General features: G+C 44.6%; 4 protein-coding genes and 3 long non-coding RNA genes across 7 annotated transcripts; 1 reads left to right on the top strand and 6 right to left on the bottom strand.

Moving 5' to 3' along the window:
* Window positions 1-314: 314 nt before the first annotated feature.
* LOC122463515 lies at window positions 315-104,097 on the bottom strand. The gene is made up of 10 exons (XM_043533855.1): window positions 104,082-104,097; window positions 102,895-103,140; window positions 99,963-100,049; window positions 99,299-99,415; window positions 97,997-98,071; window positions 96,183-96,287; window positions 74,398-74,481; window positions 12,023-12,211; window positions 8,298-8,388; window positions 315-542 (listed from the first exon to the last, which is right to left on the bottom strand). Exons 1-8 carry the CDS (start codon window positions 104,095-104,097, stop codon window positions 12,024-12,026), a joined length of 918 nt encoding a protein of 305 aa, XP_043389790.1. The 3' UTR covers window positions 315-542; window positions 8,298-8,388; window position 12,023.
* ATP12A (ATPase H+/K+ transporting non-gastric alpha2 subunit) lies at window positions 41,649-68,683 on the top strand. The gene is made up of 23 exons (XM_007066967.4): window positions 41,649-41,945; window positions 44,197-44,346; window positions 48,064-48,123; window positions 48,811-49,014; window positions 50,049-50,162; window positions 51,166-51,300; window positions 51,882-51,999; window positions 52,802-53,070; window positions 54,703-54,901; window positions 55,547-55,656; window positions 56,458-56,592; window positions 57,366-57,558; window positions 58,210-58,385; window positions 59,616-59,752; window positions 60,292-60,442; window positions 62,368-62,536; window positions 63,565-63,719; window positions 64,494-64,617; window positions 65,074-65,219; window positions 66,191-66,324; window positions 67,142-67,243; window positions 67,886-67,977; window positions 68,192-68,683. Exons 1-23 carry the CDS (start codon window positions 41,937-41,939, stop codon window positions 68,218-68,220), a joined length of 3,111 nt encoding a protein of 1,036 aa, XP_007067029.1. The 5' UTR covers window positions 41,649-41,936; the 3' UTR covers window positions 68,221-68,683.
* On the bottom strand, window positions 102,539-156,425 carry LOC122463514. Its single transcript, XM_043533853.1, has 44 exons — window positions 156,294-156,425; window positions 155,347-155,502; window positions 154,446-154,566; window positions 153,798-154,015; window positions 149,915-150,166; window positions 149,352-149,543; window positions 147,957-148,181; window positions 147,148-147,297; window positions 146,871-146,974; window positions 146,051-146,268; window positions 143,870-144,090; window positions 143,426-143,572; window positions 142,433-142,597; window positions 141,841-141,992; window positions 141,375-141,543; window positions 140,408-140,516; window positions 139,108-139,253; window positions 138,040-138,165; window positions 136,924-137,103; window positions 136,493-136,717; window positions 135,653-135,779; window positions 134,500-134,699; window positions 133,849-134,061; window positions 132,932-133,077; window positions 132,269-132,396; window positions 130,928-131,060; window positions 130,418-130,550; window positions 129,610-129,765; window positions 129,000-129,126; window positions 128,425-128,636; window positions 126,560-126,722; window positions 125,960-126,042; window positions 124,045-124,205; window positions 122,380-122,533; window positions 121,041-121,216; window positions 120,880-120,949; window positions 119,728-119,880; window positions 118,478-118,813; window positions 116,098-116,207; window positions 115,177-115,292; window positions 108,798-108,927; window positions 107,158-107,289; window positions 103,261-105,294; window positions 102,539-102,576 (listed from the first exon to the last, which is right to left on the bottom strand). The coding sequence occupies exons 5-43, from the start codon at window positions 149,988-149,990 to the stop codon at window positions 105,076-105,078; spliced, it is 6,183 nt and encodes a 2,060-aa protein (XP_043389788.1). The 5' UTR covers window positions 149,991-150,166; window positions 153,798-154,015; window positions 154,446-154,566; window positions 155,347-155,502; window positions 156,294-156,425; the 3' UTR covers window positions 102,539-102,576; window positions 103,261-105,075.
* A 299-nt stretch (window positions 156,426-156,724) lies between these two features.
* LOC122463519 lies at window positions 156,725-157,987 on the bottom strand. Its single transcript, XR_006286960.1, has 3 exons — window positions 157,820-157,987; window positions 157,310-157,525; window positions 156,725-156,810 (listed from the first exon to the last, which is right to left on the bottom strand). It is a non-coding gene; the product is annotated as an uncharacterized LOC122463519 (long non-coding RNA).
* A 1,215-nt stretch (window positions 157,988-159,202) lies between these two features.
* Window positions 159,203-174,377, bottom strand: LOC122463513 (neurogenic locus notch homolog protein 4-like). The gene is made up of 18 exons (XM_043533852.1): window positions 174,179-174,377; window positions 173,047-173,250; window positions 172,537-172,686; window positions 171,519-171,698; window positions 170,690-170,806; window positions 170,161-170,310; window positions 167,266-167,481; window positions 166,255-166,359; window positions 165,439-165,583; window positions 164,903-165,117; window positions 164,403-164,621; window positions 163,657-163,763; window positions 162,449-162,602; window positions 162,054-162,153; window positions 161,064-161,230; window positions 160,177-160,410; window positions 159,428-159,540; window positions 159,203-159,304 (listed from the first exon to the last, which is right to left on the bottom strand). Exons 1-18 carry the CDS (start codon window positions 174,375-174,377, stop codon window positions 159,203-159,205), a joined length of 2,877 nt encoding a protein of 958 aa, XP_043389787.1.
* A 568-nt stretch (window positions 174,378-174,945) lies between these two features.
* On the bottom strand, window positions 174,946-177,764 carry LOC122463520. The gene is made up of 3 exons (XR_006286961.1): window positions 177,588-177,764; window positions 176,626-176,697; window positions 174,946-175,072 (listed from the first exon to the last, which is right to left on the bottom strand). It is a non-coding gene; the product is annotated as an uncharacterized LOC122463520 (long non-coding RNA).
* A 5,513-nt stretch (window positions 177,765-183,277) lies between these two features.
* LOC122463521 lies at window positions 183,278-185,308 on the bottom strand. The gene is made up of 3 exons (XR_006286962.1): window positions 185,191-185,308; window positions 183,494-183,676; window positions 183,278-183,386 (listed from the first exon to the last, which is right to left on the bottom strand). It is a non-coding gene; the product is annotated as an uncharacterized LOC122463521 (long non-coding RNA).
* Window positions 185,309-243,793: the final 58,485 nt, after the last annotated feature.

Below are 243,793 nucleotides of genomic sequence, written 5' to 3'. Positions count from 1 at the left end.
ATACAATCAGCAGTCTAATAAGCTAGTGCCCTCCATAGGGACATGCAAAGGGCAGGTCAGTTATGATCATGTAAGGTTAACATCTTTCAGGCCTCTCATCCCTTCATTTACCCTTTGACAGTGGGTCACAACCTAGTAGCATGTCAGAGCTCTATGCACATTCATTCATACTTGCTCATTTGATTTTTGTGCTATTACTATTGGAGAAAAACACCAATGAATCAACAGCTTCAAAAATTATTTTCGCAGCACAGGGTCTGTATTTCCATACAAAAAAGCTTGGCCAGCAATAGTTGAATATTCCTTACCTTGCACTGGATGGGGCGTATGGGATGTTGCATACTTTCTTTAGTTGTGTACAATGACAGAATTTTCTTGCAGATCCCAAAGAATTGATGCATACCTCACGAAACTCATTCACAAGAGTCTGAAAGTGTCACTGGTCAATCACATGTAGGATTGGTTCATCCTGAGTAAGTCTGGTTGCAATTCTATCTACTGTCTCATGGGCCACTCCCGGGAAGGAGGAATTTATCTTCCATCTGAAAGGATAAATATATAGAACATCAGGCAGGATGCAAGAGCTTGTTTGGAGCAAGCAAATGTTTCCTTCTGCAAACCAGGAAAACCTCTGGGACAAATTCACAGGTCATACATAAGGTGGTGTAAATTACACATCATTCATGAGTTTAAGGGAGTCTAAATTGTGTAGTTTACAGAACAAAAGGCATGGAACAGAAAGAGGCACAGGAGGGATAAGTTAAACTACCCCCTCCCTACACTTTACCCTACATGTTCTTGTGGCCCATTGACATGTAATTATGCCATCTTAGACCCCTTTATGTTCTCTTTTGCTCACTTAGGACCTGATCTTGCTCTCACTGTAGCTGACAGGAGCTTTGCAGGAACACAGGATGGGATTTAAAAAAAAAAGCGAGTTATATGTGCCAAACACTCACTGATTTTCGATGGGAGCTGGATATCTAACTCTCTTAGGCTCCTGTGATGGAGCGCACTTGCCCTGCATTGGACAGGAAAGGGTTAACCCTACATTGTGGGCTGAGGAAGCCACGCCCCCTCAACTCTACTGGGCATGCACCAGTATAAAAGGGAGCAGCTCAGCTCAGATGGAACTGATTGCTGGAGAGAAAGGATGCATGCTGCTGCTGCTAGTTCCAGGTGAGGATAAGCCAAAGTCCTGGCAGAGGCCAGGGTACCCATGGAGGCCTTGCAGAGTTTGGAGTTGCTGTGTACAGTGCAGACTGGGGAACCTGGAGGCAGCAGAGATGCCCAGACTGTGGCAATGGGAACAATGGTAGGAAGCAGCCCAGAGGAATTAGATAATGAATTGGAATTTTGAGTTAGTGTGCTTTGGCTGCCCCCTTGATGATTCAGTGGCAGGTGGAAAGGGAGGGCCTGGGCTGCTGTCACCACACACACAAAACAGTGGGTGGTGACCCCCTTCCCTGACTGAGGCCACTTGGCCCCTAGGCCCTATAACCCTGCTGATGGGGCAGATCCATTGACTGACCACTAGGTCCTACTGTCTTGCTAATAGGGGCAAGTATATTGACTTTCTCTAGAGACATAAACATAGGCTACTTATGCCCTGTTCCTACACCCTAAGGGGGATGGGGTCCCCCAACCTTGTCACAGCTCCTTTGAAAATACCAGATAGAGCAGTGGCTCTTAACCTTTTGTACTGGTGACCCCTTTTACACTGCAAGACTTTGTGTGACCCCTTATAAATTTATAAACCCTGGTTAATATATTTAACACAATTATAAATGCTGGAGGCAAAATGGGATTTGGGGTAGAGGCTGACTGTTTGACTCCCTGGGGGTCCTGACCCCCTGAGAGCCTTTTACTCTTTATGTCCACTTAATGACTTGTAACTTCCTCTTCCATATGCATGGTCTCTGAACGGAGTCCCCTTGCTGACCCCAGACCCACCAATCAATACTAGTTTAAAAAAATCCCTCCAGTCTCAGCAGGGCTGCTGGGGATTTGGCAAGTGGCACTCTTTCCTGTCTGTCAAAGCTGAATACTGATGCAATAGTCTAGGGTGGCATTTGCATACAAAATAGGCTGCTGGATGTGCAGTCTTTTGCATGAGGTAAATTCAGGGTCCTCCTAACCACCTTCTCTCCATTAGAGATCCCATGGCTAGAGAAATGGTCATGTATTCCCCAGGTCTGTCTCCTCCTGTTGTCTCTTCTCTGATACTTAGAGCGTACAATTTTGGGGACAGGGAATCTTTATTTATTTTCTGTACAGAGCCTAGCACAGTAGGGTCCTGGGCTCAAGACTGCAGCTCCTAAATGCTGCTGCAATTCAAATTATAAATAAAACAATGAAGAAGAACTAGACTGGAACTTAGGAGACCAGGGTTCAGTTCCCAGTGCTGCCACTAGTTTGCAGGATGACCTTAGGCAAGTCAGTTCCTTGCCCTGTCAGTCTTCCATCTGTAATATATGCTAAATGATAGCGAGCTCCTTTGTAAAGCTCTTTGAGATCTATGGGTGATAGAATCTAAGTATTCTTATTACTACATTCCAGGTTGATTCATTTCACTCTGCCTCATTAAATTCCCCCAGCAGGTGGAAATGGATACAGTATTCCTCACATGCTAGTGAACCATTGTGTAGTGTTCTTTTGCATTTTAAGCAGCTGCCACAATCCATCCCCAGATATGACTATCACTGTGGTATTGAAGGGGTGATAGGTAATCCCTATCTGTCTAGTTTAGTACAATGCTTTGGGGTGAAAGATGCTTTATAAATTTAAGATCTTGATAAGATATTGAGCTAGCCTCATTGCAACTTCACTTAAAAGAAAACACAAACATGTATCATAAAAGCAAAACACAACCCAAAAAACACCAAACATTGCATTGACATTCACCACAAATGTTGATGCAATGAGTTACTTTTTGGCTTATGCCAGATGAGGGAGGGACAGGATCAGAGCTTTATGTACGTCTATTTTCCCCACAGTTAGTCTTTTTGGTGTCTGTGCCAGTAATGCTATCCCAAATACCCTGCACCCTTTATTGCCTATACCAACCTCATCCCTCTAGATCTCTGATCTCTACATGGCAATTAATCATGCCATGACTGGCTTGTGAAAGGTGAATTGGGCTCACAGAGCTTGGGGTAAGGAGCTGTTTAATTGCAGTGTAGATTTTCATGCTTCAGGATGAAGCTTAAGCTCTGGGATCCCATGATAGGAGAGGGTCCCAGAGCTCAGGTGAACCTGAGTCAGCTGATACAGGCCAGCAGTAGGTGTTTAACTGCATTGAGACTTGCCCTTCAAGTCACAAACTCCCTAAACGACCCATCCTCTGCTCGCTGTCTAGAAATAAAAGGTGAGTGGCAGATGGCTAGTTTAGAGAATTTGCAAAGTGAGAAGGGAAAGGAGTTGGAGAAGACAAGACAGTAGGGAGGAGTGACACTGGCCTGGAGAAAAGCAGGGAAGAAGATTACAAGTGAGAAGGGGAAGAGTGGGAGGTGGGAAGAGACAGAGCAGGATAAGCACCAGAGATCATGGTTTTCACTTTTGGGGGGAGCCACTGCTGGAGGTGCTCATTGGGAGCTGGACCCAAGCCCAGAGGAGAATCCCAAACCAGTGTAATCATCCTCCTCCTCCTCAAAGGAGTCCTTCAGAACTGAATGAAGCCTGGAATATCTCCACTGGGGAGCAGCAGAGAACAGTGCAAAAGCTTTAGCATCACTACAGACCAGGATGTGTACTGGGATTGCTTTCAATCCAAGTATACACAGAGCAGCAGGGATACAGATTGGTGTTAGAGAGGTACCTGTCTCTGGTCTCAAGGATGCTTGAGAATCTAGGAGTTCCAGTAAGTCTTCAGAAAGGGTTAAACTGCTGAAGTGTGTATTCCCTGGTAGTATAACTGGTCAGAAAACTAGAATTTTTCCTGGGGAATTTTTTCCTTCAACTTCAAATCTTTTTATTTAACTCTCCCAAAATTGTAGACTTTTTAATTCCTTCCCCCTCCACTGGATAAAGAAGGAATAAAGTAAATGGTGGGAGGAATCAACCATTTTTTTCACCTCTCACCTTGCTTAATGAAAACTAAGTGTCCCCCTGCCTTCCAGCTTATGCCATTGCAAAGTGGTGAAAACTGGAAGGAAATAAAAAAATGACTTTTTTTGCAAAATTTTTCCTAATGTTTTCCTTTTCATTAAGTGTGCATTGCAATTGGTTTTTTGAGCAGGCCTACCCGTTATTAAATGGGAGTGGGGGGGGCCATCTTGTGAACCTAGCAGCATGGCAAGGGAGTAGGTGGGAGGAAGCATCACTCTGGAATTCTGGGATAGATGGACAGTCCAGTCATTAGGCTGTTACCTATGACTTGGGGAAACCTGTGTTCAAGTATCTGTTCTCTCAGATGGCCATCAGGCAAGTCACTGAGTGTATGTCTACACCACAAGTAAGCTTGGGGTTCAAAGCTAATGGGAGTTTTGAGTACAGACTGGTTGCAGCACTGGGCATCAGTTAGTGCCCAATCCCAAAAGGTGCTGCATGCCCTCAACTCCCATTGACTTCACTGGGAGTGCAAGGTGCACAGCCCTTTCAGGATAAGAGCCCCTAGACAGCAGGGGTAAGAGGAAAAACATTAATAAACGGGGAATAAGAACAGAGGGATGCAGAAGGGTCAGGTGGTGCTAGACTTGTCTGGAAGGGAATGCTTGAGAAATTAAAGCTTGTCTCCTTTTGCATGGTATTATGTAATAAGCCTTGAGGACAAAAGGGGTGTTAAAATGCCTGTCCCCTCTTAACAAGGTAACTATGCCCTTGGCACCAGGCAGGACTCCTCCCTCACCACTTGGAAAGGAAGTGTTTGGCCACATAAAAGCACATTATAATCACCATCCGCATACTGATCTCTGGCCTGGTTCTTCCTTATGAGACTGTTTGGTTCATATGGATTATGTAAGTGTGTGGTTATGACATCAGGAACTGCCATAGCATCCTGGGTCCTGGATCCATGGAGCTGGTCTCCCCATGCAGAGAATTTCCACTCTTGGACAGCTGAGGAAGAAACCCCAGCCATGCACCCCTTGCTTCCCTCCAATTGGGGCTCTTTTATTTGCACTGCACCATTTCTTGTGAGCACTCCCTGTCCTCTTTTAAAACTTTATTTATACAGGATGGCTCAGTTTAAAACCTTCCTGGTTTTGGACCATAGCTGACACTGGCCTCTGCCCACTCCTCCCCCCACTCCTGTCCCTTCTATCTGCACTCCTCCTTCCCCTCCCCAGAGCCTTCCTCTTTGAATCCCCCACCTCACCTTCCCTTCCCATCACTGTCACTCCTCACTCATTGTATTACTCCACCCAACACCTGCCCCTTCTGCCCCCTCACTGTAACTAGCCTGCACAGAGAGCCATTTGCACCTTTACTGCTTTTAAACATTAAACATAAACCCTTTCAATTGCCCCTTTTCTTACTGTGCCCCATTGCTGCCTCTGACAGGCACTTGGATGTTTGTCTCCAGCATAGTAGATGCACAAAGCATGTTACACTGTGTGCAGAGGATGCTACATAAATAGATTCCTTGCATACAGTCACAAAAGACAGTGAGTCATTACTTTAAAAGTGGCAGACTATATAAAACATTGGCTATAATTAAGCAACATGAGGCTTGCCAAAGAGTGATTTATTAATGGCTGATATCAACTGCAGGGCTCCTTGTGTACCTGCTTGAAGTCAAGCTTAAGCTTCATCCTGAAGCATGAAAATCTAAATTTTACATGTCTATGGGGCTGGACAAGGTAGAAAGCAGGGGAAACAGTCTCATGGCAGATTAGTGGAACATCAGCACTGCCACCTCCCCAAAAGAAAACAGGAGGGAGTATGAGGTGGCTCAGGGAACTGGTAATAGGTTGTAGTCACCTGTGTGAAGGTGAACAGTATCTAGGTCACCAGTTTGGGGCAGGGATTAACTAAGTTATTACCATCTGGGGGCCTGTGTGAAGGAAATTGGAGGGGAGCTGGGTATCTCACATCAATATCACATACTGATCATCAATTTTAGCACTAATAGACTTTTTTGGCAGTGTCAGCAGAGATCCTATGGACTGAATAGGGATGGAAAGTGGATCTCTGCCCGCCTCAGTCCCAGAAGTAGACCCTCCAAGATAAAGGTTAAGGTACACTGGTGGGACAATTAAGGGAAATCTTTCCCCTGCTAAACACATGTTGTGCAGAAACAGAACTTCAAGCCTATATTTCCAGCAGATCATTCTCATGGTGGTTCTTATTTAGGGTGTGTATGTTGCAATCAGTGTGATTTGCAGCTCATGTAGACATACCTGTGCCAGCTGTAATCTAGGTAGCTTGCTAAAAATAGCATTGAAGATGCATTGTCTTGTACTTCAGTGCAGACTAGCAAAGTGAATATGTACCTGGGGGACCAGGTGGGCTCGTACAGGCCACACAGAGGCCCACACTGCTGCATCTTCACTGATATTTTTAGCAGTCTAGCGAAATTAAAGCTAATGAGGGTATGCCTACCAAAACTCCCATCACACCCCCAACTGCAGTGTAGACATAGCCTTAGAGTGAGTATATTCAGTCTCAATCAGATTTGGGGGGAGGTGGATGGAGTTTGATCTGCAGGCAGTTTCATTACATTTGTTTGTAATTTGTGGCCTGAATTTGGTTCCCCTTTATTTGTGTTTGTATAAAAACAACTATTTAGACTGATTACTTAAGGGCAGTGACTATCTTATTATTCTGTGTACAGCACCTAGCACAATGGGGTCCTGGTCCATAAGAGCTCTTAGATGCTATGGTAATACAAGTAGTAAATTTACTGAATTTTGGGAATTGAGTTGTACTATTGGTTATATCCTGGTAAAGCAATACCATTCTATTAGACATGCTGTATGTGTATTTGCTACAGACCTATATCTCTCTGTACAAATATGTACACAGTTAGATAATACCCACATGATCATGAATACCTAGTAAAAATGAGGTGAGAGGTCAAATCTGTGACCTTATTAAACCTGAAGAGAAAATTACCATTCCAATGGCACAAGGTGCGACTGTCAACTCCCACCAGTTTAAAGGAGTTAATATCCAATCATTCATGCAGTCAGAATGCTCAGATTATATGCATGCACTTGCTACTTCCTCAAATAGCAAGAGGAAAATAAGCAATCATTGACTAAAATCACTTTTGACAGTGTTTAAAGAACAAGCATGATGAAGACTTGAAAACATAAGAGACCTGAAGCACAGCTGCCAAATTACTCCTGCTAGTACCAAGAATGAGGCTGGAGAAGGGAGCACTTAAGTAAGTAGAGCTAGTTGGATTTTTTCCAATTTAATTTCCCTGTGGAAAATTTCAGTGAAAACACAAATTTTCCATTTCAACATTTTTTTTAAAAAATAAAAATCCCACACTAAATCAAAGCAAATTTTTTTACAAGACAAATTTTTCTGCAGAAACTTTTGTTTAGTCAATCCTATTTTTCCATCAAACAGTTGTGATAGAAATTTTCAACCAGCCCTATTACATGTGCTCCATTTGAAAGATCAGGGTTATACCCATGTCTCCTTGTACATGACTATTCTCAGTCCACACCCTGTCCCTTTCACACCAGGCTGTTAAGAGCAAGGGGAGGGGTGTTCTGTGGGAATTTTGATGGCCTGGTATTCAGGACAACACCCAAGGCTCTTACCACCTCCTACATCTGTTCTGATATACACCCCAAAAGGATTTACAGCACTAAGATATAATCATCAGGTTTCCTGGGTGTATTTTAAGAGCAGTGTGTTCTATTAATAGCCTTCTCCCTGCATGCCATAGACAGCAATCACCCTGCTCCAGTCTGAGAACGGGGACTGATGCATAAGAACGGCCATACTGGGTCAGGCCAAAGGTCCATCCAGCCCAGTATCCTGTCGGCTGACAGTGGCCAATGCCAGGTGCCCCAGAGGGAGTGAACCTAACAGGTAAAGATCTAGTGATCTGTCTCCTGCCATCCATCTCCACCCTCTGCCAAACAGAGGCTAGGGACACCATTCCTTACCCATCCTGGCTAATAGCCATTAATGGACTTAACCTCCATGAATTTATCCAGTTCTTTTAAACCCCATTATACTGATACCAAAAGAGAAGCATCTTTCAGAGAACTGAAGAGAAACCGTCTCTCCAACATAAGCAAGATGGAATTCACAAACTCCTAACAGCATGTTTTGAGGCAAAAATCAGTGGGATTTCACACATCCCCAGTAAAAATGTGAAATTTAATTCAACTTACTTGGAGATTCACCATTTCTGGCAAAAATAGCTTTCCCCATCCCTTCAAAATGAGACCCTTCTGGCAGCAGAAAGAGGCTTGCATTTTTTACCTGTGGAATCAGTTCATTAGTTTTACTTGCATTTGGAATTTTATTTTCTTACAAATTCCTAATAAAATAGCACACAAAGATCCAAACCACAACAGCACAATAGGAGTACTGTGGTTTTGGGCCATTACTGTAGTTTAATGTGTACAGTGCTTTGAATATATCGACACTATAAAAAGTAGTGTTGATAAACTGTCACCTTTTATTTAAGGTTAGTAATTTGCATCTGAGGAACTCAGTGCCTTACAACCATTTAGGGTCACATTTTTGCACGCATATGTCCATGCAACTCCCCATAGCTTCAATGGGAAATGAATACACTTACCTGAGGGTAGAATTTGGCCTTAATTATGCCTTGTAACACCTCCAACAGGATACTCATTTTATAGAGGGAAAACTGAAGTATGGAGAAACAGCAATTTGCACAGGGTAACTGTGGCTAAAATGGGAGCTCCACCTCACAAACCTGTTTCTTGTTCTGTTTGGTTATGCCACCTCCACCTTGCCAATGAACCCCATGAAGTCACTGTCTAATGACAGCGTGCTGGTTTCTTTAGCAATGTCATTCACTGTCGTCCTCCTTCCACACAACCTATCTCAGAGCAAAACCTTCTAATCTAATTCAACGGAAAAGCATACTGGTCCCTTTTTCTCCATCTTACCAAGCTTTTGGAACATTTGTGAATTCCTTTCATATGGCTTAATAGCCATAGTTGTGATAATTGAGCCTACAAATTTACCCTAAGTAAGTTCCTAGGATGTCACAATAACCTACAACAAATGTTGATGGGAAAAGGTGGGAAAAGGGAGACAGACTGAATTAGTCCAGACAGAAAGGCCTCTTGATATAACTTAAGGCCTACATTAAGGTCATGCTTGGTAAGGAAAAGTGGAACCAGAAATCAGTGAACCCAACTGGTGTCAAACTAGGCCTAACTGGTAGACAAAACCAGAGGATGATCTGTTTCACCCATCACTCTTTTAGAGTCCTTGAAAGTTTAGGGAGGAAAAATGGGCTACTGGAGCAAGCTTCACCATCATGGCTGTCACCCCCACCATCTCCTGGGACCCCAAGCCTGTGTCATGCTCATCCTGAGAGAAGTCCTGATCAGACTGGAGAGAGTGACCCAGATGACATTGCTGCCTCTACTGACTCCAGCTGAATCCCAATCACAACCCATGATGAAACAGAATTGGACTTCAATAGCAGCAGCTCCAGGTCATCTCAGCAACTTTTCCGCAGGAGCACAGTTTTTACCATCTTAGATATCATCTACCAGACTGTCAAACAAGGCTTTTTCCTTCTAAAATCTCTCTCCAGCTAAAGGAAAAGGGAACAAGGGGTGTTTAAAATGCAAGCTTTATTTAATACTTGACATTTCAAATGTTTTAACTGTTTTCCCTTTTCTTTATCTTTATTAAAAAGTTAAAGATTTTTTTTAATGGTGTTTGCTGTGGTACTAAGCAGGCTGATGTCTCTGTATACAAAACCCCAGACCTCCTTTAACACTGTTTAATGTTGGACAGTGACTGGATTGTGCCATCATCTTTTAGCCCATATATTTCATCTAAACTAATACAACAGATGTCCAGGTTTAGGTTAGGGACCCAGTTGATTGTTTCAGGTGACAATGAGTGGATGGCAGATATATCCTGGTGTGATATTTTAGGACACTGGTTGAAAATCTCTGACCAGCTCAGGTATAGAGCATCTCACTTCTGCACACAAGCAAGAAGCACTTGAGTGCATTAAAATACCATGTGCCTTTGTCTTAGTCTATGATAATAGCAGCATCCTCTTAAGCTAAATAAATTCCTAAACAATTGCAGGGTGCATACATGACAGCAACACAGTGTGAATCCTTCTTGCCTTCCAATTATATTACCCAAGAGAAGAAGGAAACAAAATGCATATCTTCATCTGCATCTATCCTGTCTTACAACACTCGTTGACAGCGGTCCACCCCTGGCTAGCAATGTTGGTGCACTCATTCACCTAGAGTAAGCCTCCTGGTTAAAGTTTGGTAAGTAGAACTGGTGACCACACAACTTTAGTTTACCCATCTCAGATCTTTCTTTCCTACTATGACCTTTATAGGTATTTATTTTAAAATTGTTTATTTGATGCCCTTTTAGTGACCTATATTAAATAAAGGTAACACTTAGGTTTTTCTGTAGCTCTTTCCTGCTTTGTTCTTTGTATTGCAGTAGCACTTAAGAGCCCCAGTCACAGACCAGGATCCCATCATGCTAGGCCCTGTACAAACACAGAACAAAAAGAGGGACCCTTCCCAAAAAGCTTGCAACTCATAAGGCAAGAGTGAATCAAATGTCAAGGTTCTAGCTGAAAAGGACACTTGAGTGGTTGAAATCCACTAACAGTTGGATGTCATTTTAGTGGCCTATCATGAAAGTCCAATGGCATTTGCCCTCTATTCAGCAGCACATGAAGAATGTTTACAAGTACCATATTTAAAAAATCTAGCTTTATGGGAATGTAAATTCATGTGATCAATCACCATTTTAAATAACATCTGTACTACAGTAGTTATCCTTAATGATCCTTTAGGTTTTTTTCCAAACTGCAGTGACAACACCAACAAGTTGAAAGACTTTGATTTCCCCCACCCCATTTTTGGAGCCTTTATTGAACTGATCAAAACATCCACAAACTAAATATCCCTCCTGCCCCATTTCTTGATAAAGTGTACTGCTCCTGAACTCAGTGCTCTAACCACCAAATTCTGCCCTCAAGTACCAATGTTAGCTACATACATGCACATCAATACACACCCCAGCCTGCCATCAGCATTCCAAGGGCAGAAACAGGCTCTTAAGGAAGGTCTAATATAGACAAACACTTTCATCTGCATATGGATTTTTGCATGTGTGGCTTTAGTCTCAGGGCCAAATGAATGGTTTTGGAGATTAGAGTCTGCTGATTACACCCACCTAATGGGCATAACATGGGCAGCTGCAAAGCAAGCATACTCTCATTACACTGCCAATGCACCGCAAAGCCTGCTCGGGAGCTAAGTTCAGTCTCTGGTCTTGGTGTTGACATTGTCAATAAAGGATTCACTCAGTGCGAATGGTAGAAATGTCTTCTAATGGCATGGATAGTTTGCCACTTTATGACATGTACAAAGACCCACCATCTCCTCTCACATAGCCCACCAAACAGCCATCAGATAGGAATGGACAGGTCTGTAATTTGTTAAATAGAGTAGGTGGAAAAGTTATATGTTGAAAAAATGTTTCAATTTTTTCACTGCTTTTTCATTTTTTTTTAAATATAATTCTTTTGGAACAAAAAAGGTTAAAAAACAATCTAAATTTCAAATATATTGACCAGCTCTACCCCCTTCCAAGCCTCTAAGCTATCCCTTTGCAGCCATGAGAATGTTTCCTCTTAAATGAGAATGGAACACTCTCCTTCCTTTCATCCTCACTTTTTGAAAATTTATGTCATCTATGTGTATGCAAAGCATCTTTCACATGTTTCTCTGTTCTGCACCAAAGCTGGAAGTAGAGGGCAAAATTCCAGTGTATCAATAAAGCAGGTACTGGAAAACGACATAATTGCTGCATAGTGAAAGATGGATAGATGCATTAAATAGCAGATCCTGATACTCACTTCAATAACAGAAAAGAAATCTTGGGAGCAGAGCTGTTTTTCCTGCCATATCCTGCTGTAATGAGGTCAACCCATCTTGGTTTCGACTGGGATTTATTATTGCAACAAGTGCAAAGCTTCCCAGCCCTCGCCTGGAGCAGTCTAGTTTGGTGCTCACGTGCAACATGACCTCTTTTCTTTTTGGTGAAGCTGGGAAAGGGGAGGAAATAGCAATCAATCACACAGTCCATACTCCAGCTTCTAGCTGATAGTTCTGAGCAGTTTATCACACCCCTTTCATGGCAAGGGCTGCAAATGTAGTTAGCAAAGACAAGCCAGCAAACAGGACTGAAGTGGGGCTCCCAACCATGTTAGAGAAAACTGGAGGAAAAAAATCACTGAGTTTAGACTTAAACTAAATGTACTTTGGTTCAATACAAATATTTAACCCTTAATTTCCCTGAAGTAGTGAAGGTCAATAAACTAATCATTCTTCTTTCCCCCCAATGGCAGTCATTGCCACTTATCTTTCTCTTCAGAGGATGTGCACAGGGAGCAAATGTCTGGGAAGTGGGCACAGTTTCCTGCAGCAGGTGAAGTGAATCTCATATCCAAGAATCAGGGAGGGTTTCAGGGACTGGGGAGACAATGGGGTTTGGGATTTGCTCGAAGCAAGAGTCTTGGCCAGCCTTGCCTAACAGGAAACCTTCTGGGAAATACTCCCCAAACCCAATCTAGATTAAACCTAGCTCAGGTATGTCTACATGAGCTGCAATCTCACTCCACAATTGTAGTACTGGCATACCCTCTGACTCTACCCGGTAATCTAAAGACTAATCCAGGACACCCAGACTGACAGCCAGTCAATAACACAGCACTGAACAATGACAAGACATTGACCACAATAGAACCTCCAAACTGATGGGGCTGGAATCTTATTTAGCAGTGCTGAAACCTTCATATGGGACCCTCAGAAAAGGAACTGAGCCATTTATTCCTTTGAGATAAACACAGATTTGTGGAGGCTGGGTGTGCTATTTACAAACTCTCATGTATGAGAACAGAAAGTAGGTCAGCAACCAACATATCTGAAAGATGAAGAAACCTGCATTTCAGTTCCCCCATTTTAGGCAGGGTCTTAATCACAGCGACAAGGCAAAGGGTTCTCCAGCTACATCAGAAAATTCTCTCAGTTAGTGCTACCAGGCACAGCAAAGGCTTTGTTACAACACCAGATTCATCATGGACAAAGGAGCTTTCAACTATTTCCCAAGTGACCTATATAACGAACCAGGGCCAGCTCTAGGTTTTTTGCCACCCTAAGCTCCGAGAGCGTAACTGCCCAAGCAAAAAAAAAAGGGTGGCCATAGTGCCACCCCAAACACGTGCTTGCTTTGCTGGTGCCTAGAGCCGGTCCTGTAACGAACCCAAACAAATTAAGGGCTGAATAATAGCCTCACTGAAGGCAGAAAGTGTCATGGCTTGTTTTGGCTCAAGAAAGGATTTCAGTCCCCTTCATGATTCTGGAATCTAAACCAGATCAGGTTTAGACTAGGACAGAGACCGAGCTGTATCTCTGAGACACGCACTTTTGAGATTGGATTGGGATGCAAATTATTTGTTGTAATTTTTAATGAGTTAATTCTCCTGCCCCCAATAAAAAAATCATTCTGATTTTATCAGCTTCTACACTTCGTCTCACACCACACCTTTCCAGGTTCTGTTGAGCTGGGCCGTCCCCATCCAACCTGCCTAGGAAAGAGAAGGACAGGGCTACAGAGAACAGAGAGACAGGTTTGCTTAACAGCTCTCCTAGAAAGTGATCCAGCAGAGAGAAAGAGAGAGAGCGCGCACCAGCATGTGTATTTAGGGCCAGTAAGTGGCTCATTTCCAGTAGGCCAATCATTTCCAGTCAAGTAACACCCTGCATGCTCACCAAAATCAAAGCAGTTAATCATGCACAGTGATTTGACATTCATAAGGGAAAGTTTGCCTTCCCTTTGTAATACAAACGAATATTAAAGGCCTGATTCTTTACAGGCAGAAGCACAGAGCAGGCTGCAAAAATGAGCATGTCTGTGCAACAGTTTCCACTCCATTTACCATGGCTGTGCGTACAGAGTACTTGCACCCCCTAACCCCAGCAGGAATGGTTACTTTGTGCAGCCATAGTAACTGTATGCAGAAGTTAGACATGCAATTGCACTTGCATTTTTGCATGTGGCCTGCACTGCTGGTGTTCTGAAAATTGAGCCTTAAGGAAAGTGATGGGGGGAAATCTCAAAAAGGTTCAGCGTTTAGACTCAGATCATAAGTTACTACTGCTAGGCCTTTACATTGTATATTATGTGTACTGGGCCCTTTACAAAGCCGAGCCACCTCTACCCCCAGCACCATCTAATCTAGTTTAGACGAGATAAAATAAGACAAGACAAAAACAAAGGAAATTATTCAAGTCAGGGAAGGTGAAGAATGGTGAGACCACCAACATAGGAGTGGTTCATTGCATGGAAGGACTGGGCTTTAAGGATGCATATGAAGGAGAAAAGAGAGAATGCTCTGCAGACAAGAACTGAGGACAGTTCAGACACATTTAAGGGCTCCAGCTGCAGGAGTAGAAGCAGGTTATGAATACCCCATAGATCAGGAATGCTAAGACCTGGGGTTTTCATTCAGCTCATTATAGAGATAAGGGCCATTTGTAAAATTTCAGAACTGGGCTTACATATTTGAATCTCTTTTTGCCTTCTGTCTCAAATGACTGGAAGCCAAGAGTGCTCAGCTACTGACAGCAGGTGCTCAGCTCCCTACAGGACTGGACCCTTTTTCGGCTCTAGCTCATTTCTATATGGAATGTGAGTGCATGAAACTCATTGACGTAGTGAAGAGTATTTGGATAAGAAACAGTAATAATTAATAATAGCCCTTTATATCGGTGCCAGTGTCTGATAAAATCTGGGTGACTTCATCCTTTTTTGTTAACTAGTGATCGAGAGTTCTTGGATTTAACTGATCACTAGCTACAGGTCCATCCTTTGCTGGGACATAATCATTAAATCAATTGCCAGTTGTGACTACATCTGCTGTCGAGTCACATTTCTGCCCTTCAGTTTCCTGTGTGTTTGTATTTGCATGCTTTGCCACCTCCTCTGCACTGATATACCAGTTGTTCTGCCAGGCTTATGGGATTTGTTTACATAGAATCCAACAGTTGAGTCAAGAATGGTTTAACTGCAACAATTTTTTCTCCATCTCAAACCAGGGCAAAAAATCAAATTTTCTAAAATATTCACAAACTGAAAAAAAAATTAATTTCAGGCCAATCAAAATGTTTTGTTTTGATAATTTCAAAACAACATTTCAATTTGATCCTGACATTTTGTTCTTTTTTAAACTTTTTTTTTTAGTTTAGTTAACTTAAATTTCAAAGTAAAAAGTCATTTTGAACTGGAAAAACAATTTTTCATTCATAAATGTCAAAACAAAATTTTTCAAGTTGGAAAATTATCCAAACCAACCCTGTTCCGTGAACAGTTTAAATATAGATGACTCCCCATTTTTCAATAAAAAATGACTCTCCGAAACATTCCTGACTAGCTCTACACTTAAAAATATAGGCCACACTAAAAGTCGATGGGACTTGTGCCAAGTCATCTAGGAATTCCTGAAAATCTCATCCAGTGGTGCCTGGTTTTCTTCTCACTTACTCTGACAACTGCAGCAGAATGCCTCCTGATTTACACCAGTTCAAGTTAAAGGGGAATCAGGCCCCATCAATTTTCAACTGGCCAATGGCAAGCCTACATTGGTTCAGGATGACAACCAGACTGGTCATACCAGATTAGAGTTTTGGTATAAGGGACCTGATCTGACCTAGGAGTCAGGATGCTCTGCAACTCACAGGAGACAAGGTAACTTGCAGGATTGAGTCCAAGGAGAATCCATAATATCCGCACCAGAGGGAGAAGTGTAAAACTGGTATTAACCACAGGGACCTGGAAATAAAGCACGAATGCACTCCTTGGTGACTGGGTATTCCTGAAGCATACCCTTTAACAGGCACGCCTTGAGAATTTTATGTACTATAGTACGAAAGGCTTGGCATAGGTTGTTTGCACTTTTTGTGTCCTGCCATGAGGGATATGAGAAGCATTCACAAAATTCAACAACTCTAATGCGTAAAGGTGTTGCATTCTCTTGCAAGTTTATGAAAGTATCCTGATCCTGTGAGAACCATTAAAATATAATTACAGATGGACAAAATATCCTGGTCATTCCTGATAGTCTCCTCTGCTCTACCAACACTAGCCTTAACACTTCTTTCATCATTTCTTTCTCTTCCTCCTTCCTATGCTTTCCTCTGTGCTGCCTCCTTCTCTTGGGGTGCCCACACCAGCCCTGTTTGTCAAGCCACCCTCTCAAAAAAAAATCCTTCCTACATTCTCATGTCTGCTGAACCACCCGCCAGAAACGAGTTAATACAGAACAAACAAACAATATGTGGCAAACTATCAAGATGGGCACTGGCTAATGGGTTTGATATATGGGCCCCGATTCAGCAAGGCACTCTGTGGATGGTCAGCTGTTTGTATCATTAGTTACTGACAAATACTGTTTGATAAGTAACAGTGGGATCCATGGTTTTATGACTGAAAATGTTATCCTACCCTCAGCCCACCCCATTTTGTTACTTTTACTTGCTATGGCATGTCTGACACTCAGACTGGAAATGCTTATGGCAAAGTATTTCAATCAGATTTTCAAAGTCTGTTTAAGTACCTAAAGATGAAGATAAATAACGAGTGAAATTTATAAAAACACCTAAGCAGGTTAGGTGCCTAACTCCCATTGAAAGTCAACAGGACTTGGGTGTTTAACTCAGGCATTTTGGCAAATCCCACAACTCCTGTCTGTATCTTTAGGTACCAAAATACCTTTGCAAGCCTGATCTCTTCTCTCATATATATTATTTAGTACTTTTACAACACTAAATCTGGCCCCTTGCCTTATTTGTGTGTGCGTGCATGCACGCACAAGTGTGTGTGTGTGTGTATACACACACACACACACACACACACACACACACTTGTGCATGCACGCACACACAAATAAGGCAAGGGGCCAGATTTAGTGTTGTAAAAGTACTAAATAATAAATTCTAGATATAACAGCCCAATTATCCAACAATGCATGAAGGAGCTGAACAAATAGTGTATATATGAGGATTCCACTGATTCATCCTTATATCTGTGTTTCATAGTGCTGGAAAACTTTTTAAATTGGGGATATGGTTCTGTGACTCGTTTGTTGGATCAAAATTAAGCTGCTGTAAACTATTGGTCTAGTCTCGCTGGCAAATATTTAGGTTTCTTTTCCTCCTGTGAGATCCTAATTTTACAGACGTTAGTTGGATAAATGTTATTTTTGACCATCGTTTATAGTTCTTTTATCTTCTTAGTGCTTATGTTTTGTTTAAACATGCTAAATTAAGCACAGTCAGCTAGTCACTTAACCGCTCCAACCAGGAGAAAACTGTGTAATTATTCTTTATAATACAATATAATTCATGTAGGGCCAACAATTTTAGGAATCTGAGATTGTTTATGATAATATTTTCCTCCATGAACTGCCAATGGCCCTTGAAGAAACTGCTTAGAGGTTACACTAGCCTTTTGTTCCTCCTAAGAACGTTATTTAATTCTTAGGTCTGAAAATTAGGTATCATATGCTTTTATCTTCATGTAGTAGCATTACTCTAATAATTAGTGAAATTCATTTTAGCATGATACTCTAAGCCATGAATACTTGAATGTAATGCGGATATATTTTATGTTATAAAATAATAAACACAAATGTTATTTTAAGAATCTCCTATTTTGAATGAAAATCCAGAAACTTCTGAAATTTTGAATTACAAAATTCAAGTTATGTTCAAGCAAAAATTAAACTTTCACATCAAAACACTCAGTACACCCAATTTCCACATGTCCACATTTTGCACCTCCTTTCCACTCCTCCCAAAAAGGGAATGTTTAGAGTTATGAAATAGCCCAGAATTGAATTATTAATTTTGTGCGTGGGAAATGTCTATAGAGAGGTTTACGTTTACAAGTGTGCAAATATTAACCAATTTATTTTAATTAAATGACGGATTTATTTAATTTCTGTGACTCAGATGCGACTGAAACTTCTTCTGATCACATCCACTGCATTGTCTGTCTATACTATGCTGTCTGTCTAAATTACACTACAATTTAATGCAATTATTCTAAATTCCTTGAGGCAAAGACTGGAATGTCCTCTTAATGGTGGAGAATATATGGATGGTGCTTAATAAGACTTCAGTTCAGCAAAGCATGCCTATTCACATGCCTATCTTTAAACATGCAAAGAATCGTCCTGATGCCAAGAAGGATGAAGACATCTCAAGAAAGGCTAGTTTCATGGTACTTCCATTCAGGAACTAAAATCCTATTCTCAGGGGATTTCAGCTCTAATATCAAACTACAAGGAGTCTGCATAGTTTCCTGGACTCCTGGGATGCAGATGGAACTAAAGATCCCAAATATCTGAGAGTGGTTCTTCATTAACAGTTCCATCACCTCTTCCAAGAACTACTTTAAATGCTGTTTCCTACCCAGCCATCTAAGAGTTCAAAAGGGAAGGAGCCAGTCTCTCCATGAAAAAAGTGTAAAAGGGACTAAAGTTTTAAATTGCAATTAAATCAACTGGTTAGCTTGATAACCAAGTACTATAGTGTGTGACACTGGCAGTTTGGGAATCCATTTGTCATCATTCACATTTAAATAGCACTTCTGTAATGGTAAAGGGCTGTGCAAATGTTAATTATCCTCATGGTGAAGGAAGGTCAGTATTATTAACCCCATTTCACAGATGGGGAACTGAGGCATGGGGACAAGTTTCCTTCCTGCTGATGTAAGACTGAGTTAACAATCCTATAAAGAATCGGAATATCCTATAAACATTCAAGTTATTTTTACAATCATTAAGCCAATGTTACAAGCCATTGCCTCCAATTTCAAGACTGACAAACTAGCATCTGAACTGACAGTATCACAGGTAACTGGGTATTAAGATCCCAAATTTAAGAGTGCTTCAGACCCTAGGATTTGATCGGGCTCATTATAGAAACAGGAACTGTAATGTAGCCAGCCTTCTGTACTATAACTTCTGAGTCTGAATCATAACTTAGTGAAACCCTGTGTGATGATTCAAGAAAAGAAATTAATCAAAAACTCAAAGTTCTGAAAATTTCAACCAAGTCTAGTGTTAGTGTAAGAGCTAAAGAGCCAGGGAGAACCACTGGGTCTCTCTGAGTCCATAAACCTCAGTAAAGAATCCCCTTTAATTAAAAACTAATCCTGTCTCTTCTATCATGAGGGACACTACAGGGCTGATTTGGGCCCCCACAGTAGTATAAATGTATATTATAAGAAATTTGGCTTATTTCTTCTACTTCCTGCTACTTGACCAAATCAGAAAAGAGGAAGGGAGGGAGTAAAAGAGAGAAAGAAAGATGAAAGGGATAGACAGAGAGAGGAAGGGAGAAAAATCAGCTTTTTAAATTTAAGTTACTACTGGATTAAAAAGGGTTATTAGAGCCAACTATACTTCCTATGACCAGAGACGAGCTGAAGACACCACTAGTGACCATCTCATCCTCATTAAGCTACAATCCATCAGAGCTCTTCACGGAAGATATTTAACCAGGATCCTCCCAGCACAGGGTCATCTTCCTCCCACTTCAAAAATTGGTGTTTTGCCAAATGTGCTTCTGGGTATTATGCAGGAAGTCAACTAGTTGATTTTAATGGTTCCTTCTGGCCTTACAGTGCAGGAATCTAAATTCTACAAATCTAAAACTTTTCACCTACTTCCTTCAATAACTGAAAGCACCATGTATATTTGATTATGCAGTGTCAGCCTCACTCCTTCGGATGGAAAATCTCCAGCCATTCTCACCTTTAGCCCGAATATAAAACGGATGCACAAAAGAAACGTGCTACATCCCAATGGACAGAATCTCAGGGATGGGGCAAAGACAAGCATAATCATCCGGGAAGACTTCCCTTTATATTTCCAGGCATGTCCCAACTCTCAAGAGATGTGAAAAATGGGGTCCAGGTTTCCTCTTAAGGATGGTCGAGTCTCAGAAGGTTTGAAAATTCTGTTGGGTTTGGATGGATGTTATTCTGTAATATAAAAGAACCCATGGAAGCTCCTGCTAGCCCAGTAGTTCTCAAACTGTGGGTTGTGACCCCAAAGTGGGTCATGACCCCGTTTTAATGGGGTCACCAGGGCTGGCATTAGACTTGCTGGGGCCCCGGGCTGAAGCCCAAGCCCCACCGCCCAGGGCTAAAGCCGAAGCCAGAAGGTGGCTGGGTTCAGGTTACAGGCCCCCTGCCTGGAGCTGAAGCCCTTGGGCTTTGGCTTTGCCCCCTGCACCCAGGGCAGTGTGGCTTGGGCTTTGGCCCTCTCACCCAGGGCAGCGGGGCTCAGGCTTTGGTCCCCTCTCCTGGGATCGTGTAATAATTTTCATTGTCAGAAGGGGGTCGCAGTGCAATGAAGTTTGAGAACCCCTGTAGCCCATCCCTTTCCAACAAGGCTTCAGCTCCCACCCACTTTCACCCCTCCTCTTGTAGCCTCAAGCAACCCTGGGTCTCATTTCCACCTTCCCAAAAGCATCTCTGACTTTCCCTACAGTCTGGGCTTCTTCTAGGGTCCCGGGTACAAACAAGTTTTGGAGCAGGATTCATTAATATATGTTTGGGTCAAGGTGCCTACACTGTCCATTCCTATCTTGTCTAGGGAGCTATGGAACGGGATGCAGAACCGTAGACTGCATTGTGAACCAGAGCTAATGAGACCCTACAGCAGAGGCACCCAGCAGAAGGTCATGCTACGCTATATAAAAGATAGGAGGGGGAGAGCTGACATTCAAAGTGGGAGGTGGAATTCCCAGGCAGACAGGCATGTTACAGGCCTCACACCAGTGCACTGGTGAGGGGCTGGAACTGGATAGAGGGGATAGTGAGGATGACTCAAGTATGTTTTTAGGGTGGAGGGACTCTGCTTGGGGTTACTGAACTGATTCCCAACCTCACAAAAGAATCCACTTCGGACTGATTCAAAGAAAGGCCTGAACTGATTTTAGTCCTAAGTATTTCCAGCCTCTCACTTCCACATACAAGACACCACATTTTTCATTGATATGACGGTCCACACACCATCCAAATTTTGCTCCCCAACCTCTCCAGACATGTTGCAGCTACACATCTTGCTGCCACTAAACCAGGCTTACCCTCTTGGCGCACACACTCTTCATTGCAAGACCCAGCACAGAGGCTAATGGATTCCATGGAAGATCCAAATGTATTTACAGGGCACCTGGAGAGGAGGTCGCATTCAGAGTTATTGGATTTGGGTGCATTCCCACTGAAAGCCATGCCCTCTGTAATTACTTTGATTTTAAACACAAACGCTCATTGACTTAATTCACCAACCTCAAAGGGCTTTACAATAATGGGCAAGAATTGTTATCCTTTTTGACTGGAGCTGGCTGAAAATAAACAGACTCCCCCCCCGGACATTTTCTGAGCAGCTCTGTTTTTTAGAGATGAGGTAACTGATGACTTGTTCAAAGGTTAGACAGCAGGCCATGGGCAGAAGCAGGTACAGAACCCAGATCTCCTGACTCCTATTCCAGTGTTTTATCCACTGGTCTATACTGCCTCTCAATTTTCAGGGATAAGTAAAGTTTCTTGGACTTTCAAGTAAACTGATTTGTGGGTGAAACTGTGGTACTTAGAAGACGAAATGGCATTACCTGCACATGCAATTATTTACACAGAATGGAGGACATCCTTTAATAACTTGGCCCTAACTACTCATCCAGCTATCGCATTTAATATATCCTTTGGTACAGGCATGGTTTTATCAATGGGGTATCAGTGAGGAAGATCTGATAAAGCACAGCTCAGATGTTTTAGTTATCCTTTGCCTTATCCATCTTATCAGAATCCTGAGAGGATGTTGTACTTATCAGCCCTTGCCCTATTTAGAATCAAGTTGTTAATGAATCCAGGCTATCTCCTATGGATCTCAATCCACTTCTGTTTCACCTCCTCTAGTGCTGGAGGAAAGATATAGATGAAGTGGGCTGTAGCTCACGAGAGCTTATGCTCAAATAAATTGGTTAGTCTCTAAGGTGCCACAAGTCCTCCTTTTCTTTTAGCAGACAAATTATTTCCTTCTGGTTGAGAGCCAGTTTCAACAATACTGCAATCTCCTTTCCTACCCAGGCCTCAATCTTTCTTCCTCCCTGACGTTTGCATGGCCTGTTCTGCTAAATTCCTTGCCTGTGCCAGTGTTCCATTTGCTTGCATGTGACTCAGTGCATGAAGTTTCATTCACCATCTAGATGCCTGTTATTAAACTTCACATATTTAAATGGGATTGGGTGACAGGTGAATCCTTGATTCATAGGCAGTTTGTTCACAAAGCACTTTGATTAATCTAATCTTGATCCAACACTTAACGGGAACAAATATCTTTTCTAAAAATCAGCATTAAAATCAAATCTTTTTTTTAGTATATCAGTGTAACAGAGTGAAATTAAACCCAAGGAATATATACATACACAAATCAGTAACAGAGACAGTCCCATACCTAAAAGCTAGATCTAAACACCCTCTGAACTCTGGGAAAGTCTAGATCCAAATGTAACCAGTGCCACCTGATCTCATCTATATACAGTTCTCTAAAGTGACAAGGTTCAGTGACAGTCCCACCCACACTTATCAGCCTGCCAAGGTGTGAATATGGGATACAATATGTGGCAAAGACCTACGATGAAGGGGACACACAAATTATCAATGCAGGAATCATTGCTTTAGTGTAAAGACATTGTGAAATCCATGAGGGATTTCACTATTGCTGTTGATTTTATGTGGAAAGTGCTCAGAAACTAAAGTGATGATCAGTAGTGCAAAACCTTAAAACAGATACTTCTGAGGGCATTCTGTGCCAAAAAATAAAAAATTCTGCACCAACAAATTAAAAATTCTGTGCACAATATTTTAAAATTCTGCAAAATTCTGCAAGTTTTATTTATCAATAAATAAATGCAGAGGCTCCAGCATGGCAGGGGGGAACACAGGCCATAGGCTGCACGAAGGTGGGAGATCATCCACCCCAGACATGGACTCAGCAGTGAGGCTGCATCTGACCCTGACACAGCACAAGGTCTGGGCCTGCCCCAGAAACACTCTGGGGCTTTGCCCCTCTGCACCAGGTGTACCAGGTGAGGGGCAGGCAGGCTCATCCAGGCAGTATCCAAGTGAGAAGGGGCTCAGTGTGGAGTGAGAGGGTTCTGTGTGGGACAATCTGGGTGCAGGCAGCTCAGTGAGGGGTCTGGATGCAGAGAGGCTCATTGGTGAGGGTTTCCAGGTGCAGGGGCAATGGGATTCTCCAGGTGGGGCTTCCAGATGAAGGTGGTTGGGGCTCAGTGGAGAGGTCTGGGTGTGCCGCTTTCAGTGGGGGGGGGGTCTGGGTACTGAGGGACTGGGGCTTGGTGGCATGGGGGTCTGGGTGCAGCTAGTTGGGGGTCAGTGGTGCGGATGTCTGGATGTGGGGGCTCAATTTGGTGCGGAGGGATGGGGCTTGTTATGGTGGGGGTTTAAGTGCTGGGAGCTCAGTGGGGGGTGGTCTGGGGTGCAGGGGTGGGGGTCCAGAGGCATGGGGGATCCAGATGCAGGGGCTGAGGTTCAGTGGGGTAGGGTTTGGGTATGGAAGGCTAGGGGGGTTCTGGATGTACCAGGTGAGGCTTGGCAGGGGTGTCTGAGTATGGAAGGTCCAGATGCATGGGGGTTGGGAGTATGGGAGAGCAGCTCCCTATACAGTGACCCCTCTCCCCCGCCGCTGAGGAGTGATGGGGGCAGGAAGCAAGGGAGGATGATGAGCTTCCTGAAGCTGGGGAAGGTTTCGGGGGGTGGGTCTGACACAGCCCCAGTCACTCTTGCAGGGGAAGAGCATGTCCCATCCTCTCCTGCCTCCAGCCCAGCTGGGAGTAGCAGCTGATCCCCGCTCAGGGTAGGAGGCACTGGTTGGGGTGTCTCCAGCCCCGTGGTGATTTACCTCTCCACCGGCTGCTCTGGGTGCCTGAAACGTTGTACCTGCACTTCTAGGGAGTGGTGTGTGACTTCTCTTGCAGCTTCCCTTTGCTTTCCTGTCAGAAAGTCATTTTTCTTCAGCGAAGCCAAAGAAATCTGCAGGGACATGAATTCTGTGCACGCGCAGTAGAGCAGAATTCCCCCCATGAGTAGTTAAACAGATTAGATAAAGATGCCAATATCTAGCATCTCGCATTCATGATTACTGATGTACATAAGTGTCCATAATAAAAGTGAAGGGACACCAAACTGGTGTGCAACTTCACTCACTTTAGATCTAAAAAGAATGATGTCCCTTGAAATGAGCAACACTTGAAAGGTACAATCATAGTGTGCCAGAGAGCAAAATCTGACCGTCTGTATATTGTAGATGCCATAGTATACAGGTGCAAAACTCACTTTTTCCTTGGGTGTTTGGGGTGGGGAAGGATATTTAGTGTTGTTGATGGTGATTTTATGGTTGTTATAACTTGAGGAGGTAGTGTGGCCTACTAGATCTGGCACTGGCATGGGACTCAGGAGACCTGCATTCAATTCCTTGCCCTGCCACTGCTTTGCTTGGTGACCTTGGGCAAATCACTTCCCTCTTTGTGCCTAAGTTTCCCCAGCTGTATTGTGGGGATAATGATACTGAGCTCCTCTGGTAAGCACTTTGAGATCTATGGATGAAAAGTGCTATATAAGAGCTAGGTATTATTAGTATTAATTATTATTTGGGGGAGTTGTTTGTTAGTTATTTATGAATATGAAAGTCTATAAGTATTTATAAACCTTTAAAGATGATTTTAAAGGTCATAAAAACATAATGGCCATACTGGGTCAGACCAAAAGGTACATCTAGTCCAGTATCCTGTTTTCTGACAGTGGCCAATGCCCTGTGCTTCAGAGGGAATGAATAGAACAGGTAATCATAAAGTGATCCATTCCCGGTTGCCCATTCCCAGCTTCTAGCAAACAGAGGCGAGGGACACCATCCCTGTCCAATTCTGCAAGCTTTACTCAAGCTCAATATGCAAAGAATCAGGCTCTACACGTTTATACATGCATTTGTATTTTGCAAAGCGTAAAGCACTTAAGCCCTAGAAAATAATCTAAATAAATAAATATATATACTATCAACAGAACATTCTGTAATTGCTATGGCTACAAATGAATAACCGAACAAGAGGAATATGAAATAAAAACTAAAATGAATGTTCATTAAATTAAGGTACTAAAATATGTCACAATGCTCCTGGCTAGCTGTGTGATGCTACATAACAGAAAACAATTCCTTCCAGTTCCTGGCTGTGATCAAATGAAGTAGGGACTGAGGCTATAGCCTTGTGACTGCGATAGTACAATGTCGACCTCACTCTGCCAGGAATTGGAGTCTGACGGTAGGAGTCCCAATTCAAGACAGCACTTAAACGCACGCTCGGCTTTACTTATATTTAGATGCAGTCTTGAATCCGTGCCTGAGTCACTTCTTATAGAACTCAATTAACTATCAAAAGATAACAGCTTTTATTCACTGTCATCCTTAGCAAAAGTCAAACTGGGAATTTAGAAACAAAAAGGTCTTGTATACTCCTTGATCCACCAAACTCCTGCTAAATGTACTTTAAACCACCTGGAAGTGGACAGAGCACAGTTAGCTGACTTAGAATCTTGGCACCGTCAGAGTTTTTCATTTAATTGCAACTTTGTCTCTGTTTGCATTTAACAGGTGGGTAGACTGGTTCTGAGCAACTGCTCAACAATATTGAGCATAAATCAAATTAAAAGGTGTTTGCCCCCATTAGAAAAGTAGGTGAAAGGTCCTACGTAGCATGTCAGGTAGGATGGATTTTCCCACCACAGCTACACCAAGCTGTAAAGAGCAAGGTAAAATACTCTCACATACAGGGGCACGTACAGCCTTGGTGAAGTGTATATAACTGTTCTGAAGTCAAACAGGCTCAGCTCCATTAGATCATAGCTGGAGTTTCCCCAGACAGTCCTGCATTTAGACGCATGCTTTGGGGATGGTGCTCGATGGATTGCAAGAATTTCTCCCCAGCTCTGTCTCACTTTCTTTTCCCTCTTTATACCCCTCCTCTCCTTGTCTCCACCATTACACACATACCTGTCTGTATCTAGAGGCTATAAATCACTGTACCCTCCCCTTTCCCTGGAAGGAGGTTTCTTTATTGTAGAGTTTATTCTTTACTGTGACATTTTTCTAGTCTTAGTGCATGTCCAAATCCTGAGGTCCTTACTATACTTTTACTCAGTCCTTTACTCAAGGACACTCTTACTGAAGTCAATGGGAATCACCCTGCTAGCATAGGTGCAGGGTGTTTAAAATCTGTAGTGGACAACCAAAGAGCCTACATTTGCAAAAGCTGTGAGAAGGCGCATTGTGAACGTAACACACTGACGATCCCCAGCCAATTGCCCCATTCCATGAAAACCTACTACGTAAAAGGGTTTAGTAGCCATGCGCTTTATCATTTAAAATTGTTTGTCACCCACCAGGGAATCACTAACCATATTTCTGCCTGCAGAAACCTTAAGTGGGGCTCAGGGATAGGAATAAGAATGTTTCACCCTTCTATAGCCTCCAGGCCTTGGAATTCAAAGCCCTGTACAAATTTTGGTCAACTAAACCTTACAACCCACCTGCGAATCCTGCAAATATTATTACAGATGGGAACACCGACGTTCAGAGAGGTCCTTCTGTGCCAGAGTCCTGGTTCTTGGCTGGAAGCTTTTGCCAACTGTGAACCAGTACTTTGGCATTCACCCTTCAGCTCTTGCATGCGGTGACGGAGCACTTTGGCACGCACCCACAAGCTGTGAGCCAGCATTCTGGAATTCTAATCTGGACGCACTCACAATTTCTGTGCTAGTGAACTGGCATTTTCATCCAGCAGAAACTTGCAGGTGAGATTGCAACAGCTGACGGCGATGGAAACAATTACCCATCTCTGTGAACAACCTACATGGGACTAACTGACTCATTCTTAACCGCCTTCCAGTACAGGTCATGCAGATTGTAAACATCTGGCCACACACACCTTACAGCTCTCCAGTAAAGGTCATGCAGCCAGTCCAACAACTGGTCAATTATTGGTTCACTGGCTGCTTACAGTCTCAGGACCATGATGAAAGCTCCGGTACAGTAGCCCTATAGGCAAAAGAAGCATTTTTGCCAAAGTAACCATTTTGATTATTGCGCTTTCAATATCAACTCAGGAAATAAGTATTGTCCAGCAAAGGATTGACTTTCGATGGGTCCTAGAGATACTTTTGGTGACTGTGGTCACTGCTATATTCAGAGACCCAAATATAGATACAGAGGGCAAATCTGCATTTGGAAACCATTTCTTCAAATAGATTGCCATTCATAATCAATTATGGATGGGATTTTCAAAAGCATTTAAGTGTTTCTTAAGTGACTTAGGAGCACATATCCCGCTGACTTTCAACAGGACTTGTGTTCTAAAGTCATCAAGCTTTTTGAAAATCCCACCTTGTGCTGTTTGTTAAGAATATTGCTGACATATTATGACTGATATGGATTAATGGGTCTCCTTCCTTAACTCTGTGGACTCGTGTTCACCACAGAATTAACTGTTGCCCTAAATTCAAATCCCATCCAAACACAAATGCCCATAACTCGAGTGTTGTGATGCCGTTAACTCGAGCTGGCTGGCCTGACAGGAGGTATAAAGCTTGAGCGACCGCAACTCATCAGCCGCTAACACAACCACACTGTGCAGCTTGAGTGTTATTTCACAGTGTGGCCACTCTACTCGAGTGTAAGATAATTCTGCAGTCTCTACATCTTTGACCTTTCATTTTGGGGGGAAGAAGGGGGGACAATACTGCTTATTCTATCTTGGTATTTCTACGAACGTGGCCATTATCATCATGGCATGTGTGAACCGTACTGACATTTTGCTTCATTAGCAGTATATTTTATCATTTACATTTGGTACAGCTTGTTCACCATTAAGAAGTCTATATTTACCAGTCGCTCCCATAGCATTACATGTCAGGTATTACTCTCTACATAAGAGTAGAAGAAATCTGCAATATTGCAAACATCACTGTGTGGGAACCTTGATAAATGTTGACTTTGTAATGGCTCCTATTTTAGGAAAGGTGCAGAATGATACATTATTGTTAGCAGCAAGACTTTGAATTTCACATTATTGGAAAGATGTGACTTCTCCTCCTAAGGAATTGTGGTATAGTAAAATATGGTCTATCCTTGTAATGGAAAAGCTTCCACACCAAGTATGTACTCAAGAGAAGCACCAAAAAGTAGATGAATATTTAGAAATTTGATCACCCTTGTAAGAGTACTTGGAGGAGAAAGGCTGCTCTTTAGCCAAGTTCTTCGAATATTAATCTGATTTTGAGTAAGTTATAAGTAAGGTACAGTGTGTTATGTTAACATTTTATTGTAACTTTGCCTTAATAAAAAGTTTTAAATAATAAAAATAATGTTTGTTGGCATTCAAAGTACAATTAAATGTCTTACTATCATTAGCATGTATCCTAATATTCCTAAGCAGAAAGTCCTTCGTCCTTAAGAAATAAATTAGAGCGCAGGGTGAAATTTTTCACATTTGTAAACAAACAAACAAAAAAAATTCCAGTTTTTTTATTTGGAGAGGAGGAAACAATTCTCTCAAAATTTTCGTCAAAGTTTTTAACTTGTAAAAGAGCTGGTTACAATTTTTCTAATTTAGGTGGGTAAAAAATGAAGAAGAAACAAAAACTCCTGAACATCTCTAGTAGACTCAATGGGCCAAGTTCTCCCTTTAATAGGGTGACCAGATGTCCCAATTTTATAGGGACAGTCGAGATTTTTGGGTCTTTTTCTTATATAGGGTCCTATTACCCCCCACCCCCGTCCGAGTTTTTTACACTTGCTGTCTGGTCACCCTATCTTTTAGCTACATACATGAAGCTTCACTGATGTCAGTGTGACACCCACAGTACACCTGCTGAAGGAATCAAAACATCCCAAAGAAACAAGGGACTTCCACAGTCCTGGGGGATAAAACTACCCTTTTAACACCACAATAATTTTCAGTGCACAAGACTCTTCTTCTCCAACTCTCTCAAAAACAAATGTATTACATTAAGTGCATATATGCATTACATGTAATTTAAAGCTTTTAAAGAGCCACTGTCAAGGTATTATTCATATTTACACATTCTTTCGCCCATCTCCCTTACTGTTATTTATAGACCTGGTTGAATTTGTTCCACCTTCAACATTTTAATGAAATTTAGGGGAACAAAATAAGGACAAACTTTGATTCAATTTTTCTGAAATCTCCCATCAACATTTTTTAACTAACTTAGAGCTGGTTGAATTTTTTGGTTCTCAAAATTTTAATGAAATTTCAAACCAAAATAAAAAAAAAGGGCAGGGGGCAAGAAGGAGAGACGTGTGCGATTTTGCGTCCTTTTATTGACTAACTCTATTATTTATTAGAACCCCCGGGAAACTTGAAACGAAAATATTTTTTCCTTACTTCTTGTCATCTGACAGCTGTTCAATACCCTTTTTGAAATGAGTTGATAGTATCAAGCCAGTTCCCTGTAGACAGGTACGCATCGCAGAAAAAAGTCACAATTCTAACTCAACTGACCACCTCAGCACAGATCCCTGTGGTTGACTAGGCCACTGTTGCCAATTTAATGCAGCAGCCTAATGTGTCGCACCACAGCGCCTCATGATCCCTACCCCACACCAGTTTCCTCATCTCACCTATTCCCTTCCTCTGCTCCACCACTCCCATTCCAGTGACCCAAATTCTCCTTCCCTCTCACCTTTTGTCCTCAGCCATACTCTACCGCCTCCCTTTTTCTACCTCATCTCCTCCTAATCTAGTGCCTGTGGCAGTAACTTATCCACCCTAATTGTTGATTGAACATAATAATTTTAAAACAGCAAAGATGAATGTACTTAAAAGTAATTTCAAAAAGAAAAAAAAACCAACCAGAGGAGTATATATCCAATAAAGGGAGTAAGACAATCTTGAACCGAGCCCTTAGACTGCAAGCTCCTTGGGCAAGTACAACGTCTTATTGGTCTATGCAGCGCCTTGCACTCTTCACGCTTAGGCTATGTTTAACTGCAATCAGAGATGGGACTGCAGCATGTGTAGACATAGCTGGATCCAAGCTAGCTGGGGTAATGCCAATAAACTAGAGGTAAAGCTGCAGCAGCACAATCTAGCTACTGAAGTACAGACACCGGGTCCAGGGTGCACCTGCACTCTCCTGGCTTCACTAGTATTGAGCTACCTACATCACAGCCAGCTCCGGCATGTCTACAGCTCGGACTGCAGTAAAGACATCCCCTTAGAAAACAACAATGGATACCAAATTATGCTGTCCCCACTAGAGGTGGGAGATTCCACGGTGGGGCTGGGGTACGTTGGCAGGGATGGGGCGGGGGGAGCTTTCTCTAGGGCTGCTCATGCTGACTCTGGATAAACAGTGGACTTCATTCTCCAGAGTTACCAGTTCATCACGTTTTCCCAGCACTAAATTCTATTGTAAACACAAAAATTGGATCATTTCCCTTTGAGAGGAGAATCACACAAGCATCTAGAAAGAAAGTGACTAGTCAATAAAAGAAAGAATCTGAAAAACCCAGTCAGCTTCATTTGGTTGTAGGAAAAACAAATATTGTTTAAAAAAAAATCACTGTTTTTAGGGAAGACATTTCTATGGTCTGCACCTTGTTTTGATACACATTGACCGTACTTTCTTTGGCTGCTAAATGCACCACAGGCAGCTATGGAGGAAGTGGTGAAGAGACACATTGCCATCAATTTTCCTCATTCTTCTTGCATTTTGTGCAATACGAGCAAGGTAACTATTCAAACAAATAGCTCCAGAAAGGAGAAAGCGGAAATTGAAAGAATCAAGAAAAGTTCCCTTGTTACTGCCTTACCTTTGTGCCTAGCTGTTTTCCCCACAAAATAACCTCCCAGGACAGCAACCCCCCCAGTGAAGGTTCTTTCCAAAACATAAGTGCCTTTGCAAGACATTTTCATGCTTCATTTCCTTTTTCTTTTCTTTTCTCTTTCTAATTTATATTTTTGACCCCCGCCCAAATAAAGGAACCTCCCCATAAATAACAAATCAATGGAAAGAGAGGGAAAGCAAAGGGGACAGGGAGGGGAAAGGAAAATCATACCTAGGTTTCCTTACACTAGGAATTAAACTGAAGATTTCTAAAAAGTCAGACCAAATCTTTTCAAATTTGTCTGAGGTCCCACTTCTTCAAAGCATTACGCACTCCTTAGCTGCCAGGTTAGTCAGGTCGCTGTGTCAAGCTTCAATCCCTGGAGGCAATCGGCTCCTCCATCTAAGCAATACAAGTCGGTTGGCTACAAGCACTCACCTAGAGAACCAAGCTTTCTTTGGGTTAGAGAATTTCCAAGATGATGGGAAATATTCCAAAAGACAGTTCTGGGAAGTAATTTTTAAAGACCAGCTGTAGCCTGTTATGACTTCCTGGCCAAAAGACCCTCCCTAATTTAGATTGCATGTGCCAGGCCTACAACAAAGACGTGTGTATAACCATCAATCCTAGCCAATGTGGAAGTTCCTTGGAAAACGTTAAAAACTCCACTATTGATCTATGATTAAGGTTGATTCATGTTTCATTTCTTTTCTTGCTAGGTTTCCCTTGCATGTCCTTTATGAACAGGGCTACCAATTTATTAGGTACAGAATGACTGGCTCAGGAGTTGGTAATAGGCCTTGGAGACTTTCCCTCTAGTTCACTAGTTGAATTAACACAACACTAGGTTTTGAAAAGTGTTGTCATCCGGTGACTGCTTGGTGGCCTGTGTGAAATGAGTCGGTGAATCTCAGCCCATCCGGCAGTGAACAAATGTCCGCATCACAAAGATCACCACTGCAGTTGACACAAACTAACAGCTTGCTGCTGCAGTAATCTAAGCAGAGGCACCAAGGACTGAAGGAGGCAGAGAGAGCAGACTCCTCCCTCACACTCAGCTGAAGCCCCTCCAGCTCAAGACTAAAGGACACTAATGGACAGGCAGCTGTATCTTTTGTCCATGCTGTTATTTGTTATATGGATGCACAAAAGCACCTAGTCACACCTGCAATAAATTTGTTCCAAAATCCAGAAGGGCTGGGTCAAATCCTTTTGTAAAATTACAATGTATCCCGCACTGAAACCCCTCATTGATATCAAAGGGAGTTGTTTGCCTGGAACAGGAACAGAATATGGCCCACTACTTGCAGCTGGGAAGTAAGATCTCTTTGCCTAATGATTCCCCACCCACATTTAACTAACACTGATGATCTTTCTTGTGTGTCTAGTGCAGCCTCATATTAACCTTGCTCTTTCTATGGTAGGCTAGGCTATGTCTGACCTTTGTACTGGTGAGGGGGGACAGAGGGTGCAAGAAGCCTGCTTGTTGTGCTCCACCCAGGAGTCCTTGTGCTCTCCTGAGCACAGGGTCGGCTTCCTGCTAGGCCCCTTTTGTTTACAAGCCACTCCAAACAGGGCGAAATGGGCGGAAGAGGGCCAAGGGTTAAGGTAAAAGGGAGGGACAAGGCAACATCTCCCCATACTCTGTTAAAAGGGTGATTTTTGCCACCCCTAGTTTAAGGGAGCAGTGCCTCCAAGCAGCTCCCCCTCCTCCTTGACTGGTACAATGAGAGCTCCCTCTTCTGTTTCAATCTGTCTCCACCACTGACACACCAGCCAGTCGAGCTGGCTGGCTGCAGTGTGGGGACACTGCCTTGCTCCAAGGGATGGTGCTTAGGTAAGCTGCTCTTGCTCTGAGCTGCAATACATCTCCCTGGGCACACAACACATCCTGGTTCTCCCCATGGAGTGCTGTCACTTGACACAACCCTCCAGGATGGGCTTCACAACACCAAACTGGTCTTTTCTTTTTAGTTTTGGTTTCAGACAGAATCCTCCATGCAGTCTGCCTTTAAGGAAAAACGTCTCTTAATAATCAGGAGTGAGCCTGCAGCAACACGCCAGAGCCAGGCACCCATCCCAGATCAGGTGTCTGAAATCAGAGCTTTGTGGCTCAGACCCACTGCTACTGTTAAGGCAATGAATGAATGAAAACTGGGGTTGTTGTTTAACTCCTGCCCCCCCTGCTGACTCCCACAGAGAGGGAAGCAGGACACCTGTAAACAGCGGCTTGCGAAACCACATAAAAACACAGATCCATTCACAAGGCCACACAGATGTCTGCTGATCTCTGTATGACACAACAACACTATTGTTAGGGATGCAGGTCCCGATTCAGCAAGATACTTAAGCACATAAGTATCCCACTGAAACCTAAAGGACTATTCATATGTTTAAAGTAAAGCACACGCCTTGCTGAGACTCCAGTTCAGCAAAGCATCTAAGCAGATAGAATCGAAGAATTGTGGGGCTGGAAGGGACCTTGAGGAGTCATCTAGTCCACCCCCTTGCACTGAGGTAGGACCAAGTAAACCTAGATCATCCCTGACAGGTGTTTGTTCAACCTGTTCTTAGAAACCTCCAGTGACGGGGATTCCCAGCCTCCCTTGGAAGCTTGTTCCAGAGCTTAACTACCCTTACAGTGAGAAAGTTTTTCCTGATATCTAACCTAAATCTCTCTTCCTGCAGATTAAGTCCATTACTTCCTGCCCTAATTTCAGTGGACATGGAGAACAATTGACCAAAGTCCTCCTTATAACAGCCCTTAACATATTTGAAGACTTATCAGGTCCTACCTCAGCCTGCTTTTCTCAAGACTAAACATGCCCAATTCTTTTAAAGTTTTTCTAAACCTTTTACAATTTTTGTTGCTCTCCTCTAGACTCTCTGCAATTTGTCCACATATTTCCAAAAGTGTGGTGCCCAGAACTGGACACACTACTCCAGATGAGGCTTCACCAGTGCCAAGTAGAGCAGGACAATTACTTCCAATGTCTTACGTACAGACACTTCTGCTAATACACCCCAGAATATTAGCCTTTTTTTCAACTGCATCACATTGTTGACTCATATTCAATTTGTGATCCACAATAACCCCCAGATCCTTTTCAGCAGTACTACCGCCGAGCCAGTTATTCCCCATTTTGTAACTGTGCATTTGATTTTTTCCTTCCTAAGTGAAGTACTTTGCACTTGGCTCTATTGAATTTCATTTTGTTGAATTCAGACCAATTCTCCAATTTGTCAAGGTCATTTGAATTCTAATCCTATCCTCCAAAATGCTTGCAATCCCTTTCAGCTTGATGTCATCTGCAAATTTTATAAACATACTCTCCACTGCATTATCCAACTCACTAATGAAAATGTTGAATAGCACCAGACCCAGGACTGACCCCATTACATATGCCCTTCCAGTCTGACAGCGAACCTTTGATAACTACTCTTTGAGTACAGTCTTTTAACCAGTTGTGCACCTGCCTTACAGTAATTTCTCCTAGACAGCATTTCCCTAGTTTACTTTTAAGAACTTCATGTGAAAAGCCCTACTAAAATCAAGATATATCACATCTACTACTTCCCCCTTATCCACTAGGCCAGTAACCATGGCAAAGGAAGAAGTAGGTTTTTTTGACACGATTTGTTCTTGACAAATCAGTGCTGGCTATTCCTTATAACCCTATTATTCTCTAGGTGCTTACACATTGATTGTTTAACATGCTTAAGGCCATCCCTATTCAGCACAACACTTAAGCATATGTTGAAAGTTAAGCATCTGCTTAGGTCCCATTTAAATCCATGGAACATATACTGATGCCTAAAGCTAAGCACATGGTTAAATGCTTTGCAGATTAGGGACAGAGTGCAGAGCTGGGCTGGCATTGCAGACAACCATCAAATCCATTAGATCCTAGGTTTGAACCGCAAACACTTTCACCAATGTCTCCCATCTCTCCTCCACCTCCAAGACAACTGAATGTCCCTTCTATCACTGCTAACCTACACTTCCTGGATCCCAGTAGGATCACTGCTAACGTAATGTGTCATTATCCACCTGTTGAACTGTGTCATAATGCTAGATCGTGAGCTCTCTGGGGCAGGGATTGTCTTTGCTTTACTCCTGTGTACAGCTCCATGCACAATGGGTCTTCTAGGTGTTACCACGATATAAATACATAACAACAAAACAAGGGTGTCAACTGGTTTTAATAGGAATTGCACAAGGGCATAGATGAGGTAAGAATTTGGCCCACACATTTCAATACAGGAGAAAAACAAAACAAAATGTAATAATTAGAAAGGCTGGATTATTATTTTCCTAGACAGATGTTTAGAATTTAGAGGAAACATCTATTAATTTCCTTTTTTACATGCTACGGTGATGGGAGCTACATAGATGGATTAGATTAATTCCCCTCCAGAAGGCAACAATATTAAGTTTGCTTAAATAATCAGCCTACATTTACTGACAGCGTTCCTCTAATTTTGTGTACACATTTAAAAAAAATAAACTCAAACATTTTGAAGTTTGAGTCTCTATCATTTGGGGCTGCTGATGGGGAAGGAAGATTTGTATCAGTGATTATCTGTTAGTTCTTGAGTAACCATGGGGTATTTGTGAAAAGGTTCAAGAATTCCAAAAGATTCACTGATTTTAAAACATGAAGGGCTTATTCAGATTCAGATTCATGCCAGGAAATGAATAATTCACTATGCTACACACCATCCTACCATTAAATAGCTATCTAGGGACTGGAAACAATACTATATGCTTTAGGAAACCAATCACTCAGCACAAATAATGAACATTTTGCAAGCAACCCAAAGGCTGAAGGCTACTCCAAATATTTCATGAATGACAAATATCTTAGTGGCCATTGGGGTTAGTTTGTGAGCTTGAAAACAGTTAAAATTTGGAATAAACATGATTCATAATCAATATATGGACTTATTATCTATTTGTATTGCCATAGCACAACAAGGCCACAATCAGGGATTAAACCCCCCATTGTGCTAGGTGTGGGATACACACGTAATGAAAAGACAGAATCCCTATAACTAGTCTCGGACATAATTTTATTGAAAATCACCACTACTACTTCTACAAGATAGATATTGCCCAAACAGCACAGAGATCACTCAAATACCGCTACGTGTAACAGGAGGGTGAACGTTTGGTTGGCACCTCTAAAGCAACATCCTCAACCCTAACCTCTTTCTATGTTATCTCATCTCAGCCTCATGGTGGCCTGGGGAACTAAATATGGATTCTTATAAGTTCTATAAAGGTAGCGTTGTTTCCTTTGTGATTCTAAGGATTATGTGGATTCCTTTTCTTGAACTGGAATAAAATTCTAATAGTAGTTGGCAGTGCAGATGGTCTGGCAGAATATGTTTCCTGCTTCACTAAAAGCTGGTCTATACACAGTTTTTGCACTGCTTTAACTATTTCGGTTGGAAATCTCAGTAGTTACAAGGTTACAAACCCATCATGCAGCTATGCCAATAGGGTTTATTCCTATAAATTTAAGGGAACAAAATATATGGGTCTAAGTCACCTTTAAGCCGCTATAATTGCAACTACAGTAGGGGGTGTCCCAGTGTAACTATTTCAATAATAAAACCACAGCTCCAAATGAAAGAGTTAAGATAGTACAAAAACCGCGGGTAAACTCAGTTTAAATGTTTTGGATGCTCTTTTGCTGTATGTCATGGCTAATCTGCAATTTTAACACCGATCCTCAGGCAGAAGGGTCACAATTTATAGACTACATTTCTTCCATCTCCTATTCTTTGCCTGCAGAACCTGCTAGGGTGGCACAGATAACATTCCAAACCATGAATAACCACTAAAAATCTTAGTCTGACCTTTATCTTTGCAAATCTGTGGATGTCACAATGTGCAAGGCCACCAAATCCTGATTTCCATCTACTAGGTCTTACTTGTTTCTGGATTACAACTCCGCGTCCCCTGCTCATTGTTCTTCCTGGCTCACAATTTCTATTTTGCAGGCCCATCCACACAGTTTTCATCCTATCATTTCCAAATTAGATATATTTGCCCTTGCATCCCCTAGTTCCCAACTCAATCAGATCCCTGGCTTCCATTTCCCAATTTGCAAGTACATTTTCCCCTCACCATTTCCAGTCCCAATTCTCTGTTTTTATGTCTATTTTGTTGTGTTTGTGTTTCCCAGGCTTCTAGTTCTCTAGTCCCTGGTGCGTATTTTAGCAATGTATAGGTTATTTCATTGCAGTGTACTAAATTACAGGTCTGGACTCACTGGAGATGTTGAACAGAGCATTACTTTTGTGAATGACATGTATTATGAAATCCCAGTTACTTATTTACATATGAAAGAGTTTATATTGTAGCTGTTCCCATTAAGGGCCCAATCCTGTCTCACTTAAATCAACAGCAGAACTGGGCCCTAAATAAAATTAGAATAAAAGCCTTTCCATTTATCCATTTGTATATTTATCTTGTGCCTCTGACCACATGATCCAAGGGCCAGTTGAATCATGCTGAAGACAGGGAATTAGGAAACATGAACCAGGAATCAGGAAGCTGGAAAAGGAATCTGGTTCAGTTTCAGAATATTAGTCATCATATTAAAGAGACTCGACCCCCATTTTATTTGGAATTTGCTCCTGGTTAATTACAGCATGGATTTGACCCTGCTTCTATAGAAATCAAGAAAAGTGATTCACTTTTGATTTCAATAGGACTACAACCTATATATTTTTAAAGGGTCAGTGTTAGTGATTTACATTAACAACTTTAATCTCCTATCATAATTCAAAACTCATGCTAGCAATTATGGCTCTCAGCAGCATACAGAACAGTTCAATTCAATAGTTTCCTGAATTATGCCATTTAAATGGCCCATTATTGAAATACTCAGCCTTACTGTAAGACCAGTTCAGTCCCGTTAGAAAGGAATGCATTTTTCCAAAAAATACAGTAAAAAGGAATTTCCCCCATATTTGATTTAATACTTTAATGAAATCTAGAATACGAGGGGGTGTGTGGAATGAGTCATTTCTCATATTCTGGCCTGGTTAGAAGTCATGTAAGCATTTTATACCTTTTCTCCTGGTTTCTATTTCCTCCACCAAATATCAGCAAACACAGACATTACCATTGCTTTTGAATGATGGGAAATGGAATTTATTTACCTGTATCTGGAAGTTCTTCAAGACGTGTGGTCCTCATGTCCATGACAGGACAAGGAGTAATGGTCTCAAGTTGCAGTGGGGGAGATTTAGGTTGGATATTAGGAAAAACGTTTTCACTAGGAATGTGTTACCTAGGGAGGTGGTGGAATCCCCTTCCTTAGAAGTTTTTAAGGTCAGGCTTGACAAAGCCCTGGCTGGGATGATTTAGTTGGGGATTGGTCCTGCTCTGGGCAGGAGGTTGGACTAGATGACCTCCAGAGGTCCCTTCCAACTCTGATATTCTATGATTCTATGATCTGTATCCCACACATGGGTATGCACGTGTGCCATGCTCTGGAGTCCAGACATTCTAACAAGCAGTGTCTGTTGGCCTGCAGATGCTCAGTAAATCTCCTCATGTTTCCGAACAAGGGCATAAAAGGCAGCGCGATCCGACGCCTCTCCGGTTCCTCTTCTTACCATGAATCCAATAGGATCCGAAGCAGAGGGGATGGAGGGCAGGTAGTGAAATACAGATGGGGACCACATATCTCAAAGGACTTCCAGTTATAGGTAAGTAAACTCCATTTCTTCTTTGAGTACTGGTCCCTATGTGTATTCCACATGTGGGTCGTTGTCAAGCACTGCTCAGACTGGAGGGTGATATGAGGAAGCCGGCAGCAAAGATGCTTTCAGTACTGTAATTCCCAATATTGCATCCATAGCAGAGGCCTGAACGAGTGTGTAAGCCTAGCAAACATGTGGATGGAGCTCCAGGTGGCTGCTCTGCCTATGTTTAGTATTGGAATATCCTGCAGGGATGCTGTAGAGGCGGCTTGTGCCCTTGTAAAGTGTTCCCTGACTCTGTCAGGACGAGGTATGTCTGTTAACCTGTTGCACTTGATGATGCACCCAGAAATCCACGTAGAGATTCTCTGAAAGGATACTGCTTGACCTCGTGACCTTTTGTTATGGCGAGAAAAAGTCTTGCTGATTTTCTGATAGGTTGGGTGCTTTGCAGGGCACAATTGACATACAGGGAATGAAGTCTTCTCTCTTTGGAAAAAGTGTGGGGTTTTGGAAGGAGGAACTTAGAATGAAGGCAAATGGATACCTTTTCCCTGTGACAAACCATGTAAAGAGGGTCTGCCTTGAGGGGTCCCAACTCGCTCACCCTCCTGGCCAATGCGATATCAACTAAGAATGCAACTTTCATGGACAGTTGTGACGGATCTTTCTCAGGAAGTGTGGTAGTTGGGGAATGGGAGGAAAGGCATACCTGAGATCGTTTGTCCATGACGAAAGGAGAGTGTCACCCTCGGAGCTGTGGCCCATAGCTCCTCTGGAAGTTTTCTGTTCATTTGGGACACAAAGAGATCCCATTGAGGTGTACTTCACTTAGTGAATATTTCTCCAGGACAGAGTCGTGAATCTCCCACTAATAGTCCATAGAGAAGTGCCTGCTGAGGTTGTCTGTTAAAAGAGATCTGAGCATCTGGAAGGTATGCAGCTTGGATAGTGGTGCAGTTTCTGGGGCACGCCTTCCTGATGGTTGGAGATGAGGCACTTTCTGAGACGCTGAAGTAGTATCATCCTTGGGGGTAATAATGTTCCTCAGGAGTGCTGGGCTGGAGATGATGGGAGACTGCGAGAGACTCCATATGTCCTGGTGTCTAGGGGGTTTTGCAGTTGGGACCAATGGTTCTAGCACACCTGAGGAGGTAGTATGGTCCTTGGACAAGCAAGCTGGTACCGACGATGAGTGTGGACCTGCACTGCTATATGGAACCGGTGGTGACGGTCCTTGTGTTTCGGAGCTGGCATCACCAATGGAACTGGCAGTTCTTTTCCCTCTAGCCTGGAGGTTTTCAGTGGTGCTGGTCCTTAGGATTGACGCGTGAAGGCTCAACTGCACGCGACAGGCTCAGGGAGGGATCGCGTCTTTTGTGGATGGTCCTGGATGGGGATCTGTCCTTGCAATTGTGAGTGTGCATGTACTCTCATAGAAAGCCCTTGGGCTTAGGAGCTGCAGACTCCGCTTCTAAGCTCATACTTGGGGTAGTGGGGGTGCTCCTCATCTGTTGAGGCCAATGAACAGGGGATCTCCCTGGCCTGAATCAGTATGGGGCTTATAGCCTTCTCCATAAGGTGTTTCCTTAGATGAAACTCAAGAGCAACAAATACTGCACTTTGCAGAGACATGCATCTCACCCAAGCAATAGAGGCAGTGTTTGTGATCCTCACTCACAGAGAAAGTGCAAGGCCAGGAGATACAATTCTTGAACACCGGGATTCTGGGCATAGGCCCAGACCATGGGCAGGCAGTCCCCAGTATGGGGGAAAATGAGGTATATTAATTATATTATAAAACTCTAGCTGTACTAATATAAAAGCTATGAAGTATAAAACTATTTACAAATCAAGTTACAGGTTCTATCAGAAAAACTGCAGAAATCTGCAGACATAGGATTCCAACTCTGGTCAGCAGTGGTATGAAGGAACTGAAGAGACATCAGCCCGCACTGCTTCTTATGCCCTCGGTCAGGAGCACGAGGAGACCTACTGAGCATGTGCAGACCAACGGACACTGCTTGTTAGAATTTCCAGACGTGGGTGCATGGCATGCGTGCATTCCTACGTGCAGAATAGAGGTATAAGAAGTTTCATAAATCTTCTCTCGGAGCATAAGGTATTTCACTTGGAGAGCTTGTGACTGATGCAAGATAAACACTTAAAAAAATTATCCTGTTCTGGTAACTGCACTTGCTTAGAAAGCCCTGGGCAGCAGCTGCTTTTCTTTTTTACAACCTCAAGTTAAAAATCAGAGCAAACACACCCAATCTACACCAAGAACAGAAAAGTCAAAGTACAAACTTTTAAAGGAGCACTTCCCCCCCCCCCCCCATGATATTACAATCCAGAGTTATTGACTGAATATATAGCACCTATCATGTTGGTACCTGAATGGCATAGCAATGTTATTTTTAGAGACCCCATGCAGATACTACATGTCAGATCACTTAAAGGAGTGTAAACGGCAAATGTTGCTCACACCCTCTCTGCCCCACCACATGTTTTGAAGACACCCGGAAATCATTTGCAGGAGGTCAATGCTGGCAAATCTTTGAAGGAAACTCATTGCTTTTAACAAGATGAATAATGTACCTGTTCCCAGTTGGAAGCAAACATTGCAAAGGAATAATTAGAAGCTATTTGACCTGAAACCCACATGCCCATTACTGTGGTATTTTTCCACCCTACTGCAGGTGAAGCAGAAGATGGGCTGGACCTGAAAGAGGAGGGGAGGAGTGGCAGAGCAAGTGCTTATTTATAAAGGGACATAAACAGCACCCTCTCCCCACAGGCTTTGGAAGGCAAACCTGTCCTGCCTGAAGGATGCCTAAGTGTGGGGAGGATTCCAGCTAACATTGGCTTTCTAGTTGGGAAGAGGCTACAACCCCTGCGAGCTCTTGCACTCTGACAGCCACAAACGATCCTGAGCTACTTGCATCCTGTGTGTTCACACCACTTTTCCTTTTCATCCAAGCACCTTACCTCGGTATATATCATCCTGCCTGGGAGATCCATTGCTCCACTAGAGCAGGGAAGGAATAAGCTCACAAAAATGGGAAAGGTGAGTGAGCATTCACTGAAACAGCTATATAAACATCTGGTTTCTTCTGCTAAGCTCTAAGAAATAGAATTTATTTGATAAATTAAAAATGTATGTATGTATGAAATGGTTTGCTGTATACATGCCTGCTAAGGCAGGAGAAAAATAGGTCAGAAATGCAGGTTATTGTGTTTCATAATGATGGGAGATCCAAAGAGGTTTCTGCCTTTCACTCTGTCTTTGTGAGCAGTTCTAATGCTAAGTGTTTTAAACCTAAAAGATCAGAGAGATCAAATAGATAGGGGAAATACTGTTGAGAATGTCTCCTTTGCAAATGGATGAAGGATCAAGCCAATATGAAAAGATCTGAGAATTCAGGGTTAAAAGGAGGAACCCCAAAACCTCTCTGGGAACTAAAAGGAGATCTTGCATAGGAGGACAGAACAATTCATTAGCTTTTACTTATCTCCATGAATCTTCTCTCCTATGTCTGCTAAAGTTACTATAGTCCATAGAGTTGTTTCCTGGTTTCTTCTCTTTACGGAGACTTGAAAAGCTGAGCAGATTTTTGGTGGGATGGGGAAAGGAAGGTGGAGAAGGATGAGAGTGAAAAAGGTAACTCCGATAGATAACCCCAGCGTGTGTATCTTTGGAAAAGCAGCAGAGAGAACTCCTCATAACAGAAAGCCTTTATCTGGGATGTCTATGATCAAACAAACTGAAATGCCCTAGAAGTGGTTGTTCTGGGAATTCAACTCCTAAAATATCCATGGGGGAAACTTCTTCCCCACTGCCTCCTCCCACCTGCCCCCTTCCCCACCCCCCATGCACCTCCAAAAACAAAATTGGTCAAAATTGCAGCATTCCTCACACTCAAGTGCACCTAGGGGTTCAAATGTGGTTATTTTGGGTAGTTTTTAGTTCAGAAACATAGGAATTAATATTTTCTGATGTGCTTATCAGATGATATACGCACCCATTATTTCAGCTGTTTGGCTTTGTATTTTTTTTTTAATTAAAATGTTCGGTTTTAAACAAATCTGCTTCTGTCAGTGTGGAAGTCCAAACATGGAAAAGTGTCCTGCAGAAGTTTGCATATATGTGCTAGATCCCCATTGTATACAAACATAGCCAAGTAGAACAAGCCACTACCTGAAGTTCAGCCAATAAGTATGATTCAGTCTGAAACTCAAAAGATTAATCCCAAAGGAATCCAGTGAGAATGGGGTCAGCCAATAACTCTTCCAAGGAATGGCATGCAGTTTACAGAATAATTATGATCTGGAATTATGATTATAGAAACTGGTGAATTAACAACACAGGAAGCCTGCCCTTAAGTCTGGGCTACTAGCTTATAGTGAGGAGGCAGCAGAAGAAAATAGCTTATCAATAAATCTAATGCAGTTAAACAGGATTGGCAGTTTCTCTACTCTGGGGGTTGCTATTTAACTACTGAATAGACCCTGCAGAGAACTGGCAAAAACTGGGCTAACAGTTCACCAGCTCCGGATCTGTTCTGTGCTCTGTGCACAAGGAAGCAGAGATCTCCCAGGATTCTGTGAACAAGAGGATCACTCTAACTAGTGAGTGCAGTTTTTGCCTCAGGGTATCACTATATGACTGAGAGGCCAATTAGACAGTGCTGCTAAATGGCATGATTTTGTCATGAGTGTGAAAATATTAGGGGTTTTTTCTTAAAGTACAGGCTCCTGGAGTCAGGTGAATATGAAATCTTAGCTTCTATTTGGGAAAAAAAAAAGTTAAACATGAAATCACAAATCCTAAATATGCCAACAGCAGAAGTTAATAAAATGTGGGATCTTTTTTATTTATTTTTTAAATTTCATGATTTTTAAGGCAATCTAATGACTTATTTGGGACCTGACTCATGATTTTTGAGTGAGTTGCATTGGCAATGGATCTTGGGCAATATTTTTACTCTAAGGGCCAGATCCTCAAACTCACCTAAATTGCCATATATCTACTGAAGTCCATGGATCTATGACAATTTGCACCAGCGGACGATCTGGCTGTAGCTGGCACAGTGTACGTTAATGCTATAGAAATTTCAGATACAGGACAGCACCAGGAACTATCAGGTTCCCAGGAGGAAGAGACTGCAGCCACCTCTAAAATAGGGAAAACTTAGAGGTCCTGACTAGGCACAGTACTTCCCTGACTCCTGTTAACTACAGTACCTTATCATCACATGGCAACATGAAGCATAATAAGACCAGTTAGACCTAACTTGCCTTCTCATTTCTGATTCTAGAAAAGGTCTGACATTTACTCAGTCGAGATCCATGGCGCACGGGAACTGGAGAAAACAGACAAGGAAGATGAAGAGGAAAAGTACAAAGACCTGAAAGGCAACAAGAAAAAAAGCAAGAAGACAGAAGACCTTAAGAAAGAACTGGACTTGGTGAGTGTCCTTTGGGGGGGGTGAGGGGTGGGGTGCCTAATCTTGCTCCTGTTGATGATGCAGGATCAAACTGACCTTTATAAACAGAATGATTCTTGTAGAAATTAGCTGGTGTAGGAACAGTATCTCCTTTATTCCCAGCACTTCTCAACAGGTCTGCATTTTCCTAGGTGAAGTGGTTATAGCAGGATTTCACCATCACCTCTTTGGGTAAGGTTCCATTGGCACAGAGCAGACTGACAGAAAGATAGAAAGCCAGAAGCCAGACCTCTCAGTTCAGAAGCTGGTAATAGGTCTTAAAAATGTGTACCAGATTGAAGTGCAACTTTTTCAGGCTGAAAGATTGCAGAGTGGATTAGTTGCTAGAGCTCTGGGTTAGGACTCAGGAGAACTGAGTTCTATTCCTAGCTCTGACAGTGGCTTACTGGGTGACTTGGGGCAAGTTATTTCCCCCTTTCTTTGCCTTAGTTTCCCCACCTGTAAAATGGGAATAAGGATACTGACTTCCTTTATAAAGTGATCTGAAATCTACTGGTGCAAAGTATGAGATAAGAGCTAGGCATTATTACAGAACCTTCAAAGGGTAGTGAGTTCCCACAAACGTGTTTCCAAGGATTCCACTAATAGCAGTATTTCCGTGGTGCTTTTAATCTTTCAAAGGTCTTTACAAACACCAAGTAATTGATTCTCAATATCCACCCCACCCCCCCCAGTGAAGTGAAGGAGTGTTATTTTCATTATTTTTATTTTACTGGTGGAGAAACTGAGGCACAGAGAAGTTAATTGACTCAGCCAAAGCGACAGAGAGTCAGTGTGGTAGAGCTGAGATGAGAACTTGAGAGTTCTTGGCTTCTAAGATTGAGTTCAGAATACTACACTATGGGTAAAATTATCAAAAGTTCTGAAGTGATTTATGAACCTAAATTCCATTTTCAAAAGTGAATTAGGTACCAAACCTCAACAGGATTTAGGCTCTCTGGTGCCTATGTCACTTTGAAAGTGGGACTTGTGCACTTCTAAAAATTTTATCCCATGTCTCTCTCCAAAACCAAAATGAAGTCCACAAAATTCCTGTTGGATTATGTTTCTACCATGCCTAGCACAATGGGCCTCTGATCCATGACCTAGGTGCTTCAGTTCTACTGTAATATGATTAAATAACAATTACACCCCAATAAACTAGATTTCCAACAGGATAAGATGGAAACATTAATAATCTCACTAACTGTCATATTTTAACACCTCTGATGTAAGTTCTGCCTTTTATAGTCCTGAAAAGGAAGAAAGTATAGTTAAAGGATTTGTGGGGGTGCCATCTGACTCATTGGGGTCCTTGGCCACATAAACCTCACTGTGACTCAGTTCCCCCATATGTAAAATGGCTATATGCCTACTTCATGGGGGTATTGTGAGGCCCAATTAAAGTTTGCAAGCTCTGAAAGGTGCTATTTATGGAAAATAAAGAATTATCACCACATGGAATTGAAAAAAAAGCCATCCTCTCTCCTTCCCCCAATAATCCATATTTAACCCTAGCAACCCATGGATTCATACAAAAGGGCAAAAGTGTGAGGTGCCAACTTTGTTGTGAGCCATGTATCCGAGCAGTGCGCTTGTAGAGATCAGTGTACTTCCTGGGCACAGGGGTCAGGGATGACTGAACATACATGCAGAAGATATCTATGCAATGTTTTGTTCCTGCAGAATGACAGTCAGTTTGTTCTAGTTTTCCAACACATTAACTTCGCAGCGCCTCCTACTCTTTTTAAATTATGCTGTTATGAGGGGAACTGGGGGAAAACTGCTGACATGTTAATGGATTGTCTGACCTGTTTGCTAACCCTGAGAACATCCCTTTATAGTAAGCATTTAAAACTCCCATACTGTTTCCTGAATTGTATCTGTTTGATCTCTGTACTTCCTCCTTCCTTCAATCCAATTCCCATCTCTGCAGCTACACCCTACATTTAATCAAGTGCATTAAACCCATGGGATGTCATTGCAGGGGAAAAGTGCTCAAGTCTCCCCCTACAACCACCATTTTCTACCAGTGGTAATAACTTGCTGCTTCTGGCGAGAAGACTGCACTGCATGACTGCATACAAGACATGTTACTGCTACAGTTCAGACCCCATTCCTATCAGATAAGGGCAACAATTTTTAGGACACACACAGACACTGTAGCACGTCTTAATTCAGCATGTTGACTACAGTGCTTAGTGTTTTGAGGCCTACAGTATGAGCGGATTTTACGATTAGTTATCTTATCTAAACGAAGCAGAGTTATTCATCACAACCAGCATCACACAGGATACGTCTACACTGTAATCGGAGGTGTAACTGTAGAGTGCGCAGACACACCTGAGCTAGCTTCGATTGAACTAGCCTGGTGTCACAGTAGCACTGAAACCGCATGAGCACGGGCTAGCCGCTTGGGAACACCTCCAGAGCACCAGGCGGGGTTATATGGAGTGCTGTCCAGAGGCTTCCTCAGACCGAAGTCCACCCAACCGGACCCAAGCCTGAGATGGTCAAGTCGTTTTCTGCCCTGACCCTAAATCTTCCCCACAAACCTGAGTCAGCGCTGCCACCACTTACTGACCACGGGGTTGGCATAGCAGTGGCCACGTGTGCTGGCAGCTGCATGCCCCACTTCTGCCCCCTGCTGCACTGTGCGCGTGTTGCGGAACAAGAGGCACTGGAACTCCTCGGTGTGCACAGCACAGCGAAGTGGCGGTGGGCTGCAGGAGCGGGGCACGTAGCCCTTGCCGCGCCAACCCTACAGGCAGGAGGAGGAGAGCTGACCTGAGACCGAGAGGGTCAGGTTGTTTTCTGAACTGACCCGAGCCTCACACTTGGAGTCAGGTCCTGTCAGGCTGCAGGGCTCTGCTGCAGTCACACCTCAGATTGCCATGTAGACATACCCTGCGGTGTGTGGAGGAGGCTGGGTGGAGAGGGAGTTACAGAAGTGCCAGAAAAATGTGGACGCCATTTCCCAATGCTAATTTGCACTCCACTAGCTTTTAAAACCTGACAAGCTCAAAGCACTTTACAGCTGCTCAGAAAAAATTGAAATTTTGATAAAAAACTGTTTGTGGGAGGGGAAGGGGGGTTTGAGAAAAAACATTCCCTGACCATCTCTACTCTCAGCGTCTCATGCTAAGCCAAAAAATTGCCCTGTGTCTATTTTTGTATATAGATGGCTTCCCAACACTGTTGTGTCTGATGTTTCAAGTTTTTCAAAATAGAAATTATGCTTTCGTGTCTAAGAAGATGGATGACTTGCAACCATGAAAGAAGAAAAGGAGTACTTGTGGCACCTTAGTGAGCTGTAGCTCACGAAAGCTTATGTTCAAATAAATTTGTTAGTCTCTAAGGTGCCACAAGTACGCCTTTTATTTTTGCGGATACAGATTAATACGGCTGCTACTCTGAAACCAACCATGAAAGAGGAATTTCCCACTCCATCTTCCAAGTATGCAGCCCTGCATAATTAGTTGCGTATGTTACAGGAGTGGCTCTTGCTTTTCTTTGCAGGATTAAGCATTTACCACCACTCTTTGAGGCATACATCCATATACTGGCAGCTGGACCAGTCACGAAGAACCCAGGGCAATTCTAGTGCTCCTCAACCCCAGACATACTAAATTTTTCAGACCCACTTTCAACTTTAAGACAGTCTGCTCACTTCTTTTGTTTCTTTCTTTTGGCCTTCAGGATGACCACAAACTCAGCAAAGAAGAGCTGGAGGAAAAGTACACTACAAACATCAGCAAGGTGAGTGAGTAAGATATGAGCAAGGAACAGTATGAATCAAATATCCTTAGTTCATATGTGGCCTGATCCAAAGCCTACTGAGCTCAGTGGAAAAGCATTGATATCAGCTGGCTTTGTAACAGCCCCACCGTCATTATTAAAACAAAACATTTTATAGGCAGGATGTAGTAACTCGCAATAGATACTGAAAACAGAGATCAGCCCAGATAGAGTGATTCAGATCTGGATTTTGATATGAATATCTCTGAAGTTTGAAGAAATTTCTGAGTATTTTAAATCAACACTATTGGAAAGCCAAACCCAATGTTTGGACCTGATCAAAACTTTCCCAGAGTCTGAGGGAGTTTGGACCCGGTATTCAGAATCAGATAGGTCTCAATCTAAACAGCTGGCATCAGTAAAACAATACAGAATCATAGCAATGTTGTGCTGAAAGGGACTTCAGGAAGTGATTAGTGGAAGTCCATGGGACTTGACTTCCTATTGACCCCCATGGGGGATGCACATGCACATCTTGGCATTAACAATACTTAGGTATGAAAGCACCTTGAAAATATAAGGTCATAGACTATGGATAATCAAACCCCTATGTCCCAGGGGAAAAAGAGAGAAAAGCAAAGTTTCAGGTTTTGAATATGAAGTCTGTATTGTCCGACTCAATGTTTACAATGTTTTTTGCATTTGCAGGGTCTCACTAGTGCAAGAGCAGCAGAGATTCTGGCCCGAGATGGTCCCAACGCTCTCACTCCTCCTAAATCCACTCCTGAAATCATTAAGTTCCTCAAGCAGATGGTGGGAGGGTTCTCGATCCTCTTATGGGTGGGGGCTTTGCTCTGCTGGATTGCCTTCGGGATTCAGGTTGCTCAAGGTGTTGCTTCAGCATTTGACAATGTAAGTACTGTGCCAGCTATCTGGTCAACATCTCTTTATAGTCTGGTAGGGCTTTTTAGAGAGCTGGGGGTCTCCAATCCTCCTACCTCAGTACTGAATCATTCCAATAAATGACAGATTTATTGGTATACTCTGTCTGCTCTCTCTTTATCTATCTTAGGCTTTTGTACTGCCACCCTTCACCATAGTATCTAAGCACTTTCAAGGGCAACAGTGAAGTCCCTAATCGACTTTATGGAGTCTGACTCTTCTCCTCTTTTGGGGTAAAAACTCTCCTTGGAGCATGTTCTCTTTGTCTGGTTCTGGTTGGTGGGTTGGTTGCAGTTCTTGTTTTATTTTGGAGATTAGGCTAGATGGGGTTTTGAAGACACAAAACAAACAAACACAGCTTAAACATGGTGGGGGTTTGTTCATTTTTATGGTGGCGTCTGCATCTTCTGGTTTGGGGTAAAATTTCAAAAGCACCTAAAGGATTTAGAAGCCTAAGTTCCATTTTCAAAAGTCACGTAGGTGCTTTCAGTATTCTTTGTCGGATGAAGAAATAATAAAGTATCATAAGGCTATTCAGTTACTATTCCCAATCCAATGGTTTCCAGGAATTACTGGAATTCTCCTGAAAGCACTTATTCCTGTGAGCTCTGGAGCCTGACTTCTAAACCCAAAAGATTCAAAAGTTTGGATGAACATCCAGTCTTCACCTAGTAGTGAAGTAGAAGGCTGTAGTTCACCTCCGGCCTTCTAATGGTGTGTTTCCACCCTGACCCCCAAACAGCTGGCTTGGCCTCCATTCACATGAGATTCTTATGAAAACTTTTAAAATCCTAGTTTGTCATTTGAGGAGCCATTTTGGTCCTTACTGCTTATTAACATGCATGAGCAGACAGTAGAATTCCAAATTTTCTCTTAACCAGTTAAACTAGTTCCACCTCTGGCTGAAGAGTTTATTTTATCAAATTGTGTAATTATGATTTGTACCAGGAACAACAGTAAATGTTGTTTTTAAACTAACTGGAATCATTTCTCTTATTGGTCAGCTGTACTTGGGAGTAGTCCTCGCACTGGTTGTCATCCTCACTGGTATCTTCGCTTACTATCAAGAGGCTAAAAGTACCAACATCATGGCCAGCTTCAGTAAAATGATTCCACAGGTGAGTGGCCAACCTTCCTCTTTGTTTCTGAAGAGCAAGGGATCGAAACAGTTGGAGGTTGAAGATGCTAAATGTATTAATGGCACAAAACTGGCCTCAATGGCCTGTATTTAGAGTGGGCACCCTCTTTAATAGTGAAGGGAGAATTAAGTTTCCCTTTTCCCTCAATAGTGGCTTTGCTCATGGTATTCCCATAACAGAATTCAGCACCCAGGGCTTTCGGTGGACGAGAAGCAGAATCCAGTCTTAGAATACAAAGAGTTGGGAACTAATTTTTCTCCAAACTCCATCCTTCACCAGAAGGGTCCAGATCAGTCTTGGGCAATTTATCCTCTTTCTTACTCAAACACGAGATCCTTTAGTTTGTTTTACTAGTGTAACCCAGGCTAACGTTAACAATTATCAAGAGTGCCAAGCGTATGTGGCATTGTATGAACATGTATTGCTAACAGGCACCTCTCCCAATGAGCTTGCAGCATAATATGGAGTTACTGCTCTGTCAGGTTGAAAATTGAATTAAAAAAGAATTCACCAAAGAGAGCTGGGCAGCCGTATGATTACAGCAAGGGAGACCTCCCATTCCTATTCCCAATTTTGCTGCTCATGGTGCATAATCTTGGGCAAGTGGCAACCTCTGTGGCTGTGTTTACCCATCTGTGAAATGGCAATAGTATTGCCTTCCTTGTGAATCTCTTTGAGATCCTTGAATGAAAGGTGCTATACCAAGTGCTAAGTGTTATCAGCTGACCTTGGTGATCTTTCAGTGGTGACTTACATGGAATTCAGTAGATGAGGAGGAAGAAAGGAATTATGCTGATGTATAACGAAGGGGAACCAGTAAGGGTGAAATTCAGCCCCTGACCAGAGCTCAAAAACGGGGGTTGGTGGTACACAGGCCTTGTATCTGCTCTCTGCACAGGGCTGAATTTCACCCATGGTGAAAGCAGGAGAGACATGGAGGATGTGGGACTGGTTACACTCTTGTTGTTCTCTTGTCCCATAGCAAGCTCTTGTCATCCGAGATGGAGAGAAGAAGGAAGTGTCTGCAGAGCAGCTGGTGGTGGGGGACATGGTGGAGATTAAAGGTGGAGATCGGATCCCAGCTGACATCCGTCTGATCTTTGCTCAGGGGTGTAAGGTAAACACCAGTTTTAGGATGTGTAGGGATGAAAAAGGAGATGTGACGTTTATGCCACTTTTTTCAGAGAGGTTGCAAGAAAGGAGAGACCATTTGTACAGAGAGGATAACTCAGCAGCCAATAGAAACCTTGGTTTTACATGTATGCTGTGCCTGTGCAGAAGGTCCACTGTGGCACACAGTGCACATGGGACAGAAAAGCCCATTACTTATAACAAATCTCCACTCCAAGGAGAGTCAAGTGCAGCATCTCTGCATCATGATACCCCAGCCAGTCTCCTGCCAATGCTATTTCCCAGGGCAGTAATGGAAGCACTGACCCAGTAAACCTCTCTGCAGCATTGGAGGTAGCTACTTGAGTTATGCTTCCCTCCAAGTCAGTAGGCACTACACTAGTTTGATTTGATCTCCATGATAATAGAGGCATTTGCCCTGTCATACTCTCCTACCAGGAACAAAATTAGAGTCTTCTGATTACCATATCCCTGCCACCTACGACCACAATTGCTTCAGCCCTTCCTTACAGGTGTACGAACGTGAGGGTTGCCAACTACATGAGTGTGTCTTTTGTTGACTGACAGGTGGATAATTCCTCCCTGACGGGGGAATCAGAACCACAAAGCCGTTCCTGCGACTTCACCCATGAAAACCCCTTGGAGACTAAGAACATTGCATTCTATTCTACAACCTGCCTGGAAGGTAACCTGCAGACTGAAGGACGGAGCTGAAGAAGCTGCTTGTGTATAGGCACCACATCATACCTGCTACTAATTAATTCTCAATAGTGCTTTTTGTAGGAATCCCCAGAAAGGTTTAGGACAAAGAAAAACAAATTAGCAATTACAAAAAAGAAACACACCATGCAAACAAAAATAAAACTCAAAGTACTGGGCTGACCCTAAGTTCTACCTAAGTTCACAGCTGACATGTATTTGTGGCTATCTGGTCTGGCGCTAGATATAAGCAATAGCTGATCAACTCCTCCTTGCTTTTGGTTTTCCCATCATTATCCTAAGTCATGTAAAGTCAGTGCTGCCCATAAATAAGTGCTTCAGATGCTTGAGGAAGTTGCTCTTACTTTTAGAGGGGAAAAAAAAAGTACTTAGTGCCATATATATATATATAATTATTTACTACGCTTGTCTAGCACTCTGTACAATGGGTCCCTGATTGTTGACTGAGGCTTACAGTGCTACTGCACTACAATTAATGAACAACACTGATGAAAATACACTGCGAGACCCTCCCTTCCCTTATGTAAATAATCCCTCCAGATTTCTGAGATGGATGACATTTCTGTGGTGAAGTACCTGTAAATAAAAGGTTGACAAAGGTCCCTAATATCAGGGTAACATTGCACACGAGACTCGTAGCACAGTGGGGTCTGGGTCTAGTACATGAGCTCCTAGGTGCTACAGCAATATTATATTTCTTTACTAATTGTAATTCTCCTTAGGGAACCAATCCCACACTGTGCTGATAACCTCTCCTTTTCTTCCAGGTACTGCCACTGGCATGGTAATCAACACTGGGGACCACACTATCATCGGGCGCATTGCCTCACTGGCATCTGGAGTTGGGAATGAGAAGACACCCATTGCTATTGAGATTGAGCACTTTGTGCACATTGTGGCAGGAGTGGCTGTTTCTATTGGGGTTCTCTTCTTCATCATTGCTGTGTCCATGAAATACAAGGTTCTGGACTCCATCATCTTTCTTATTGGCATCATTGTGGCCAATGTGCCCGAAGGACTGCTAGCCACAGTTACTGTAAGTCTACATACGCCATAAGCATGCATTATACAGCTTTGCTTCTGCTTGTACCAGAGTTCATGTCAGTGTGTGCATCACAGTACAAGGTGGTCTAGTAACATAGGGCCAAGCCCTAGGTTCCTGCAGTCCTGCTGACAGCAGGGGATCCCCGATTCTCATAATCCCTTAGTAGAGCTAGGATTAAAATGGGTGCACTCTTATTGAGAAATGGGCTACAGAAGGAACTGTTTACTTCAATCCATCTGAACTTTGGGGCCTTGGACCTGCCCAGGTTTTGGAAAATCCTAACTCAACTCCCGACCCAATATCACCATGTTCAGCTATCTCTAGTTTTTGTGATCTTCTAGCAGATGCAACAGCTGCTGCAAGATCAAGTATTCACAGGTGACCTCATGTGAACTCATGCCAGCCCTGAGAAGACCTTACAGAGATCTTTTCAGAGCTGGGAATTTCCCAATTCAAGATGGGGAACTCCAGAATTAACAGAGACCTTAATCTCAAAGACTTCAGCACAACAGTCCCATGTACATATGTGTACACATCAACACACCCTTTAATATAGTCTTGGGTACCATTTCTGTCCCCATTACTGACCTGCTACATGACCTTGAGCAAGCCACTTCCCTTCTATTTGCCTCCATTTCCTCATCTGTAAAACTGGGGGTATTACTACTTCATGTGTGTATGACAGATTCAGTGCAGTAATGGTTATAAGCATTGCAAAAGCCCCAGATAGACGGCACTAAAGAAGTGCAAAGTATTCTGAGTACCATTAGTAATAGTATACTAATCCCTTCCTCGGCATTGAGCTACCTATGCACTTCACGTGGAAAGAACTGCCACTCACACATCGGTGGTCTTAGCCACAACCATACTCAAGATGTGAAACCGTTGTTAGTCATCTTTGGTGACAAAACAACTATAATAATTATTAGTACTAGGACACCACAGTGATGGTCACCTTAGAAATATTATGACAAAGTTAGTAGTAACGTCAGCTACCATTAGCTTTGCAGTTACGAGCTTCTCCCAAATTCCAGACCTTTTACTTGAAATATGCTCCTAATGGCTGTCATGCTCTCCTCCTATCATCAAGGCAATAGTCTTGTCTAACCACACATGAGCCTGTGTGCCAGATGCAGTATTTGCTAACTAGAGGCCAGATTCTGATCTCAGTTACACCATTATAAATCTGGAGTAGCTTCACTGGCATCAATGAAATTACTCTAGATTTACATGAACATAATGGAGATCAGAATCAGGACCTACAGCTTTAGCAGGACTATGGTTGGTTGAAAAATATCATTTTTTAACAAACAATTTCAGGACTTTTTTCCAAAAAGCTCAGTGAATATTTTCTGGATTTTCAACCAAAAAAACCAAAAATCTTTTGAAAAAAAAAACTTTTTGGCTAAGTTTTTTGGAAAATAAAACCCATTTTTTCTTCATTTAAAATATAAAAATTTTACTGAATTTTTCAGTTTTTTTTCCCTTGAAAAAATGTTTTAGTTGAAATTTCAAACAAGCTCAGATTACCAACCATGGAATGGCATTGTGCATGGCTTTATTACATTGCTCACTGTAATGGTACCTCACTAACAGGGGGCTGAAATTCTCCCATTCCACTAGGTGAGTTTGTCTCTGACAGCCAAGCGAATGGCAAAGAAGAATTGCCTGGTAAAGAACTTAGAAGCTGTGGAAACGCTGGGCTCGACCTCCATCATCTGCTCTGACAAGACAGGGACCCTCACACAGAACAGGATGACTGTTGCCCATCTTTGGTTCGACGATCAGATCTACACGGCTGATACCAGTGAAGAACAAACAAGTAAATATATATGGGAGTTGGAGAAGGGCAACAGGGTGGCTTAGACATGCCACAAGGTGGATGTCAATCTGGATTTAGCTGTGGCTGATGGTGATGACTTGTAGTTGCATCATCTTGTGGCTCTTTCGTGGACTGTCTTCAAACTGGCTGGTGGGACTCAGGACAGGTCCCACTGGACAAGCACCCACATCAGAAAAAGCAATCCAGCTGGTAACAAGAAGTCTCCCTCCCACACCTTGTGGACCATCTTAGTCGAGATGGCAAGGACTGAATGGAACCTGAACTCCAATCTCACCCCTGGAGATGGTCCTTACTAAATCAGGTTAAGGCACATTGTGTGGGGTGTGGGAAGGGAGCCTGTCCTACAGCTGTTTTCTGGATAAATAGAATTCTTCAGTCTAGGAAGTACCAATTCATCCCCTCTCTTCAGCACTAAACAAACAAAGGGTCTTGACCAAAATAACTCCGGCAGGACTGGTAGGGAGGTAGGGGTGGTGTGCATGGCGGAAGACATGGTTTGAATTTCTATATACCAATATTTGATACGAATGGCTGTTTTCTCCTGCAGCTGCTTGAACATAAGGATTCCACTAGCCAGTATCTAAAAAGCTGCAACGTTTGTTTGGTTTTTTTGCTTCTTTTCAGCCCAGTCCTTTGATCAAAGTTCTCAATCATGGGCAGCTTTATCAAAGATTGTAACACTCTGCAATCGGGCCGAATTCAAACCAGGACAGGAGAACGTTCCAATAATGAAGGTATCCGCTACTTTCTTAGCTCATTTCTTTTCCACTGAAAAGATTGCATGCAAAGTTTGTCTTTGTTTTTAGTGCTGCCCTTCATTTTCAAATTCCCATCACTTTTGTGTTCTTTGCTTTACCCTTGAAAGGAGTATAAAGTGGGAACAGACAAAAGCAATAATCATTTAAGTCAAAAAACAGCTCAAATATCAAGAATAGTCTTTCCACACTATTAATCTAAACTAATCAGAACATAGCAAGGGTAAGAGCTCTGAGTTATTTCCTGGTAGAGCATTTGTTATGCGCTGTACTCTGATTGGAACAGGGGACTCCAGATTTCTGGGCTCTACTCTTGATTCTGGGACATGCAATGGAACGCACTTGACAGTTGGGTAAACCGAGGCACTGACATTAAGAGGTTAGAACATTCATTTGCCCCAGAGCAGAGTTATAAAGCTTCCAGCAGAGCAGAGAACAGCCACAGATCTTTCACTTCCATGGAATGAAATGCAAATCTCATCTCTTTGCGGTAGCTTTGTCACAACAGCAACCCTAAAGAATGGCTCAATATCACTACCCTAAAGACCACAATTAATAAAATCAACAGCAATGCAACCCAAATGCTCCCATGGCATAATTCAAGAGAAGGATGGAAAATATAATCTCTCCTACTGATTGCTTGGTGCTTTGCTGCTAGGGTGACAGCTACATTAGAAAGTACGCTTTCTATCACACACGTGTGTAAAGTTATTTCAGCTCCTTGGATGAAAGTGAAAAAGTATTACTACTAAAAATACATGTTTGCTCTTCTCTGCACAGAGAGTTGTGGTGGGCGATGCCTCAGAAACAGCCCTGCTGAAATTTGCTGAAGTAATCTTGGGTGATGTAATGGGCATTAGAAAACGGAACAGAAAACTGGCCGAAATTCCTTTCAATTCTACTAACAAATTCCAGGTGTGACTTTCTTTTTTGGAAAATGAACCAGTCAATCCATATTTTTGTCCAACCCAGTGTTAGTGCCTGGGACATGGTGACATTAATGGGGAAATTCAATATCCTATACAGTTTAAGCTCAGAAAACCAAAGCCACGTATTTCCATAGAGGCAGCTACCCTACTGGGACTTTCATGCAAGGCCATGCAATTAGTTCCAGGGAATTCCGGTTACATTATGAAAGAGGGAATGGAGCTGTAGCCCATGCAGTGTGGCCAAGCTGCTTTGAGCACTGCACATAGGAACTCATCGTTTCTATAAACAGTGTCTCCATATTAAAGATGAAGGTGAATCCAATCTGCATCATTTCATGGAAATAACAGTATTGACAGCCCTCAGGCTCCAAGAAAGTTGACAGTGCTGCCTAAGATTGGGCCAAGTTTGGGCACCTGTATCTTATTATTAAAATAAGATTAATTATTATTATTACGATCACACAGTGATCTGGCATATGTCATTATACCAAGGTATATCATTCTATCAAAGACCAGATTTACCACTTCAGAAGAGATAACATACCATTAGTGAGAAAGAGGAGGAGAAATATTTCTTGGCTCCAAGTTAAATGGACTCTTGTGGCCAAATTCTGCTGTCAGACAAGCACGGCCAATCCCCATTGCCATCACAGTGGGGGTTGCGTATCTGAGGGCAGAATTTAGCTGTTGGTGGGTTATGGTGGAAACTGAAGGGGACCATACAATGTTTCAATCATTCCATCTTCATGGTGTACACAGCTCTCAATCCATGAGACTGAAGACCCCAATGATAAACGCTTCCTGCTGGTGATGAAAGGAGCCCCAGAGAGGATCCTAGAGAGATGCAGCACTATCATGATCAATGGCGAAGAACAGCCACTGGATAGAGAGAGGGCTGAGGCTTTCCAGACAGCGTACATGGAATTGGGAGGCCTGGGAGAGAGAGTGCTGGGTGAGTTCAAAAGGGAACTGACAATGGATTGCAACAGAGAAGGGAACTGGGAAATTAAAACTGAGTTAAATGCAGTAGTCCTGGGCAACTGGATGCTATAATAATGGATGCATTAGGTGTGCATGGGATTATTATACATGTGACAATCCTCATTCCAGTCTTGGAATGACAGCTGAAAATGGGGGCAGTCTTAGAGGAAAGAAGAGAAACTACCTGTTCATTCATGGATGAAATGGTAACCCCCCCTCAAAATAAGTAGGGGGTTAACCCACATCAACGCTGCTGTAAACACTTTCCAACAGGGACCGTGAGACAGTAGCTTGCACTAAGGGGGTGGGGGGTCTTGACCTTTAGGCACTACCACCATGCAAATAAAGAATCATGAATGTATCTGGTACATGGAAGAAAGCACTCTTCATTTCTGCTACAGGTACCAGCTACATTGCTTTGAATGCTGGTGCTGTAAAGGAACGTTAATGCAACGGACAAGGATTAAAATTCCACCACAGAGGACATTTCATGGTTGTTTTTTAAAATGCAGTGCTGTAACACAGAGAAGAACAAATAGCCATGCTGTATCAGGTCTCCCTCTCTCTTTTTACCCTTCCCCTCCGCCCTGCTCTCACACTACTCTACTGGGTTTCATTCTAGGCTTCTGCCATTTGTACCTGCCCGAGGACGAGTTTCCAGACACCTACCCCTTCGATACAGACTCCATGAACTTCCCCACTTCCAACCTGTGCTTTGTAGGGCTCTTATCCATGATTGACCCCCCTCGCTCCACCGTGCCAGATGCTGTGTCAAAGTGCCGCAGTGCTGGGATCAAGGTAGGGTTTCTGCCAGTCAATAGCACAGCAGTTCTACATAAGGGATTCCTAAAGCACCCATGTTATAGCCTCAAGTTCTTGCTGCATCATGGTAGCATTTTAGTGTATTCAGATTAAACACATCTCAGGAGATAGTTTAAGTCTTATTATCTTTCACAGCTACTATTAATGTTGGCCTGGGGTATTAACCTGGGAGTAAATTTACACCCACTTAAAGTCTCCTTTACACTGCCAGCGTGGTATGAAGAAGACTTAATGTAAATTGGCCCATTGAAAAGATTGGCTGAAACCAAAACCCCAGATGCAAAAGGATTCCAAAATTTGGGGGAGTGCAGAAGTTGATCCAGATCCAACTTTGTAGCTCAGGCCCATTTCTAATACATAAAGGAACCTCTGGAGCTGGAATTATTCACCCTAAACCATGGAAGAGTGACAAAAATCCTTCACAAAGGGGAAGAACTAAATTTAGATCATAAAAGCAGAAAACTTTTCTAGTCTATGCTAAGCAACAGCTTCCCTAGCTGTCTTGCTAGGACATCCTCAAGTATATATTCAGCTCAAGGGGAGTGAATTTCAACTGCATATTAGATAAGGAAAGGGAAATCAGCCTTTGAAGCAACTGGCCTAGGGCAAAATGAAGGCTGTCCCAATACTGGGTAAATTGCTGGCATTCTGAGGCTGCTAGGCTAGCTACCAAGCAGCTTTCTCTCCTAAAAGGTTGAATAGACATGTGTCCCAGTTTTCTATGATACCTTATGTCACAAGGACCTATTTTATGTTGCAATATTAATCAGTGTTTCCAACACACAATGCAAACTCATATAAAGAGCTTCTTTATTCTACAGTATTGGTCCCCATCAACTCAATAGCAATATAAACAGCATTTGGGGTTATTAGTGTACTATATAAAAATAAATACAGGACCTCTGTTTAGGAGAAGGAGTGAGGCAGATCAGAATTAGAGAAGGACCCTGCATGGCCCTGGTTTTCTGAACCAAGCCTTCCCTTTCACTTTCAATTCAACAGTGCCAATGTCACTTGGCTTAGGGACTGGTGCTAACATAGGGTTAGCAGGTTACTAACAACAATCTGAATGTCTTTGAAAACCTGACTGCATGCTCAGCATGCTAAAGAACCAAAGCCATTTCTTGATGGAGAATAGCCACTTCAGTTCATCTTTCCTTCTGCTACTCCTAAGTTTCTCATTCAATGCACTTGTCCCTTCATCAGGTTATCATGGTCACTGGCGATCATCCAATCACAGCAAAAGCAATTGCCAAGAGCGTAGGCATCATTTCTGCCAACAGCGAGACCGTTGAAGATATTGCCAAGCGCCTCAACGTTCCAGTCGAGCAAGTCAATAAACAGTAAGGGCAGAAAGCAGCTATTTGGAAATGAAACCTTTCCTTCTCCTCCTATGTGTGTATTAACCTGTTTCTACGAAACAGTCACCTTTTGCTCTCCTGCTTCTTGGTACCTTCCTAGCCCTGATATCCATTCAACTATTCATCTCTTCGACGCAGAACCATCTATCTAGTTTATTCTGAAATGTACTGAGGCTGAATGGAGTTTTGATGATTCAGTGAGAGAAGAATAAGATAACTCATTCTACCTCTTCCAGCCAATACAGCATTGCTTCCTACAGCACATTCTCTGTTCTTTTGAAAGGTCTACTGATGGGGCCTACTGCTACTTTCTTCACTAGAGAATTGTAGTAATACCTTGCATTTCTGTGGTGCCTTTCCAGTAATTCCTGCTGACAAACGACTAAGGCTAGTTAAAATTGACTTGCTTATTGCTGCCACATCCAACCCACTGAATTGAGTACAGTGTTTGAATGAATGTATTGTTTGCATCTAAGCCTTTATGTCTTGAGTTTCACTGTGCATTCCTGTGGCTATTACAGGGATGCTAGAGCTGCTGTAATTAACGGAATGGAGCTTAAGGATATGACCACAGAGCAGCTGGACGAGATCTTAATCAATCATTCAGAAATAGTCTTTGCTCGCACCTCACCGCAGCAGAAACTGATTATAGTGGAGGGCTGCCAAAGGCAGGTGAGTGAGAGAAGGCAACAGATAAACATATGTGGCCATAATGGATTTGTACAGTGATGGTATTTGCTCAGATGTCCGCCTCAGCAACAAACAGAAATGATAACCTAGTGGTGTTAGAAACAGGTTGGGGGGGTTGGGGGGGGAGGAGGTGAGTTCCAGTACACCACAGATACTGCTGAGGTTCTTTTCATCCTCAGCCATCTGAATCTACATACTGTAGTGAACTGGCCACTGTGCCTTTGGCACCCCTGTCCTACACTGGATAGAATCTAAGCTGCTCTACTGCGTGTCAGGAGTCCCACGTTGGTACTGGCTAACTGACACTCTTCTGTGTTAGGGCCTGGTGCTTGAGGGGAAGTAGCAGAGCTGTAGCTACACTTTGGGTGTGAAGTTCTAGCTGTGATAGGCACCACAGTCACAATGCTGGAATTCCTGGGGCCAAGGATTTATTATTTAGGAGGCCCCCTCCCCAGATGGTTCTATAAACCCAGATGAAAGCAGCATTGTGACCATGCCCTCTTGTCCCTCCCCTTCAGACTCACTTAGGCCTTCTGTACAGTCGTGTTTAACAATACAGGGCATGCGTCCCAATAAACTGCTTTATAACATGATTTGTCTCAGGCCAGCCCTTGTTAAACTGCCTCTTAAACTGTCTTATGGTTTAGATAGGAGACTAGTGCGGGGCAGGATTTTAAGAGTTTTGTCCCATTCACCGCAGTTATTATAAAGCTGTCTGGAGTAGAAGCAGCACAGTGGGGAGTATATAGTGCACCATGAAAAAGGAGAGCGGAGCACCATCCAGAACTCCTCCCAGGGACTTCTCACGGCTGTGCAATCCCCCGGCTTCCCCACCAATGCAAGCTGTGACTCACCCCATGGCTCCCCCTCAAATTTGCAAGGAAAGCAGATGCAGCATGACCCACTTTTAATTTTTGTAGCTTTGGCAGAGCTGAACTTTCCCATCAACATCAGCTCTTTGGGTTTAATCCTGAATTGCTTTCAGGGAAACAATGATATTACTGCTTAATTTCTAGTGTCACCCCATTTTAGATGGCAAGCTGTGGGTACCTTTGTTCTGTGCTGTGCAGATGCCCACCCTCCAGTAAGATTTGGCTCTCCGAAGGATGAAGAGCAAAAAAAGTCAGTTCCTGTTCCCTGTTTAGTAGCTCGAGCCCATAAGCCCTTCTGTTCACTGTATTATTTCTAACTGGTGTCACTGAGCAAAATCCCTCAAGGGACAAGACGTTTGGTATTTGTCGTAATCAGTTTGCCATATTTTTTCCTTTGATTTTTTCCGATTCTGCTCAGAACACTCCAAGTTCTCCAGAAGCCAAAGCATCTTTGAGAGGATACTTGGTTACATTAGGAAGTTTCATCAGAGAGGCTAGTCCAGAGAACTGGGGCCTTTTCTAGTTCACCAGTTCAGGTTCACAAACTAAAAGCGAGGTTAACATTCAGTGGCTGTTCAGTAGCCTTCATTAAAGTTGGAGTGGGGGTGGGGTGTGTGTCTCAGCTACTGAACACATATCTACATCACAAGCCACCCCAAAATTGACATCCTTCATAGACACCTCAGAAGAGAGGCCAAGGAATGGATGGACCATGGTGACTGAATCCCCCTCCCCCGAAGAGTGTCCCTGGTTTCTTCAACGAGGGATGGGATATAGTCACAAGGCACCGTAGAGGAAATATATGTGACCACTGCCTATATTCTACCTGGCTAGATGAAGAATTCGTCTTCAGGCCAGGGCTGCGCATCCAGCACCTTTCACCAGCACACATTCACTTTAAAAGAACATCTCAAGAGCACTGACATTAATTTTAACTTGTATTGAACTCTGCTCCAGAGGCTTTAAAGGTGGAGGCTTTTCCTTGCTGGAGGATGGACTAATTTCCTCAGTCACCTGAATCCTACTGTGTTCCAGGAGGCAGTTGTTGCGGTGACTGGAGATGGAGTCAATGACTCCCCAGCTCTGAAAAAGGCAGATATTGGAATTGCTATGGGTATCGCCGGCTCCGACGCAGCTAAAAATGCAGCTGACATGATCTTGCTGGATGATAATTTTGCTTCTATTGTCACAGGAGTGGAGGAAGGTAAAAATAAGACTCGCTACTCTCATCCCTAATGTAAACTGGAAGCAGTCACATTGGACTTATAGCCACTATCCCCTGTCTTATTATTTTAGAGGCCCACTTGCTTGCACTATTGTTCACTTACATTTGCAAACACCATTACCTGGAATATGCATGAAAACCGGGGACTGCATGTTCATGTTGTTGCAAATGTAGGTATGGAATCACACATTTGTGCATACCAGAATCTCTATTTTTTAAATAAAGGCATCTCTTAGGGCTAAATGGTCAGTTTATTGACCTTAGTAACGACCTACCCAATTCTGCATGCATTGGTGATGTGTCCCTTAATATCCTATACAATCCAGTCTATATCTATGGACTTAATTTCCTCATTCAAACTTCAAACTCTATGGACCTAGCTGCAATGGGATCAGAAACGGGGTAGCTAACCGCTTTAAAGTCGGAGAAAGATGTGAATCATCTCCAACCACAAACATCCTAGGGTTTTATGACCTGCTCACAAAGAGCAAGGCAACATTACACAGATACTATTTGCTCAGTTCTGCTACGCCTATCAGTTTGAATCTTGAACAAAAGCCCTTCATTCATGTCTGATCCCGTATTGCTTTCAGCCTCAAGTTACTAGTGCTGCAGCAATCTCCTGTACTCTTTCGTTTCTATTATTTGTTCTCCACCCTCTCTTGGCTTGACCCCAGCTATACTACCATCCACTGTGCTTTCTAACTTGGTACCTGAAGCTTCTAGTAACTTTAAAGCTGATCAGAAAATGGGAAATTCTTTTTTCCCCAAGGAAACAAATAATTTTTGTTGAAATTTTTCCATTTTCAATACATTTACAATGAGAATTTGGCTTTTTGCCCAAAACAATTTAACTTTTTAAAAATGAAAACCAATTTTTTTTGGAGGAAAGTAGAGATTTATTTCAAATGTTTTAACCTTAACTGCTGAAAAAAAGATGGTGGGAAATTTTCAGCCAGCATTAGGCTTAGTGAGTATTTTAAAATAAACTTGCTGTTTTTCCTCAGGCCGCTTGATCTTCGATAACCTAAAGAAAACTATTGCCTACACCCTGACCAAGAATATTGCTGAGCTCTGCCCCTTCCTGATCTACATTATTGCCAGCATCCCGCTGCCCATTGGCACAATCACTATCCTGTTCATCGACCTGGGCACAGACATCGTAAGTTGTCTTACCCCAGACATGGTTAAAACCAGCTGGCTGCCCGTGCAATTTCATGTGCATTTTATTGACCATGAGAATGAGTAACTGACTAGGGTTTGAGTGCCAAGGAGGCTCTTGGGCCTCTCTGTGTGTGAAGCAATTAGATTTGATGTACATCTTTGAGGGATCAGTCACCACTCAGGAACTGAGAGCCTAATCACATGTGATAGGTAAGATAGCAAAACAAGCAGAGGCCTAGAGTGAAAGCAACTGGATTTGGAGGAGGGGAGCAAGGGAGAGCGGAAAGTAAAGGCTTCGCTCATGTGCATTGATCAAGAGCCCACTCTAGCCAGGCCTTTTGATCAACACATGCAGGCAGTGAACTATCAAGAGAGCACATATTACCTGTGTCAGATCTTCCTCAAATCATCTGTTTGCTACAGTATAGGGAATGACCACCGGACATACAGATGAGGCATCCGCTATCCTCCCAATAGATTCAAAAGACCCCTCCTCTCCTTCCAGTTTCATCCAACCCTCTGGGGTGGATGAGCAATATGTTAATGGCCCCAAGGCATGTGTCTCAGACCTCACCCAAACCTTTCTATTGTCCTAAACTGCAGACTTCATTGAAAAGAACCTTTTGTCATTTACTCCTTGACATCTGGGGCACTCAATGTTAACATAATCCAGCTAACAGACATTGGAGAAAGAAAAGCCAGATTTTATTGAATCTCCCAGAAGCAGGTAGAGGTTTGACAGTGAGGTTCTGAAAGACAATTTCTCTTGTAGATTCCCTCTGTTGCATTAGCCTATGAGAAAGCTGAAAGTGACATTATGAACAGGAGGCCCCGGCACAAGAAGAAGGACAGGCTGGTGAATGAGCAGCTCGCTGTGTACTCCTATTTGCAGATTGGTATGTTGGGTCATTCATATAAGAGGTGGCTAGGCTGGATGAGGAGAATGAAGTCAGTGAAAGACTTTTGAATTTGGTTCCTGGCCACAGGAAGGAGTGTAGAGTAGTGTTAGAGTGGGGGGAAGGGAGTCAGGACTCCTTAGTTCCATTCCTATGATCTCAACTCATTGTGAGAGCTTGGGTATGCTTATTTAACCTCCCTCTGACGGTGTGTGCACACCTTTTCTGTGGTTACAGAAATGCTTTATCCATAGGAGTTGGGAGGCTTAATGAAGAATGCGCTGAGATTCTTGGTTGGAACGCTTCCTATATGGTCCATGCAAAGTACTATGGATCCAGAAAGAGCTAGTTTAACACTGACTCTCAGCAGACTTTTTTCTTGTTTCCCCTCCCTCCTCGCAAATACATTAAGTCTCACTCCATCCCTTTCTTATTTCCCCCTCTTCTACTTTGCAGGGATCCTACAGTCGATTGGAGCCTTCCTGGCCTATTTTACCGTGTATGCTGAACAGGGCTGGCTTCCTAACACACTGCTCGGCATACGTGTCAATTGGGAAGATGATTACAACAATGACATAGAGGACAGCTATGGGCAAGAATGGGTAAAGCATCTGTAAAAAATCCTCTTCAGTTAAATCCCTATTTTTTACTGGAAATGGAAGATTCTCTTCCCTCACGGGCGGAGTGGGGAGGGGGTGGGCAGGGGGGTGGAGGGAAGCTTAGAAATGTTTGGAGGTGGAGCTGATGGGGAAAGATTTAATTTCAGTGACTTAGATTCATTTTAACTTTATGCCACTAGATGTGAACTAAAAAGTTTCCCAGGTTAGATTTCTTGGAGCTGTTCTTTGGCTTTGGTCATTCAACATCAGAGCCCACTAACTCGACATCTAGAATTCACCTCTTTTTGCTTCTCTCCTAGCCCTGAAACCAAACATCCTCCCCTATTTCTTTCTCAGTATAGGTCTTTGTCAACAGGAGCCTCTCCACCACTCTTGCCTCCCTTTCTAGAGTATGTTTAGATCCCCTCTTCTCCCCCAGTACTGCTTCTGCACACCACTACTGTCCAGCTGTGAAGATACTCTCTATAGTACAATACTGACTCTCCCCTTCCCAGCACTGTGATCAATGTTGCTTAAATTCCATAACCTCTGGCTGACATTAAATGAGTGTTAAGTAGAACCGCAACCTCAAGATTTAATTCCAAAATCCAATACTGAAAATAGGTCCTAACAAACGCTGTTCCCTAGAGGAATTCCTGCTGCCCAAGACCACGATGGTTGAGGGGAGCTCCCATCCTTACACTGTTCCCTACAGCAATCACCATAAGCAGAGGCAGTAGGTGAATTGATTTGAATTCCCCACCGTCAAGGCTCTCAACATTCTCTACAGCAACAGCTAATGGGAAAGAACAATGGATTCCAAGCTGTTGCACAAGTGCAAAGGTGGAATTATTCCAGACTTACACCCATGTAACTGGGAATCAGTCTCTAGACTATGCAGCCATTCCTATAATGCAAGTACGTACACTTCAGTGCCCGACATGTAACAAAGATACTTTTTTATTCCTTTGCAGACTAGATACCAGCGGACATACCTGCAGTGGAGTGGCTACACTGCCTTTTTTGTCAGCATCACAATTCAGCAAGTGGCAGATTTGATCATCAGGAAAACACGGAGGAATTCCCTTTTCCAGCAGGGTCTTCTCAGGTTGGTGCTAAAAGTTCATTAATGTAATGGGGGAGGGGGGGGAGGGGGTCTTAGCCTGGAAGTCTAACAATCTTATCCAGCCTCTGTATGTTCCTTGGGTGAAACTGGAGTCAGAAATAACTTCCTCCATTCTTCCTTCTTGTTCCCACCAATTTCCTCTCTCTCCAGCTTTTTTCTACCACCCAAGCTTTTCTTTAGCAATGAAAATAGGTACAAGAAAAACAGCTAATCAAAGTTATTCGAATACTGACATTTCAAAATTAAAATGTTTTAAAATGGGATTTTTGACATTTTCGCAGTTTCACGCAAATCCCCACCTCCTTTAAAAACAAAGCAGAACTAAAGAGCTAATCAAAACCTAGCAAAATTTCCAAAAAGGAGAAAATGGTAAAGCTTTTTCATTACTTTACACCCTTCAAGCCCAACTGAAGCCAAATGATTGAGGGCATCACACAGTACTGAGGCCACAATATAAAAGCTAAGGAGTACTTGTGGCACCTTAGAGACTAACAAATTTATTTGAGCATAAAAAGGTGACATCTTGTCCATATGACCTTTATGCTCCAGGATGAATGGGCTGTATTCAGTTTTACATTCAAAAGGGAAGACACTGTATCTAGCCAGCATGCCTGTCAGAACAGCTGTCCCCTCTGAAATGCTCATCATGGACTGTAGCACAGAGCCTGCACCTACTTAAGTCGGGCTTCTACTCAGATTTGTACCTTTGGGTTACATGGTGTTAGAATGGTACCAGCTCGTCGTAGACACTAGTGTTATACAGATCACATAACCATCTTCTTTACTGGTTTTCTTGTAGGAATAAAGTAATCTGGGTGGGAATATTCTCCCAGATAGCAATCGCTCTGATTCTCTGTTATGGTCTCGGAAGTGTTACTGCCTTGAACTTCACGCCCCTTCGGTGAGTTCCAATTCTTCTGTGTACATCTGTGTTCTACCTCCTCTTCAAATGTACATATACACATTAAATGGTAGGAAATCTACACTCAGTGGCATGGCTGATTGGAGGGGCATACCATGTGGAGTAAACTTCTCAGAGAGCAGAATTCAAAGACTAAGTTTTAGGACATAATTACTGAGTTGAGTTGGCTGAAATTTCTCAGTCAAAAAAAACTCGGACACATTTTTCATGATCTTTTTCACAAAAACATGTCCCCTGTTTGGCCAGGGTAGAGAAAACAGTTTATATAGAATAAGAACTTCCCTAGCCCTTATTCTAGAACTCACGCTATTGGGTGAGGCGATAAAACGTTTGCTTGACTACATTTTATTTAAAATGACTTCCCTTTCATATGCCAGTCCAGTTTCTGATGTCCTCTGAGTCCAGGATATCACAAGAGAGCCTCATTTTGCAACCATATTTTTGGAGCAAATAAGTTCTCCTCATTTACAGATTCAGAAAGGTCAAAGGGCCCGATATTTTCTCTAGTGACAACATCAAATCAGCTGTTTGGACAGCAGGCCCACAGAATTCAGCTGGAGGGACTGCTCCTTTCAAATGATAAGATCTGATTCATGAATCTCCTTTATTTCGCTTTTCCAGGGTTCAGTATTGGTTTGTGGCCATGCCTTATGCCATCTTGATATGGGTCTATGATGAAATCCGGAAGCTTTTCATCAGGCAATACCCAGGAAGTAAGTAGAACCTCTCCTCCCCTCCCCCTCCCCCCCGGTATTAGCATTTCATTCTCAGTCCATTTCTGCCACCACCACCCTTCCCAACCCCAGCTGTATCATTTTGATAGAGATGATTTTAAATGGATTATCTAGACAATGCTTTACTTAATTTTCTTCTACTGGAAGAAAAAAAATCCTAATTCCTTGATATTTTCCCCTCCTCCTATCATAGGCTGGTGGGACAAGAACATGTATTACTGAAACAGTCTTCATCACTGTGCTCCTTTCTCCCTGCTGGAGAGTTCTTTGATTGTCCCAACCGGCCTCTGCTGCTGAATGGTCCTGTCTGTGCAATATAAAATAACCACAGGGGTTCCCCTCATCATGAAGAAACAAGGACTTAAGAGGCTGAAAAACCACCTTACACTGTACTGTAAAGCTTAGACTTGGCTGAAAATTTAAATGCTATCTATTCTTTTATAAATACTTTTTTTCCCTGTGTATAAAGTTAATGGAAAAAACCTCTCATGTATATAGATATTAAGGAAATCACACATTTGTAATTTCAGGCATCGACTTGCACTAGGTTTGTTCAAGCTGTTTTATTGGTTTGCTGTTTTGGTGCAATTGAACTGTGAGCAAGTGCATATGCAGATCTGAGTTATGTCACCAAGGATGACTAGACTGTATAGGCACAATTTGATAATAAAAGGACTTTTTCCAGAAAGCAGTTCTCTTCATTAATAATCTTCCAAAGGCACAGGTAGAAAATTGCAGTGGTATTGGACAGCTTAGGGGATTGGGAGTAGGTTACAAGGCCCTTCAGTTATTGGACAGAGTCCAGCACAAGCTTAAGAGTGACTGAAGGCCATTACCATGAGATGGACTATGGAAAATAAATTCAGGCTCCCAGCTCCCACTGAAGCCTATGGAATTGATGGTGCTGGCACCTTGCAGTATTTGCTGCACATTTCACAGGATTGGTACCAAAAACGAGAGCTTTGTGAAATAATTTGGGGCCAATCCTGCACAGCATGGCACAGGAATTGAATGATTAACATCTTTCTCCTTTACTCTCAACAGTTACAAGAGCTGCAAGTTTCAAATGTCTGCTTTGGCTCTGATTAAATTAGGTATAACCTCTGAGTTTGTAAAGGTGTGATGTTAGTTCACGTAACTAACTTGATCTAATAGACACCTAAAACTCTCAGCCAGGCAAAGCAAGTTGCGATGCAGCATGATCACGTTAAAGCTTAGTAGGGAACAGCACAGCATATGCTGAAGTACAGTTTGTCTTGTTTGAAGGAGAGCTTCAGAAGGTGTTACAGCTAATATGCTCTAATAATACACCTTTAACTCCTAATCCTCTAGACAAAGCCTTAGGGAAAGAGGCAGGAAGAGCAAGGGTTAGGGAGACAGATAACAACTGGGAGAGGTATAGTGAAAAGAACAGGGAGGGGGAAGGAAAGTGAGATGCTTTTAGCCATAAGGACTGAATCTTTCAAGACACCCACACCTGTGCACCTGTCAAAAGTGACTGAACTGAACTCTGAACCCTCCCTCCCCAGACCTCTTCCCTGCATTCCATCTACTGTCAGGATAGCAATCACATGTAGCTATTGGACAAGATATCCTTGATCCTCATGCACTTACCCAAGTAAAAGGACTTAAAGCAGAATGAGGAACAGCAACGCAAAACCAACAAATTGTGAGGGTGAGTCCAGATTCTAAGCATCCACCATCTCAAGCTGTTTGTCACACAGTCCACAACCCAGCTGAGACCTCAGGAGCCAAAGCAAGGACAGCTAGCAGCAGAAACCAAATGCTGGGTGGAACAGAACTGACTCAGAGGAGCAGCTGTCAACACCATTGTCCTTCCACAGATGCAAGGACTGAAGTGTGCTGTTCTGCCAAACACACACACACACATTATATACACATACCCACACACTCTCTGTTGTGTTTGGGTGTATTTAAACACCCTTCCCACAGTCATGGTCTTATATTAATTAGTCAAAATCACTTGCTGAAGTGGAGGCCAAACAAGATATAAGCATACATTCCCATACTAGATCAGGACAATGAATTCCTAGGATTTGTTGTTCTGCCTCCTGCACTGACTTACTTCAGAGGAAAGAGGCTTTTACTTAGATTGTAAACCTGGTGGGGAAGTGACTTTTTTTGTTCTGTGTTTGTACAGCTCCTAGCACAATAGGGTCCTTGTCCATGACTGAGGCTCCTACACACTACCACAGTGCAAATAATAAATCCAGCAATGTGTAAAATACTCATAACAATGCTACACTGCTTGAAATTTGAAGAATGAGGAGAAAAGGGTTGCATTTCATTATGAGCTCAAAGATGACCACAGTTTTGTAAAATATTTTGTTAAAGCACCAGGATTTTGTGTGTAAACACAGCCTGTTTTCACTTCAAAAAAGTAGACCGTTTTCAGGCAAACTGGGTGCAATTTATAAACCAAAAAACAAGGGGAGAATGTACTCAGTTTGGGAATAAAAGAAAGTTCTGCACAGAAGCCATCCAACAATTCACTTTCTTTTTTAACCCAGCTTTTCAATGAGAAAAGAGCCATTTTGTTTAAACTGTCAAAGTGAAATTAAGAGGTGTGTGAACTTCCATAAGACAAAGTCTATGAATTTTGCACAGCTCTGCTAAAATCCAGGCAATATTAGACAAGCATTGTCTACCACACACAAACTCCCCAGTAGTATAAAATAACCTGAGGCACGCTTCTAACTGATTTGGATTAGATTACAATGTGTATAATGAGTTGACAATGCTAAAAGGCAAAGACTGTTCTTACACAGAGTCCAAGAGATCATAAAAACATTGAGAAATCAAAATGACAATCTGAAAAACAATCTCAGATCAAGAAGTCTGATGTCTCCTGGCTCCAAGAGACCCAGTCTGGGAGGAATTCTTATAAAGAGGTTATCTTGTGCTTAAATTCTGCCTGCATCTTGGTGTTATAAACATTTCAGGTTAAGAGTGGGAGAATGCGGTCTTGTAGAACAGGGGACTGGGAGCCATGACTCTGGGTTCTATTCCTGTTTCTGCCCCAGCTTGGTACACTATTTATTATTTGTACTGTGGTAGTTCCTAGCAGGACCCCACTGTGCAAGGCATTGCACAAATACAGAATAAATGATGGCAATATCATTATATAGGATTTGTCAATAACATTGCATTCCACAATAATGAGCCGAAATTGTACATTGAAAGCATGCTGGCTAGGTAGAGCCTTTGCTCTCTACGCAGGACTGACTGAAGATCAAAAAGAAGCAATGCCAATTCTTTGCATTTTGTATAGTTCCCCACCAAGCCCATTTTTCTAAAACAAAAGTGCTTATGAAGAGAGCTGTTTTCCTTTCTAAAACTTTATTTTCGGGTGGTCAGAGGGACTGGGGGAATATGAAGAGCAGCACTTCCTCTGTTGAGGATGTATAACACAGCATCCCAGCCATTACTTTTCAAAGCCAATCTAAAGTGCACTCAAAAAAAAAAAAGAGGTGTCTTCTCAGACAGAGCTGTGGGGATGCAAGGAGGGTTTGAAGAAAAGGCAAGTCACACGGTGGATGGGGAGTGAAATATTTGTATTTTATTTACACATGGGAGAGAGGAAGTCCCTATGTGATGGATGGGATTGCAGAATGTGGGCTGGAGGGATGACTCTGTACTAATAAAAAAATCTAACAGAGAAAACATACAAAATCACCAAGCTTGAGAGAAAGAACTGTCCAAATTTTCAAGGCCAAGATGCAGCACAGAAGGGTTCAGACCTGGAAGTGCATCCAGCTTTTAATTTGATTTCATTGGAGAGAATTTTTCCCCACATGTCACAAAGTATTAGCTCTTGGCTTGGCAAAAGTTGCCTTTGCTGAATATCAACTAATTCCCCTTAAACACACAAACAAAAAGATTCCAAAGCAATATATTCACAAATCATCTAATGTCTCTTACAATCAGTTGAGGACATGGACTAGGCATATGCCTTGGCAGAGTTAAACAGGGTTAGGTGGGAGGTTTATACACATACATGCACAAATCAAGGAGTGTCTTGAGGTGATATTTCAGAGTCAGTGAAACAAAATTAAAGCACTTAAGTGTGGCAGCCTCTTCCATCCCAAAGAAAACCTGCAAGGCCTTTTTGTGCCTTATTTATTAATGAATCAATTAAATCAAATAGACTTGAGAGTGGGGGAGAGGATGTTTCAAGATATGAGCCTGCTTGTTCCGAGTGTTGAACAGCAGAACTTCAACTGAGGGCAGTGGGAATTGTAGGTCCACAGCACCTCTGAAAAATCAGACCCCATCTAATCTACGTGAGTACTAACATATCCCCCAAGACTGTAGCATCTGGCAAACAGAAGCTAAGGACACCATCCCTGCCCATCCTGGCTAATAGCCATTGGTGGACCTTGCCTCCATGAATTTAATCTAGTTCTTCTTTGAAACTTGTTATAGTCTTGGCCTTCACAACATCTTCTGGCAAAGAGTTCCAACCTTGCTTTCGATCAGCCAAGTAAGAGGCTGATCGAAGACACACGGGGAGGGGAGCAGAAGGTAACTTCTTTACACAGTCAGTCATGTATCTTTCTACAGCTATGCTGCAAGGATGCCAAGAGTTAAGTTTCTAGCTCATAAACTAATGCCTTTTTAAAAAAAATATGAAATTGTGCTTTCTTGCTTCAGCCTTGGCCAAACCAGTTGGGCCGGATGTCCTTACTGCTCACATTTGAACTACTTAACTTTCCATTGCCTTCTTTGTCCCCTTTTACACTTTATTTCTTTGCACAGTTTTCTCTGGTTTGAACTAGCTTTCACCACCCCTCCCCCAACACACACACCTTTCTCTTTTTGTGTGTCTTGTTGCTAGGGTATTCCTACCTGCTGGTCTAGAGGCCACAAGATGAAACCTGAAAGTTGGCTTAAGGTGAAGTGTTTATCTGCATTCAAGTGAAGGGAATTCTGTAGCGGCAGCAAGCTTCACTTTATAAGGTGAATGACTCCATACCACTATTTACACAGGCAAAGTGTGCGCTTTCTGAGGCTTGAGGTCTGGATCCGGGCACTACCAATGTCCTGCTGTGTGTGTGAGCCCATGCATGCACTCCCTGTTTCATCAGGAGATTGGGAGCATGATCCCTACTAAGTAGTAGGCTCGTCATGATCCCTACTGCATTCAGACACTGGGAGTTTGTATTATCTTCTAAGCACTCAGATTTCAGAGGAGACAGAGGCATGGGCACTTCATCCTGGTATTAATCCATCTTAAATACTATATTATTAATAATAATATCTCACTCTTATGTGGCTATAAGCACTTAAAGCTGTAGCTCTTATATACAGTAGGATAGATGCCGCTCTCAGATCCACACGTGCAACTCCTAATGGAATCAGCAGGAGACTCACATGCCTATATGAGGGCACTATTTGGACCCTTCTGTCAGCACCTCAAGCAGTATATAGTTCCCATCCTCAGAACCCAGTGGCTCAGAGTCTGAATCCTGAAAAGTTATAATTATGTTCCCGCACGCAGACGCTTTCAGTGCTCCCACTATGGGGCTGCTGCTGTGCACACAGTCTTTGGGTGATCTGACTATTTCAATCCATAGACTGATGAGCCAGCAGAGCACAGACACTACCATAAGAAACACTCACCAGCCTGCTTATCAGGATATTCTTGCTTCATCATAGAACTGGAAGGGAGTCCCCTGCACTCATGGTAGGACCAAGTATTATCTAGAACAGCCCTGACAGGTATTTGTCTAATCTGCCCTTAAAAATCTCCCATGATGGAGATTCCACAACCTCCCTGGGCAATGTATTCCAGTGCTTAGTGACCCTGGCAGTTAGGAAGTTTTTCCTAATGTTCAGCCTAAATTGCCCTTGTTGCAGTTTAAGCCCATTGTTTCTTGTCCTATCCTCAGAGGTTAATGAGAATAATTTTTCTCCCTCCTTCTTGTAACAACCTTTACGTACTTGAAAACCATTATCATGTCCCTGCTCAGTCTTCTCTTCTCCAGACTAAACAAACCCAATGTTTTCAATCTTCCCTCACAGGTCATGTCTTCTAGACCTTTAATCATTTTTGTTGCTCTTCTTTGTCCAATTTGTCCACATCTTTCCTGAAATGTGGTGCCCAGAACTGGACAGAATACTCCAGTTGAGCCCTAATCAGCATGGAGTAGGGTGGAAGAATTACTATCCTAACCCTAATTATAGCTTTGGCATTACACATTTATTGACCAAATAGGTCATAAGATGACAGGCCACTTAAAAAGGCCTGTCACAACTCTGGGACTTGTAATTTTAGGCAATGGAGTGCTTCTCTGCTGCCATTAACTCAGAGGTAGGGCTTGTATTTTGAAAACATAACAATAGCCAAGTTACATGGGTAAGGAATTTTTCTATTACCTTTCCAGCAGTGCCACCTCCGGAAGATGGGCCATCTCCAAAGATCAACACAGCACAGCTGGTCAGTGGCTACATTGTTTGTGGCTGTGGGAAGAAGATAAATGTAGGTGTTAATTTTATTTCCCCCCCACACATTTCCCAACAGCTGTTGGTTTTCCAATAGGTTCATTACAGTTGCAACGTCTATGAAAAACAGAAATGGCCCTAGTGATGCTGGAGAGACAAATCCAACCTACTGTCTGCCTATCCCTGTAACTGCAGGGTTTTATTGATTTATTACCAGTGAGCAGTAGCTAGTCATCTATCAGGCATGATAGAAATGCAAGATGTTCTGACTTTGGGTCTAAAACTATATACATTCATATGCACATATATTGCACTGCACACAAAATATAATAATGATGATATTCAGGGCTGACAAGAGGAAGCAAAAGGGGGACAGTTGTACCGGGGCCCTGAACTTAGGGCTCCCCCATAAACACCAGTAACGTCTGTGTATGGGAGAGATAGGAGCTCCAGCAAATGATGGACCAAGCTCCCAAATTTCTCTCAACGGGCCTGGTGCTGCTCTTGGGCCTTGACAAGGTTCCAGTGTGGTGTCGAGCACTGCACAATTTGGGGCACCCCTGATTTAAAGCCAGGCCCCGAGCCGACTACTAGGTCCCAAAGATTAACAGAAACACTCTGTCCTTGTGAACTGGCAAATTCAGGCATTTCCCCGTCTGCTGATACTAGAGCTTTCACACACACGAAAAATGCCTTATCTCCTACATCGTGTCTGTATATGCTTGTTAAACTTGCTCTGATCAGGAAAACTTATGAACCGTTTCCAAATCAAGACAAATCAAAGTGACTGAAAAACTAGTACAGACCCACCAGTGTGACAGATATCCTATGAATGGAGGCCTTCTGGCTACATTGCAAATTTCCATCTCTCCTCTCCCTATAATCACTCAATCTATCTAGCCCCCAGGTCATAGCACCATACAGGAATATGTAGTTTGCATTCTTAATGGCAGTTGGTTCCTTATTCAGACATTAATTGGATTCCATTTAGCTTAAGATTGTAATCATTCCATTTGTAAGGTGAGGCAAGAAATCACAAATTTCAATTATGGATGAAAAATTGTGGGCGGGAGAAAAGAAACGCCAGCTGCAGAGATCACTTTCCCTATGTGCTTTGGCTATACTAGAAAGCCTGGTGGAAATAATCTCTAGACTGAATGATGGTAGCTGAAGAAGTATGGACTATTGTGTGGTGTCCTAAAACCGCCATGAGATGTTATCTTCAAAGCTTATTAAGGATCATTTAAATGCTAACATCACTAAGCATGGCTATTTAGGAAACTCAACTGGAATCGACTTTGACTAGTTCAGTGCTGTTGGATTATTTTTGTATCTTGCCAGAAATTTTTAACAGAATGGCAATAAGCCACTTCATTGCTGCCTAATGAATCGGGTACACAGACTGCACGCAATGCCTGGGCTACTCCATGCACTGAAGTGTCAAAAAAAGCTGCTATTCTAGGATAGCATCCCGGCTTTTATGTAGCACCACTGAGGTGCAGTCCTGTTTGAGGTGGAGAGTGGCAACTAGACTTGGTCAAAAATTTCTAGAATTTGCAATTTCAGTGGGAAAAATGGGTTGAAATTTCAACAAAAAATTTTGCAAAAATTCCATCCCAATTGTTTTCAACCAGATTTGGAGCTAGCTTGAAATTTTTGACAAAGTATTTAATAGAAACTTAAATTAAAACACACACACACAAAATAAAATGGTGACATTGGTGTGAAAACTAGGAACTTGGATACCAAAGTTTGTTGCCCACTAATTATAGCCCTGATTCTGCTCCTCCATAATTCTTTGTGGAGAAGAGGACTGTCAGTGAATTCAAGGAAGCTGTACTTACATGCAAGGAATTCCATTGACTTCAATGGGTTACTCATGAGTAAGGGTTGTAGAACCACGTCTTATATATTGAAGTCATTGGGACTACTCACATGAATAAAGTTTGCAGGATCAGGCCAATTGTTTGTAATGTAAGACAGAAAGGTAAAGGGGAATAAAACCCAGCAGTCTCTCCCCATCACTGTCATAAAAGGTGCTTTCCCTCCAGCCATGTGTCTCCTACATTTAAGAACAGCATAGTTTTAAGGAATTATTATGATTGGTATTAAAGCAATACCTAGATTACAGCAGTGCCCAATGAGGATTAGGACTTCACTGTGCCAGACACTGTACAGACAAAAAGATCTTCTATACTTTCCACAGTATGCATCCGATGAAGTGAGCTGTAGCTCACAAAAGCTTATGCTCAAATAAATTGGTTAGTCTCTAAGGTGCCACAAGTCCTCCTTTTCTTTTTGCGAATACAGACTAACATGGCTGTTACTCTGAAAATAGTAAGAGATGGTGCCAACCCCAGCCTCAGGTCAGAAAGACACCAATGATGGGGGGCGCCCCCAAAATGCAGGACAAATATCTGACAACCTGCCCCTGAGTCCCATCCAGCAGCGCAGCAGGGCTCAGGCAGGCAGGCTGCCTGCATGCTGTGGCCCCACGCCACTCCCGGAGGCGGCCGGCTGCTGGCACATCTCTGCGTGCCCCAGGCAGCGCTGCCCCCGCTCGCCCCAAGCGCACACAGAGACATGCCAGCAGCAGGGCTAAAGCAGCTCTCTGCTTGCTCTGCCTCCCTCCCTCCATGCTGCTTCACTCCTGGAAGTGGCCAGCATGTCCCTGAGGCCCCGGGGTGTTTGTGTGCGTCTCTCTGCATGCTGCCCCTGCCCCGAGCACCGACTCCGCAGCTCCCATTGGCAGGGAGCTGCAGACAATGGGAGCTGCAGGGGCGGCGCCTGCGAGCAGTGGTGCGTGGACCACTGCTGAAGGGGTGTGTGTGCTGGTTGCTTTGGGAGCTGTGCTGCCTGAGGTAAGCGCTGCCCCCCCCCCCCACACCCCAACCCCATGCCCCAGCCTGCACCCCACACCCAAACGTTCTCCCAGAGCCCACACCCCCTCACACCCCAGCCCAGAGCCCACACCCAAACTTCTTCCCAGAGCCCGCATCCCTCACCCCCTCTCCCACCCCAACCCCCTGTCCCAGCCCAGAGGCCACACCCCGCACCCAAACTTCCTCCCAGAGCCCACCCCCTGCACCCCAACCCTGTGTCCCAATCAAGGTACCTCACTTTATTTTCATTTACTTCCCATTACGTATAATATAGGAGGAGGAGGAAGAAAAAAAGAATGAAAAATGAGGGGGGGGGGGGAAGATAAGAGAAAATGTTCTTTTTCTTGGCTGGGTCCTGAGGGGGCCCCCCAAAAATGAAGCTGCACACAGGGCCCCGCTAACGCTAAATCCGCCACTGTTGACATGACTTGAAGGATCAGGCAGCATTTGCATTTATATGTTTGTTAGCCTGCAGCCCTGTTCTTCCACCACCCTGACCTTGTCGTATTAATTCAGTAGGTATTGCTGCTGTTGCAAATAAGAAAGGTAATTCTGCTCCTAAGGGGGAAAATCCCACCCCCAGCTCTCAGCCCATGTACCCTTATGCTGACAATTTCGACTAAGCCAGGGGTGGATAAAAAGGAATCTCAAGGCAAAGGTCACTACTCCAAGTCCAGCCTCAGGTCAGAAATGTCCTCAAAATCCCTCCTAAATTGGGTCAATACCCGGTGGGTCCATAGGGCAGCAGACCCACTGGCTCCAACCCCTGCCTGACGCATCTAAGGAGAGCTGCTGCTGTGTGTGGACTTCTGAAATCCCTTTTCCCCAGAGGAATAGATCTGTATCAATTCTGCTGCAGGCAGGGCCCTCTCTGCAAGTGGAGCCTGATCCAAAGCCCACTGAAGCCAAAAGGGATATTTCCATTGACTTTAGTTAACTTTGGATCATGCCCTTGCAGAGAAGAGAAGGGTTCAGATTTGGATCTCGGAGGCTGTTTCCTAAGCTCCAGAACCCTTGAATACCATAGTTAAGCTGAAATAACACTCTCTGTAGACACCGCTAGGTTGATGAAAGAATTCTTCCACCTACCTACCTCCTGCCACTGTGGGAGTGGATTGCCTACACCAGTGGCTCTCAGCTGGGGATATGCGCACCCCTGGGGGTACTCCAGGTCTTCCAGGGGGGACACCAACTTATCTAGATCAGTGTTTATCAACCTAGGGGTCACAGGACAGGTTTAAGGGTGTCGCAAGTGCAGGACCGGCCTTAGGAGGTGGCAGGCAGGGCAATTGCCCGGGGCTCCACACCACATGGTTCCCGGCAAAACTAAATTACATTCTGCAACCCTGGGCGGCTGGGCTCAGGTTTCAGACTCCTGAAATGGATACAGTAGTTGGGAAAGGATGAGAACCACTGACCTACACTGACAGCAAAACCCCCTTTGTCAGTGTAGGAAGTGGCTACACTAGGGGGCTGTTGTAGCACCGTAGTTGTGCCACTGTCGCACCCATAGTGTAGACACGCCCTGAGTCTATTGAGTTTAGCGCTTACCTTTACTGGCTGACCAATCCCTTGTACAGAAAAGGTTAGACTAGAATTCCCCAAACTTTAAAACCCACAGTGGCGAAAGGGAAACCCAGTTCCCAGGACTCCAAGTTCTTCATCCCATCATTTCTAGTCTGAAGTAATCAACTTTAGCCATGGAAATATAGCAATTAGTGCGACACAAAGGAGTAAAATTCAGTGCTCATTAGCGCGCCATTTCACAGAAGGTACTTAGCAGAGAACTAATCAGAAGATCTTAGTCTTTTTAGCACACAAAACTGAAAGTGTAACCTGGGGCAGCAGAGTCAATATCAGCAAAAAGAAATAAAGTTCAACTCACTTCTATTAGTGTTTACACAGCACAGTTCCTCAGTAAGTAAATCACTTCCATACATGCTTGGTCTGGTGTGGCATGATTTTCAGAGGCGCACGGGTAGTTTTGTTGACTACAATAGTGAAAGCTAATGATTTCCGAACACCTGGGGATGGCAATGCTGCTGTGGTCTAAGGCCTTGTCTGCATCAGGGATTAGCCTTCATTTCAGCCATCAGTTTAGCTGAACCAATACAAATGGCAATTTTCCTGGACTAGGCTTGGAGCTTGCCCCAGGGTAGTTACACCAATGGCTGGATGGAGGGTTAATCCCCATCCTAAATACCTGTTATTGGCAGGCAGCCTTTACTCACATGAATATTCCTTGCTTGTGCAACTAGCGCCCTTTGTCTGAATCTCCCTGGGCAAAAAGGTGTGTTCTTAACTCGTGGTAAAATCCTCCTGAAGACAAGGCACTTTGTCATTCGTACAGAAGTTAGCAACTCAAGTAAATACTATGGGAGAGCTTAGGGTTAAACTTTTGCTGCTGACTCTTGTAAAAATGGCATATTACTGCCTTGTCTTCACTAGGATTTTCCCTGGAGTTAAGAACTCACTTCCCCCCCCCCCCCGGTGAAGACAAGACCTTTGATGCGGGGTGGGGGGGAGGGGGTGTTAAGGGCTAAGTAAAGGTTACACCTGTGAGTAAGGGTTTATCAGATCAGATTTTCATATTGTCAGCTCTTCAAGGCAGAGATTTTATAACTCTACCCTTGTGTTAAAAAAATTTCAGCCCTTAGATTCTTTGAGCTTTCACCTCTCACCTTTGCCTAGCTCCAGTGTGGAACAACACTCAAGCTACACACAGTGATTCTGTTAGCAGATGATGAGTTGAGCTCACTCAAGCTTTAGCCTGTGCCCTCTGATAGGCCAGCCAACTGGAGTTAAAAACAACCACATTCAAGTTCAGCGTTTGCAAGTGTGGATAGAGCTCAAGTTAGGAGCAACACCCAAATTAACTCAGCAGTGAAGATGAGCCCTAAGACACCAACACACACCTACAGGCCAGCCTATGTACAAATGCACAAGGGCAGGGAGCTCCCCACCCATTGTATCTTGCACAGAATATTGTTGGGAGCACATTTCCTGTTTCCTCCGGATGCCTTTACATTGATGGAAATCAAAGGGGTAAGAGTACAGCCTGACATTCCCCTCCTCCCCTCTCCTGGTACTAAAGCAGGCTAAGCACAGAGAAGGAGCATAACGCTGCACCTCTTTCTAGGAGCAACTAAACATATGTACCCCATAAGCTCCTACCAGGAATTCTGCTGATTCAACCAGGACTGACCCTAAAAGCTTCAGCCATGGTGCAGTGCACCAGTCAGACTCTTGCCCTTAAAGGAATAAAAACCAAAAAAATTCACACACAAAGCTCTCAGAAGCACTGATTTCTGCTGATTACCCCTTTCAACTCCTCCCTTTGCAGTGGCTGTAACTTCACAGCTTAGCAGTAGTAGCTCCTTTAGCTCATGAAGACCTCCAACATATCCTTATTTCAGAAAAGCAGAAGAGTTTTATATATTCAACTTACTAACTCAAAGGCTGAGCACATTCTGAGACAGCTAGCAACAGCCAGCAAAGAATCAGAACACTTTTAAGCAGTCCAGCTGTGCTTAATGCCTCATGATTAACAGTTGTAGAGCACATCTGATTTCAGATAGCTCGTTAAGGGGAGCTGTTTAAATGCAGGGGAGTTGAGACAAGTCAGCAACGTGAAATAACAGCAAAGTGCTATCATCTGGACATTAAAGAGTAATTCCATGTTATACCTTTGGTGACAGACAGTGATTGAACAAAACATCCTCTATATGGATGCAATAGGTATATCTACTTCTCTTAGTGAGCTCCTGAAATCAAAGCGTGCTTCATTTCTGCTTGCATACTAATATCTAAGCTCAATTCATTACTGGAAATCTTTTATTTCTTAAAAGGTCAAACCTTGAAGCTCTTGCTAAGTATTGATTTAGGGAAAACTCCCAATAACTTCAGTTGCAGACTTTCTTGAATAAAACCCTTTGGGATAATTTTGTGTTTTATTCTTAAATTTTAGGAATTAAACAATATATATTAATTGCCTATTTACTGAAGCCAGGATATGTTTTCAGATTTATGAGCAAAACATTTTTATAAAAAGCAAAGCAATGTATTTGGGACCATAGACATTATTATTAGAAAAACATTAGGGCATAATGACATCAACAGGATTGGGGCCTCGTTGTGCTGGGCACTGTGTAAATGCAGGCGGTGATCTTCTGCAAACAGGCACAAAATTAAGCAGAATTATACTTATGGGAAGGATTTAGGGTTATAAAATCAAAGCGTATCCCTGTCCCACTGAGCTTACAGTAGGAAGACAACATACATGAACATAAACTCTTCTGGGCATGGAACACATCACCAGTATTAGTACAGCATCCAGGATAATGGGATCCCATTACTGATTGGGATATCTTGCTGCTGCTAGAATATAAATACTGTAAAATAACTCCTCTAACTAATGGGATGGATTTGGCCCAATGTGTTCTCCACTGTGCCCTGCAGACCAGCAAACTTGCACTGTCAAGCCAAATGAGGTCTGTTCAACATAACCTACCCATTGTCAACAGAAAGAGAAATAGGCAGAGATTCGCGTGCCCACCTTTATAAGGCAAGCAACATGGTCTTGTGGTTAAAGCACAAGCCTGGTTTGTATTCCTGGATCTGCCACAGGGATCCTGTGTGACTAGATGCTGGCTTTCAGAGTTGTGGAGTACCCATAATCCCATTGCCTTTAAACAGAGTAGCATTTCTGAGAAATCAGTCTCAATCTAAAATAGTATAGGAGTTCCCTGCCTCCTAGGAGTGTTATCACATGTAGATAAAAGTGCCTAGCAATTTTGAGCCACTTGATTTTTCAGTGCCCAACTTGACACACTTTAAAGGAGGCTGATTTTCAAAGGGTGGGAGCTCAGCAGTTTCACATCCTCTAAAATGTCTCAAGTTGGGCATCTAAAAACTACTAGTTGTGTTTAAAAATGTTCACAGTAACTGATTTGCAAAGAGTTTGGAATCCTTGGCTGGAAAGCCCTGTAGAAAGATAAGAGTATTATTTTTTGAGCAAGTGAGACATAACATATATGGAAGGATTGGAAAGAGGTTTGGATAAAGCAAAGGCTAGCATGAACTGTCGTCCAGAACCTCCAGTTCAACATCTTATTGATGTTTGAAAAGTTTGGCTCTCCAATTTAACTTTTGTAATGTTTGCTGCCCCTCTGAACCATCTTCTTGTGCCCAGAGCTGGAAGCAGAAGTGAGATGGGTTCTTCTTGCCTTATTTCCAGCAGCAGTGGAAATGGAAAGGTCCAGAAATTTCATGTGCAAAAAATTACTACTTGCCTGACCTGCAGCCTAAATCTGCATAAGCCTCCAACTCCGCCGCCCCCTCCTTCCCTCCCCGGTTCACCTAACACATCTACCATAGCCACAGACAGACCAAAATGCAGGACTGCACTGTATATAAGAATGGAACTTCAGGCCATTCTGGTCTCACTGAAGACAACAACAGACCTCCCACTGACTCCAATGGGATGATAATTTGGCAGTCACCTGGTGAGAGACAGCAAGGAATGTCCTGATCCAAAGCCCATCTTGATAATGAAAATACTGCAAATGATTGAGTTATTTATTTTTCCATTTGGGGAACTCAGATCACCTAGAGCTTCTCAATTCTATCCCCCTACCCTAGTACCACATAGTCTCCATACCTCCCCAGCCACTAGTCTTGTAAAATTTCCCACACTCGAAAGCAGATGGCTTTTCAGTCCGTTCTACTAAGAAGCTACTAGAAAAACCACATTGTTCTGTTCAGGCCAGCCTCTCCTGTGAAAGTTCTATCACGCCAGCTTGCCAGGACTGAAGCCCTGTGGAACTGAGTTATAATATCCCAGACCAGGACTGCGATGGGGCCGCTGATACCAGCCACCTTCTACTCTGATACCCCAAGCGTCTCTAAGTGACCCTGTAGCAGTCTTGCCTTGGCCAACGTGCTCAGTTTGCTTTATTTATTTAACACCTATTCCAAACTCATGATCTTGGAGCTGACAGCAGAACTAAATGCAGTCAGGGATGGACAGACTGTTACGACATATCAGAGAGATACAGCAATAGTACAGTAACTGTTCTGTTTGGTCACTAATGAGTCAGTTCCAAGCTGATCTTCTCTAGCTCAGAGGCTATGCCTTCCAACCTTCCTCAAACCCAGACACCCCATCCATGAGTCTTTGCACTAACCCCTCCTCTGAAGCATCAGTGCATCCTATGCAGATCCAAGGGCATATTTGGAAACCAGCAGGCCTGTTACAGCTTACAGAGCAGAAACCGGGACAACGTTGTTTGAAGATAGCAAAGCAGCGAGATCTGGTTCTGCAAGTTTTGTATAGGTATGATGCCCATTGGCTTCCCCGAATGAACTGTTTGCAGGATTAGGTCCAGATTCCAGGGACTAGGTAGGCGGAAGGTACATCAGATCACAAGTTTACCTATGTACTTAGGGCTGACCCTGGCTGAAGGACAAGGGAAATACATTTGCAAATAAGAATTAAGCATTTAGATGAGCAATTTTTTATTTTCTACTCCCCAAAAGTCTCTCTCTCTCTGTCTCATTTTGCTCTGTCCCTGTGTGTATTGGGGCTTGTTCAGAGACCTATCTGAGACAAGTTTGGTGGGGCTAAATCCCATTTGAATAGGTGCATATTGCAAAAAACAAAACAAAATACAAAACATCATTGTAATTGACATTTATGGGCCCCTTTGGCCTCTCAGCAGAAATGGTACCAAGGATTTAACGGGGAGACAGGGCCTGACCCAAAGCCCATGGAAACACTCCCCTGGATCAGGTCCAGGGAAAGCAAAGGATGCTCTGACCTCTGACTCATTCCTAGGTGATTGTTGAGGCCACCTTGATGGAGGGAGCTTGTCATGACTACTACCATGGATAAATAGAAAACTTCAGTCTCCTGGGCCACTTAAAAAAATCTGCTGGTACCAGCCTGTACCTGAGACAGGAGATGTGCTGGTACCAGCAGAGAAGGGAGGGGAACTGTTTGCGACGGATGGATTCATGGATAAATTGCACCTTCTCTTGTCTGCTGGTACCAGCAGATTCTCCTGTCTTTATGCACCACACCCCCCTCCAGGCACTGACCACTCCTCTTTGGTCCCCACCCTGTCATGCAGGGCTGCTCATGCTGGGTCAGAAGAGGTCAGACTCCCGCAGCACACAAGAATCACTCTCAGTTTGTGCTGGGGCAACCCTTGAGTGCATGGGGGATGGTAGGTGGATGAGAAATGAAGCCAGGTAGCTGGGATATGGAGAGAGAGAGAGAGAGAGAGAGGGAAAGAACAGAATTATCTTTATTTAACCCCCCTTAAAGACTCACTTTTCCCATGAGGCCCCACAAACTGTACATATCTATTATCTATGTAAATTCTCCCCTATGGGTATCTCTTGCTGCCACTTGCCTTGTAGACTCAGCGCCTGGGCTGACAGACTCTGGCTCACACTACATTGCTAAAACCAGCTGTGGGCTCGGACGCCTGGAGGGGGGAGTGGGGGTTTGGTTTCAGAGCCCAAGCCACAATATCTACATGGCTGTTTACAGTGCCATGGCTCAAGCCCTGCAAATAGAGTCTGTCAACCTGGGCTCAGAGACTCGCTGGGCCAGGCTGTGTACCACGTACCTCACAGCTCCTTGTGCTCTCTCAGGGCCCGGTTTCCAGAGTTGTTGAGCCCCCGATAACCCTCAATGATTTCCCTTGGAGCTCTGGGTGCTCATCCCTTCTGACTGTGAGGACCTCTCTCTCTCTGTGTTTGTGGCAGTAAGTTTTCTGGGCCAGGGACTGTCCTGATACGTGCAAATTGAACAGGGCCTAGCATACTCATAGTGCTAAACAACATACTAGCCAAGGTGAGAGAAAGGAACAGGGAAAGAGGAAAGAGCGTGGGAGAGAAAGAAGTGAAGGAGAGATGGAGCGAGGGAGACAAGGGAGTGGAGGGCTGAGTGAAGAATGGCTGGAGTGCCCGAGACCAAGTAGAAGGATATCAAAAGCTTTGCCAGCTATGAGCATCCAAAAATTGTGAGTCACAAAATCACGAGAGTGGCTTAAAATCATGAGATTTTAAAAAATAATAGATATTGGCTTCTCTTATTTATTCTCTCACAAGAGTTGGCAACATTGCAAGAGTGGAAAATATCTGCCTTGCCAAGGCCAATGGATTAGCCACAGAACAGAGAGCACAACCGACAAGAGAATCTGCCTTTCCATCTCCCAGAAACAAAAGTGGTGCCAGAGAGTCGGAGGCGGGGGGGTGTCAAAGTTCACAAACACCTTGCTGCACCTCTGGGTCTCCCTTTGATTCTCTGCCCACCAGTCATGCTGTTCGCATGGGGTGGAAAGGGGAACCATAGACTTGTAGTGAAGAGGAGCAGTGACAGAGGAACAACAAAAAACTTTTTTTTAAAAAAAATTACTTTTAAAAGATACCTCCAGAGCAATTTCCTTTTACTTTTTTCACCCTTTTCTAAAAAAGAAAAGCTGGTTTGTGAAGAGAGAGCATCAACATTTCAATTTTTGGCTGTTGCTGTAACAAAATGAGAAGACAAACTGCATAACAAAGAACAGTGGTCTGTACAAACGCAAAAGACAAAGTAATGACAAAACAGATTGAGAGGGGGTGAAGCTTTTTGCTAAAAGGCACTGCCCTGTGTTTAACAAAACCAGAGCCAGGGCTGGTTTAGATCTAGCTGTCATCTGAGCTCCTAAAGTGCAGCAAGGGGGGCGGAGAGTGCAGATAAATGGTTCTTATTTTGGGCCATTTTTTATTAAAAAACAAACTCCTGGCTTGATGCAGTTATTCAAATGCAACATTGTAGACACTGCAGCAGTTTTTGGGATGCTTGGAGCCAGGGTTTTCATTTGGGCTCATTTCTAAAACATGACTTTGAATCTACATACCATAATTCAGTAGAGGATCATAGAATATTAGGTTTGGAAGGGACCTCAGGAGGTCATCTAGTCCAACCCCCTGCTCAAAGCAGGACCAATCCCCAATTTTTGCCCCAAATCCCTAAATGGCCCCCTCAAGGATTGAACTTACAACCGTGGGTTTAGCAGGCCAATGTTGAAATCACTGAGCTATCCCTCCCCCCAAAGGTTTCAGAGTAACAGCTATGTTAGTCTGTATTTGCAAAAAAGAAAAGGAGGACTTGTGGCACCTTAGAGACTAACCAATTTATTTGAGCATAAGCTTTCGAGAGCTACAGCTCACTTCATCGGATGCATACTGTGGAAACTGCAGAAGACATTATATACACAGAGACCATGAAACAATACCTCCTCCCACCCCACTCTCCTGCTGGTAATAGAGAGTGGGGTGGGAGGAGGTATTGTTTCATGGTCTCTGTGTATATAATGTCTTCTGCAGTTTCCACAGTATGCATCCGATGAAGTGAGCTGTAGCTCACGAAAGCTTATGCTCAAATAAATTGGTTAGTCTCTAAGGTACCACAAGTACTCCTTTCCTCCCCTCAAAGTGCTTTGCAGAGGGCACAAGTACTGTTATCTCATGGTACAAAGGAGGAACTCAGAAGCACAGCAAGGTTAAATGATTTACCCAAAGTCACACAGCCAAAGTCAGCGTCAGAGCCAGGAACAGACTGTACTCTCAACAGTAGAATAATGTCCTGTGGATCCTCTGAGGTCAGATCATGGCAGTATGAACTGAATAAAGCTGAAATGGGCAACAGAGATAGCACAAAAGGGGCATGACTGTAACATTTAATAAAGAGACTCCAGTGGGTAATATACTGGATTGCACACTATCACCTGCTAATTGTCCTTTCTCTAGTTTGCTCATTTTTTCACTATCTATTGTTTCTAGTGACTCCTCAGTATTCCCTCTCTTTCAAACCCTTCTCATTCTTCAAGGGAGTTTATTTCAAATTCTCAAAAAAAAATGGAGTATAAAATCTAAACGTGGCTGTCTATGGGGATCCTATGATTTTGATAATTAAATTTAATTTAAGCCAGTGACTTGACCTCTATTTCTCACTCTCTTCCTGATGCCAGAAGCTGACGTTCCAAAGGGCACTGAGAAGACTCAGCTGTCTGGTTCCGGTTGTGCGAATAAGACTTCATTGGCTCTTCTAGTGTGAAGACTGCAAACTACACCACCACCTTGCATATAGAGCCTTTCAGATGAAGAGGTCGAAGCACTTTACTCATCACACATGGGCCTGAAAAGTTGGAAAAGCAACTGGATCCAAAGTCCACAGCTGGCTCCCATCTCTAAAAAAATGGGCCAAATCAAAATCAGATCTGAATGCTCTCAATTTCTGCTTCTGGATCCAGATTTTGCATCTTGAGGCCATACCTACTCACTACACTCCTGGGAGGTAGGTATTTCATTTTATAGATGGAGAAACTGAGGCACAACTGTTGAGCTACTTGCCCAAAATCATGCAGCGAGTCAGTGGCAGAGCAAGGGACAGAACCCACCTGCCCCAACTTTCAGTCCCCAGCTCACATACACATGATTTGCAAAGACAGGCATCCACAAGTCAATGCAGCAGCACACTGCTGTTCTTTTGAGTCTTCATTTCAGCATTTCCAGTGAAGTTATTATGAGAAATAGTGTGGTGGCTTCCTTACACATTTCAGTGGATCCTTGATTCCCTGCAGAGAGGATTTTTCAGTGATGAATTATTATTATTAATGTGCAGGATCCAAAGTCATGCACACAGAGACACAGAAGAAAGTTGGTCCCTGCCCCAAAGAACTAAGGTGTCATAGCTCATGTCTTGCACCTCTTCAGTCAAGCACTGGCTTTCCTTGCTGCTCTCCCAGCACAGTTGTTCTGTGGGATATTAATGTCTCGTTGGCTCTAGCCATCTCTTGCTGCTATTCTGTGGAAGGGGGCTTATCTTTTTACATATATTTTTATCTCAATTTTTTTTTTAAAGTGAAGTCTGCGCTGGCCAAATATGCCAGGCTATTAAGTTCTCAGGACGCTGAAATCTTCGATTTATCCATTGTGCAACATGGGCAGCAGCAATGCAAGACCCCTCCCATGCTACCCAACCAATCCATGAGATGAAGGGACCCATAATGGGAACCAAAGCAAACACCGGTCCCACGCAAGGGACAGTCAGTCAACCAGTGGACATCACTGCCACAAGATATCATTGGAGGCAAGAACTTAGCAAAGAAAAACTGTATGGGACATTTATACAGATAATGGATGTATAGATAATGAGAATATCCAGAGTTATAATGGTATTAAAAATAAGCAAGAGTTTGGAGAGGGATATAAATGCTCATGCTTCAAGGCAGATGCCAACCTAGCAAGGGGTTAAGTGGTGTACAAATCTCATGCTGGCCTTCTGCACAACATTGGGAAGATCATACCCATTCTCTCTTTCAATTGCAGGGGGAGGGCAGGCATTGGTGGAATTTAGTTCTTTCTCTCTTGTATATATTTTTCTACAGAGTGTTTTGTGAGCTTCTTTGAGAATCAGATCACATAAAAGCTGCCTTCTATGTAACTATGATAAAGGAGACAGATGTATAAACTGGAAAACTCCAACAGAAGCCAGGACTGTCACAGGGCTATTGCACCCCATACCAAATGGGTCTCATAATGAAGAGCTACGACAGCATTTCAGCAGGTCCAGTTCTTGTGCACAAACACAAACCAAACATCATAAACCCAACATTGTAGTTGGCATTCTCAGCAGGAAGTCTGAAAACCATGAAGAGTGAGTTCCCATCTTTGGAAAGTAGAAACTGCCAGACTGGATCAGACCAGTGCTTCACCTAGCCCAGTGTCCTGTCTCTGACAACAACCAGTACCAGCTGCTTCAGAGGATGGTGCAAGAAACACTGCAGTTATGGGATAACCTGTTCCCAGGAAAAGTTTCCTCTTCTATTTATAATACTAATTACCCATATACCTTCAGTACAAGGTCTCTGCCATGAAGTCTTAAATTCCTTCCCTGAATGATATCTAGGGTGCACATCAGAAAAAAACAAAGGAGAATAAGTCCAAGTCAATATTTTCTTTCTGAGCTTGAGCAAGAGATCAGGTTGTTTTGCAAGAACAGTTTTCTAAGTTGTGCTAGAGAAGCCAAAGTAACCAGACGGTTTACAGCACAGCCTCAACGTCTTCCTCATTCTTACATTTACCTTCAAGTAAGAAAGGATACGTAAATACATTAAAGGGAAACTGTGTAAGGTGGTAAATCATTAACTGGGACTATTTGGTTACTTAAAGTACAAATAGCGTCTAGAGTTTAAAACTAAACATCTAAAAATAACTTTCACCCCTGCCAGAAATCTGAGTCCAAAGATCTGCTGAGCACCTACAGGGGGCACAGAATCAACAGTTTCCCCTTGAATATCAATAAGCATCAGCTTTGGAGTCCTTGACGACATAATGTACCTCGGATTCAGCTCTCAGCTAGGGAACACATTTTTCAACCATGAAATGAGAAACATCCTTCTGGCTCCCAATGAACCCTGAACTTCTGTTGTATTCACGTGACTCCAGGGTTTTAAACAAACATGCCCCAAAATGTCAAGAGCTGATAACGCTGGCAGAAACCAAGGCTCTTCAGGGACTTTAAAAGCGGAAGTTTCAGCTCCTAGAGAGTTAGGAGGATTTGAGGATCTCAGTAGTGCTTGAATGTTGGCACCGACATTTTAAAAAATTATTTAGGTATTGAAATCAATGGGAGTTAGGCACACCAATGCCTGTCAAAACATGGTCCCTTGCCTTTAGTCTTTCTGTGCCTCAGTTATTATTTGGCATATTACTTGTTTATCCATGTTCTGAAACCAGTAAAAGGTTTCACTAAAAGTAACTAAACACAATGACTTCATTTATTGCATTTTTATGGGGAAGAGAAGGTGTAATGAAGCCAAGGGCCAGGAGACAACTGGCAGGGGGTAGCTCCTTTACTCTAAATTTGGTTCTCTCCTTTTTTCATAAAGGAAAAACTGTGTTTTTATTGTTATCGCTTTGATTGTTTCCTTATGGTTTATGAAAGGTTGTTTCTGTTTGGATACAGAAAACCACCTTGAAGCAGCGAGTTTGATCTGGCAGTTGACATGATTATCTGAACCTTATCTCCAAACACTGATAAACTGTCTTAATAGGTTTATACTATTCCCACCCTGGCTTCACTAACTGGAAGACTTAACACCACGCAAAGGGTCGTGGCCACACAGATGGTTACAGGAGTTAATGTGGTGCAAGGCAAAGGTAAAAATGCTATAGAAATTCATTAAACAAAACACTTTAGCAGTATTGGTAATGCAAGTACTGAGTTTAAAATGAACTAACGGTGGGGCTGATCATGCAAGCTGATGCCTGTAGGCAGCTGCCACCCTGGAAGCCAGGCTAAAGACGGGTCCGTGCTCTATGACAGGAGCCTGGTAGCCCACAAAGCTCTCAGGGCTTCTAAACTCTTGGGTTTGTGGTGTGGGACTCCCTGGGCTGCTCCTGGCTCCAGAGGTCTCCCCAGGCTTCCCCCCTCCCCCCCCCGTTTCCTGGGACCAGTGCCTGGGAGTCAGGGGAGCTGGCTGCTTTGTTTCATCTAGAAAAAAAATGCAACAAAGTATTCAATTTCCCCCTGAAATTGTCAAGTTTCCTTTCCATGGGATATTTTGAAATTTCTATGTTTTGTTCTGAATCAGCCCAAACCCTTTATTGAAATGTCAGAATTTCCCACAGAATGGAAATTCCATGTTTGGACCAGCTCTAGTTCTAAGGTCCAAAGCTCTGTGCATCCTCACCGCCTACGACCCTGCCCAGCAAAGTCAATGCACTTCTTATTCTAGCTGTCTCATTTATTCTGTGGAGACTTCCCTTATGTTTTACTGAGAATGTGTTCTTGTTAAGTGCTTCATTGTGATCTTTTGAAGACCTATCTAAAAAATAGGGAGAGTTGACTCTGTTGAGATGCTTATCAATAAGATTAGCATCTGCATTTACATGACCTAGAATGGAAACTAGGATAGATTATTGAGTGAGATTCTTTGGCCTGCCTTACTCAGGAGGTCAGATTAGATGGCCATAATGGTCCCTTCTGGCCTTAAAGCCTATGAATCAACAAGGGCTGCTAATCCCCACACTGAAGAGCATAAGGGCACTCACCAGGTGGGCTTATGCATTAATGTGCTACCAGGGTTGAATGTGACTATTACATCAGGCCTCCTCCTGTGCTAAAATATGTTTGCCTGACCCCATAGATCAAATTACAGGTGGTTGGAAAGTAGTTTTCTTCTCCCCACCCAAATATTTTTTGTTGTTAAATTTTCAATCAGTATTTTCAGGTTTCAGTGAAAACTCAAAAGCCTTCTAAGAAAGCAGAAATCGATTATTGAGAAAAGTTCTGGTGTGTTGAAAAAAACATTTCATTTATTTATGCTTTGGGGAAAATATTTTGATTGAAAATTTTCAACCATGTCTTGCGAAACAGGCTAAAGGCTATGCTTGGGCACTGACTATGGATACATGTGTCCAGGAGAGGCTTCTTTGACAATCAAGGATGGGAGAAATATTCTCCTCATGGTGTTCTTGGGTGGCTGAATGGCCACTTTCAAATTCACCTGCAGGTTGATTAGTATGAGAATGTTGACTATCAAAAACAACGAGGAGTCCAGTGGCACCTTAAAGACCGAGATTTATTTGGGCATAAGCTTTTGTGGGTAAAAAACACCACTTCTTCAGATGCTACCCCTCTTATACTTGACTATCAAAGTTCCCTAGAAACATGGAGTGAAGTCTTGGCCCCAAAGATGACAATGGGAAAAACTCCCATTGCTTTCAAGGGGGACAGAATTTCATCTCTGCTTCTTACATGTATAATGCCAAAACAGTATGGGGAACTTTACAGATAAAGAGAAAAGGTCCCTACCGCACATAGACAATGGACAGACCAAAGATGAAGGATAGAATGCAAGAAAAAAAACAAGCATATCCAGCAGTGAAGTATAGCACATCTTATTTGTTTATCCTATTAAAATCTCTTTAATTATGTCATCTTTTTGTTAATGTTTCCATACAGCTGAGAGACTAGTGGTTTTAGGCCACCTGGAAGAAGGGTGTTTTAAGGAGAGACTTAAAGGAGTGGGGGGAAATGGAAATATCATAGATAAGGCCAGGAGTTTCAGGTAACAATTAGCATTTTCAAAAAAAGAAGGAGTACTTGTGGCACCTTAGAGACTAACCAATTTATTTGAGCATAAGCTTTCGTGAGCTACAGCTCGCGATGAAGTGAGCTGTAACTCACAAAAGCTTATGCTCAAATAAATTGGTTAGTCTCTAAGGTGCCACAAGTACTCCTTCTCTTTTTGCGAATACAGACTAACACGGCTGTTACCCTGAAACCTGTAATTAGCATTTTGTAGCACTTCTCATTTTCAAAGGGCTTTAGAATGGTTAATTAATTCATCCTCTCTGAACCTCTGAGACACAAATAACTATCATCCTTATTTTACAGAGAGGGACACCAGGACACAAATGGCAACATTGTCAGAAATGTTCACTACTTTTAGATGCCCAACTTGAGCCACCTGTGGGGAGAGAAGCTGGCCCCAGAATTGTTTTAACATGCTGTCATTTGTCTTACAAACATCCTAATTTCCTTAATAAAAAGTATGGTCCTCACCCTGATTGTTTTATGATGATGTTTTAGCTATGAAATGCCTAGTCTACTGAGATATGTAAATATAGATGCTAGTCCTATTAAGTGAGTGAGGATGGAACAGACAGGACATATAGTAGGTGCATACAGTTACTCAGTGCACATGCAAGCAGGTCACTGTTTGCCAAACGATCCAAACTAACCCTAGTTGCACTGAGGTACAAAATAAGCACATGCAACAACATAACCACCTCCCCCACCAACTCATTGTATAGATTAATAGCATTTGTGGTGAAATCTAGGCCCCACTGAAGTCAGCGGGGACAGGATTTCACCCTCAGTATATACACAGAAATTGGTCAACAAAACACCCCTCCACACAGTACAAACAGTATTATTCCAGACATTTTCAAAATTACTCAGCCCCCATTTAAGAATCTAAATATGTGGGAAGTGTTTCCAGAAGCACTCAGCCTCCTGTATCTGCCATTACCATAGATTTAGGTACCTCTTAGCTATTGGATGCTGAACTCTGTTGGAAGTCTGGTGTCTAGCTGCTGAAGTCACACTAAATACAGAAGGCCCAATTTTCAGAGGTGCTAAGCATCCACCGCTTCCATTGACTTCACTTGTGTTCTTTGGAAGTTCCACTCCTCTGAAGATCATGTCTGTGTTGTGCAGACCTTGCCTGTAGGGGAGACCACATTCCTTGACTCTCATCCTGAGGCATGACTGTCATCTGACAGCACCTGCCTTTCAGGGACTCCATTGTTATGCCTTAGATCACTAGGGGCTTGTCTCTTTGCTACGATGGTTTCACCTTGACAACAGTGTCAGTCCATCTTGCCTCACTCACACTAAACCCAGGAACATTTTTCTTTTACAGAGGTGCTTAAACATGAGAGGCAACATGGTCTGGTGATCAGAGTGCAGAAGTGGGAGGGTTACCTCTATTCTGTAACCGAGCTGCTGCGAAACCTTGGGTAAGTCACTTAACCTGTCTGTGCAACCTAAGTCTCTCCATCGGCAAAATGGGGATAACATGCCACCTTAACAATGTATTTGAGATCCTAGAATGAAATCCACTATGACCATCTGGACTGGCCCATTCTGGATTCAATAGCGGTGTAAATGAGAACTGAATCTGATCCTCGTACCACGGAGTAGAGGTCTGCTTGGGCTTAAGTTGTTAGCCTGACCCAGACCTGAAATGGGCCCACACCCATCTGAGCCGGTTAAGTAGTTTTCCCACCCGACCCTGACCTTTCCCCTGAACCAGAGTCAGCACCACTGCTGCCCAGGGGTTGGTGCGGCCACAGATGCATGAGCTGGTGGCTGCCTGTCCTGCTCCCGTGCTGTGCGATGAGAGGCACTGCAACTCCTTAGCACGTTCACTCTACAGCAGAATGGCAGCATCCAGCAGGAATGGGGCATGCAGACACAGCCACCAGCCTCATGGGCAAGAGGAGTAGAGCTGACATGACCCAAGGTCAGAGAATTGCATAGTTTTCTGACCAGACCCACCCTAAACACGACACTCGTGGCTGGGTCCTGTTGGGCTGCAGGCTCTACCATGGAGTGACATTCACAAGTCTGAGGGTCATGGGCCAAATAATAAATTGGTTAGTCTCTAAGGTGCCACAAGTACTCTTTCTTTTTGTGAATACAGACTAATACGGCTGTTACTCTGAAATCTGGTATAAACGCAGAGTAACTCCAAAGAAACCGACTATTTTAATAAAAAGAAAAGGAGTACTTGTGGCACCTTAGAGACTAACCAGTTTATTTGAGCATGAGCTTTCGTAGCTCACGAAAGCTCATGCTCAAATAAACTGGTTAGTCTCTAAGGTGCCACAAGTACTCCTTTTCTTTTTACGAATACAGACTAACACGGCTGTTACTCTGAAACCTGACTATTTTAATGTTTCTCTCTCTGTCAGGGAAACATGTATAAAAGCTATTCAACACAAACAGTCCTAATGGTTCACTGACACACCAAGGGATGAAGTACATAACATAAAGCAAAGGTTACATGAATCAGAAGGAGCAGAGTAGAATTCTGAATCACAGAGAAAATAGCCAAGCAGCAAAAGAACCTCCAACTGGTACCCATAAAGCGGGTTACACATTAACCATGACATCAGTGCAGGTTGTATATTGTAGTTTACATCCAATAATCTAGTAATCTTATAGAGCCTGAACCTGTGGTCCTTCCTCAGGCTTCAGTGAATATTTTGCCTGCATAAGCTCACTTGATTAGCTAGCTATAATCCTCCTATAGTTTTCACTTTTGTAGCAGTGCAAAGAAAGCCACCAGGCAAGGCTAATGTTCTGAGCTGTTCCATCTGAATCATCCACAGGAAGAGCCAAGGACAAAAGATACATGACCCAGGCCTTACAAAAAGGAAGGTCAGCCAATTTCCACTCTAGCACTATAGTATGTTTCACAGAAAGTGATGATTACAACCTCTGTTCAGCAAGGTCCTTAAGCATGTGCCTAAATCCAAGCATGTGAGTAATCCCACTGAAGTAGTAGTTCAGTGAGATTAGTCACCAGCTAAAAAGAGTTTTAGCTTGACTGTACATTCCTTGGGGTATGGAGCTGTGATTTTAAATGGGTCTGTCATGCACCTTTGCTGCTGAAATAACAATAAATCAGTGGTCCAGTGTAGTGGGGCTCAATAAAGGGATTACAGCTCAGGAGGTCTCCCCTTCTATGCCCATGCTTAGATCACTAGTTCATGGTACTCCCTCTTGAGATGCAACTTTGCATTTTTCTGTGAGCCATCCTGAAAGAAGCTGTTATCTCACTTCCTTTCAAATTGGCCAGCAGAGAATGGAAGTGTTTTTCCACAGCAAATTTGGGATCATTCAGAATGAAAGGAAATACATGCATGTAACGTTCCTAGTGTTCCAGACTCCTGGACCCAACCCATCCAACAGGTGCTTCACCAAGGAACAAGCCAGCAAACATGAAACAACATTTTCAAATAGCAGCCGGAAAGGAGAGGTCCTCCAACAGCTCAGCAACCACCATCCCTTGAGATTTGCCACTATCAGGGTCTCCTGGATTGTTTCGGAGAGGAAACCATAGTTTTAGTCCTGTGGCCCTGAGGCGATGGACTCCGTTTACCTGCAGCAGAAACACACAAAGCTTATGGGTGGGTGCTGGAAATCCAAAGGGAACATAACAGGATTAAACCCTATGGTCTCCTCATTAGGTTTCTGAGACTCACCTTCTGGAGACGGAACCTCCAAGAGCCGTGTTGGTTTTTTGCCAGCCTTTTTGGATTTCACTCTGGTAGAAGAGACTTTGGAATCTTCCCATTTCCAAAGTTTAGCTTCAGAGAGAGGAGAAAAGCACTCTGATTTGGAAAGGTCAGAAACTTCAACACTTGTACCTCCATGGCACTCACTATCTGATTTCACCCAAACCAACCTTAGCACGAATTCTACAATTAATATCATGTAAAGCACAAATAAAAAGGCCAAAAAATAATAATAATAAAAGATTAAGGAGGAGTCTAGTATAGTTATTCTCACAAGAGACTGGGAGTCAGGTCTCTTGGATTCTATTCCCAGCTCTGGGAGCGTAGTCAAGTGATTACAGAAGGTGGCGGTACAATGAGAACTCCTGGATTCTATTTCCAACTCTGCCACTGACTTACTGGGTGACTTTGTGCAAGTCATTCATCTGCTCTCTGCTTCAATTTCACTACTGTAAAATGACAACAAAAATACTGATCAGAAGTACTGGGAGGAGAGTTGTGGCTCAATTACTTAACATTTGCAAAGTGCCTAGAGATCTTCAGATAAAGTATTCCATATAATTACAAAATGTAATCAACTACTCAGGCTTTGAAGGTGAATATATGCAGAATAAATAAATCATCTCAGACACTGATTGACATTATGATGGACTATTATGTTGGCTACCTGTCTCGATCTGATCCAGCCATTGTGTCAAGAGCTCCACAGAGCCACCGCACTACTAGGTAACTGGTTTTGGCCACTGCAAAGCCATATGGGCAATCAGCAAGGCTGGTCTTCAAACAAGTTCTTCCTGCTCTTTGCAACCCTCTCTATGGTTTGCGATGTGTTAGCCAAAACATGTATCGCTCCCAGGAAATGCTGGGCTAGTTTAACTGTAAATTGAAACAAAGGAGCACACTCTTTCTCAGGAGCGGAATGTGTTGCCTGCAGCACGCAAACTTTCATTAATCAAGTAGGAGACAAGTCTGCTCCTGTCTAGGACTCCAATACACCACCCCAAATGGAAGGAAATTCAGAGACACTTTGGATATAAATGCCTGTAGAAAGGGCAGCATTGCTTCCTAAGCACCCCCTTGCAGCTGAGCATGGCTCTAGCAGGGGCAAATCTGCCCTAGGTCTCCAGGGTTTAGGAGCCTCTTCTCTAAAACTCCCTGGCTGGGGTAGGTATGGGAACCCAGGCCCACCCACTCCCTGGGTTCCAGCTCAGGGCCCTTGTTTGAAAGGGCTAGAACGAGTCCTTCTCCATCCCTTGTTGTCCTCCTAGCTATTTCCTCCCTCTCTAGTCTTTCTTCCCCAGCCTCCTAACCTGTTTCTCCATCTTTGGAGTGTTGGTTTTGTCTGGTAATTTCTCACCAGTCTGTTGGAAGGAGTCCCTCTCTACAACCCCTCAGTCTCACTAGCAACAGCAGCCTTTCTGCTCAGAAGTCCCCTCTCTAATTGAGATCCTTAACCTTGTATCATGCCCAGGTGCTTCCCTGCCTAATTGACTACCTCCCAGTTACTCAGTGAATTAACTACTCCCAGGTGAATCTGAGCTGTCTCATCCCCTCTAAGGTAGGCCTGCTGCCCTCTGACAATGCCAATTTGGCTCCAAGAAACTGCACAGAAATATTTCTGACTGCAAATTTAAATCTTTCTCTCTTGGCTTGGGCTTTGATCCCTTCCTGAGGAATACTGCTGAGATGGTATCTTCTTTTATCTTGGAAATAAACCCAACATCCTAACAAGCTTTATGTATCAGTCTCATCAGACCATCTAACTCAGTAACACTACTTACCAAGGAATTTAGGGTTAATAACTCCTTCATCTTTCAGTAGTGGTGTAAATACTACCTCTGAAGAACCTTCACCACCTGTAAGGGACAAAGGAATTTCATAAAGAGAGAAACATTTATCCTGAGGATGCACTGTCTAGTGGCCAGAATTGGGACGAGGCACCAGGAAATCTTAATCTGACAGTGACTCACTGTGTAGCTTTGGCCTAGTCATTCAGGCCAAATTTTTCAGAAGTCGCCTCTGATTGGGGGTGCCCAACTTTAGACACATTGGACTTGATATTCAGAAAGTGATGAGCACCTGCAGCTCCCATTGACTTTGACTGCAGTTGTAGGTGCTCAGCATTTCTGAGAACATAAAACCATAAGAATGGCCATACAGGGTCAGAACAAAGGTCCATCTAGCCCAGTATCCTGTCTTCCAACAGTGGCCAATACCAGGTGCCCCAGAGGGAATGAACAGAACAAGTAATCATCAAGTGACCCATCCCTTGACACCCATTCCCAGCGTCTGGCAAACAGAGGCTAGGGACACCATCCCTGCCCATCCTGGCTAATAGCCATTGATGGCCCTATTCTCCATGAACTTATCTAGTTCTTTTTTGAACCCTGTTGTAGTCTTGGCCTTCACAACATCCTCCGGCAAGGAGTTCCACAGGTTGACTGTGCATTGTGTGAAGAAATACTTCCTTTTGTTTGTTTTAAACCTGCTGCCTATTAAAAAAATCTGTGGCTTGGGTTGGGAAACCCGCAAATTAATCCTTATTGAACATTTCATCCATAATATCTCCTTGCCTCCGTTTCCCCATCTGATAATACCTGCTTTGCAAAGGGCTGTAAGATCTGTAGATGAAAGTTGCCATATAACCTGAAACTGTAAAGTCTCTTGTTTTTTTTTCTGGAAGAGGTTACAGAAGGGACTGATCAAGATAAGTCACTTTGCTCTTAAATGGAAACCTCTCTCACAATGCTGGGAAACACTCATGAACATGCTCGAAGCATAGACAGCACCTGTGAATAAGTCTGGGAAGTGCTCTGCAACTCCAGGACCCTTGTGGTAGGCTAGAGGTGTGATGGTGCCTATCCCAAAACAGAATGGTCACCATGCCCTGTACCACATCTTAAGTGGCAAAGTATCAGAGGATGTAGGAGATCTCACCACTCCCATCTGGAATGCTAGGGATAGCTGTCACCATGCCATCCAAGTGCTGGGCTCCTTTATAAACCCCCCCATATTCATCAAAAAGTTAGTGGCCGAAATGCAGAGGCATTTTCTTCTCACAGGACTGACAATGCTGTACCTACGTGTGACACCGAGGAGTACACAGATCTCTCTCTCGCTCAGAAGCTCTGAGGCATAGCAATGTTGGTTCTGAAGCAAATTTTTCGCCTGGCCACTCACGTCTGCCAGCTCAATTTCACCTGCAATGCATGGCACAGAGAAGGGCTGAAAGCCAGCGAGCAAATGAAGTCTGGGAGCAGGAGGAGTATGATTCAAGCCCATCTCTAAAATGAAAACGTTTCTTGTTCTGAGCATGAAATCTGCACAGGATCAGCTAGAATCCATAACAGGTAACTAAAATATACATCTTATTAGCTTATTTCATGGGATTTAACAAGCTCATGGGGCCTCCTTAGAGACATTGGCTTCCTGTTATGTCACACTGAGACCATGGTAGCTTGGAGCCTTTGTATGCAACTATACATGGGATTATATGCAAGAGCACCAGAGGTTGGCCTCTGTGGCCTGATCTGAACTGGAATATCAGTAGAGCCACATGGGACTTCATAGTTACAATCTGCAGGGAGTTAGCATGAACATTCTTTCAGACTTCAACCCTATAAGGCTTGATGACGCCCCCATCCTGAAAGTGAAAGTCAGCAGAAACCTGGTCTAGTGTCAAACTGCATGGTGAAGCACAGCTGTAACAAGATGATGCCCCTGGAAAGGCACAGTAACCCACCATACCTTCATTCTCACAGCCACAGCAGTGTTTGATGCTCTCCAGGAGAAGCTGGACTTTGCAGTGAATGTTAAAAAGGGTCTTTTCATTTTCTGTTGAGAAAGACATAATTCATGAGGCAAAACTTCGACTAGTTTTGGCCACTAGGAGCAGGCCCATTGAGAAAAATATGGGGCTCTGGTACATGATGTTCACTGAGGCCCCACCCCTACCATTTTGCCCCCATTTCACCCCAGTTACAGATATTGAGCTTGGGGCCTCAGTACAACTGTCTCCCTTTCCCTGCCTCTTGTCAGCCTGGCTGGGAGCTCTGCACAAAACCAAAAGCTTTCTCCCTAAGCTATTCTGGCTCAGCCTCACCCAACAGGAGTCACTTTAGGGGATGGTTGAATTCTGGATGAGGGGGGAAAAGACAGTTACCTTTTCCGTAACTGGTGTTCTTCGAGATGTATTGCTCATGTCCATTCCATATTAGGTATGTGTGCTCGCCACATGCACTGGTGGCGGCAGTTTTTCCCTTAGCAGTATCCGTAGGCCACTGTGCCTCAATGCTGACCTATCAGATCGGGACAAGTTCCTCCCGCAGGACCCTGGGGATCTTTGGCATTTGGCATATCTGCATCAGTAGACTGGTGATCTATGCCTTATGCTGCTTGACCTGTTCCAGGATCTAGAGCAGGACCAGGAGTCAGAGTGGGGCGGTCGGTAGAATCTCCCCGATCAAGAGGATTTGCGTCCTGGCGATGGGTGCCGGTGGGTGGGTGACTGGTGACCCCGTTCTGCTGATCAGTTGCAGGATCGGGACAGAGATGTTGGAGACACAATGGGTCGGTCTTGATGCTCATGCCGGGGACGTGAGCCTCTGCAGGTTACCGGCGAGCCGCGCCTCGAATCCCGCTGCTGGTGCCCAGGGTCAGGAGACCGATGAGGGCTTCTCTGAGCGTACCTCCCAAAGTCTGAGGCATGATGGTGCCGTGTGGGGAGTGCTAGTGGGATGTCTCCCGCGACGGGGAGCAGTGCTGCTGAAGTGGGGACACTCGGAATGGCCCCAAGGCAGGTTTAGCCCTGGGCTTGGGTACCGCCGAGCCAGTGTGGGCAGGACCGGTAGCGTCAGGATCTCCTGAGCTGCCTGCAGGGCCTTGGGCATCAACGGGACTTCAAGTTGACGGAGGCGGTCTTCATTGTCCAGTGTGGCAGGCATAGTACAGAAGGGGCTCGACCGCTTGACATGAGCTGGGGCCCGACTCCCTGATGGAGGTGTTGAGCCGCCCAGCACAGGTCTTGGCTCTCCTCTGGCCCTCTCCTTTCCCTTACAGGATGTGGGAGATCTTCCCGTCACAGACCTCTTGGACTTCTTGGCCGGGGCCAGAGCCAGGGAGGGGAATCAGTGCTGGCTCGTAGACGGCACCAGCGGGGCGGTCTGTACCGATGCTGCGCTGCTCGGGGCCAGGTCGGACCTCTGCTCCGGTGCTGGGGTCAATGCCGGCTCCATCAGGAGTGCCCTGAGATGGATGTCTCTCTCCTTTTTCATTCTGGGTTTGAAAGACTTACAGATGTGACACTTGTCGCTTATGTGTCCTTCTCCTAGACACCTTAAACAGCTAATGTGCGGGTCACTGATGGGCACGGGCCGCTTACAACGATTGCATACTTTAAAGCCTGGGGACCAGGGCATGCGCTGTCCCTAGGTTGTGTCCTGTCTGGGACCAACTAACTAGAACTAACACTAAGGGTAAATACTAAACTATATACAACTAGTTTACAAAGAAACATTCAAGAGATACATTGAACTAAGCGAAAGCTAGCTGAAGCAGCAGCAGTTCCAGCACCGTCACTGGCAGCAAGAAGGAACTGAGGGTGGGGGGAGCCGGTGGCCCCCTCTTATACCACGCCATGCGGGCGCCACTCCAGAGGGTGCCAGAGCCGGTCCCCTATGGATACTGCTAAGGGAAAAACTTCCGGCACCACAGTGCTAGGGTGACCTACATTTTAGGACCAAGCCTTAGGCTCCTTCAGGCCCTTAGGACCAGATTTTTAAAGGTGTTTAGGCACTGCTGAACTCAGCTTTGCAATCCCTTACTGATTAAGGAGTCTAAATGTAATTTTAAAATGTAATTAAACACTTAGGATCCTAAATCTCATCAACTGTCAAGGGGATTTTGGCTCTTAATGGCATAAAACCTTTTTGAAAATGAGATTTATGTGCCTGAATCAGTTAAGGATTGCAATGCTGAGCCTAGTAATGCCTAAATACCTTTGAAAAATCTGGGCCTAAATCATTTTTGAAAATGCAATTTAGGCTCACAAGTCACTTAAATATTTTTGAAAATTTCACCCCGGAAACTTTTCACTTACCTTCTCCTAACATTAGAGCTGGACAAAAAATGCCAAGTATTTTTTGTAGGAAATTTTGAAAAAGAAAATCACTTTCTACACAATATTTTGGTCTTTTTTCCTGCCAAAAACAGGATACCAAGTGGTGACAGGAATGCTAGCTTTATTGCCTCTTTTGTCCTGAGTGACTAAGTTCCTTATGGACATGTAGGGGGCAACAGAAATGCAAGGCTGGCAAGTCACTTACCTCCATGAAGCACCGTTATAAACATTTCTACCAGTAACCTAAAAAAAAAAGCAAAAGACCAGTAACAACTTTCCCACTATCTTATACTGACACAGGAAAGCAATCCCTGAGCCTGGCCCGCTGCGAATGCTCTGAGTTAGGTGTTTGCTCTTAACCAAGTTGTGTTCCCTAGACTCCTCCTGCCCTGTCCTTTGCTAAAAGCTCCTCCAGGGGTGCTGGTAAGTGGCTATGTTCTCCCAAGACAGAGCTGCAACGGTAACCAGACACCATGTTCCAGTTTGCCTGTGCAGGCCAAGAAAACTCAGAACCGAGGCACAGAAGGAGTGAGGGAAACAACATCTAAGAGGGGTAGGTACCTGAAAAACAATCCTCAGGGGAAGGACCCTGAAATTCCTGCACATCCGACCAGGCAACCACCTTGTAAAAGCCAAACTGAGCACGTCTGTCCTGGCTGCCAGGTGCCAGCGTGCCCTGTTTCTCTCGCTGATGACGCCACCTGTAGATACGCCATGCAGAAGTGCTCTGTAAACATTTGTTTGTGCTTAGGAACCTGCAGGGCTCAAAAGCCTCTTCCTGAGGCAACAGCTGAATAAGTACTGCTTCTATCAATTAAAGGGGCCCGGTCCAGGTGGCTGGAATCTACTAGCAGGCACCTGCCTGTGTGGGTTGCCAAGGTGTTATGCTGGCTCCCAGCCAGGCAGCTTTATCGTACTATACCTTACCTGGAAGAGATCTGAAGACACCTGGGGGTGGGGGTGGGGGTGGGGGGCAGGAGGAGGCTCCAGTCCTGCACTGCAGAAGTCAGACACATTTCACAGCCAAGCCAGACTCCATTTGCCTTCCTTACAGGCAGGGCTGAGGATGTGACAGATTTTTTATTTTTGAAAAAGGTCATAAATCTACAATAGGTTTCCAAGATATGGGCTGTGGGCAGCCACTCTACTCTCAGCAGGAATCACTGGAGGCACTGGTGTAGGGGTGCTGGATGCCTGGATGGGAGATCTCACTGCTACACGCCAGCCTCACCCTCTCCCAGCAAAAACGCTGTCCAGAATAATGTAGGCACACTGGCTGCAGAGAGCGTTTGTAGCTACTGTAGTCCGAGTGTCTGGCAGCAGAAGCTGATCCTAGGAATAGTGCTGGGCACTGGCTCAAAAGGCACTCCCAGCAGGAGTCTCTGCAGGAAAAGGTGTTGGATGTCAGGAAGCGGTTCAAGACTTTCCCAGCTTGACTAGAGAGTGGAGTGACTCAGTTTCACGTTCATTTATAGCACAAACAGTTGAAAAAAGGATAAGTGAGCGCAGTGACAATTTAAGAGAGGGAGATTTTAAATGTTCCATTGAAGTTCATTGCAAAATCCTTCCTTGCTAGCATGAGATACCAAAAACGAAGCTCAAATAAATAAGACTTGGTAGTTATGCGTATGGTACAAGAGGGCCTCATGGAACAAGTGGGACAGTAACAAGGACCAGACTAGCTAAAATTCTGTCCCTTTGTTTTCCTATTTCTTCATTTCACTTGGTTTTTGACATGAATAATTTACCATACAAAACTGTCATTTTAACCTAAGAACAAGAATGATTTGGACTCCCACGTGTGTTTTGGATCTGAAGTTTTTCAAATAAATTACTTTAAAATCCACTCCATAAATCACAGCAATTATTCCTCCCCCGCCCGCCGCTGGCATTTTTACCTTTTAAAACATTTTTTTCTTTCTAAGTTTGAATTTCACCATTCCAATGTAAATTGCTTTGAGATCCATGGATGGAAAGGGCCAAGTTTTATTATTAATTAGCCATTTGATAACAGGCCTATGAAATTCAGCATGAGGGGCAACAATCGCAATATCCTCACAGATGTCTTTGGTATTTCCTGATCCACACTTCTTGGAACTGACATTGCTGCTTGAGTTAATGTTCCTAAGCTATTAAAAATCAGACCAGGTAGGATGAAAGCAACCTTTTTTCCAGGAAAACAAATAACCTTAAGGGTGTAGCCTGCATGAGAGGCACATAATTTATTTTGCTGATGGGCAGGGATTTCCTACAATGTATGTGAAGAGTTTAATTTCCTACTCACTTTTTGTCTCACTTATTGAGAGTGGTACATTCAGAATCAGTGAACCAAGTTAAGAACATTGATATCATTTTCAGCCCTGCACAATTATGGATGATTAACAGCGAGTAGGAATACATTTGAGTCTATGCCTTCACAGCTGTAAAGAATGTATATATGTAGGAACTACAGCATGCATCTATCAGTGTGAATATGAAAATCTCTCTCTGTACATGTGCATCTGTTCATGAACATATGTATTTGTATCAAACTGTATCCATTAGTGTCTTTGTTTCTGTGCATGTATTTATCTGCTGATATGTGCCCAAATAACCCAAAACATGCATGTGTGCGTATTGAAGGTTGTGTATCCTCATATATGCATGTCACTGTGTGTATGTACATGTATGACTGTCCCATGGAAATTTGGTGCACAGTGCTGTTCGCCCCAGCAATGATGGAACATCATCAGTTGGATGCTTTTAGCTGGTACAAAAGGATTGCTGGAGTCCTTCAGGAGATGAGCTGGTAGCCGTTGTGGTTTGCAGAAGATGAAACAGCTCAGATTCTGTGTCTTTAATTCTCTGAGCAACACAGCTCCTCTTAATTTCCAGCAACTGGGCCTGGTCTCTCTTCGCGGCCCAGGATTCTAGCTGCTCTGTGAAGTGTTGTGCTTCCTTCTCATGAATCCTGCCCAGTGTCTGCCATAAAAATGTAAAATAAAACAACAGCACACTCCCATGGAGTTAGACAGCAGCAACTAGCAGCTACATCTTGCCTGAGGCAGCCTGGTTTAGTGGGTAGAACGTAGCACTGAGAACCAGGAGACCTGGGTTCTAGTGATCTTGAGCAAATGAAAAACTGTCAATCACATGTCTGTACAATACCCGCCTTTGTAGAGCACACCAAGATCAAGGGTTCAAAAATGCTTTCGATGTGCAATTATTATCATCCTTTGCTTATAGGGAATCCATCCTAAGACCCAGATTCAGTGGGTATGTCTACACTGCAATCAGAGGTGTGATTACAGCACATACATAGACATATCTGAGCTAGCTTTCATGTAGTTAGCTTGGGCACCGATAGCAGTGAAGATGTGGCAGCACTGAAGTCTGTGCAGTTGCTTTTTGAGTTAAGTGGATCAAAGCTAGCTCAGGTATGGCTATATGTACCGGAGTCACACAGCCATTGGCAATGTAGACATACCCACTATCTTACACTGACTATTTTGGTTACCAAATTATAACATTGGTCATCATCTATTAAAGATTCACAGCCACCTCCAGGAATATATTCCATGTGGAAGCCATTCCCTTTATATCCATATTTTTGTCCTCTTGTTTACTGAAAGGGGCATATTTGCATAAAGAGAACCAGGATCTTCATTCTCCTGCTGGTTAATCCCCACTGCAAGTCACAAACCTTGGTTGCTTCATAATCCATCTCCACAGCAACTATCTGTGATGCTACAAACAGAAAGCTCTGACAGATGAGCTCTTAGGAAATAGAAATCCTATATTCATGCAACTGCTCACTGTGACAAGATATGAAGGAAAAGAACAACAAGAAATGAGAGACAGAAGTAGGACTAGTTCTCAACTGAATGTTTTTCAAAGTTTTCTACAGAGGGCTCTGGAAAGCTGCAATTTCATCTGGAGTCTGTAGCTACATGCAATGTTTGGACTGTGATTAATTATACCTTTCAATACTTCTATAGCAACATAAAAGTTTGCAAAGTGTTTTACATGTTCCAATGAATTAAACCTCACAACTGCTGTGAAAGTATCACTTATAGCCCATTTTATGGATGTAGAAACGGAGGGAGAGAGAAGTAAAGTGACTTGCCCAAGATCATACATGGAGCCAGGCAAAGAGCTGGGAATAGAACTGAAGAGTCCTGATGCTGTTCCCTGCTCAAACCACTAGTCTACACTGCCTTACTGTTCTAGCAGAAGCTGATCTTATGGAGACCCACATACATGTTATAAAGTTATCCGACTTTTAGATCACACCATGCCCTGCTAGGGGCTTAGAGAAGTTTGGGTTCTATTAATAACCACAAAGTTCAATAAGCTTGCAGAATCCAAGACCAGCTTTCCTCTCCTTTTCCCTGTGCTTCAGCAGATATCTTGTTTGGCTGGATCTGCATAGGTAAATGTCTGACCGTCTGTTGCCACCTATATTCTGGGGCTAGTTTCCTGGAGCACAGGGTTGTCAGCCTGCATGAAGCAATGATGCCATGCCATTTGTGTCACAACAGGAGACTAAGTGATGGGAACACAACCTTACAGGGCAAACTGCATGACAAAAGACTTTATCCTGGAGAAAAAACTTTCCCCTTCTCTGATGAACTGAACTCATGATACTGGAATTGATGGGTCTGCAGGAAAGGAGACAACTGGTTCAGGGATGTCCGAACTTTTCACTTATCCTGGCTCTTCACCCTCACCTTTTGCAGCACAGGAGGCTGAATCATTAGGGGCTGCACCAAGGCGAAGGTGAGCTGTTGTGGACACCTCTGTGAAGCTGGTAAATGCACCAAGTCTATGAAAAGTGGTTCATACCGCAAATGATTCCTCCTGGATTCTGAGCTTCTGGTCCAGTAGTTCTTCCTCCTTCTGGCTTGTCAAGGCCTGCACTGTAAGCTGGAAGAACTCCTCATTTAGCCCATCCAGCATCTTCTCCAGCTTCGCAACCTTCCACAAGAAAACACAGGCTATTGAGACCCTTCAGTCAAAAGAGCCCTCCAGTGTGCAACCAAGCCAACTGACACTCAAAGGAACTGAAGCCCCAATCCTTTCCACATGGAAATACACAGCACTTGGATGCAGAGGTGGAATAAATATGATAAAAAGTGTTGGAGAGCTCACATTACCTAATTGCAGCCTTTCCCAGCAGGAGTCCCTGCTGGGGATGGTTAGATGTGCAAGCTATGTGGGAGGTCACAGGTGCTGTAATACCATCAAGAAGAAAGAGTACCAGAGCAATGGCTGTGAGTACAGCCCCCGGGTTGTCTTACCAAGAGTGACAATAAAGAGTGGTAGAGCAGTGACACTGGGGGGAGCACCTATTCTCTTCTAAGAGTTGGCTGTCTGTCTGTCATACTAACAAGGCTTTCAAAACTTACTAGAAATTTTGTGTGCCCATCTTTCAAGGGGCCAGATTTCCAGAGTGCAGGTGCTTAGCACTTTCAGATCCTCTTGCCCCTTTAGGATGCATTAAACCACGCACCTCAAAACTGAGGCAACGGTGGAAATTTTAAAATAAAAGACTGGAACATGTCATAAATTCAACTTCTTCAATATAGAGGGGTCTAATTCTCCTCTCTCTTATGCTGCTGAAAACCAGGAGTAATTCCACTGACACTGATGGAATAACATCAGGGAAGAACTGAATGAGCTGAAGGAGAATCAGATTGTCACACGGTGGCTGGCACCTGTGAATAAAGCAGGTACAGCTCTCTTGCGCCACAATAGGGGCTCCCAGTTTGGCCAGTTAAGAGGGTGAGCAGCACCAGAGGCTATAAAAGGTCAGGGAAAGACCTGGTGAGTGTCATTTAAGAAAATTCAGGAGGCTGGAGGGGGATCTCTGGGGAAAGCTGCAGAGAGCAGAAAGTTCTCAGTACACCCTCTCTGGAAAGAGGGAGGAATTATCAGGAAGCCAGTGAAGGGTCTAGCCAGCTGTCCTTCCTGAACCTGAGACAGTCAAGGCCAGAGAAGGCTGGAGGCTGAGAGCAGGAGAGGAAGATGTTTTCTGACTCCTCGAGCCAGAGAGCTGAAGCCAGCGGGCCAAAGAGGCTGCTCTGAAGAGCTGGGGCACGGTGAGGGATGCTGGGACTGGGTTGGAAAGCCAGGTCATGGCGAGGAACACGGGGGCTGGGCTGGAGAGCCGGGGCATAGTGAGGGACACCGAGACGTGATGAGGGATACCAGGGCTGGGCCAGAGAGCTGGGGCATGGAATGCCAGAGCTCTATTTGATGTATTGCCTGGATTATGGTGTTGGTATTTGTTATATGCGTGACTTTTTCTTCTGTAATAAATTATCCCCACAAGGGCCATTTGTACTCAAGGACACTTTGGACTATTTCTGGGGACTCTGAAGGATGGAAAGTAAGATGGGTGGGCCTGTCATGCCATGGCGGCAGGAGAGCATGCCACGTGGGGTCGCCCTATGATACAGGCCCACAGCCTATGAGCAACTGACCTCAATGCCAGAGGAATCTGCATTTCTCTTATTGCTCTCACCACTCCACTTCATTGCTCCTTTTCTCCCTGAACTTTGCATCATATCTTGAATCTCCGCCTGAAGCTGAAAACATCGGTAATGTTGCAACCTAGAAACAGAAAACACAACATGTACTTCCAGTATGACTCCTCTGATCACCCTCCAGAGTCTCCATTTTAATTCCTTCTTCACCTGCAATAGACGGGAAGGGAGTTGGGGAAAGAGGATGAGAGAGTGAACGGATTCACTTGCAAACTCATCGCAAGCCTGGAAGCAAGTCTGATAGGGTATGTCTACACAGCCCAGGTCTAGAGATTTGAACTAGCAGGTCTTGTGCTAGTGCTGTAAAAACAGCTGTGTAGACAGTGCTTTGAAGCTGTGGCTTGGGCTCTGAATCCCACCCCTTTACCTAGGGCCCACATAGCTTCAGTAGAGCAAAATCTGACTACTTCATAGTTTCCTTTCTCCAGAAAAAGCTATTACAACTAACAAAGCTACTCAATATCCAGCACATTCCAACTCTCCCTTGACTCTGGGTGGGTTTGACATATTTTGGGCACCTGTTGCAGGTCCATGCAGCATAAGTACACTGTGAAATTTGTCCTATAGAGAACATTCATGTAGCATAAGGGGTGGAACCAAAAGCAAGCAATGAGACTCCCACCATTTTTGTGTGTGTGGAGAAGACAGTCTAATAATGCTAATCGCTGGGAATTTCCCCCTGCTATTTAGCTTAAATATTCCTTAGCTCAGTCTCATCTTGTTATTCCTTCAATGGTCCATCCTATCGCAATCTTCCTCCCGCCTTGGTATTAGACCCTTCATGTACCTGTAGATAGCTGTCACATCACCCTCAAGCTACGCTGCCCATTTTCACTGGTAGCTCTTTTAATAAATCATTGCAGAAAGCCTGCAGTGTTATTTGGCTCATAGAACTCTTCCTGGGAGATTGAAGGAGAAGGAACTGCGACATCTCTCATCCTCATTACAACTTTACATTTATATAGCAATAATTTTAATAAAGTACTTTACAAATATTAATTAAGTACACCTCATAGCCCCTGATGTGAAATAAGTAGGTCATATTAGTTCCATTTTTTGCAAATGGGGAAACTGAGGCTAAGACGGGGGAGGGTGAGTCACTTGCTTGACTATTAGAACCCTAGAGTGCACAGACCAGTAGACCACACCTCTCTCACTGCACGTAAAGCATTCTCTGGGATCCTTTCCAGGGCTCATAGTCAGAAACTCAACTCGGATGCAATATCAGTGGCAACAGCTGCACCCATGGCTTTGATCTGTATCCAAATGCAACTTTGAAAGCAGAAGCAAAGTAGACTAACACAAGAGTAGGCGAGATATATACCAATTATCTAATTAGGCAAAACTCAATATAGGAATGTACAGCACTTTTGCGCTGTAATTCCACATGGAGCAATTAATAGATTCACAGATTCAAGGGCAGAAGAGATCACTGTGATCGTCTAGTCTGACCTCCGATATAATACAGGCCAAAGAACTTCCTCAAAATAATTCCTAGAACAGATTTTTTAGAGAAACACACTGTCTTGATGTAAAAATTGTCAGTGACAGAGAATCCACAAGGATCCTGGGTAAATTGTTCCAATGGTTAATTACTCTCACTGTTAAAAATGTACGGCTTATTTCCAATCTGAATTTGTCTAGCTTCAACTTCCAGCCGTTGGATTCTGTTATACCTTGCTCTGCTAGATCAAAGAGTCCATTATGAAATATTTATTCCCTATGTAGGTACTTATAGGCTGTGATCAAGTGAGCAGTGCCACCCTTTAACCTTCGCTTTGCTAAGCTAAGTCGAGTGAGCTCCTTGATTCTATCCCTATAAGGCAGACTTTCTAATCCTTTAATCATTCTTGTGGCTCTTCTCTGAACCCGCTCCAATTTATCAACTTCCTTCTTGAATTGTGGACACCACAACAGGACACACTATTCCAGCAGTTGTTGCACCAATGCCAAAAGCAGAGGTAAAATAATTTCTCTGCTCCTAATTGAGATTCCCCTGTTTACGACTCCAAGGATCACATTAGTCCTTGTGGCCACAGTATTGCACCGGGATCTTATGTTCAGCTAATTATCCACCACGACCCCCCAAATCTTTTTCAGAGTCACTGCTTCCCAGCATAGAGTCCCCCGTCTTGTAGGTATGGTCTATGTTCTGTATTCCTAGAGGTAGACATTTACGTTTAGCTGTGTTAAAATTCATATAGTTTACTTGCATCCAGTTTACCAGGTGATCCAGATTGCTCTGTATCAATGATCTGTGTTCTGCACTATTTACCACTGCCCCAGTTTTGTGTCATCTACAAACTTTATCAGGGATATTTTTTTCTTTTCTTCCAGGTCATTAAAAATATTAAATAGAGTAGGGACAAGAACAGGTCCCTGTGGGACCCCATTAGAAACACATCTGCTCCATGATTATTCCCCATTGAAAATTATACTTTGAGACCTATCAGTTAGCTAGCTTAATCCATTTGATGTGGGCCATATTAATTTTATATTGTTCTAGTTTTTTTAAAATCAAACTGTCATGTGGTACCAAGTTCAATGCCTTTCAGCAGTCTAAGTATATTGCATCAACACTATTACCTTTATCAACCAAACTTGTAATCTCATCAAAAAAGATATCAAGTTAGCTTGACAGGATCTATTTTCCATAAATCTATGTTGGTTGGCATTAATTATATTACCCTTCATTAATTCTTTATTAATTGAATCTCCTATCAGCCACCCCATTATCTTGCCTGGGATTGATGTCAGACTGTCAGGCCTATAATTATCCGGGCCATCTCATTTACCCTTTTTAAATAGTGGCACAATGTTAGCTTTCTTACAGTTTCTGGAACTTTCCCAGTGTCCCAAGACTTATTGAAAATCGACATTAATGTTGTCAGCTGTCAGCTCTTTTAAAATTCTTGAATGCAACTTATCTTGACTGACTGATTTAAACATGTCTACCTTTAGTACTGTATTTACTCGTTCATTAGCCCATTTGTTTATAAGCCAACCCCCCCAAGATGGATAGGAAAAAATAGTAAAAACTGTATGACCCTTTCATAAGCCAACCCTATATTTCAGGGGTTGGCAAACTTTGGCTCCTGGCCCATCAGGATAAGCTGCTGGCGGGTCAGGACGTTTTGTTTACCTGGAGTGTTCACAGGTACGGAGCCTCTCAGCTCCCAGTGGCCGCGGTTTGCTGTTCCCAGCCACCACTTCCCATAGCTCCCATTGGCTGGGAACGGCAAACCGCGGCCACTGGGAGCTGAGGGGCTCCGTACCTGTGAACGCTCCAGCTAAACAAAACGTCCTGACCCGCCAGCGGCTTACCCTGATGGGCCAGGAGCCAAAGTTTGCCAACCCCTGCTATATTTTAAAAGCTGGTGTCACAGGAAACACTCAAAAGTTTTGCTAGAATTATTTTAATGCAATCTAATGAAAAACCTGTTGTTGTTAAAATAATAACTGAACAAATATGTATTCACCTTCAAAATTACAGTCAATATTTAAAATCAGTAAATGGATATTTAAAACAAGTAACTTAGAACAATATGAGATTTTAAAAAGTCTTAAAATTCTTCAAAGTCTGAATCAGTCTCTGATTCACCAAACAGTTCATTAAACTCTGCTTCAGTCACAGCTGCACCTGCATTGTCATTGTAGACTTCAGACTCAGATTCCTTCTCATCATCAGCCTCTGTTGTGTCATCATCAAATATGGCACCATCTTCTGACCCGTCGAGTGCATTGCTGATACAGCATTTCCTAAATGATTTTTCTATCATTTCCGAGGGAATGGACACCACACGTCCTTGATCCACTGGGCGACCAGATTGATTTCTGGCTTCATAAGATTCCTGCCTTTCGTCAACTTTGCCATGCCTGAGCACATCCATTCAGACCACATTTTGCGTAGCCTGTCTTTAAAGGGTTTGTTCAGGCAGACATCAAGCAAAAAAAAATCAAGACGTTGTAGAACTGAAGTTAAGCTTCCAGGTATTACAGCCAAAGTAGTTTTCATATTTTTGGCCACATTTTTCACCTCATCCATCTTGTGTGCCCTGAACATGTCCCAGACAAGCATAGCAGGTTTCTTGAAAAGTGCTCCTGGTCTCTTATTCCACACTTTTTTCAGACATTCAATAGTCCCACTTTCATTCATCCATCCCTTTTCGTGTGCACATACGATGACACCAGCAGGAAATTTCATGTTTTTAGGCAAGGTTTTTCTTTTAAAAACAACAACAACAGGAGGGAGCTTTGATCAATTTGCCCAACATCATAAAACCACCGTACAATGGATTTTTTCATGGCCAGTGGTTTTAATTAAAACTGTTTTTTCACCAACACCGGTTACCATTCTGTTGCTTGGGAGATCGAATGTCATCGGTGTTTCGTCCATATTTCCTATTTGTGACAGTTCAAATGCATATTCCTTTTGATATTTTATAATAAACCTTTGGAAAGATTCGATTTTTTCTTCCAGATCTCTCAGCAGCTTTTGCGCTATCTTTGTTCGCTGACGAAGCCAAGAGACCATGACGGTTCATGAAGCGAGTACACCAACCCGCTGATGCGACAAACATTGATGGCTTTACTGACTTGTATTTGTCATCTTTCGACATTTGCAGAGCACACAGACCAATTCCAGTTCTAGTGCCAATGTACCCATTTTGTCGACATTCAACAACCCAATTATGTAGGTCTTTCTCCAGCTCAGGAAATGAAGCGCACCTCTTTGGACATTTTTTCTTGCTTCTTGGCATGTCTTTTAGTGTTGTTTTATTTTTTCGCCAATCTCTTACTTGCTTCTCATTGATACAGAATTCACGAGCAACAGTGCAATTACTGTTTGCTTCTGCATATTCAACAACTTTAAGTTTGAACGCTGCGTGATAAGCAGACCTTTTTCTTTTGATTTCACTGTTGTTCATTTTAAATACTAGTATGAAAATAGATGATTATTATTGTAGTTACAGATTTTTTAGGACTTTACAGATGAATATCACCTGCTTTATCACTGTCAAATTATTATTGTTCTTTGTTTATTTCAAAGCAGCCCTGTAGATTGGCATGTCTGTGGCGATAACAGGCTATTTCAGTTTTATTAGAGATTCTATCTCTATATATTTTCACATTGGCTTGAGGCTTATGAGGTCCATTGGTAGAAATGCATGAAGAGATCAAATTACACACCAGGACTGACACCAGTGCTATAGTACTATCGTTCATTCTATTTTTCTGATTGGCTTGTAAGGCAGAGCATTTTGTGAAATGCATGGGTCAAATGTCATGCAGATCTGCAGCACTGCTCTTTTAGTATTCCGTTCAAACCAATCTAGTCCACTAAACAAAGCCTTTGCAACTTTAAAAGGCTGCAGTATTGACATAAATAAGTGGGTCAGCAAACTTTGGCTCCCGGCCTGTCAGGGTAAGCCGCTGGAGGGTTGGGATGTTTTGTTTACCTGGAGCGTCTGCAGGCATGGAGCCCCTCAGCCACTTCCCGCAGCTCCCATTGGCTGGGAACGGCGAACTGCGGCCACAGGGAACTGAGGGCCTCCATGCCTGCAGACGCTCCATGTAAAAAAAATGACAATGTATTAGATATTCAATTCAATGATTTCGTAGAGTTTAAAATCATCAAATTTTGGTGTAGACTCGTTTATAAGCTGACCCCCGCTCTTTGGTGCATCACTTTTTTACCAAAAATATTCGGCTTATGAACGAATATATACGGTATCTCTTGTTTAACATCATCCTGAGATACTAGTGGAATGGAAAGAGTGTTATCATCATACGATGAGACTACTTCAACTGTCCTTTCCCAAATACAGAACAGAAATATTTATTGAACAATTCTGCCTTTTCCGCATTATTATTGATAATTGTAGTATTTCCATCTGCTAACGGACCAATTCCACTGACAGGGTTCTTTTTGTTCCTCATATACTTAAAAAAACCCCACCCAAACCTCTTCTTATTGTCCTTAACTCTGCTGGCCATAGATTTCTCCTTGTGTCCCTTCCCTTAAAATTTGTTTCCACAATTCCTAACTTCTGATTTATGTTCACTACTATGAGTTTTCCCTTTTGTCAATTATCTCTCTCTCTCTCTAGCTAGCTGCCTTTACTTCCCCTCTAAATTAGGTTGTTTTTTTAACCAAAAAAGCCATTTTCCTTGACTGTGGAATTGTGTCTTTTGCGCCATCTAGTAAAGTGTTCTTAAACAGCTCCCGATTATCATCCACATTTTTCTGATTCAATTCTTCCTCCCAGTTGATATGGCTCATAATTGTTTTTAACTGTGTGTTGATCTCCAGTACCTCTCATGTTGGACTTTCTCAAGGAATTGGGGATCTGGTGACATTCGGATGCTCAGAAGTTCTTCAAATATTGTCTGGGAGTCAAAGCATGTGGATGGTTTGTCTTCTGCAGGATCCTAAAATGAGCACCCAGAGTAAGGAAACAACAGTGTAAACACCAGAGGGTCAATCAAAAGAGCAACGTTTCTTCTGTGATCACACTGTATACTGCAAAAGTCCTGCAGGGAAATTAACTAACTAACCTGATGAGGATTGCTGCCTCTCATTGCAGAATTATTGCCATTCAGAGGTTCTTTATCTAAACTAGTGATGGACATACACCACTAAGTTCAGATCCAGATCTAGAATTTGAACAATCCCCATGGTTTAGGAGACTTCAGACCTGAGGTTTTATTGTGTGTCTGGTTCTACTCCACATACAAAGCAAATACTAGGGACAGTAGAAGGCCACTCATCTGAAGAAGGCATTCTTTAAGCTTTGTAGACTAAGGGTAAATTTCTATTCACTGCTCTGTACTGTGGATCACTATTCATCCCTGAGATCAAAGGGCACTTTGGATGTGGAATGAGAGCAGAGTATAGACTCCCCCTGAAGTTTGAGGTTCATGCTTCCCATGTTTCACTTTTGGGTTGTTAAAAGTGAAACTCAGCAGCACCTCCGAGCTTGGTGCTGATACCATGTAAACCCACTAAAGTGTAATGAATTCACATCAAAACCATCACTCAGCCCCAGGTATGCTCAGGAGGTTCCTTAATGCATCAACAAACCTTGCATGAAATTTGAATTTGCAACAAACCCAGCTAAACCAGGCAAATTTTGGGTGTATTGGAGCACATTTCACACTGCTCTAATCCACTGTCCCCTTGATCTGCATGTGTGATTTTCACTGCCACTAATGGAAGTCACATAATCTCAACTACCTTCTCTACTGCTCCCCAGGAACACTGGAAAAAGGCATTGGCTAGAGCTGTGATGCCTCTGTTGAGTTCTATCTGAAAGCAAGAATGAGCACTGGCAGCTGCTGTCGATCCTGGAGAAAGACAAAAGTAGACAGAGTCAGACCCCGTTCACACCACTCACCTTTAGCAATCAGAGTCCTTTTAATCCAATCGTGTAACCTCGTTAGCCATTAAATAGCCTCTCCACTGAGTGCACATGGTAGCAGACAAAATAGCAGCAAAGGCAAAAGTAACCAAAGCATCTGTCCCGCAGAAACAGTTTTAGAAAGAATGGAGGATGACAGTGAGAGACACAGGGTCTCCATACACACTGAGGAAGTTTCCCCAAACACTGCAGTTGGGTTTTACAACTAGTTTATGTGAACCAGGTTTAAAATCAGTAAGAATCTGTAGAACACATCCCCACAGTAGACAGGCTGATAGTGTCAAAGGGACTGTGGCTGGTGGAACCACAGGACAGCTACAACTAGAAACAATAACTTCCTTCTCCTTTACTAATGCTAATTAGCAAGAGATTAAACAAAGAAAGAGAGAGAGAGAGAAATAAACAAAAATCCACGCCTCATTGCAAAAACAGAATTACACATTGTAATGGCAAGGATGAAGTTGGTCAATCTGACAGTATAATGTTCAGAATGCCACAGTAACATTGTACGTGTGTAATACATTGTGTTCCAATGGAACTCAAAGTATGTCCTACACTCTATAGGTCTGATTTTCAGGGATGCTGAGGACTGCAGTTGTGGTGGTAGGCGCCCATCACCGCTGAAAATCTGGCCCTATATGTGTAGCCGCCTTCCAGTGATGCAAGGGGGTAACCAACAAACCAAAGACAAGCTGTAGTTGTGGGAGAACAATGTTCACCAAGGACATTGGGACAAACCCCTATCCTTACAAAAAGTGCCATGAGATCTTTAGGGCTTGCTTCTATTCTCACAAAAGAGAAGCAAGTCCTTGATGTCCACATCAGGAAGATGGGACCTTGACTTTTAAGGCAAACTCCATGTTGGTCAGAAGGATGAAGGGCTGAGCTGAACTTAATGGTATTTGAACCTATAGTTCCAGACATTTCAAACCTGATACTCAGAGTCCTGAGACAACCCCTCTGGCCGCCGGTATATGGAAAAAACCAACAGCCATGTTTCTTTATGGGGAATGTCTAACTTGGATTGATGATGATGCTATCCTAAAGTTAATTAAAGGAATCAACCTGGATACTCAGCAGCCTGCCAACCCAGCTAGCAAATGTATACTACTTTCACTATCCTTGGACATGTACAACCCATCTAGCATACACCTAGACCTATTTTCTACATATATATAGATATAAACAAAAGCATAATTAAGTTCAGTGACCAGAGGGGGGAATCTTGAGATTGGGGATGATCTAGGAGCTTTGGGATTCAGCTCCATTGGTTTCAGATCAGTAGCTCAAAAGCAGCATAGAGACCTCTAAAACTCATTAGCTGAAGTTATAGAAAGTGGCTCTGAAGCATCACTGAATTCCAAAGCTCTGCATGTGATGGGCAGACATTTCCTTGTTGTGTGATTTGCATAGTAAATTACAGGGTAGATGCATGCTCTCTTTCTCTTGCCAATGATCCACTGTGACGCACAAACACCACTAGCTGCTTTCTGCAGTGATGTAATGATAGTCAGGCGTTGGAGCTATGGAAAAAATTGTGCAAACACCTTTAAAGAACAGACCTGTTCACTCATCAGCTCTGAAGCTTGCAAAGGGATAGAAAATAAGAGTGAAATCAAGGCTAAATCCTCAGCTGGTGAAAATCAGCATAGCTCCATTGACTCCAAGATTTATTTAGACTGTAGGGTCTTTGGGGCAGGGACTATCATGTTGAATTTGTGCAGCACCTAGCACAATGGGGTTCTGGTCCATGACTGGGCACCATGTTAATACAAATTATAATTATAATTTTAACAGCTGGAGACCTGGCTCTCAAAGGATTCAAACACTCAATGAAAGCCTCCCTTGTACTGGGCTGTGATCCTACTGCTGGAGAGTGCCCAGGGCCTTTGAAGTTACTCCTCTGTTCCTAGTTTTGGGCCTCAGTATCCAGGCCAGAAAGGGCCCGAAGGATCTGGAGAAAGGAAACAACACAAGTGATGTCACGTAGAGCAGCACTGCAGGATTCTAGATAGAGCTGTGTCCAGGAGCAAAGAAAACCAAACTTTTCCCAGACAGCAAACTCTTACCAAGCAACAAAGAAATTATTGGGGCTATGAAGACATGCCTATAAAAGAACCTGTTCCTCACCTGCTGAGTCACAGATAGAGTATAAATAGCGGACACCCTGCTCCCATTGATTGCTGGCACTCATACCTGCTTTGATCCATGCCATGGCATTCAACAGGATGGCTATAAATTCCCCGGCATTCTCCAGACGTGCTGAACATATATACAGGAACCTGTTGGTAGCATCATAGTAGGAATCTCCAGGGCTTTGGAGAGCCTCTTGGACCCTTTCCGGGCTTTGGTCTGGGACTGTCTGAGCCAACATGAGTACCACAGCTGGGTGGGAGCAGGCCCGGCTTAGCAGGCGAATCACAGTGCAGCCAAAGCGGTAAACAACAAACTGGCGAGGGGACAAGCTGGCCAGATCTGTGGTGATCAATGAATTCCTGGTGGACCTTGGAGAACTGTCACTCAAATATGCCTCTGGAAAAGAAAAGACACAGGAATTCAGGTAAGCAATCTAGCATCATTCCCTGCTCCCTGGAGCGGTCTTCTTCCCTCTGTCAACCAATACCATTTCCTGCTCCCTGGGGATGTCCTCCACCTGTAAACTAGCACCATCCCTCCACTATCCACAGCTCTCCTCCTTCTTCTGTGAAATTCTCCACAATAAGCTACAATTCTGCAAGCTATTTCCTTCCCATTATCACAGGCTTCCAGAGAGATACTTTCTGGGGATGCACAGAGTGTAGGTGTAATGGCACCCTGCACAGAGAATTATGCCATTATAAACTGTTGGGTTCTTTAAAGCAGGCTGGGGCAAGCGAGCCCAGTATCCGCTGCCAAGCCACGCTTTTGTGGTCTCCATATACAAACTGTCACATGGTGATACTTCCCATTCCCACCCATCTAGCCATGATTGAAGGCTCCCTGTATCTTCAGGTTTGGCAGCTTGCCTCAGACATGTCCAGTCCCCAGAGGAGAGGTATCCTCAGTCTCACCTAAGCACTGTCACTCTTACTGTCATTTTCAGCATAGAGACCTAGTCGTGAATGGGCCCCAGAGGCTGACTTTCCCTCACATCTTTCCTGGCCAGGATTGAGGCACACTGCCAGGGAAGCTTGCCCTTCTCATACCTATGCTGAATCTGTGGATCAACAGAGGACTTCATTCTCCAAGGAGGTCAATCCACCAGCTCTGACTCATGTTAAACTAGTTAATGAACTGCAGAGATATTTTATGTATAAGACTACGTAAAAGTCACTCATCTGGGCACAGATGTAGAGTGGACTTGGTAATTAATGATTCCTCCCCCCGACATCAATCATGTATGTTTGCATTCTGCACCTCAAGGGGCACAGGCTGCAGGACACTCAAGAGGAATTTTGCTTCATTACCTGCAGCAGAAACAATAGGACACTGCTGCTGCTTCTCCAAAGCCTGCCTGATCTCACGCAGGGTCCTGGTGAGGGGGGAAGTTGCCATTAGACTCTCCACCTCAAGCTCAGTCAGACAGGCCAGTGTGGCCCTACCAGTCTGAGGACCTAGCCCTGGGAAACACAGACATGGCATGTCAGCTAGAGAAGCACCTCCAGGCCAGGAGAAAGGAGGTGGCTTCATGCAGATGGCTGGGCAGGTGGGCAGTTACTGCATAACACATTGCCACACGCAAGAACTGTAGTGCCTAGAGAGAATACTTCTCCTGAGCCCCAGGTGGTAAGAGAATCATGGAGCTGATGCTCCTCCATCTAGATGGTGTCCAGCGGATATGCCAAACCGGAAAAAAAAACAGCAGAAATTGGTCTTGTTTTTGGCTTAATTGGCTTGTGAGTTGCTTGTTGGCTACTTTTTAGCTTGTTGCTTGTTGTAGCTTGTTGTTGCTTCTTCTTCTTCTTCTTCTTCTTTTTTTTTTTTTTGATTGGCTCCCGGCAAGCAGAGGCGAGTGGGGGAGTCAGGAGTGCACTGCAGGCCCACCACAGTCCCAGACTGCACACCGGGGGGATCTAGTCACATAGAGTGTGGGGGTTCTTAGGGGTTGGCTTGTTTTGGCCTTGTTTTGAAATGGGATTAGCTTGATTTTTGGCTTATTGTGAAAGTCGGGGTGCTTATTTATTGCGTGAAAGTTGGCAACTGTGGTGTCCGGTTCACCAGACAGCATCCACCTAGTGGCTGATCAATGGAGCGGCACCCAAAATCTTTCACAGGAGGTGGTTGCTGAGTACATGGCTGCAAAATGGCTAGGACTGTTGTGGATTTTCCCCCACCACAGTATTGTTCTATGCACTGCGGGCGAGGGTCCGTTTGCTGTAGGGCCTGTCTTGGACTGGTGTGTAATGGGAGCTTACTGGGAAATGCTCCTTCACCTTACCACCACCATAAAAAGACCTCCCTGTAAATAGTAATTATAAAATGTCCAAAGAAAATTAAAAAAAGAAAAAAAGTGTTGCTACCCAGACACTCTGGTGATTATTTTAACCAAGTACCAAAGCAACCTCTTACAGCACCCCCTGAATTGTTACCGTGTCCACAGCTGAACCCATGGCTCTTACCTAGTTCTTCGCAAGTGACAAAGGGGCCTTTCGTATTGGAGCGTCCATGCTGCTGGAGCCCGCCAGGATCCTGTAGGACAAACAAGGGCCAAGTGTCATAGACAGAGACACGAGTCATTGGGAATAATACAGAGGTTCATTTTGGGTCAGCTGTTCTTCACCTGCCCTCGCTCTGCTCCTGCTTTCCTTTGACTGGCCAGGCTGGATTCTGCTGTCCCATCCTGTCCCTGTACATGCTGTGCTGGCTCTTGCTTCACAATCGTCTTCCCACAATGGACTTTACCAAGCAGGATTTTCAGAGCTTTCATTAACTCGGTTGCCTCCCGCCACTCAGCACCTAATGAATTCAGCAACAGCAATAATCAAGGATGGTTCCACACATTTATCAAGCCTCACTCATTCCCAAGTGCTTTAAAACCTATACACAAGTCTCATTTATCCACTACTGACGTGCAGCCAATGTGGCCGCGGTTTATAAGTGCATGGTAGTTTAGGACAGGAAGCTAAAAATGCTGTACTTACACTACTGGGAGAATGTACAGAAGCTCAGTGGAGTTAACGGAGCTGGGATCTGACTGGGGCACTGAGGTTTGGACTAACAACCTTAGTAGAGCCTCAGTTTTACATCTCATTTGAAAGGGAGCTCAGGAGACAGCCTAGTTCCAGGCTTGACTTGAGCTTTATGAATCCAGACCGCTGCTGATGGCAATAGGTTAATAGAGAATAGGTCCATCAATGGCTTTTAACTAAGACAGTCAGAGACACAACCCCGTGGTCTGGGTATCCCAAAGCCTCTGACTGCCAGAAGCTGGGACTGGACGATTGGGGATGGATCACTCGCTAATTGCCCTGTTTTGTTCATTCCCTGAAGCGCCTGGCACTGGCCAGTGTCGGAAGACAGGATACTGGGCTAGATGGACCTTTGGTCTGACCCAGTATGGCCATTCTTATGTTCTTAATACCTATCTGTAACACTGTGCAACCAGCGCATCTCATCTCCAGCCCTTTTGGAAGAGTCCTACAGATTAGAATGTAATAGGGCTAATATCTGAGGGTCTCTCAAAATTAGAACTCTGTGGAATTGAATGGAGAATTGTAACATATCTTATGCCATTCCATAGAATTTAATAGAGAATTATAGCTCTGCTATGGAATCCTATAGGTTGGGTCCAATAAAGCCAATGGAAAAAGTTGATAATCCCCTATTGAATTTCTTAAGGTTTACAGTAATGTCTATAGAATACGATTACATTTCTATAGGACTCTTTTGATTTCATCCTGTTTGATAGGTCTCTTCCCCAAAGGAACTCACCTAAGGAGCTGCCATCAATTCCTATGGGAATTGTGACTTGCAGTGACATGGAAAGCTGGGATATTGAGTTGTCTCTTCTCACAATTTACATGAACCATGCCTTTCCTAATCATGCTGTGGATGGCTCATGGTGCACTACCTGCCATCCAATCACTACTGCTCCCTTCCCTCCACTCTGGTTCTCTCACCTGTGTGGCCCATTGCTTGAAAGTCTCTGCTGGTCACTTCGTCATGTTGCCCAATGCCCATGGCTGCCTGGGTGCTCCCCTGGGTTCTATGCACAGAGATGCTTTGCTTGGTGAGGTCTTTCAGCGCATCAGAGTCCAGAGTTTGCACCATGTCCTAGTTACAGAGAGCAGCAGCATCATGCTTTACCTCTCTTGAATTCACTCCTCCCTTTCCCAGCCTCTCCAACCAAGCACACAGACACCACGGGCTAAATGCCACCTTCACATGCAGGTCCCATGCTGGCATCCCAGGGCAGAATTTGACCCTAGATCACGTGCATTTATAAGAACACTGTAGTATCAGGTGACCTTTGTTTGGCTTAGAATAAGACTCCAAGAGTATTCTGTATCCCACATGACAGGTGCAGCAGTGGGTGTGCATCTCCTGAACACTGGCAAGCTCCAGAAAGGATTCCAGAAGCCCCATGGCTGTGCCTAAATGCTCTGTAGAGCCCTTAGGGAGCAAATGCAGTGCAGCCCCTTGCAGAACTAGAACTGCCAGCCCATGCTCTTGTCTGTACAGTGCAAATAAATCCAGCACCCCTCTCCTGGACCAGGCAGTAGCATGAGACTCAGAGCAAAGAGCTTAGCTTTCAGCAAAAATGAAGCAGGTACCAGAAACATTTGTGGCTATGGAAACCACGCTGGGCATATAAAATGAGCTGCGCTTCTGGTCACCGTGATGTGGGGCAGCCGAGTTCCAAAGTGCTACTTGACAGGTCACTGCTGAAAGGAATGTTGCATTATGGGATTGCAGCCAGAGAACCGCTTATATCGGTATAGTTATGTGTGTGTCCATACTGCCACTGTGCTAACAAAACTATACTGGCAGGAGGCTCATGTCTCTCCCCAAAGGGAGCAGAAATGCCAGAAAAAGCAGAGGGTGTTGTTGTTCGGGGACAGAAGTAAGGGTGGACAACCATGAGGCTGTGCCGAAAATGGATCCGTTTTGCTGGTACAACTTTCCAGCGCAGACCAGGCCTAACAGACACTGAAAATCTAGCTAATAGGCTAAGTACCAGGGATCCAGAGCCCACAGGTAGCTAAAAGCTGGAGCAAAGAGTTTCATCCAACACTGCACTATTATTTAGCCAAGATCAGGCTCAGAGGTATTTCCACTGGGAGCAAATTCCAGAAGTGAAAGCCAGGAAATGCCGTTTGGCACCCAAGGGACTCCAGCTACATGGAAGTGGAAGTGGAAGGGGAAGCATTTGCCTGAGAGAGGTGGGCTCTGGGCACTTCCAGGCTCTGTAGTCACTAGCTCCCTGATCTTCACCCAGAAGTGGACTGGTAGCCGGTGCAGAATGATATGTTCCTGCTGGTCTGCCCTGCTCACAGAGTGGACAGCTGTATGCTGCACCCGGTAGCCTTTCAAGGGTAGCTCCAGGTAGAGCATGCTGCTGCAGTCTAGCCTATGTAGAGGTAACAAAGGCATCGCTAACCACAATGAGATGAGCGCAGAAGGATGGAATCTCTTGCCCAGCTGCATGTCTCTCTGGCCATTGCTGCTACTGGGACTCCTCAGACACAGCAGCTATGCTGAGTAAATTCCTACCCCGTAAACTATGTATGCTACAAGTTTCAAGGTTCTGAGATCCCCTCCCTTAAGCTCCTCTCCATACTGACCATCAGCCCCTGGATCCTCTGGCAGATCCCCCTGTAAAAGGCCAACACATCCATCCTGTGTTTTGCCATCTGAGAAGCCAGGTGAAGGTTTTGGTCCTCCAGTTTATCATATAGGGTGCGGACGCTGAAATCTTCCAGGTCCCTCAGTGCGGGCTGCTCGCCTGAAACACAAAGTACCTCTCATTTCCCATTGCTGACTGAAAGGCCTGAAGATATTTCTCTCCTTGAGAGTCACCAGCTGAATCTCTAAGTGGCTGTGATCTCATGATACACCATTTCATTTTGGGCCAGGTCTTTAATACCAATCCCAGCATGCTTCACAGAGTGCAATAAACGGTAATGCGGGAGAGAGAAGTGTGGTGTGGAGGAGGAAAGGAGAGGAGAGTCGATGCGGCAGAAGATACAGGGAGGCTGTTGCACATGGCTGGAGCTGCAAGTGGCTGCAGAACAGAAGGCCTTTACCTAACAATGGCAAGACTGTGAGGGTCAGAACTGATGCTAGAGACCTGGAGGGAATGGATCAGAGCAAGATAAAGCCCACCGTGAGGGTGCCTGGATAAAGTGCTTTGAGGGTTCTAATAACTAAGAACCCTCCGTGGATCTGTCTTCTGAAATGAAAAGGGAGACCCTCATGGATCTGTGGATACGGGTGATGTAGTCAGATACTTTTGTATGTGAGAGGAGAGCTGTGGTGTTCCGATGAATCGCACGTTTATTTTACAAAGCTCATTGGATTCACCGCCACTGACCTTTCCTTGTTTGGAGAACAGAAACCCAGTCTCAGAGGGAGTGCAGAAGGAATGCATAAACGGCCAGCTACAGTCGTTTCATAACTCAGCCCTGTACATCCCGTGTGTCCTTAAGTCACATCTCCTGCATGTGTCTTATTCTGCTGATCTCTCCCACAAGGAAAAAGAGACCAGCCTTTGTAATGCGCTTTGAGACCTGTGGCTGAAAAGTGCCAGTTAAGTGCTAAATGTCATTCATTCTCTGATATTACCATTGGGGTTGTGCGGTTTATACCACAGCAGCTTTTGCATATTAGTATGTTCTGACTGTTGGTGCAGCGCCTAGCTGGAATCATGCTAAAAATATATTTATTATTGTTTTTTAGGAGATGTGAAAGAATGAATGCATGGATCCAAGGACCTGCATGGCAGTGGAAATGACAAAGCCATCCTGTCTCTCTTAGAACAGGAGCCAGTAAAAAGACAGGCAGAGAGCACAGACACCAGGTGCTGTTTTTTCAGAACTTAAGGGACCTTTGCTGAACAGAATATGGAATCTTCTCACAGCCCACTGTGTCCTGTTAGGCTCTTAGTTTTAGTTTTTTACAGCACAACAGTTCCCAGAGCCAGTAGATGGTGCCACCTGCTGGGCCCTGAACTTATTGCATTAGCATGAACCACACCTTGAGCCCATCACCTCTGAGATGTTGTCACTGAAGGAGGGGAAGAAAGACTGTAGGTTGCTGGGCACTCAGAGAACATAAGAGCCAACACAGAATACAGGGCCCTCATTTTCCAGGAGCTTGGCTTTGCTTATTAATGTTGTGCATCTCTCCCTCACCTCAGATAACCCGAGGGCAGTTAGCCTCCTCAGTATGAGGCCGGGGGGACTCTTAAACCCATTACACAGCTGGCAGGCTCCTGACCCGCACTGGGGAGAGAGAAAATGTTTGAATGGAAGGAGGAACCTATGAGATGTTTGTGTCTCTGAGCGTCAGTGCATCGCAGCCTGAGTGAGTGTGTGACCACAAATGTATGGGCCTCAGCATGAGTTTCCAAGTGTGGAGGCACTGGCATACTATGGTATGGGCGTGGTACACAAATGAGAACAGAACAAAACAGAGTTGGTGGGAATGAGTATGAACAAATCAAAAGGAGAGAGTCTGGCCTTTGATAAAGGGCTTTACCTGGACCATGGATAACTCCTTTCTCTCCACCATCAGCTCCTCTTCCAGAACCCTGGGGACCGAGGGCTTCATAGAACTGAAGGCTAGAGGGAGAAAAAGAGAGTGTGATGCATATCCATGGGTGGAGCAGTACACACACGCTCCATGCACCCACTCACAAGCCAGTGGAGGCTCCCAGTAGCAGCAGCAGCTGCAGTGTCACCAATCCAGTTCAGACGCTAGATTAACGTTTTTCTTGTTGATTCTGGAGAAAGAGGGGTATGGAGCAGAGAACCAGGCAAAGGGATTCATGCAAAAAGAGTGAGGTGATGGCAGCGTGCAGGGGATGCCAGTGGAGATGAGAATGGGAGGACTCTGGAGTGCAATATGGGAAACCACCACCATGTGGGGAAGCAGAGAAGTTTCATCTCTGTGGAGTTGAGGAGCCATCAGATTGTGATGTTGGACAGGAGTGCAGTGCCAAAGGGCAACAGGGATTAGCACCCCACCTGGCCTATGCAGTAAGAAGCCTGTTTCCTCTATTGCTCTTGCACTCTATGCTGCAGGCCTCTATTTGTAAGCTCCAGAGCTAGTGGAGTCCCAGCATGCGGACAGACTCACCTGTCTTTAATGAGGATGTACTCGGGTGGGATGTGTGGCTCACCCAGGCTCCTCCACCGTGGCTTCCAGTTGTTCATAGGACTGGGGTTGGAAATGGGGGGCCTCAGCATGATAGCCAGGGTCATCAGCACAACCGTCAAGAAGCCCAGGACAAAAAGCACTGCTAGAAAGACCAGGCAAGATGGCCGGGTGAAGGAGCTATGTGTCAGCATCAGTGGCTGAGTGCTGCCACAGTACCTGGGATGGTACCACGGTGCAGAATGGTTGGGGCCTGGGCTACCTTTTTATCTAGTGTATAATTTGGGGAATCATGGAAAGGGTATCACCTAGTGATGGACTGGCCTTGCACATCCAACAAGGGAAACCCTAAAGGCCACCTGCAAATGGAATCAACAGCATCCCATTGCCTTCCTCCATTGGTACCGATGCCTCCAGCATCCACAGCAGGAGGGGCACTCACCATTTCTTATGCCCGGGAGAAGAGGGGCATGTGGCAATCACCACTGACGTGTTTCAGAGGGGCACTGCCTTCTCCATACCCAATAACAGGGACATCTAGCAACCTCCATCCCCTTGGCTAAGCACTCCCTTTCTCCTTAGCCCCAACCTAGCCCAGAGGAACATTTAGCCACCCCACCTTCACTAATCACACTCAGGTAGGGAGGACTGCGGAATGATCCCTGTAGGCCTGGCATGCGTGTGGATGGAAGGGGAGTAGAGCCCGGACAGCTGAAGCTGATGATGGAAGCTGGTGCTCACACTTGCGGGCCGCACTTTCATGCATATTTCTGCTGTCTCTCTTGGCTAGTTGAGGGATAACAGAGCTAGGCCTCTGAGAGCCCCCTCCAGAGCTGTGCTCCTGAGATCAGACCGTCCTAAATTTTTTACAATGAATTTATTTCCTTCCACTTTATCAGGAAACACTAACAATTGGCATGCTGGTGCTGAGGGGAAGGTAGCCATTGATTACCTGCATTCCTCCCATGGGGACTGGGGGTGGGTGGGAGGGGAAGGTGTCTGCTCTTGGTATCTCCCCCCTTTCACTCCTGCCTCAGGCTTATTCCTAGCTAGGGGCAGCAGGAAGCCTTGGGAGGGTTGGCTCCAGGAGAGAAAGGTACAGATGAGAACAGGAAAAGGCCAGGGGCTTGATGCTATTTCCAGAGAGGCAGACTGGTTTAAACATTTGTAGCTGTTGCCTGATGGGCTTAAGCACCCTTGTCCCTCTGGTGCATCTGGGGATGGACTGGTGAGTGAATGAGAAGGAAGTCTCTACCATTGGTGCAAGAGGAAAGTTATGGGGACCTGTTACCTAAAATATAAACAAGATCCCCTGCAGGAGCAGGGGCTTACCACTGAAGGGCTATGAAGTGCATGGTGCCTTTCCATCCCTAACACAGCCCCTTAAAGGCTGTCAGTGAACTTCTGCCCCAGTGGGAGCCAATAACCCCTGTTGTGCCTGCTCCAGCTAACAATTTGGGCTTTCTGGAAGCTTGCAGAATGTAGCTTGCCATTCACATGCACGAACGATATTCAGCTCACTGCGTCTGTCTCTCTGCAGGGCGAGGCTACTGGGGGATGCTCCTCATGAATTACAGCAGCTGACCCTTCAGGAGGTACATGAGTAGACTGGGACAGCCAAATTAACTCTTGGAGCAATCTCACTAATGTCAAGGGGTTTACACCAGGGATAGGTTTGGCCCATCAATGCATGATGCCTATAAAAGTCCTTCTCTCTGGTTAGTGGAAAGAGAACCCTATTAAAAGGGTATATATCAAATGGGAGCTCATTTCCCACACACAGGTACAAGGAAGGTCACCAACAAGCTCCTTTGGTTTAAAGTATCAATTTGCCTTGACTGCTGTACCTGAGATAGTTGCCCAGTCAGGGGCTAAATTTAGTGCCCGATGTTTCAGAACCCCATGCCTGGCCAGCTGGTATGGAGAGGAGGGCTGGAAGGAAGCGCTGACAGGGTCACAGCCCATGTTCTCCTCGTTCACAACCACGATCAAGATATGTTCCTGGATGGTGCTATCCCTGAAAACGTATCTCCCAGGATCTAGGAAAACATGGGCAAACCTGAAGGAGAGAAGGAGGAAATTCAGGCAGATCCAACCGCCTTTAGTGTTAGGATCTAGTCACTAGCTTCTCCAGCCCGAAAGCTAAATGCCTTATCTGGAAGAACCATTCTTGGGAGGACTTAATGTCCATTCTCATTCAGAGCCTGATGCAAAGCTCACTGAAGTCAATGGGAGGTCTTTCCACGGACTTCAGTGCATCAGACCCTCAGTCCTGGATTTCCACATGCTGCTCCTTGCCACAGACCTAGCCTTTCACTGAAGGAACCACCCTCCTCCAGGAAGAAGGGAAACGTACAACATATCTCGTCATAACAACATCACTCAGTCTTGAGTTCCCTTCCACATTAGCATTAGGAGTTACCTGGAGATGTTAAGGTGAGTCTCCCGAATAAGGTGGTCCAGCCTTCGGAAATGACCAAAATCCCAGCCAGGATTGCTGTTGTACAGATGATCCTTCTGATAGATGGGGTAGTGGCTGGAAGTGCGATCTGGGAACGAGCAGCACAGAGATAGCAATTCTGAGCCACTTGGTTAGGATGGATGCAATCAAGCTGCACTGTACTGAGCAATGCGTGGGACCCAAGGGGTATTACACCATTTAATGATAACACTTTGCATGTCAAAGCATTGAGGGTCTCACAATGCTTTATACACACACACTAGCGAAGCCTCACAATCTGGGGTCGGGGGGTACTTTTATCCACATTGTACAGACAGGAAAATTAAGACAATAGTTAAGTGACATATCCATGGCCACAAAGTGAGCCAGTGGCAGAACCTCGAATAGAACCCAGGAGTCCCCTGCAGTCAGGCGTGTCTAAAGGTAAAAAGGCAGGGGACATGTAGAAGAGATGCAGGCATGCAATACCAGCCCATAGTTTGGTAAACAGGCATACACGTGGTGGGTCTAGGCACATAGGATGATTAGACAGACGAGTAGACAGCATATGAATCCACATGACAAGACTCACTGCGGGGATGGATGGTGAGCTGGAAAAGGATGGCATCTCCCACATTCAAACACACAATAGGGTTGGGGATGCAGGGTAAGGGATGGGTGTCCTTGTAGGAGACAGTCTGCTCACTGCGCCAAACTCTCTGCAATGGCAGATCCAACCAAAAATCTCCTGGGGCAGGCAGTGGAGAAAAAAGGGGCAGGAGTGGGTGCATTGCCAGGAAAGCACATGCCAAAGAGGCAGCATAAGACAGCATCTACCTCTCGACAATGTAAAGCCACTTCCCTCCCATCTTTCTGCTCTTGGGTAGGGTGACCAGATGTCCCATTTTTATAGGGACAGTCCCATTTTTTGGGACTTTTTCTGATATAGGTGTCTATTACCCCTCACCCCCTGTCCTGTTTTTTCACAGTTGCTGTCTGGTCACCCTACTCTTGGGGCCCAACTCTGCTCTCACTGAGACCAGTGTCAACCAGGACTGACCCAACTGAAATCAAACATCTGCCGGTGGGAGAGGAGCATCAGGCCCTTTCTCGTCAGTGCATTGATCTGCGAAGATACAGAATCTTCCACTAGTTTCTTGGAAGGCTGGAGTGAGCTCATAACTATCAACTACTTAACTCCCAGGTGCCCGAGGAGTTTGAAAGTGCAGCCAATTCATGTCCCTCTGAACACAGGGCCACATTCAAGATTTCCTGTAAAATGAGGACTCCCTTGTGTAATGTGGAGCATTTGAAAACAAATTCCCTCTGCCCCATGTAGCTCATAGGAAACTTAAGTCTATTTGCTGACTCTTCATCTTTACCGAGTTTTCACGTCTCACCTGTGAGGAATGTATCCAGCATGTCTCTGCTGGAAATAATGAAACCAAATACCCCAGTGGAGCCAAACACGACCAAATGCACCTGCTGGCTCTTCTGCACATGTTCATCTGGGCCCAGAATGTTTGTCACCTCCTGCAAAACAGAGCAGGGCCTCAAGAGGACAGAGAATTACCAGTGATACTATTAATCTTGGAATCAGGCTATCTCCCATGTCCCAGCGCCACCTCTACCTTTAATTAATCTGCCTATGACTGTCTTAGTGATTCTTCCCCCCAACATTCAGTCACTACCATTCCATAGGGATTCATCATCCTCTCACCTTTGCCGTATTCCATGTCCTCTGAACAATATGGAGCCACTCCCTCCTTTCTGTGCACAGTCTGGCTCCTCCACATCACACCAACACCCTGCCTTCAAACCCAGCACAATCCCCTTACCTGGCTGCAATCTATTAGCTCTCTCCAGCCTCACAACACCTGGGGAGCAGGGCCCAGTCTGTCTCTACTCACTCTGTCCTCTCCTTCTTCAACACTCAGGAGGAGCTCTGAATGGATGCCAAGGCTCAGAGAGATCTGTGGGGTGTTCAGCAAGCACTCTCGGTCGCACAGCTCTTCGGCAGAGATGTACTGCTCACAACGACACCTTGCCAAGGAGAGAAAGGGTCTTGGTTACTTACAGTCACTGGGAAAGCAGCTGCAAGATGCAGATGGTCAGACCAGCTCCATTATTCTATAATCTGTACAGTCAGGTGGTCAGTTCTGTAAAAATGGAAAACAGGGATTGCCAGAGTTGATCACATGCAAGGTCCATCTACTGCAGTATCTCAGACAGTGGCTAGTACCAGGTGCTTCACAGGAAGGTGTAGGAACCCCGCAGCAGGCAGACACGGGATAAGCTGCCCTCTGACCTGTGTCTCATCCTGGTCTCTCATAGACATTAGTTTAAGTCCTGAAGCATAAGGTTTGTATCCCTTCCAGACTTTTTGCTGAGAGCAACACACATAGTGATTCAGTGCTCTCCCGCTACGTTTCTATGCAATCTACTTTTTTACTCTCTGGAGGAGTTTTTGAGGTACAGTAGTTCACCCACACAGAACAGGGTAATGTCCTACAGATAATGACTGACTTCTATATTCAAGAGCCTCTACCTGAAACCATGAAAGAGATTTAGACCAAAAATGAAGCATCTCTATTAAAAGGATGAATGAGGAGTGAACTCTGAATTCATCATCAGTTTTGGTCTTAATTTTCAAAAGTGGCCAATGATTTTCAGAGCGCAACTTAAGACAGCTCAAAGTGCTGCTCACTCGCCCCCTGAAGATCAGGGCCCTTTCAGAGGTCTCTAGTTGGGCACCCATATTATTAGTTACTTTTGAAAATGTGAGTGCCTTGTATTTATGGTTCTTCATTTAGCAGAGTGAAGTCAGTGTTAGTGAATGGAGCTGGAGACCCAAGGCCAATATTTAGCCACAGAAAAAGTCCTGCAAAGGGAAAGTTTTCATACCCATTCAGCCCTGCCATGGAGAGACACTGCCCCCATCTCCCCCAGCCCCCTCTAGGGTGGGACTGATTGGAGTTCACTCTCCATGATCCATTCAACAATTGGGCCCACTACTGAACTTTCCTACAAAGAGGCCAGCTGTGATGTGGGCTCTTCTACAGTTAGGAAATGGGCTGAGGACATCACCTTGTTTCACACAGCCCACACAAGAGTCACATCACTTTCATCCACTACTGATCTGGGGCAGATTCAAACTATGAACTGAGTGTGAAGTAACTGGCTACATAAGCCATCACCGATATTCTGAGCTAGCCAGAGTTTTCATAATAGGAAGCTGGAGTGAGACTTACATGCCCAACTCTGCACTGAGTTCTCCGCCCAGCATACCACAGAAGGGAGAGCAGTCATATAGTTCGGGGGAAATGCATTTGCGTGTGGATGCCAGACGGACTTCCCCAGGAGCACAGCGCTCCTCCACCTGCAACAACAACGTGAGCACACACATGTGAAATAGGGTCAAGCAGTTACACCACGGCCATGGCACCATTTGAACTGTCTCCACCCCATCCAACAGCCGAACTCCAGCATTGGGAGGGTAACCTCTTACCCAGTTAACACTGTTACAAAAAACACTGGTCAGAACACAGGGAGGAAGAATAAGAACGATTCCATTACAGTTCTCCGACCAGCTCTAATTGAAAGGTGCCATAATGACAACCCCAGAGACATAAGTCTCATAGATCTGGCCTCTGTTACCATAGTACATAAATACCTCACAACACCCTGGGAAGGGAGAGAAGTATTATCCCCATTTCACAGAGTGGAAAGTGAGGCACAGAGAGACTTGTCCAGGGTCACAGAGGGATTTTCTGGGAGAGCAGGGAATTGATCCCAGACTGTTGAGTCCCAAGTTTGTGTTCTAACCACTGCACCATCCTCCCATGTGTTACATTACCCATCCCCTGAGCCATTCAGTTTCAGTGGGCACAAGGGCTGTGCTGCATCAATCTTACCTGAGGCTGGCAGTCTTGGTCACTGTTGGTGTCAGAATTTTTCTTGCCTCTCTCATCATAGTAAACGTACCCTGCTTGGCAGACACAAGAGCCATCTGACTCCTGAAAAGCCCGGTTCAGCCCATGGCAGCTACAGCTGCTAGCCCCTTTGGAGACAACAGCAACAGTGCCATGGAATTAGGTTTCAAATCAATGGAAGGGAACATCTTTTGCGGAACAAACTGTGCCCACAAAAAGGGAACTCTTTCCGTGTCATCTGTTCCCCATGGCTTCATGCCATATCTGTGATGTTGTTGACATGCCCAAGTGCGCAGTCACTTTATCCTTGGAAGGCTGATACAGCTATGTGGCGGGGGGTGGAGGGACAGCTTGATTCAGCTGTCTTATGCAGTCTCAACTCCATCATCAGAGAAGTTCTTGTGGCAGGATCGTTTGCACTGAGAGGCAGGAGGGGCCCAGTTGGGGGTTTTCAGAAGTGACAGATAGACAAGCCCTCTTTTAACTTGTCCATTGAACCATCTGGGTCAGGATGGGGCCAGCTGAGGGCTCTGTGGATCGCCGGTCCCAGCCCACTAGGGGTGACTTGAAATGCTAGAGTTATGCCGCAAGGCAGACCCCAGCCTGTTATCTATTCTTCCCTCCCACTTGTACCCCATGGGACTAAATCCCCTCAGCTTTCACAGTTTGTGTGGGGCAGGAGGCAGGTTTGAAGGCCGTGAACTCAGTCTCAGCTGGAGGACAGACCAGGGGGCCGTTGGGGGGGGAGGCAAACACAGAGCATCACAAAGGCCCCAGTTGGCTGTCGTGTTCCTGGTTGAGGAAGCCATTCATAATAAGCACAGAGGCCAATGGTTTGGTGTTTTACCACCACTCTCTAAGCAAGCAAGCCAGCTTCCCCTGCACAGGGCGTGACTCACCTGGCTGTGAGGAGGAAGAGCTCCCGCAGGGGAAACACCCTGTCTGAGCATAGAGGTGGTTGAAGGAGCCGGCAGGGCACGCATGGCATTCCTCGGGCTGCTTTGCCAAGCTGCTGTTCCCGTGGGTCCCCGGGGGGCAGGGCATGGGTGCAGGTGCCCGGAGAGGGCAGTAATACCCCCTGGGGCAGGGCTGCTGGAGATAACTTGCACTGCCTGGGGAAAGCAACGGGGGCATTTCAGACACAGAGACTGCTGTCCCCTCCACTGGGGAAACACTGAAGAGAATGGGAAGGACCCAGCCCAATGCAATTCTGGAGACAGTCAAGGGGATGAAATTATTCAACTCAGATGGAACCAGTGGCACCCAATGTGGTGTATGCGTGAGGCTCTCCATGCCCTGCACAAGTAACTAATGTGCCCAGCTTGCTTAACAAAGGATCCCAGTGGAAACCTACCATCAGCTCTTTGAAAGATGAGTCTTCCTCTCCTCTGAAAGCCAACAGTGTCACTTGGCAAGTCCTGAGTGCCCTCTAACACCCAGATTCACAGCGGGATCCCCTGTAATATACCAGGCCTCCCACAACCCAGACTGACAGCCATGTCCCCTATATTACCCCAGCTTTCTATTCCATGGAGTCCCTGCTCAGTTACCTTGTGGGCAACTGAAGCCTGATGGGCAGGGCTGGCAGGATGGGCTGATGAGGGAGTCACTACGGTAGGTGCCCGGATCGCAAATCCTGCAGCATTTCTCAAAGGAGTCCCTTGGGCCGGTCACATTCAGGGCTGTGTATCCTCCCTTGCAGAGCAGTGGATGGGCACTGCCTGGGGGGCAGTAATAGGGGAACACACACCTAAAGGGAGAGACAAAGGCAGGAAGCAAGGTGAATGGGAAAAGCACTTGGCTGCAATTCCTGGTGGCCAGGCTGGAAGGGAACAAGTCTTCACAGCATCCTAGGAGACAGGCAGTGAAGAGGAGGAGAGGGAGGAGATAATCCCCTGGGAAGGCAGCAGTTAAATGCCTACCTGGGAGAAGATAATTGCTACCTTTTAAGAAAAGTGATAGAATGGAACCTGCTTCAAATGGAGTGAAGTGTCTTTATATAATCAGTGAAAGTCCATTCAAATGCAGTGAAGCTTCTCTCACTACACTATAAACGGAGTTTCACCATGACACAGTTCCCTGAAAGCAGCTGCCAATGCACTGACAGCTGTCTAAACCCCAGAACTACATGGAGAGTGACGCTTTGCACAGATATATTCAGAATGACCTTCTGCACTAGCAATACTGGACTGGATGTGAGAATAACACATCATACTAAATTTGCAAAAGCACCATTTAAATTGGCACCCTTGGAAATGCTCACACATTTCTAAGCACACAGTTCTGGATTACAGAGTCATGGCTCATACGCAAACTCTGTTTTGCATGTGTATGCTGATACCATGTAGACATGCAAATCTACGTTTTACAGCTTCCCAGAATGAATTTCCAAAACCATGAAAATAAAAATTCAGAGGTTAGCTCAGTGCAAATTTAAAAGAGGTCTCATCAGGCCAAATTCTTTCTCCCTGCCCCATTCCCCACCCCAACCTCAGGCTGACTGCTACAAATTGAGGATCACCCTAACTGGCCCCAATAGTTTACGTCCTACTATTTCAAAATCTGTGATTGTGATGGAAAATATTTTTGAAACATTTGCAAAATGCATGAAGGTTGTGACTAAAACCTTCTGATTTTACAGCAGGTGGATTTCAGAGTATACAGAGCTGCTAGGATCTTTCACCAAGAATGTTCCGTACTCACAGCTGCTCGGGGGTGTTGTACTTGGATGATCCTTCCGGACAATAATATCCACCTGGACACATGGAAGGGACCCCTGTGTGGAGCCCACAATAGGAGCCACCCCTGCATATGGTTGGATTCACTGAACCTGACGGGGACATAAGAACTGGTGATAAAGTGACGTTCCCAGGGAGCAGCAGAAGGAGATGGGGGCGGGGATATTTAAACCCTGTGATCATTCAGTTGGCAAGACATGTGGTTAGGATGATGGAGGACAGATCAGCTCAGTGTTTCATGGAAGGACATCCTTATGGTACCCAACCTCATGGCCAGCCAAGGAACCGATGGAGGGATAACATTGAACAAGACGTAAGAGCTCCTAACGTGAATTACCATCAATGGAAAAAATATGCCATTGACAAGAGGTGGGGGAAAATTCTGTGGTCTATAGAGCCAGGGAGGAAAGTACCATCCCTATATGCCCCACCTTGTTCACTGACGGACACAGACCCATTTGCTGGAAATCCATCAACTTGCCTATTAACTTAAACTTTAACACAGAAAGGGACTGGCTCATGTCTGGCTGCTGCAAGGCACCTGCTCTTCTTCAGTCCCAGCTCATTCTACTTGGGTGTCACAATCGCAGCAAAACTCTGGATGGGATTCCGGGGGTGATAACCAGGAAGGGCCTTGGGATGCTCAGCCTGCCCACAATGTCACCTCAGGGTGAGCGGCACCCATGAGGCTCACTGCAGGGAAGCGATCGCAGGGTCATCACTGCCTGCTACAATCAGGAGCCATTGTGCTCAGTGTTGTGCTTGGCAGAAAAAGGACAAAAAACAAGAAGCCTGGGCATCTCACCTGGTGGGCACTCGTAGCCGGGTTGGCAAAGAGCTCCTTGGACATTGGGCAGCCCCGTCTCTCCTGGGTCCGGGCAATAGCAGCCAGGAGAGCAGGGGTCACACTCTTCCAAAGATGCTGCACCAGGCTCGGTCCTGAAGGTACCAGGTGGGCATAAAAACCTGTCCCCTTTACCTGGGCACCAATACCCGGGGGGGCAGGGGTAGTCCTCAAAACTGGTAAGGCCTGGTGAAGAGAGAATGAAAAGAAGGGCTGTGAAGGGAAAGGGTGGCAAGCTGCCCAGGTTCTACCACCTCCGTGAACACGAGTGGCTCATACAGCAGACCCTGGAATTTCCACCCCCTCCTGTCTCAGGGATTGAGCCCACTGCAATGGGAGATTTGCATCTGACTTCAACAGCAGCAATATTTGGCCCTCGGCTGGCAGCTCACCTGGTGTTTGGCAGAGATAACCTGGGGGGCAAGGCTGGCAATCTGCCAGGCTCTGTGCCCCTGGGGCTGGGCGGTAAGTGTGCTCGGGGCATTGCTGAGGTGCCAAGAGAGTGATGGGGTTGGTGAGATTCACGCCGCCACAGTAGTGTCCAGGGGGGCATGGGTAGGTCACTGGATCCCCTGAACAAACAGAAAACAGGAGCATCAGCAGAGGTACTCTCACTCTCAAGCCAGAACCTTCTTCCCAAGCCTCCTGCTGGGCATCTCTCATTGGATCCTATTCAAACACCCACACGGACAGAATCCAGCCACAAACAGCACCCCTCTCTGGAAGACTAGAACTACAGAGCACAGGGGAACTGGAGATTGAATTTGGCTTGGGGACCTTCTCTAGACCAATGACTCTCAACCTGTCCAGATGACTGTACCCCTTTCTGGAGTCTGGTTTGTCTTGTGTACCCCCAGGTTATCCCTCACTTATTTACTGCTTGCTTACAAAATCAGACATAAAAATACAAAAGTGTCACAGCACATTATGACTGAAAAAAATAGCTTACTTTCTCATTTTTACCATATTATTATAAAATAAATCCCTTGGAATATAAATATTGTACTTACATTTCAGTGTATAGTAATATAGAGCAGTATAAACAAGTCATTGTCTCTATGAAATTTTAGTTTGTACTGACTTCGCTAGTGCTTTTTATGTAGCCTGTTGTAAAACTAGGCCAATATCTCGATAAGTTGATGTACCCCCTGGAAGACCTCTGAGTACCCCCAGGGGTATGTGTACCCCTGGTTCAGAACCACTGCCTAGATTATAAAGCCCTGCTTACATTTACAGAGCTTCATAAAACAATACAAATTAATAGTAATAATAAAAGTATAAGGTGCATAAAGTATGTATTTATTCTTTCCTCTGCAGTATCCAGCACTGGTCACTCACTGATGAAGACAGGGTACCTTACTGGATGGACCATGGATTTGTCCAAGCTTCCTGTGTTTCACTTTCCAGACCCCTACATCAGTACCCACTTGACTGGCTCACTGATCTCACACATACACTTTCCTCTGTGACACATAATCAGTTATTCCCACTGTCTCCCAAGTCCCAACCTGCTTTACACCAGTGGCCAGGTGGACAGGGCAGGCAGTCCTCTCTCCGCCTCGCCCCTGGGACAGCTCCAATGGTGTTGGGGGGGCATGGTGTGGGCACCTCGGAGCCTTCCTTGCAGTAGAAACCTAAGGGAGAAACAAAAAAATGTTCTTTCTGATGGGCAAGGTGACTCAGTGGCTATCTCCCTCGGACACTGCATTAGCAGCTGCAGGGCTTTGGGTGAGCTGTTCGCACAAAGAGCCACAACAGTCACATTCAGAGCTTGCCAAGCCAACAATCCAGCACTGTGAATTTGCACCAGCAGACACTGGCATCATTATGTTCCATCAACCACCTCCTGACATTAGCATCACCTGACAAGTCAGAGGTGAGAACTGACAGTGGGCAGAGTCCAGAGCCCCAGGAGTCCCGCTCCAACATAAAGCTAAGGCCAGAGGGCCAGTTATCTCCCCTGGCAGCTGAGCCAGAAGAGCCCAAACTCTGGGACCCTATCTCCAGCCCAGAGTGGATGGTTTGGGGGTGATAAAGCCAAAACTGACCATGCAAAACACTAATTCAATGTCCCCTTTTGACACCAAGGCATTCCAAGACATAACCAAAGGGCAAAGCATGATGAATTATCACGTAGGAGATCAGAGCTTAGGACTCAAGGCTCTTGTTCTGAATTCAGCACAGAACAGGGACCAGCATGCAGACAGCTTGCTCAGCCCCTTAGGGCAGCACTTACTAGGACAAGAGGCATTGGAGCTAGACTGGGGCTGAGACACAGAGTTCAGATGGGCTCTGGGTTTGGGCACCAGGATTGCTTGGATCTGGGATTTTTGGTCAGGTATGTCTTTGTTCAGAAATCATGGAAATGGAAGGAGCTGATGAGGAGGCACTAATGAATGCAGCACTTTCAATACAGATAAAGATCCCCTTTACTCATCCTAAACTGATGGCACCTTCAAAGCAGGGGTCAGAACAGGTCATGCAGAGATATCAGACACTTGCTCATTCAGAGTCCCTGGCTGGTTAAAACCAGATATCTACTGTACACTTTACATACCGCTGTGATTCTCACTCACCTGCTGGGCAGAGACCCGCACGCACCTGCCCCCAGCGGCATTCAGTCAGGGAGCTCCAGGAAAAGTCATGGCCCTGGGGAGTAGACTCAGAACTCCCAGCCTGGCAGAAGTACCCAGCAGCACACTTCCCCTCCAGCCGCCCGCCCCTGGTGTAGAAGAGAGCAGTGGGAATTTACATGGGAAGCTGGTGAAGATGTGCTGAAGGCAAACACTAGCTCATATGTTGGACCCTGCCTGCAACGTACCCATTGCTGGCAAACTGAGGACTTTATAGCCATAAAAGGTGCAGGTGAACTGCGGGACTGGGCCCCCATTTGATAAAGGCAGAAATTAGAGGGGAGGTGGGCTCCTGAGCTGGAATGCTGGCTCAGACACAGGCCCTTTCCGTGACCTTGGACAAGTCACTTCAGGTATAATTGACAAGGACATTCAGTGAGACCCAGGCTCCCAAGTGACAGTCACTTTTCAAAATGGGTCTTAGGCTTCTAAGTTGCTCTGATGCCTTTAAAAACGTTACCCGTCACCTCTCTCTGCCCCAGTCGACCATCCCCTCTATACGATGGGGTGACGATGTTTACTATCCTTGAGAAATGGGCCTGAACTCAAACACAGCAGCCCAACACTGCCAATGGTTTGCGAAGTTCACTTCTGCCTACAAAATTTGTGCCTGGGGCCCATCGCGATAGACCCCCCCACCATGAAGCTATTGAGCACTAAATAGCTAACGTTCATATAAAGAGTCAGTGAAGTGCTAAGCAGAATCATTTTCATTTGCTTTCTGGGAGCAGAAATAATCTGCAGAAACTACTTTAAGCACTTTTCCATACTCCAAGACTGAATGAAACCAGCAGACTGTCCCAGCTGAGTTCTCAGTTTGCTTGAGGAAAGGCCAAAGGGTGTTCCTGAATTTTCTAGTAATGTCTGTCACGACATGATAAATGTCTATAAAATAACAAATGGTTTACAGAAGGGAGACCTGGCGCTTATGGTCTCCCTCTCTCGTAGCACAAGAACAAGGAGAGAGTCTCAGGAAACTGGAGACAGTATCCAAAGCAGGACAGTGCAGAGGCAAAGGTGGAGGGCTCCCTCCACACAGCTCTCAGTGGCACAATCTGGGCTGGAGTAAAGGTTTCAGTATGTATACTGGGGTCACTTCACTAACTACTGAAGTACAGCCACCTCTGGGGTGGAACAAAGTAGCTGCTCAACCATGCACAACAATGCAGCCCAACTATTTAGGGCAGGGAGGAAGAATACCAGCTCCAACTGAAACTACAGAGGCAACAGGCAGAATAAGGACCTGCAGTAGTGACCGGGTGAACAGGGCAGACATTCTCTCTCCTCCCTGAGGCCAGTCATGTCTGGAGGGGTGAATGTGCCATCAGGACACGGAGCAGGAACCAGTGTACCTAACACAGAAACATGAGAGTAAATATAAAGCCAGAGAGGGCCTGGAAATGCTTTACAGTACTTCTGTCATGCAGGAAGCCCATTATTTGAGGTGACTATACTCTTTTGAATTGGGAAGTCCTGTCCCATGTCTCAGGGTGACAAAACCAGCCACATCACCAGCATGCTCTCACTCACAGGGCATAATTATTCACATGCTCTGTGCTGGCATGGAATTACTCCAGGTTATCAGGGTCTGATCAGTGCAGAGGGCATTGCAGAGCCCTTAAGAGCAAATCTCTGCACCCTGAACTCAAGGCATCACTGAATGAAGAAGGGCTCTGCTTGGTGCCTACCTGTCTGTTCACGCCCCAGGGCAGTTCCCCCATACCTGCTCTCGGCTTGTCATCTCACACATACTTACACCACTTCTTCTCTCCCCGGTTCCCCGTCCCACCCCAGGTTGGAGGAAGGTATGCACAAGGGGCCTGATTCTTGCCTGCCTGCCACCTGGTCATTCACACTAGTGCAGAGGGAGTGCATTGTGATTGGATAATGTTTTACATCCATATCACACAGATGTAAATGATTCCACCCGGTACAAGGCAAAAGTAAGTATGGCCCAAGGTTTACTCCACTTCTGCTCCCCCATTCCCCAGCCTTTAGAAGAATCCCTCCTTGTTTGGAGTGAGACGCACTGACATAGGGCCAAAGGGAAGACATATACCCAGCAGAGAAGCGACAAGGAGCGGAAGGGGAAGCAGCAGTCGCAGTGTGACGGGGAAGGGCATATACTGGCACTTGCTATACAGCCAGGCCAGGAGAGCAGTATGAGTAGTGTGTGCTGCTGTGTGTGTGAAGGACTATCCCATACATACCTTCAGGACAGTAGGTGTGTGGAGGGCAGGGTTGGGGGTCTCCTGCAACTGCCTCTTGGCAGTAGAAGCCTGGTTGGCAAGGAATGCAGGACTCAGAACCCCTGTTTGGCTGGTATTCCCCAGTGGGGCATGGGGCTGGGTGGGCAGACCCAGAGGAACAGAAGTGACCCTAGGAATCAGAAACAGAAGGAAGAGAAATGCACAGCGATCCAAACAAATTCAGGGTCTGTTTGTAGGGCCAACTACTGGAGCTGCTGAAGCCTGTGGCAAAACTCCTCTTGACTTAACTCCTCTTGACTTAACTTGACTTAACAGAGGCCCGTGGCCTCTGCAGCTTCTCTTCACATGAAAGCTGGAAACTCTTTATCTTAATGTTAACTGGCACTGTTGGCTGTCACCAGCGGGCAATCCTGGCAGAGGTGCCAAAGACTGAATGGAGACTCAACCCCCAGTCAGAGGACAGTACCTTGGGGCAGAGGAATGCGGTGGGGCTGAAGGAGCTGAAGTTCGCTGGGCAGTAGAAACCCGCAGCACAGGGTCCTGTAGGTGAGCTCAGACCGATGCTAGCACAGAAGAATCCAGGATAGCATGGCACACAGCTGTCCTGGGAGGAACCACCTGGGTTGAGGGGTGGGGAGAGCTAGAGTTACAGGGGAATGCAGATGGGGGAGGAAGAGACCATCTGAACCACAGTAACATCAGTGTTGTATTTGCTATGATAATTGTATTGCAATCAGCTGGCCAGGATGCACACCACTGCCCCCAACTGGCTGGAAACAGAACTGCCCTACTGTGTGTCATAGGCACTACACTGCTGACCACTAAGGGAGAATGTCCCTTAATTCAAGTGATAGGGGCCTGTGCTTTTGTAGCTGACAGGTCTGAGTTGCATCTCTGGTGTTGTCCTGGATTTTCTTAGCGGCCCTGGTGTCCAGCATTGTGACCAGCATAATGTTCCCAGGTAGCTACATATTTGTTACCGTATGCTGTGCAAGTCGAAATTAGGCCCCGCTGCTCTGTGGATCCCAGGAGAAATCCATGAGGGGAGCCGCACTCACCTGTGGCATTATTCAGGGTGCCCACTGGGCAGGCGACTGGGAACTGAGTGCCCTCCGGACAGTAGTGTCCAGGTGGACAGGGCCCATTGAGTGGGAGCCTGGGTGTCCTGTGTGGGATGGCATCGGCAGCTCCTCCTGAGCAGTAATATCCAGCTGAACACAGACCTGCCATTGGGAAAAAGAGGGTGCTCAGGGTTCAGCCCATGGCACTTAGTTCCATCGAGGTCAGGGGAAGAACCTACCCCAGCCCCAGAACTAGGAAGCTGGGCCAGGACAAAAGCAGCTTTCTACTGTCTCCTCTACAGATAGCATCCACCAGGGGCTCCCCTATGTCCCCACCTCCATCTTCTCACTTCCTGGGCCCTTCTATTCTCGCCTGACCTCCCCTCCCACAGTCTCTACATCCTCCCCCGCAGTCATTCACAAAGACACCCCCAGGCCTTTCTTTCATCTCCTGGTTCCCCTTGTGACAATGTCCTGTGGAATGAGCTCAGTTTTTCCTCTCTTCCTTCATAACTCAAACCTTTGCATCTTGGCATCATCTTAATTGCTCTGTGCTAGAGAGAGAGACAGAGATGAGCTGAGGAGACGGCAGAGAAGGAGAGAGCACTGGGGGGCTAGACAGAAAAGAGAGATGGGTAGAAAAGAGTAGGAAAAGAGAGAGAGAGAGCAGGAAGAAAGGAGAGAGAGAAGGGGGACAAGAAAAGGAATTGGGAGGGGGAAGCTAAAGGACTCGAGATGACAGATTCAAATCCCTTTACACAAAAACTTGATTAACAGAATGACAGAGCGAGGAAGTGAATGAGAGTAAGAGAGAGGGAGGGGTTTGGAGGGTTCCTTTAACTCCCTTCCTCTGATCTTTTAGGAATCTCCACCACCTCCTGGCCTCATCCAGCTCAGAAAGCCCCACTCCCTGCCCTCCCCACATGAAGCAGGTGTAAGCCTCAAGGACCTCCAGTGCCTGGTGGCCCTGGGTCTACCAGGACAACTTACCATCTGGTTCCCAGTTAGCATCCCCTCTGCAGTACCTCCCCACTGGACACAATTTGCATGCAGCGGGGGACAGTGCCCCATTCAGATTGTTCATGGTACCTTCAGGGCATGGCAGGGGCATTGCAGCCTGAGCTGGACAATAGTAACCTGTAAATACAAAGAGGAGAATTAGGCACTCCTCATCAGACAAAGCACCTGCCTTGGAAACCTGGCTCCACTGACAGTTAATGGCAAAACTCCCATTATCTTCAAAGCAGCCAGGATTCCACCCCTTGAGCCCTGGGCTCATTCACAATATTTACTGCCCTTAAAAGAAAGGAAGGCACTGCTGGGTCTGGTGCACGGGGTGGGTGGCAGCAAAGGGGAGCTGTGTGCATTTCTATGGGGTCCCCCTCACACACTGCACCTTCCCCTCTTGTTCTGCTGTACAGCTGGCTGCCTTACCTCTGGGGCAGCTGACTGGCTCCACAGTGGCAGCATGTCTGCAGGCCATACCAGCTGGGCAAGGGAGGCAGGTGCTTGCTCCAGGCATAGGGCTGAAAGTGCCTGGCTCACAGGGTATCTCCAGTCTGGTGCCAGTGGGACAGTAGAAGCCACTGGGGCATTTGTAACCATGAATCCGATCGGAAGGGCAGGGAGCAGAGTTTCCTTCATGGCAAACATACCTGTGAGTGGGAAGAGAGAATTCAAAGAGCTGAAACATGGGCCTCCGAGCACTGCTCTGATGGAGGAAAGGGAATGGGGGGCTAGGCACATTTGGGACTTTTTCTTTTCAGTGAAAATGACTGGTAAAACATTTATTTGTTTCTGCTACTGCAACTGAGGGTATGGCTACACTTGGAGCTGGCGGTATAAATTCCAGCTTGAGCAGACATACCTGCGTTAGCTCTGATCCAGCTAATATGCTAAAAATATACCTCCAGCACTCAGTGTAGATGTACCGTAGTGCCCACAACATGCCCCCATTTTTATTTAAATGAACAGGGCTAAACTGCTCAGCTTCCTTTGTCTTCAGTCAGAGTAAGGGTGCAGCCACTGAGCATCAGGCCATGTTCATTTGGGTCCCTACCTTTGTTTATGTATTACTGAGTCACATTTCTGCTACACTGCTCCACAGAACACCAATTCCAAGCTTGGGCACCCCTAACAACTTCTTCAAGCTACCTCTCATAACAGCAAACAGACTACAGTAATTACCTATGGATATCACAGCCCCAGTGGTGACATAAATACAACAAGTATTTAATAAGCTCGACCAATTAAATCCTCATTCCCCCACAACCTCTCCCATCTCCCTATGGGCTAAGGCGACCACATGGACCCTGCAGCATGCCCTAAAGGATAACGACCTCAGGCCAAAGGGGGACTGACTTCCCAATCTCCCCGAGAGAGGCTGTCCTGCCAGAACCGTCTCTCTGATACTAAATGGGGTCCAGCTTCCCCCCATGTGGGTGCTTGTCACCTGATCACGTCACCTCTTAACTTTCTCTTCAATAAACTAAATACATGGAGCATTTTCAGGCCCTCACTGTAAGGGAGGTTTGTGAGATGGATGGACAATGGCCTAACGGCATTTTTCCATCTGCATAGTCTTGGATTGTAATGTTGCCTTCTTATTGATTATTGCACCCCCTTGTGGGAGAAGAGTTTAATGCAGGAGGAAAAAGGAAAACAAAAACAAAATGTTCCGTGTTGACAAATGGTACATTCCTTTTGTGATGCCCAAGGAAAGATCTCTGGGCTAAATCATGAGTTTGTAGCAAACTAAACATCTCTGTATTGAATTTAGTGCTGGTGGAAGGCATAAGATTGACAGCCATGGAGACTGAAGGCTTCTGTACCATCTACAGATCAGACAGACCAAGTGCAGGCTTCATAACTGACCTGAAAGGACCAGCACCCCTCCAGGAGTGAGAAAAGTATGGTCTCTGGGGTTCTGTTAATCCTTGACATCTGTCTGGAGATTGTCAACAAGAGGGCCAGTTGTGTCACTGGGCCGGACTTTCTGTGGCCCTGCATCTTAGAATCATAGAATCATAGAATCATATACTATCAGGGTTGGAAGGGACCTCAGGAGGTCATCTAGTCCAACCCCCTGCTCAAAGCAGGACCGATCCCCAATTTTTGCCCCAGATCCCTAAATGGCCCCCTCAAGGATTGAACTCACAACCCTGGGTTTAGCAGGCCATCCTCCCCCATCATTTACACCAGTGCAAAGAAGGCTACAAAATGAACCAGGTGTTGTGTGGTTGCAAGTTACATCCAGCTGGTATAAATGATTACACACAAGGTGCAGGACAACAGAGATTCAGACCCAATGTCTTTTGTGGTTTGAACTCCTGTCCCAGCAGAACTGGAATGTTATCACAAATGCTTTTTGCATAGGTCTGTGAATAGCCACCTGATGGCAATGATATTTGATGAGCATCAATTTGGGCTGGATTCTAACTGGTGACCTAGGAGGCAAAAGCTCTATATCCTGTTACCAATCTACAGGGTCATCTCAGTCCTGTGCCCCTATTTGTCAATGATGACATGTTATTGGGTTCCCCGATGTTACTCCCAAAGGAGGCCTGAAGGTCTCGGTTTGTCAATATGAAAAGGAGAATGACCACATTGCCACACCCTGCATTACACGGCGCTGTCTGGGACAGATCAGACAATCCCGCCTGACCGCAGTACTGTCCCGCTGGGCAGGGCTGGCACTGCTTCTCTGCTCCCAGGCCCAGGGAGGTGGAGTAGGTTCCAGGAGGGCAGGGCATAGGATGGCTTGTGCCACTGGGGCAGAAATGCCCAGGAGGGCAGATGTCATTTCCAGGCAGAGGTAGGCCAGCAGATTCCACCTGTGAAACAAAAAATAGAGAGAAAGAGGAAGAGAAAATTAACACATAGGAAACATGGCTTTCCCAGTTAGTGCTGCAGAAAGACTGGAAAGCATGGATGTGAGCTGCGTGTTGCAGGTCTGCTCCCACTGGAGCTCTCAATGCAGGACTGGACTGGCTTAAAAGCGGCCCCTGGCATGTTGGTTGGTCCAATGTTGGCCAACATTTGTGCCATGAATTAGCCAGTGGGTTTCTAGGCAGCACCGCACCCAGGTGAGAGGTGCAGGAATAAAGACATTGCAGGGACTGATTCCAAGGCATCATCACATCTCAGCAGCAAGGCCACCGCCTACTCTTCTCAGCATTTATCAGGAGTGGAGCTGCCTCCCAATACCAAAGAGCTAACCCGCAGCATGTGAAACATCACAGTACTCTGCTGGAACGATCCCAAACACTGCAGCTTCCATTGGCATTACTGGAGTGTTGGGGAGTGATTACTCTAGAACATTATAGTGTTATCATTAGTAATAGGATAGAAGCCCTTACTCCCTAGTTCAAACCCAAGATCACTGCATTGGGGATGCCATCGTGGGCAGCCAAGCCATAGCCTGGCATTCATTCACCTTGTGTCTGATGGGGGCTGGGTGGATGGCTCCCCAGGTGCAGTAATAGCCCGAGTGGCAGAGCCCCGATGGCTGGGACAGTGCTGTAGATGAGCAATACATGCCTGAAATGAGCAGAAAAGAAATCCAAAGTGAGGGGGGTCTCCAGAGCTCCTCTATGTTGAATCTGCTGAGAAAGTCAGCAGGGAGTAACTGAAGGCAGAACTTGATCTTTCATCTTTCCCCGGAGTCTTCCCTCAGATGCTCTACAGATTACTTGTGCCAGACCTTTACTTACTTGGTGGGCAGGGCTCACAGTCAGATTCACCAGTGGCACCAGTCTTGGGTCCAAATGTACCCCTGGGACACGGATGTTCTGTACCAAAGCTGGTGCCGAGTGGACAGAAGTACCCTTTAGGACACAGCCTGGGTGTCTGTATCCCAGAACCTAGAACACAAAGAATGGCAACTTGCTCTGGAGATTTCATGATTGTTTTTCTTGTGACTAGGGAGTTTTTATGTGTTGACCCTAAACTCCTACCAGAACATTAAGCCTTTCTTGACCCACTGCTGGCTCAGCTAAATGCAGGATGTCTCAGCTCTAGTCCTAAATTCACTGAGCATTATGTAGAGGATGCCACCTTCCTCCCAAGACTGGGCAGAGTCAGGGCAATGCGTGAAATGCTCATTGTAAGTAAATCTTGCTGAGTGCTTTGGATTCTGTGAATCGAAGGTGCTACAGGAATGTCCATCATCATTATTACATTGCTATATTTGTCTGGCTGCAAAGCTTCATGGCTTGAGGATGGCAGAAATGTCTAGCGTTGTCCCACCCCTAGTGGCCTGCTGCTTGACACTCTTACAGGTGTATTTCTCCTTCACCCAGTGGCGGAACTGACCTGCCACCCTTCCCCTCTATACCAATGCATTTTGTGCCCACCTGGCAGAGGCCTACTGAAGTGAATAAGGACACTCTGAAGTCAATGGGAATTGCACCTGTGTGTCTCGGAGAACTTGCCCCATTGTGCTTAACCGGAAGACACCGTTCTCAGCCTTCCCTCAGCAACAGACATCAAAAAAACACAGCCCTCCCCAGAACCCCCTCACTTTTGCTGGATGGTTCACAGAAGAATCCTGCTGGGCAGATGTCACATGATTCTTTCCCTTCCTGTGTCTGGTGGGTCCCCTTCTCACAGGCCATGGGAATGGCAGATCCTGCAGGGCAGGAGAAGCCACGGGGGCAGCGATAGGAGAGAGGAGTGGCTGAGGTCTGGCCTGGTGGGCAGTAGTAACCAGCAGAGCACAGTCCCTCTGCAGCAGTTTTTCCTAGCCCTGCAGTTATGGAGGAAGAAGAGCCTTTTGGTTCCCATCCTATCGCTCTGGTGCCTGACCTCAACACATGCCCAGTTCAAATCAGGCAACAAATGTTCTCCACAGTGAAAATCCAGCCTCAGAAAGTCAGACGCTTATTACTGCATCACCGAGGCAAGCCAGTTACTGCACCAATCAAAGCAGAGCTCTGCTATGCAGTAGCTGTCCTGGGGAAGCATGGGGTTCTGGTTACAGCTTTGAGTTGGGATCAAGGAAGTCTGAGTTTCATTTCCTGCTCTCCCACAAATTTCTTGTGTGAACTTGGGCAAGCCACTTCACCCCTGGTTCCCTATCTGTAAAATGAGGACAGTAATCCTTCTCTATCTTGAGGCCAGGTGCAGGAGGGCAAGTGAGTTAATCCATGTGAGGTGCTCAGATATTACAGTGATAGGGGACAAATAAATGCCTGGGTAGACAGACAGAAGGCGCAGACCACACAAACAGTAGTAGCTATCTCTGAGCAGTAATATGATCCTTCACTTACAGTAGCTCGTGGCTGCTAACCAGTGTCAAACACCTGCCCGCCAGGCTATTTCTTGTCCCTGGACTATGAGGGAGACATCTCTGGCACTGAGATCATACAGTGCCTTTGTCTTTCTGTTGGATCTTTATTTATGATATTGAGAAAGTCCTATGCTACCGCACTCTCCTGAGCCACACCAGATATTTCATTCATGACTCTGGCACTGAGTATGTGGGCAACGTGGTAGCAAGTGTCGGCCGCTTTTTAAGGGTTTAAACCCCAAGGGGGCAGAGGAAGTGTGACCGGCCCAAAGTGGTAGTAAAGAGAAACTGGATGAAGCTGAACCAAGGAAACCATTGTCATACGAAGAAACCCTTCTGAATGGTGAAATGTCTGAGCCTGGAAGAGGCACCCAAGGGAAGCGTTGGAAGACACATCACTTGAGACATGTAAAACTAGGCCGGACAAATACCCTGTAGGAAACCACCCCGCACTGGCCAAAGGAATTGGGCTATTGATCTAATGTGATTATCTGCAGTTATAACAGGTTAGATCCTGGAATGTCTGTCAAGACAAATCTGCAGGCTGGGAAGAGCATCTACTCCTACTTGTCTGCTACTCCACCTCCTCCTCCCCAAACATCAAACAACACTGATGGAGACTCATACCACTGCAGAAATATCCAGCTGGGCAGGGCTGACAGTCTGTTGAGTGCCATTTCCCACCGTGTGGGTTGAGGCTTCCAGCATCACATGGGATTGGGGACTCAGTGCCCTTGGGGCAGTAGGATCCAGGCGGACAGTGTTTCTGGTCTGGCCGTGTGGATTCCATATCACAGTAATACCCAGCATAACAGGTTCCTGCAAAGCAGAGAATTTCAGGAAAAAGACTAAGAAATGTGAATCTCAGAACTGTCAGTGGGTTGGTGGCTTAGCTGGTCTTGTCTAGAGGGTTTTGGTCTAGAAATCCAGCTCTTAAATTCACAAGGATTTGTGAGATTTCTGTCTCTTCCAGCTTTTAGTCTGGCTGGGGATCTTCCAAGTTTAGTTCCAATTCAATCCAAGCTGGAACAGGATTCAGAACATGACCCTCCCCAGCATGCTGGTGTCCTACAAATCGTAATGGGCCAGATCCAACCCTAGGTTAGCTACCAATTGGTGATGCTGTGGAATAAAAACAACGGCATGAATCTCATACATACACATACAGATCCATGATGTATACTACTCACCTGAAACGTTGGCCAACCCTTCTCCTTGGCAGAACTTCCCCCCAGGGCAGGGCAGACAAGCATTGTGGGATGCCATCCCAGACTGGGGTAGAAAGGTGCCAGTGGGACAAGGCACTGGGCTGCTGCTACCCAGTGGGCAGAAGTGTCCTGCTGGGCACAAGTCTCCAGTTTCATCGTTAACAGGATTAGGTACACGTGCTTTCGAAATGCAGTAATACCTGGGCAAACAAGGACCACTCGGGGTCAAGAGGCCTGGTGAGGAGGAGGACAAAAACAAAAAACAGAGGCGTTATGTAGTTCACAGGTTTAGGGCTGCAAAAACTGGCAAAGCCATGGCATCTAGATTAATTTAATGTCTAATGCCCCATGCAGTGCTCTCCTGCTCCTGCACCACACTGTGATTTATCCACAGAGGCATTTAGAGATGGGGCTAACGAAGAACCTGACATCCACCTGACCAAGGAGAGAGAATACAGGATAAATTAATCCCAGACCCAAACCAACTCTGGTTCAGGATTTGTAATCCTTCACCAACTGGATCTGGCCAAACCAAAACCATCTTTGTCTTTGCCCATCTCTATTTATCTAGAGGAGATGAAGGTTTAGAATGACATTGGAATCTTCTATATCTAGACCACTTTTCATCTCCAAAAATCCCGCAAAAGACTGTGCAGGTATGGCTTCACCCACTGCTGAAATGTGGCCACTTCTGGGGTGAAGCACAACAGCTGTTTACCAGGACATAGCGTCACCACACAACAGTGCAGGAGAGGGACTAAAGAAGGATAAGTATATTCAATGGGCAAACAGGTATCCCAGTTCAAACAAGCTAATCAAGGGTTAGTTTCTAAGGCCACATTCCCTGTTGGGGTTTCTCTCTCATGCATGAAATCAAGACCTACTGTCTTCATTCCAAGTTCAGTTGGACTCTCCAAGAAAAAATGCAGGATTTTCCCAGCCTGAACAGGGAAGATAATAGGAGTACTTGTGGCACCTTAGAGACTAACCAATTTATTTGAGCATAAGCTTTCGTGAGCTACAGCTCACTTCATCGGATGCATACTGTGGAAACTGCAGAAGACATTATATAGACAGAGACCATGAAACAATACCTCCTCCCACCCCACTCTCCTGCTGGTAATAGCTTATCTAAAGTGATCACTCTCCTTACAATGTGTATGATAATCAAGTTGGGCCATTTCCAGCACAAATCCAGGTTTTCTCACCCTCCGCCCCCCACACACAAACTCACTCTCCTGCTGGTAATAGCCCATCCAAAGTGACCACTCTCTTTACAATGTGTATGATAATCAAGTTGGGCCATTTCCAGCACAAATCCAGGTTTTCTGCCCCCCCAGCCTGTTTTTTTTTCCCTTCAAAAAACCACACACACAAACTCACTCTCCTGCTGGTAATAGCTTATCCAAAGTGACCACTCTCCCTACAATGTGCATGATAATCAAGGTGGGCCATCTCCAGCACAAATCCAGGTTTTCTCACCCCGCCACCCCCATACACACACAAACTCACTCTCCTGCTGGTAATAGCTCATCCAAAGTGACCACTCTCCCTACAATGTGCATGATAATCAAGGTGGGCCATTTCCAGCACAAATCCAGGTCCCCCCACCCCCCCCGCCACACACAAACTCACTCTCCTGCTGGCAACAGCTCATCCAAACTGACCACTCTCCCCACAATGTGCATGACAATCAAGGTGGGCCATTTCCAGCATAAATCCAAGTTTAACCAGAACGTCTGGGGGGGGGGAGGAAAAAACAAGGGGAAATAGGCTACCTTGCATAATGACTTAGCCACTCCCAGTCTCTATTTAAGCCTAAATTAATAGTATCCAATTTGCAAATGAATTCCAATTCAGCAGTCTCTCGTTGGAGTCTGTTTTTGAAGTTTTTTTGTTGAAGAATTGCCACTTTTAGGTCTGTAATCAAGTGACCAAAGAGATTGAAGTGTTCTCCCACTGGTTTTTGAATGTTATAATTCTTGACATCTGATTTGTGTCCATTTATTCTTTTATGTAGAGGCTGTCCAATTTGACCAATGTACATGGCAGAGGGGCATTGCTGGCACATGATGGCATATATCACATTGGTAGATGTGCATGTGAATGAGCCTCTGATAGTGTGGCTGATGTTATTAGGCCCTGTGATGGTGTCCCCTGAATAGATATGTGGGCACAGTTGGCAACGGGCTTTGTTGCAAGGATAGGTTCCTGGGTTAGTGGTTCTGTTGTGTGGTATGTGGTTGTTGGTGAGTATTTGCTTCAGGCTGGGGGGCTGTCTGTAGGCAAGGACTGGCCTGTCTCCCAAGATTTGTGAGAGTGTTGGGTCATCCTTCAGGATAGGTTGTAGATCCTTAATAATGCATTGGAGGGGTTTTAGTTGGGGGCTGAAGGTGACGGCTAGTGGCGTTCTGTTATTTTCTTTGTTAGGCCTGTCCTGTAGTAGGTGACTTCTGGGAACTCTTCTGGCTCTATCAATCTGTTTCTTCACTTCCGCAGGTGGGTATTGTAGTTGTAAGAATGCTTGATAGAGATCTTGTAGGTGTTTGTCTCTGTCTCAGGGGTTGGAGCAAATGCGGTTGTATCGCAGAGCTTGGCTGTAGACGATGGATCGTGTGGTGTGGTCAGGGTGAAAGCTGGAGGCATGTAGGTAGGAATAGCGGTCAGTAGGTTTCCGGTATAGGGTGGTGTTTATGTGACCATTGGTTATTAGCACTGTAGTGTCCAGGAAGTGGATCTCTTGTGTGGACTGGACCAGGCTGAGGTTGATGGTGGGATGGAAATTGTTGAAATCATGGTGGAATTCCTCAAGGGCTTCTTTTCCATGGGTCCAGATGATGAAGATGTCATCAATATAGCGCAAGTAGAGTAGGGGCGTTAGGGGACGAGAGCTGAGGAAGCGTTGTTCTAAATCAGCCATAAAAATGTTGGCATACTGTGGGGCCATGCGGGTACCCATAGCAGTGCCACTGATCTGAAGGTATACATTGTCCCCAAATGTAAAATAGTTATGGGTAAGGACAAAGTCACAAAGTTCAGCCACCAGGTTAGCCGTGACATTATCGGGGATAGTGTTCTTGACGGCTTGTAGTCCATCTTTGTGTGGAATGTTGGTGTAGAGGGCTTCTACATCCATAGTGGCCAGGATGGTGTTATCAGGAAGATCACCGATGGATTGTAGTTTCCTCAGGAAGTCAGTGGTGTCTCGAAGGTAGCTGGGAGTGCTGGTAGCGTAGGGCCTGAAGAGGGAGTCTACATAGCCAGACAATCCTGCTGTCAGGGTGCCAATGCCTGAGATGATGCGGCGCCCAGGATTTCCAGGTTTATGGAACTTTGGATAAGCTATTACCAGCAGGAGAGTGAGTTTGTGTGTGTGGTTTTTTGAAGGGAAAAAAAACGGGGCGGGGGGGGGGGGGGAGAAAACCTGGATTTGTGCTGGAAATGGCCCAACTTGATTATCATACACATTGTAAAGAGAGTGGTCACTTTGGATGGGCTATTACCAGCAGGAGAGTGAGTTTGTGTGTGGGGGGCAGAGGGTGAGAAAACCTGGATTTGTGCTGGAAATGGCCCATCTTGATTATCATACACATTGTAAGGAGAGTGATCACTTTAGATAAGCTATTACCAGCAGGAGAGTGGGGTGGGAGGAGGTATTGTTTCATGGTCTCTGTGTATATAATGTCTTCTGCAGTTTCCACAGTATGCATCCATGAAGTGAGCTGTAGCTCACGAAAGCTTATGCTCAAATAAATTGGTTAGTCTCTAAGGTGCCACAAGTACTCCTTTTCTTTTTGCGAATACAGACTAACACGGCTGTTACTCTGAAACCAGGGAAGATAATCTCCACCTGTCTGCTCCTTACCTGCATGTGCACAGAATTTCCCCCCAGGGCAAGCCCTGCAGTCCTTGGAACTGCTCAGCCCAGTCTGGTTACTGAAGGTGCCCTCAGGGCATGGGTACTGCTTGGCAGCTTTAGTTCCTGAGAGGCAGTAGTACCCAGCCGGACAATCTGCTGGCTTGATCGCTCCATGTGAAAAGGTCTCCTTGTGATCTTGGATTTGGACTTCTGGGCCACAGAACCTACCAATAAAAGGCCAATTAAATGGAATAAACCTGTCACAGCCCACAATTCTGCCAGGATAAAGAAGGGTCATTCTCCATGCAACAGCCGTAGTCTGTGACTGCAAGACAAGGCAATGTGGAATGCCCTTCAGGAAACAAATGAGGACTCAGATGAAGCCTTTCTGTGGGAAGCTGTTATCTTTGGGACCATTTTGCACCTCCCTGGAGACATGTCTACAGGATGACAACTCTGTGATGAAGGGCTTACAATACAGAAATTGATATAATGAGAAGGAAGGAGATACAAGGACACGATCAAGGAGACCAGCCATGTATATCAAAGGATATAACAGAGCAGCCCAATGCAAATCATCAAGAGGGGAATTCATATGCTAATTCCCTGTAGAAGAACCAGGATACTGGAGCAGGCTAAATGCATTCCACTTACTTTCCTGCTGGGCATGTCTTGCACCGGCTTTGACCAGTTTGGTCCTGGTATTTCCCAGAGGGACAGGTTTTGGGCTCTGGGCTGCCTGTGGGGCAATAGTGGCCAACAGGACATATATAATCTAGGAATAAGAGAATGGATTGGATTAATGCTGAGACTGTGCATAACTCCTGTGTGCTGCTGCATAGGGCTGTAATGGCCAGCCATAGTAAGGGACAGTGTCAAAGGGAAAGAACTCGCAGATTTAATATGGTGAACGTTTCATAAAGAACTGAAGAGAAACGGGTATGTTAACAGCTTTATCAGACACACCCAGCCAGGCTGGAGGCCTACAAGGGGCTCATTAAGGAACAGCTTCAACGGCCATTGAAATTATTCCTCTGACTTCACTGGGGGTAGAGTATACCCTAAAGCTCCCGAAGCTGAGTCCTGACCCACAATGGGCCTTATGAAAAACTTGAGATAGGTTCTTCAGGGATTTCCTCTTTCATTTGTTCCAGTCCATGGACACAAAGGGATAATCTTTGCATAGTTATAGCCACAGGTAGGGTATGCTTTTTGAGGGGTCAGGACTTCGTCTTTGTTCATTGTGTTTGTCCAGCATGTAGCACAAAGGGGTCCTGGTCCGCAACTGGGGCTGCAAAGGGCTACCACAATAGAAATAACAATGAACAAACTGGACAACCTTACAGATTCACTCCCAGCTCAGCTCAGCAACTGAGAGTCTGGTGATAGTGCTTAGGTGGCTTTATCAGAACCGCTCACTGCTCCCCCGTTTGGCTAAACTGGGTACAGTACTTAAAGGGACATACCTCACAGTAACTAGCAATTTTGGAACATTTCCGTTATTGCTACTTTCACTCATTTCCCTATGAGAAGGGTCATCCAAGAACTTTCCTACCTGGATTAAGGCCTGATACAGACCCCTCTGGGCAAAACCAGCCTTCCTTACACAGCCCCTCTGGTGTACTTTGACCTCGGTGGGAACAGAACCATCCTGCTAAACAGGGCTGGCAATCTTGTGCTGATTGGCCACCATGATGGGCCAAAAAAGAGCCTTGAAAAGAAAAAAAAAAAACACTAACATTCTCCCAGCATCCTGAATGTGCCTGGATATCTTGGGGGGGAAGGAGGGGATGTGGGAGTTGCGGTGGGGGGAGGGGAAGGAGTGCTGAAAGGCTGGAGGCAGAGTTCTCAGCAAGTCTAGTTCCAGTCCCTCTGGCCAGGAGATGCCGAAGGGAATAGTGTATGAGCATTGGCTGTGGTGGACCTCACAGGTAGTGCAGTCCCAGTCTTCCCTATGATGTGATGGTATAGGAGATGGCATCTGAGCGCTAGTTGCTGGGTAGTTCATATCCATTCTGGTGCTACCTAAGGAGGAGTAGCTCTGGTTTACAATACCTACATGCCAATACCAGAAAACTAAGCAATCCAAAAAGTGTGTCTCTCTCTCCCTCCTCTTGCCATAATCCTTATTCTTTTCTAATGAAGGTGTGAAAGACCAGTTCCCATTGTTTGTAGGGAAAGGAACTGAAACGGAGGATTTTAAATGTTTTCAGCTCCCTGTTGCTTTGCCACATTTCCCCAGAGTGGCTTGGCAAAGCCATCTCTCCACCTCCTGGAGCATAGCTGTTATTGGGTGAACATTTAGCGCTGGATGCTCCTCATTTAACAGCCTCAGAGTAAAAGCTAAGATCCCATGCTGACAGAGGCCGCCCCTTAGGCACTGCCGGGGCATGCTTCAGTGCCACACAGCAAGAAGCTTTAAAACAATGTCAGGAAATCAGGTGTCCCACAAGGCATCAGGCAAAGGAAAGAAGGGCACCCAGCAGCCACTGTCTGATCTACCTGGGGGACATGGAGATGGAGAAGAACTTCCTTGGGGACACACATAGCCTGGAGGACAAATATTTCCCACTGCCCCGTCTGTTGGGTTGGGAAGCGTGGACCCCCCAGTGCAGTAAAAGCCAGCGTCACAGGGACCAGATGGTGCAGCCAGCTCTACAGATGCACAGTACGAGCCTAGAACAGGGAACAGAAGGGACACTCTCTTTCAGGCTCCTTGTCTCTGTACTTGTCCCACTAGATTCCCAAAGCACTTGAGCTGCAATAATGTCATAGCATACATACATAGCAACAGCCAATAGGAGACAGCAGCAGTCTAGTGGTGACAGCACCAAACTGGGAGAGTCAGAGTTTGGCAGAGTGGGGGAAGGGTCTGTATCAACATTTTTGTCTCTTTGGCAAAAAATAATATATTCTCTCCTACCTGGGGTACAGGGAATAGGAAGGGATGAGCCACCAGGACAAAACGTTCCTGCTTGGCACAGTCTGAAGGACCCGTGAGGTGAAGCTTCTGACCCTGCTAATGGAACGGACGGAACTTGAGAGAGGCAAAGGAACATACAGCAACAGACAGAGCCTCACTCCCATGTCCCAACCTCTTCTGCTCTCTAGGTACTTACAGCACATGACCTTCATCACCACAGTATGTGAAATGCACCAGGTGGGTGGAAATTCCTCCCTATGCACATCCTCCCACAATGCAAACACCCACCCAGCCTCTCCCCAGGGAAGTGATCTACTCCTGCCAAGATCACAGACCCATTGCAAACACACACCCTCACCCCAAACAAGGGGTCTCGTTTCATTTCACGTGACTGCATGAAGCAGCGTCTTTTCCTCTCTCCACTCTGTCTTTTACCAGCACTGCAAAAAGACACCTCATGGGCCCTTTTCTTCAGCTGGGACTTCTTGACGCTTCTGTAATATCACCATGTCTAATAATAATAATAATAATAACAATAATAATAATAACAATAATTGAGTTCCACTGCTTCCTTCAGTGCCGGAGTGTGGATTACCTAGGAATTTTGGCTCGCCTGACGCTGATCCGGGTGGACAAAACCATCCAGGCATGCATGGTCCGTCAGGACTCGTCAAGCCTGATTTGGAGCAGACTTTTCCAGGGGGACACAGCTGGCACTTGGAGGCATCCCTCATGTTTAAGTCCTGGCTGTAGGTTCCTTGTGGACAGGGATACTGTGTGGCAAACTCCGTATTCCTTGGGCAGTAATGTCCTAGGAGGGAGATGACAGTTTTCCTAACAGTTAAGAGATGCTTGCAATATCTCATATTGTTAGCAAGGGCACTGGGGTGCCCTCTCCATCAGTTTCCCCAAAAGAACTGATCCCAGGATATGTCAACCAGTCCATGGTATGACTCCTCAGTACTGTACAGGAGCTCCAGCCAAGGTGGAAGCATTCAGTGAAGCCGATAGCGCTTTACCTTCGTGCTGAGCCTTACAAAGAGCTGCTAGTGCCCCAAGACACTGTTCCCCACATTCCCTATGGTGTAACTGCAGCTGCACTCACCTGCGGGACAGTCTGTGTAATTGGTGGAACCAGCCTTACAGTAAAAGCCTTCTGGGCACTCCAAACACTGCACCTTTCCCCAGAATGGGCTGTAGCTCCCTGCGGGGCATGGCTGTGCTCTACTGCTCCCCACCGTGCAGTAGTGCCCTGGGGGACACGGCCCCCCACTGCTGGTGGTCTGTGAAGACAAAGTGCTGTTGTTACAGAAGAGGTTCCCACTATTCTCACTGTGGCCCAGAGATCCTCAAATGTCTTTAGTCTCCTAACTTCCACTGATTTCAATGGAAGTTACAATACTAAATATCTGTGTGGATCTGGGCCTATCTGCGACCTCAGAAGAAATGTATCTTGCAGCAGGAATACACCAAATCTTAATGGGGAGGACAGCCAGAGTGACGGAAAATGCTTTGTTCATCATTCACTTCTGGCCAATCACTTCTGCTATAATCCCATTGTAGCTCACAAAATGAGCAGGGGAGGTGCTTGGGCGGCTGCCAAGGAACACCAAGGTTTGCTGCAGGAAGTGGTGCTGATAATTTGGTAGGTAGTACTGCCTGTCCTCAGAGTCAGCCTGGTGCTGTGCTGCTGGGGTGGGGGAAAGGTACTGAGGCATGAAACCAAGATCCTGAGCCCGGCAGTCTTTAAAGTTCATAAGATATTTTGTGTAAGAGCCATGTCAATAGATCCAGTGCCCTGTCCACATTCGAGTTCTGCAGACCTCTGTAATGCCAGCTGGAAATGGCATTCTTTTTCACTTCTTCTCATGTTGTGTAGTGTTGCTGTGTGCTGGTAAGAGGGTCATGAATTCGACCCCAGAGGTGGATATATGTCAGCACTGGGTGAATAATTGCTGTGTATAGTTTGCAATGTTCTGGGATTCTTGGCGATGAAAGGTAAAAAATTTTATTCACCCATCTCTGTCCACTCATCAAAAGAGGACAAATGGGAGTGAGGCAGCATGGATATGAAAGGGCTGAACTATTATGGACATGTTTTACACCTAGAACAGAGAGGAGGTTGGGTATGTTTGGTGTCTCTAGATTCCTTCAGCCTTAACAAACTAGACGTATATGTCAGGGAAAGGAAGTTATGCAAACAGTCTCAGAAATCCAGAGAGAAGTTTGTCTGGGTTAGAATTCTTCCCCTCACACAATAGCTTTTGGGCATGGTACTGATGGTGGGGCTGACGGAACAAGCGGTCAATGGCAAGGACAAATCAAGGGGAGAGGGTTTCATGTAGGAACTGCAAATATGGATGCCTGATGCCCCCTGCAGGCAATGGGTGGTGGGACTTATATGGCAGGAAGAGAAGAACTATATGGACATTTGGTTCTCTACATCCAGAAATTCTGGGTTTCACAATGTTTATAACCCAGACACAGCTTACCACGGAAGGTCTAGGAGAAACAGCTCCTCTGGTGCAATAGAACCCAGCTTCACAGACACCCGCAGGAAATATGAGTCCAGTTCCATTGCAGAAATATCCTGAAAGAGAGAAGAGGCATAACAGCACGTCTATGGCGTTGGGATGACAGACCAATGGACAGCAGCAGGTGAAAACTGAAGAGTAAATCCCACATAAAAAGCAAGAGGTCTGGCTACACCCACATACACATTACAGGAGATATTTCCATTCAGAATAGCTTTAACATAGAACATACCTAACATGTCTAGAGAGACAGCATGCATTGCACCACCAACACACTCCAACCCAAACCAACCTGAAGGGGAAAGAGAGAGTCAGCCTCTGACATTGCAAAACACTGGAAAGACCTTCTCCTGGGGTGAGGAAGTGGGAGACTTTATCCTCTCTATGATCCTTTTTACCTACGTATCCCTGAAAGAGCAGTCACTAATTTCATGCTCTAATGATTCATAGATATTAAGGTCAGAAGGGACCATTATGATCATCTAATCTGACCTCCTGCACAACGCAGGCCACAGAATCTCACCCACCCACTCCTGCGAAAAACCTCACCTATGTCTGAGCTATTGAAGTCCTCAAATCGTGGTTTAAAGACTTCAAGGAGCAGAGAATCCTCCAGCAAGTGACACATGCCCCATGCTACAGAGGAAGGCGAAAAACCTCCAGGGTCTCTTCCAATCTGCCCTGGAGGAAAATTCCTTCCCGACCCCAAATATGGCGATCAGCTAAACCCTGAGCATATGGGCAAGATTCACCAGCCAGATACTACAGAAAATTCTTTCCTGGGTAACTCAGATCCCACCCCATCTAACATCCCATCACAGGCCATTAGGCGTATTTACCATGAATATTTAAAGATCAGTTTCTCAGAGGGCTTCATGAGTGCTATAGTCTGGTTAGAACCTCCTTGATCCATCTATCATTAGTGTACCTGCATCACAGAGGAGGCAGTCTCCCATCTCAGTATTCTTGGTAGAATTGCTATAATAACCAAGAGGGCATGGCTGCGGAAGAGCTGATCCCTTAGGGCAGTAATTTCCTGCTGGGCATATATTCCCCACCAGGCCGCTGGTAGGTGTTGGGGTGGCAATCCCTGCACTGCAGTAATATCCAGCTGAACAAAGTCCTGTGACACGTGACTGTCCTGCTAATGCACAGTAATGACCTGAAAGAGCAGTGCATTGGAATCAGTATTAGCAAACAGTAACAGGAGGGTATTTAAAAGAAAGGGTTGAATATTTATACAAATAAGAAAAGCAACTGCATCAAGGTGAGGTTCAAAAGGTTTAAGGGATATCAGCCTTCATGACTCAGGCCATAAGTCAGTCAACAGATGAGGTCTGATGATCAGCAGACTAACTAAATTGTAAATTCCCTTTGTCCTTTTCTAGGCATGTAAAGCACCAGGCACATATATGCTGCTGTGTAAATGGATTATAAGTTAATGACGAAGTTCCCCCTTCCATATAGTAGCACTGTACATAAAGGTCCATCGTGGGGCAAAAGGGTAAGTCCTCCCTCTGAAGTATTTGGCATTGGTCACTATCAGAGACAGGACATCAGAGTAAATGGACCAGTGGGTCTTTTCTAGGTTGGTCATTTTTAAGAGGGTGGCTTCCCCAGAACTCAGCTCAGTTCTCCATGCAGCTGAGTGTGGCTCTGTTTCAAACTTCAACAAATGATCTAATGGCAAAGAGCTTCCTAACCCATTATCAATCCCCTGAGCCACCCAAACCACTCCTGAAGTTGGAGCATTTTGAAACTCACTAGCACACACTGTTCTTATGCCATTCAGGGTAATGTTGGCTAGGATCCTACCTGGATCACAAGGGATACAGTGAGAAACATGACTGCTGCCAATCTGTGGATTGTAGGTCCCCCTGGGGCATGGGTATTGAGTCGCTGAAGCTGTACCAGGAGGACAGTAATGACCAGCTGGACATTCACTCCCAGCAAGAGAAGAGGAATTCTTAGGACAAAAGAACCTGCACCCAGAAGAGGAAAGAGCAGAAGGAGGGAAGTTAAAACTCTCAGGTCAACACTCCATCCATACGCACACTGACGACTCAGTGAAGTGAATGACTTGTCCTTGTGCATGCTGCACTGTACTGGATAGGCAATATATCAGACCTGCTCATGTATATAAATACCTTCTCTGAAGTGTTTCCTCGTGCTGAATGCACGAAGTGTACTGACTATGATGGCATAATTGCCAAAGGCATAGGAACATAATAGTCTTAATTTCAGCCATAAGATACTAGGGCTGTGATTTCCTCAGCTTCTAGATGCTAAGCAAGGCCAAACCTGGTCAGTAGTTGGATGGGAGTACTCCAAAGACAAGCCAGGTGCAGCAAGAAGTGGTATGGGTGGCACCCTGGGACAGGAATAGACCAATATCCCAGCATGGTGCTAGCAGACATTGTTTATTGGAAGAAACATGAAAGTGAAGTCCTTTATCACCTAGGGCCATGGCCTTTTCATTTATTTATTTATTTATTTTGCACAACCATTGATGGTACTAGTGGTTTCCTGGCCAGCAGCCAGTTTCAATTACCTTCTGCTCTAAATCCTGCCACTGTAGGGGAAATTAGCTCACCTAATTTCCAATGCTAATCATTTGTGTAGTGTTGCTATGCAGCTGTTAAACAGTTGCTATGCTCCTTTTCAGAGATGGGTGTACTTCAGTGGGAGGGGAAGTAATTCTTGTCTGCCACATATTGTATTGCTGAAAGGTGGCTGGGAACAATAATTATGGCAATGATCCTTTATTTATACTGCACACAGTAATGAGCACTCTCTCATTCTTACCCTCTAGCACAGAGAAGGCAGCTGGCTTGCCTTTGTAGAGGGTTATATGACCCTGCTGGACAAGCCAGTGGAATGGATGTGCCCCTGGGGCAAAAATATCCTGAAAAAGAAAAAATAAGGCAGAATCAGCAGACTCTTTCAAGGTCAGGACTAGAGGGCAAATTCTACCCAGGACCTACCATATCCTGAAACAGGCAATGCACAAACCCTCAGGCTTTGAGAAACTCTAAGAGTAGTGATTTCTCAGAGCTCCTTGCAGCCTGCTAGGAGTTCTCTTCTTGACCTGCTGAACTCCCAGACTCTGCTGCGGAATTTGCTTGGATAATTCTTACTCAACAGGCTAGTAACCAATCACCAGTTAGCTTGATATGAACCAAGAGCTGCAAACAATCTACCTGTGGGACAGGGGCCTCCGGTCTTGTCCAGGATGGGAACACTGGCAATGGTGGACCCCAGTGTGCAGTAGAACCCTTCTCTGCATTGCCCTGTAGGGGCCTGGAGGCCAGTGGAGTTGCAGTAATGTCCAGGTAGACAGGGGGAGCACTGGGTCTGTGAGAAATCAATGGGAACATCCACATTCTCACTTCTGGAGAGATAGGAAGGAGTACTGCATAAAGGGATCTGGGGGTCATAGTAGATCACAAGCTAAATATGACTGTAACACTGGGGCAAAAAAAGCAAATACCATTCTGGAATGTATTAGCAGGAGTATTGTAAGCAAGACACGAGAAGTAATTCTTCCACTCTACTCCACGCTGATTAGGCCTCAACTGGAGTATTGTGTCCAGTTCTGGGCACCACATTTCAGGAAACATGTGGACAAACCAGAGAAAGTCCAGAGAAGAGCCAAAAAAATGATTAAAGGTCTAGAAAAAATGACCTATGAGGGAAGATTGAAAAAAATGGAGTTTGTGTAATCCGGAGAAGAGAAGATTGAGAGGGGACATGATGGCAGTTTTCAAGTACATAAAAGGTTGTTACAAGGAAGAGGGAGAACAATTGTTCTCCTTAACCTCTGAGGATAGGACAGGAAGCAGTGGGCTTAAATTGCAGCAAGGGCAGTTTAGGTTGGACATCAGGAAAAACTTCCTAACTGTCAGGGTGGTTAAGCCCTGGAATAAACTGCCCAGGGAGGCTGTGGAATCTCGATCATTAGAGTTTTTTAAGAGCAGGTTAGACAAACTCCTGTCAGGGATCTTCTAGATGATACAGAGTCCTGCCATGAGCGCAGGGGACTGGACTAGATGACCTTTTGAGGTCCCTTCTAGTCCTATGATTCTATATGAATCTTGCCTCTGCCACTGGGACCTCAGGCAAGTCATGTCATTTCGTTGAGCTTAAGTTCCTCATCTATGCAACGGCAGTAACATTCCCATCTCATAGGGATTCTGAGAGGCTCAGTAAAGTGCTTTGATAGCCTCAGATGCCACAGGCTCTAACTCGGAGATATTACGGTGTTCTTCTAAGGAAGGATTCAAGTGATTATAAGCATTTAAACAGTCTTCACATGTCTGCTCAGGCAGAGAGGCGCTAGGTGGAGTTAAGCTCTCTAAGTGCTGAAGCAATATTGCTAGTCGCTAGTTCACCCTGTGCATTTTCCTACCTCTGAGCTCAACTTGATTCTGGTGCTGAAGGTTCCCACAGGACAACGCTTGGGGACAGCAGTGCCCTTTGGACAGTAGTGGCCTGGAGGACAAGGGCCAGCCTGACCTGCAATCAACAAGGGAGAAAGAAAGACTATGGATGGAAATGAATATAAAAGGCATTCATTGCTTCTATAATAGCCATGGTCTATTAAAGCCAGCAGCAATTCATCTGTAGATTCCCCACAATTCCTTAATTCTCTCCCACATGGGACAAAGCTGAGCTACCATACAAGGTCACTGAGCCATTGTGGCCTCATAGCTCGAAAAGGTGAGTAGGAATCTGAACTTTGGGGTTCTGTTGCTAGCTCAGGGAGTGAGCGTGATCTAATGATGAGACCAGGGGACTGAGAGGCAGGATACCTGTGCTCTATTCCTAAATCAGGTTTAGAGCGTCTAGTCGTTGGGACTGGGAAATAGGACTTGGAACCCAGGAGTCCTGACCTTTAACTATTGCTCTCTGCTGCTGAGGACAGGCTAGATCAGGTGCTGAGTCATTTACTCACAATTCACACATCTGGGGTTCAAACAGCAAAAGGGGCTTTTGAATGGGGCCAGAAAGGGGAATTCTAAACAAGCGGCTGAACCAGGAATCTGAAAAGAACTAGGCCCAAGGGCTCGACTCTGAAGTGGGCATCTCTACAGGGCCACTAGACTGAACACATACAAAAACCAATATTGTTTTAGCAAAGGAAAAAGACAGCACCTTGGAGCCTGGCCTCTGGGTTGGGCCTGTCTGATCCCTGTGCACAGTAGTAGCCTTCCCAGCACTCTCCAGTCACGTCTGTTGCATTATGGTATAGACAGAACTTCCCTCCATCACAAGTTCTGCATCCAGTGCTGTTCTCCAGCCCTCGCTCAGGGCTGTAGGTCCCTGGTGGGCAAGGCTGCCAGTCAAGACCTGTTCCTTCGGGACAGAAGAAGCCTGAAAGGAGAGCACCGTCATATTTCTGGGTGGGAGAGAGAGACCTAAAGATGACAAATCAGTAACTGAGATTCCAGCAATGGGATCCACATGTTTTTATAGATTCAGTAGGGTCACTTGGGCTGAAATTGTTGGACTGAGCATGAAGCTGAAGGAACAGAGACAGGACTCATGCCCTGGTTGATTTTCCATGGCCCAAGATCTCTCCTGCACACAGGGGCTTAAAGAAAGTCTTTGGAAAGCACGAAACAAACTAGGCATTTAGTGAACGCATGACTCACCTTTAGGGCAAAATTGTGGCTTCTGAGGAGGGACACAGTATTTACCCTCTGGGCAGGTGTAGCACTCTTCTCCATGTGTCTGTGGCATGTAAGTGCCAAGGGAGCAGGGGATGGGACTCTTGCTTCCCAGGGGACAGGAGTGTCCCACAGGGCATGGAGCTCCTGAGAGGCCATCAGTGGGTGTTGGTGTTCTGGCCCCCGCAATGCAATAAAACCTGGAGTAGCAAGAGCAGAAACAAGAGCCATCAAACACAAACAACCTCAAGTCAAAGAAACAATCCCCCTAAGGACACAGGTGGATAACTGACTGAGCAGTGAGCGTGAGGAATACTGGATCCTCTTTATACCTAGTGAAGGAGAATTTCTGCAGATCCCAAGCCCTGTGTTGACAACAAGGCACACTGACTGCAGATAGCTGTTCCTATTCAGGGTCCAAGAGAGTGTGGTCCCTTCAAGTGAATAGTTGTGGGTTATTCATGTCAGACCTGTCTCTCATTATAGTGACAGAAGAGAAATGTGTACCGTACTGTACCTACCCTGGGCTGCAGTGTCCTGATGGTGCTACCAGTCCAGTGCTATTGCAGTAATGTCCTCCAGGACAAGGCTGGCATCCCAGCAGATTCTTATTCCCTTCGTTGCTGGACCAGGTGCCATGTGGGCACAGAGATGGAGTGAGTGTTCCTGATTAGATAAAGTGCTTCAGAGTCCGCTCAGTATCAACATGGGGAGAAGGCAGCAGGACACACAGAGGGGCATTGAAGTCAGAGTGAACTGGTCATAGACATTTGATTGGCTAAGCCTGATCCAGGAGCAGAGCGAGCCCAACAAAGCTTTATCCCACTGAAGTTTATGAAGTGGCTGTGGGATAGCATAGGAGTACAGGCTATAGAAAAGGTGAGAGGAAGCTGGTCCAGTTAGGGTGCTAGACTGGGACCTGAGTTCAAGTCCCTACTCTCCCACAAAGCTCCCTGTGTGACCTTAGGCACATCACTGAGGGTCAGATTGAAGAGTTAGGAGCCCAAATACCTTTAAAAATCTGGGATTTAGCCTCTCTGTGTCTCAGTTCCCCATTTGTAGAATGGGGATAATAGCACTGCCCTACCTCACAGGTGATGATAAATACATTAAAGATTATGAGACATTCAGGTACTATGGTAATGGGGCCATATAAATACTAAGATAGCTAGAGCTAGCAGCTACTGCAGTTCCAGACTCTCTGAGCCGAAGGCACTGTAGGCAGCAGTGCTGGGGGAGCTGGAATTCCAGTGTCTCTCTGTAGGAAACACTGCAGGGAAAGTCCAGCTCATGCTTCACAGGAATTTAGAAGAATTATGTTTAATAAGTCACTGTACCTGCAAGACAATAATGCCCAGGAGGACATGGGAGCCCTGTTACTCCATCCACTGGGTCTTTTACTAGGGCATCTCCCTTGCACCAGAATCCTTCAGAGCAGTCCCCTAGAAGGCAGGATACACATTTATACATATAAAAGAAATTAAATGAAAATAATAAGGATTTAAATATAAGTTCCAGGACACAGACACAAAGTGGAAGCCTGAGTTGGAGCAGTGATAACTTTCCCTATGCTGATTCATAGAATATCAGGGTTGGAAGGGACTTCAGGAGGTCATCTAGTCCAACCCCCTCTCAAAGTAGGACCAATCCCCAATTTTTGCCCCAGATCCCTAAATGGCCCCCTCAAGGATTGAACTCACAACCCTGGGTTTAGGGGGCCAATGCTCAAATCGCTGAGCTATCCCTCCCACCCTTGATTCAAAGGGCCATCTCTAGGAATGAAAGGGGAGTGCAATCAAAGTGGTTTGTTCCATCCTTACCTGCTCTGCTGAGCCGAACAGCAAAGGATTTATTGTTACATAGACACCTGCCCATTAGGGTTATGACTGAAACTATGAACTAATTTCAACTAGGCTACCAAACAGCTATGATCTTGGGCAGCTACAAGCCCTGGAGACAATCAAACGGGTATCTTAAAAGTTAAAGCGTCTGTATCTGAGTTCCATTCCCTCCAACCATTCAGCCTGGCAATTTTACTTAATGGAAGGAACGTTTCCTTCTTTTTAGGATAATCTGATCAGGAAGGGAAAGGATGAGCCACTTGTTCATTTCAGCCAAATATCCCAAGGCACTTTACAAAGTGGATCTTACCCAAATTTTACATGGGAAAAATGAGGCACCAATAGGGGAATAACTTGATCAAACTCACAAAGTCAGTCAGTACCAGAGTAAGAAATAGAACCCAGGAGTCCTGACTCCCAGTCCTTTGTTCTAATCATGAGGCAACAACACCCCCAACTAGACACACAGAAAATGCTCGGACTGCCCAAGGATGAATGGCAACATACCTGTTGGGGCTGAGAGACCAGGAAGCTCACAGTATTTTCCAGGTGGGCATCTCTGACATTCCTGGATATTCTTCAGCTTCTGCCTGGGACCAAAGGTACCTGGGGGACAGCTGTATTGAGTGCCCTGGTGTATCCCAGGTGGGCAGTAAAAGCCCTGCGGGCATGGGTAAAGGGTGAAATCACTGACTGGCCCTTGGCTGCTGTCACAGTAATAACCTGAAGGGAAGGCAGAGGAAGAAAAATCAGTTTAGTTACTGGGAGATATTAGCTACTAAATATCTACTCATTTACACATGAGAACTCCATCAGGCTCTCTTAGGATTTCAAAAGCTTCCAATTTGCCATTCAAGGAAGAAATCTATTACTGATCTTTAATTATTATTGATCTCAATTACACCACTGCTGGAACAGATAGACAGTTTTCCAACCACTACATATACAAAAGAGATGTCAGAAGCCAGTGGTGAGCAGAGCGTGGGTCACTGGCCATCACGAGAGCACTTACTGATGTTCCCCAAGAGAGCTAGCTGGTCACATGGCGCTGGTTCCTCCTCCTTGCTTCCAGCTGCTACATCCCATTAAAAGAAGGTGAAAATACTCTGCACCTCTTCCTAATGTCACTGTGTCATGTAAGTCAGGGTCGCCTTTGCCACAGGAATGCTCATTGATTGGCAGTGGGAGAGGAGGTGGAGTATGAATGGGGTCGAGAGGTGGTGCATGACACGGAAAATGCAACAGGGCAGGAGGGGGACAGCATGAATGAATCTCAATATTAAGATGTGGCCCGCACTACGAAAGCCCATGTCATAATCTATAAATTGCTGGGCTGTGTTGCAGTGTTGATCCTCCCACAATGAATATGACAAAAACTACTCCCTTCTGTACGGCATATCAGACTGGCTCCAGAACGGGATTATATCACACACTAGCAGCTAAATATAGCTACACAATCTACATCATCGATATCTCTCCCATGTCTGTGAGTGTGCCGCTGTCGAGGCACTGCAACATAAACTCACACTACTACCTGAGGGGACTATCTCATGGGTTCATGGCCCCATGTTGTGACTCTAGGCATCCCTGTATTCACACCCTGAACGCTACAAAATATGCCATGTCAGGTACCATTTGAAAACTAACACCACACTGGTTATTAATATTGTAAAGTGTGTGTGTTAATGTTATATGTGAAGTTATGAATTCCCTCTATATGATGTTACTAGAACACGTTTAAGGCCAGACAGCCTAGCCTAGGTAAAGGTGATAATCTAGCCTGTCCTAGACAAATGAATGTGTGGGTTTACCTCAATTTACATATTAGAGTAAAAAAAAAAGCATCAAGCTAATCTGGTGGGGGGTTATCCTGCTCCTGAACTTGAGACACAGAAAATCAGCATGGCACTTGCACCACAGAGACACAGGAGGCTGAATCCCCATGAGGCCTTCATGACTTTTAAAACAAAGACATTCCCTTTGGGAATATAAGGAACAGTGGGAGGCTCCATTTTTATCCTTCACCTTAGGAGACAAAGGAATCAAGTGATTTGATCTTTGTGATGGATCCTGGCCAGTAAAAACTTGAAAGGAAACTGTGGGTGAGAGAAACTATCTTGAACAAAGACTGTAACTTGCTAGATTAAGTTGTTGTCTTTCAGATGTGTGTTTTCACTTTTATTTGCTTGTAACCATTTCTACATGTATCCCTGTTACTTGGTAACACTTAACATATGTCCTTTGTTAGTAAACTTGTTTTATTTTTACTATAAACCACCTCAGTGTTGTATTTGAAGGGAAAGGTGTGTTTACTCCTATTAAATTAATAAAATGTAATAGACTGACTTTTAAAAGAGCAGCAAATTTAATATCTTCTGTGACTGCACAGTGGAAGGGACTGTGCATTGCAGAGAAGTATCTCTGAGGAGCTTGGGGGCTGGAGTTCATGGATTTTTACCTGCCAGGTGAGGTTTGGGAGGATTTTAGTGGTGAGGAAGACAGACAGTTGTATCAGGGAGCTGACACACAGCTTAATCTCCAGCAAAGCTCATGCATGCTGAGGCATACAAGTAACAGTGGCTCACAGCTCTGGATATCCCCAGCAGTGTGTTACAATGTATCTACAGTTTTGAAAGTACACTACAAAAAATCTGATCTGTGAACTGTTATCTGTGAGCATCCTTACTTGAAGCAGCAGCAGAATCAAGCCATCTGTGTGGATCACCCCATAGGGATGGGGAAAATCAGTTTGGATAAAGCCATAGTTTTTGCTCATATGCAGAATCAAATCTGAACCCAAATATTTTTTGTATAGGCTTCAGAAATGTGCTGCTAACTTTACCACTTCTGGTTTCATTTCTGAAGTGCCAATAGAGAGGCCCCTTCTAGTGATATTTCCATATAGGACTAGAAGTTGGTTACCCAGTGAAAGCAGGTTAGAGGTGGATCAGGCCTACCAGGTAGCCCCCTAAATAGAAATCCAGACACTGGAAGGTGGTGAGAGACCACAGGACCTTCCCCCAGAAAGACACTTGTGACCAGGTAAGGAATAGAGATCTCTTGGGGGGAGGTGCATCGCATGGGGGCCAAGAGGGAAAGTCACACATACTGGGAAAAAGGGTTGACTATGATTCCAAATTCTTGGATATTTGTCTGGACGGAAGCCATTCTCTGAACCTCCTGTCTATATCTCCATCACTGAAAGGGAACCACCTCTGGCTTTTCACCACTAAATTAGTGAGTAACACCCTTGCTTGTACCAAGTTCCTGGCCAATTCACACATGCCTACACTCTGTTCCCCAAAAGCCTCTCCCTGTTTCCTTTGGGCTCTCACCCATCTGTGCCCCTGGAATCACTCTTGCCCTCTACTGGATGCTGCGGTTTGCTCTCACGTGCCTTACCTTCCCAGCACTCTCCAGTGGGGGCACTGAGGCCAGAACCTTCACAATAAAATCCAGAAGGACAAAGCTGGCACTGAGAAACCATGCTCTGCCCTAGCAGGTTGGAAAAGGTACCAGGTGGGCAGAGCCTGGGCATTGTTGACCCTGCAGCTGGGAGAAGAAAAGCAAACCATAACAAACTGACTATGAAACAGTCTAAAGGCTTCTGCCTTCAGGAAACAAGGACTGAAGGAGCCAAACTGACACAGAAATAATAGAGTCAATCTCTTCTAAAGCACTTTTCACCCATAGGTCTTGAAGTGCTTTACAAAGCCCCATGTTACAGGTGGGTAATCTGAGTCAGAAAGGGGAAGGGACTTGCTCAAGGCCACACAGCAGAAGAGCCAGGAATAGAACTCAAGTCTCTGACTACCAGGCTGTGCTCTATCCACCAGGCTGTGCTCTATCCACTCTGCCTTTCAATATTTTGTTGCAAAATCACTGATCAGCAGGCCAAGCATTCCTGGCTCAGGGCATTCCAGATACTCACTGCAGTAGGCGCCCAGGGGGCAGATATTCCCAGTAGCACCATCCATTGGTTTAGAGCTGGCTGCTCCTCCTGTGCAATAAAACCCAGCCGCACATTTCCCACTGGGTTCAGACAGCCCTGGGGGATGGAAAGGACAAAGGGGCTCAACCTGAGGCATAACGCTGCGACAGTCGGGTGGAAGCAGCAGGAGCACATGGATCAACAGCCTGCAAGGCAGCAGACTCAAATATTCCCAAGGGGGCAGCATCAGAAGAGATAGCTGAGCCGCATTCTCACGCAAGAGCTCTGGCTGATCCACAGGGCTCAACGAGTCATAAGCAGCTTTGTGCCCCTGAAAAGCATGAAGCTAATAACAGCTTATGTTAAACACACCAAAATGGTACGGAAAGAACAATAAAAGCAGCTGGGAAAAAATGAACCAAGGGCTGTGATAGCAGTATCTCCAGCCCCAGTGGAAGCAGAGAATGAAATGAGTCTGATGGGACATACTGACCTTTTTGAGCCAAGAAGTTCGGACAGCTGGGTTCAGCTTCAGGACACTTTCAAGTGTTTATCCAGACAAAACCTTATGAGATTTGAACGTTGCTGGCTATAACCACCAGGAGGCTCAGTGACTCACTCAAGGTCACACAGTGAACCTACGGCAGAGTCAGGAAGAGACCGTAGGTCCCCGGGCTCCCTAACGGGAACTCAGTGTCACTTCAGTGGCTGGAGGCAGTGCTGAAATAGCAAACTCACTGGGAAACAAAGACAAATATCTGCACCAAAATTCTCTCCTTCAAACTGCCCCGTGACAGCTCAACCCCAATTTGCACGGCTGTATCCTCACCTGACGCCTGGCAGTAAAACCCCGGAGGGCAGGGAATGGGCTCAAGGCTGCCCTCAGGGCAGTAGAACCCGGCCAAGCACTTCCCTCCGGTGGCTGTGGCTGGACACAGGCAGTTGGCATTGGTGTAATTATCCAGGTCGAAGGGCTGTGCGGTCCATGCAGCCGATACACAGAACCAGCCTGAGCAATGAACACACAAACAACGTGGCTGAGAAAACAGCAGCAGCGGAGCCCAAAGAGTTACCACGGATAAAAGGGTGTATGGTACACCACCTTCGTACAATAGTGAATCCACTGTGCACGATACAGGCCAATGGTGCCAAGGTGTACCACCATGGTGTAATAGTGAATATGGTGTGCATGTGACAGGCTGATGGTGCAACGGCATAACACCAGCATGGTATAAAGATAAATACAACATGCATATAACAGTATAATGGTGCAACCATGTAACACCACCATGGCATATAACGATAAAATCTATAATAACCCCAAACTCAGTCCTTCGTTGCCTGGGCTAGCAGAGACTGGGAAGAGAGAGCTGCAGAGAGAGCTGCTCTCAGTCTCTTGAGTGGGAAGGAACAATACCATCCAGCCACTTCAGGTGGCTTCACAGAGAGACTCTAGAAGGCACCACGTCTGGCCCATTTAGGCAAGGACCAGCCAAACAATCTTCAGGCCTTACTAAAAGGAGACCATTCTCTGTGCCCAGTATGCACACAGTGCTGCTCCTGCTGGGCTAAACTCCAAGTCCTGAATTCTCATTTGCATTGAGGCTGGAGTGCTGTAAAGAGCCCTTCACATAGAGGAGGATCAGGTCTTTAAAGCCTACATGAGTTACAGAGCGAGTGCCCCTGTGTACAGAGACAGAAGAGCCATCTCAGGGTAAGGGCAATGTGCACACGTGCCGGCACACTTGCTTCCATCTACACATACACGCAGGGCATGGGAGCTAGTTGGGAAACTCATAGGACCTCTCCACCCTTCGGAACGTGCAGCCAAATTGACATGGACTCACCTGCATCACACTTTCCTGACACGGCTGTTAAATTCTCCTTTCCACAGTAGTGCCCTGGAGGGCAGGGCAGGCAGCTGTCCAGGCTCTGGGTCATGGGGTCAGGGTTATAATAACCCCGGGGGCACGGAAACTCTGTGGCAAACCTTGTTGCTTAGAAATGAAGAGAGAGAGAGAGAAAACTTTTCCTGGTATTCATAGGACTTAAATACAATTCCTGCTCTCAGGTCTTACATTATAACTGAACACTGCCCCTGCTGGTGTGTCTCAGCTCACCCTGCATATGGGGTACCCAGTCAGTCTCTGGACTCTGCTGAGGTTGCAGATAAGGGGGATTCAAGTTGTGTTAATGATTTGTGTGATCCAGATACTTGTTCACAAAGAACTGTACTGAGACCAGCTAGCTCATTTCTCGGAAGCCACTGTTGCATTGAGAACGTAACTATTTCAATCTGGATAATGGCATGTTTAGGAGTCCAACCCCGTGTCCAAAGAGCAGGGCTTGTTTCTTACCTTTGGGGCAGTAGAAGCCAGGTGGGCAGGGGTAGGTATGGTAGCTGGTGGTGTTTTCAGGACAGTAGTAGCCAGCTGCACAAGGCGAACATGCAGCTTGTCTGGTGAGGTTGTTATAAGTTCCTGCAGGGCAGGGAAGGGGATAGCTGGTCCCTTCTGGACAGAAGTGGCTCACAGGGCAAGGGCCTCCGTTGTGCCATACGTCTGTGAAGAAGAAAGTGAAAAGCAGTGGGAACAAAGGCAGGAGATTGCACCCAGCCACTGGATGTTTCTCTTTTGTTGTGACCATTGTGATCCCGCAAGGGAGATTGAGAAGAGGCAGTGCCAGGTTAGAAAATTACCAGACACCACTCTCCAGGGTATCTGAGCTGTGGAAACAATCAAAGCAGTGTGCACAGAGTCCTTCCTTACAATGTACTTCACAGGCAAGACTGAGCCAAGTCTTACCTAACATTTAGCCTCCCTACATTTTTCCATGAAAACATTTTCATGCGTTAGCCTCACTTGAACCAGTTCTGGAGAACGTGGAAGGAGATGGAACAGCCATTGGGGAAGTTGAGGTTCTAGGCCTAGGAAATTATTTCTCTTCAGAGAGCATGGAGTACAAAGGCAAAGATGGGGGGAGAGTGGGACACCTTCACTACTGGTGTGGAGCCTGTAACTTAACTCTGCTGCAATGCCCAACATACACAGCTATTGGGATAGTGTAGACCAATGGAACATGCTTCCCATTTCACATGTGCATGTGTTGTTTCAAATACCCTTTCCTAGAGGGCAATGGGCATGGCTTATGTGAGGGCCTGGCCAAAGTAAGATATACAAAGGCATTAAGTAGATAAGAGGAACAAGCATAGTGAGAGGGATCTGGCAGCTGAGTGGGCTGCAGACAATAGCTATTAGGGAGATGCAGGGGATGAGGTCAGCAAGTGAGGGAGTGATTAGAGGGATGGGGGAATCTTGGGAAATCAGGTCCTGTTCCCCAAGGTATATTTAGACCCAGTATGGCCAGGTGGCAATGCTTTAGGCAAAGTCAAATGCCCGATAGTGAACTCCGTAGGCAGGTGAAGACACCACTCGCAGTGAATCACCCTGGCTTAAGGTTTATCGTACCTTCACCCAGTGACATCCTCACCTGCCGGGGATGAGGAGAAGGCTCCAGATAGGCAGTAGTAGCCAGCTGAGCAAGATCCTGAGGGAGCCGCTAGACCGGCTGAGCTGCAGTAATAGCCAGGCGGGCACACAGTGCAGCTGGACTCCAGCCAGAGGTAGAGTCTGGGGAGACAATTGTGGCATAGCTGGGAAAGAGGGCAGCTAAGGCCAATGTACCCCATTTGCCACCAATACCTAGCACCATGTGCTGTGATAAATATTCCTCTTTGCAGGAGCCACTTTGCTCTTTATATCAGTCTAGGGACAAAAATCACACTTCTCTGATCCAGAAACCACAACACGATATAGCTCCACCGCTTCTGTACCACCGCCACAGTCCCACAACCTACCCTCCAATATCATAAATCACATCACTGCCCAGGGCTCAACATCCAGTACATTTGTCCATTCATTTTTCCAGTCACATGCTGTCCCCAGTGTGGTTCCGTCCTTTCCCTGTGTTTCATTCTGTACAGTCTTGCAACTACAGTATCAATGTGCTGGCACCAGCACTGCAAACAAGCCTCAACTTATGGGGGATTGAAGGAAGCCTGAGGCACCTGAATGGTGAACCATACAGAACTGCACTCTGCTGCTTAAAGAGTAAGTATGAAAAACCACCTAGAGGAGAGAGGGAGAGACTACAGAAGCGGGGTAAAGAATGCATATAGTCCACCTGCCCATGGGAACATTAGGAGAAAGAGAGAACTTCTGTTTTCAAGCCAGCATGACCACAGCCAAAGAGTTCACCTGTCCGAGAATGTGCCCACAGGGCATGGAAATGGGATGCTGGTGCCAGCTGGGCAAAAATGCCCAGGTGGGCATGGGCCTCCAGTGCTTGTATTTGTGGCTCCATCAGGGTTTGGGACACTGGCTCCTGTATTGAAACACAAAGGGAAAACAAATCCTGAGTGACAAACATTGCAATTCATTGGCCACTTTGGCCCTTGTGGCTGGGGTGGCCAAACTGGACTTTTACAGGTAAAGTGTGGCTTGCAGAGCCCCCCACCCCCTATTCTCCATCTACCAAACCGGGGGGAGGGGAGCTCAGGGCTCCTGCCCTGTGACAGGGCTAGGGGCTTCTGCCCAGTAGGGAGGGGGTCTAGGGGCTTCAGCCCCACAGGAGGCACCTGCCAGGGCTCGGGGCTTCAGCCCTGCTCCTGCTGAAGCCCTGAGCACTGACAGGTGTCTCCCACGGGGCTGAAGCCCTGAGCTCCACCACCCTGCTGCAGAGCAGAAGATCTGAGCAGGTGCATCTGGCTTTTTAAATTCTGAAGATTATTGTATGCGGCTCAGAGGATCAGTAAGTTTGGCCACTCCTGGCATAAACAAAGGTATGTACTGTGTTTAATACAAGCTTTCCTTGCATTAAGATGCAACAATCACTGATGGAGGCTTGTTTCTGAATATTCCATGTGGACTGGACTCCGTCCAGGGGAAAATCTTAGACTTGGACTCAGTATCAATAAAATATTAATGAGAATCTCCCGAGAGAGAAAGAGAGAGAGAAAGCGCATGGGTAAAGATCTGGTACTAATCTAAGGAATGGCCAGGCCTAACAACCCCACACAGTAAAAAATGAGTTCAGGCCTTTAAAAACCATGAGAATTTAATTTTTTTTTAATTGAGTTGATTTGATTTGTTTCGGTTGCACTTGGGTCACATTTCAGGCTTTGCTCCACAACCATGGGGACTAGAAACTTACTTTTTTTCTAAATCAACAGTGAAATTCTCATGAAATCACATGAATCCAGGACCAGAGGGCTTTAAGAAAAACATCAAATATTCTGGACATTGGCAGCATCAGTGAGAAACCCATGTGGTTTGGTAAACAAAACCTACAGAATGTTTTGTATTATACAGAAGCACTGGCTCTGGCAAGAACCCAGAGCTGCTGCTGCTCCCCTCCCATCTTGCAGCCCCATGGCTCTGAGATATCTGAGTTCTGATTCTTTATGAGTGTCATCGCAGAGAGGCCAAGACATCTGCTCATGCACCAGAATCAACCTCCCATACTTTGCAAATAATTCCTGTTACTTGCCAAGAGTTGATACAAAGTTTCTAGCACCATCCTGCCAAGTAAGCACTGATAGTCTAAGAGATTACACTGTTTTGCATGCCAACAGAGCATGCCAACACCATCATGCCAACCTCGTGCTCCAAAGCCTCTCTGCCATCACCTCATATTAATGCTAATGCACCAGGTTCCTATCACAGTGCTAACATGCCAACCTCATACACCAGCCCACTTTGCCATCCTCCCATCCAAAGCTTCTATACCTACCTCATGCCTCAGCAACCTGACGGCAACCTCTCTTTCCAGGAGGGGGCAGGACAAATTAGACAGAATAGAAGAGCTCAGGGAATATGGAGAAGATAAGGACCCCGTTCTCTTCCTCCCTTTGCCCTTGGGAACACTAAGTCAAGTACCTGCTGTGCAGAAGAATCCTGGCCAGCAGGGGCCACTCGGAGAGGATAATCCCCATTCTCCACAAAACATCCCTGGAGAAATACACAGGGGAGAGAGGATCATTTAACTGGAAAGCGCACTGGGAAATCCAGCATACAGTGTGCACTTCTGAGCAGGGAGAGGGTGAATCAGTGAAAGATCCCATCATAGCATCATCACAATTGGAAAAGCATCTTTCCAATTTAAACTGTGCTCCTGTGAGACACCATGGATGTTAGAGCATCCTTATCTCCTCCAGGGCATTAGCAGACATTGGTTCACAATGGGGACACTACAGACAGTATTTAAGTGTATTTTGATAGCATTGTTTATTTTACATTTGTTTCCTGGAGGTGAAATGCATTCATTAGGGGTTTGGGACAGTGGCACCAATTCAAACATTTCTTGGGAGGTGGGGGAATTTCAGTCCCTGCCCTTCCCAGCAGGAACCCTATTCCGGTTCTTGCTCATCCCCCCCACCCTCTTCCTGGAGGGACCCCCACTCTCCCTTGGGCTTGGAGTTTCCCCTCTCTCTTACTAACACAATGGATGAGCTGGTGCCCCCAGGAGTGGGGTTCTCAGTGGACTCCCCTGCACTCTGCTGTACTGGAACCGACTCCCTGTGCACCAGATTGCAACACCATTTGGCCCAGCTGTGATGAAGGGGCAGACATGTCAAATTTGAGTGGCGTTGCAACCATGCAGCAGCAGTACAGGACCGCTGCTTAAAAATGGTCAGCCCATGCCCCACCCCACCCCAACTCAACAGCCTATGTAATTGTGAAAAAGTGCAAAAATCTCGGGCGGGGGGCTGCCCGCTCTGAACTCCGAGTTGGCACCGCTGGTTTGGGAAAAGAGCTGGCACATGGAGCGATCTCTCTCTTACAGAGAGGTCTGCAGGATGGGAGAGCTGGAGAGCTACTGCTCTAAGAGGTTTCCTTACCTGCAGGGCATTGCTGGCACCTCTCGGCCTGGCTGATTCCATGAGATGGGTTGTAAGTCCCAGCTGGACACGGGTAAAAGCTGATTCCAGTCTTCTGGGGGCAGTAAAAGCCAGGTGGACAATGTTGCATTATGCCGTGCTGACAGTGAAACCCAGCTGGACATGGGAAGCATTTGTCTTGACCTGAGAGGGCAGTTCAGGAAAGGAAAGAAAAAGCACCACTGAATGGACTCACTTCTGTAGGACTCTTATTTGCCTGGTCCTGGACTTGAAATAGGAGGACTCTAATGGTATTTTCTTTGCTTTCCTGGCTTCACTGGTCTTTATACCTATTAGAGAGCTCATGCGGCAGTTTGTTCTAGCAAGCTTTCCAGCCCTGGTTTGCAGGTCCAGGAAGTTTGCAGAAGCATCTACATTTCTGAGTGCTTACCCAAAAGGCCAGAGGCCACTGTAAGGGGATTTCTTTCAGATCTGCCCACTGGATGGATTCACAATGAGGAAATCTGGTTGAATATTTAACAGCTCTGTTATTATAGAACGAGAGCTGCTGCTGTGCTTCTGGGACTTAGGCTGATGTAGGAGTGTCACGTATGGAACATTGTCCTCTGGGACACATCACCCCAGGACACAGTGAAACAATTGTCTCCCCGTCATGATGCAGCATCCTCATGACATGACAGTGCAACAGCCCTGAAGATATTTGGGGATGTATTTTCGTGTCTTTCAGCCCAGCTTGCAGGACATGGGACTGCCCACTCCAATCAGAATAGGTGGAGACCCTGCTTTGACTTGCAGGGTTATTCATAACCATGCTGTAGGGGTTAATGCTTGTCACACTGCTAACTCCTAGGTGGCACGGCTCTGCTGGACTTCAAATGGTGTTCCGCACACTTATGCCAGCAAGTAATTTGGTCTGGTAGGCATATTGCACCGTAATAGAGTAACAGGAGAATAACACTGGAGCTGTGGAGTCCAAACTGGATTTCTAGTTCCCTCTCAGTTAGATGGTAGCTCAAGCAAAGCAGCCCTCTCCCCAACTCCTGACCTGTTGCATTGCTGTATTCCCCATCTGGGCACGGGGAGGGTGCTGCTGAGCCTGCAAGGCAGAAGTGTCCTTTGGGACAGAGATCCCCCGTCACAGCATCCAGTGGTCTTGGGGTCCGCGTCCCTCCTGTGCAGTAATAGCCTGAAAGCAGAGAACACAGGGGACTCCATCACTCACCTTGTCTTGCTGCAGGAGTGGGAGGGCACTCAGCAGAAAATAAGAACCATTATAACGATGATGTGAGTGAATAGGCTGGTAGTTGGAAAAGCTGTTGACATGTCTCACCTGGTGCACAAAGCCCTGCAGGGGAAACCTGGCCTGCCACATTGCAGAAGAACCCAGGGGGACAGGGTAGACACCAGCTGGCATCCTGGGCTCCCCTCCTCTCGTTCCAGGTACCAGCAGGGCATGGCATCTCTCTTGGGTGTTTCGTCCCGGCAGGGCAGTAATATCCTGCTAGGCAAAGATCACCAAAAGGAAGTCCCACCTGGAGCAAGGAAAACAGGGTGGATATTGTGCCTGATGCACTTCACGCTGCGTTAGCAAGTCGGGCTTCACCAGCCAGTGCAATACTCACGGGTGAGGTGCTGTTGGACCCTTGGGCACAATAATATCCTGGCTGGCACAGACCCTCAGGAGTGGCCAGACCAGCTGTGCTGCAGTACATGCCCGCCGGGCAGGGTTTGCAGGATCCTGTCTCCATGGCACCGAGTATGTCCGTGTAAGTGCCCTGCACAGAGAGAGCTATTGAAGCCCTCGGAGGGCAAGAAGTCTCCAAGGAAGAACTTCTAGATGGAAGGAAACACACTGGGCTCTTACCACTGGACATGGGAGAGGCAGGATACTCTGAGCTGGGCAGTAATGCCCTTTGGGACAAGTCACAGGTTCAGCCAGGCCTGTCTGGTTGCAAAACGTCCCCTCTGGGCACTCTCTGCACAGAGACTGACCAAGGACCTAGTGGGGAACATAGCAGGAACTGAGTGTCAGAGCCCCTGCTCATTCAGAATAAAAGTTGTGAGCAATGTGAAGGGTGGAACAGGTGTCACAGGCCCACCTGCTGTTGTGGATAACACCATGTGTCTGGGTAGCAACAGAAAGGGTACGGTTTACAAAGCAATCTAAAGACATCAGAGCAGATCCCTGTCCTGGACTGCAGGACATACTGTCCCGCTTCCATCCCACACCAGACACGGTCAGAATCTAGTCTGTTGCAGCTGGGTGAGTGTCAAGCTTGAGAGAAAACCTGAAGCCAGCAGAGTTTCACTAGTCTGGTGCTAACATCTCACACATGGGATGATTTGACTGGGGACTGGTCCTGCTTTGGGCGGGGGGGGGGTTGGACTAGATGACCTCCTGACGTCCCTTCCAGCCCTGATATTCTATGATTCTATGATATCTGCTCCCTGATTCAGATTCTGAAGGCTTCTATGGACTCAGAATAGTCTGTAGCTTAGTTCACTGCACTTACAGGCTGAAAACTCCCAAGAGGGCAGGGTTCTGGTCTGAAAGCTCCTGCCAGTGAATAATGCCCCTCCATGGCCACATGCTGAAGGGCAGTTTTGGCAGCTCCAGTACAGAAGTAGCCAGGTTTGCAGGGTCCAGTGGGAGCTTGGCTGTTTGTCCCATCACAGTACAGCCTGGGGTTGGGAAAACACACATCATAAGTAGAAACATTTCTTTTTTTCACAGGAAAGCATTGTCTTAAAACAATAAATGCCCCACTAACTGGCTGGAATCACACAGATTCACAGATCCCATATATGCATGGATCTTGTAGGGATAATGCAGGACAGGCCATCCTTCATCCAGAATTTAATTATTTTCATCAAGACAGTAAACTCTTACATTTCACAGTTTGATACTGAGAAGAATAAAGCTTCCTTCCCTTAGTAACTGTTAGGGAAACGTGAACCAAAACTTTTCAGTAGAGATCAGATAAGCTCACAAAAGTTCAGATGCCTTCCCCCCACAAACCTCAAACTCCTAGCTCCACGAGCCTGGTTTGGAAAATCTCACAAGAGAGATATTCTCATGAGATTCCTGGTAGATTCCAACTCCCGGATGGAACACAAATACCATCAGATACCTCTCTGTTATATTGTCATGTATCTTACTGGCTGAAAACAGGGTGCACAGGAATGTAGTAATGGAAAATACAGGGGTGGAGGGAAGGTTTGGATTCACTCTGAGCTTTGGGTCTTGGTGAGGGAGAGCTAATATTTTATCCAGACTTGTTGTCCCCTTCATAATAAATTATAAAGGAAATTGATTGGGCCACCAAACACCAGATGCTTTTACTGACAGCATTTACTAGAATACAGAGATGCGCCAATCCAAAGGAGCATCAGCCTTAAGTTTACATTCCTCACCAGTGGCTGCTATGTGTCACAGCCTTATGATTCTCTATTTTATGTATGCCCACCCACTAATATCTGACAGCAGCTGTGTGTGTCCTAGAGGATGAAACACTTATAATTTTTATTAGAGCCATACACTGTCCTTCATAATCATCCATGCAGTTTCACAGACTCTTAGACTCAAAGGCCAGAGGGGGGCCATTGCAATCATTGAATCTGCCCTCCTGCATAACAAAGGCCAGAGAACTTGCTAAAATAATTCCTAGAGCAGAGCTTTGAGGAAAAACATCCAACCTTGATTTTAAAATGGTCAGATGGAGAATCTACCACAACCCTGGGTAAATGGCTCCAATGGTTAATTATTCTCACGGTTAAAGATGTATGCTTTTTTCAGTCTGAATTTGTCTAGCTTCAGCTTCCAGCCATTGGAAACCATGGCGGTCAATGGGAATGCCACACATTGAACAATGGGGTGAATACCCTCACCCAGGCTAAACAACAAAGGGTATCGACCTGACAAGGACTAGCATGAATTGGGTGGAGGGTCTCTAGGTCATGGCATCATGCACTTAGGATTCAGCAAGCCAAACTTTAAGCATGTGAAGAGCCAATGGGATCAGTCTCCCGCTGAAGGTTCCTCACTGCAGGTCCCCTGACGATCACATGGCCTGGTTTATAGCAACGGGAGAGCAACCACACTGCAGCCTTATCAAACTGAGCAACGTTCTTCTGCAGAATGGGAAACTCACCCAGGTGGGCAGTCCAAACACTGCTTCAGGCTCTTCAACCCACTCACATTACTGTAGGTCCCCGGAGGACAGGGTGTAGGTAACAGGGAGCCAGGTGGGCAGTATGCTCCAGCAGGGCAGATATCACCTGTCACACCATCTGTGGGCAACTGAAATTGGAAAACAGATCATTTAACAATTACTAGAGAAAGGAGTAACTGTATCAAATGAGACGAGTATGTTAAAGGGGTGCACTGATTTAGTCCCAAGTCTGTACAGACCCTTACATCAATGAAAGTGGTTTCCTTTTTTTTTTTTTAATTCCCACAACATTATTTTTTGTTTGCATGTAAACACTCCCTTACCATGTTTACAACCTAAATATTGCAGCACTGTGCTAATGCATGACAGCTAGAAAGAGAAACTGACTATAAAGAAAGGTGATAATGATGAGCCTCTCTCTGATGTCCAAGCTGAGAGTAATGCAGGAAATGGACAGAGACCATTACTGGTGAAAAGGACAGTAGATCTGAAAATCTTTTCACTTTCAATGATAGATGGGCCCAGATTGGCACATGGGAGTCCAATGCTCTGAACACTGGAGAAGTTCAGATCTGGGTCTAAATCTGGGGCCTAATTTTGCCTCTTGGGCTTCTCCATTGAATCAGAACCCAGAATTCAAACTTCTCAAAGTTTGTGGCTGTTTGGATCCTTGTTCTAATCTAGATCCTACCTCTCCAGCTCAAGACCATATCGAGTTTGAATAATAGATAGCGTTCATCAATAACAGAGAGAAGAAAATGTACTGTATTCATGGATTTTTAAAAATTGAATAGTGTTGCATGGGATGGTAACTTGAATGAAACTATGCCAATTTACACCAGCTGAAGATATGGCCAGCTCCAGATATTTAGCCTGACCGACTCCCTGTCCTTTCAGTTACAAGTGCTGAGACTGGGATAACAAGATCATAGGACTTGATCTTACACCCTTCTAAGTCACAGGCAAATTTCCCATTGGCATCACTGGCAGCAGAGACAGCCATGGGCACACAGTGGGGAGCGAGGGCTGCCGAGCTAAGGCTCCTGGGGTACGTCTCAACTGCATCTGGGAGCAAGCCTCCAAGGCCAGGTAGACAGACTCGCTTTAGCAGGGCTTGCGCTAGCGTGCTAAAAATAGCTGTGTGGATGTTGCAGCACTGGCAGCATGGGTTCACCTGAGCTTGGACCTGGGGGTAGGACAGGCTTCAGCTTGGGTATCTGGGCCCAGCCCTGACCAGTGCCACAACATCCACACAGCTATTTCTAGGGTGCTAGCTTGAGCTCGCTAATGCAAGTCTGTCTGTGCGGGCTGGGGAGCTTGCTTCCCGCTGCAGTGTAGACTTACCCCTGGAGTCGTTCCCTCATGGGCCAATGATGGAGAAGATGGCAGAGGAGCCTGGCTTTGAGCAAGAGGAACTTAACACACAACTTACTGGTGTCACTGCTCTGCCCCGGCAATGGAACCCAGCCTCACAGAGGCCACTGGGGCCTGTCTGTCCTTGACCAGCACAGTAAAACCCACCTCCACACGGGCTGCAGTCCAGGGGTGCAGCCAGCTCCTTTCTGTTACCGTATGTGCCCTCTGGGCAGGGCTCAGGACGGGAGCTGCCTCTGGCACAGTAAGAACCCTGCAAAACAAAGCCAGGTTCTCACAGGGCTAAAAGCTCTTACAACAAACCTGGACTGGGCCCATCTGCCTCCCCTTTTATTACAAAACCATCGCAGAACAACTTACAGCTGGGCAAGTTTTGGGCTGCGTCATGGCAGGAGAGTCACAATAGTACCCAGCAGGACATGGTTCGCAAGTGTTTCCTCCTTCCACAGCAGAACTATCCCAGTAGAAGCCAGGAAGACAGGGAAAAGAGAAGGGGAATCCAGTCCCTGGGGGGCATGTGTATCCTGGGGGGCAGTCTCCAGTCTGGGAAACAAAAGACAAAAGCGATGGTCAGTCCTGGGGTTCTCCTTGTTGTTTCAAGATGGGATGGGTGAGTCAGTTCAGCTACAATAAGAAGTGGCTTGAGCTTTGGCCAGAGTTGGAAACTTTAATTATTACTGGAGTTGAGCAGAAAAAGAGAAAGAAAAAGAAAATCCGATAACATTTTTTAAATTAAAATTTCCCTGTGTTTGTTTCTTTTAGGGGATCGGTCAAAATGTTGATGAAAAAAGTCAACAAAATCTCAAATTTTGAAAAATGTCCAAAAACTTTGTTTATTTATTCTTAAAAAGAAAAGGAGTACTTGTGGCACCTTAGAGACTAACCAATTTATTTGAGCATAGCTGTAGCTCACGAAAGCTTATGCTCAAATAAATTGGTTAGTCTCTAAGGTGCCACAAGTACTCCTTTTCTTTTTGTGAATACAGACTAACACGGCTGTTACTCTGAAACCTGTCTTTATTTATTCTTGTTCATTTTGTTGAGCGCTGACAATGTGCTCGGTGTTATAAAAAGCCCAGTTAGAAAAGACAGTCCATATCTCACAATATAAGCTGTTAAAGGAAGAAACGTGGGAGCTGGAAGAGAGCAGAAAGAGGTGTGGGACATCAGTGATGGAGGGGATGGGAGAAAAAAGGAATGTGGTTGAGGTACAAAGAGGGGATGGCTTGATGGATGGAAAGAGGGAGGCTGTTGCATGAGCAAAAGGCAGGGTGAATGAAGGTGCACAGACAAGAGAACCTAACTGTGGAACATCAGCCTCATTTTGTCTCCTGATCTGAGCCCACTGCAAGTCAAAGGACCCTCCCACTCAGTCCTGCTACAGTGTGGAATGACTGGGCCCTTGGGATGCCTACAGAGTTCTGGGGGCTGAGACTCTTCCCTCAGGGAACACCTACACTGTAGCAGGGAGCATGCTTCCCAACGCAGGTAGACAGACATACTAGCCCACAGGGAGGTAGCATGGGCAGCGGCTCAGGCTAGCTGCCTGGGTATGAATCCAGGGGGCTGGGTGGGTTTGTACTCAGGCAACTAGCCCAAGCTACTGCCCGTGCTACTCCAGGCTACCCAGCAATTTTTAATGAACTAGCTCAAGCAGGTGGGAAGCATGCTCCTAGCTACAGTATAAACTTACCCGCACTGAGGAGGGAAGGGTAACATGGCATTGATAAACTTCTCTCTCTCCGCTAAAAGTTTGGCTCCCTCCATGCTGCTGAACCTCCAATCTAATTATTTTTAACACACATTTCTTCTTTACATCTCTTATTGATGTGAGAGTCCCAGGTCTTTGGAGATGGGACTACCACAACGACAGCTCCCAAAACCCATAAGAGCCAGAGAGGCACCAGCTACTAGCACTTGGGGTGTCTTTCATGGGCTGTCTTTCATCAGAGCATCATAAGGCAGGAGCACTGGATAGACAAGCAACATGCTAACTATTACTGAGAAGGCTCCATCACCAGAGTCACTGTTGGGCTCTTAGGTCTGAGGGCACTCACCGGATGGGGAATTCCGCGAGGTTCTCTCCATTCCCTGTAGCAGTACTTCCCTGCAGGACATAGCAAGCATTCATCTGCTCTGCCCAGGCCCTTCTGCTCACTGTAGGTTCCATTAGGGCAAGGTCTAGCACGAGAGTCCTGGAAATGAAACACAGACTGCTCTTTAACATAGTGTTATCACTACTGCATCCCGCAATGCAAAACCTCCTACTGCAGAACACACAAAAGAATTCCTCTCAGGATCTGGAAACAAGCATATGGGAAAGGATATTGGGAGCCAGATGTGGAGGCAGTAAAGATGATATTGGGGAGAGCGGAGGGAGGCATCAACATTTAGCAGCCATACACCTACACTCAACTTTGTGATGATCTGTCAAGGTGCCTCAGTCTAGCACGGGTGCAGCTACACACTGTACCCAACCAACTACAGGGTTAGATGCTTCACCAAGGGGATTGGTGCTCACGTGTACAATCCAGTGGTTCAGGAAGGCATTTTCCTGCCAGTCCCCACAATTCCTAACAGACACGGTTAGGGCCCTTGAGAATCCTTTTGCCTTCTTCTGGAGCTGCGATTCTCCAATCTTTCCATTCTGCAGATTGTTTCGTAACAGAGGTGTTTGCTTGGTCTACATGTTTCAAGAGTACTAATTCCATTCCTGCCTTTCTGGCTAACAGACAGTACGCTGAAAGGCAACTGCATAGACCTTACTCTAGATTCTAGAATTCTTATCCAGACTCATGCGCCTTGTAGCAGGAACTGTCTTTTTGTTCTGTGTTTCTACAGCATCTTGCACTGAAGGCCTTGGTCAATGATTAAGGATCTTAGACGTAAACACAATATGAATAAGGAAATAAATAAATAAAAGTGGGTCTAGGTTAGTGAATCCTATTATTCCAGGTATTAAATCTCTTCATCTCTTTATTACTTAATTATTATTATTAAATTAAAAGTATCTAGTGGCAGCAGCACCCACAATGTGACGGGTTCTCTACAGACATTTAGAAAAGAATAGTGCCTACCCTGAGTAGCTCCCAGGCTAAGGACAAATGGACAAGTAGACAGAGGAAGTTAAAAGGAAGGGAAACAACATATTTTTATTTTATAAAACATACATCTTAATTCAGTTCTCTGAAGGCAGCATGGTAGAAATGACTTAAATGTGGACGGAATACAAATAACAGTAAGGAGGAAATGTGTATTAATTACATGCAGATAATATAAAAACCTTAATAAAAACTGAATGCAATTTCCAACAAGAGAAACCAAAATCCTAAAAACATCCTTTAAAATACATCTGGGAAGGTAAGAAAGAAGTCAGAGAGAAAGGTAAAGAAGCCCAACATTATGACAAACACTGAGCTCTCTGAACACCAGGAAATCATGGAAACCAGAGTAAAAAGATCAAACAACCTAGAGCTGGTAAGGACTCCGGCAGCAAGACTGACTCCACTTTAGCTTCCCGAAAAGCAAAGCCCAGAAGATGAGAGAATGGTGAATAACAATAATCAAATAGATCCCCTTACAACGTCACCCCGGGGACAGTAGTATCCTCTCGGGCAGGCATTTCCACTGGCATCTGGAGCGACTGCCTGTCCTTCGGGGCACAGCAGGCCTTCAGGGCAAACCATAACAAGCAGCATGGCCTCCCTGCTGGTGATCTCATCAGCACAGTAATGTCCAGTGAGACAGGGCAAGCAGGAGGCAGAGCCTGGGTCCTACGGGATAGTGGACACATGATACAGTTTACATTTTCACAGCACAAAAGGACCTCAAGGCATTTTGAAAGCTATGTTCAGGCACAGAATACTTTGCAAAGGAATGCAGCTAACTCTGGGATGGAGACTGCACATAGGTAAACAAATTGCCCAAAAGACACTGTAGCTGGGTGGAAACACTCAAGACCCAGGACATTATGACAAACCCCTATTCTTACAGAAAGTATCATGGCATCTTTAATACCTGCAAAGAAAATAGCGGAACCCTGGTTTTAAGGTCTCACAGAACATACCTCTATAGACCACAAATAACATATAATTCAGTTTATTTACCCTGGAAGCACGAAAGACAGTCTCTCAACTGGGTAGCTCCCCCTGCCACTGCCCATGGCTTATCTGTGGATAAAGGACTTTGTTCCCCAACCCTGTCAATCCAACATCTTTCATCAGTACAATAGGAAAAGAGAGGTTTCAGAGTAACAGCCGCGTTAGTCTGTATTCACAAAAAGAAAAGGAGTACTTGTGGCACCTTAGAGACTAACCAATTTATGTGAGCATAAGCTTTCATGAGCTACAGCTCACTTCATCGGATGCATCCGGTGAAGTGAGCTGTAGCTCACGAAAGCTTATGCTCATCCGATGAAGTGAGCTGTAGCTCACGAAAGCTTATGCTCAAATAAATTGGTTAGTCTCTAAGGTGCCACAAGTACTCCTTTTCTTTTTTAGGAAAAGAGAGGAACACTGAAATCCCCTGTTCCCCCCAGCCTCTCCATGTCACAATGGATTGGAAAGCACCACAGAGAGATAATCTGGGTCTATCTGTCATACATAAATCCTCATTCATCATTTATCTCCCCTCTGATCTTAATGAATACTTCCAGCAATAACTACCAAATCTCTGCAGCAATAGAAAGTTGGCCTGGGTGGAGATAGCAGGGCGATTTGATAGCGATGACATGCCGGTTTCCCATCAATATGGAAATTTGGTAATTATCACTAGAATTATTCATTACAGCTTAGTGACAGACAAATAAGGAATAGACCCAGCTTTGTTTGTCAGAACAGCTATCTCACCCATTGTCCCCTTCTGTGGATCTGACCCATTGTTTTACCTTCCACAGTCAAATGAACATTTGATTCTATTGCAATCCCCCCGGAGCTGGGGCTGAACAGAGGAGCCTCCTCCCCATCATTCCTCTGCAATAATTAGCTGACACTGAAGGGGAAAAAACCCATCCAAATTACAAACATCTATAAAACTGTGAGCAGCCAGCTGGGGGAAACAAATGAAACCAGAACCTATTCACACAATCGCTATTTCCATGGTAATTGGATTGTGGTTACAGCTGTTCCTTTAACTTGCATTCCTAATCACGGAAATTAGGGTTTGGACGGGGCTGTGCAGAGATTCAGAACCCCGAACCGGCAGGATCATTCCCTATATTATACTCTCCAGGCCTTTCTTTGAGCCAGTTTTAAAAAACAACGGTGACAATGCTTCTCCATTGCTTTCCATAAGAGACAACCCCACAGTCAAATAGACTCTACTGTGAGGTCTTGTCTGTATTTAACTTAACATTCCCCACCATTTCACTCCTACCAGTGCAGCTCCACTATTGACAGCAATGGTGAGAGCACTAGTGCAGACAGGCCACAGGCATTTTTACCACCGTATCATCTACACTGGCTCTCAGTATGCCTAGGTGACAGAACAGTAGTCATGCCAGTGCCTTGTTTACACTAGGGCTCCCACTCTTGCTCCCTCCACTGTCAATGCCAGGGTGAAAAAGCTATGAAAAACCTCATTGCAGACCCAGCCTTGGAACCCAAAGGGAAGGGACCATTTTGGTCCATGGTTTGAGCTTCCTTCCCTGCCACCCTTCAATTCTTGTGCTGCACAGCAACCAGAATGAAACAATTGCCACTTACTGAAAAGCTGCCAGCACCACATGCTTGGGGAGCCACAGTGCCAGGCTCAGGGCAGTGGTATCCTCCGGGGCAGGGGATGCAGTCTCCAGCCACCTTTGCTCCTTGCTCCTTGCGATAAGTTCCTCTGAATAAGGATAGAGGGGAGGAGGCAGAGTCTTGCATGGCAGCAAATTTGGTGCAACCTGGGTGTTGCTCTTTCCTTGGATATAATACAGGGAAGACACCACAGGAGGAAACTCACCATATCCAGAGCTGGTAGGAAATGTCCCACCCGTGATGGAACTCACACAAACCTTGACCTTCAGAAACATGCAGGTTAAGATGGAGCACTTCACTTGCACACACTTATGATGTACACACATATTGCATACACTGGGATAGGGAAGATTTCTGAGGTCCAACCTGGGTAACACTTTAGGCCCTGCTCAAATGGGTCAGCGCATTGGTCTCAAGGTCTCTTTTTCACAACACACAATCTACTTACACTGGGCACAGAGTTGGCTTGGAGGTCCCATCTGTGCAGTACGATCCCACAGGGCAGGCAGTGCAGTCTTCCATTCGGCCATTTCCCAGTCTGGTACTGTAGGTTCCCGCAGGACAGGGGAACTGGGTGCTTGTCCGTGTACCTTTCCCAAAGATGAGGAGGTGATGGAGATCCTAACACTAATCCTCTCTCTAAGTGAGAGAGAATGGAAAGGTGCTTCCCCACCTAGATCTAACTAATACTTTGGTGAACAAGTTCACCAGCAGGTGTAATCATTGACATGGCAGATATTGCAGACACTTTGCAAGCAGTTTTGAATTTGGAATCATGAGTATTTGCACCAGAAGCTTGATTCTAAATTTTATGCTGATGCAATCAAGGGATGGAAAATACCATGTGATCTACGTGCCAGTCCAAACAGCTTGAGTTTCAAATATCAAATACTCAGAGAGCACAGTTTGCTATCAACCCGCAGGCTGAAATATATTGGTGCAAAACACTGGCTGAGTAAACAATGAACAAATGTGTGAAAACCGTGCTCTGTGTGCTGATAGTTACTAAACACAAAAATGAGCTAAATTCCCCCTACTCTGCTTAGTATCTACTTACCATCTGGGCAGTAATGTCCAGGGCTGCATCTCCCTGACGGCACACGAGCTCCTGCCACACAAAACCAGCCTTCAGGACAGCGCAAACACTCCTCCTCTGATGCCAGGCTTGTCCTATTGCTCCAGGTGCCTGGGGCACACTTGTATTGTGCTGGATATTTTGTGCCTGGGGGGCAGTAGTGACCAGCTGGACATGGGACAGGGGGCTTCTGCTTCCCCCCTGTTCCTGCAAACACAAGGATGGACATTAGGAAAGGCAGTGTGACATAGTGGATGAAGCGCTGGACTGGAACTCAAGAGACCTTGGTTTTGTTTCTGGATCTTTCACTGGCCTGCTGAATGACTTTGGGCTAGTCACTCCATCTTTACTTGCCTCAGTTGCCCCTCCGTAAAATGGGGATAATGTTATTGACCTCCTTTGTAAAGTGCTTTGCAATCTATGGATGAAAAGTGCTATGTAAAAGCTAGGGATTATAATTATTATGCTGATCAGAGAGTGAGTCACTTTGCAGGCAACACTCTGAAGAGTCTTCCAGGGACTGATTCCAAGGACAGTGGTCAGAGTGACGAGGCAATGAATGAATTACAAGATTTGGGAACCTATGCCTGGTTGCTTGTGGGTCTGTTTATTCATGCTACAGCCTTTTTGTGCTAGAGCAGCACCTGTTGGTTTAAACCAAGGAAAGCCTTAAATTCAAATTAAGATCTAACATGGCACAGGCACCAACTTAGTTACACTCTATGAAATCTGCCCAAAGCACTGAGCAGTCTGCGCTGGCAATAACCCCTGGGAAGGTACTCACTGCTACTGGCCATAGTGCAGGGGTACTGGGACTAGACTGGAACCTACCAGTGCGCTCCATTTGCCCAAGGCTCTGGGCTATCTCAGAAGGGGCAAAAAGAAGCTACTCAAGTCCCTTTACCCATGGCACGAGGCTACCCTCAGAGGGCATGTCTACACTGTAATGTAAACCCAAGTCTGCGGGAGCCTGGCTTTTGGACTCAGTGTTTCAAAGCCTGCACTTGAGCATCCACACTGCATTGTAACCTAGGTTTACCATGGCTGGACCTCGGTCTCACAGCCATGCTAACATGTCCATACTGCACTATACACACCGTCTGATTCAGGTCTGTGGCTTGAGCTACATCCACACGGCAGAATGACAGGGTTGGACTCAAGTCACAGCAGGGCTTGGGCTCTGACCCACCCTCTTAGCAGGGTCCTAGGACCTGGGGTCTGAGTACTTGCTGACTTGAGTCAGACTGATTTGTGTGTGGACAGAAGCGTGGCTTGGGTTCAAACCTGAGCCAGAGAGTCGGCTTAGTGTGCTGGTTAGACAGACCCATAGGGCCTGGAAAAGCCCCCTTCCAATGACCCATAGCACTGGGTCATTCCCATAGAGACACAAGGGTCCAAGGAATAACACACCTCTCGTACAGACGAATCTGGCAGGACATGTTTCACACTGAGACCTATCAAAAAGGTGGAGATGGTTGCTGAATGTGCCTGGAGGGCAGGCGTTGCTTGGAGCATGAGGTCTGGAAGACCCCATTGGACACACATAACTAGAAAAACACAAGAAAGCTGGCTGTGTCAAGGGTTCAGATACTACAGAGCCCTTCCTGCCCCTCCCCAAACACTGGGGCCACTTGTCACATGGAGGGCACTGTGGAAGAATTCTGCAGCTAAGCAGAAATTGGGCCACTTGATGTTGCAGATGAGTTAGGTTGCTTGATAAGGGCTTGCAGCCTCTGCTGAGGTGGGAGGTAGGTTGAGCGACTGGTTTGGAGACAGGAAACTTGCCTAGGAAGTTGCAGGAAAGACATAAAGGTGGGAGCAGGGTCAGGACACTTCTCTACCATGTGGGAGGAGAGTTGGGCAGCATATCTGTGAATAGCCGGAAGTGGAACTATGGGGGGGGGGGTGTAGGGGGAAGGAGAAGACCATCTTTTTATTCTGTTTGTACAGCTCCTATCACAATGGAGTCCTGGTGTATAACTGGAGCTCCTAGGCAATACAAAAAAATTAATAGAATTTACAATGTAAGGGCTTATCAGACTTTCTCATCCCAACTGAAGGAGCTTTTATTATGCCCTATAGTTCCTTTACATCTTGACAATGCCTCTATCTTCACATATCTCTTGTGAAGCTGATACTCTGGAGCCTTCCCACAATGGAGGTCAGCACAACTGGTCTAAATATTTTATTGGAATTTGTTTCCCCTCAAAAAAGTTTTGTCAAAATTGAAATGTTTTGTGAAAACCGTTCAATTTCTACTAATTTTTAAAATTTTTAATGAAAAGACTAAAAGTTGAAATAAAACATTTGGTCTGATATTTTGGCAAAATATCAGCGTTTACAGTGAAATACATTGAATGAAATACTTTGTTCTACATTTTCAATAAATAAAGTTCAACTAGATCTAGATGTTAGGAATCGGGATGCTCTGCATTATGAATACGCTCACTGAGACCCGATGAGTTTGTATTATTATTTATACTATATATTATATATATATATTATAGGTAACACCTAGGAGCCCTGATCACAGAGCAAGACATCATTGTGCTCGGTGCTGTACAAATGCAGAAGAAAAGATAGCCCCTTCCTTAAAGACCTTATGGTCCTATTAAAGCTCTGATTTCCTGCTAGGCTGATATTACCTGAGTGACAGGTGGAAAGGTGACAACTCACTTCCCCCACACCCTCACGCGTTAACAAAACAAAAGAGGCAGAACCAAAGAGCACAGTCACAGAAACGAATAACTGATACTTACCCAGCCATACACTCCGAGTCTGGCTGGGTCAAGCCAGCCTGGGTACAAACTCTACCTGCTGGGCAGGCTCTGCAGTCTGTGGCATCATCCTGCCCCCGGAGAGGATTATATGTACCTGCCTGGCATGGGCGTGGGTAACGGGCACCAGCAGGGCAGAAATACCCAGTGGGGCACTTGAGACACTGTCTGATTCCTAGGGAGAGAGAGAACACTTAAGGCCTCTAGAGACCTTGAAATTGCAAAAAGGGTTGTAGTGTACAAAATGTGGCTCCCTTTCTTTTACCATGATGAGTCCTACTGCAAGGAAATATGATGGAGATGTGCTCCTAGACAGGGTGATAAAATCACTGCAGCACCAGAGGGTGGCGCTGTTGGACTAGCTGAATGTTTCCTTATAGTTGAGTCACTTTTGGAAGCAATAAAACCATCTGGATTGTGTTTTGAGCTGATAATATGAGGAACAGATACATTAAAAACAAATAAATACATCAGCCTGCAAACACACATTGATGCAGGTTTGCCAGGGTCCCCTTATTAATGTATTTAATACCCCAATATCTGGACTCTGGTCCTGAGAGAGCCTAGTCTGTATAACAGTTGAGCTGTTGCCATGTTTGTATTCTGAATACGGAGTGATGAACGGGTTTCATAGACTGGAGACATACTCAGCCCAAACATGTAGATACCTGCTTGAATGACAAACATTGCAAACGTGACAGTCTCTGAAACCCTGTGTGTTAAACAAAGGAAGGGGACTTAAGGGGATGCTGTTGAGATAAAAGAAAAACACATAATTAAAAAATCATTCCTTTCCAGTGTTGCTGCTCCTGTCCCAGGTTTACAGAGTGCATGCCTCTCCAAAGATCCCAAAGTGCTTTACATCCTTAAACGAAACACAAATTTAGTAGCCTCTTCTGGTTTGGAACATAGAAGCTGTTTAAACAGCAGACAGCATGTATACCAATTTAGGAAAGGAAAGGAAGAAAACCATATCGAAGTGAAATGGCAGCAGGAATTTTAGGCAGGAAAAATGAAATTACTTGAACTGGGATTTGTGTAGGATACGAGGATTAACATGAGAATTTATAAAGACTAGAGGTGCTCAAAAATTTTAATCTACTCTCCTCTCTCCTTCCCCTGCCAATGAAAAATGGCTTCTCAACCAAAATAAATATGTCCATTTTGATCAAAATTATCTGATTCAATAACAAACAACCTACCACTCCCACCACAACCACAACAACAAAATCTGAACATTTTTTTTGGTACAAATATGCAGGTTATGGTATTTTTTGGCTTGGTTATTCATAAAAAATATTGAATTTTCATTTCCAAAACCCAGAACTTTCTACAGGAAAATTTTACCAAAAAAGTTTTTCTAAACCAAACATTTTTCAGTTTTAGTTTTTTATTTAAAAAACAAAAACTGTTGACCAGTTTTATTGAATAAATGACCGTGACTTGCCAGGATCTAAGCTTTAAACTCTGCTACACAGCAGTTTTAACATTTTGTAATCATGACTGATGCCATATGAGTCGGGACAGGGAATAAAGATCGATCTCTTACCAGAACTCCTGGGTGTCACCCTCACTTAGAGTAAAGTGTCTCTTACCTTCTGACTCCTCCATACTGCTACTTGTGTTATTTGAGGATCTCCCATCCAAACACGAACCACCTACCTCTGCTTAGCAGAGCTGACGATCATCACAGAAGGTAGTACGGCTGCAGGCTAACAGTTTAGATGATTAAACTGAAGGAGTTTTTAAAATCTAATTTACTTTGCACCATCTATGATGTTTGTTTAGATGGCGCTGGCCTTGTCTGTCTATTGAATTTTGTTGTCTGGCTGAGATTTGAGACTTCTTCCTAGCTGTGCTGTGAAAATTCACTTCTGATTTTAATTTCAGAAGCGGGAGGGAAGCAATGATTTCCTAGTCTTAGCCGGTGAGCAAAGAATCATTTAATAGTTAGGATGCTTTAGCAGTCGAATTGTCCACTTACAAGAAATGATCAGATAGAAGAAAATATGCCTTAGTTTTAGGAATGTATTACCTTGTTAATAAATGTGCATCTGAGAGGCAGTGGTGCCTAGTGGTCACAGCAGGGGATTGGGAATCAGGACTCCTGGGTTCTGTTTCCAGTTATGACTTCATTAGTGTGAGACCTTGGACAAATTATTTAGGGCTGGATAAGAAGTCAATGGAAACACTCCCACTAACTTCAGTGGACTTTGGTTTATTCCCTTAATCTTTCTGTGACTCACTTTCCCTATTTGAAAAAGAGTGTTAACCTAATTGTTAGGGATGTTACAGGGCACTGTTAGAGTTTGCGAAATGCTTTGTCAGATCAGGGCGGTGTGAACACATAAGGTATCATGATTGTAGCAGAATGTCGGTAATCCACACCCATCATAATTCACACTGAAATGCAACAGACCTTACCTGTGCCTTGGCAAAGATTTAGTAGCAGAGGAGACTTTACTGAAGCTGCCTATTAGTTAAATATGATTATTTTCACCCAAATATATTACATTCCACTCACTAATACACAATGAAAAATAAATAATTAAAAACAAATGACAATTATCGAAATAAATGAACCAAGTACAGTTTGGGATGCATCATTCTGGGATTTTTTCCCTCTTTTTTTAATTGAGTTTGCCCAATTACTTGCTAATTTGCAAAATTCAGTCATTCTCTATGGGTTTCCTGACTTCACAACGTTCTACTGTAAGAAAAACAAAACAACAACAACAATGCAGAAGACAAATGGAAAAAATAATCCGCAATTTTGTAGCAGCTGATTTCAAAAGGCTGGTTTTCTTGGGATTTTCCATATTTTCTTTTACACACACAAAAACCATGCCCCAAAGACTTATTATTAATTCTAATTATTTGTACTGCAGTTGTGCCTATGAGCCCCAGCCATGAGCCAGGACCTCATTCTTCTAGGTGCTGTACAAACACAGAACAAAAAGAGGGTCCCCGCCCAAAGAGCTTACCTCTTAAGTACATTACTCCCCTGCTGTTCTTCTCATTAAAGGTTTGAAAATGAAGCTGGGTTAGAGCATGGCCTGGAGGAGATTGTTAACTAACATGATGTTAAGCACAACATTGCTGTCACAGCAGGCAGTGTCAACTCTTGATTCACCCTATAGTTCACCGGCTGACATGAAGTCAGACAGAACAGTGCCTGTCTGAACTGACTGCTATGCCATCTGACTCTGCCATTGGCCTGCTGGGTGACCGTGAGCAAGTTCACTGCTCTGTGCCTCAGTTTCCCCATCTGCAAAATGCGGATCATAATATTTATCCTCCTTTGCATGGTGCTTTGATATCTACAGATGAAAAAGATGAATGCTATATGAGAATTTGGCGTTATGCTGATTATGTAACAGGACTCCTCAGGGTAACAAGATCTGGTTTTTTCATGGAGACAAGTCTATTGGGGGCATCATTCTGCGAGCTGCTAAGGATTCCTGTCTTTTCTGGATGTTGAGGGCATTCAGCACCCTTCAAGATAAATTCCAAAAATAAAATAAAGCCAACCCAGGGGCTAAAGCCTACAAATCCTTATTCATGAGAGCAGCCCAATTGGTGTCATATACTGAAGGCCAATTCATTGTTCTATAGCATCATAGAATCATAGAATATCAGGGTTGGAAGGGATATCAGGAGGTCATCTAGTCCAACCCCCTGCTCAAAGCAGGACCAATCCCCAGCTAAATCATCCCAGCCAGGGCTTTGTCAAGCCTGACCTTAAAAACTTCAAAGGAAGGAGATTCCACCACCTCCCTAGGTAACGCATTCCAGTGCTTCACCACCCTCCTAGTGAAAAAGTTTTTCCTAATATCCAACCTAAACCTCCCCCACTGCAACTTAAGACCATTACTCCTCATTCTGTCATCTGCTACCACTGAGAACAGTCTAGATCCATCCTCTCTGGAACCCCCTTTCAGGTATTTGAAAGCAGCTATCAAATCCCCCCTCATTCTTCTCTTCCGCAGACTAAACAATCCCAGTTCCCTCAGCCTCTCCTCATAAGTCATGTGTTCCAGTTCCCTAATCATTTTTAGTCAGAGCACAGAACTTTGAACAGCTCAGGTTTGACACAGTCCAGGTTTTCTCAAGATATGTCTCAGGAATCATGGGATTTAACCGCTTTACAGAGAGACAGACTAATTTGCATCAATGTTCTCATAGGGTGATAGGCAGTGAGACTAGTAGGGTGTTTGCCGGATTGGGCCCTGATTTTTCACACTGGATGCATATTCATGAAGGTGCCCTCTGTTTCAGAGGAGGTTGCTCATGCAGTCTGTTCCATTAAAAACAGGTTTCTTTCACTTACAGGTGTCATTCATTAGGACAAACATCAAGACAGAGGCCAGTGGCCAGACCGTTGATCTCCTGTTCTAATGGATGCCCCATGTAAGTAAAATAAACCTGTTTTTAAATGGAATGGACTGTGTGAGCGACCTCATCTTTTCAAGAGCATGTCTGCAGGGATATGTATGCTGTGCTGCATGCAGGGGCACCGGATATTCAGTTACCCACAGCAGACAGTAGCAGACCTCTCCCTCACATATCAGGAACAGGAAACACTCATCAGTGACTTGTGTGCTAGGTGCATAGGCTTTGCCATACCAATTTAGACCAAACAAACCATACAGCATCTAATCATTGTGCAATGCTCTACAAAGATGCAAATTTCTTCCTGGCGCTTGCAAAGATCAGCTAGTGCGAAGTCACCCCTGTGCAGAGGGCCAGCCCCCAAGGCCCACTTAATTCCTGTTTTGAGGGGGACATAATTTTGTGCTGTCTCTCTGCACCAGAGTGAATTGCACCCACAATGCCCTGAAACATAAGCTTTGACCCCTATCTGATCATAAATATATAGAGATGTTTCTATTGATCATAAAGTAATTCAGTCTTTTTTTAAACTGTGGACACATTATTTGAACCTCCTCTTCCCCACGTCACAACATTTCTTCTACATTCCCCTGGAATCGGCCATTAAAATAGTTTCCTTCTTGTCCATCTCCAGGTGGACAGTCATAGCAGCTCTGTGTCCAGTTCTCTCACTAAGCAACTTAAGCTAGTAATAAGCTGGGTGGCTGTGAATCTGTGGCAGGAAGGCACATGGGTGCAAATGTGTGGGCACCAAGCAACCAAAATGGGCCAAATTTGAATGGTGGTGTGATCCTGTGCACCAGGCTGCAACACCAGTCACTCAGGTTTGGCTTAGCCACCCCTCTGACTTGCCACCAGGATGATGCTCTGCTGTTAGGCCATTCAACTCTGGTTGGGGGGCTGGGCCCCCTGTTCCCTTCCCTACTTGCTGTTCCTCCACCAAATTCAGGTTTTCAAAAGGGTAGGCACGACCACCTCATTTAAAAAGTGAGAGCTAATGGTGCTTTGGACCCCCAGCACCTATGGGCAGGCAGGCAGGCAGGGCTTGGGGAAGGAACTAGACAGAAGCTCTGCAGTAAAGCAGCTTGAAAGAGAGAAGTTTTAGGAATAGGTTTCCTTATTCCAATAAAATCCCCTGTTCAGTGTTGGAAGAAAGTGACTCCTCCTGTGATTCCTTTGCCGTGTCTGTGGCTCAATTTTTGGGAAGATCTGAGGTGCTGAGCACTGACAGCTGAAGTCAACAGCAGCTGTAGGTGCTAAGCCCCTCTAAAAATCATGTCCCCAAAGTCTTTCAGATGCACATTCCACTGATAAAGTTGTCAACGAATGGCATAAATGCCCGTGTTTCAGTAACCTGAATGTTGGCCAGTCAGTTTGTGTGAGTAGCTTCACTGCCTTATACACATAGTGCTGTGAATATGACCCATGTCTACAGTAACTGACAATCATCAACATCATCCGATGTCTGTTGGGAGACTGGTCCCTCCAGGACATGATTGGCTGGAGTTCAGTGGGTTGGAGAGGCTTGTGCAGGATCCTTGCAAAATGCGTTTTGCATCCCCCCCTAGTGGCTGATCTGCTATCGGAGCCCAGACTACTACTGAAGGCAGCTAATGGAATTACTCCCTTCGTTCAAGTGGCAGAGTTCTGTGCTGCAGATCTGAAGGATCTAGATTCAAACACTACTGACTGCCTATTACTCTGCCACTGTCCACATCTTACATATCAAGAGGTTCAGCATAAGGCTTTGTTCTCTGGGACTGCAAATCTTGTTCCTTTCACCAGCCAAAATTTATTTTAAATCTCCCCTTCGATTGCATTTTAAATAACTTCCATTGCACATAATAACCCAATTTTATCTTGTTTTAAGGTTCTAATAATTCCTGAAAGCTTCGCTTCACATCTGGAGGTGAGTAGGAAATTTCCGAGGTGTTCTCCTCTCTGTGCTCTATAATACCATCTCAGCCAGAGGATAGTAAATAAGCACTATAACTGTCATACCCTGTATAAGCAACTAATTAGCAGGGTGATTTAGATCCAGAATTATTTTCCCCCATTGTGCAAAATGGAGCTGAAATAAAACACAGACCTGGCAAGCATGAGGAGCTGTCGCTGGGTCTGCAGAACTGCTCTCGGGGCTCGAAGCTCCCTGCTGGGCACGGAGGGGCTGTAAATCCATCAGCACAAAAGTGACCTGAGAGAAGAGGCAGTCAGAACAACGTACATGGCTGGGAAACTGCATTCCGTTCAGCTCTGTCTCCCGAGAGGCTACTCCAGAGAGGAGATAGTTCATTGCTAGGCTGTTCCACACGGATCAACAAATGGAGGCCACACTGAGTCAGACACATGGGTAAGTATGGGCAAGTTACAAGTCCCACTGTGCCATGCTCTGGGAGCTCAGCTTTAGAGTGTGTATGGGCTGCAGGGCTGAGGAGAAGACAGCAGAATGCTTACAGGTTCCATACTAGTGGCCTACTAATCTGTTCTGCCCCTATCTAATGGTCGAGTCTCAAAGCTCTGGCATTAGGACATCCTGAAGATGACACAGTGATGTAAATATCATAATATCACAATGCAGGTTGAGTTTGTGGATCGGTGGCTGATGCCTAGCCCCAATGTGTTGGGGTTTGACAAAGCCTACACCATACTGCAAAGCTCAATGTGTGAAACAAGTCTGGCAGGTGATTCACTACTCAAGCACACCTTTTACTCTTCCATTTGCAGAGTGATACATGCAAGGAGAGGGGGTGGGTGTTTAACTGTATGGTGTACTGCTTGGAAAAAGGAACCCCAAATTCAGGTCTTCTGGGATCTGAGCCAAAGCCCACTGAAGCCAATGGGGGTCATTCCATTGGGTTTTGGCTCACACTCTCTATAAATGCCTGTTAGATGGGTGGACGTGTACAAACACTAAAAAGTGTGCAGCTCACCTGATGGGCATGGTGGGCATTGCAGGTCTTCTGGTGATTCAACGGGTTCACGGTCCTGTTGGATCTGACCCACAGTATCCAAACAGCAGGAGCTTTCATTGCACTTTTGGCACTCGCTCTGCCCAGGGGCATCAGTGCAGGAACCAGGTGGGCAAGGGAGAGGCTGGATGGTACCAATGTGAGGACAATAATGACCTAAAATAAAACTAAACAGTGAGTGATGAGGCAACGTGATAGAGCAGCACACGATCTCTCAGTGCCCGTGCATGCCTCATGCACTCAAAGAAAGCAGCTGAGGCGAGAATGGCCCCTGGTAATGGAGCAAACTGGTACATTATTGTTAGGAACAGTGCAGAACCTGTACATGATTGGTGGCTTAGTTAGTGCACTGTCCTCCTTGAAGCTCTGATAACTTACACATTAAAAGGGTTTCAGAACTATTGGCCATGAAATGCGAGAGTCACTTAAAGGAAGGGAAAGGAAAATATTGCAGTACCCAAAGCTCCAATAAAACTCCATACAGAGTGTGAACGAAAGCCAGGTGATACTGGAGGTCAAAACCAGACTCACATTACCTATCTCCAACTCCATCTCCCTCTGACTCCAGCTCTCTTACTCAACAGATATATATCAGCTGCTAAATTGTTTCAAGTCAGAGGTGAGGAGCATCTGGAGGTAGCACTAGAAACTGCCCCAGAAAAGTCATCAAATGAGCTGTAAAGCACTTCGATTTTCAAAGGCAGGTACATCCAACAGACCTAGATAAGCAATTTTACAGCATTTACAGTGAGAGAGATAAAACTGAAGAATGGGTGAGAAATCCAGAGAGAGGGTTTCTATCAAAGCTCCAAAAATTTTAATTTTTTAATTAAAAAAAGAAGAAAAAGAAAAAAAGAGAATCCTGCTTTTTTATTAAAATTTAGAAAGCTGAGAACACCCAAATTTTAAAATCTGAATAATGGCAACCATCCCTATAGCTGGTTGAAAAACAAGAGGAGGGAGGGATGTGAAATGTTGATTGGAATGTTTTTTCAGTTGTCGTGAAATTTCAGTGAAAAATTTCTTTGAGATTTTGAAACTCAAAACCATTTCCTCCAGCTCTAATCTGTATAAGCCCAGAGAGCTGCAATTTACATGACTGACTGTTCTTTTATCCAAGAGCATACTCATTTCTGAAGTGCCAAGTAATGCTGCCATGAAGAATATCAACTTCTGTCTGCATTATAAACAGAGACACATGGCCACAGCAAATGGCACAGTCCCACTAAGTCACCCAATCCATCTTCTTCATAGAATCCAAGTACTAGAGCTGGCCAAAATCTGTCAAATTTTGACAAAATTTCAAAATTATAAAAAAAAAATCAGGAAAAAATTCAGGTGAAACTCACACCAAAAAATGTTTCTTGTTTTTGAACCAACCATAGAGCTGGTAAAAAGTGTTTGAACTTTGAAATTCCAACAACAGTTCATTTTTAAATGAAATTTAAAATAAAAAAATGAAGATTTTTGTTGTTAAAAATTTAATTTTCCTCCTTTTTTCCAATTACGTCTTTTCCTAGTTCATTAATGAAGGTGTTACATGAGATCAGACCTAAACCATTGAGTCCTGTTACTTCATCAGATGTCCCCCGACAACTCGATGCATCGCCAGATATCTCTATCTTTTATTTACGGTCCTTCTGCCAGTTTTCATTTAGCAACAAAGTACTCACATCCAAGCCAGTTTGAATTATTTTTTCGAAGTAAGATTTTGTGGGACTTGGTATCAAATGCTTTACTAAACTCCAGATGGTTATTTGAAGAATGAAAAAAATAAAAGGATTTAACTGTGGCATAAAAGTGCCATTGCTATGCTGAAATATATCCCTATCTATCTGCATAGCAATGGCTTTTTATTCTCTCACACATGATATTCAGTATACAGATTACACACAATTAAAGTCAGTCAAACAGTGGAAAAGAACATCATGAATTCTAGGGTTTCAGTTCCTTTTGACCGTATCCAAACTCTTTAATATCCTTGAGCTTCAAAAAATGGTCTGTATGATTCAATCAGACATATATCTGATGTAGAACACATGCATTCTACCCATTAGAATGGAAGGAAGACTAATTTTGACTCTGAAATATTAAAACCCAACATGGATACTTTGTAAATATTTCACCTGTCACCTACCTAGAGAGTGTCTCTTATTATGTGCACATACAGCACCTAGCGTGCTGGGGGCCCAATCCTGGCTGGAGCCTTTGGTTGCTACTGCAATATGAATAATAAGAAAAGTAATAGTCTCATCATTGTAATATCCAAGATCTGGCCATAGCCTGCCATTTGTTCACTTGCTTAAATATTTGCAAGTACTCAACAGTTTTGCAAATAGCAGGGATGGTTTGCAAATGCTTCACTAAGTCTAAAGAAGCCAACATTTCCTGGATTTTATTTGCAGCAAACATTGCATGCCCAACCTTCTATACAACATAGTAAATGATGTGTAACATTACACACATACCCTAAACCATCCTCCCCTCCCACATTTTACTCAGTTCTCCTAGGTGAGTGCTACTTTTCATATATCCTTAGTCCCAGCAGCTGGAAGTTTGGTAACCCCAGCGTGTGTTGTTCAATTTCCATAGCAGTGAATTACCAACAGCTTTTGAATATGAACTGCTGGGGCCTTGATGCTATCCCAGTCTCTCTAGCCACTCCATTTCTCCTTTTATCAGACAACAAGCAAGGCAACTAGAATACAAGAACACTTCATTATTTAATAAGAGGGATTCTAATTACCGACATGAGAATCAAGTTACTGGGTTCAGTGACTCTGCAGGAGACACCTGCAGCTGCTCATTAAATACTTCAGCTTCAGATGTAGCGACGTTGCTCAGAGGAAAGGAAAGCCAGCATGACTGAAGATAAGAACTGTGGCCCCAGTAATGGTACCAAGCACTCAGGTGCACAAATGCACAGCTATTACAGTTCCACCTTCTCCCAGGAGGAGGCAGTAGTAGGAATCAGTCGGGCTAGCAAAATATAGACAGTGCCAAAAGCCTACAGAGACACAGGCAATGCAAGGAACAGTGTAGGTTGTCATGGTTATCGTGGAACTCACAGCTACTCCTGTCCCATTCCCAGCCTCTTCCAACTGGGGATATTACAGGGAATAGTATAGTACAGTGAAGCAAACTTGAGTGACCTCACAGCTACTTCAGATCCTGTCTCTCTGACTGCACAAGAGGTGGCTTGAGGGAACTCATGCCTGTCGCCCCACTAATAGTATCAACCACTCATGTGCACAAGGACAGCAGGAGGCACTCCATTCCCAGCCTTTCCAACAGCAAAGGTATGTCTTCACTTTAGAGTTCCTTTGGGTGACCAGCACCTGGGTCTGAGCATCCAGCTTAACCTAGCCAGGTTTTAGCAACCACACATCAAAGCCCTACCAGAATTACTGGTGTGGCACTTCCCTGTGTGTGTCACTAGGACTTCTGGGGGCATATCCCATGGCTCTGTGTGCTACAGTAGAACAGAGCCGCTCTACGATTCTTTCCCAGTGAATTACGGTAGAACTTGTTTGTCCTTCTGGGCATACAGAGAGGATTGTGTGTGTGAAGTGATTTAGCCTGCATCCTCACTGCAGAGTGGGTGGGCTACCCCCTCAAGTGAAGGCTGCACTGAAGCATTAGCCTACAGCCCCAACCAGCCTGGGCTGAAAGCACGAAATGCAGGTCAGAGGCTTGTGTGTGTGGATGGGAGAGGGGTTAGTGGCAACATCCAAGTCAAAGCCCAAGTTAACTCTGCAGTGAGGATATACCTCAAGAGTACAGGCTTCGGGGTATGCACAGCTACTCCCAGGCTTGGAACTATTCCCAAAATTAATTAGGTCAATTTCAACTGAAATGTTTGTGGTGTGGAATATTTCTGAACAGCAAGTGCCTGTGAAATGGAACTAGGTTGCTTTCACATGTTTATCCTTCATTTTCTTTGCTGGTTCTGACGTAATCAATCATCTGCATAATATTTTACGCTTTCATAATTTTCAAATACAATTGTTTTAAAACAAAAGTCAAGTCTCTCCCAGCCCATCTTCCTGCTGCACTTGATTCTGCACTAATACCACAATGATGAATGTGTGACACCCCTGTCATTCCCACAATGACAGACGATGATGTCCTCAAGACAGGATTATTAGGACTTTACTGGAAAAAAACAGAGAGAGAGGAAATGGGCAGTAAAAGTGAGCAGCTCTTCAAATAGCAGCTCACAAAACAGAAATGAAAATTCACTTAATTACTTGCACAACAAACCCCTTGATAAATAAATCTCTCTCTGTTCCAATTTAAAAGCCAATCTATAAAGTAATAATAAATCTGTGTTTGAGGGATCATTGTTTAGTGGTTAGAGCAGGAGCCTGGGAGTCATGACTCCTAACTTTTATTCCTGATTTTGCCACAGACTCAAAGTCGCCTTGCCCAAGTCACGTGAATACTCCATGCCTCAGTTTCCCCATCTATATCATGGGAATATTAATACCCATTTTACATGGGTATGTTTGAAAGGTAATGAATGAAGGTGAAGCTCAACAAGATCCTCAAATAGAAAGTGCTATACTGAGTTCAAAGCAGTTACACACGTGATCAGTTAAAATCACAGAGTGAGAGCTGCTTTGTCATTGAATAGTGTCAGAAAGTAACTGCTGTGTGGCCTGGCAACACTTGTGTTGTCACATTGCATCGTGTCTTGAAGCTACTTCATCAGATATTGACTGAAGTGGACATGAAACTGCAAATTTTGGATCTGATTTCATATTCCCAAACTCCACCATCGTGCCAAAGCTGTGGATCTGTAGCTTTGGGGTTTCAGTCCAGATCCATAACTATTCCTGATATGACATCACCACATGGAAGCCTTGCCCCTTCTCCATCCTCTGCCACTGCTTCTTGGCTTCTTGAGGAGGTGGACAAGAGTGTTTTCCCTCTCCCCCTTAACTAGGTGCAGGTCCACCTCTTACCTACAGCATACAAATGAGTTTCACATTTGCTCACTTCCTTGGGATCTAGGCAGTGAGTGGAGTATTGGTCAGAGGTGGGGACCACCCATGCATTGCAATGTACAATATGAGAGAACATGGGCTCCAAAATCCCGGGATGTGCAAAGCTTTGTTACTGTTAGGACTCCCTCATACCTCAGGTTTAAAGGCTAAGGAAAGGGCTTGAGGATGCTGAATAGAGCTCTGCCTACCTGCTGGACAGGGCTGGCATCCCAGAGCTTCCTTGGTGGAGAAAGAACCGAGAGTGCAGGTTACACAATGCGTGTGGCTGGGGTTTGGCTCCTGGCCAGCTGAACAATGCTAAGGGGAAAAAACAGAGTCTGAATGTCGTGAAGGTTGATGTCTCAGTGATGTCAGAAAGTCAAAAACTGTGTCCCAGTCAGTACAATGCCAAATAAAGCACCCTGCCCAGCACTGGACTATATTTTAGAGCTGGCAAAAGGTGCTGGATTGACAGGACTGAAGGCCAAACCTCTGTTTATGCACAGAGCTGGAGCGACCTTTCAGTGCTGCTACCCAGCTAAAGTGCTCCAGCACTGTTCTAGGGGGACCATTTTTGGAGGCAAGAAGGAGCTCCAGACTCCATGGCTCTTTCAATCCACAGCTGAGATGCTAGGTTTTTTGTGACAGGGACACAAATCTACTGGGGACTGGACTGAGACTCACCAAATTCATTTCACAGAGGCCATCTATAGAAAATCCAAGATTCACTGTATTTGAACTAGCTTCCTGACAACAAAAGGCTCCATGCCCTATTACCACCCCACAGAGACATGCCGTCTCCTGATGATACACCCACATCACCATCTTCAGGCCTTCGTTTAGGATGAATGGGGATTGGTACTCTAACAGCATTGTGTTGCACACAGTACCTGTCTGTTTCTTCCATCAGGGCAGACGTATCCTTGGGGACACTCCCAACACTCCAGCTCTCCCTCAGGTGAGTACTGACCAGGATTGCAACTCTTCTGAAAACCACTGTGTGGATCACACAAATAGCCGTCTGGGCACAAACGACACCCTGATCTGGTCTCTGAGCTAATATAGCCATCCAGGCAAGCCTGTCAGTGGGGGTTAGAAACATCAACAAGCAGATGGCTGAGCACATTAGTCCCACTTTTTGATGAGTGACAGAAATACAGCCATAACCTGCAGAACAATCATCAGTAAATAAGCAGCTCCTCCGTGCACCCAGCCCAAGCACTGGCCTCTTCTTGCTGCAAAATAAGGACCTCTTTAAATCCCTCTGAATCACAAGCCTTTGGGGAGCTGGTGAATAAATCTGGGAGTGTGGTAAGTGCAAGGAAATAGATGGACGATCCCTCTCAATCTCCTTGCTGTTACTCTTCGGAGCCCTGGAAGGAAGGCCAACGGGCTACATAAAAGTATGATTCCTTGTAGGGGAATGGAGCAGGTGAGTCCCCTGAAATCAACCTGGGTATTTCTTGTGATGACAATATGTGTTTTACACCACAATCAGAGAAGGGCCAGAATCTGAACTGACCCCATCCTAAGCTATGTGGTTTGGACAAATGGAACCTAGACAGAAACTAGCACAGCTGACAAGATTTTGAAAACACACATTTACTTGCAGTTTTGTCCACCTCTAATGTATTAATGATGGCTGGAAAAAGCACTAATGCTTGGATGGGATGTGGCGAAGGATAATACTAATAACACCTAGCTCTCATATAATGCTTTTCATCAGTAGATTTCAAAGCGCTTTACAAAGGGAGTTAAGTATCATCATTCTCCCCACTTTACAGATAGGGAAACTGAAGCATAGGGATGGGATGTGACTTGCGCAAGGTCATGCAGCAGCAGAACAAGGAACAGAGCCCACGTCTCCTGCGTGCCAGTCCAGTGCTCTCTCGACTATGCCAAACTGATTCACATGACTGTGAAGGGAGGTGTCATGCCTCTGCTGAGACGTAACAACTAAACAAAAGATGGTCACTCAGATACTGTGCGGGCTACTTACTGACATATGCTGTTTGGCCCAGCATGCATTGTGTTCCAAGAGGAGTCCTAACACTGTGCATTACATTGCCAGCAGTGTAAATATTGAACAGGGACATTGCATTGCTTTGTATCCCCTTGCAGAGCCCCGCTGCTCTCTCCGCGGCTGACTGAGATATCCCTGACAGATAAAGTGAGTGGATTTCGTGACAGGGTTTAAAACTACACTGGAAAATCTGAGAAGGTGGCAGGAGACAGACAAGTCACACCATCTCTGTGTACAGACGGGGCGTGCCATTCCCATCCACCTGCTCACCTGGCAGGCTGTGATATCTGCTTGAGCTGTGAGCTGATTGGCTGTTCCCATTGGGCATTTCCGAGGAGCTGCTCGACCTCCTGGACAGCTGGATTAAAAAACAAGGCCAGATTAATTTTTAAATTAGCCATTTCACTCCTGTGTCTTTTGCTCCCCCCACTCCCTGCAAGTTTGGTGTCACTGTCAGCTTCCCTAGGGCAGTGCCCTAAACACTGGCTGCTCAAACACCCATTCGACCACTCTGAGTAGTGGGCATTCAAATCCAAGGCCCGCAGTAATCTCCTTGTCAGAAACTCCAGTCAGGAGGACCAGAAGCAGCCAAAGGAGGGACTGCTGTACTGGGAGGGAGGGGGTTATATGGCAACCCCTGCCCCCAGCAGCCCAACTGTGCAGGGGAGACCTCCCTTCCAACTCTGGGGGCACTAGGATCCAGATGGTGCCTCTGCCCCGCACAGTGTGGCCTTGGGGGAAAACTGCAGGGAGCAGCCAGCCCGAGATTCCCGCCTTTGGAGCAGCCCAAGCAGGGACCTCCGGACATTCCACAGCAATCTAGAATGTTCTGACTGTCTCTGCCCTGGGCTGTTGGCTCCAACTCTCCCCCACGCTGTCTCTTCCCCTCAGTTTCACTCCCTACCTGCCCCTCTCACTTCCCTTCCTTTCCCTGTTTTTCCATTTAGTTGATCCCCCTCCTCAGGTAAACCCACCCCAAAAAGCCCCAAACCAAAACCAAACCAAACCAAAGAAATTGTGGAATATCACACCGTCCACTCTACTTGTGTGTTATACCCTTCCCCCGCACCCTGTTCTTTCTTGTCTGGTTAGACAATATTGTCTCATATTGACTCCCCTGTGTGTTTATATCCATCTATTGTCTCTTGTCTTATACTTAGATTTAAGCTCTTTGGGGCAGGGGCCATCTTTTTGTTGTGTGTTTGTACAGCACACAAGGGGGACCTGGTATTACAGGAGCACTATTTATACCAATCATCAACAACTGGCAGCTAGCTAAGCTTTTCCCTTGAGCAGCCCACACCCTCGGTTTCATTGCATAAAATATTGAGTTACAGATTATGTAAGTGGGAAGCATTCTCAGGAGGAGGCGCAGGAAAACATGGGCGTGGGGTACACCAGGGTCCAAGCAACCTGTCTTTCCAGTTTGGGTTTGTGTGTGCCCTCACCCCGAGTTTGGCTTTGAGCTTCTGAGCCTGAATGATCCCAAAACCACACAGGGCCAGATTTGCCCACCCTCATTCAAGTCGGACAGTAGCTAGCTATGGGAGTAGCTGTACTTTTTTCATCACAGGGGTAGCAGAACCTGCTCCCTAGCGAATTGCAGATGACCCAGCAGAGTTTGGCATGGTTCCAGCTGGAAATAGGCCTCAGCTGGGACTCAGTTGGAATTTAACCCAGGCTGGCTGGCAGGTTTGTGCATCATGGATCAGCATTTTTTGGAAAATGGTGTCCAAGCTGCTGCCTCTCTCTTCACTCCTCTTTGTAGCCGGACTCCAGCACTCCAGGTTAACACTCCATGCCTAACTATCACAACATTTCTCCACTGGCACATCTGCAAATAGTTGTCCAGAAAGCGGAATAGACTTGATAGCAGAGGATTCCTCTAACCAGTGCCAGATGCACTGTATGTGCATCCTGTATACTAAGAGAGCTGAGACTGAAATGCAGAACCGGGTGCTGCTGTGTTAGTTCTGACTCTCTTTGGCTGAGCAGACTGGAGCTCTGTGAAGTTTCACTCAGCTGGAAGCTGACCTTTGCCAAGCTTATACTCCTTGGAACACAGCACCAGTATCTCTTTGCAACCTCCTGTGTTCGATCCTATTGAGAACCTGGTATTAGTATACTAAAGGCTGAGCACTTACATCTCCCATTGACTTCCAGTGGAGTTGAGAGTGCTCAGCACTTTGGGAAATCCCTAGGTAGCATTACTAGGATAAAGAAAAAGATGCTTTCTTGGCTACAAGTAGATGATCCACGTATGAGGGACTAGCACTCCCAAGATGTCCCCTTCGTACGTACTAGTTCCATGTTAACGGCTGGGGTGGATTCCTCAGAGGGTGTCTCTATACTGGGTATTTCAAAGTCCTGGGCAGGGTTATGGAGGGGAAAGATCTTATGCACCATCATTAATTGTCAGAGGTTACAAACATGAGGGACTCCATATCACCACTTCCTGTTTCACCCTAGCTGCTTGGCCAGTTTATAGATTGTCTCCTCGAGTTTTCTTGAGAGTCTCTCACTTCCAAAGCTCCCTAATGTTTTATTTTCCAAGTGGAGGGTGAGCAGGGGGAAGGGGAATATCAGACAGGAAGATGACTTGCTTACTAAAATCCAACGGGGCACTCCAAGCAGTTGCCAGCTGTGTAGTAGTGACCCTTATTGCAGTCAATGAGGCAGCAGGTCTGGCAGTCCATGTTGCAGTCTGCAGACATGGAGAAGGTCCCTGTAAGGAGCAGTGAGAAGGCAGATGAAGGAGTAAGCTAACATGACAAGGGGAGTACATCCAGGGCTCCAAGCCCAGCTGCCAGACATTATGTGCCATGGAACAGCACAGTGCTGGACACTCACCGCCCACTCTTATTTCCTCATTAATAATAGTAATAATACTTTGCATTTATATAGCAGCATCCTTGATCTACAGAACACAATGCACGTTACCATGATTAATTCATTCCCCAACATCTCTCTGAGGCAGCCTACATATGGCAGTGATGGGTGCATTTGAAATGTGTAGAGAAAGAAAAATATTTTACACTTATTTTGGAGATGAGTAAACTGAGGCACAGAGTAGTTAAGTGACTTACTCAAGTTTATACAGTCAGTGGCAGAGCCAGGAATAAAATCCAGGAGCCCTGATTCCCAGACTCCTCTTTTAATCACTCAGCAACACTGTATCTCTTTTGGTGTCCAGACTCATTCTTCATTTATTATGGTCAACAATGAGAGAAGGCATCTTGTGAGCTGTTGAGGCCTGTTTTCATGACATTTCCACCTATCTTCAACAGAGTGCTCTGGAGAAATTCCAGTAAGCTTCAGATATACAATCTAATTTTAGACGTTTATTGAAACCAAACTACTCCATAAGAATGATCATACTGGATCAGACGAAATGTTCATCTAGCCCAATGTCCTGTCTTCCAACAGTGGCTGATGCCAGGTGCTTCAGAGGGAATGAACTGAACAGGTAACCATCAAGTGATCCATCCCCTGTTGCCCATTCCCAGCTTCTGGAATTGGGTCGATAACCGGAGTACATACATTCTACAAAAGGGCATATGTATATATGCCTGAATGTTGTGAATTCAATGTTCAAATAAGGTAAACATCATTGTGTATTGGTGAGAGGAAGGGGCTGGACATCAAGAGACAGGTACTCCTGTGAGGTCTTGTGTAAGACACTTCATTTCTCTGCCTCAGTTTACCAATCTATACATTAAGTTCACAATTTTACTAGCCCTCCTTTAGAAACCACTTTGAGATCTCTGTGCGAAAAGCCCTATAGAAATACAACACAACAGTAGTTGGATGCTGAAATTAGCACTTAACATGTAAATGCTCTTCATGTATCTCAACATTAGTTTGCAGGTCCAAAAGATGTAGATTCTAGGATTTAAATATCCTAATAAGGGGCTTGGCTTTGAACAATAAGCTCCCCTGCAGCTTTTCCAACCCATCATTAGTAGTCCAGGTAAAATTCCTTACAGAAGAGACAGAGTGTTCACGTGTGCACACATGCAAGAGAAAAAGTGCACGTAGGGTGGGGGGAAGGGAGAAGACTGCAGTTTTTACACTTCTATATAATAGTTCATTCAACTTCAACTTAATCTTTTTTAATTCCCAATGTGACTGTATCACATTGCAAACTAATTTATTATTATTTACACCTGTTATGAAAACATGTCCAAACTGATTTTTCCCCCTTTTAAAAGGAAATGAAATTGACGGTGTTGAGAACTCATACTGCAAATTTAATCTCAAAGTACACTCTGAAAATATTCTGTTCAGGGTGGATATGTAGCCACCATCTCTGGCTTGTGACCAAGACTGCAGCTTTCTCGCTAAATACCTGTCATCTCTCGGTCTTTGGGGTTTCCAAAGGTAAAAATGCCAGCACGAATAAAGAAAAAGAAAGAGAGGAGTCAGTCCAAAGGAGGTAAAGTTTTCAGCTCACCTGTCAAGAAGGTACTGGAGATATAGAGCAAAGTTAACCAGCTCAAAGCACTAGCCATCAGGGCAACCGCACAGCCAGATGGATCAGCTCTTTCAAAAAACCCAGGCTGCGAAGAAACTGCAGGAGATCTGCTGCCCCAGCAACTGATGTTTTCCTTTGCTGAAGCAAAATGTAACCAAATCTCTCCCAGGTAATCACTTTCCAAAAGAGCCTGAAGTGAAATGAACACCAGGCAGCAGAAAGAGACATGAACATCAATGTTCATCTCATGGAAAATGTTTCAGAGGCATCGCCCTTCAGATCCTTCCGTAAAACTCTCCTTTGCCATGATACCTGTAAAAAAACATGACTGCAGTTTGTCTGCTGGTGTGCAGAGATCACTGACTATATTGACACACTGTTTCCTTGTGCTCCCCCATTGATCTGTCAGTATCCATCTGTTGTCTCTTGTCTTATCCCTCGATTGCAAGCTCTTTGGGGCAGGGACCATCTTTTTGTTCTGTGGTTATACAGCATCCTGCACAACGGGGTTCTGTTCCATGACTAGGGCTCCTTGATGCTGCTGTGCTAGGACCCAATCCAGTGTGATGCTGAGCACCTGTGAAACAAGCTCACCTACCTGGGAACTTGAGGGCAGGGCTGTTATCACCTTGCAGATCTGGCAGGCAGAGAGAAAAATAAGCAACTCTGTGTGAAGGACCTTGTAGGGTCCCATGTTTATTCTGTTTCTGCAGCTTCTGGCTCAAATATTTTCAGTTTGCAGGTCATTTTCCCACCTGGAATCTGAAAGCCTAACTGCACTCCCTCTTCCTCTCCGATCTGTAACGTTCAAAAGTTCCATGCTAAGTTTTCTGACTGTAGACTACTCCCTGGATGGTGCACCGTGCTGCACTGAATGAAATCACTCTGCCATAGCTGCTGCAGTAGCTTTGGAGGGCAAACAGGGGTGGAAACTTGCCTGTGAGAGCAAAGCAAACAGATCCAAAGAGCAGACGTACTGATAATATGGTACCATTTTCATCTACTGGTGCTATTTTGCAGAACATACCTTTGTTAGAATTGGGCAAGAATGTTTTCTTATTTAACTTATTGTCCAAATGAGCGTTTCCAACTTTTAAGGGTAATATGAAAGGTTCAAAGCATCTGAGCCTGCCTGAATGAAGATTGTAAGGAAATGTGGTGCCCCATTGCCCTTAGTTAGAATTGATACCATGTCCTGGTTCCACTTTCTCTGTCACCCTCTGAACCAGCCAGGACTGACTGCTTGAGAATAGAGCAGCAAGCTGTTGGGTCAGGAAAAGAAAATGATCTTCCTTTGCAGGCAGACAATACAAACCAGTTCAAAGCCCAGGCATCCCTGAGAATGACCCCAAAAAAAGGAGCTATGTAGTGTAAACTTTATGCAAAAAGGTTCCCAATTAATACTACGTTGTAAAAGACAAGGGTCCAATAAACACAACTTAGTTTTCAGGTATGAGCCTCTAGGTAGGTTACAGAAAAATCATTTAGCAGAGGACCACTAAGCGACACGTTGAATGATACAATCAAACTTTATTAAAAAGAACAAAGATTAGTTAAGCAATCAGGCATGCAAGTCCTACTTACACAAATATTACAATTATAGCCACACTCAAAGATGCAATAGCGTATCAGTGAGTGAGCAGTACACTGACAATAAAGTGAAGTTAAACCTTATAATTCTGGAATCTAACAGTAACCTTTGGATGTTAATTGGAGTTTGCTACAATTTAGCAAAACTACTTCTTTTATATTCCATTATAATACTAATTAACATTAAAATGCCTTTTACCATCATTATATTTCTGATACCTTCTTATTGGCGCTTTACGTTACACTTTATTTAAATTAACATCTACACTAATGTCCTTCCCATACTGTCAACATAGATAGCATTTTAATAAAACATTTACAATTCTCAAAAACACTCATTAAAAACCTTGCTCATAACAGTTATAACCAAACATAACAGTTACATAACCAAGGCCATGTCCTTGCTAACCCTTACTTTCCCATTACACTGTCACCACATTATCTTTGACTTTCCTCACCCTAGCAACTTCATTTTTCCATACCCCTCTACACTTAGGCCCCAAACCTAAATTCTACTTATTTCCATCCTACAGGCTCCAGTATGCATGCTCCAAAGCTAGTCTCATTCAGGTCTCCTCAGCTGGTGGTGGGCATGACAAGAGATTCTGATGCACTAAGAAAATAGTTGGCTCAGAGTTATGGAGTTTTGACTATTTTTTGTCACTGGTTTGAATCTGGCTTGGGCCAATAGTGGGCAGGGCAAATGTCATAATTCAAAAGTTGATTGTTGGCTCACATGAAATTAGTTGGTGGCTTCAAGTCCAGTTTCTAGTGTACAGTTGACCATGACAAGACACAAACACTTCCTGCAGCTGGCAAGTTTGTCAGGGGTCTCAGCAAAGATGCCAAGTAGTAGAGACTCAACTGCCTTTTCACACCAAAAGATCCCTCCAGAAGAGCATTGATACACATTGTCAGAAGACAGTGCGGGTGCAGGCGAAACTCCTTTTGACCTTGATATACCAGCCCTGCAGCTAGGGAATATCAATCTCTAGGGATGTCCACTTGTCCCCGTCCCAAAAGGGATCCTTCAGGGTTGGATCAGGACATGAAAGGCTCCTTATCCCTTGGGTAACACAAACCACTGAATGGAACTATGCCTCACAATGTGTAGGAGATCGGGTTTAATCAGCCAGGTGCAGAAGCATTCTCCTCCACAATGAAATTCCAGCAAAGGACCCTAAGCCCATCTCACTAGCAAACAAGGTGCCATCTGTTGCACTTTATAAAGTCTTTAATTAAACTCTTCCAGTAGAACTCAGATGCATCCATTTCCTTCTATTTTACAAACAATTCGTGGGATTTTCTGCAATTAGCTTATATTACAGACAAGAATTGCCAATTAAAACTTAATTAACACATTGTAAAGTGAGGCACCAGGCCAACTTTGTTGCTGCAGATTCTCTTCCAGCTACCAACCTACAAGCACCTTGTACTTCAGCAAGCTCTGGAAGATGGAAGAATCAGAGGAGCAGGACTTAGACTAGTGAACAGTTTGATTAATTTCACCTTATTTTTCTGTTCACTGGCAAGCTGTGATATTCTCAGATTTATATGTGGGTTTCCTGAGTGAGAATTTCACCTCTGTGGAGAGGGCCAGCTTAAGGCTAACATAGCATGTCAGCCCTACTTTGAGGGTTTATGTGGGTCATAAGTGCTGACCCTCTGCACGGGGATGCATTTCCACCTCCACAAACAACTGTTCCAAATTAAATGTAGGTACAGAGAGGGTTGAGTCACTTGCCAGAGGTCACACAGTGAGCTGGCAAGGGCAGAATAGAACCCAATCATCTGGACTCCTCAGTCGTGGGCTCTAACCCATTCAGCACATTGATTCTTATTGCACCAGTCTTACACTGATCTATCTCCACTGACTTCACCAGAGTTATTCCTGATGTGAGAGGAGAATCGGGCCCAGTGTACTTCACTTGAAGAGTTATGCTAAAGAAACAAACTGCTGTGAGAACACGATAACCTGAGACTCATTCCAGGACGCCATGATTTATTTTCATACAGCAATAGCAACCTTCATGTGAAAGATCACAAAACAGTTTACTTGAAGAGTCAGTCCCAACTCTGAATTGCTGGATATAAAGAAAATACAGGCAGCTGCCATTTCAGCTTCTTCTCACAAGAAATAAATAGACACAGATTGAATTATAAAGGAAGGTGATGTACAGAAAGCGTAAGTCCAAAGGTTAGGAAGACTCCACAGGAGTGAATAGAGAAATCTGTTCACTACCCAGTTACGAGCCTATGGGAGCTGGCAACTACCAGTATATTTATTTCTATAGGATATAGAATAGTTGAATAGTTAGGACTCGAAAGAGCCCTTTTGCAGCACTCTAGACCATCCCACAACACTGGTGAACTCATACTCTTCTTCCTGAGCTCTGAGAATGCTGTTCTTTTCTTAGCTGGCTCCACTAAACTGCTCAGCCCTGATGGCCTCCGGCATTCTGGAGATGGGCTCCCAGACCTTGAACATTTTTCCGGTTGGCTGCAGAGATAATCTGACTTAGACCTCCTGCTTATGCTCTGGGAATGGGGTTGACGCAAAACTCATTGAAGTCAATGGGAGTCTCTCTATGGATTTCAATAGGCTTTGGATTAGGTCCTTAGTCGGCAGTCTTCTGTCTTCTTTAAAGAATATTTGACATCTGGATGTTGGTTTAGCAGATTTGAACACAGTTTTGGAAGGTTCATGCTTATTCTTAAACTATTTTGGCCAGCCCCAGACACAAAATACATGGGCAGTGGCCAGATAACAGGAAGACCAGGTACTCCTTGATTATGACAAGAAGAAACTCTTCTCTTCAATAAACGCTACTGATAATTCACTAATTGCTGTGCCCATTCTAGAATCAGATTTCACCAAGTGACCATGATGCCCTCCAGTGGTTGTTGCTCACCACTGATGTCAGGAGAGTCATGTAATACTAGAGTAAAATACAACAGTTCATATTGAACTTAATCACCATTTCATTCCAGGCAATTCTGTGCCCCTCAAATTTTGCTTGACCATGATATTTGGCAAAACGGCCATTTTCTGAATGAAAACCATACAAATAACCAAATTTGGTAGTTACATTTCAACTGGAATGGAGCTATTTTTGAGAAAAGCAAGGGGGTGGGGAACTTGTAATCACAATGGGCCCATTCTCAAATCAAAATGAAATATGACAAAAGTCACACTTGTTGCAAATATTTCATGCTGTCCTATGTATAAGCTCTAATACCAGTGAACACTAACAGAGATTCCCCCTTTAGACAAGAGGAGAGGTCTGTGATTTTGGAGGAGAATGTTCTGAGTTATAGAATTGGAAATTTCAAAGGAGCCTACAGGAGAGAAGCATCCAACTTCCTTTAATGACCTTTAATGCAATTTGGGTTGCACATTCTCCAGTCCATATGTTACTATATTCGAGTTTACACAGTGTCTGTTGGTTTGATATATGGATATGGATTAATTACACGCTCTTCACTGCCTGGGATCCCCCAGTTCTGCAGGGCAGTCATGTACCCTCAATACTCTTCTCTTATCCCAATATAAACCATAGTCTGTCCATTTATAAACTGGTATGTGTTAGACCTAATAGGCAGCTAAAGAGTGAAATGTTCCGGATTTATGTATGTAAATGGCAATTAAATTTCAATGAAAAACGAGCACTTTGGCTTATAAAAGAGCAGCTACACAGATTGATCAGGGATAGTGTCTCCTCTCATCTGCTTCTCTTTCTCCTTTCTTCCTGTTTTCATCATTATTATGCAGTGCTGCTTGGAAGGCTGTGGATTAATATATTAAAATTCCACCGTCAGAGCTGCAAAGTCAGTGCTGCATCTCCTCTCCCACACACACACACACACATCATCCAGGGAAGCAAGAAGGGTATGTCTACACTGAAACCCAAGGTGTGATTGCCGTACGAGTGGACATACCTGTACCAGCTTTATTCACACTAGCACGGCTATAAATAGCAGTGCAGCTGCCAGGGCTTTAGCACTGGCTGTATAAATACACCAGGGACCCTGGGAATGTATTGCATTTGTAGCCACACTGATATCAGTGCTGCTGCATTTACGCAACTATTTTTAGCCATGCTACAGCAAGCAAAGCTTGCATGGGTGTGTCTACCTGTGTCACAATCACACCTTGGATTGCAGCATAGACATTCTCCAAAAGACAGTCTGCTTGCCAGTCCCTGCTGATGCCACATATAAAGCATTTGCATGTTTCATATCAGTTTATGGGTTAGTGTTATGCTTATCATTCATGAATTCGAAAGATTTGTCAACACCTCAGAAGCAAGAGGGGACAGGTCTGTAGCCAAACACCCCCCCCCCCCTCAAAAAAAAACAAAAAACCACCTTCCACTCTAGAAGCCACAGACAGTACAGCAGTACAGCTACTGTTTTCACATTATACAGCATCAGAGCAAGTTTGGTGCTAGAGGCAAGAACTATGATGTTCAAAGAAAGGGCAACTCCCTGACTTGTTAAATACACGCAGGCACCACCTCAGCCAATGTGTGAACCCACGCATTTAAAACTCAGCCTTCTCTCCCAAAGATATGAAAGTTCCTTCTTTTCTGTGAGAAATTGCAGTAGTGAAATGAATTACAAGTGTAATTTTATTCTGAACAGTCGTCTGCATGCTAAATTCTATCCCTAACCAGGTTACAGAGTTAAATGATGGATTTACAGAGATTAATAACTGCAGGAGGAGAGAGAAATTAAAGGGTATATACAAGAGTGATATTTTCAGATGGGACTTGAACTGAGATGGAGAGCTGATGAGGCAGAGAACTAGAGAAAGTCCCTACCAGAGACAGCAAGCTGCAGTGGTAACCAAAGCAATATGGCTGGGGACAGATGAAGTGAGAAAGCCAGTCCAGCTTAAGCAGAATGAACAGGGAGGTGGGCAGAAAAACACAAAGGGTGAAATCCTAGCTCCTTTGAAGTCCATGGCAAAACTCTCATTGACTTCAGCGGGGCCATGATTTCACACAAGGTATGTGAGACAGCTACAGCAAGTCCATGCAGGGTTTCAACATCAAAGATGGCTATTTTAAACTGGACCTTGAAAAGCAATGATGGAATCACTGAAGTTGCCTGAGGCATGGCATGATAGATGCTTTGCATGTGTAAAGAGCTACTGAAATTAAATAAATACCAGGACCCAAGGGTCCACTATATTCCAGCTCCCATGTAAAAAGGCTACAGATAAGTTATTATAAATAATAACACTTTATTATTATTGAGTACTAAAGTAGCACCTAGAGGACCCAGCCTAACTGGGCTACAATATACAAATAGCAACAGTCAGTCACTGCACCAAATAGCTTAGAATTTATGTAGACAAGATGAATAAAGGGTTGAAGGGAAAATAGAGGTGAGAGGACTGAAGTAACTTGACCCAAAAAATAAAAATTAAAAAGAAAATCACACAACCGGCAAATGGCAGGGCTGGGACTATAACACTACACTATATTGATCCTGCCATCAGAGGGTATTAAAGCAAGTAAATATTATAACACCCATTTTATAGATAGGGAAAACCACAGAACAGAAAAGTCAAGTGACCTATTCAAGATCTCAGAGTAACAGTCGTGTTAGTCTGTATTTGCAAAAAGAAAAGGAGTACTTGTGGCACCTTAGAGACTAACCAATTTATTTGAGCATAAGCTTTCGTGAGCTACAGCTCACTTCATCGGATGCATACTGTGGAAAATACAGAAGATGTTTGTTTTTGTACACACAAATCATGAAAAAATGGGTGTTTATCACTACAAAAGGTTTTCCCCTTGTTTTCCTAACCCCCCCCCCCACCCCCCCGACGTTCTTGTTAAACCCTGGATTTGTGCTGGAAATGGCCCACCTTGATTATCATACATACTGTAAGGAGAGTGATCACTTTAGATAAGCTATTACCAGCAGGAGAGTGGGGTGGGGGGAGAGAAAACCTTTTGTAGTGATAAACACCCATTTTTTCATGATTTGTGTGTATAAAAACAAACATCTTCTGTATTTTCCACAGTATGCATCCGATGAAGTGAGCTGTAGCTCACGAAAGCTTATACTCAGATAAATTGGTTAGTCTCTAAGGTGCCACAAGTACTCCTTTTCTATTCAAGGTCACAACTCAAATTAGCAGCAAAACTGGAAACAGAGCTCAGACCTGACAAGACGAGCTTGTCAAAAAAAATATTTCAGCTTTTTTCTGATGAAAAATGGCTTTTGACCGCACATAGAATTTTGTAGGAATTTTTTGAAGGTTTTGACAAAAGAATTGAAAACCAAAACATTTAATGTTTGTTTTCTTCAATTTTTTTTTTGTGGAAAATAAAAACAGTTTTTGACCAGCTCTACTTCTGGCTACTAGCCCTGTGCCCTATCATGTAGACGGTGCTGTCTCCCATCACACCCATAATCACAAACAATGCACCTTCCCACTGGGCTTCCCAGTAGTCAAGACTCTCAGCAGAAAGTAACTAGAAGTGGAATTTGTTCTGTGACTGCCTGCTGACATTGTGATGGGGCGGGCCATGCTTCCACAGCATCAGAATGCATGTACCCGAGTTGAATATATTTGCATTGGCATCTCGTCGGCATTCTCTAAATATCAGTGCACTGAGAGGATTCAAGCAGCATTTGCTTAAGTGATTATGTAATTACATTGCGATTAATGAAAATTATACTCTGGCGAGAGATTCTCTGGAACCTTGTGTTTCTGTGCCTTCTCCTAGTGGAGAAATGGATTGGAAAGGCCAGTTCCCTTTTGCTCTTACTTGCCCGTCAGCCCTTTCACTTTCTGCTGTGCTATCCAGCGGAGGCAGCTCCGGAGCTCGATTAGCATTGCATGTGGATTTGTTGCCAAAAAACAGATTTGAAATCATACCAGAGCTCATGTTCTCTTCTGAAGATTCCATTGCTGCAATATTCAACATGGCCTGAGGGGGATAAGGAAAGGAATTAATAAATGTGTTTTTTGCATTGCTCAAAAGTAAATAAATGGATGAAAATGTATTCAGGGATGTTGACTTACTGCTACTGCTTAGTGCTTCAGTAGAATGATAGGATTGTAAACTCAATGAATCAGAGCTGACTCTTCTGGAAATGAACCCAAAGGAATTTGGGCCAGTGCTCAGCAGCTGAATCAACCTGATGATGGAATTAGTGAGAGGAACTAGGATAAATGTAGAATGGGCTTGGCAGAAAGACCATGAGAAATATTTAAGGGCATGCTGAGTAATAAACATGGCCAGCTACAGCTCCACTGCCTGGTGCATGCATCCCAGCCTAGGACAAAACCAGCCACAAAGTGGCGCTTTGGAACATCAACATACCATGGGGTTCTGTTGCTTTACCACAAGCCAGGCAAAAGAAAACAAGTTTGTACTTTGTGACTTTGGTCAAGATACTTACCTTTTCTCTGTGTTGGTTCCCAAAGCCCCAGTTCTTTTTGATGCTCTGTAGTTGGTGCAAAGCAGACCAAAAGCTGGCTCTCTTTGGGTGGTTTAATGCTGGCTTATGAACTCATCCCCCTGTACCCACCATAGGGGGTGTGGACAGGGAAAAGGGGTGTGACAGGAGCAGCCCAGTGATTCCCAGCTGCTGGAATAGCTCCTTTGAGCTGCAGGCCGCAGGGCATGAAGTGCTCATCTAAATTGCTCTGGAGAACTAGCTCAGCTCTGGGTTAGGCTGGGATTAGGGGAGTGCAGAGATTACTTAAATGGTATCAAGGCCTAGTGCAAGCCCTCTTTACAGGAGTGAATTTCACCCTAAATTCACAATACTATTCACCATGAATATCTCATCTAGAATGTCAGAATATCAGAATATTCAGACAGAATATCTCTGACTGTGACACAGACACACTCTGAGTTAGCAGAACCTTAGCACTGGCATTCCCTGCCTTTCAAATGTTTAGCTGTGCGACCTAAATTTCCCCTTGATATAAGTTTATCCTGTGGAATTATTTTTCTTTTCTTTTTTTAATAAAGTAGAGGGACTTTTTTAATAGAAAGGCACACAAAAGCACCCATGTGTCCCCCCATCAGTAACTTCTTATTTTGTTGAACTCTTGTAACCTAAAAATAATGGAACAGGTTGTTCTAATTTTATAAAAAGCAATAGCTTTCCTCTCAGCTCCTGAGACCTTGTCTGCGGAATAGCAGCACACTGCAATTTTTTAAAATAGCTGAGTGATAAAATGTCTGAATATAAGGGATTTATAATGGAAAACACTGGCAGACCCTTAACTGGAGCATCTTCAACACTGCCCTCTGGTAAATCTTACTTTCAAGCTGAATTATTCATAGGTAAATGGACAGAACTCTTTCAACAACAAGGTTAGGCCAATAAAGCACATTCACTGTATTTCCAGCCCGGGAAGATTATATGTGTTGTTTGATTGCTATGGTCCTTGGTAACTAAATTGGTGAGTATGAAGTTTTAACAGATGGATGGGATGTTAGATGCATTGGGCCGAATTTGCATGTGGTGTAAATAGGCACAACTCCATTTAAGTCAATAGAGTAATGGCTGGATGTAAACCTTCATGCTTTAGGTTATAAACCAACCCATACTGGAGGACAGGAAAGGATGTCCCCTAAATGCAGGTTATTCTAGAATTGCCCGCAGTAGGGGTTCTTGCAATTTCCTTTGAAGAACCTAATACTCACCGCTGTCAGAGACAGGATATTGATCTGATCTACTATGGCAATTCTCTTGTTCCTAGGTAACAGTGAGCTAAATTTAGCTTTTTCTCACAACATGATAGTAGACCACTATGGCTACCAAATAACTAAAATGAAAGATTAAAACAGGTAAAATATGTGGTTAATCAGCCATCTGATGTTATTGTGGGTTACAAAGCAAGCCCATGGCAGACACAGAAAGGGAATACAGATCTCCTAATTTTAAGCCCTGTGTTATAACCATTAGATAATGTTTCTATCTCTTTCTCTCTCCTTCCATCTCTGCGTGGAGTAAATAGCCTGAAATCTCTTAACAACATGGTGAAATGTCGCATCTGTTTAATAGAGCAGAGCAACACCTAACAACAGTGCAGAGCAAGAAATGCCAGGGGAAACTAGAATTATCACTCCTACACTTGCAAAAAGTGTCACACAATCATTAATGACTACAAGGGGTCACAGCCTCAGATTCATGTCTTATCTGGAAGGTGTCATTTCCATCAACGCAGAGTACCATTCTGGAGAACTAGATTGCTACTCACTACGAAGGACGAGTGTGCACCACCTACTGAATAACCAACACCAGCTGGGTTTTCTTCGGAGGTATCCCATCCAAGTACTGATCATATCTGACACTCTACTAGGTTAGTAAAGTTGAAAAGATCATAGCCTATGGTGGTGCAGGTACTGAGGCAATGGGCACCTAATGCAACCATCACAAACAGAAACCAAGGTCCTAGAGAGAATGTGTCACCCCACCGAGAAGGATGGAAGTTTCTTTTTTGAAAAACAGCTCAGCCTTACTCTGGAGACAGAATCAGCCTTAAAGTGAATACAAGAAAGACTTTTTAAATCCTGTCAAGAGCTTACAAGAGAACTTGCCTTGGCAAATGGGCCATGGCTAGAAGTCTCCAAGGACAAACTAGCAGTATTTGTGACAAAGCACAGAAAGGAAAGGTTTGACCAATGCGTCAACAACAGGACACAAAAGGGGAAGAAGATGCATTCATTCAGCAGAGCCTGGAATGAAAAAAACCCCTCAGGTTTTAAAAACACTACCAGGCTGATGATTAATCAAAAGCTCCAAGTGTTACATTAAAGGACCTCACATAACCCGTCAGAGGCACTTGGTAATGATTTCATCCTAAAGCACCGATAAATTAGAGGCGCCTAACATCTGAATCTGAGGATCCCATTAAAATGATGAACAGCCTCTTGCAGGCTCTGCTATTCACAGGACAGGACGGATGAACCTGACGTGTCTGTCTAGCCCCTGGAGGAGAAACTTAAGGCTGGTCAGAACCCATCAGAAGTTTAATGGAAAGACAGAAAATATTTTATAGGCATGTGCAATGTAAAACACCAGACACAGAATATACTGTAATTCTGCAGGCAGCCCAGGATTTATGCACAGTTGCCAGAGGTAGTCCTGGCACCACCATTACTCTCCCCGGGTTACGCTTCTAGGAAGGATACCTCTCCCTCATGTGGATTAATTCCAACAACTCGGGACATTTATTGTAGGTTTAATTTATATACTCCTCCACTTGCAAGTGTGAGAAGTGGTGAAATCTGGCTATCTATTGGGCAGAGCTAGGGCCTGGGGGTCAGGACTCTGGGATTCTTTTCCTGTTTCTGTGAATGTCAGTGCAACAACTGGGTGGGTGCTTCCCAGCACGGGTAGACCAACATGCTCTAGCTCTGATCAAGCTAACATGCTAAAATTAGCATCATGGGCATGGTGTCATGGGCAGTGGCTCAGACTAGCCACTCACGTATGTCCCCAAGGGATCAGGAGGGATTGTACTCAAGCAACTACCCTGAGCTGCTGCTGCAGCCACACTGCTATTTTTAGCACAGAAGCTTGAGTAGAGCTAGCATGTGTCTGTCTACCCGTGCCAGGAAGCATCCTTCCAGCTGCTGTGTAGATGTACCCTCTGTCACTGACTCATTTGGTACCTTTGGACGAAGGTGCTCCGATGCTATGGTGATGAGGGTCATGTAAGACCTGTCAACTCACAAATACTGTACCACTTTCACTATACCAGTACAGTTATATCGGTACAATCCCCCTAGTGTGGATGCTTTTATATTAGTATAAAGGTGCCTTAAGCCATGTCTACGTTACAGACTGCTGCTGGCATAGCTATCTCAGGCCAGCTCTACACTAGCGAACTTACAGCAGCACGGCTGTACTGATGCTGCTTGTTCTGCTGTAAGATCGCTCGTGTATCCACTCTATGCTGATGGGAGAGAGCTCTCCCATTCACATAATTAAACCACCTCCTACGAGCAGTGGTAGCTGTGTTGGCAGGGGCAGTTCTCCTGCTGACATAGCACTGTTCACACCCGTGTGTCTGTCTGTGTAACTTATGTCGCTCAGAGGGGTGTTTTTTCAAGTCCTGAGCGACATAAGTTATACCGACAAAAGTGCTAGTGTAGACACAGCCTTTGTCAGGGGTGTAAAAAGGTGTGATCCCTGACTGACATAGCTGTGGAGGCAAAAGCCCCTAATGTAGACGCAGTTATACTGGCAAGACTGCACTTTTACTGGGGATGGAATAGGCTATACTGGTAAAAACACAGCTTTGCTGGTATGAGCTGAGTTCACACTAGGAGCACCATTGCTGGTACAGTACATTAATATAGCTTTACCAGTAAAACACGGCTAGTGTAGACATGTCCTTATACCAGTATAGCTAATATAGTAAGGGAAGGGGAATAATTTATACTGATGCAAGGCACCTTTATACCAGTACAACTGAGTCCACATTAGGGGTTGTACTGGTATAACCATTTCAGTTTAAAAAAAAAATCACACTCCTAACTGACACAAGGAGTACTTGTGGCACCTTAGAGACTAACAAATTTATTTGAGCATAAGCTTTCGTGAGCTACAGCTCACTTCATCGGATGCATCTTATGCTCAAATAAATTTGTTAGTCTCTAAGGTGCCACAAGTACTCCTTTTCTTTTTGCGAATACAGACTAACACGGCTGCTACTCTGAAACCTAACTGACACAGTTATACTAATACAAAAACAATGTAGACCAGGCTTAAGTACCACTTTCCCCTCTTTCTGTCTTTGTTTTGCAATCTGGAAAACAAGCAATACCTGATTTACAGAGGTGATGCAAACCTTAATTAATGATGAGGATGCACTTTGAGATCTTTGGATGGAAGATGTGCAAAGGGTTATTTTTAAGTTACTTGAATTTAAATGCCTTACATGTTTTAATGGTTGCTGCTGCTGCCAGCCTCTGCCATTGCTTTTCTGAGTCCCCCTGCCTTTTTTGGAAGAGCAGTCCCAAACCTAGCAGTCTGTGCAGAATTGTTCCTCACACAGCGCAATGTTTAGGGCTGTATCCAGTCTGGTTGCAAACTACCCAAGTAATGAGGCTTCCACAAGTGCCCCAAGGGTTTGCTCTGACTTTCTGGTTAAAAACAGTATCCCTTCAAAGCCAAGCCTGTGCTGACTTCGGTTCTTTTTTTCTACTGAGTCACTCTATCGTCATAGAAGGCAGCGTGGGAGAACGCACATCGGTGATTAGTGTTGGGTTTCTTCTCCTGGTAAACATCCATTCTAAATGTTTAAGAAGAAAAATGTGCTAAATAGTAGTGATTACTGAACTCTAATACAGTACTTTTAATGGAGAAGCTGAGACACACAGGGAACCAGTGACTCATACAAGATAATACAGCTGAATCTATCAAAGCCTTACATATATGGACACCATCACCATAGTACTTGAGTATCCCACAACACCCCTATGAAGTAGAGCTGTAATAGTGCCCCTATTTTACAGATGGGGGAACTGAGGCAGATAGCCAGACTAAATGACTTGCTTAAGGTCACACAGTATGTCAGTGGCAGAACAGGGAACTGAACTTAGGCTTTCTGAATCCTAGCCTAGCAACCGGACCACCTGATCAAGAACAGAACCTGTTTCTCTGAACGCCCAGCCTAGTACCTCATCCACTGGAGCATGCTATCTAATTGAATGGCTGAGGTTAAAGCCTGCTAAGGCTATTAAAAAGTGATTTCTCCATGCATGGAGAACAGCCCCAAAGCCATTCACCATCCATGAACTTGAAATCCACAAAGCTTCTTCATTGGCTTTGTGCCTTCTACACGCCAGGTGAGCTTTAGAAAGGATAAACCACCCTGTCAAATAAGTGTACCTGATCAGTCCTACAGAGAATCAGTGAGTATATTTTATTTATTTTAAATGCCTATGTAGACATTCGGTTCCTTTATGTTACAGCCTTGTCTGCAAGTCACTGATATACTCTCCCATTCACTCCCTCGACTGACATACTCCTGTTATCCGACCTTTCCTCCAGCTCACTAAAATGCATCCACGTTGTATGCATCCCTCAGATACCATTACAGCAAGCTAGAGCATTACCTTATACATTTATAATCAGAAGGCATCATCCCCCAATCTGTACGTAGTTCAAACTCTCCCACACCCTGAAAAAAGTTTTTTATTTGTAGAGTGAATTTTAGTCACAGTTAAAGTTAATTTACCTTTTTTTTTCTTTTTTTTTTTTTAAATCAAGGCCTGGGTTACTAACCGTGCCACACAAACATTTGCTTTTTTATCGCTTCTCTGTTTAGTCTGGTGTGAAATTGTTTTCCAGGTAGTGATTAATTCTGCTCTGGTTTTTCCCCCTTGTTGTGTAATTTACAGTGTTTGAGAAGTCTATGCTAAACTGCAGCTTCCCTTTTATCAGCAGTGTTATTACAACTTTGTCAAACACAAGCCTTTACCATTGCCTGTCACTAGATCAGTTATATTATTCCTTATTAGTTTTTATATCTGCTTTGTTTGTTTGCTTGTTTTGAGGTAACATCAGTTTATCTGAAAAAGATGGATGGCCTGGCAGGGTGAGACAGAATCATAGAAATGTTGGACTGGAAGGAACATCAATAGGTCATCTAGTCCAGACCCCTGCACTGAAGCAGGCCTAAGTATTATTTAGACCATCCCTGACAGGTATTTGTCTAATCTGTTCTTAAAAACCTCCAGTGATGGAGATTACACAACCTCCCTAGGTAATTTGTTCCAGTGTTTGATTACCCTGACAGTTAGGAAGTTTTCCCTAATGTCTAACCTAAATCTCCCTTGCTCAATTTAAGCCCATTACTTCTGGTATTGTCTTTCGTGGTTAAGAACAATTTAGCACCCTCCTTTTTATAACAACCTTTTATGTACTTCAAGACTATTCCCATGTCCCCCCTCAGTGTTCTCTTCTCCAGACTAAATAAAGCCAGTATTTTCAATCTTTCCTTGTAGGTCATGTTTTCTACAACTTTAAACATTTTTGTTGCTCTCCCTGGACTTTCTCCAGTTTGTCCACATCTTTCCTGAAGTGTGGTGCCCAGAACTAGTACTCCAATTGAGGCCTTATCAATGCTAAGTAGAGTGGAAGAATTACTTCTTGTATCTTCCAGCACCTTAGAGACTAACAAATTTATTTGAGCATAAGCTTAAGCATAAGCTTTCGTGAGCATATCTGTAGCTCACGAAAGCTTATGCTCAAATAAATTTGTTAGTCTCTAAGGTGCCACAAGTACTTCTTTTCTTTTCTCATATCTTGCTTATAACATGCCTGCGAATACATCCCAGAATGAGGTTTGCCTCTTTTGTAATGGTATTACATTGTTGACTCATAATTGGTTTGTGATCCACTATAACCCTCACACATCTTTTTCTGCAGTCCTCCTTCCAAGGCAGTCATTTGCCATTTTGTATTTGTGCAAATTGATTATTCTTTTCTAAATGTGGTACTTTGCATTTGTCCTTATTGAATTTCATCCTATTTATTTGAGACCATTTCTCCAGTTTGTCATGATCATTTTGACTTCCAATCCTGTCCTCCAAAGCACTTGCATCCCAGTTTGGTATTATCTGCAAACTTTATAAGTGTACTCTCTATGACATTATCCAAATCATTTGTGAAGATATTGAATAGAACTGGACCTAGGACAGTTCCCTGCAGGCCTCCACAATGTATGTCCTTCCAACTTGATTGTGAACCATTGATAACTACTCTCTGAGTATGCTTTTCCAAAAGTTGTGCACCAATCCTATAGTAACTTTGTCTAGGCAATATTTCTCTGTATTCCCATGAGGAATGATTGCTAGGTGCTGGCTGTGATCTGCCTCAGTGTCTAACCAGTGGAAGGGAATCTTCCTCCTCATGGGAAAGGACTTGTTTCATATCTAGTGTGGGATCAGGAATAAAGTCTCATGCCATGCTCATGGCACAGGGATCCACCTGGGACAGATAATTGGGTGTATTATGTCCAGCAAACTGAAGATGTGGAGGAATCAGTACACAGGGATAGGCTGATTTTATATTGCATGTAGAAGGCCTTGTCATAGTCTTGTCTCCCTGGTATTCACTGGCATTCAATCAATGTCCTTTGGTCCTAGGCCCAGAGGGTAGAGATTTTTTTTTTTCCTGGACAAGACAGACCTTTATGAGGGAAGTAACAACATGGCATCCACAATCTTCAGGCTTAGGGTACATTATCTAGGGGCTCTTTATGCTTAGAACTACCTTTGGGCGGTAAGAGGAAATAGTCTAGAGTGCTGATATAGCACCCACATTGAGCTGAACACTTTGCAGAGATATAGCAAGACAAGTAGTGAAAGTCTGGTCCCATTGAGCGAATGACAAAACTTCCACTGGCTTCACTTGGGCCAGGATTTCACAGATTGGTAGATACATAGACTCTAGGGCCAGAAGGAACCTCCATGATCATATAGGCTGACTTGCTGTATGCAAAGGTGCAGAAGATGGATTAAAGTTTCTCTTTTAGAAAAACATCTTATCTGGTTTTAAAGACTCCAAACAATGGTGAGTTCCCCACTGCCCTGAACCGATAAGCTGTTCTGATGTTTAATTAACCTCACTGCTAGGAAACTATGTCTTATTTCAAGGTGAAAATGTCTAGCTTCAACTTCCAGCCCCTGGATCTTATTAAGCGTTCATCTGCAAGATTGAAAAAGTCCCCACTAACAGATATCACCCATGGGCCCTGCCCCAAAGAGGTGACAGTCTAAGAAACTGATCCTACAGCCATCCAAACAGGTGAGTAACCTTGCCATGAGTAATCTTCTTGACTTCAGTAGAACTCCCCATGTGATTAAAGTTATTCATTTACTGGTGAGGGCTGGGACTACTTGTATGAGTAAGGTCATTCACCTAGTTAAGTCTTTGCAGGGCTCTAAATAGTTAAAATCCAGAAGAAGAGAGGTTTGTGAGATGAAGAGAGGTGTGAGAGAGAGAGAGAGAGAAAAAAGAATGCAATATAAAAGCAAAACATGTCACATGCCTTAACAGCTTATTTGCTTGAAATCTTGTTTGCTTTGATTTCACTCTTTATAATTCTGTGTTTATATTAAAATGCAAATTAAGTACCCATTTCTCCCTGGCCTGTGTTCTTTTCCATTTGAGTTGCTTTTTTCCCTTCTTTTTAACTCTGACTCATCTTGCCTGTAAACTAAATCCTTCCTTTGGGTGCTTTCCTGTTGAGTGCTGTACTTTCCAACATTGTGCTCAGTTTTAATCCCTGCTTATTATGATTTTTGTGGCTTTGTCTGGTTGTTTCCTGTTTTATCTCTCTTGCTTTGAGTTTTTCTGTTTGTATTTAAATCTTTTCTGTTTATCCCTTCCCCACTTTCCTTATACAGTATTAACCCTTCCTGTTAGAACTTCTGTTCCTCCTTTCTGATTCTGAACTCCACTCTTCTTTCCTTCTGAGACTATGTAGTCTTTCTTCTTTGGTTCTTCCCATCCATTGTCAATTCTTCTTCATTCCCCCATTACCTTGACATCACTGAAAAGTTCAATAATTCACACAGTTAGGTTTCTATCTGGTACGAACCTATGAATGAACCTTGCTCCCATGTAAAAGACCATGCAAATGGATTGAAATCTATTCACAGGAACATTTGCACAAATCTATCAGTAATGAATGCTCTCCCAGACATGCAAGGCTGCGTTGTTTTTCCATACACAGACAGACACAGTACTTGCTTTGGAAGTTCTTTTCAACAGCCAGTAAATCAACCTTTGACGTTTCCTCTTCAAGTTGGATGTTCCTGATACCCTAACTCACTGTCACTCCCCAAACAGTCCCATCGATTTCAGTGCAGCTACTTGCCAAGTGACGTACTACTCAGCATGAGTGAAGGTGGTAGAATCTGTCCCTTTGTACGTGGAACTCTTAAATTGGGTGTTTTGGTTATGAGTAATCAAGGGCCTGATTCAAGTACAAAAATAGTGCTGTAATGAGAAATTACCGCTGCCCTTGGTAGGCTCCCTGTCCACTGCCTAAACCAAAATCTTTGTTTTAAAATGAAAACTTTTTCGTTTTATGGGACATACTGTGCAAGGTCAGCAACTGTTGTGGCTTTTGTATTAGAAAATCCAGTGTGGCTTTTTACTTGGTCTTGTCCTGTGTGACCAGTTCAGAAGCCAAGCAAGATGCAGCTGCATTTGGTGTCACATTGGTATTGCCTCATATTGTTATTGCCTTCGAACATTTTTCTAAGCCAGAAAATACAGCATGTTTCCAATCCTATTATTACAAGCTCTCCATACCTGGAAGAATTGCACTTTGCTATCTCTGACTGCACAAATGTTACAGTTAGTGTAGCGGAAAAAGGCTTTGTTATGCATATGGTCTATTTATAGATAGGGACTATAATGGTTATATGGCCTTTAACCACATGGTCATCAGTGTGAATCTAGCCACGGTAGTAGTGACTGAAAGCAGCTACCCTCTATGGCTGTTTGGTGGCCGATATGTATTGAGTACAGTTTCCAGTGGACAAGAGTAATTGAACCACCCCGCAATTGACCGCAATAAGCAATTTTGTTGTCAAATTCAGAAGAGGTGCCATGGGCTGAACGGGCCATGGAAAATTAACTCCCCTTCCAGATCAGAGCTGAGGCACATCACTGTTTGCAGGGCAGTGTTAGAAGCTCACACTGCTGTCTGTGCTGTACCAGCTATGAATAAAGAGAAAAAGCCAGCACGAATGGTTGTCAGCCCAGAACCTTTCACCAGCATTAGTAGCTCAGTCCTATACCAAATGAGGTCAATGGCAAAGCTTTCATTGATTTCAGTGGTGCAGAATCAGGCATTAAATGCACACCTCATTATGGTGATATAAGATTTGACAAAACAGAACAATTCACTTAATACAGTACTATGCCTTTGTTAGTGATCAAAACTGGATGCCCCCCCAAAATACAATTAATAAGAGTGTGAATTAACCATGAAATTGTATACCATGGGTATGGGGGCAGATTCATCCTGTCTCCAGCTAGTGATAAGATGATGCCTTGAGACATGAAGAATTACTCTAGTCAGTGGTGTAACTGCAGAGGGAATTACCTGGGAAGAAAGGGAGTCTTATAGTTAAGGCACAGGACTGGGAGATGGAAAATCTAGATTCTGGCATAGGCTTTCTTCTCCACTCTGTGTCTCAATTTCCTCAATAGTAAAGTGTGGATAATGATATTCACAGTGAGGCTTCATTCATTAATACCGTTAGAGCATTTTCATATCTTCAGATGGAAGTCAACCGGTACAGAGGAATTACTGTATTGCTTACTTTTCCATATTACAACGTAAACAACCTCCTTGGAGGAGAGATGCAAGTTTGGAGTATTGATAGTTATTATTCTACAGAGTCAAGAAAAAATACAATAATGGCAAATAGCCCAAAGCTAATATTTTATCACTAACTGTATTTTTCCCACCAGCATCAAACCATATCTATATATTTTTCCCTGATTCATATGATTTAAAAAAAAAAACAACCCATGACACTACACTACTAGGACAGATATCCTTTAGCAAGCAACACTATTCCCACAGCAGTCACTGACTGCAGCCTCATTGTACCCTTTTCTATTGTGTCATTTAGAGAGGGACAGACATTTATTCTGCATAGTGGCAGGAGAACTATTCATTAGGAGGCTAGATCCAAAGACCATTTAAGTTAATGGAAAGATTTCAGTGGGCTCCCAATTAGGCCTTGTATCAATATGGCATCGGGTTAATGGTTGCTTCCATAGAGCCTGAACATTTTTTCCTAGCACCATCTGCATTCTTTTATCCTTCTCTCTCTCTTTAACACTATCAAACAAATGTAGTCAGAGATGTTGGCAGAAAGATACTGTATATTTTCTAGTATTTCATTTAAGATCTGCTGGTGGTTATTTTTGCTGGGTTTTTTTAATGGAAAAGGATAACAATAAAATTAATTGACTGCTATACAAATTATTCTGCAAATCGTTGTGCGAGAAACAGTGACCCAAGGTCACTCTGCAGTCATCCTGTCCCTGTCTAATTGCATCCCACCATCTCATGCAGCAATTTACCCACACGGATGTTTATATTTTGAAGGTCACCAATGAAACCTTTTGTCATTTCCAAGACATGGTAACTGCTTTGACTGGCTCAAATGGCCCACTGCAGAAAGTTGAACTGTGATACTAAATAGCACTCTGGGGCTCCAGTTGAATTCACTGGGTTAGTCAAGTGAATCCTATATTCCATGGCATGCAGAGAATGCCTGCCACGAGGGGACTTTATCCAATACTTAAACTTTTTCTGCTGGGAAAGGAAGGCACTCATTTGCCTCTAGGTAGAATTCATTGCAACTTACAGGGCCAGAAAGAAAGAAGACTTCCTCCTAATGAAGGGGGGAAATTACATGCATTTCTTCTGGAAAAATCCATGCTGTCACAGCAGAATAGCAACTCAGTCCAGGGACCTTCAGACACCATCTGTTCAAAGGCAACACAACTGAGCTCTTCAGGGCTGTCAATCCCGCACTTTGTAGGCTCTTCAGAAACTTCAGAAATTACTATAGTAATTATAAGAGCAGAAACTGGCTTGATGTTGGGCTATAGGAAACCATTCCTTTATTGCCTTGCAGAAATTGATCGAAAATGACAGCCTTTCTATACGACTTTTGAATTTAATAGAGAGTTATATCCCCACAATATAATTCTATAGGATGGAGAAACAAAACCTACAGAAAGGATCACTTTATTTTTAATGAGGATTTTAATAGAACTTTATTACATTTCCATAGAACCCTATTGGTTCCATCCCTATTCAATTCCATGGGAGTTTCCTACCTGGGTCTAGTGCTACATCAACCTTTAATTGTAACCATCTAAAGCTAGACTGGCTGGTGGTCATGAGAACCTCACCCCAAAGGAATGTGAAGAAGAGACAGCTTGCAACACACAGACTGAGATTCTCTGTTCTTGCTCCCATGTGTTGTTGCCTTACTCTCTAAGAATATGGGGAAATCACACTGGGAGAGCTGGATTTCAAATAACTTTGTTTATTAACTGTGTACAAATATACATGACCTAGTTACTTATGTACCCCACTGCTCTGTCAGGATTTCGAATGGCTTCTGCAATAGAGGGCTCCAAAAAAATTTAAAGGGATATTACCTAGTTCCTATGTACACCCATGCAGCCAATCTTGCCTTCATCCAGCTATTATGGGTTTTTTCCATGGTCACAGTCACCAAGGCCTCCTCAGTACAAAGTGCGGGATTGACAGCTCAGAAGGATGAAGTCCTCTATCCACAGAGCAGATACAGCAACTGTGAACTATTGTGGGAGCTTGTCCCACACTCCCCCACCACCATGCCTCAAACCTGACCTGGAAGGGATCAACTCTAAGGGAAAAGGGTTAGTCTCTTTCCTTGGCCTCTCTCCTGAGGCTCCTAAAAAGGGCAGCCAATTATGATGGTGGTAAAAGACACTTGTCCAACTAGGAAATAGGCTGAGTCAACCCTCCTTATTTCATGCTTACATTATACCCTGTCTTCATTATCATTACTCTTTGGTTATAAAAGGTCTGATTTGCAAACCAGTGTATCTTTATGCCAACTTCAAGTTACGAGTACATCATTATGGAATGGCAACAGCAGTTCAGTTGTTCAGGTTGATGCTACTTTCCTGTTACAGTCCTGAGTCACTCCCCACCCCATCTCACCTCTTCTAAAAGGAGCTGATCTTCCAGAAATTTTACATGCCAAATTTCCTCAGCACAAGGTGCAATTTTTCTGGCAAATTTGGTAAAGATAATGAAAGAAGTTTTAAAGTTGTTGGCTGAGATTCTCCATTGTGCTTCACCTTGTTTCATCTTTACTCCAATAGAATGTAGGTTTGGGGCAATGCTACCTCATGATGGCGATGATTTACCTCCCCTTTGCAATGGTGGGAATGACTGCACATAGGGCATGGCAGCAGAGAATCTGGCCCATGCTGTTTTCAAAATTTAATTTGTCCATCACGTCTGAAAAAATTCTTAACTCTCCTCCTACCCCCGAAATCTCCAGGGTGTTTTATTTTGTTGGTTGCAGTGAGAAGGAGTTCAAAAATATATGGAAAGATAAAAATAAGTTATTAGCTGATTACTGAAATGGATTCCCTTGAATGGGAAATGGGATTTTATAACTTCTTAGAAATTTATTATTTTGACCTCTGGATATTTTTGCAAAGTAAAGGTGAGTGGGAGGTGTATATTGGGTGGGGTGAGCATGAGTTATAAAGGATTATTTGCTAGTAGGGAACTGCTTGGATGCTAGAGCTGTCTATTTCCAGACATTCTAATCTTTGTTGGTTTTGTTCTGGTGTAGAATTTGTGTAAAGAATGAGTAATATTGTTTTTGGGGTGTTGGCTAGATGCCTATGAAACAAAACACTTTCACAGTTTTCTGTTTACGAACTTTGATTCAATTGGTGTAGTGAGTTCCTGCCAGAAAACAGCACTAACAAATCACAGACAGAGTCACGAAACACAAAGTTTGGCGTAGTTTCAGGTAATTATTATAAACTTGACCAGGTTCAGAAAAAGTTTGCTAGGTTTCACAAAACTTTCAGTGAGTGTGGAATGAATTTTCAGCAAACTTGGCCTCAATTTTGGAGTGCACTTGGGTTGCTCTTTGGTGGGATTACAAGCCATGCAAAACTCAGTGGGTGAATGATTTCAATGCAGAATCCAGGAATCCTTAAATGTTTCACTTAAGATTCACCTTAAATTTGGGGATTGGTTTTAATTTGCAAATTGAAGTAGAAGTGTGAAATTTAGGGTGTGTGAAATAGAAGAAAAACCTCTCAATTTTTATATCAACTTTCCTGCAAGTTCTTTACACTTGCACCCAGACTTGCACCAGACACCTAGACTCTGAGCTCTTTGGGGGCAGAGACCAGTTTAATTATTTATATAGCACCTAGAACAATGGGATCCCGATCCCTCAAATGGGGTCCTTGAGCACTACTGTAATATGGAGAGACAAACATCTTCAGAAATGACTAGTGATTTTGGGTACCTCAGTTTTGGGTATCCACCTTAGGATACCTTAAAGGGACCAGATTTTGAGACAGTGGTGTCTGAGCACCTCTTGGAAATTAAGCTCCTTTAAGGGGGCATGCAAAAATTGAAGCTCCCATAATCACTAGTCTCTTTTGAAAAGCTTAGCTATAACAAATAATCATGTTTTTGTGAAATTTCACAAAAATGGGTTGTTGCCTGTGATAAGTCACAAAGGTGCATAGTTTTTGTGCTGATAACAATCCTATTCCAAAAGGGGCTCGTTTTCACTATAGTCATTGCCTCTCAGCTCCGGCATTTTGCAACAGCTTCACAAAACTTGAATACAATTGTAATTTGCAACAACAACAACAACAAGGTGAACATGTTCAAATGACAAGCCCTTTGAATTTCACTTGTAAATATTTCTTTCACCTCTAGGGTTGATTAAATTAATGGGCCTTTAGTAGAGCTACATAGATTTAGACCAGCTGCGGAAATGGCCTAATATATAAACATATAACTGAAACAAACCACAGAGTTTTGCATGGCTCTAATAACAGGTTACACTTTTGCTGCAATGTCCTCAAAAGCAAACGTGGTGAAAGCAGAAAGCAAGAAACAGAGACAGAATCCTATTCACTAGAAAAATTGTCTGTGATGAAGACCTGGACTGTTAGGAGTTAAATTTAATGTTGATAATGCCACATGTCCGATGAGAATCTAAACACTTTTATTTGATCAGTAGTAATGACATGGAACCTCTACAACTAGTGTTCACTGTATCTGTCACAATTATGCCATTTTTTATATACTCTTTTAAAAAAAATATTTACAGCCAAGGAACATTTAAAAAGAGCTTCTAAAGGGGATTTAGAGAAAACTGACTGACCCTGGGAGTTTTTCCCAGTCTAACCAGGCTTGGAAAGATAGTCAGTCAATAATTACTCCTTGGGCTTGGAGCCCGACTGGATTACTGGCTGACTAACCTACTTAACAAAAGCGCTTTGTGGCATCTGAGCTGGAGCATGAATGGTATTCAAGCAGGACAGCTTTAGATCACATCAATAAGGTGCCAGTGTGCTAGGCCACTGTGTATCGAATGCATTTTTGAATAAAAGATGGAGGAAACAAAGAGGTTTTTTTCCATTGTAAAGCAAATACCAGTTATTTTCACAGAATCACTCCAGCTTCCTAGAAACTAAATTGTAATTGCAGTCCACTGAATCCAGAGGGGACTTGCATTTCAGTTTTACTATAAATTAGAGACAGCCTAGAACCAAACGTACGGATTGGAACAGCCCTAAATTTAGGCTAAGTCAAGAATCCAAACCTGGATTTAGATTAGCTTTATTAATTGTACTATAGTAGCATCCTAGGCCCCTGCAACATCTGAGAGCTATTGTGGTAGGCACTGGACAGACACACAGGATGACATGGTCCTTGCTTCAAAGAGCTTACAATCTAATATTTATGTGCATGAAGTTACTGGCATGTATATGCAATCCCATGGAGCTCAATGAGCCTAACTCACGCATGTAACATTGTTCATGTACCTAAGTGTTTGCAGGATCATGGCTCATTTTGAAAGAAAACATAAGTGAGAGTTACAAGCAATAGGAGGGAAAGGTGGAGTGGGGGGAAGGGAGTAATGGAGATAAGAGCAAATGGCTGTACATGCTTATGTCCCATTGAAGTCAATGTATGCTTTACTGAATGAGGATAGACTAGGGTGACCATATTTCCCAAAGGGAAAATGGCTCATCATGTGGGGTTAGTCCAAGCACCTCCCCCCTGCCCCCCTCCCCCGCAAGGCAGGCATTGGTGCTTGCCCAAGTCCTGCCTACCCTCCATGCTAGGCTGGGGCTGGCATCACTGCTCACCCGAGCCCTGCCTGCCCCCCACGCTAGGCTGGGGCTGGCATTGCTGCTCGTCCGAGCCCTGCCTGCCCCCCACGCAGGGCTGGCATCACCACTTGCCCCCGTATGTTCTTCCACACCCCACTTTTGCTAAAAAGGTCGGGACGGCTGGGATAGGGCTTAAAGGGACTGTCCCGGCCAAAACGGGATGTATGGTCACACTAGGATAGACATAAGGATGTGCTTAAGTGCTTTGATGAATCAAAGCTATAGCATACAAACTAATGGTTCCAAACCACCTGAAAGGTTCCCCCCACCTTTTATTAATAAATAAGTAGTATCAGTTTTCCCTGATTGCCATTCAACCTAGCCATGGTTAGCTTCTCATAGGCATCACAGCAGATCTGATACTGATGTAAGATTAGAAGGTGCAGAAGATACATATCATACCTTAATATCTAGGGCCAGATCTTGCACTGGCGGTAATTAGAATACAGTGATTTACACCAGCTGAGGATCTGGATGCTAAAGATTACACTGGGCTCAACCAAAACCCTGCATCCAAACACCCAGGGCAGAGCTGAATGTCGTGGCTCGCTATGCAAAATGGTGTTTCACTATCTACAAGTTAAGCTCCTACTGTAAAAGCAAAACTAAGGGCTAGTCTCCACTAGTTAGAGGACAACCTTGAGGAGTCATGCCAGCTAACATCCTGCTGCCCACTACTTTACAGTCACTATAGACAGGAAAATTGTGTTCAATATTGCAGAATACATATCCAAAAGTAGCTGACATGATGTTGACCAGTGACTTAGCCCTGGAATCAGCACATTGTTTGTTATCATGACTCCTCAAGGTCTTGTGCTAACTCACTGTTACCTTCTAGAGAAGACAAGAGCTAAAAGCTAGAATTGTGATGCTGGTGTGTGCTGACCTCATCCCACAGACATAAATGCTCCATGGTCCACCTTCTCTAACTCTACCATGCAGTGGTTAAAGAAGACTGAAAGAGCGGGAGAAGCTCTCACTGCTCCAGCTAAGGAGAGGCAGCTCTATGGGAGTGCTGCTTATCCAAGGAAGGGGAGATCCCCTGCCTCTGCTTTTAGCAGCAGACCGGGACCTATGCTCTCCCCAGTTCCCCTTCCTTTCCCCCCTGATACTAAGTAGAAAATAGTTTATAGGAGACATATAGGTGAGCTGCTCTGAAACCCCACACTTTACATGGACTACTGTGAATTAACCCACAATATGGAGAACTTTGTCAGAATTTACAAAGTTTAAGCCTCAACATAATAAAATGATACAGGGCATGGGTATAAAACTGGCCACAAGTATTGGGTACCACACTTACCACCAGCTTCTTAACTAAGTGTGGGTGCTGAGCAAAGACCACAAAAAGAGAAAAAAGGAAATGAGACTCAAACTAGACTTAATGTCGTGAGCCTCCATCTCCAAGGTAGCATAAAAGAGAAAACATATAATTAAAAAAAATAACAAAGCAGGGAGGAAAAAGCTCTTAATCTCCTCCTATCATTCATGTGGTGCTCCCAAGGTACATGGCACTCTGCAGTAGGAAAAATTAGAGATGAGCCCTAATGGCCTAATTTTCAAAGATGACTTGAATGGGCACCTTTGAAAAGCGGGCTGTTCATAACCAGAAAAACCTGGATCTGAACGAATCCAGAAATTGGGAAGTTTACACTTGGATTCTGAACCAAATTCTGCTGTTCCATCCTAAAGCAGTGAGAGACACTTCCCCCTGTCTTTGAAAACAAGAATGAAGATGGTAGATGTATCTTTTCAGAGAGCTATCTTCCCCTATCAGCCCTTCCTTGCCTGTTGTAATCAGTCTTTTGAGGGGGAAAAGAGAATGCAGAGTTCATCCAAGCATCCTCCTTCCTTTGCAGTCTTCAGAATCTCTTCCTGTGCTTTGATCCTGGTTGGAGAATGCCTCGCTAATTACTGATGCTTCCCAGCCGGGGAAGGAAAAAGAGTGTTCTTCTCGCCTTCCTCAAGTGGCTGCAACTGCGAAACACTTCTAGCATCTGAAACCTCTCCACAGTTAAACAAAACAACCCCCCTTCCCCAGCCAAACAAACACACAGCTGTACGTTAATGTGCACTGTGCAAGCTGTTCTTGTCTGCTAAGGACGTGGGATTTTATTTTATTTTTCAGCAGCCATAACACCTTTTCTCCCAAGATGGTCTCCAAGTAATTTACAAATGCAGAGAAGCGGCAAAACAAAATAAGAGCTGGGGTATGGGGGTGGAGAGGAAGTGGGTCATCAGTCTGTGTTGGAAAGCATAGACACTGGGTGTTTTTCCAGAATTTTTAATTTAAGGATCTCAAAACACTTTATCAATGTTAACTAATCAACCAACACAAACCACACTGTGACAGCAGGAAGTACTAGAACCATGCAAGATGCTCCTGGTTAGAGCCCAAACTGTGCAAAATATGTCAGGTCTCAGGTTTCCATAAGACCACAAAATTCAAGCTTAGTTCATGGAAAGAGTCTATGATGTTCTTGAATCTTTTGATTACTGGCTGATTAATATTCTGAGTAATGTATCCAACCATTTTTTCCAGTCAGCGGTGGAGTAGATCTGTGGTGAATGTTTTTTCCTCCTCTGTTCAACAAGCTATATCGAAAGCCAAATATTGCTCACCAGATTATTTGAGAGCTTCTTTGTGGCAATCAGCAAATCATTTAAGTGTGAATACCGTGCTGTCCTCCTGCCTCCCCCACCAACTTTATTCTGTCAGCTCTAATTTGGAATGAACCTGAGCAGTTTTATTATGATTTGTTTTATTGTACCACCTACAGGTCTGAAACAAAAATCTGGAGTAGATTTTGTGAGGTGCTGTACAAACACACACACAGAGAGACAGTTCTTGCTTTGAAGAGCTTACAATCTTGTTTAAGCAGACAAGACAGACCAAGGGCAGGAGAGGCAACAGAGGTGAAGTGACTTGCTAAAGTCATACAACAGGGCAGTGGCAAAACTGGGACTAGACCCCACATCTCTAGCATCTCAACCCACTGCCCTATTTACTAGAGTATGCTGCCAGTTGAAGCCTGAGCAGTGCTCTCTTAAAATGTGTGTCTTTGTGCCATTTTGTCACAAAAATCAGGTTTCAACTATAGTTTTGATGGAATTTCACACAAAGCCCAAAAACTCAAAGGAAAACTCAAAGTGTGAACCCTAGGTGTTTAGTAAAGATCCCAGCAAAGAAGATTCACCAGGTCTCAGACACCTCGTTGTACAGAGGGGTAAAATCAATATTAATCCAGAGCCGTTACAAACAAAAGTAATAGAGAACAATTCTGCAATAACATAGGCCTTGATTCAACAAGGTTCCTAAGCATATTTCTAACTTTAAACATGACTAGTCCAATGGAATTTAACAGGGCTACGCTACTCACAAGCTTAAAGTCAGAAATCAGGAGACCTAGATTCTATCCCTGGTCCTGCCACTGACCTGCTGTGTAACATCAGACACATCATCTCTCTGTACTTCTCTTTCCCCTCCCACTCCTATCTTGCCTATTTAGATTGCAAGCTTTTTGGGGCAGGGACTCTCTTACTATGTGTATGTACAGCACCTTACCCAATGGGGCTGTGATCTCAGCTGGGTGCTCCAGTGCTACTGTATTTGATCACTGCTTCTGCTAACAGGTACCTGGCTGAATTGGGGCATTAAGGAAGAACACTCACTGTGGCAAAGTCACAGGATAAACCAGCGTTACTCACAGGTTGGTGAAGCGCATTTTAAGTGAACCCAGGGGGAGAACAAACACAGCCAGTGTCAGACCCTGAGGGAAGAACAAAACTCATCTCATGGGCCATAGTGCCTAGTAGACAGAGGAAATACAAAGCCGTTTAGAACTCCCCCAGACTAGAACAGACCCTGGGCTGGAGGAGGAACTGTGGCAAAGAGAGTTGAATGCTACGCTTACACCAAAGAAAAGATGGATAGAAGGCTCTGTCAGAGGGTTTATAGCCTTTGTAATTTTTTTTAAATGCCTTTTAATGTAACACAGACACATGTATGTATGTATGTATAAATGACTAGTCCTTTTGTGGTATCTTTCTCTGAATGTAATCATGTGGCAGTGAGTGTGACGTTGCCCTCCATATTCCTGATGAAAATATGATTATGATATGACATAACTGAGATATACTTTATGCCAGATGGCTCATGTGCTATATCATCAGAAAGGTTATGATTTACTGAGTGCGATTATCCAATGTGTATCCCTGTATCATTTCTGTATCTGAAGTTAGGAATATTGACTATGTATCTGTATTTCAACTATGCTACTTTGGGTGACGCCCACTGTTAACACTTCAGGTACAACAATGGAAAAGCCAGACAGGGCGGATGGCCTATCAGCAAGGACAATGAGTTGTGAAAAGTGTGGCCTTCCCATGGACACTTCATACTGCCACTGACTCACAGACGCTGTGATACTACAAGGTCAGGTGGTCTTGTCCCCGATACTAAAACATTACCTGGGACTTCTTGTAACTTTCCACTGTAAGGGAAGGGGTGGGGGGAATCCAAGTTTGGGAAACAAAGGATTCCCGCCTTATGTAAATCCTATTTAAGGGTGGGGAGGAAGGCAAACAGAACTTCTCCTCTCCATGGCCTGTCTGCCCAAGAAGAAAGACTACAAAAGGGAACAGAAGGGAAGGGAAAGGAAGGGGAGGGGCGGTGGGGAATCCAGCCTGATACAGGAGTCTAGTCTGAAAAGGAACATAACTGGATCTCTGAACCACAGAAGCTTTGCAAACAGCCTGCAACAATATCTAGGGTGAGAACTACTGTTTGTAACCAACTTCTTTAGTGAAAGTAGCTTAGTTTGCGTGTTTGATTAAGTTTGCTTAGTAATCTGCTTTGTCCTTTTTGTTACCTCATTTACCACTTAAAATCTACCTTTTATAGTTAATAAAATTTGTTTTGATTATTATTAAATCCAGTTTATGTAATTTCTAACTGGGGGGGGGCAAGAAATGTGAACTCCTCTCACCACATTGAGGGAGGGGGCAAATTTCATAATATATCACGGGAGGTGGACATCTGAGTGCTGTAGCAAGTCCCTTAAACTAAGTCTTCCCAGAGCTGAGCTGCAGCTGGGTGTGGCCCTGCCTGTGTGTGTGTTCGAGAAGGCTTTAATAGCCTGGCTCAGCAAGACAGGTTAAAGGGGGCCCATGCTGGCAGAACAAGTAGACTCAGTGGTATCTCAGCACACCAGGTGGCTTCCCAAGGAGTCCAACCCTTCACAGTGAGTTCCACAGTTTAATTATGTATTGTGCAAAAAAAAGCATTTTCTTTTCAGAGCTTTAAATCTGTTGCCTTTTAAACACCATTGGCTGTCCCTGCGTTCTTGTATTACAAAATAGGAGCACCTGACTGACTTCTCTAATACTCATTGTTTTCTACACCTCTCTCATATCACCTTATCATCTCTGAACTAAATTATCCTAATCTTTTAAAATCTCTCCTCATATAAGAATCTCTCCATGCATGATGACTCTAAATCAATTTGTTGCCCTTCTGTATGCTCTTTTCGAGTGACCAAAGCTATGCACCATATTCAAGGTTAGACTGGGTAATAGCAGAATGTATCTTTGGAGACTGAACGGCTCAGAGGACTGGTAATTAATGGGATACAGAGCGTCTTCTTTTCTGTGACACAGCTACAGAACCAGTTCACACTGATGGCTCAAGTCATTCCCAGATGGGAGCTGTTCAGCAGCTTATGTGAAATGAGTCTGGAGGTTGTCAATCCAGCTCAGAGTGAATAGGGTATCTTTATAACTACTGTTATCACCATGTGTCCCCCAGCAGAAGCTCAGAGACTGAGGTCCCCTCTCCTACCTTGGCAGAGAGAAGTGTGTTGGGAAGCTTGCACTGCTGATGCCATTCTGTTTCCAGGGCAATTGATCTCACACCTTCCACCAGTAGTAAAGTCTCTGTAACAGTTAAAGAAGTGCACATTTTTTAATGCTGGGGGTGAAAAATTAACTAATCCCACCATTATAGAACAGGGAAAAATACAACTTATCAGAGCCAAATATTTACCCAGTAAAATGTCTGTCAGTCAGCCATCTGGTGAAAACAGTTCTAACACCTTCTCCTCATGAACTACGCTTTCATCAGTCTCTAAAAGTCAAAGCTGCCTGAATCTACACCCTTCTCTCTCTCAGCTTATGCCCAGGAGCTGAGGCACTCACTGATCTCTTGCGCACAGCATTGCAGAAGCATGACCAAGGGAATTTAAGGACACCCGCTTGGCCACTCGTCTGAAATGGTTTTTGCTTTGGCTGGTTTCTGTGTCAGCCGCACGCAGTTAAAAGCACAGGGCCAAATTACAGATCACCCTGTACCAGCTGGAAAAGGGGCACTCAGAGTCCTGTGCACTCGCACAGGGGGCAGCTACAATTTGGATCCCAGTGCTGAAATACAGTGGTGGGAAACCAGCACTGGTGCTCTCGGGGGAGGAGCAGTTGCTCAGCACTGCAGTGTGCGCTGCTGGAGAAGAATGATCGGGGCCCATGCAGAGCTTGTGGGGCCTACTCCAGCTACAAGCAGGTCAGCTGCACCTTATGGCTGACATACAACAAAAGCTGTGGAGACATGGAGTTGTGCTCAGTCTGCACAAACATTCTATGCAAACACAGCCTCTCAGCAGCA

The sequence above is a fragment of the Chelonia mydas genome, chromosome 22 (assembly GCF_015237465.2).
Source record: "Chelonia mydas isolate rCheMyd1 chromosome 22, rCheMyd1.pri.v2, whole genome shotgun sequence".
Taxonomy (NCBI): domain Eukaryota; kingdom Metazoa; phylum Chordata; order Testudines; family Cheloniidae; genus Chelonia; species Chelonia mydas.
The sequence above is the reverse complement of the archived record's forward strand: the minus strand, read 5'-3'. Positions and strand labels throughout refer to the sequence as shown.

Bases quoted from the DNA above. Each gene is read 5' to 3' on its own strand.
- ATP12A (XM_007066967.4), top strand. The intron at 53,071-54,702 runs GTAAGTCTACAT...CCATTCCACTAG, and splicing joins GACTGCTAGCCACAGTTACT to GTGAGTTTGTCTCTGACAGC. The intron at 54,902-55,546 runs GTAAATATATAT...GCTTCTTTTCAG, and splicing joins TACCAGTGAAGAACAAACAA to CCCAGTCCTTTGATCAAAGT.
- LOC122463515 (XM_043533855.1), bottom strand. The intron at 96,288-97,996 runs GTAAGTAGTGTT...CTCTCTCTGAAG, and splicing joins TATTAACCCTAAATTCCTTG to CTAAACTTTGGAAATGGGAA. The intron at 74,482-96,182 runs GTGAGTCTCAGA...TTCTTCCCACAG, and splicing joins GGAGGTTCCGTCTCCAGAAG to CCACAAACAATGTAGCCACT.
- LOC122463514 (XM_043533853.1), bottom strand. From the start codon at position 149,990: ATGGCATCCCACAATGCTTGTCTGCCCTGCCCTGGGGGGAAGTTCTGC. The intron at 139,254-140,407 runs GTCCTTATTCTG...CTTCTACACCAG, and splicing joins TCACCCGGTCACTACTGCAG to GGGCGGGCGGCTGGAGGGGA. The intron at 120,950-121,040 runs GTGAAGAACAGC...TTTGTCCTACAG, and splicing joins CAGGAGCAGAGCGAGGGCAG to GATCCTGGCGGGCTCCAGCA.
- LOC122463513 (XM_043533852.1), bottom strand. From the start codon at position 174,377: ATGGGGTACATTGGCCTTAGCTGCCCTCTTTCCCAGCTATGCCACAAT. The intron at 173,251-174,178 runs GTGAGGATGTCA...TCTTCTTCACAG, and splicing joins CTTCTCCTCATCCCCGGCAG to ACGTATGGCACAACGGAGGC. The intron at 163,764-164,402 runs GTGCTGTCTTTT...TGTTGATTGCAG, and splicing joins CCCAGAGGCCAGGCTCCAAG to GTCAGGCTGGCCCTTGTCCT.